The following is a 288,358-nucleotide window of genomic DNA, read 5'->3' as shown; positions in this document are numbered from 1 at the left end:
CTGGGACACAAATTTGACAACAAATGACAGCACTCAGTTTCTGCGGCCCACACAAAGCCTGTGCATCTGGGAGAAGTTTTCGGTGGCAGGCCACAAAGTTTTCAGTGGCGGGCCACAAACCCATGCCCACAAGCTTCAATAATTCTTGAACATATCTTAGGTATTTGCAGGCCCAAGGTGGGCAGTAGCTGGCCTTGCTACAATCTGAGACTTATACAGGAAACCACAGAGATGGCGCTGGCATGTAAACTAGCACTGCAGGGGCAAGGGGAAATCTGCTTAATATATCCAGGTGACACTGAACACATATATCACCCAGACAATCTTTCAGTTGCAGAGTCTTACAGACAATTGACAGGCAGCCTCAGGCCTTGAGGAGCACTGGCCCTTCCTCTAAACTGCCCCAGGCCCAGTCCTGGGGGTAACTGGACTACAGCCTACAGCACTATCTCTTTAACTTACCTATAGATCCAGCATAGGCAGCAACCATCTGCGTATCACTTTGTAGCTCTCACCAGGTAGCCCTGAGCAATCAAAGGCAGTGGCTGACTTTGGCCTATTGGGGCCACAAAACCAACACACCTGGAGGTTGGCACTAGACCACAACAGAGCAACTACTGACTAGTTCAATAAGCGGTACACACAAAGATTGATCTCAACAAGTACACAAGCCTGTTAGGGCTAATCCCACTCAGTGAGGTCAGTCCCCACACAGCAACTCATACCATGTAGGTGCAGCCAGTTAACGTAGTCAGTTGGCCAAGAGTTGATCCTATCCACTGATGTACTAACACCAATAAAGGCTTAGCTACAACAGAATATTACACACAACCCACACAAAGATCATGTCTAGAGCCCCTGGCACAGCTGATTAGGGAGAGTGTGCCACTGGGCCACACAGGACACCTTCCACATAAGGCCATCTGGTCAGGGCTGAGAGACTAAACTAATCTTTCTAATACATAGAAATGAACACAGAGAGGCCAATAAAATGAGAAAACAAAGAAACATTTCACAAATGAAACAATAGGAGAAAACTCCAGAAAATAGGCTAAATGAAATGAAGGCAAGCAACCTACCAAAGACAGATTTCAAAATAATGGTTTTAAGGGTTCTCAATGAACTTAGGGAGAGAATGGATGAGATCAATGAGAACCTCAGCAGAGCGATAGTAAGCATAAAAAGAGATATGGAAACCATAAAAAAGAACCAGACAGAAATAAAGAATACAATAACTGAAATGAAGAATATACTAGAAGGATTGAATAGTAGATTGGACAAAGGAGAAGACTGAATCAGTGAACTGGAAGATGAGGGAGCAGAAAACACCAAATTGGAACAGCAAAAAAAAAAAAGTTTTTAAAAAATGAGGATAGTTTAGGAGACCTCTGGGTAGAATATTCACAGCTGTAGATTCTGGTCATTTTTTTTTTTTTCCATAACTTTGAATATTTCTTGCCAATACCTTCTGGCCTATAAAGTTTCTGTTGAAAAATCAGCAGACATTCTCATGCAGGTACCCTTATAAGTAACTAGCCATCTTTCTCTTCTGCTTTTAAGATTCTCTTTGTCTTTGACTTTTGGCATTTTAATTATGAATGTGTCTTGATGTGTGTCTGCTTGAATTTCTTTTGTTTGGGACTTTGTGCTTCCTGGACTTGTAAGTCTAATTCTTTTGCCAGGTTAGGGAAGTTTTCTGTCATCATTTATTGAAATAGGTTCTCAATCCCTTGCTGTCTCTTCTCCTTCTGGTACCCCTGTGATGCAGATATTGTTATTCATGATATTGGCCCAGAGGTGTCCTAAACTATCCTCATTTCATTTCATTTAGCTTATTTTCTGGAGTTTTCTTCTGTTGTTCTCATTTTATTGGCCTCTCTGTGTTCATTTCTATGTGTTAGAAAGATTAGTTTCATCTCTCAGCCCTGACCAGACGGCCTTATGTGGAAGGTGTCCTGTGTGGCCCAATGGCACATTCTCCCTAATCAACTATGCTGGGGGCTCTAGACATGATCTTTGTGTGGGTTGTGTGTAATATTCTGTTGTAGCTAAGCCTTTATTGGTATTAGTAGGCAAGCAACCTACCAAAGACAGATTTTGAAATAATGGTTTTAAAGGTTCTCAATGAACTTAGGGAGAGAATGGATCAGATCAATGAGAACCTTGGCAGAGCAATAGTAAGCATAAAAAAGGACATGGAAACCATAAAAAAGAACCAGACAGAAATGAAGAATACAATAACTGAAATGAAGACAGACAGGTCAAAGCTTAAGAAATTCATCACCAATGAGCCAGTATTACAAGAAATGTTAAAGGGATTCCTATGAGAGAGAGAGAGAGAGAGAGAGAGAGAGAGAGAGATATGAATAAATATGAATAATAAAATGTCAGTAACTATCAATAATCACTTCAAATGTAAGTGGATTAAATACTCCAATCAAAAGACATAGGGTAGCCAAATGGATAAGAAAACAAGACCCATGCATATACTTGGGTCTTTTGTATACAAAAGATCCATTTCAGATCAGATGACACTAAGAGACTGAAAGTGAAAGGATGAAAAAAGATATTTCATGCAAATGGAATGAGAAAAAAGCCAGGGTAGCAACACTTATATCAGACAAAATAGAGTTTAAAGCAAAGGTTATAATAAGAGACAAAGAAGGGCATTACATAATGATAAAGGGATCAATACATCAAGAGGACATAACCCTAGTAAACATATACACACCAACATAGGAGCACCTACATATATAAAGCAATTATTGATTGACATAAAAGGAGAGATCAACTGTAATACACTCATAGCAGAGGATTTTAACACCCCATTGACACCAATGGACAGATCTTCCAGACAGAAAATCAACAGGGTAACAGAAGCCTTAAAACACAATCACTAGACCAGATAGATTAATTGATATTTTCAGAGTGTTTCACCCTAAAGCAGCAGAATATACATTCTTCTCAAGTGCACCTGGAACATTTTCCAGGATAGACCATGTTAGGACACAAAACAAGTCTCTATAAATTTAAAAAGACTGAAAGCATATCAAGTGTCTTCTCCGACCACAACGGTACGAAACTAGAAATCAACTACAAGAAAAAACTGAAAAATACACAAACACATGGAGGCTATTACATGCTACTAAACAATAAATGGGTTAACAATGAGATCAAGGAAGAAATCAAAAGATACCTAGAGACAAATGAAAATGAAAACACAATGACTCAAAATCTATGGGACACTATTAAAGCAGTCCTAAGAGGGAATTTCATAGTAATACAGGCTTACCTCAAGAAACAAGAAAAATCTCAAATAAACAATTTAAACTTACACTTAAAAGAACTAGAAGTGAGTAGAAGGAAGAAAATAATAAAGATCAGAGCAGAAGTAAACAAAATAGAGTCTAGAAAAACAATACAAAAGATAAATAAAACCAAGAGCTGGTTCTTTGAAAGAATAAACAAAATTGATAAACCCATAACCAAACTTATCAAGGAAAAAAGAGAGAGGATTCAAATAAATAAAACCAGAAAAGAGAGAATAGAGTACCTATAGACTTCACAGAAATATAAAGGATCATAAGAAAATACTATGAGCATTTATACGCCAAAAAATTGGACAATCTGGAAGAAATGGATACATTCTTAGAAACATACAATGTCCCATGACTAAGTCAAAAAGAAACAGAAAATCTGAACAGACAGATTACCACCAACAAAATCAAATAGTAATCAAAAACTTCCCCCAAAACAAAAGTCTTGGACCAGATGGCTTCATAGATTAATTTTACCAAACATTCAAAGAAGAATTACCCCTATTCTTCTAAAAGTATTCCAAAAAATTCAAGAAGAGGGAAGGCTCTCTAATTCCTTTCATGAGGCCACCATTACAATGATTCTAAAACCAGGCAAAGACATTACAAAAAAGAGAACTATAGGCTAATATCCCTTATGAACAATGACGCAAAAATCCTTGACAAAATATTAGCAAACTGAATTCAACAATATATTAAAAATATCACATACCATCATCAAGTTGAATTTATTCTTGAGATGTAAAGTTGATACAATATTCACAAATCAATTAACGTGATATAGCACATTAACAAATTGAAAGATAAAAATCATACGATCATATCAATAGAGGCAGATAAAGCATTCAACAAAATCCAGCATCCATTTATGATAAAAACTCTCTGCAAAGTAGGAATAGAGAGAACATACCTCGATGTACTGAAGGTCATATATGACAAACCTACAGCGAACATCATACTCAATGCGGAAAGGCTAAAAGCATTTTCCTTAAGATCAGGAACAAGACAAGGATGCCCACTTTAACCAGTTCTGTTCAACATTGCATTAGAAGTCCTAGCCACAGCAATCAGACAAGAAAGAGAAAGAAAAGTTTTCCAAATTGGAGAGAAAAATTTAAAACTCTCATTATTTGCAGACGACAAGATACTATAGAGAGAGAATTCTAAAGATTCCACCAAAAAACTGTCAAAACTAATCAATGAATTCAGCAAAGTAGCACGATATAAAATTAATATTCAGAAATCAGTTACATTTTTATACACCAATGATAAACTTTCAGAAAGAAAAATTAAGAAAAAAAAGCCCATTTACAATTGCATGAAAAACAATAAAATACCTAGAAATTTAATTAACCAAGGAGGTAAATGACTTATAATGTTCTTAGAAAATTATAAGTCATTGAAAAAAGAAATTGAAAACAATATAAATAAATAGAAGCATATACAGTGTTCATGGGTAGGAATAATCAATATCATTAAAATGGCCATACTACCCAAAGAAATCTACAGATTCAATGCAATCTCTATCAAAATACCAATGGCATTTTTCTGAGAACTAGAACAAATAATCCTAAAATTAAAAGGAACCATAAGAGATCCCTGATAGCCACGGCAATCTTGAGAAAGAAGAACAAAATTGGAGGGATTACACTACCTTATATCAAACTATTCTACAAGACTACAGTAATCAAAACAGCATGGTACTGGCATAAAAATAGATACATACATCAATGGAACAGAATAGAGAGCCCAGAAATAAATCCATGTCTACACATTCATTTAATATATGACAAAGGAGGCAAGAATATACAATGGGGTAAAGACAGTCTCTTCAATAAATGATGATGGGAAAATTGGACAGATACATTCAAAAAAATGAAATGACTACTTTCTTACACCATATACAAGAATAAACTCAAAAGCGAGTGAAGATTTAAATTTAAGACCCCAAACCATAAAAGTTCTAGAAGAAAACATAGGCAGTAATCTCTCTGATATTGCTACTAGTAATTTCTTTTCAGATATATTTTCTCAGGCAAGAGAAACGAGAGAAAAAATAAATAAATGGAACTACATCACACTAATAAGGTTTTTGCTCAGCAAAAGAAACCATCAACAAAATGGAAGACAATCTACTGAATGGGAGAAGATGTTCACTTATGATACACCTGACAAGGGATTAATATCAAAAATGTATAAGGAACTCATATGACACACACACAAAAAAACAATCCAATTAGAAAATGGACAGAAGACCAGAACAGATGTTTCTCCAAAGAGAACATACAGATGGCCAATAGACATATGAAAAGATGTTCAAGGACACTAATCTTCAGAGAAATGCAAATTAAAATTGCAATGAGATATCACTTGACACCTGTCAGAATGGCTCTCATCAATAAATCAAAGAATAACAAATATTGGTGAGGATGTGGAGAAAAGGGAACCCTCATACGCAGTTGATGGGATTGCAAATTGGTACAGCCACTATGGGAAACAGTCTAGAGGTTCCTCAAAAAAACATAAAAACGAATTTACCTTTTGCCCAGCAATTGCATTCCTGGGTATTTATCCAAAGAAAACCAAAACAATAATTTATAAAGATCTCTGCATCCCTATGTTCATGGCAGCACTATTTATAATAGCTAAGATATGGATGCAACCTAGATGCTCATCAACAGACAATTGGATAAAGAAGGTCTGGTTTATATATACAATGGAATATTACTCAGCCATAAAAAATGAAATCCTACCATTTGTAACAACATGGATGGACCTAGAGGTCATTATGCTGAGTGAAATAAGTCAGACAAAGAAAGATAAATACCATATGATTTCACTTATATGCGGAATCTAAGGAACAAAAAGAACAAACTAATTAAAAACAGACTCACAAATATAGAGGACAATCTGGTGAAGGCCAGAGGGGAAGGGGTTGGTGGGCCTGAGAAAATGGTGAAAGTTTAAAGAAGTACAAATTAGTTGATAGTCACAGGGATGGGAAGCACGGCATAGGAAATGCAGTCAGCAGTAGTATAATGTCTATGCATACAGCCGAAGGGAAGATAGCATAATCAGGGGGATCGTTTCATAAACTATATAAATGTCTAACCAATGTACCGTATACTTGAAACTAATAATAAAATAAAATAAAATATTTTTAAAAAGTGGCATTTACTACATCCATTAAAAAAAAGGGCAAAGTACCTCAGCAGACATTTCTCCAAAGAAGACATATAGATAGCCAACAGACAAATGAAAAGAGGCTCAACATTACTAATATTAGGAAAATGCAAATCAAAACCACAATGAGATATCACCTCACACCAGTCAGAATGACTATTATTAATAAATCAGCAATCAACAAGTGTTGACAAGGAGGTGGAGAAAAGGGACGTCTCATTGTGGGTTTTTTTTTTTTTAAATCTACAGCACTCAGTATTCCTAGGTGGCCACCCATCCAAGTACTAACCAGGCCTGACTCTGCTTAGCTTCTGAGATTAGATGAGATCAGGCGCGTTCAGGGTGGCATGGCCACAGACACATTGTAGTTTTGATTTGCGTGTCCTTAATGATACTGAGCATCTTTTCATGTACTTATTGGCTATTCGTATATCTTCTTGGGAGAAATGTCTATTTACATCCTTTGCTTATTTTTTAATTGAGTTGTTTGTTTTTTTGTTGTTGAGTTTTAGGAATTTTCTGTATACTCTGGATATTAATTCCTTATCAGATATATGACTGGAAAAAAAATGCGACTGGGATATTGATAGGGATATCATTAGATTTGTACATAATTTGGGGTAATATTAGCATCTTAAAAATATTAAATCTTCTACTCCATGAACATGGAATCTCTTTCCATTTTTCCATGTCTTAATTCTTTTGGCAATGTTTGTAGTTTTCATGATACAAGTCTTTCACCTCCATGGTTAATTCTTGAGTATTTTGTTCTTTTGGGTGCTATTGTAAATGAAATTGTTTTCTTAATTTTCTTTTCAGATTGTCCATTGTTAGTGAACAGAAATGCAACTGTTTTTTGTGTGTTGTTTGTATCATGCTATTTTACTACATTTATTTGTTAATTCCAACAAATTTGGGGGGAATCTTTAAGGTTTTTCTACATATAAAAATAAATCATATGTGAACAAGATATTTTTATATCTTCTCTGCCAATTTGGATGCCTTTTATTTCTTTTTTTTCTTGCCTTATTGTACTGGCTAGAACTTTAAGAACTCAGTTGAATAGAAATGATGAAAGCAGGCATCCTTGCCTTGTTCCTATTAGGGGTAAAATTTCAGTCTCTCACAATCAAGTATGTTTTCTGTTGGTTTTTCATATGTGTATTTTATTTTGTTGATAAAGTTTCCTTCTATTGCTAGTTTTTGGAGTGTTTTTATCATGAAAGGGTGTTGAATTTTGCCAAATGCTTCTTCTGTATCAACAGAAATGATTATGTCATTTTCGTCCTTCATTCTATTAATATGGTATATTGTTTTGGTCAATTTTCATATGTTGAACCATCCTTGCATTCCAGGAATAAATCCCACTTGGTTGTGTACAATCGTTTTAATATGCTGCTGAATTTGGTTCGCTAGTATTTTATTGAGGATTTTTTGCATCGATGTTCATAAGGGATACTAGTCTGTGGTTTTCTTTAGTATCTTTGGCTTTAGTATCAGGATAATACTGGCCTCATACAATAAGCTAGAAAATTGTTCCCATCTTTCAATTTTTTTTGAGAAGTTTGAGAAGGATCGTGTTAGTTCATCTTTAAATGGTAGAATTCATTGGTGAAGACATTAAGTTTGGAGCTTTTCTTTGTCAGGAAATTTTTGATTACTGATTCAATCTTCTTACCATTATATGTTTATTAAGATTTTCTACTTCACTTTTTGTCCAACATCCTAGTGAGGCTGCATTGGTAGCAACTGCTCTTGGAACTTTGTTATGTTGCCCAAGGATGACAAAAAGAAAAATGACGCTAGCTTTGGGTTTAGTTTGTTCTTTTGCTAGTATCTTAAGTTGTAAAGTTGGATCATTAATTTGAGGTCTTTCTTGATTTTCAAAGTAAGTATTTATAGCTATAATTTCCCCCTTTATCACTGCTTTGGCTGTGTCCCATAAGATTTGAGATGTTTTAAGATTCTTTCATCTCTAAGTGTTTTATAATTTTCCTTATGATTTCTTTTTGATCCATTGGTTATTTAAAATATGTTGTTTTCTGAATTTTTCAATTTTCCCTCTGCTATTGATTTCTAATGCCATCCCGTTGTGGTCAGAGAAGATACTTTGTGTGATATCTATCTTTTAAAATATCTTGAGACTTAATCTGTGGCTTAACACATGATCTATCCTGAAAAATGTCCCATGTGCAGTTAAGAAGAATGTATATGCTGTTGTTATTAGGTAAAGTATTCTGTATATGTCTGTTCATCCTAGTTTATTTATTGTGTTTTTTAAGTCCTCTCTTTCCTTATTTATCTTCTTTCTGGTTGTTCCATCCATTCTTGAGAGTGGAGTACTGAAGTCTTTAACTATTATTGGAAAATTATCTATTTCTCTTTTCAGTTTTTACTTCATATATTTTATGGACTGTCATTAGGTTGTAAATGTTTATAACTGTGAGCTCTTCTCACTGTATTGAAACTTTCATTACTACGAAATGCCCTTTTTGCCTCTTTTAAACTTTTAAATTTAAATTCTATTTTGTCTGCTATTAGTATAGACACTCCTGCTCTCTTTTTGGTTATTATTTGCATGGAATATCTTTTTCCATCCTGTCACTTTCAACCTATTTGTATCTTTGGATCTAAAGTGAACCTCTTGTGGACAACATACAGTTGGATCACGTTTAAAATCCATTCTGCAAATCTCTGAATTTTGATTGGAGTTTAATTCATTTGTATTTGAAGTAATTACTGATAAAAAGCACCTTATTTTTCTCTTTTTGCTATTTGCTTTCTATATGACTTATAGCTTTTTGGCCCTCATTTCCTGCATTACTGTCTTCTTTGGTGTTTAGTTTTTTTGTACTGAAACATTTAAATTCTTTATTTCCTTTTGGGTATATTCTTTAGCTATTTTCTTTGTAGTTACCGTGGAGATTACATTCAACATCCTAAAGTTATAAAACTAATTTGAATTTACATCAGTTTAATTTCAATAACATAAAAAACTCTGCTCTTTTACAGCTCCCTTTTGGTTGTTGATGTCACAAAATCATATCTTCATACATTCTCTGCCCCAATACATAAACTAATAATTCTTTTAAAAAAATTAGTCTATTAAATTATGTAGAAAACGAAGTATAGAATTACAAATCAAAATTATAATAATGCTGGCTTTTAGACTAATAATTATTTTCTTAATGTATTAGTTTCTTAAATCACATAGAATACACAAAGTAGAGTTAAAAACTATTGTTTACAATAATGCTACCTTTGATAATTGCCCACATAGTTACCTTTATTGAGGTCTTTATTTCTTCATATAGTTTTAAGTTACTACTTAGTGTTCTTTCATTTTATTCTGCAAGATCCCTTTGAGCATCTCTTATAGGGCAAATCCAGTAGTAACAAACTCTTAATTTCTTCCTCACATTTTAAAGACAGTTTGCTGGATATAGGATTCTGGGTTGACAGGTGGCATTTTTGTTTGTTTGCTTTAGCACTTTGAATATATTGGCCCATTGTCTTCTGGCTTCCAAAGTTTCTGATGAGAAATCTGCTCATAAGCTTAATAAAGATGTGAGAAGTCACTTTTCTCTTGCTGCTTTCAAGATTCTTTGTCTTTGTTTTTGAAAGTTTGATTCTGTGTCTTGGTGTAGGTCTCTTTGAGTGCATCTTATTTGGAATTCATTTAGCTTCTTTCATGTTTATATTCATGTCTTTCATCAAATTTTGGAAGTTTTCAAATATTCTCTCTGCACTCGTCCTTCTCTCCCTCTCCTTCTTCTAGGACTCCCACAATGCATATGTTGGTCTGTTTTATGGTGTGCCACAGATCCCTTAGGCTCTGTTTGCCTTTCTTTAACCTTTTTCTATGTATTCCTCAGACTCAGTAATTTCTATTTTCCTCTGTCCAAGTTTGCTGATTCTTCTGCCTAGTTAAATCTCTATTTGAATCCCTCTAGTGAATTTTTTTCAGTTATTGTACTTTCAGCTCCAGACTTTCTTTTCTTTCCATTCTTTATTAAAAGGTTTTCTATCTCTTTATTGATATTTCTATTTTGTTCACATGTCTTTTTCTCAACTTCTTTTACATCTTTTTTAAGTTATTCGAACATCTTTAAGACAATTGTTTTAAAGCCTTTGTCTAGTAAGCCTGCCATCAGGCCTTTTTCAGGGATCGTTTCTATTGATTTGTCCCCCTTTTGTATGAGCCAAACTTTTCTATTTCTTTGTATGCCTTATAAATTTTTTGTAACTGTACATTTGAATCTGATAATGTGGTATCTCTAGAAATCATATTTTCACCCTTCCCCAGATTTTGCTATTTTGTGTTATTGTTTTTCTTTATTATTTATTTGTTTGTTGTTGTTGTAGGCTGTCTATGTGCCAAGGATCAGCCTGAGGCATAAACTTAAGGACTTCTTAGGTCACTTCTGACCCTGAGCTTGTGTGGTCACTTACTATATATGCAATTGCTTTCGAAAGTCCTAGTCTTTAATGTCTGGTTCCCAAAAAGAGAAAAAAGAAGAGATGGTAAGAAAAAGTGCGCACCCTTTAAACCCTGAGAAGTCACTTCAGCTGGAAGGGATGGGGCTTGCAATAATGGGGAGAGGTCAATAACAATGCCACCTGCCTCTGTTTGTACCTCTGTGATCAGAAGCAGCAATCAGTGATCAGAGCACAGATCCCTGATATTTGGAAAACAGGGTCCTTTTTGCCCACCTTGGCTCCCACAGGCTATGTTCAAGTTGTTTCAGGAACATGCGCACAGGTGCTTACCCATGATTTTGAGGGGTGGGAAGTGGGTAGCTGCTGCTGTGCTAAGAGCTGAAATTGACAAAAATTAACTGCAATTACTGCCCAAGACTTCCCCTGGAAGTTACAAACCTTCAATAGATTTCAGAGTTCTAAAATAGCCACATCACACAGATTCCACCAGTTTAATTGTTGTCTAGGTGGGGAGACAGATTCCTGGTGATTCCTACTTTATCGTATTCCCAGAATCCTCTCCCCATTGTTGAATCTTATGCCACAAGTTTCAGTGGCACTTAATGAGAATTTTTGAGTGAAAAAAAAAGATGAACACAATTGTTTTGAGAATGCAAAGTAATTACTCTGTTTAGAGTGATAAGGGAGAACACTAGTGAATATTTATGTACTACTTGCCATATTTAAGTTAAATATGTATTCATTCTGTACCTAGCCATCATGTACTTAAATGTCTGATTACTTAAAAGAGCGCCCATGTCAGAGTCAGAGTTTAATCTCAATAATTCTCTTCAGAGGACTGTTGTAATCTTGAAACTATGCACATTTGTTAGAGAAAATTGCATTTATAAAAATGCTTTTGATAAAGTTTGTGTTTTTTCACTTAAAGTTATCACCTTTCTGGTTTTTCTAGAATGTTAAATTTGCTCACTAGCTTTGTCATAAATACCAGCTGAGTATAACCTCACTAATTTGGTTATAAATAATTCAACCAGTGTAAACCGGTTTTTTTTTTTTTTGCTATTTTATTTAAAAAAAAATTTTTTTATGGTGCCATTGGTTAATAAAATCCAGTCAGTTTTAGATGTACAAGCGTTTCCTTAATTAGTCGGGGAAAATATCTGAATGCCTTTCTTTCCTGAAAAGGGAATTTCCACAAGTAAAGTCAGTGGTTCTTATAGATTATTTTCAAAGAACAGATCAAACTCTGATTCTTCCACATCAGTGTAGTTTGTGTAAGACTGCTCAGGAGGCTTGACAAAGGAGAGGAAAAGGACCTAGAACAGAGCCATGAGGAATAGCAGTGAAGGTATATCAATGTATCAGACATTTCTGTGCTTGCTTCATTTCCGCCTGGCCCATTTTTTTTTTTAAAGAACTATAGTCATTTCTATGGCAACCAGGTAGGCAGGTATACCCAATCATACCCTCCCCTGAGCAGCCTTTTGAATTTCTAGCTTTCTATTGGGATGGAGGTAGGGACTTCTCTGCTACCACCTATGGCACACCTGTAGCATCCATTGAGCAATTCTGACATATGTGAAAATGAAGAGAAGTACTAGGGAGTTACCCACCTTTGGGCAACCTTTGAGCAGTTGAGGGCAGAGTGAACAATTTTGAGGTTCATTCCTCCCAGCAACTCAGAATCCCCAGCAGGATCAAGTCCCAGTTGCCCACAGCAACAACTGATTTGATAATACAGCCTTGGATTTATTCTCTCTCCTTTCTACTTTGCCCAGACTCCATTCCCATTCCTTGGGGTCACTTAAATAAATTACCTATGCGCAAATCTTGTCTCAGGGTCCAACCAGTGAAGTAGAGAGCACTGAGTATTTTAAACAGAAGGAATGTATTCAGAGAAATGGTTACATGTGTGGTAGAAGAACCCGAGAAGCCCACCAGGGGGCAGGGAGACCACAATCAAAAGTCACTGATACCTATTAGGCAGGAGGGAGAAAGGACAGAGGTGGTGTCAGCAGAGCCTGGAAGACAGAAGAACCACCGTGAGCCTGTCTGGTAGGAAACCACAGAAGAGACAGCTCTGCTGCTGAAGGTGCTCACCTCTGCCTGCTTCTGGCAGAACCCAGCCAGAAGCCAGCTGATATGGGAGTCTAAAAAATGCAGCCTTTAGAGATCAGGTCACTGCAGCAGGTGGTAGAGACAGGGGCAGGGCAAGGAAGGAATGCAGGACAAACTGGTCTGGACTGGCACAAAGGAACAGTCAGGGGAATAGAAAGCAAAAGGAGACTGAGGCTGAATAGCCAGAGAAGTCTAAATGCTCCAATTTTTTAAAATGTTATTTATAACAGTGATGCCCAACCTTTTTGGCACCAGGGACTGGTTTCGTAAAAGATAATTTTTCCACAGACTGGGGATAGGGGTGGATGGTTTTGGGATGATTCAAGCACATTACATTTATTGTGCACTTTATTTCTATTATTATTACATTGTAATATATAATGAAATTATTATATAACTCACCATAATGCAGAATCAGATGCCACCAGATACAGCTGTTCAATTGAAGTATATCAACTCATTTGCCACTATAAAGCCTGCCACCAGATGCAGCTTAATTGTTTGTTGTCACTCACTAAGAGGGTTTTTATATGAGTCTGCAAGCAATTCATTTATTATGGTCTCTGTGCAGTCAAACCTCTCTGCACATGTCAACCTGCATTTGGAGCTGCTCCCCAACACTAGCATCACCATCTCAGCTCCACCTCAGATCACCAGGCATTAGATTCTCATAGGAGCATGCAACCTAGATCCCTCACATGTGCAGTTCACAGTAGGGTTTGCACTCCTATGAGAATCTAATGCCTGATGATCTGAGGTGGAGCTGAGGCGGTGATGCTGGTGCTGGGGAGCGACTGCAAACACAGATAAAGCTTCTCTCACTCGCCCACCGCTCACCTCCTGCTGTGCAAGCCACATGGACAGGTACCAGTCTGTGGCCTGGGGATTGGGGACCCCTGCTTTATAAAAGAATCTTCCTAATTAGTATGCACCTACATATTTCATTGCTCTGCCTGCTGAGAAGGCTTAGAAGCAGCAACACTCCAGTAGCGCTGAGCACACTGAGTGCCCAGATCTTGGTTTATAATGCTATTCTTCAATAAAAGGAACTAGGGCTCCTTGGAGAAATAGCTGATTCTAGGACTAGCGCATGAGATATAGAAGATGAGCCTGGAGTGTCTGAACAGGTAGACAGTAAAGACGTGCTAAAACAAACAAGCAAAGCAAAGCAAAGCGAAACAAAACAAAACAAAATAAAACTCTGTACAATGATGACGGTATGTGAAATAGACAAAAGGAACCAAATAAAGGAGCCTTCAATGGTCAAAGGTGGAACATTTGAGCAACAAAATAAATAAAGCAGTACTGGAGTATAATTCAAAGTATGAAATAAAAATCCAGGAGTCTAGACTGATATAAATAAATGATTGAAAGAGTGAATGAATGAATGAAAGAATGAATGAATAAATAAATGGGAGAAGATAGACAAATCTCTGAGAAAAATTCTAAATAATTTATGCAGATACTCAGCCCTCCAAGAGGTAGAGCGTAACTCTGCACTGCTTGAATGTGGGCTGCACATATTGCCTTTCTTCCAAGGGGTACAGTGTGGAAAAGGGAAAATCGTAACGTTAGAGTGGAGAAACCTGACAAACGCTACCTCAGCCAGGTGATCACAGTCAACATCCATAGTGATGAGTCATATTGGTAGTGTACACCCTTGATATGATGTGATAAGAATAGCACTTTGTCTCTACCATCTTCATCCCATCTTCATAGCCCCAGTCAAATCAGAAGAAAAACATCAGACAAATCACACTTGGAGAGATATTCTACAAAACAGCTGACCAACGTTCTTAAAACTGTCAAGGTTTCCTTCAATACAAGGAAAGTTTGAGAAATTGTCACAGCCGAAAGTAGCCTAAGGAGACCACTAAATGGGATGTGGGATCCTGGAACAGAAAAAAAGGACATTTGTTACAAACAAAGAAAATCTGAGTATAGTGTTATGGAGGAGAGGCTGCTCCATGATGTGACAGTTGCCTGATCCTACCAGATCGCTGCTCGACTCCTGCTCGACTCCAGCTAGATCTGGCTCAGAACAGAAATTGCTTCCCATTGACCCCTTCAGAGACTGTCCGACCCCTCCCCTCTGCCCCAGATGTGCTCGTTCCTGAAATAGTCTCTTGTCCTATCCTAGGCATAAGACATTTTCTTCTTATCTGGGGTGGGCCACATTATAGTACCCCACCCATCCTGCCTTATCCTATATAACCCCTTAGTGCCTGCCACGTGGCACTGAGGATATTTATGGCTTCTTGCCATCACCCAAGACACACCTTGTATGTAAGTTCCCTTAATAAACTTGTGATATAATGCTGGAGTGGTCAGCCTCTTTCTCTGGTCTCTCAGCCCTGGGAAATTATACATAACAAGTAGTTAATAATAATGTATCAGTATTGGCTCATTAATTGTGACAAACGTACCATACAAATGTTCAGTATTAATAATAGGGGAATTCCCATACAGCCCACACTCAGTGAATGATACACTAATTTTAATTCTAAAATTAAAATTTTTAATTTTAAAATTCTAAAATTTTAAAATTAAAAATCAAAGCGCCTACTCAGGTGTAAAAATGTGTATCATTCAGTCTAACAGACATTTATCGAATGTCTTCTCTAGGCAGACCTGGACTATGGTATGTGAAAACACAGCAAGGTCCTGCCTTCAGTCAACATACAGCCTGGTATGACAGGTATGTACCACTAAATACCACATATGCAATAACAGAAATATGTACAAGGCACAAAAACAATTTAGAGGAAGGAGTGATTGAGATTTGAATAATTTGTTATCCAAATAGGACTTGAGAAATGCATAGAATTTCACGAGGAAGACAACAGAGGGGGTATTGTCATATAAGACTTGAACACCAAGAGGAGAAAGAGTGGTCCTATATGCACCTAACCATAAAATGAAAACACCTGAAGGCCTTTCAGAGGTCTGTAGCATATTGATCTCTAGTGCCTCAGTCCTGGAGCCAAGTTGTCTGGATTTAGATCACCGCTCACCACGTGCTGTTCATATGCATCAGCCTCATCTCTCAGCCTCACTGGTGTCTTCAGCTGCTTCAGCAACTGTGTGTAGCCCACACAGATTTACCACCTGCTACATACCTGAAGTTAACGGTTTCTCCCACCATTTCCAGACTCAAATGAAGTGCCAACTCACAGGGCACAGGATCTAGCTTCCCCAGCGGCTGCCAACAAGGCCAGGTGACAGGCCCCAGAAATGTGGGCTTATTGACTCCCCATGGGGCAAACTTGAGCTAGTAAGAGAAAGACAGAGAAGAGCTGGCAGCAAACTCCCTCTCCTCTTTCCTTTCCAGTGGACTGTTCCACTGTGTGATATTCCATGTAGCCAGTGTAGAGCTATTCCATGAGGCCAAGCAGCTGTTCCTGCTGCAATACTGGTTGGGTCACCTCATGGCTCAGAGTAAAGTGGTAGCCAGTGTGGTAACACATCACCTTGCATTTGCTCCCAACCTTCCCTGCCTCACTTCCATTCCCCTTCACTCTTGCTGCCTTGTAATTGTACTTCCTAAGAGCATTAGCTCTTGGCCTTAATTTGGATTCTATTTTTTCAGGAAACGAGAAAGTCATGTCTCTCTGGGCTTCAGTCTCATCTGTAAAATGAAAGAAATAATGGTACCTACTTCGTAGAGATTAAATGAAATAATTCATAAAGATGATGATGATGATGATGATGATACTTACCTTTTTGGGTTATGTGGGTTCAGATCTCCATCCTAACTTTTCTCATCATTAGTTTTCAGTTTAGATATTTGAAACTCATTTTCTTTTGAAAAGTGTCCTTTTTCTTAGAATGTTCTTCACTGAAATTTGTCTTAGAGTCAACTTCCTGCAAGTAAAGCCTCTTTGTTCTCCATGCCCCAACCACAGGGCTGTCTCTGGGGATCTAGACCATGCAGACCACTGAGGATGCCCACCTTCCAACAGACGGCTAAAAGCTTGTGGATAATATGTAATATTGTTTTTATGTTATTTGATAAAGACTAAAAGGACATGTGATTGAGTAAATAGAAAGGAGAGAACAGACAAATCTCGTATGCAGAATTCCAGATAATTTATGTAGGTTCTCCACCTTAAGAACATGGAACATTATTCCCCTCCTTAAGGGGAGGCTGTGAATGACTTTCTTCCAAAGAGTACAGTATAAATGGGGTGGGGGTGGGGGAAGAGTGACTTTACTGCGGAGAAATCTAACAAACACCACTTCAGCCAAAAGACCAAGGAGAACATTAATAGTCAAAATTATTTTGGTAGTATCTACACTTGATATGATATGATGAAAATATCATTTTGTATCTGTGATCTTATTCCTTGAAACCTATAACCCTAGTCTAATTATGAGAAAAACATCAGGTAAATCCCAATAGAAGACCATTCTACAAAATACCTGAATAGTACTTCTCAAAACTGTCAAAGTCATCAAAAACGAGGAAAGTCTGAGACTATCACAGCCAAGAGGAGCCTGAGGAGACTTGACGACCGGATGTAATGTGGTATTATTTAAAGAATCCTAAAACAGAAAAAGGACATTAGGTAAAAACTAAGGAAATTTGAAGAAAGTATGCACTTTAGTTAATAATAATGTACCAATATTTGTTTATTAAATGTAACAAATGTGCCATACTAACGTGAGATGCTAATCATAGCGCAAACTAGATGGGGAGTAGATAGAAACTCTGTACTATCTTTGCAATTTTTCTATAAATCTAAAACTGCCTTTTAAAAAGTTAATTTAAAAAGTTTATTAAGAAGAAAAACAGAATGAATAAAATATAATTACACTTAAAACTTACCTAATCTTATTAACCAATATCACCCCAATAAATTTAATAAAAAATAAAATAATAAAAATTTAAAAATAATAGAAGAGATGTCTCAGTGCAGTACACAGTTCATTGACAAAGAAAGTATAGAGATAATTGTTCTGAAAGTTCAGTGGAGGGAGAGAGATCACTTCAGGCGAGAGTGGCCAAGGAATACTTTATGGGAACAATGGGATTTGAAGTGTCTCTTAAAGACTAATAAGGTGTTTACAAATATAATTTGGACCAACTTTATCTTTGAGTCATTGCAATATCTTGATTAACTAATGGGTAAATTGTTTTTTAAGTTTAAAGTAAGTGAAGTAAGTAAACTTAAATATTATTAATACTAGTTAGTAATAAATAAGTACTGATTTTACTATATAAACTGCAGGGTCAGCCTTTAAATGCAAAGCAAATTCCTTGTTTGAGTTTTTTCTTAAAATTTTTTGAATTGAAAAAATTTAAAAAGAAACATACAACAATAGAACATGTGAAAAACCCTTGGCCAGCCTCTATCTAGACTATTTCAAAAGCAGAAGAAACAGAGTGGTATATACTTACTTCTTCAAATAGCAATTAGTAATGAAAGTAATTCAGGATAATTAAAAGAGACAAAATATGAACTCCATGGAGGCTTGCATATCTTTGCTTCTGCAGGGCCTAGCATAATACTCAGCTCTTCTGGTTCAACTCTAATCTCTTTGATCATTCTTCCTCAGTCTCTTTTACTGCATTTTTCTTCCATCTGCTCATTAAGAATCAAAACAGATAAGAGCAATACAGAGAACTGTAAGAAAATCTGCAACATTCTAGCAATACATTTGGGAATACAGAGGAAATTGATGGCTACTTAGTAAAATATAACTTACCAATATTGATTCAAGAAAAGGAAGAAAATCTAAACAGATCAATGCCATAGAAAAGATTAAAAGAAAAATTTAAATCTAACATTTGAAAAAGCAGCAGGCCTAGGTGGCTTTGCATCTATGTTTTATCTACCCTTTAATGCTTCAAGTAGTCACTTATGGAACTGTTTGTTACTGGCCGTTTATATTAAAACGTAAGTCAACGTATTGCTTCATCAAGAAAGTCTTGCTAAAAATAAAAGTCAGCTGATTATATTAATGGTGTCCTGAACTGACCCCTTTCGATTTAGTAAGTCAACCTGGGGGTTACAGGAAATATCAGAGAAAACAACCTCTGGAGAAGAATGAACCTTTCAGATATTAGGACATATATTTACAAATGGATATAGCCATATTTAAAAGAATATTAAATATGTGTGGCCCTATTAAAAACTGATGAGATAAATATATATAGCAGTTTGTTTTGTATTGATGTTGCTATAGCTTGGAGGGGATGATATTTGTTAAGAACATCTTTTATCTAGCCACTCAGAATCGAGCATTATTAGTATTTCGGGATATGTACTTTCTCATGGAAATGTACAAATGGAGGTATGAGGCAGTTAGGGCCCTCAGATTAAATAATATACAAACTATTTTGTAATCTGCTTTTTTTTCACTTAAAAATGTGAATAATTTTCCATATAAATATAGATCTACATCATTTATAATACTTGAATTATATTTTATATATTCATTGGATGAATGTACCATAACTTTTTAATCAGTTCCATGTTAGTGAATAATTTGAATGCCTTCAATTTAAAAACATTGTAAATACCATAGTAGAGAACATTTATTATGTTCGTTATTTGTACCACTATCGTCATTATGTCTTCCAAAACTGTTGCAATAGCTTCTTAAATAATATCGTTTTGTCTGGTTGTGGGGGGGTGGGGTGGGCGGGGAAGTCACTTGAACTAAACAGTATATTTAGCAACAAAGTTAATTTACATTTTCATGACTGCAGGTCACATTTTGAGTAGCATTGCTTTAATGAAAGGGCAATTTCTGTGTTATTTAAACGATTTCACGCCATAGGGGGAAAAAAGCCCTAAAAATTCTTAAGATGTTTTGTGAAGTTATTTTAATCTTAAAATAAAAATAAAATATGAAGACGAAGAAAAAGGAAGAGAGGGAGGGAGGAGAAAATAGAAGAGACGAGAACAGAAGAGAACAGAAGAGAACAGAAGAGAAGGGGAAAGAAAAGGAAGAAACTCCAGGTGCGGGAGATCTAGGGAACCAGGCAGCGAGCTGGCTCTGTCGGAGAATGTGGTCTAATGGAGAAGGGTTGTCTGTAGCATAGAAACAAAACAAGTGCTATGAACAGGTAAAACCCAGCAACGTAGTGCAGAGTTACAGGGGTGCGGTAATCCATTTTAACTGCTGTAATAGAGACTATCTTTTTTGATTCTCTGCAAATCTACCGCCCTTCTCTCTTGGCCCCACTGTCAGTCCACAGTTCAGCACTTACCCTTCAGATTGTCACTGAGGTCCTTTAGCACAAGGACTGCTTTATCCCTCTTTCCTATCACACAGTCAGCACTCAGAAAAGGCTCACCGAATTGAACAAAGGCTCTCAACTGATCCTAATGATAACACCAAGGTAGCTATTAGTGTCTCCCCTTTACTGAAGACACTGGTTCAGAGTGTTTGATCTGGGCAAGGTCATTCCACTAACACAGCGGTGGAGCTGGGATGCGACCTGGGTCTTTCCCGCTGTGAAATGCCTGGTCACCGGAAATGTTGTCGAGAGCGAGAAAAAGTGAGAGGTGGGCCATATGCTCTCCATGATATGGCTCTACCTAATGAATATCTTTCCCTCCATTTCTTTTTACCTCTCTATCCCCATTCAAAGCTCTCTTTATTGCAAGCCAGTGGGCAAGCTTGGTTTTAATATGGTCACAACAATTCTAGATCGAACAACTAGAAAACAACAATTAGAAGGAGGTTGCTTCTCAGAATAAGATTTTATTAGAACTAAATCCCCAATTCAGGCTGACCCGATGCTGTGGGTCAGCCCCAGCCCCAGGACATTTCCCAGAGAATAAACCAAATTCCTTTCTGTGCCCCACTCCCCAGCACAAGGGCAAATACTGAAGATGAGATGTCACAGAGCCTGAGATCCAAAGTCTACCAACCTCCCTCACTTTTGCCTAGGTTCTGAATCTTTGCACCTTCTCCCTAGCCCCCACTAGGAAAAGACAAACGGCCATCATTGAAGATGTGCATGGAGTTGACACAACCCTTTAAGACTTCAGAGCAGACTTCTTGAATAGTCTCCAGGACCAGAAGTAAACTGCCATGGGCTTTCTAAACCACGCTTTCTCACATCTTTTAATGGTATCACAGCTAGGGTGTAATTTTCTAAGTGTCAGAGAACTTAAGTACTTCACAAATTCTTTCAAGTGCAATTGTCTGGGTGTCTGTTGACACCTTTTCCACTCCCATTATGTCTAATCCCTCCAGATTTAAAACCTTCCCTAGGAGATAAACGCATTCCTCTAAAGCATTCTCTTCTTCAATTTCCATCTACAGGTCTTCTTTGGAAAACCAAGATCAATCGACCAATGGATAGTACTGATTTTGTAAGTGCTTTTCTTTGTTTTTTAATTATTTTTTGAATACATGATTTGTATACATTCTAAAAATTGCGGAACAAAAAGGTACATAGTGAAATATGTCTCCCTTTATCTCTATGCTAACCTGATTACAGATTCAGAAATGTTCTGTGCATATTCAAGCCCTCTTTTTTTCTTTACACAAATGGTAACGTAATAAATACTCTGTTTTCACCTAACGTGTCTAGGAGATGGGTCCTTGTTTGTTCAGGTAGATCTGTCTAAAGGTTTTTGAGACTGGAGAGTGTCACATTTTATGGATCAACTAGCTGGGGTTGACATCTAGGACTCTTCCCAAACCATGACTTCACATAACATATCCCACTGTCATGCAGTAGATTTATGGATAAAACATAAAGGCAAAAATACTTGTTTAGAAACCATATAACCAAACAATTGTTTGATTATGAGGATCGAGGAGACAGCTCTAGTGAAAGAACATGCTCTTCTTGCATTTTACGTGAAACTTCATTGGGCTAAGAATCAGGTTCCCCTCCTCCCCCTGCCCCCACCTCTTTAGTTTTGGAGCCTATAGGCACTTATGCCCAAGGGAAAGTGGGAGGGGGCCAAGTGGGAAATGAGATGTGTTTCACTGAAGGAGAGATTTGTCTCAATCTTTACTCTATCTGGGTGATAATTGTTTTCAATCATATTTCCTTTCAATTCATTGACCTTCTGTTCCCTTGTGGAGAGGCTGAGGCAGTCAAGGGCTGAGGATCAAAAGAAAGTGTGAAAGGGAGGGCTTCCAGGTAGGAAGGAAGCCAGCTCAGAGGTGAAGGGGGGATAGGAAAGTGGGAGAAGTGCAGACATTAAATGCAGGTGGATTCTAGATAGAGTAGCTAAGAGCCAAGGCAGGTACTGCCATGCCCCCACTCTAAGGCAGCCCATTCTACCTAACTGTCCACTCTGAAGCTGCCCTACCTCCCGTTAGCTTCTAGATCAAGGGACCTCCTTTGGAGCGGTGTTTCCCAGAGATGAAAGACCTTTCTCTAACTACTGCCTAAGTGAATGCTCTGGTTTTCTAATGTCTGAGATACCTGAGTATTACCCTGAAAATGGAGAGACTAGGCTCCATACTCCCCAATCCGTCCCAAGTCAGAGTGGGACCATGATGCTGCCCCTCCATTCAGTAAAATGCACCCAGAAAAAAACTTGTGATATTATTTACAATTTACTTTAAGATAAATCAGAGTGAAGAGTGCTGTATGTAAGTGTGCGTTGGTTTTGGTTTATCCCCTAAGGATGGTTAGTTGCCATCTCGAATCCAGTGGTCATCTTCCTTGATCCATCAGCAGCATTTAAAGCAGTGGTTCACTCCCTCCTGCTTGAAACACTTTTGGAACAGCGTACTTTCCGGAGTCTCTTGCTGCCTTCCAGGCCACTCTGTCTTTACCTCTTTTGCTGTTTCCTCCTCATCTCCCTGGTTTTTAAGAGTCTCAGTGATTCAAGGGTCAATCCTTGAACTTCATCTCCTTTCTGTATTTCCTCATCCATTGTCTCACAGCTTTAAATACAATCTCTACACCGATGAATCCCAAATTTGTCTACCCAGGCAAGACCTCCCCTCTGAACTTGAAACTTTTCTACCTAATTGCCCACTTGACAGCTCTAATACTTCATTGACATTTTAAAACCAACATGCTCAAAACCAACACAATTTATCCATCGAAATCTGCTTCTCTTACCTTCTTCCCCATTTCAGTAAATGGCAACTCTACTCTAAAAGTTTGGCTTTGGGAAAAAAAAATCAACATAACAAAACCCCAGAGAGGTATCCTTGACTGCTACTGTCTTTCATACTTCCCATCTTGTTCAGCCTAAAAATCAGAGTCCTTACAATGACCTATGAGGCTAAAAAGTATGCGTGCGACTGAACTTAGTCCCGTTTTCAGGCTTGGTAGAGATGTAATGGGATGGGAGAACTTATATCCCTCACAGACCTGTAATTTGTGGAGGCTGCGTATGTTTGTCGAGAGTCTAATAATTGAAAGACCAGATGAGCTGAGGTCAGTCACAATAGCCTTAGTCCCTCTGCATTCATTTCGTCAAGTATTTACTGAGCAGTTGCTCTGTGCCACACTCTGTTCTAGGTGCCAAGGATACAGCTCTGACAAAAGCCCATGTCTGCTTGGAATACACATTCTTATGGGTAAAACAAATGGCAAACAAAATATCAAGCAAATTACGTAGTATTAGAGGGTTAGTGCTATGAAGAAAACTAAAGTAAGGAAGAGGAATAGAAAATATTGAGGAGGGAATGGGGTTCTGTGTTCAGTGTTGGTTAGAGTGTCCAGGGATGGTCTCACTGAACAAGTGACATTTGAATAAAGACTTGAAGGACATGAGGAGTGAGCTAGTGGTGTTCATGGAAGTGTGTACCAGACACAGGGGAAAATAGCAAAGGCTACAGCAAAGGCCTCAGCAGGAATTGCGTGCTCTCTTCCTTTCAGAGGCACAGGAAGCAAAGAGAAGGGTGTGTCTGGAGTGGAGCAAATGAGGGCGGGAGGAGGAGATTGGATCAGAATTGGACCAGTCTGGCTCTGGCCTCTGAAAAGGCTACAAATGACAACAATTCCAGAAGCAGTAAATACCCCTGGCACTCAGATTCTCGTTTCTGAATCCAATTGTGCTCCCTAAAGAGAATCAGGGCTTCCTTGGACAATCACTGATTTGGGATAAAGGAAGAAATGGACATTTTGTCATTCTAGAAAGCAAGGAAGCTTTCAAAGATGGCTGTGTTGTTCCAAAAGACTTAGGTTAGGAGCCAAGGAAAAGAGACTCTCTATGTTCAAAGATAGAATAATTCGAGCATCTGTAATGGATTGAAATATATCAAATATGTTAAAATCCATGAGTTTATAATTATACCGAGAAAAAAAAATCCCTCATAGGTCACCTTTACAGGTTGCTAGGGAACCAACTCATTAGTCTGCAAACTGGTTTAAAAAGGGAAAAAATCAAGCATTTGCCTTATCTTTTATTTGAACTATGTCTCAGGATAACTAAATTGTTTTGAGAAAAAGTTCTTTTAGAAGCATTCCAGCTAATAGGTGAAGGAGGAATGGCAGAATTAGAATACTATACACAACTTTGCAATCCTTAATGATATAATAGATCTAAGCAATGATCACCAATCGCTATTCAGAACTATCAGGGAAAAGCCTTACGTGGAACTTTTAATTGAATGGATCAGCTGGCAATGCCTGAACTCACTCATCAGTCTTAACATCACAAAAGAGGAGACAATCAGACATCATGTGTTCCCGATATGATGCAATAGGAAGTTCATGGTATCATCTATGAAGTATCCTTGTCAAAAAATGGAACCTGAATTAATCAAGATCTAAGCAATAGGTCTCAGGAAATATGGCTCTTGAGGAAGCATGTTGAATGATACCACAGGGATGCAAGCAGCAAAACGCAGAATGTGGGAAAAGTGGAACAAATGGCTCAGTTTCTCAAATAAATAAATTATGAGGAAAAAAAGAAAAGAAGGTAGTAGAGTCTGAAATTTAAGAGACCTAGAAGATATATTAACCAACTGCAATGCATAGACCATGTGTGGATACTAATTTTAAAAAAAAAACTGTAAAAAGAATTATGGGAAAACATAGACATTGAATATTTGATAATATTAAAGAATATTTTTAGGTTTGATAATAACATTATGGTTATGAGGATTTTTTTTTGAGTCCTTATCTTTTAGAGAAACAATACTAAAATACGCATGGATGTGATAATATGAAGTTTGGGACTTATCTTAAAATAATCCAGTGCAGTGGAGGTGGGGGAGAATAGGTGAAATGAGATAACCATATGTAGATAATTGGTGGAGCTAGTCCATCACACTATTTTCTCTGTTTTATGTTTGAAATGTTCCATAAATAAAGTTTGGAGGGCTAATCATGTACCTAGGAGTCATAAAGAAAGATTTTCCATGACAAATGGGAATAATAATCCCTATTTTCTAAATTCGAGGCCAACAAATAATCACCTTTTAGCACAGCTTGTCCTTTAGTAACCAGTAACTTACAGTGGACCCTAAAGAACTATTTCAGGGAAGATATGCTTCCTTCTGTGCACAAAAGGGCTTAAAAGTTAGCTCTTGTGTCCTAGAATGTAACTAGTTTCAGGGTCCTCAGCAATGACCAGGGCCAGCGTTTGCTGGAGAAGGAAATCATGAGAGAGGTAGAGAGTACTTCTGCCTCACCCTCTACTGACTCTCTCAATTCTTCCTGCTTCTTTCATACTGCTTTAGCTCTCCCAAGAGTAGGGCTACTTTGTTTGGCTGTGCAGGCTGTGCACTGCACAACTTCAGGGAACTACAGAGCCTGTGTGAATGGTGCCCCCTGAACTTGTGGCAGCCCCTGGCAGGAGCCTGGTCACCCTGTGCCATCTCTGAGTTTGGACTCCTTAGTCCTAACCAGGGCTGTTTCCTCAGTCTCTTCTAAGGTCAATGGGTAATAATAACATAAACCATATTAGCTTTTTAAAATTGGTATTTTTCTAGTATTTCTATTAATGTCTTTCTTCTATGATAAAATTCCCATGTATCAGTCAGGATGAGCTGACAACTCCCAGGTCTCAGTAATTTAACAAAATAAAGGTTTTTTTTTTTCTTGCTTCCATCACAGTCCAACATGAGGGTAGGGAAGAAAGGGGGTCTGGCCTCTTGCTATTTCAGGCTCCATCCATCTAGGGCCTCTAAGAAGTCCTTCACTGCATCTGTTGCAAGGGGAAAAGGAGCATGAAAAGCCATCTTCATCTGAATGACCTCTGACTGGAGGTGACACGCATCACCTTCACTCACATTCCATCGGCAAGAGCAAGCTGAGAGCAGAGTGCCAAGGAAGGCAATACTGATGTTTAGGAATAACCAGCTAGTCTCAGCCACACCTTGTAAGGTACCAATCATTATTCCAGTTAAACTGACGAGCCTCCACTGCAGACAGTACAGTGGAAGTTCCGGGCCCCGAAGAGAGGTAAGAGAGAGGGAGATTTCTGGAACGCCTTGCCGGCACTTCCATTACTCCATGCAGGTACACTCCTGTTCCACCTGCCAGGTAATAATTGCTTTCAGGCCAGGAAAATGGGAATGGGAAAGTATTTGGTTATGTCCTTTCTACTAGCTGGAGGCCCAAGGGGTTTTAATTTGAGGGAAGGGGTCCATGATGTGCTTCAAGGATTTGGTGATTCCCTAGAAACCATATAGCAAATTTGTGTCTGTGTGCAGTTTTCTAGGAAGAGGGTCCAGAGTTTGGCATATAGAAGGCAGTCAATAAATATTCCTTCTAAAAACTGGAAAAGGAGTCTATATTACTCAGTTACTCAGTGTTCACCATAGAAACAGAACCAATAGGATGTGTATATATAGAAATATATATGTATATGAGAAATTGAGAGAAAGAGAGATTTATTTTAAGGAATTAGCTCATGCAAATCCAAAATCTGCAGGGTGAGCTGGCAGTCTGGAGACCCAGGAAGAGCCAATACTGCAGTTCAAGTCCAAAAGCTGTTGGACTGCAGAATTCCTTCTTGCTTGGGCAGGGCTGGGGGGAGGGGAAGTCAGTCTTTTATTCTATTCAGGCCTTCAACTGATTGGATGAAGCCCACCTACATTATGGAGAGCAATCTGTTTTACTAAAGTCCATCTATTTAAATGTTAATCTTATCCAAAAACACCCTCACAGAAACACCCAGAAGAATGTTTGACCACGTATCTGGACACTGGTGGCCCAGCCAAATTGATACACAAAATTAACTATCACGGGAGCCTGGACCCAAACAAAGAGTAGAGGTTAGGAACTACTGTTCTAAGAAAGTTTCATCTTTCTCTAGTCAGGCTTCAGTGCTCATCCCAGTGTCCGTGCCTGGCCCCAGAGTAGCTTACTTTTTCTGGTAGCATGTAGAAATTTTGCCTAACAGCTCCCTTCTAGCAACTTCCAGCTATTCTACACTGAAAGAATTGGAGCAAGAATTCCCAATTCAGCTTTAGTAAATGTTAAATAATGTTAAAGAAAGCATTACTCTTCTCCTGCGGAAAAAAAAGTTTTGATAAAACTTCCATAAACATTACTTGATCAAAACATTTTATCTATGCCACTCTGTATGTCAGTGATAGTATAATTGGCTAAGATATACATCTTTAAAGTTTATATCTTACAGCCCTATTTCTAGTCCTTTGTCTTGAATAAATCCTCCAGCAAAAATGAAGTGCCTTGAAATCATCCATTATTCCCTTACTGTTCTCTACGGTGTGGAAAACGATACTGGCACAAGCAAGAGTGGTGATTATAAAGTGGTGCTGTCACATTCTGTTTTATTTGACTCCACTAATATTAAACCACCAGCTTGCCCTGGTATTAAAAATAGCCTGGATTTATCTTTCAGGATTGTCACCTAACTTTGACATCTCTACCTTGTTCTCACAGAAAGAAAACTGAGGCAGGGGTAGGGCAAGAATCTCTTTACTTTGTGAATATTTCCTTACATAGGTAAAGTCTGGTGATTTAACGCAGATATTCTCTCCCATCCTCCTTAACCTAACTTAATTTTCATCTGAGAGTTGAATAGGTTCTGCCTTTAAGAAAAGGGCTCTTTCTGCTGTTGTACTGCAGTGGCCCTACTTGTGCTATAAGGCAGCATGGCTGAGCTTCCCTTTCTTGCCCTAGGAAAGAAAAGAGGTTCTATTTTGTAACATACTGAGAGACTGGGATGGTCTCCTCTACTAATATGAAATAAGATTACTCACCAGCTGTTGTTTCATTGCTTTCAGCAGAGCCATTGAAATATTTGCAAAATAGCACGGGGTTCCAGATGGGCAGGGCCATTGTTCAAAATCCAGACCACCCAGCAGGCACCACAGGTAATGAGTTTTGCACCTGACCCAGGTAGAAATTCGATAACACATCAAGGAGTTTGCATGATCTGTCCGTGCTACTGGAGAACCATGGCACCTTTCTTTTCCTTCCCACTGAACTTTTTTTTCCCCATTATTTTTCTCTTCCTAAAAATCTATTCAAAAGGAGTTAGTAGATTAAGTTAAAGTAAAAACAAATCCAGTTTAAAAGCTAACAAATGTTGTTTCAATATAAAAGTCGTCTTTTAGAGCCTACAACGGGACTTACATGTTTGATTTTCTAGACTCATAGAACATTATCTAAGATGGGTGGGAGAATGCCAGTGAAGGGTATATATGTGGAGCAGCACGCTCCTCAGATTCCAGGTGCACACAAACCGCCCTGGGCATCCTATGAAAATGTAGATTCTGATTCATTAGGCCTGGGAAGGAGCTTGAGAATCTGCATTTACATAAAGCAGTCAGTAGATAAACATCTCTTTGAGGGGCAAGAGTCTAGAGTCAAATTGTTCAACCATTTCCATTTGTATCTGTGCATCTATAAATTTGCCAAAGTTATAGAAAATACAGTCCAAATAGGTGATCATGGTGGCAAAATCGTTCTCCTTAAAACTGAATTCCTTAATAAATACTTTGTTACAGAAATATATGTGAGAATATTGTACAGTATCCATTTAAAAAATGGTTCTCTTCTTTCTGCTGATGGATCATTTGATCTTGATTACTTTTGTTGATTTTCTACTGAAGTGTAAGTACAAGACACCTATCCTCTATTTGGATCCAGAGTACTAACGTAAAACCACCTCTCCTGTGACGTAGTGGTTTTTCTGAGAGTGAATTTCCTAGAAGGCACCTTGGCCTTACAGTGGGGAAGTCTGAATCTGGCTCTGCCAATTAGGAACTGAAAGACCTTGGACAAGTTGCTTCATCTGATCCTTAGTTTCTGCATCTAAAAGAGTAGGTAGGGAGGATTAAAATTTTTTAAAAAACATTTAAGTGCGAAAATAGGCATACCTACCTCGCAGGATAACTGTAAACTTTGAACAAGAGAATGTACGTGAATTTCTTATTACATTACAGTAAAGTAACATACACAGCTTCAAAATAAAACTCTGAAACTGACATTTAGAAATGCTAAAATGTTTTCATGTAAACCATTTTGGAAGGAAATCTTTTGAAAACATTCCTCGACTCCTACCTGTGTAACAGATGTATACTAAATTCAGTTTCGCTCTTTCCGCATGACTCAGGGTCCTCGTTTTGAACATGGGTGACTGCACTGTCCTGGAACACAGGGATGACCTCAGTCAGGGAGACAATGATCTTGGGTTTTCAAACACCCATCCTCCTGCTCCCTCCCCCACGAGCCCTCCCACAGCCCTCTGTTCATACTTCCATAATAGCACTTACCACATGGAGGCAAAAATATCTGCTTAACCACCTTCTTGGCCTCAGACCCCCTTTCTCAGAGCAGGGGTCAGATCTTCAGTAAACGTTTGCTGCTGAATGAGGATCTCCCCAGGCCCCACTTAAAGGGTTGGGTGACAGGAACTTAGAAGCTGGGCTTGTGTTCATTCATTCAGACACTTTTAAAATGCCTCCATGTCCTCAGCCAAGTGCTGAAAGCACAGCTCCATTTTATCTTTTAAAGATAGCCCAGGACAGAAATTGCTTTGCTCCTTAGAAACTTGTAATGGTTTTCAATTACTATAGGGCCAAGAAGTTATTTACCCTTCTTAAATTTTAAGCCCATTCTGTTTTCTTTGGTTCTTTGTTCTGCTTTTATCCTCAGTAAGGACAGTAGGGCCAGACAGCCCTAGGTTCAAACACTGATCTACAATTTAGTAGTTGTTTGACTCTGAGCAAGCCACTTAAATTCTCTACTGCTCAGTTTCCAAAATTTACAAAGCAGGGTGAGAACACCCAGTCTGCAGAATAGCTGTGTGTATAGAGATGGCAGTAAAGCTATTTCCAGAAGTCATCTTAGGGAGGAGTTTTGATAGCCTCTGCTTTGATAATCTCACTGGAGTTAGAGGCAGGGGTGGGACTCTAAAGAGCCTGCCCAAATATTAGCTGGCTGTGAAGTAGACTTTCAGAGAGCATGGCCTATTAACAGTCAGGCATTTTACCATGTGGAGCACAGAAGTGAGCTCAGACGTGCTCTGTATGGCCACGACTGGTGGTTCCCTTCTCAACAATCTCTCTCTTCACCCTTTGTCCTCACTGTCAAACCCACTTTCCAACTCTAGAGGCTAAAACTGCCAATATTAGCTAGCTTTACTAGGGCATGAGCATGTCACTCAACTCTGGTGGATGAATTTAAAGGTAAATCTTCTGAAATGTTTCTGAAAATCATTTTCCTTTATAATTGGTGTGGGAGGGGAGTGAGGAGAAATGCTCCTCTTTCTCTCATTAGATGTAGTTATCTGCAGATATAAGGCCTGGAGTGATGGCAGACATCTTGTGACCATGAGGGACAGCTCTGAGGATGTCCCTCATGAAAACCTGTAGGCTGTGGATGGCAAAGAGGAAAGGTAAAAAGCACCAGGGTTGGGTGCTGGATGACATCGTCGTAGCTCTGAATTAACCAAGTCTGGAAATGATACCTCCAGAGATAATAAACCTTATTGTTTAAGCTGTATTTAGTTATATATTCTGTTACCTCTTAATGTATTATAGATTCAGCATAAAATTGAGGAGGCTAAGCCTTAGAGGTGGAAGTGAAGGAGGAGACTTGATAGTAGCATAGCAGAAGAGGACAGGAGAGAAAAGCTAATTCTGTTGAGGATTTTGACTTCTTTTGGACATGGAAACCTCTGCTCCACTCCTTTGTGGAGGCTTCAGTAAATTCCACGTTGCTTTTGACTACTTTTGGTGCTAATGGAAGTTCTAGGGGACTTGGGCTGAGATCTACGTCAAGAACAGTGCTTGGTGAACACAGAGACACACCTGGGAATAGCTATACTTCTAAGTTATGTAAGGATTAGAGATCATATCTGTCAAGTAACTGATGCCTAGAATGTAGAACATATGAAAAAAAAATGATGGATGCTATTATTTTATATTACCAGTGTTATTATCTCAGCTCCTGATTGGTAGGCAGAAAGGAGGTGGAAATTAGATACTCATGGGTTGGGCGTACTCTGGGGCAGACCTAGTAGTAGTAGGCTTTGAGAAGAAGCTCAGTGAGATTAGATTAAACATGGTGGAGTGAGAGACGTCCTCAGATCTCTCCTCTTGAAACAGCAATAAGCTAAACATCTAAAACTCAACAAAAAACATCCGAACTGCACAACACCACGTCTGAGTGTGGGATCTACACATAAGAGCTACCACAGGTCAGAACCCCGGATATCGGGTGGTGGACTGGGAGAAACAAAGAAGCTGCCACTTGCAGCTGGAGCTCCCTGTAGGAGGAGGGGGAGGGGAGAAGGTGTGGCAACTTCCCTGAACATCCCTTCCTGGGAGAGCTGTGAGCTCTACGCGGCCAGCAGCAGGGCCCAGTCATCAGGGCAGAAGGCAGAGAAGCAGGGACAGCAGAAAAGCAGAGACAGCAGAGAAACAACAGTTGATTTTTACCAGCCACAGTTGCAAAACCGAGGTTGAGCCGCAGCCCCCAACTCCCAACCCAGAGGGCCACTCTGCCCATTCTCTCTGAGACCAATCACTGCAGAGCCCCAGGAGAATCTGAGCAAACACTACCGAAGCTGTCACTAACACTGACAGAAACTGAGACTAAGGGTAACGAGCGTGATTGAACATCTATAAGGTAAAAAAGACATTATTAAGACTTTATATAAAGCAGAGATCCAAAAGGCTTAGACCCCACCTACTGGAAAACAAAAGAAAAACATCTTCTTTGCAACAGTCTAGGGACCACTATATAATAAATCTTTTCTGGAAAAAAAAAAGCAGAACGCACTTCCATTAATGCCCAGGCAGAGAAATAGTCCGTTAAACACCATGAACAACTAAGGCGATAAGGCATCTCAGAAAGAAAAATAAAAATCTCCAGAAAATAAGCTTACAGACATAGAAATATGCAACTTAAATGACAGAGATTTCAGGATGGTATTTCTGAAAAAACTCAGTGAGATCCGAAACGAATTGTATCAACAATTTCAAGAATTGAGAAAACAACTAGATGAGCAGAGAGTTCTTTAGCAAGGAGATTGAAACCCTCAAAAAGAACTGAATAGATCTTCTGGAGATAAAGAACACACTGCAAGAGGTGAAAAATGAAATAGCAAGCTTGGGAAATAGAGTCGACCAAATGGAGGAAAGGATCAGTGATATCGAAGACAGAAATCTAGAAATAAATCAGAAGGAAGAAGAAAGAAACTGAAGAATGAAAAATAATGAAAGAGAAATACAAGAACTAGCTGATACCGTCAAGAGAGGAAACATAAGAATAATGGAAATTCACAAAAGGGAGGAAAAGAAGCAGGGATTAGAAAAAATTTTCAGACAAATAGTTGACGAGAATTTGCCAAATATAAGGAATGAACTGGAGCTTGGAATTAAAGAAGTCAACAGAACACCCAGTTAGCTCAACCCAAAAAGGCCTTCACCAAGACACATGGTATTAAAATTATCAAAAATCAACGACAAAATCAGAATTCTTGGGGCAGCCAGAGAAAAGAAGATGGTAACCTATAAAGAAAAACCCATTAGAGTATCATCGGACCTCTTAGCACAAACCTTTCGGACCGATCAGAAAGAAGAGAACTCAAATATTCAAACTATTGAATGACAAGAACTACCACCAAGAATAATGTATCAAGCAAAGCTCTCCTTTAGATATGAAGGAGAAATAAAGACCTTTCCAGACATACAAAAATTAAGGGAATTCTCCACTATGAGGCCCGCATTACAGGAAATACTGAAAGGGGTCAGCTCACCTAAAACAAAATGACAAAAAAATAAAAAAACAAACAAAAAAACATAATTAGGAGTAAGGCGACTAGCAGGTTGATAAAAGCACAGAAGTGCAACCCTTATTAAGAACAGAGTATTATAAGCTTAAAATAAGAAGAGATTTGCTATAGCAAGATAGTAATGAACGTTCAGCATACATAGGGACAAATTGAGACAACACTGACTGAAATAAGGAGGATTCAAAGATCCACATTTGCAAAGGGGAAGGGAGATAAGGCATGAGCAGAAAAAAAGGGACAACTATATATATACAATTATCCTTTACATATTCGTAATGGTAACCACACATCAAAGATTCAGAACCAAAGTGTATAACATAAAACAAGAAAGACCAGAGGGATAACCCACAAAAGCCAACCAAAATGAAGAAAACAGAAACACAAGGACAAGGAAGCAATGGAAACACCGAGCTACCAGAAAGCAAAACATAAAATAGCTGTAAGAAGACCTCATATTTCGATAATCACCCTAAATGTAAATGAACTGAGCTCACCAATAAAAAGGTATAGAGTTGCAGATTGGATCAAAAAACAAAACCCAACCATATGCCGCCTCCAGGGGACACATCTCAGTTCCAAAGACAAATATAAACTCAAAAGTGAAAGGATGAAAAATGATATTTCAAGCAAATGGCATTCAGAGAAAAGTGGGAGTAGCGGTACTAATATCAGATGAAATAGACTTCAAAATAAAAAAGGTAAAGAAAGATACTGAGGGACACTTCATAATGATAAAGGGAATCATGCACCAAGAAGACATAACACTTTTTAATATCTATGCTCTCAATCAGGGAACCCCAAAATATATAAAGCAATTACTAACAGAACTAAAGGGATAAACAGACTAAAACACTATCATAGTAGGGGAACTAAATACCCCACTATCAGATATGGACAGATCATCCAAACAGAAAATCAATAAGGAAATAATATCCTTAAATGATACATTAGACCAACTGGACATAGTAACAGTTACAGAGCCCTTCATCCCAAAACAGCTGTTTATACATTCTTCTCTAGTGCACATGGAACATTCTCAAAAATCGACCACATACTGGGATATAGAGAGAGCCTCAACAAATATAAGAGGGCTGAAATCATACCAACCATATCCTCTGATCATAATGCTTTGACCTGGAGATCAACTGTAAAAAGAAAGTGAGAAGAACCACAAATACATGGAGATTAAACAACATGCTACTGAAGAATAACTGGGTCAGAGAAGAAATAAAAAAGAGATCAAGAAATATATAGAAACAAATGATAATGGTAGTACAACATAACGAAATTTTTGGGACATGGCAAACGCGGTCATAAGAGGAAAGTTCATATCATTACGGGCCTATCTCCAAAAACAAGAACGAGCCCAAATAAACAACCTAATGCTTCATCTTAAAAAACTAGAAAAGGAAGAACAAATGAAGCCTAAAGTCAGCAGAAAAAAAGAAATAATCAAAATTAGAGCAGAATTAAATGAAACTGAAAAAAGAAAAACAATAGAAAAAATAAATGCAACAAAGAGCTGGTTCTTTGAGAAAGTTAATAAAATTGACATAGAATACTATGAAAAAGTATATAACGCCAAATTTAATAACCTAGAAGAAATGGACTAGTACTTAGAAAAATACAACCTTCCTAGACTGAATCAAGAAGAACTGGAAAATCTAAATAGACCGATCAGCAGTATGAAAATTGAAACAATCATCAAAAACCTACCAAAAAGCAAAAGTCCAGGACCACATGGCTTCACCAGTGAATTCAACCAAACATTCAAAGAAGATTGAATACCTATTCTCTTCAAACTTTTTCAAAAAATCGAAGACGAGGCAATACTTCCCGACTCATTTAATGAGGCCAATATCACCCTGACACCAAAACCTGGTAAAGATAACACAAAAAAAGAAAACTACAGACCAGTATCTCTATGAACACAAATGCAAAGATCCTAAATAAGATACCAGTGAATCGAATACAGCAACATATTAAAAAGATTATACGCCACAATCAAGTGAGCTTCATCCCAGGGGTACAGGGATGGTTCAACATATGCAAATCAATTACTGTGATACATCACACAAACAGATTAAAAAATAAGAATCATATGATCATATCAACAGATGCAGAAAAAGCCTTCGACAGGATACGGCACCTATTCATGATCAAAACACTTAACAAAATCTGTATATAAGGAAAATACCATAATATAATAAAGCCATATATGGCAAGCCCTCAGCCAACATTATACTTAATGGTGAAAAACTAAAAACCTTTCCTCTAAGATCAAGAATAAGGCAAGGCTGTCCACTGTTGCCACAGTTATTCAGAATAACATTGAAGGTCTTAGAGAGTGTAATCAAGCAAGAGAAAGATGTAAAAGGAATCCAAATAGGAAACGAAGAAGTCAAACTGTCACTATTTGCAGATGACATGATTCTCTATATAGAAAACCCTAAAGACTCCACAAGGACACTACTAGAAACAATAAGCAAATACAATAAAGTTACTGGATACAAACACAATGTTCAAAGATCCATAGCGTTCCTGTACTCTAATAATGAAGTGTCCAAAAAAGAAGTGGAAAAAAGAATTCCTTTTGCAATTGCAACAAGAAAATAAAAGCCCTAGGAATAAATTTAACAAAACATATGAAGGACCTATATAATAAAAACTATAAGATTCTACTAAAAGAAATCAAAGAAGATACAAAGAAATGGGAAGATATTCCGTGTTCTTGGATTGGAAGAATCAACATAGTTAAAATGACCATATTACTGAAAGCATTATACAGATTTAATGCAATTCCCATCAAAATCCCATCAGCATTTTTTAAAGAAATAGAACAAAAAATCATCAGATTTGTTTGGAAGCATGAAAGACCCCAAATTGCCAAAGGCATCTTGCAAAAAAAAGAATGAGGCTGGAGGGCATCACTCTGCCCGACTTCAAATTTTACTACAAAGCAACAGCAAACAAAATGGCATGGTACTGGCAGCAAGAAAGACACACAGACCAGTGAAACAGAATCGAGAGTCCAGAAGTAAACCCATATTTATATGGGCAAATAATTTTCGACAAAAAAGCCAAAAACATACAGTGGACAAAAGAAAACATCTTCAATAAATGGTGCTGGCAAAACTGAAAAGCCACCTACAAAAGAATGAAACTATACTGTTGTCTGTCACCACACACCGAAATTAACTCAAAATAGATTAAAGACCTAAATATAAAACCTGAAACAATAAAATTCATAGAAGAAAACATAGAAACTAAACTCAAGGACTTAGGACCTAAAGAGGATATTATGAATTGGACCTCAAAAGCAAAGGAAGTAAAAGCTAAAATAGATGAATGGGACTACATCAAACCAAAAACCTTCTGCTCAGCAAAAAAAAAATCGTCAACAAGGTAAAGAGACACCGATCCAAATGGGAAAATATATTTGCAAGCAACACCTTTCATAAGGGCCTAATATCCAAAATATACAAAGAACTCATATGACTCAATAACAACAAAAAAATAAATGATCCAATCAAAATATGAGCAGAGGACTTGAACAGACACTTCTCCCTAGAGGACATACAAATGGCCAAGAAATATATGCAAAGCTGCTCAACATCGCTAGCTATTAGGGAAATGCAAATCAAAACCGCAATGAGATACCATTTCGAACCTGTTAGAATAGCTATAATCAACAGGACAAGTAATAACAAATGTTGGAGAGGATGTGGAGAAAAAGGAAACCTCATATACTGCTGGTGGGACTGCAAATTGGCACAGCTACTATGGAAAACAGTATGGAAGTTCCTCAAAAAACTAAGAATTGATCTACCATATGATCCAGCAATCCCTCTACTGAATATTTATCCCAAAGACTTGAAAACCCATATCTGAAAAAATATTGGCACACTGATGTTCATAGCAGCATTATTTACAGTGGTCAGGACATGGAAACAACCAAAATGTCCTACGATAGATGATTGGCTAAAGAAGTTGTGGTACATACATACAATGGAATTTTATTCAGCTATAAGAAGTGATGAAATACTGCCATTTGTAACGGCATGGATGGACCTTGAAATAAGTGTACTAAGCGAAATAAGCCAGACAGAAAAGGTTGAAAATCACATGATATCAGTTATATGTGGGATATAATTTTAAAAGCAACAAATGAACAGGACAAACAAAGAAAGACTCATGGACATAGAGAATGGACTAGTGGTTACTAGAGGGGAGGGGGAAAAGAAAGAAAATGTAAAATAAATAAATAAATAGATAGATAGATAGATAGATAGATAAATAAATAAATAAATAAATAAATAAATGATAAAAATGTTTTCAAAAAGAGAGAGAGAAGAGAAGAAGCTCAGTGCTGAAGGCTGTATGAAAACAGCAAGGAGCAAGCATCACTTGGCAGCAGCCCTGGCAGGTGGGCAGCTGGTGCCAGGGAAGTCCCTAAAGATGGGGTAAAAGTTCAGCTCCAGGGGCTTGAGGGCAAGGGAAATGAAGAGTTATCCAGTGGGCCCAGAGTTGCAGCTGTGCAAGACGGAGTTCTGGAGCTCCAGCCACGTGCATAGAGTTAACACCACCACACTCTACACTCACGAGTTGTTAAAATAATAAATTTTATGTTATGTGTTTCTTACTACAATTAACAATAATCTGGATTCCAGTTACCAGAATTAAGGCCTACAATCAGAACAGGCTCCACACAGCCTAACTTAAATATTTGGAGTGGTGCTTCCTGAATTCTCCCTGATTAGAGAAGAACTGGTCCCAGATCTCAGGTTGAGACTGACCCTCAAACTTCCACGAAGAAGTCAAGTTACCTCAAGATCATGTATGTACTGTGTGCGTATATACATCTATACATATAAAATCCCCTTCTCTCTGCATTTGTATGTATGCATGTGCGTATCTCCTTATATTACTTAACCTTTCACAAAGGGCCTTAGGTGTGAAACTAACTGGCCCTGAAAGCCATGGGGAGTCCTCAGAGTCAGGGACTTGCTTTGATCGATGGGTTATGAAAGGACATAATATAGGCACCATATTTTAACTGAGACCTTAAGGGTCATTGTGTATGTCTCCACCTATTTTCTTGCTCTTTTCCATTCTGCCACAGAAATGGCATGTATCGAATAAAGGCTACTCCTGCAGCCTTGGTTCCAGAATATGTAAACGCATGGAGCAGAAGCAGAGCCTTCACCCACGTGATAGCAGACATGTAATGGCGGAAGGAGGAGCAATGGGTTCTTACAAGCCACTCCGACTTAGGGAGTCATTTGTTATTGTGGTAAAGCTGAAAAATACATCCTGACAATAACCCATTCCTGAAACTCAGACTCATGAGAAATAATAAATTATTGTTGTTTTAAGCCACCACATTTTAAGGCAAGGATAGATAACTGGAGCATCCTCTAAAGAAGGGCTGTCTGCTTGAACCACGGGTAGAGAAAGAAGAGAGATGAATTTGAAAAATAGTGAAGAGGTATATTAGAACTCCTTCAATCACTAATGATGGCATTTAAGCAAAAAATGGAATGTATCAGCTTAAGGCACTAAAAAGGATTCAGGATTCAAATTATGTTATCAAAATCTATTTTCTCTCCACCTTCCCCTAACTGGGTTGTTACCCTAGCTCCATGCAGCAGATTCCAGCAGCCTTGGGTACATCTGCTATCTTGAGAACATCTCTATCTTGAGAACCTTCCAGGTTCAAGGCCAATAGTCTTAGTTTCTGTCAATGCCTCCGTGGGCTCTGAGATTCACTCTGAATCGATTGGCTTAGGTCACAGGCCCATTCCTGAGATAGTGCTTGTGCCAGGGGAGAGACAGCCATGGCTGGAGAAGAGAGTATATCGGTAATGGGACTTTCTGCTGAAACTCAAACAGATTTTTTAAATGGGGAATTTATTTATTAATATGACTAAAAAGAGAGAGAAATTCATGGACTGTTCCACCTCCAGATGTGGTTTGATTTAGAGCTAAAAGAGTCACTAGAATTCACTCCTGAGTTTTCAAAATGACTTGCAGCTGAGAAACTCTTCCTACTGAAGATTTGGAAAACTGAGAATTGGGTTTGGTGACAATAACAGGATCTAATGAAATGCTTAGTCTTTTTTCTTTTTATTAATTTCTACAAACAACCATAGCTATGTCTTTGTATATAGTCTTTGTATATAGTATATAGGTTTGTGTGTAGTAAGGAATTGGTGTTTGTGTAAGTTCGTCACTGTTCCAATTGCCAATGAGAAGCAAGAGTGTAAGATGAATCCAGACTGCCTTTGCTTCGGCCTTGGCTCACACACTGTTTGGCTGTGTGATCTTGGGCAACTCATTTAACCTCTCTGTGCCTCATTTTACTCATCTGTAAGATGGGAGATTATATTATCTACCTACCTTCCAGAGTTGTTGTTAATAATACATGTGAATCACTAAAAACGGTGCTTAGAACATGTTAAATGCTCAATTAATGTTAGTTATTATTATTCTCATTTCTACAGTAAACAAATGATTACTAATGACCACTTTTTTTTTCAGAATTATTATCATTTTAGATGGCAAGGGTTGGCTTGGTTCAGATTTTTCACTTGGCAGTGAGTTACTATATCTGCTCATATTGTGGGTCAGAAAACATTCTTCCACATTTTGCTATGTACTTTCACCTGCCCCAGGCATATTGCCATCAGTTACTGGGCTGTAGTCTTCTAAGGAGATAACTCCCTTTTATTTGTACTTCTTTGGTATGAAAGAAAACCTAAGTAGTTCAACTAAAGGTCTAAGGAGGAGACAAACTAAATATTTCTTTAATTTGTATACTTTGCAATTGGCTTTGAATAGTAAGGGTAAAGTATTGTCTATCTTATTTATCAACTCATTGCATAATCTTGCTTCTTGTTTTTTTTTTTTTTTTTTTTTTGAGAAGCCTAGAAAAACTGGAATTTCCAAGTAGGTATGACGTTAGCAACTCATATCATGATAAGTTGTAGGTTACTCATAGTTTCTCCTGGTTATTTTTGCTTGGGTTGTTTTGTGTAGTTGTGGCTAATATAACAATTGTTCTGTGAGCCTGGAATTATCTTGGCTCTGGCTGCTGGCATTCCTAACTGTAATGTGTCCCTCTGTGAGAGTGGCAGGGATTAAGCTCTACGGGCACATGATCCACAGCTCTCTCTCAGTTTAGGATGTTGTTACACACAGCTCCATATTGATCTGAAATGGGAGAGAGCGGATGGGGCAGGAGAGATGCTTAGATAAGTTGAAGCACTTTCAAAAGTGCTGGGGTTTTATCTCCAAGCTCAAATGTGGGGGTTGGAGGAGTGTGAATTTTGCCTCATCGTTCTGCAAGTCAAACCTAGAAAGCTAATAGACTTCTTGTACAAATACAAACATTTGCTGAACATGTTCCTGAATTAAATTTCAGAGATAGTTTGGGAATCAGAAATCTCCTGGGTCAATTTATAGGTTTAAACAGCTAACTGAGTCTAAGGTTTCTCCAGGACAATTCACGTTGTTTTCTCTTAAAGATGTCATAAATAAAGAAACAAAAATATGTAAATGTCTTATGATGTTTTTAATTTTTAATTTAGTTTAATATTTTTGGGTAGCCTCAAGATAAATTGAGTATTCATCATATAAAGAAAATATTGTTGTCTAATTTGAGTCTTAAAAGCTTGAATTATTTTTTATCTCTAAGCATAAATAATAATAGTTTTATTAAGCAATTAAAATGTGTTGGGCATTGTACTGACTACAGGTGTAGGTTATTGTATCTCTACTTTGTAGTTTAAATGACTGAAGCTTTGAAAGTTTAAGAAACTTTCTGTGGTCACAAGTCTAGCAAAAGATGGGAATTACTAAACCTGTGTTCTTTCTAAGGCAGTGATGTCCAAGAGAACTTTCTGAGATGTTCTATATCCCTGTGGTCCAATATGGTAGCCACAATATAGTGGCTATTGAGCACTTGACATAAGACTGGTGTGAATGAGGGAATCAATTTTTAATTTAATTTAATTTAATTTAATTTAATTTAATTTAATTTAATTTAATTTAATTTTTAATTTAATAGCCACATGTAGCTAGTGGCTGTACAGCTGTAGGACATCACGTTGTGCAGTCTATAAATACTCAAGCCACTGCGATCTCATGTGTAGAATATTGGGATATCAAAGAGCAAAGGTGAAGTAGTTGGAGAAAAAAACCATCTCGTCCAAACCAAAGTCATTTAAATTGAGGTATTTAAAGGAAAGTAGACTTCAGAGTTAAGACATAAAGTTTAGTTATGAAAAATTTCTTTTGAAAAACCTCTATGGTGCATTTTACTCAGAGATTATTAATATATTGGCATTGTTGATTATAAGGGACATAGCAATTTGAAAAAAGAGAAAAAAAACACGTGCCCAGAACTGTATCCTTACTGCAAGATTCAGTTCAGTTCTCCAGGCATTTTCAGTTAGGGAATCACAAATTCCCCCAGGAGCAGGGAAACAGGAGTATGTTTACAATCAAACTAATTAACCGAGGTTTTTTGATGTCTATTTTATGTGTCTCCTGTCTCTGGTTATCTTGTTTTCCACAAATGCCTTTAGAGCTGTATATTTACAAACCAGAGTCTCTAATGCTCAATATTAATAAACAGACTGTGTCTACTATAAACAGTGATATGCAAATGATACACAGAGGCCTACTTAATAGAACTCGAGATGCTAATCCCTTTTTTGTCTGACCTCTGGATTTAGTGGTTTGTCTGGCTAGGTCGTCTCCCAGCCCTGCTGACTTGACTATAAAATCTCTTTTCAGTAGAGATTAGCTTTACACACTTGTTTAATTCTTCCTTTCTTGGTAACCAGTCTACCTAGGCTATTTTTTTACAATTGAATATAGCTTCACCATCCTGTGGAAACACTTTTGTTTATACTAGATCAAGGGGGTGTCTCCATGTGTTGTGGGCCAGAACAGGGCACTTGGCTCTCAGAGGCAAGGGTCCTGCAGGATATGGGTAAACTGCAGAGCTGAAAATGCCCCGGCTCCGGCTTCTACAGCTCTACACTACTCCTGCCCCATTTCTCTGTGCACCTGCCCTCAGAAAAACAAATTACAAACAGGGGTCTTGGAATCAAATTGCCTGGGCCCTATCTTCTCCTGACCATTGCAAGAGTTACTTAACATTTTTTGGCTTCACAGTCGTCATCTATAATATAGGCATAAAAATAGTTTCTATCTGATAATACTGTGAGAATTAAATGAAGTAATCAAAGAGTTTGGCATAACTCCTGACAATAACCATTGCACAAGCAACAATTATTGATTACTGTTAATAATGATATTATTTTATAACCATAATCCCCATTCTTACCATGAAGAAATGTGCTTCTCAGTTTTATTACACCAAACATTTTATGGATTCCCCTTCAATTGGTCAGTTTAATGTTTCTTCTCTATTTGAGTTTATGTGTTTATACATCTATCCAACATATATTGAGGCCCCACTAGGTGACAGGTACTACCTTAGACATAGAGACACAATGGTGAGTAAGAGACAAATACTTTCATCTGGAGGCTCATGTTTGTTGAAGATGACACAGAAACAGATACCAAATCTGGTCTTCATTAAAAGGAGTCATTTCCAAGTTAGTCTAGTTTTATCAAAATAATTTTCAGTGAGAATCGGCTGCAGCTGGATGCCAAAGCACTGTGTTTTGATTTCTGGTGTTGGGAGGAGCTGAAAGGTGTTAATAATAGGTTAGATACACCAGACACTCCATCCACTGGAGATCACATGATTTAATAAGGTCACTCAGACCTTAATGTGAATAAAGTATTTCTTATCTGAGATGAATAACTTTGAGAGAGCAAAACTTTGGTTTTGGGGTGATTCGATGGCCTAACGTATTTGAGAGAGGGCAGACTTGGTGTGTTGAACACAGTGGGACCCTCTGGAAAATCAGACAACCCATGAGGGAATGGACACAAGTGGAAAAAGTCAGAACATTCAGCTATTGGTCCTTCTGCCAATTATGATTATTTACTATCTTTGGATTTCTCATTTGTAAAATAGGGATAGGAGAAGGGATGCTCCTGGGCTGAATAAATGAGCTCACAGATTCATAGAATTATGCCTATGGAAGGAGACATAGAGATCATCTAGTCCAACCTGCTCATTCCACAGGTGAGGAACTTCTGGCTTAGAAAGGCAAAATAACCTGTTTAAAGACAACAGCTTATTATTTAAATAACCAACAAGTCATTAAACTTCTAACAGTGCTCATCTTTAGGATACCATTTGGTTCTATATCTAGAATATTGTAAAATTATAATTAAGGTCCAGGATCACGACCTTGAGATATAGCAAAGTACTCAAGTATATTCTGAATTATTGAGTTATGCTTTTTATAATTAATGTATTCTCATTATAATTTTACTATTAAGTTTATTTTATTATAGTATGATTATTTGAGAATGATATTGGAAGTGTAATGTATCCTAGGCCTGTCAGCCCATTACTACAAAATAAAGTCACTTTAATTGTGTTATCCACATTATCACATGTGAGTACTCAATGGCCAGACACTAGCCTTCCTCTAGGAGTCCCCACTTGTTTCTGAGAGTTTATCAGGTTCTTCCTCTATGACTTTTCACCTTACTACCACAATGCTGCGTCAACTGCTACTAACTGTCATTGATCATGAAGTGGTTGCTTTGCTGGGCATGGCTATTTCCATGGCTAATGCCCCTGGAGAGGGGACATCACTTGGAGAAGAGACCTTACTTTCCTAGAACCTAAGAGAATGTATTTGTTCTTTATGAATGCTGGAGGTCTTCGTCACCGTTGTCTCAGACCGTCGCCACACCAGAAACCACTTGTTTTTCTTTGTTCTAGTTGCTTCTCTTGCTCCTGCTGGCATCACAGAACCTCCCAGGCCTTCAAGCTAAAGTCTCCGGATAGAGAGATGGAGATGATCACTCCAACAATGCAGGATTCTCAGGAGAATTAGAGATAATAAATGTAAATGCTTGGAACATAGTAGGTATTCAGTAAATGAGAACTCTCACTATTATTTAAGATTTTTTTTTTTTTACCATCAAAGTTTTTAAGAGCACTGCTACATGGTTGGGTTGATGAACTTGAATGTCATTTTCTTCAATTTTCTGTGCTTGCCTTTTGCTTCAGGTACTTAGAGAGTAGTGAAGTAGCCAAAATGGGTTCATGAGGGAAGAAAGGGGTTCATTCCTTCACTCATTAACTTATTCAGAAAACATACATGGGATCCAATTATTCTAGGCTGGGGAACACAAATGTGCACAAGCCACTTTAAGGATTTAAAGGTGAGTGAGAGAGACCAGACTCTATACAAATTGTAGCAATACGAAACAGTAGATATGTTCTTGTGAGGTTCAGAAGAAGAAGATATCCAGAAGAAAGATACAATGGATCTTAATGTAGCCATTTCAAAGTACTTTCACATGCATTTTAGAACTTGATTTTCACAAAAACCCAGTAGTTCAGAATTCTCATTTGTAGATGAGAAGACGATTCAGGGAAGGTAAGTGACTTGCCTGGGCTTGCTCTGGTAGGAAGTCAACCCTGAGTTCAGGTTCTGAAGGCCCCTCCACTGTACCATTCTGGAAAAGCTTCAAGGAGAAGGCAACCTCTTGGCCTGAGTACTTAAAGAGGAATCAATTTTGACAGGTAGAGATGGGGCCAGGGCTTTCAATGTAAATCAAACAGCAAAGATATGAAGTCTGGAGAGGTTAGGACATAATTGAGAAAGATGAGAGAACATCTTAGCTAAAGCATAAGCTATGTGTAGGGGATTCAGAAATAAGAAAAGTGTATTGCACTGTGGCTGGATCACATGTGGTCTTAATCACCAACTGAGGAGTTTAGAAATGACTTGACAGACAATGATGATATGCTGAGTACGAGGAGAAGAGGTAAATCAGGGAGCTCTGGAGAGGTGAGTCAGATTGGTGTGGAGAGGATGGAGAAGGCCAGGGAATCAGTTAAGGGGCATTAACTAGACTTGTGCATGGCATGAGAAGAAGAGCCAAATTCAAGGAGCATTGAATATTGAATTAACATGGTGACTAGGTAAGGGAATTAAGAGGCAGGGAGTAGAAATGGCTTTTAGCTTTGAGTGTAGTCTTTGCAAGAATGGTTAGGCCATTAACAGAGTTGGTGAATTTGCAGAAGGAGCTGACTTAGGAGGAAAATCACGAGCTCCTTTTGGGATCCATTGGTTCTCTGTTGCCTTCTGCATACTGCCACCTGACTGTCCACAGGGAAGGTGAGCAGTGAGTCGGAGGAAGAAGAAAAGTTTGACTAACCACTCAGAGGGCTCTTTCTTCCTGTTTCTGCTCTGCTCCCCACTCCCCTGTCCCTTAATAGAAGTGTCTAATGAATATAACACTTGGTATGTGATGGACACTCAGAATATATTTGGAAAAGAAAACCCCATTCAGAATCATTGTTGGGAGAAGGGCAAAGGCAAAGACTAGGGTGAGGGAAAAGAGGAGGAGGTTACTAACAATGAGAAACACCAAATGTGTGTCACTGGAGGTAGTCATTCCCCAGAGATTAAAGACTCCAAAGCCTGGTAGGGGTTACAAGTGGTAAAAATCTGCTGGAGTTAAGAATATGGAGAGACTCTGAGGCCAGGGTACCAGGTGTTGAAGTCACCAGGATAATGACAAAGAGTAAAAATGACTGCATTAGGCCTGGGCAAGAGGATGCACTGATCTGGACCATAGAGGACCTCGCTCTGGCTCTCTTCTGCTGTACCCTTCCTGTGGAGAGTCCATGGGGCCATGAGGTCATGTTCACTGGAACCTGTGCCTCTAAACTCAGCTCTGGGTACCAAGGCCCTGGGATTCCCTGCTCAAATGGCCAGGCCGGCTTTCAGGGTCTTCCCAGGCCTCTTTCTTCGGTCCATCTTCCTGGGGGCACATGATGCCACCATTTTGCACACTCCAGGCTTGAGCGATGGCCAAAGGGCATCTCGAGACAGTGAGAGAGATATAATAGAGCTATGGTGGTGAGAGGCTGGACTTGAACCTTGTGGGTAGGGGTATACACATATGTTCAGGTCTATTCCAGTGTGGGATGGAGCCAGGAGATGGAAGAGGAGAGAAAAAGCAGGCTGGGGGCTGGCTTCCAAATGTCTTTGCACCACCACATTCTGAAGCAAAAGTCTGAGAAGTCAGGAAGTTTAAATTCAAACCCAGACATCCAAGTTGTAAAGAAATTGTATTTGTCAATGTCGAAGATTAGACTATATTTTATTTGTTTGTAAGGTTGATTTATAACTTCTAAATACTTAGATATGTGACATGTCGACCTCCATCTACAATCTTTGCCCTCATACGTGAGGAGTCTTAGAAATCAGCAGGTTAAAAAGATCTCCCTGCTGTGAGCCTTGAGCTTTCTTCCCTTTTCCTGACACCCACCACACTTTTGGGTGAGAATTTGTTTTATTGTCTGTTTACTCTGATAGACACAAAGCAGTGTGGAGCAGGAACCAGGCTGTCTTGTTTACAAATATATCCTGGTGTTAGTTCAATGATTGACACGTGGTAAGTGCTCACTAAGTAGGTCTAAAACTCTAAAATGATGAAAGACTTATGAATTTGATGACAAGTGGGATGAAGAGAAGTGGTAGAAGGAGTTAAAGCAACCTGAAAAGAGAATGCCTTGATAAATTACAGTAGAAATTGAGCAACAGTTTGAAAGTTTTTCTTCCAATCAGTGAGAGCAATAAACACATAATTTCTATTACCTTAAGAACCAGAGTTGAAGTAATCTATTCATTCTAAACTTTAGGGCTATAAGTGTGTGTGTGTGTGTGTGCCCCTTTGAATAAGTGGTTGGATTAGGATCAGATATTTCATAGTAAGGGACTGGAATTCTTAAGTGACTGATTCACTGAAGTGCATTTAAAAAATGTGAATTGACATTAAAAATGAAAAAAGAAGCCAGCTTTTGGTTTTCTTTGAAAAATTGGACCTTTGGCAAGACTGGCCCATCCTGATATGGCAACAGTGGTCTGAAATCTTTAGATGAGACTGTGTCTATCAACAGGCCATGCCTCACCACTCACAAAACAAATACCCCAGATAGCCTGGCCACCAAAGTCCTCTGAATTCATGACCCCTGAACTTCTGGCTCTTTAAGGCCCATTTGCTTTGAAAAAATGTCTTCTTTAATCTCTTTATGGTTATATTTCTACCAATCTTTGAATGATCTCTGCCATTTGAACTGTTCTATAACATCACACACCTGCTTATATCTGCCATAGACTCCAAACTGAATTATTTCATATGTAATCTGAGGACCTGCTCCAGAAACTCTCTATTAGTGTTTTGGATCCAAATTTCCCTTGATCATTCCTCCCATGACCCTAAAGGGAGATGCTCGGATGAAGAGTCTGCGGACCAGGGCTTGACTGCTTCCTTAAGGCTGAGAAGATTGTGTGGTGGCCAAACAAAAGGTGTTGGGGGCACTGAAATGCAGGAACTGCCGGAGTGGAAGTTGCAGAACCGGGCTTGGAAGGATGATGAAGAAAAAGAGAGGCTGCAAGAGAAAGTAGAGAAACTAAAGCACTAATTTGTCCAAGTTATTTATTGAGTATTCAATAAATAATACTCAATAAATAACGTGCCAAGCACTGTTTTTACGCGAAGGATTCAGCAACAAAGTAGCCAACGTCTCCGCTCTCGTTGAGATTAATTCCCGTGCGGTAAGCCAGGTAACACACACGTGAACACATATATCACATACATACAAATGTACATGTCAGGTGGAAACGTTATTTATAAAACCAAAGCAGAACAAGGGAACAGCCATTGAGGGTGGGTGCTATTTCGGGAGGCTCCAAAGAAGCCCCGCCCCACAATCCCAATAGGGCGCGAGATGCCGTCTCCAGGGAAGCTCCTCCCACTCCCCCGCCCAGAGGCGGTCTTGGGGGCGGAGCTTCGAGCCCAGGCTCTCGAGCGCGGGACGCAGAGAGCCGCGCGCTTAGGGTTCCCGGCCTTCTACTCGTTCTGTCGAGGCTAGAATTACCCCGCCGGAGCCTGGCATGCTGGGAACTGTAGTTTGCGCCCGCAGCTCGGCGTCTGAGGTTGGGGCGGAGGGAAGGAAAAGCCGCTAAGTCTGGCTCTATTGGTGGCACATGACTTGCAGCACCGAGAGGTTGTGGGGAGGCCTTACTCGGGGGAGGAGTCATCCCAAAAACACCCAGCACATCCAGCCGGGCGAGCGTCTAGGCCCGGAGCCGCCCCGGGCACGTGACCCCGGTCAACCCGGGCGCGCGCGGGTCTTCAGCGGTTCCCGCCCCGCCCGCCCGGCAGTCGGCCTGCGCCTCCCCCGGCGCTGCTGCCACCTCGCGCTTGGAGGCGTCACGGAACGTGCTCTCCTCTCCTCCACCCCCTCCCTCCCCTCTCGCTCTCCCCAACCTCCCCCTCCCGCACCGAGACTCGCCGCCGCCGCCGCAGCCGCAGGAGTAGCCGCCGCTGGAGCCGCGCGCAGCCATGGCCGAGAACCCCGGCTTGGAGAACCACCGCATCAAGAGCTTTAAGAACAAGGGCCGCGATGTGGAAGTGAGTGTGCTTCCGCGGTCTGTGCCCGCCCGGCCGCGCCGGCCCCGCGGCGGCGAGGAGGGGCGGGGGGCCGGCGCCGGGCTGCCTCTCGCCGGCTCGCGGTGGGTCGGAGTTGGCCGCCGCCTCCCGTCAGCGCGGCCCAGGGCTGGGCGGAGCGGGCGACGGGACGCGGGCCGGCTCCAGCCACCCTCCGGAGCTGCCGGCGCGGGGACCGGGAAATGCCGGGGTTTTCGGCCCCGTCACGCGGGCGCGGCCTGCTGTCTGCGAGGAAGGGATGTGGAGCTGAGGCGGGGTCTGCGGGCTGGGGCCTCGCGGGCCCGGGATGCTGCGGCCCAAGTCCGTCGACCGCTCCGCCGAGGAGGCGGCCGCGGCTCGCGCCCGTTGCCCGTGAAACCTCTCGCCGGCGCAGCCTCCTCGGTGCCTTTCACGCTGCCGCACATGGAGCCTCGGCTCTGCCGGTCCCCGCGCCTACCTTCTGCTAGCCGGGCCCAGGCGGGCGGTGGCGGCCCGCAGAGGGGGGTGGGGACCAGCCGGGTAACTGACTTGTTTGAGGGTGATGTGTGGGGGAGGGGAGGGTTCGCCTGGACCATTTTCCTATATTCCAGTGCTGTCCTTTTGACCAGTCGTGCTCTCTTCCAGTCGTACTCCTTTTACTGCTGGCATTTGGAGCAAGCTGAAGGTGGACAATAGTTCACCATCTATTGTGTTGAGGCTTTGAAAGAGACGTTGTTCGACCTCCGCTTCCAGGACCTGTTTTCTTAGCATTTCTCACTTGTAGTGAGGGTGTGCATAGGATGCTTTCTTTGACATGTTTTACTGAAATAAATCGGATACGGCCTTGTATATATCAATTGCTTCAAGATGGTAGAATTTCCATGTGGTTGCAAAACTGTAAACATTAATGTGGTCACTCAGTTCGTTGCTACACAGCATGTTGCCATTGTCTCATTAAGGTGACATTAGCAGGTACTATTTGCAAACTCGGCTTATTGAGGCAGCGCTAGATGTCTCTCTGCGGCTACTAAGAGCAATGTAGTATAATGCACAAACTTCACTGAGACTCTGACCTCCAGATTTGTTAAGGGGAAAGTGGTTTTAACCCCACAGCCTCCTCTTCTAATACTAGGTGTCATGATTTGCAGTTTTGCAATTCTTGCTGAGGGGCCAGTGTGAATAAGAAATGTGCGTTTTATCCTATGTTAAAGAGAGAAGGTGTTGGGGGAAAATTTTTACCATTCAGCATTCTGTTTTGTAGAAAAACTAAAAACCCAGGCCATTTTTCATACTTACAGAATTACATACTAATTGGAAAAACAACTAAGGAAATACTGTGGAATTCCCATTCGAATGAGACAGATAGAAGTCATCTCTCTTTCTCTGTGTCCTGGCCATGGTTAAATTTCTTTTGTGAGAAATACTTTTAAGCAAAAGTGAAATTTCGGAGTAGCAACTAGAAATTTTGAAACCGCCTCCTGTTATTGGTCCAGTAGATAGTAGGAGTTAATTTTGAACTTATTATATCAGTAATTGTTTTTGAAGCTTACCCCTGTTTTAAAGCAAAACTTACGTAGTCTGAAAAATACCCATATTATTTGTACAAAACTAATAACATTCTTTCTTTTCTTGGATATTAGTACAAGTTTTCATCTTATTTGTCTCTATTGTGTTCTGGGAGCTCAGCAATACCTAGTAAGGACTCCTGCACATAGTAGGTACATAATATTTGCTGATGACCAGAATGTAACCAGTGACTTCTGGATGCATGATTGCTAAGTCTTTCAGCCTGAAAATATTGGTTACACTTGCCAGAATACATTAGGGTAACTAAGGCATGAAATAACAGGCATTCAATGGTAGTTCTATGTGGTAGACATTATACTAAGAGCTTCATGATACCTCATTTAATCCTTATAACAACTTCATGAGCTAGGTATAGCGATATCTCCACTTTTCAAGAGGAAAGTACTTTAGATGAGGAAACTGAAGCATGCTTGTGGGTATGAACATTCATTCACTAAGTGTTTATTGGGTGTCTGGCAATGTCAGGTCTTGAAGATACAAAAGGGAAGAAAATTTAGTCTGTACTTCAAGGAGTTTACAGTTCAGTAGAAGTGATAGAACTAAACCAATAATTACAAAGCAATAACTCAGCAAGTGTATTCTGAGAATGCATAAGAATAGTCTGACTTGGAGCTGAACAGTCAAGGAAGATCTTCTGGTTAATTCCTAGTGGATGAATGGGAATGAGTAGATCCTGAAGGACGTAAGGTTTGCCAGAAAAGGGGAGAGGGCAAGGAAGAAGCATCCCAGACTTGAGGGAGCAGTAATTGAAGAGTCCTGAGAGAATGTAGTAGGACTGCTGAGAGAGAAGGGAGTGCTAGAGATGTGACTCAAGGGTACAGTGGGGTCATATATGATAAAGTGACTTTATTGTGGATTTAGGTATAACTAAGACTAGACACCATATCTAATTTAGTCTTATCCATTAGAAACTGTATTACAGTAGAAACTTATACAATGTAGCTCTGTAACTAGTGATTATTAGGCTGTTTCAAAATGGTGAGGTGCACTTTGATTACTATCCTTCCTACCTTTTAACATATGAGATAGACAAAAGGTAAAACATTATATATTATACAACCATGTGATACACAGATAAGTTGCTATGTGCAAGAATAAAATACACATTTTCTAAAGAAAATAAAGGTATAGAGTTATGCCAGGGAATTGTGAGTGGGGAGAGAGTTGAGAAAGAAATTTCATAGTCATTCAGTCGGGAATGGATTTATAGAAGAGAAGCTGGTGACTTTTATAGGAAGTTTGTACTAAATTTGAGCAGGGCACAGGAGAAATTAGCAAAAAAGATCCAGGTTTTTTTAAAAAAAGATTAGATTAGGAAGTGAAGAGATGAGACTTCCAGATGGCCTGTGGTGGTTAGTCTGACAACATGACTGTGGCAAAGAGTTGCTTGTAAACTTCTTGAGATCTGAAGGAATTTATTTCAGAGTAGAGTTAGAAGGTATAATATAATATGATTAGAGCAATGGGAAAAGGTGACTGGCAGTAATATCTAGAATTAATTCTGGAGGTATAGTGCTGTTATCCTGTATGCAGTGAGGAATATTCCAAAAAATTGAGACTGAAGATGGTCATGGTCATTAACGGAATGAAGATTTGTACCTTATCCCCCGGCACCCCCCTTCTTCCTTTCTCTTTTCCTTCTGTGTAAAGCTCACAGAAGACAAAGAAGATAAAGGTTATCCTGAGGTTTACAGACAGAGGTAGGGGAGGGAGTGATTATCACTGATAGCAGTTTGGAGCTTAGGTCTAGGAAATGGATTTTGTAGCTAAAACTAGGAAACACTTAGTGAAAATAATTTCTTTTATTTGGTCCGGAATGTGTGTTTTAATACCAGACTTTTTCATGTAAGGCATTGGTTCTTAGGTTTTTTTCCTTTTTAAAAAATATTTAAAACTTTTCAAATATATTTATAGAAAAGTACACAAAACACAAATGTTCCATTTAAACAAAAAGCGCAAACTAATCGAAAACAGACTCACAAATACAGAGAACAGTCTGGTGACTGCCAGAGGGGAGTGGGGTCGGGAGTGGGGAGTGGGAGAAAAGGGTGAAGGGTTAAAGAAGTAGAAATTAATAGTTGGGAAACGGTCACAAGGATAGGGAGCATGCCATAGGGTATGTAGTAAGCAGTAATGTAATGGCTAGGTGTAGAGAAGTGATAGAGTAATCGGGGGATCATTTCATAAACTATGTAAATGTCTAACCAATATACTATACACTTGAAACTAATAATAAAATGCTAAAATAATAAAAAAAGAAATGTTCTGTTTAATAAATACTTTTAACTCAAACATTCAAGTAACTGCCATCCAAGTCAGCTTTTCTTTTTTTTGCACCCATCTATCTCAAGGGCAATAATAATAATTATTGCGTATCTGCTATTATCAGTAACAATAACTAATAATAATTATTTTAAAAAATCTTAATATTTATTGTTTACAGTATACCTGTACCAAGTGCTTTTTATATGTGTTATTTATTTAGTCTTCACAACAATCCTATGAAGTACGCACTATTATTATACACATTAACTGCCAAGGAAACTTGAGGCCTGCAGTTCTTAAGTAACTAAATCAGGGGAGCGAGTGGCAGAACCTAGACTTATAGTGAAGCAGCATGACACTGAAGCCAGAACTCTTGCTTAGTGTGCTGTACTGTCTCTCTACCGAGTAGAGCCTATGACTTGACCTGGATGAAGCATACCTGAAAATTAATTAATGGGGAAACTGTTTAAGAAATCTTGACTGTATCACAGAAATTCCTATTTTGGTATTTTAAAATCTTGCTAATAAAAATTTTTGGCATCCTATTTAGCATTCAATTTATTGCCTTTTTTTCTCTTTTGATTCTTACAGACTTTCTTATTAGTAAGGAGCCAGTTGATTGATTTCAAAATAGTCACCTATATTCTTGGGTTTAATGCTTGAACTTTATGTTTAGTCTTTGCAAATTCAGCTAGCCCTACCAAACTTGCTTCTCCCTTTCTGGAACATCTATTGGTAAGTGGCACTATCTAATTGTTTAAACTTAAAACTTTATCCTTGACTCCGTTCTCTTCCCTTCCTTTGCTTTTCTGTATTAGCTGTCGGGAGAGCCCTCCTGTCTTTACCTTTGTTAACGGTCTTACCACCACTACCCTAGTTTGGGCCCCCGTCATTTACCCCTGTATAAGTGTGGTGTTGCACCTGGGTCTCTGACCTCTGGTATCTGCCTTCCTCAGTGTATATTGTGGCTTGATCGTTCAGATGTCTTTTTGTATAACATTTCCTGGTAAGATCATTCCCATTGCCTTCAGGATGAAATTAAAAGTCCTTAGCATGTCACACACAATTACACAAAAGGCCCTACTTTTTCTGCCTCACCTATCATTTTTCTTTATATCTCCTTTGTGCCAGCAATGATAAAGGATTTGAGATTGGTAAAGTAACCAGTACGAATTCCTCTCTATGCCTCTGGATGTGCTATCCTCCTATATACCTTCTTTTGCTATCTGTTTCGTGAGGCTCACTCTGGCAAACTCAGTTCAAACTCCTTCTTATATCTCTGGAATAACAAGATTATAATTCTGCTGTGTCATGTCATTCTAGTTCAAAAATACTCTTCAGGAGTTCTCCATTGGGCCTTGCTGACTAATAACATACTTAGTACTATCAGTTCCTTCTCTTTTCCTTCTCTGGAATCCTTTCCTAAGTAAAATTTCCTCTTGGGACAAATTGCTGTAATGTACAACAAATTCTATATGTGTATAACTGTTAAAGTATGTGGGCTCTGTCAAACACTGAGAGTAGGGACCTTGGGCTCTGACTGGTCATTTAGTGACCCGTACATAAAGTTTAATAAATACTCTTCGAGGAGAGAGACTAGATGATATACTTGACAACACTCTACATTTAGGAGTGAAATGTACAAAATTATTCTTAAGATAGTAATTTTTTTGGTGTTGACACACATTGACAACTGTCGCTCAGTTCTTTGACAGTGTTTTGCTATAATGTATTTCTGTAACATGAACTAATTCATACTTGAATGGTAAAGAGGAATAATGTTAGTTAATCCATAATTCATGTTGGTTCATATTTAATTCTTACCAGCATATTAACTGTTTAGCACTCCCAAGCAACAGCAATTGAACGCAAATACAGTTGAAGTACCGAAAGACAGTTTAACACAGTGAATCCAGCAATATGCACATTGCCCATTCACCCATATTCTGTGTCTTGGCTCCGTTTAACCACATGTTCTGTCTTAATGGTGCTTATTATCTCAACTGTCTTGCTGTATTTTCCTCTCCCAGTTTTGCAGAACATGAAATTTTTGAGGAATCTATATGTCATATAGCAGATACACAATAATTATCTTTTCTTGAATTTATTAACTAATCTTTCCTGGTCCTGCTAGTTCATTGATTACTCTTTTGTAGTTGGCTTTGCCAACTTTTTCCTATCCACTGAGTGTGGATATGTCTTGGGATTCTGTCTGTGACTCTCTATAGACTTTTTCTTGCCCTCATCAGCAACTCCCTTAGCTTTAACCGTCATTTCATTGGGGGGATGGGAGAGATTTAAATCTGTTTCAATTGTTTACTGGAAATTAATCACATGAGCATCACACCAGTTTGTTAAGCTCAAAGTGTTTAAAGCTGTGCTCTGCCTTTGTTTTTTCTTTTTTTCTGTTTATGGCATCATCATTTTTGCTGTGACCTGCATTTGAAACTTGAGAGGCTTCTTGGACTCCTTCTTCACCTTCCACATTCAGTCAGATGCCAGTCATGTAGCTTAAATCTCTGTGCTGTCTCTGAATTTTGGCCCTGCGTCTCTATTCCACTGCCTCCAGCCTGCTTTTGACCTTTTTTCTTATTACTTGGCAGTTTAAAAGTTGCTTCCAAAATGGTGTTCTAACTCCAATTTTTGAGATTTTTCAGTGAGCCTGATACCTGGTTATTTCTCCAGGGTCAACCTTCCCCACCCCCCTTTAATCTCTAGCAACACTGAACTTCTTATATGCTTATACATAATCTGGAATCCCGCCCTCCTCTGCTTGCCAATGCAATTTCTATTTTCAGGGCTATCTTGCTGACTGGAATAGCCTTCCTGCTGCTTGTTGCCTGGCTAATTTCCTACCCCTCTTAAATACTCAACTCTGCAGTTAGCTCTTCTGAGAAATCTTGCTGAATTCTCGGGTTGAGTTAGGTACCCTTCTTTGTTCCTGGAAGAACTCTGTGAATATATTTTTCTCATTGTAGTTATATTTTAATTGTGTTTTCATCTTTCTCCTACTAGTTTGTGAGCTTTTTGAGGACAAAAACTATATATCTCCATTGCTACTTATTACAGTGGCTGAATACATCCATACTATGTACCACCAGCACAATAGTTTTTCTAATGTGTATTTTTAAATGACACTTTTAATGTTTTAGTGCCTTTTCCTACTGTTTCCCAAATCAAGTCCAAACTTTTTATTATGATAGGTAAAACACTGGGAGATTAAGACACATGCATAGTGAAGTAATTTAAAAAATTTATTTTTTATTATAAAAATGATCTAATAATAGAAAAACTAGAGATAATGGTATATTAATCCCATATGCGTATCACTTAGATTTAATAAGTAATGATTTGCTGTATTTGCATCATCTTTTGTTTACATATATAATACATGGCATTTTACTCCTGAAGACTTCAGGCTACTTTTCTGAAAAATAAGAATGTGTTCTTGCATAAATACCATATCACCCTGACACAGTTTTTTCCTAATAACATTTAATCCAGTCCACATTTAAATTTCCCTCATTTCTTAAATTTTTTTTTTTTTTTTTTTTTACATTTGGTTTTTAGAAGCATGATTACACAAGATTGGGTCACATTTGGTTAGGTTTCTTAAGTCTCCTTTAATCTAGAGCAGGCTCCTCCCACCATTTGTTTTTTATTGTGGTAAAATATATAACATAAAATTTACCATTTTAAGTGTACAGTTCTTTGGCATTAAGTACATTCACATTGCTGTGTAATCATCATCACTATCTCCAGAACTTTTTCATCTTCCCCAGCTGGAAACTCTGTCTCTGTTAAAACAATAACTGTATTTTCCTTCTCCCCAGCCCCTAGAAACTTCCCTTCCGCTTTCTGTCTTTATGAATTTAATTACTCTAGGAACCTCATATAAGTATAATCATATTATATTTGTCCTTTTGTGACTGGCTTTTTTCACTTACCATAAAGTCTTCAAGGTTCATCCATATTGTATCATGTGTCAAAATTTCCTTCCTTTTTATGGCTGAACAATATTCCCTTGTATATACGTACCACATTTTGTTTACCCATTGATGGATACTTGGGTTGCTTCTACCTTTTGGCTGTGTCATCATTTTTTAAATGCCATTAATTTGTGGAATAAATGAGGTCAGTTTTCTTAGGGTAAGTTGAACCACATGGAATCACCATTTTTGAGGTTGAAGTATCAGCTGTCTCATATGCTTTGACCTAATAGAATGTCCTAATTACTAGATTTGTCTGTTTCTTTGTGGTGTGTCTTAACTTATTCCTCCTATTTCTTACTACCCTCCAGATTTTCTACAAACTGAAGATTAGTTTTAAAGACTTGATTATCTTCAGTTTAAGCATTTTTTCATTTTTAAAAAACTTCCATTGGTGATGCTGTGTACTTCAGAATACATCTCAGTAGTAATGCTAAGATTGATCAGAGGGTTCAGATGATAAAGAAGAGTTTAATGTCACGATGTCAGAGTTACTGTGTTTGGTGAGATATGATATAGGTAACATTTAAAGTGGGGAAAAAATGGTAACTTGATTTCTTGGTACCTAGTAAAGGAGTTGGGAAATGTATCTAGAAAATGTAACTTCAAAGGCAATGGCGTTCTCTTTCCATGACCGATACCATTCCTAAGTTGACTTTTTGTTTTCTTAGTATAAGATTTAACTAATATTCTCATTTCTAAGTCTCCATTCTTTTACTTTGAAGGTAAAGCAGTATTAAAAATATAAGGAGAAAGTAGCTATACTTTGTGGCAGTTTTGCTATTAAGAACAAATTTGTCACAGCCTAGGATACCAACATTAGCAGTTAAGATATGGTAAAATAAATCATGACTGTATTTACTTGGAATTAGTCATTTCAAATGGTTGAGTATTCTGGGTTATAAATTTATTTGTTTACATACCGAATTTTCTTTTATTTTGAAATGCCAGTGTTTCTGAAAATGTCCTATACATTTCTCTGCCTTCTTAAATAGAATATAATATAGAAAATAACTTACTTTCCTACTTAAGAAGAGAATCACCATTATGCATATGTATACCGGTTTTTGCTTTTACATGATGGCTTCAGGGTCTTAGCGTTCTCAGAATTTCATCCTTAATTTCTATGCTTGTGGAGTTTTTGCTCTTCATTTTTTTTTTTTTTTGCCTGTCCTTCCCTTGCTTTTAGTCTGTCAGCTTTCTCTTTGATATTGTCAGCATGTTTACCTGTAGTAATTCCCCTCTTCCCTTTTAATATGATGCTTCAGATATTCTAGTAACTTGAATAACAGATTTACTAAACACTTCTTTAGCATTTGCTATGTGCCAGGCAGGCATTGTTAATGCCAACAATTATAAATAAGAATAACATTGTCCTCTTTCTAGGGAAGTTCATTTTAGTGGGAGAGACTGATACTGAAGCATATACTTAGGATATAGCATAAATCCTATGATGCAGGTTCATAATTTGCAAAGTACTATGAGAGCTTAGAGAAAGAGAGTGACTGTACCTGGGGAAATTGAGTAAGGTTACACAGATCACACTTGAGCTAGGTCTTGAAAGATGAGTAGGAGTTTGCCAAAACAAAAAGAAAATATGAATAACTGAATATGTCATGGAGTTTTAAAGGCATGGCATGTTCAAGCAACAGTTGATATGGTGACATTACATCCATTCTTCTTTCTTTTTGGAAACAGCATTCTGACTTGGCCTTTGGAAGCTGTTCTGCCATTGTGTATCTCTTGGTGGGGTTTTTAATCTTAGTGCTCCTGCCTCTGGTTAATTAAGGTGCCTTACTCTTTGTGGATAATACAAATTAGGCCAATCAAATGTTGTCCCTGCCATTTTAATCTTGAGTGAGCTGATACTGGGACTTAAGTGATTCATTCTGGCAGAAGTACCGTGAAGAAGTCTTCCATTAATCCCTGACACCTAGGTTTGTGGAGTTGCTTGCTTTCATCCTGAGTTTTTCATATATCTGATTCTTTAGCTTTTCCTTTGGTTCTATGGAATTGCTCTATAGTCTTCCAATAAATTCTCCTGCCCTCCTCCCCTCTTTGTTTATTAAATTAATTCAAGTCTGTTTTTATTGTTTGCAACATGACTTTAAGGTGATTGACTTGTTCTGGTTTGCCCAGGACTGAAGGAGTTCTCAGGACATAGGACTTGCAGTGTTCAAACAAGGAAAGTCCTGGGCAAATCTTAACAAGTTGGTCACTCTAATTGAAACAGTTTGAGAGTAAAGATAATGAATTTTGGGAACCTGATGTTGTTCAGATGGATAGATCCAGGGTGCATTTGAAAATAATGTGCGCAGAACTACCTTGCACTCAGCAGTTATTTGAATTCTGAACTAAGTGTGAGGGTAAAACAGTGAAAATATTGTTAACCGATTAATTGTTGAGCATTTACAATGTACAAGGCACTCTGCTTATAAGAATAGTCTTAAATAATCCTCACAAAATTGCTATTATACAGATGAAGAAAATGAGTTAAGTAATTTGCTTATTAAGAACATACAACTAGGAAGAGGCAGAACTGGCATTTAGTCTCAGATTTCCTACCTTAAAACCCAGTACCCTTAAAAACCATTTTCCTATTCTGTATCCAGGGTCCCTGCTTAAAGATTTGTAGTACAGAAATGATGTGAAAACAAATACTATAATGAAAGTATGTAGAGAGTACGTCAGGAAAGACCCAGCGTGGGTCAGTCAGGGAATGCTTCGTGGAAATGGTTGTGCTTAGGCTGAAGCTAGAAAAATGTCTAAGTATTTCTTTGGTAGTAATTCTTGGGTGGGCCTGGAAGTAGGAAACAGCATAATCTGTTTAGGGAACTAATTCAGTATCTCTTATAGGTGGAGTGATTGGAAAGTTGGATGGGATTGGCAGGGGCCAGATTGTAAAAAAACTTCTGTGGGGGCAATTTTAAATGGGGAAGTGGGTTTTATGCATTTAGAACTATGGCTTCGGTTGCACCAAAGGAGATGGATTGGCGAGGGTGAGAAGAGCTTGAGAACAACAGTTAGACAATACTTGGCGGGGGGTGGGGGAGTGTCTCAGAAATGGATGGTCTGGCTAATAGTATTGGTGTTAGGGTCCAAGGGCAGAAAAAGTTATTAGGACCATTTTTTGGCATATTTTACTTTCTAAAACAGAGGCTAGAAGACTTTTTCTGGAAAGGGCCATATTTTTAAAAGCCTAAATATTTTAGGCTTTGTGGGCCATACTGTTTATGTCACAACTACTCACCTGCTGTGAGCATGAAAGCAGCCATAGACAATATGCAAACAAATGGTTATGACTGTTCCAATAAAGCCTTATTTACAAAATCAGGTGGAGGGCTAGATTTGGCTTGTAGGCTGGATTTGGCTCACAGTCCGTAGTTTGCTTACGTAGTGAATGAAGATTTGGAAAATAGTTCAAGCAATGATTAGAGTGTTTAAGATGATAATACAAGAATAAGAAGAAAAGAGGGCTGGGGAGGAAAGAACTGGAGGAACCATATCGTTTTAGGGAATGAGCCATTAGGAAGCTTACAGCAAAGTGGCGTATCAGAATTTAGGGCAGGAGAGTTTCCTGAAGGAGTAGTTGCGATATCAGATGCTGCAGAGAGGAAAGGTATGATCAGGACCTGAAATAAGCTGTTCATTATATTTGGCGCTTGGGGTCCAGGGAGAAGTAGAAAGCCCAGAGAGTGGTGGAAGCTGGAAGCTAGATTATGATGGGGCAAGGGATGAGTTGGAGTTTAGGTGGTAGAACCAGTCTGTGGAAACTCAGTTTATAAGTTGGTAGTCATAGGAAGAAAGGACCACAGTTTAGCTTGAGGAGGAAGTGGGTTAAGAAGGCTTTTTGTTGTTTCTTATTAGAAGTGTGAGGTTAACTACTGGTTATAGGCTAAATCGAAAAAACCTGAGCAAAAGAGACTTAAGGACCTGGCTAGAAAAGAAGTGATTGAGCCTAGGCTAAGTGAGGAGGTGGGTGTTAGGGAGGTGAAGAGATATGTTGTGGGTTAGATTTTGAAGGGGCTTCAGGTGGAAAGGACTTGGAGAAGTACAGATAGAGGTCAGGATGGGCTGCAGTAAGGCAGGTAAACTGGAATAGATTATGATTAATTATCTATTCACATATTATAATTCTACTTTTCTTTAAAAGTTAAATATATTTTAAAGGGGAAGAGAAGATGAAAATATAAATCATGATTCTAAATAAGATAATTTCAGTATTCAGATATATTTACAGGTTTTAAGGAGAAAGTTTATAAACTGGTAATTTCCAGTTAAGACTGTCATACTATTTAATAATAAAATGCAAATTTACTTCTATATGAGATTAAGCTCTTATTGACTTAAATCCTTCAGTAGGAGTGACAATAATTTAAAACACTTTCTCACTCCCCTTGCAGAATTTGAAGTTACTGTCGGACTATGGCTCTTAGCACTGTAGCAATAGTATGGTTTTCAGTTATGCTTTGAGTTCTGTGGATGTGTTTTTGCTTGGAATAAAGGATTGGATGTTAGAGTTCTATAATGGCTGGACATTTGTCATTGCATTCTAAATTTTGTGAATGTGGGGTTAACACAAACATTTTTGTGTACCCTTTTGAGCTTTTGAAACTTTGGGAAAGTGGGATATTTGAGAGACTTGGAGCTAAAGTAATCCAGCTCTGGAATACAGAGGGAAAAATTACAGACTATAGACTATGGTTATGATCTCTGCCTTCAAGGGGCATTTAATCTAGTGGGGCTTGCTTTTTTTTTTCTTCTTTTTTTTTCTCTTTTTCTTTTTTTACAGATATTGCTAATGATTTTAAAATTGATAGAGACTTGCAAGGGATCCCCAGATAACCAAAACAATCTTGAAAAAGAACAACAAAGTCGAAGAGCTCGTACTTAGCGATTTTAAAACTTACTACAAACTTAAGAATAATCAGACTGTGCAGTACAGGCATAAGAATAGACATATAGACCAATGGAATAGACTTGAAAATCCAGAAATAAATTCTCATATTTACAATTGATTTTTCTGAAGGTCAGTTGACTTTCAGTTAAGGTGCCAAAACAATGTAACAGGTAAAGAATAGTCTTTCCAATAAATGGTGCTGGGCCAACTCGATATCCGCATGTACCTCATACTGTATACAAAAAGTTGATCAAAGACCTGAATGTAAGAACTAAAACTATAAAAGACTCAGAAGAAAACATAGGTGTAGAGCTTCATTACCTCAGATTAGTCAGTGTTTTCTTAGTATGACATTAAAAGCACAAGTGACAAAAGAAGATCTCTAAATTGGACTACATAAAATTAAAAACTTTGATTTTCAAATGAGATCATCAAGAAAGTAAAAAGGCTTCCCACAGATGGGAAGAATATTTGCAAATCATATATCTGGTAAGGGTTTTGTATCTAGAATATATAAGGAACTCCTGTAACTCAATAGTAAAATGTCAAGATTCAGTTTTAAAATGGACCATGGACTTAACAGTTTTCTAAAGAGATTATGCGAATGGCCATTAAGTACATGAAAAGATCCTCAACATTATTGGTCATTAGGGAAGTGCAGCTCAAAAACACAATGAGATATCACTTCATACGCACTAGGGTGGCTAAAGCACTAGGGTGGCTAAAACAAACATAATAACAAGCGTTGAGGAGGATATGTAGAAATTGGAACCCTCATACATCTCTGGTAGGATTATGAAATAGTGCAACCACTTTGGAAAAGGGTTTGGCACTTCTTCCAAATATAAGAGTTGCCATATGACCCAGCAGTTTTTTGGTTTTTTTTTTTTTTTACGATGACATTGGTTAAAGAAAACCAGTGTTTCAAGTGTACAATTCAACAGTAAGGCATATATACATATATATATATATATATATATATATATATATATATATATATATTCACCGCCCATAGTTAAGATTTCTTTCTGTCACCACGTATTTGACCCCCTTTACCCCCTCTGCCTCCCCTCTCCCCTCTGGTAACCACTAGTCTATTGTCCATGTGTCTCTGTTTGTCCCGTTTGTTTGTTGCTTTTAGGTTTATATCCCACATATAAGTGATATCATGTGGTTTTCAACTTTGGCTTATTTCGCTTAACGTGATTATCTCAGTGAGCTAGAAATTTTATTCCTAGGTATATATCCAAGAGATGTGAAAACATTATGTACACACATGTTCATAGTAGCATTATTCATAATAGCCAAAAAGTGGAAACAACCCAAGTGTCCATCAGTTGATGAATGAATGGATAAATAAAATGTGGTATATTTATACAATGGAATACAGTTGACTCTTGAACAACATGGGAATTAGGGGTGCCGACACCCCATGCAGTCAATAATCTGTATAACTTTTAACTCCCCAGAAACTTTATTCATCCTCTGTATCTGTAGAGAATTGATTCCAGGATGCCATTCCCACACCTACACCCCCTGGTGGATACCAAAATCTGAGGATGCTCAAGTCCTTTATATAAAGTGGTGTGAATCTAGGCATACAGAGAGAATACTTATTGAGAAAAAAATCCACATACAAGTGGACACATGCAGTTTAAACCCATGTTGTTCAAGGACCAGGTGTATTATTCAGTGTCAAAAAGAAGTGAAGTACTGATAAATGCTACAACATGGATGAATCTCAAAAACATAATTCTAAGAGCCCCCAACAAAAATAGGCCTCATATTATTATTCCATTTATATGAAATGTCCAGGCAGTCAAATCCCCAGATATAAAAGGTAGATTAGTGATTGCCAGGGGATGCGGAGTAGACGTATGGAGGATGAATCATAAAGGGTATGTGGTTTCTTTTTGTGGCAATGAAAATGTTCTAAAATTAGATGATGGTCATGGTTGCACAACTCCAAATGTACTAAAACCCACTGAATTTTCACTTTAAAGGAGTGAATTTTAAGGTATTTGAATCATATCTGAATAAAACTTACTGAAAGGAAAAGGTAAATTATACTTGATATTAGTACAAATTACCTAACGAAGGCATTTTCAGAATGGAAAACTGTGTGTAATAATAACATAGAGTTCTAGTAATGATGCAGTACCTTAGAATTATTTAACAACTATAAGATCTGGTCAAAACATTAAATTTTTCATTAAAGGCACTGGAGAGTGATCAGAAGCCAACAGAAACTGGAGGGGAGCCTATTACAACTGTTTCATAAAATTCGTGAGTTGATGGGTTATTGTCTGAGGTCATTCCATAATCTTCCCACTTATTATTGGCTTGACATATCAGACTGCGGAGTTCTGGGCTGACAGAGTAGCCAGAAACTTAGGGGAGAAATCCTGGAAGACCAGAAGCTGTAAAGAGAGTGAGCCTTAAAATTTGCATGTAAAATCTGCCCAAATGTTTAGCAATCTGCTATACTGTGCATGAACTGATTGTGTGTGTGTGTGTGTGTGTTTAAAATTCCTGTAAATTTTTTAAAGGAATCTCATTGCAAAGTCATTTATCAAGTGAAAAAATCTCATGTCCCTCCTCAATTTTTAAAAATTTTAGTTGATATCTAGGACTATGGACGCAGTAAAGTTTTCTGTCTGCAGTGGAATTGAAACATTTTGGGGGGAGTCAAAACAGGTTTTAATTTTTTGATATTAGGTTTACTCTTAAACTTCCCAACCACCTGCTATATTTTTTAAACTGTAGCTAACAGACCAGTGGAACTTACAGGGAAGGAGCTTTGAAGTTTCCTATTCATTCTTAATTTCCCATACTAGACAAGACTGTTTAGATCAAAATAATGCTTGTCTTCCAGAGGTGAATGCATTTAAATAGCAAATTTAATATAACTTAATATTCTGATATTTAGAATCTAAGTTGTTGTTATTGTTTTTGAAAGAGCAATGTTAGTAAGTTTCAAGTTCATAAACTGAATCTTTGTGGAAAAAATCACTTTAAAGGATAGAAAGATTAAAGAATAAACTGTAGCCAGCACTGCTATAAGTTGGAATATGTCTTTTAGTTGGATAAAATCTAGAATTCATGGTTCCTGTACAGCTGTGGAGGGAGCCCTTTTTGATCTACATTTAGCCTAGAAGTTGTTCTCTTCTCATTAGACAAGCAAATGTCTATTAATGGCTTTCCATCATAAACACTCAGTAGGCAGGAGAACTGATGGAATTTAAGTTTGAAAATGCAGTTACAATCTGTAGAAGAGGAAAATGAACATTGATGACTACCCGCTTTTTGATAAGGTTTATGTGGTTTAATTCTCAGATACTTTTTGAGGTAGTTTAATATCCCATTTTTAAAGAGCACTATTATCTATAGATAGGGTGAAAACAGTAGGTGAAGTGAGATTGATGAGCTCAGTTTTGAATATATTAAGGAACTTGTGGGGTTTTCTGGGGAGTAATTCAGGAGACACTTCAACTCCAAAGAGATCTAGGCTTAAAGTTTTAAGCTACTTAAATTCCCAGCATTGTTGGACTTACAGAATGTACCAAAATCTGTTTATTTACAAATACAGCAGTTTATTTAAACGATGCCAGCTAAAGGGAGCTACAGTTGAAGGGATGATTCAAGTCTAATATCTGAAATTTACTGTCCACCTTGACTGCCTTTCCTTCTCAGAAACTGAACTTCCCTAGATATTCCCTCCCTGCCCGCATCACATATTTTATTCATTTTTTGTGGGTAGCAGCTTAAAAAATTTTTTAGTTGTGCACATCGACTGTCATCAGCTGGTGTGGATAATTTCTCTAATTCCATTTTAACTAATTTGATATTTTCTTGGGGGCTTATTCTTGAATGAAGTCTTCATGTGCAGTACTGGTATAAGAATATGTTATTGAACTCAAGGGTTTCACCGCTTGGGGTGTTCTGTTCAAGAGCTAGATGTGATATCATTAGGTAGTTTCATTTACTGGCAGTAAGGAAAGGAGACAGAGGACTCACATCCAAAGCTCTGTCCCCGCGAGGGGAGGCTTAGCCATTACTTATAGACACTTTTGGCAACACTTATCCAGTGGGTTCTTTCAAGCTCATCCTGTTTACAGTTGCATCTGCAAAAACTGCTACATTTTAACGTTTAGCAAAAAGAGCATTTAGTATGAACCACCCAGATCGTGAGACTCTTGTCCTTATATAACATTTCCCCCTAGATATTTCACTCCTCATTCTTGAGGGAATGGGGACGAGGGTCATACTTCTGTAACTGCTTCTTCCTGAATATGGGCAGAGTACCTCTTTAAGTTAGAGGAGTGAAATTTTCTGGCTGCCTGACTTATGAAAGTCTTGGGTCCCCTAGGTTCTGGGATTCCTGAGAACAGGAGTTATTGGACATCACATATCTTGTCTTTGGAAGAGCAGCTTGAGGTCAGTCAGGTTCACAGGAGTACTGTGGATCTGATTCTTTGTTCTTACTGGATGGTAGAGCTGGCTTCACTCAAGAGCGATGTGTCCAGAAAGCTCTATCTTGTAACACCAAATGAGGACCTGTCCATAAATATATCCAGCTCGCTGGATCATAAGGGTGTGGAACAGCCTATTCTATAAGTGGGTCCAGGCATCCTAAAATTTGGAAGGAGCCCAAAAAGGGCTCCTACCATTCATAAGTGAGAAGGGCTTAATTTAAGCATTCCTTTAGGTGCTGCCCTGTTCCGGGTCAGGGCAATTGGTAGTAATTTAAGCCAGGACTCATGGGTTTCTTGGCACAGCGTGGCCAGGGTCTTTTTGAGCAGAGTTCTAGGTGGAAGAGCTCCTGCTTCAATGGTGTTGAATAAGGGTACCACAGCCTACTTTGTCCGCCTAACTCCACGGGTTATAAAGCTACTACCATCGATGAACCACATTTTTTCAGAGTTTGCTAATGATTTACTTTTCCTGGGAGATTGGCCAACAGGTTATAGGGGGTAAAACTACCTTACTGCTTCATTCATGACCGTAAAGTCTTGTACAAATCTATATTTTCCTGTCTCCAATTTCTTAACAGGAAGGTTGGGAATGTGACAGACAGGGTGACTGACAAGGCTGAATGAGTCCCTGTTTGAGAAGTACTTTTAGAATGGGGCCATCCTCATTTTTGCCTTAGGTGTCAAGGGGTTTTGTTTAATCCTGTGCCACTAGTCTGCTTGTTCAAGTGCTAGTTTAACAGGTAGGCCATACATGCCCTTCTGACTTTTCCTTGTGCCCAAACGGCTGGGTTAACCTGGTTGAGAATCTGTGGGCATAGTTCAGTGGTCTTTGGGGACCTGATGGAGTAGAGCCATGACATCTATTCGTTTGTAATATTACATTACCACTGGAACAGGGGGCCCATCTAAGTAGTAAGAACACAGTAAGTGGCTCCAGTATCTGGTAGAAATTCAATTTTCTCCTCTTCTATATTTAGAGTAACTCAGGGCTTCTTGTGGGAGATTGAAATGTTATCTTTTGGAGACGAAGGGGAGCCCCCTGGCCCCATCAGCTCATCATCTTCTATCTGAGGTAACTGCAAAGAATTAAGAGCTGCTCCTCCCTTTCCTTCTCTGAGGACGGTCAGGGCACTCACTGTCTCTTCCATTGTCCCTCTTGTTTGCAGTATGCACATTGGTTAGGCTCCAGCTTCACTGGGCGCCTTTGCCTAGTCCCACAGTGGGGGTCGGGGTTATTCACCCACGGTGGTCTTCTTCTCATCTTCAGATTACCCAAAGTTTGGAGCGCGACACCCAGAAAAGCAGCTTTCTTTTTCATCTTTCCTTCTTTTTTTTCTTCTGCCACATCCCTGTTAAAAACAATAAAGGCCACCTCTGCCGACTGGGAGATGGAGGTGGTAGGCCCTACCTGCTGTCTTTCGTAACTTTCCATGCATATCCTGAGCATCTGAAATCTGAAGCAGGTATTCAGGGTAGTTTCACTCCCTGGGCCCTCAGGGTCCGCTGTGGCTTATTGCCTGAAGCATTCTTTCCGTCTTTCTGAACATGTACAGGTGCTCCACTGCGGCTTGGAAAACGCCCTTGATCATTAGGATGTCTTTTTTCTTAAAACAGGGTTTCTTCAACCTGTTGCCTATCAGAATTTTTTGGAGAGCATTGTAAAAAATAGAATTCTAGCTGTCACTGTTCAGTAGGCCTGGCATGGGGTCCAGGAATCTGCGATTCTAAAAAAGCTTTCTAGTTCATTCTAATGCGTGACCAAGAGTGGAAACCACTTCTTTTAGCCATACCCGTGCTTTTTTCTAACAAGATCTCTGAAGGAGTGTATCACTTCATACCCCCAAACCATGGATTCTTTGCTTTCTATGTCCATTTTTATTTGGCCTCTGTTACCACACCTTTGGTAAAATTTAAATTTTCCCTTTTATCCTTCCAAGGAAGGGAAGCAGTGGGAGTCTTGTATATGAATGAATAGTAACTTTTTCTAAAAACTATGGATGTTTTGGAAAGGTCATGTATTTAAACAGCCTACAAAACCTGCTTCATTTTTGGCTCATAGGTTAAGCCGGTACTACTGCCCATATAACCACAAATATATCTGTACACCATTAGCCATAGACTGGCCTCTGAGTCCCACAGCCAAACTTTCCTGCTCCGTCTTACTTGTCCCAGTTCATCTCTGTTGGGAGCCATGAGCCTCAGTGAAAGCGGTGCGGCCTGTCTGATGGGAACCTTGTTGTTCAGGAAACTGCTTGAGTGCCATTCCCATTTCCCATCATGAATATCACCCTGGCTGTGGGTGCTCCATAAAGTGCATTCATTGGGTGGAAGCGGGGCAGGGATTGCTGGGGAGAAGCTTACATGCGATGAGTAACAAATGCGATTCTAAATGATCTTACGGGAAATGGTGAAACCTGAAGAAGCAAAGATTTGTTATGGAACTCAAGGGGTTTGCTGTTTGCACCTGAGGTGTTTTATTGAAGAACTATACATTAAGTAGTTTCATTTCCTTGCAGCAAGTGGAAGAGACAGGAGATTCACATCCAGAGCTCTGTCTCCCCAAGGGGAGGCTTAGCCATTACTTATATATATACTATTTGGTTAATTATATGTTGATTTCTTCTTTGCAGTTGGCTGTACTTATCTGGTTGGGTTCTGTCAAACTCATTTAGTTTACAACTGCATCTACAAAATACTGTGCTACATTTTAACATTTAGCAAGAATAGCATTTTATAAGAACCGCCCAGACCTTGAGACCCTTGTCCTATCTAACAATTAAGTATATAGAACAATGGAATAGAATCGAGAATCTAGAAGTAAACTTAAATTTATAATAAATTGATTTTTGACAAGAGTGTCAAAAGAATTAAACAGGAAGAAATAGTCTTTTCCACAAGTAGTGTTTGAACAACTGAACTAGATATCTTCATGTAAAGAAATGAACTTGAGCCCCACCTTACATTACCAAAAATTAACTAAGAATGGATCAAAGATCTAAATGTAAGAGCTAACATTAAAAAGTCTAGGAGAAAAAAAATAGGTATAAATCTTTGTGACCTTGCGTAAGCAGTAGTTTCTTAGCAACAATATCAAAGGCACAAGCATCCAAAATCAATAGATAAATTGGATTGCATTCAAATTAAAAATATTTGTGAAACTTGCAGAATGGAAGGAAGTATTTATAAATCATACCTGATAAGGGAGTTGTATTTAGAATATATAAAGGACTCTTAAAACTCAGTAATAAAAAGACAACTAAAAAATGGGCAATGGACTTGAAAAGACATTTCTTCAAAGAAGATAAATGGCCAATAAGCACATGCAAAGATGCTAAACATTGGTCATTAGGGAAGTGCTAATCAAAACCACAATGAGATGCTCTTTCGAGAAACCCACTAGGATGGCTAAAATAATAAAAACAGATAATCACAAGTGTTGATAAGGACGTATGTAGTGAAATTGAAACCCCTATGATCGTTGGTGGGATCGTAGGATGTATTACCACTTGGGAAAACAGTTTGGCAGCCTCAAAAGGTTAAACATTGAGTTATCATATAACCAAGTAATTCCTTTCCTACTTATATACCCCCCCAAATAAAAGCATAAGTGCCCACAAAAATGTATTCATAATAACATTATTTATAATAGTCAAAAAGTAGAAATGACCCAAATGTCTCTCAACTGATGAATGGATAAAATATGGTATATCCTTACAAGGGAGTATTATTTAGCAATAAAAATGAAGTGCCGATAAAAGATAACAACATGGATGAACCTTGAAAACATTATGCTAAGATCATACAGTCTCTAGAAACATGTACTGTATGATCCAATCTACCTGACTGTCTGACAGAAGAAACAAATCTATAAAGATTAGTGGTTATGTAGAATTGAGGTGGGAGGATGGATGGAGTGAAGGAGAGGTGACTGGTGATCTTTTTGTAGTCATGAAAATACTTTAAAATTGATTTTGATGATGGCTGTACATCTCTGAACATACAAGAAACTATTGAGTTGTACACTTTGAATGGTTGAATTGTATGGCATGTGAATTATATCTCAAAGCTGTTATATCAAAAAAAAAAAGAGTAATGGTTCCATGATATTGACTAATCACAACTCAGACCATATAGGCAGACAAAACAATATACTGTGCTATTTTAAACACAGATTAGATGTTATCTAGTTGTAAACATGTATTGTATTTGTAGCCTTACTGAAAAGTTACACATAATTGCATTTTTGCAGAACTTATCAGGAAATAAATCCAGATGATCCAGTTATTAATATGTAGTTGGTAATTGAAGCAATGGAAATATATGTGATATCTAAAACGGGTTTGTAGAGTGAGTAGATGAATAGGCCTTTAGGTGTAGACAGAGCATGGGAAAGAACAACATAGGTGGATGAAGGAAAAAGGCCAAAGAGGATGGTATTATGGAAGTTAAGCAGGTTAAGAATGAATGGTTACCAGTGTTTTCCTGTAGACATGCCACATAAAGATTGTGTTCCATTAATAGAAAGTTGCTGATGATCTTGGCAAGAGTGTCAATGGAATTTTGGACCATAGTGGGCCAAATGAATGGAAGTGAAGACTGCATAGACCATTCTTTTAAGAATTTTGGCTAAGGAGGACAGAAGTCAGAAAAAAATGTATGTCGAGGAAGGCTTTTAAAAAAATAACATAAAAAAATAAGATAAAAGAGAACTGAGGTTACTCATGATGATGGGAAATAGAGGTTGAAAAATGGAGGTGAGAATATAATTCATGCAGCAAGAGCTGAGGAGATGAGAGCAAAGACAGCCAACTGTTGCACTGTCATTGTGATAGGAGGAAAGGAGACAGGGATGTTTGAGGATGCAGATTACTGGGGATGCAATTGGGGAGATTTGGATACATGATAGAAGTTAAAGAATTTACTACTGTGATGCTTTCTGTTTTCTTAATAAATAGGGGGCTTGAGAGCAGTAGCTTTTGGTACAAAATCTAACTTGGAAAGCCTTGAAAGATTTTCGAACAGCAAACATTGAGAGCTTAATTGAAATTAGCAATCTAGAATTGGTAATACGCATAATGGAGGTTAAGTTGGGGTTTTTTTGTCCCCCACTCTCCCCCTTTGCAGCATTTAGCAAGCCCAGCTTTTGGAATGAGAATTGAAATGACCCAAGGTTAGCTTTTGCCAGGCAATAGGGTAGAAGCACAGGGGCAGAATTGTTGAAATATGAGGACTATGTAAGAAGGATGCAAAAACAGGAAGAGGTTGATAAATTGGGAGAAAATCAAGGTGCTCTAAGGGATTAAAGTAATCTTTGTGGATCTAAATCAAGTCAATCTGTCGAATGGCTAATTAATGAGAAATTATTTAATGCCTTAACTGGATCTAAGGAGAGTTTTGCTGCTAGGATCAGAGAGTCCTCAAATTAGAGATCACTGTACATAGAGTTTAAGGGAAAGTCTACCCCTTTCATAGTAAATGTTGAATGAACCTTTCAGTTTTTGAATGAAAGATAAAATATCCAAAATTTATCCTGATTGGGCTGGCAGATTTGTGACTGGTTCTTGGTGAAGGACTCTTGAGTCATGGTGATACTGAAATTTAGAAAAAAAAGAAGAGCCTCATCTGCACCTGGCCAGCCTCTTGAACTGGCTTGTTTGAAGGATCGTCGAAGACACGGTGGTTGTTGTCAGGACTTAGTTTGAAGAGGAAAACAGAGCCAGCTGACAGAATCTTCAAAAATGAAAAGAAGATAACAACAGAAATGAGAATGGACACAAAGGATATGGTTAGATGGTATAACATTTTCCATAATGGAATAGAAGCAGTGGTCTTGAAGTGCTCTAGAGATAGAGAGGCGTTGACCTTGACACATGTGGAACATTGGAGCGTCTTTAACTATGATGATGAAGACAGCTGTTTATTGAGGGCTTTCTGTGCCAGACACTGCCCCTGTTATAAACACTTAGCATGAATTTGATTCATTCATCTCAGTAAACTTCTGAGGAATTGTTATCTTCACTTTATAAATAAAGAAGGTAAAGTAGAGGATGAAGTAGTAAGACCAGTAACATTCTCAAAATATCATAAAGTTTGCATGTGAGGGAGGCAGGATTTAAAACTAGACTGCTTACTCTGGAACAATGTTTTTGTAGCTACAATGCTGTGCCATCAAAAGCACACTAATGTAATTTGTCCAACATATGTAGTCAGTGTGTGTGGAATGGTTTACATTGTTTTTAAGTACCCTAGAGGAAAATTGTTCAATATGATTTTTTTTGTGTGTTTTCTAATTTGGTGATGATTGTGTTATTTTATGTTTTGTATAAGTGCTACTCTTAGAGCGGTGGTTCTTAACAGTATGGTTCCCGGACCAGCAATATCAACATCACCTGGGATCTTGTTGGGAACAAATTCTTAACCTTCACCCCAGACCTGCTACTCAACAAACTCTTGAAATGGACCTCAGCAGTCTTTGTTTTAACAAGCCAGGTTATTCCAGTGCAGGCTAAAGTTTGAGAACTACTAACCCAGAGCAAAGTTTAGTGTGAGATGATGAATGAGAAAGTTTGAATTAGATGCTCGAGTGGTATTGGGATTTTCATTGTTTTTTTGGATCATGTTCTGTGAATTGAAATCTGATGGATGTTAGTAGCATTAGTTTTTACTTTGCGTGGGTGCAGTTTGGTATGTTGATGCATCTAGACACAAGTGAAGGTGGAGAGGCAAAATGTCGGTGGATCACAACTATGGACAACTCAATGCATGGTGGTGCATCAGTAGTGTTATTTTCTTTCCTTTAGACATTTAAAAATTATGTAATTTAATTTATAAAAATAGATAACGTAGATACAGGTTTTGAAGCAGTAACAAAACATATCCATGAATCCAATCAATTTGTTTCCTCTGTGATCCCATCCCTCACTTTCTACCAGAAGTAATCCACTGTCACAAATGTGTGTAAATCATTACTTTGCTTTTCAAGATTTACCGTACATATGTATATGTATCCTGAAATAATATATAGTGTTTAGTTTTGCTTGGTTATTTTATAAAAATAATGTGAAATAGTCATATTTATAATAAGAAAAAAATGAAGTTCTTTATTTAATTAAATTTTTTAAAGTTAGACATTTATACAGTCCATGAAGTGATCTCCCTGATTAGCACCCATCTGGCACTAAACAACTATTACAATAATACTCACTATATACCCTGTGCTATACTATAAATCCCCATGACTGTTTTGTAACTACTAATTTATACCTTTTCATCCGTTCACCTTTTACACTCAGCTCCCTAAACCCCTTCCCCTCTGTCAATCACCAATTTGTTCTCTGTATCTGTGAGTCTGTTTTTGTTTAGTTGGTTCATGTATTTTGTTCCTTAGATTTGCATATAAGTGAAATCATGTGGTATTTATTTGTCTCTGATGTGTTTCAGTCAGCATAATACCCTCTAGGTCCATCCATGTCATTGGAAATGGTAAGATTTCATTTTTTTTAAATAGCTGAGTAATATCTCGTATATCTGTACCATAACTTCTTTATCCAGACATCTGTTGATGGGCACTTTGGTCACTTCCATGTCTTGGCTATTGTGAGTAGCACTGCTGTGAACATAGGGGTGCATAGATCTTTACAAACCAGTGTTATGGTTTTCTTTGGATAAATACCCAGAAGTGCAATTGCTAGGTCAAAAGGTAGATCCATATTTAATTTTTTGAGAAAAATTCCAGACTATTTTCCATAGCGACTGTACTAATTTGCAATCCTGCCAACAGTGTATGACATTTCCTTTTTCTCCACATCCTCATCAACACTTGTTATTCTTTGATTTATTGATGATAGCCATTCTGACAGGTGTCAGGTGTTATCTCATTGTGGTTTTCATTTATAGTTCTCTGATGATTTGTGACCTTGAGCATCTTATCATATAGCTATGGCCATCTGTATTTCCTCTTTGGAGAAATATCTGTTCAGGTCTTCTGCCCATTTTTTAATTGGATTATTTTTTTATTGTTGAGTTTTATGAGTTCTTTATATATTTTGGGTATTAACCTCTTATCAGATGTATCATAAGCAAATATCTTCTCTCATTCAGTCAGTTGTCTTTTTGTTTCGTTGGTGGTTTCCTTTGCTGTACAAAACCTTTTTAGTTTGATATAGTCCCATTTGTTTATTTTTTCTTTGGTTTCCCTTGCCTGAGGAGATATATCTAAAAAGAAATTACTAGGAGCAATTTCAGAGTTTACTGCCTATGTTTTCTTCTAGAAGTTTTATGGTTTCAGGTCTTACATTTAAGTCTCTAATCTATTTTGAGTCTATTCTTGTATACAGTGTAAGAAGGTGGTCCAGTTTCTTTTGGGGGAGCATGTATCTTTCCAATTTTCCTGGCACCATTTTTTGAAGAGACTGTCTTTACCCCATTGTATATTCTTGCCTTTTTTGTCATATATTTTTTTGTCATATATAGGTGTGGATTTATTCCTGGGTGCTCTATTATATTATGTTTATTAATGTTTCTGTTTTATGCCAGTTCCATGCTGTTTTGATTACTGTAGCCTTATAGTATAGTTTGATATCAGGTAGTGTGATCCCTCCAACTTTGTCTGTTTCCTCAAGACTGCCGTGGCTATTTGGGATCCTTTATGGTTCCATATAGATTTCAGGATTATTTGTTCTAATTCTCTGAAAAATGCTATTGGTATTTTTCAGGAATTGCATTAAATCTGTAGATTGCTTTGGGTAGGATGGCCATCTTAATGATGTTGATTTTTCCTATGTATGAGTACTGTATATGTTTCTGTTAATTTGTATCTTCTTCAGTTTCTTTTTTCAGTGACATAATTTTCTGAGAACCAGTCTTTTACCTCCTTGGTTAATTCAATTCCTAGGTATTTTATTGTTTTTGGTGGAATTGTAAATGGGATTGTTTTCTTAATTTCTCTTTCTGAAAATTCATTAGCATATAAAAATGCAACTGACTTCTGAATATTAATTTTGTATCCTGCTACTTTACTGAATTCATTTATCAGTTCTAACAGGTTTTTGGTGGAATCTTTAGGTTTCTCTATATTTAGTTTCAAGTCATTGCAAATAATGACATTTTTACTTCTTCCTTTCCAATATGGATTCCTTTTATTTCTCTTTATTGCCTGATTGCTATAGCTAGGACTTCCAATACTTTGTTGAATATAAGTGGCTAAATTGGGTATCCTTGCTTGTTCCTGATCTTAAGGAAAACGTTTTTAGCCATTCTCCATTGAATATGATGTTGACTGTAGGTTTGTCAAATATGGCCTTTATGATGTTGAGGTATGTTCCCTCTATTCCTGTTTTGCTGAGAGTTTTTATCATAAATGGATGCTGGATTTTGTTGAATGCTTTTTTTTGCATCTATCGATATCATTATTTTTATCTTTTAATTTGTTAATGTGATATAATCACATTAATTGATTTGCAGATATTGTACCAATCTTGCATCCTAGGAATAAATCCAACTTGATCATGGTGTATAATATTTGTAATGTATTGCGAGTTCAGTTTGCTAATATTTTTTGAGGATTTTTAAATCAATGTTTATCAGGGATATTGGCCTATAGTTTTCTTTTTTGTTCTGTCTTTGGTTTTGGAATCAGGGTAGTGGTGGCTCCATAAAAAGAGTTAGGAAAGCTTTCCTTCTCTTGAATTTTTTGGAATAGTTTGAGAAGAATAAGTGTTAATTTTTCCTTGAATGTTTGGTAAAATTAGTGAATGAAGCCATCTGGTCCAGGCCTTTTGTTTTATGGAAGGTTTTTTATACTGATTTGATTTCGTTGATGGCAATCAGTCTGTTCAGATTTTCTGTTTCTTCTTGACTCGGTTTTGGGATGTACTTATATTTCTTCCAGATTGTCCAGTTTGTTGGCATATTATTGCTCTTAGTGTTTTCTTATAATCCTTTGTGTTTCTACGGAGTCCATAGTTACTTCTCTTTCATTTCTGATTTTATTTATTTGGGTCCTCTCTCTTTTTCTTAATGAGCTTGGGTAAAGATTGATCAATTTTGTTTATCCTTTTAAAGAACAGACTCTTTGTTTCATTGATTTTTTTTTTTTGTATTGTTTTTCTAGACTCTAGTTCATTTCCACTCTGATCTTTATTATTTCCTTTTTTCTACTCACTTTGGGTTTTATATGCTGTTCTTTATAAAGTTCTTTTAAGTGTAAGGTTACATTGTTTATTTGAGATTTTTCTCTTTTTTTTTTTCAGGAGGCGTACATTGCTGTGAATTTCCCTCTTAGGACTGCTTTCGCTGTGTCCCATAGATTTTGAGTCGTCATGTTTTCATTTTCATTTTTCTATAGGTATCTTTTGAATTCTTCCTTGATCTCACTGTTATCCCATTCATTGTTTAGTAGCATGTTGTTTAGCCTACATGTGTTTGTGTATTTTCCAGTTTTTTTTCTTGTAGTCGATTTTTAGTTTTATACCATTGTAGTTGGAGAAGACACTTGATGTGCTTTCAGTCTTCTAAGCTTTTTTGAGACTTGTTTTGTGTCCTAACATGTGGTCTATCTTGGAACATATTCCATGTGCACTTGAGAAGAATGTATATTTTGTTTTGGGGTGAAACACCGAATATCAATTAATCCATCTGGTCTAGTGAATATGTCATTTAAGGCTGATTTTTTTTTTCCTTACTGATTTTCTGTCTGGAAGATCTGTCTTTTGATGTCAATGGAGTGTTAAAGTCTCCTACCTACTATGAGTGTATTACTGTCAATCTCTCTCTTTTTATGCTAGTCAATAATTGCTTTATGTATATAGGTGCTTCTGTGTTGGATTGCATATATGTTTAGTAGGGTTATGTTCTCGTATTGATTCTTTTATGTTATGTAATGCCCTTCTTTGTCTCTTATTATAACTTTTGTTTTAAACTCTATTTTGTCTGATATAAATATTGCTACTCCAGCTTTTTTTTTTTTTTTCATTTCTGTATGCATGAAATATCTTTTTTCATCCCTTTTCTTTCAGTCTGTGTCATTTGATCTGAGGTGGGTCTCTTGTAGACAGCATATGTATGGGTCTTGTTTCCTTATCCATTCAGCTACCCTATGTCTTTTGATTGGAGCATTTTATCCACTTACATTTAAAGTGATTATTGATTGGTACATAGTTATTGCCATTTTATTATTTGTATTTGTGGGTTTTTCTTCTCCTTTCTTTTTATAGAAGTCCCCTTAACATTTCTTGTAATTCTGGCTTGTTGGTGATTAATTCCTTTAGCTTTTTCCTGTCTGGGAAGCTGTTTATCTCACCTTCAATTTTAATTGATAGCCTTGCTGGGTAGAGTAGAGTAGTCTTGGTTACAGGTTCTTGTTTTTCATCACTTTGAATAACTCGTGCCAGTTCCTGGACTGCAAAGTTTCTGTTAAAAAGTCAGCTGACATTCTTATGAGAATATCCTTGTAAGTAACTAGCTGCCTTTCTCTTCCTGCTTTTAGGATTCTCTCTTTGTCTTCAACATTTTAACGATGATGTGTCTGGGTGTGTATCTGTTTGGGTTCCTTTGTGCTTCCTGGACTTGTATGTCTATTTCCTTCGCCAGGTTAGGAAAGTTTTCTGTCATCATTCCTTCAAATAGGTTCTCAATCTCTTGCTCGCTCTCCTCTCCTTCTAATTACCCCTATGATGCAAATGTTGATGTGTTTGATGTTGGCCCAGAGGTCTCTTAAACTTTCCTCATTTTTTTTTTTGATTCTTTTTTCTTTTTGCTGTTCCGACTGGGTGTTTTCTGCTACCTTGTCTTCCAGCTCACTGATTCGGTCCTCCACTTCATCTAATTGGCTTTAGCTTTTTCCCTCTAGTGTATTCTTCATTTGTTGTTGTATTCTTCATTTCTAACTAGTTCTTTTTTATGGTTTCTATATTCTATTTTATGATTACTATCTTTCTTTTGAAATTCTCACTGAGATCATCTATGCTTCTCTTAAGGGTAGAGCATCCTTGTAACTAGTGTTTTGAACTCTGTCCCTGGTAGGTTGCTTGCCTCTGTTTTGTTTAGCTGTTGTTGTTGTTGTTGTTGTTTTGGAGTTTTCGCCTGTTTTTTCATTTGTGGTATTTTTTTATTGTTGTTTTCTCATTTTAGTTGCCTCTCTGTGTTTGTTTCTATGTATTAGGAAGGTTTGTTACATCTCCTAGCCTTGGCCAAGTGGCCTTATGTAGGAGGTGTCCTGTGTGGCCCAGTGGCTCTGAGTGTTCTGGGCATGTTCCTTGTGTGGTTGTTTGTGTTCTGTTGTAGCTAAGCCTTGATTGCCGTTAGCATGTCAGTGGCTGTGATTGACTGTCGGGCTGACTTGCTCTGGGAATTGGCCCCATCCACAGGGTATGAGCTGCTCTTGGGGGCTGACTCCATGGAGTGGGATTTGCTCCAGCAGTCTTATGTACATGTTGAGACCACACTTTGGGTGTGCCGCTTATGGAGCTAGTCAGGTGGTACTCTGTTGTGTTCTGAAGTCAGCTTTCAGATGTGTTGGTTCTGTGGCCCCTTAAGAGGTGCTCCTGTGTAGGCCAAGTTCAGCCTCTGCATTTGATTGCTCAGGGCTGTATGGTAGGGACTACAAAGTGATCTGTGGGTGGTTGCTGCCTCTGCTGAATCTGGAGGCAAGTGGGAGAGACCGTGCTGCAAGCTGAGACCAGATACCCCCAGTACTGGTTCTGGGGCTGCCTGCCAGCTGCCTGTCAGCTGCCCGTATAACTCTACAGCTGGAAGCACCTTTGGGTGGTATGCAAGTTGGGTGGGGCAGAGTCACCGGGGTAAAGCTAATGAATTTCACCCAGCCAGTGCAGAGTCACATTTCACGCCAGTGCTGAATCTGCAGCTTCCTGTGAAAGTCTCAGATCACAGCAATGCCAGCCACTGTCGTCCTCAGGCCCTCAGACTCCTGTGATCTGCCCAAAAGGTATTGTAGCTTGGGCTGGCACCAGTAGCTTGCCACCAAAAGTCTCCCCAGAAATGTGTGGGCTGCGCAGCGGGCCAAGTGAGCTGAGAGCTACTGCCTGTCAGTAAATATGCGGCCCAGGGAAGCTGCAAAGTGGGGCTGGTTGACTAGTAATGTGTGCTGCAGGCAATTTGTGAGCTGGATGGGGCTGGGCCTCAGGGAGACACGGGGTGGTGCAGCCCATCGCACCGGCCATTGCAGATTAAGAATTGGCTGTTGCGAGGAGAGGAGTCGTCACCACAAGAAAGATGGCACCCACTTGTAGACTGCCCCCGAGTGGATCCCAATAAAGGAGCAATAGCAGCTGTCCCTCCATCCTTTGGCCAGGTGCCACAACTCAATCTTTTCCCATATGTCTCTTGCACCTCCAGAGCTGCTGACCCTCCACCGGAACCCAGAGTGAGTGTCTACAAACAAGTGAGCCTGTGTGCATGCCCTTTAAAGGGACATCTGGGTTTTCAGTTTTATTTCTGTCTACCCAGATGGCCAGAGTTCCCACTGGTTTTTACAGTCAGGTTTTGTGGGAACTCCTCTTTCCTGGACTGGAACTCTGGGCTGGGGAACCCCTGTGTGGGGGTAGGGCCCCTCATTCCTTCAGGGCCCTGTGCAGCCATGCTCTTCCTTCCCATGCTCTCCCTCCTGCTGCTCAACTGCATCGTGCTGGTGGGGGTCCAGTCTGCTTCATGTCTCTGCTCCTCCTACCAGATTTGGGTTTTTCTTTATATCCTCAGATGTATGTTATGATCAGCTAGACTTTAAGTAGTTCTTCATGTTGTTTGTTTTATAATTTGGTTGTAATTTTAACAGTCGTGGAAGGTGGTGAATCCTACTTTTATGAAGCCTGCCATCTTGACTGCAGCCCTAGAAAACTTTTTTCCGAAGTGTTTTTTTTTTTTTTTTTTTTTTTTTTTTTTACTTACTTTGTTCATGTTACATTATATTTCTGGATTCATTCATGTTTCTCTAGCTCATTCATCCTCATTACTGAGTAATAATCGTTATATCTCATAATGTATTTATTCTCCTTTTAATGAATATTTGAGTTGCCTTCAGCATTTTTGTTTTTATTTTTTGCTGCTATGAACCAATAGTGCCAGAAAAACTTGTGTACGTCTCATGTATATATGCAAGAAATTCATCCTCATTACTAAGTAATAATTGTTATATCTCATAATTTATTTATTCTCCTTTTAATGAACATTTGAGTTGCCTTCAGCATTTTTGTTTTTATTTTTTGCTGCTATGAACCAGTAGTGCCAGAAAAACTTGTGTACATCTCATGCATGTATGTAAGAATTTCTGTGGGATTTATACCCTCGGGTAGAATTACTATGTCTTTGGGTATTTTTTACCTTTACCAGATTTTGCCAAATTGTTTTCCCAGAATTATACTGACTTTTTGCCAGTTCCTCTCCATCTTCATAAACACTTAGTGATGTTATACCTATTATTGTTGGGCAGTCTTAAATGCAAAATGCTATCTCATTGTCTTAATTTGCATTGTCCTCATTGATGAGGTTGCCTACCTTTTCATGTTGAGTATTATTGTTTTATCTTCTACGAAATGTCCTTTCTTGTCTTTGTTCTATTTTTTTCCATTGTCTTATTGATGTGTGAGTACTTTATACATTCTGGGTATTTATATTCACTATTCAAGCTTCGGGTATCCAGTTTGGCTTCTTTCCATTTTCTATGTGGCATTTTTCAAAGAACATAAATTCTGAATTAAATTGAGTTATTCTTTTGGTTTTAGCATTGCGTCCTGCTTAAGAAATCTTTCTTCTCTTAGGGATCATAATATTTTTCTTTAAAATTTTAAAGTGTTGCTTTTATGTTTTCAAACTCCCCTGCAATTGATTTATCTGTATGATGATGTAGTAGGTATCTAGTTTTATTTTTCCCCCACATCATTAATTATTTAGCCCAGTTCCATCTTTTTCCCAGTGGTCTGCAGTGCTACTTCTGTCATATCAAGTTCCCACATATGTAATTACAGCTAAACGTAATTAATAGTAGTAACTCACTGTTAAATATCCGGTGTTCAGGTTTCCTCATTGTCTCTTTATACACATTATAAAACACATTATAGTTTGTTTGAATTAGTATCCATATAAGGTCCATTTATTGTGATTTGTCACTATGTCTCTTAAATCTCTTTATAGGTTCCTACTCCATTTCCCAAACCACTCCTCCACATGTTTTTGCCTTGTTGCTTGTTGTTGTTGGAGAATGGGGTTGTTTGTCCTGGATTTTGCTGGTTACAACCCCATGGTGTTTAGTATGTCTGTCAGTTCTCTAAATTGGTTATTAGATATAGGGGCTTGATATTATTGATTGACCGATTTGCCAAAACATTTTTAGGTGGTATTATATAATTCTTTTAAAAATTTTGTTGGGTATAAGTCATATACATTTTCATGTACACTACAACTCACTCATCCAGTGGTTTTTAGTATATTCATAGAATTGTGCAACCATCATCAATCAATTTTAGAATATTTTCATCATCACAGAAAGAAACTTTATGCCCTCCAGCAGTCACTCCCCATTTCCCCATCCTTTCCATAGACCTAAGCAACAGCTAATCTACTTTCTATCTCTTTAATTTGTCTGTTCAGGACATTCATATAAATGGAATCTTATAATTTTGGTCTTTTGTGACTGGCTTCTTTCATTCAATGTTTTCAAGGTTCTTGCATGTTATTAGTATGTGTCAGTTCTTTATTCTTTTTATTGCTGAATGATATTCCATTGTATGGCTATAATATGTTGTATTTATCCATTCATCAGTCGATGGACATTTATGTTGTTCATTTTTTGGCTTTGTAGATATCATTGCTGTTAAACACTCGTGTACAAGTTTTTGTGCAGACATATGTTTTCATATCACTTGTATACACCTACATATATACAATTGCTTGATCATATGGTAACTCAAGTGTTAACTCTTTGAGGAACTACCAGACTGTTTTTCAAAGTGGCTACACCATTTTATAATCACACCAGCAGTGTATGAGAGTTCCAGTTTCCTCATATCCTCACCAGTACTTATCTTTCTTTTATATTTTATTCTGATGGATCTCATTGTGGGTTTAGTTTTCATTTCTCTGATGGCTAATTATGTTGAGCATAAATTTTCTCTTTTCTTTTTTCTAAACATTTATTTATTTATTAAAAATTTTTTTAAAAAACATTTTAATTATTTTTCCCCCTTCCTTCTTTCCTCTGGTAACCACTGTATTGAACATTTGTTTATGTTCTCTGGATAACTGTCTATTCAGATCCTTTGCCCTTTTAAAAATTGTCTTATTGAATTGTAAGGGTCCATTATATATCTTAGATACAAGTCCTTATCAGATACATGATCTACAAGTCTTTTCTACCATTCCATGGATTGGCTTTTCACTTTCTTATGTATTATATATTTCTATTAGGTGATACATAATGTCAGATTATCTTTTTTGTGTGTGATACTAGCAACCATTGGTGGTCATTGTGTAGATCCATTAGTTTATTAACTGTTGTAAAGTGGTGGTATTTAAAATCTATCATTTCTTTATTAGAATTCTGAGTTTGAAGTTAATATTCTTTCAGCACATTGAAGATATTTCTCACGGCCTTGTGGCTTCCATTGCTTTTCTGAATACCTTGAAACATGGATACCTAGTTGGTGGAAATCTTGAGCATCAGCACAGTACCACCTCAGATTTTTTTGTTTTTGTTTTTTGTCCCAGAGCTATAGTTTTCTGACTAAATCACCACTTCAGAGGGCTATTTTTTGTTTGTTCTTATATAGTCTCCTACCTCCTCCTCCTCCCCCCAAAATTATTTATACATTTTGCTTCTGTTAAATACATAGAAAAACAGTAGCCCAAGGAACAAGTATATGAATATTTGCATTGCAGAGGATTTTTTAAAAACAGGTTTATTGAGGTATAGTTTATATACCATACAACTCACTCATTGTTAGTTTGATTTTCATTAAATTTTTACAGTTGTGCAACCATCAGCTATCGAATTTCAGAATACTTCCATCACTCTAAATCCTGTCCTTTTCTGAAATTATTTATTTTTATTGTAGAGATTCTTAACCTGAGGTTGACAGGCTTCTGATGACTCTAGAACCACCTGAAATCATATATGTACAATATGTTATATAGGGCCTATGTTTTTTAAAAAGGCGAAATGTTAAAAAGTGTCAATTATACAAATGCAATCCAAACGGAAACCATCGAGTATAGCTTATTAAAGTGATTCAGGAATTCTTTCTGTGACAGAAAAGCTTTAGGAAGGACAAATATAGGGATATGCTGTTTTAAAAATCTTGTATACTTTATAACTTGCTGAAAAAGTTATAGACCTATCAAATATAACCATTTTTAAGGCCCACTTATAGCAAATAAAATTAATAGAAAATTTTTTAAGGTCAGGTTTCAGTCTGTTGCTTTTTAAAAGTAATGTTTTTCTCTGTTTTTAGGATTTCTTCTTCTTTTTCTTTCCTTTGGTCCTCTGCATTTTTACTGTGATTTCTTTTTATTTTTCCACCTGGAGCTTGTTGGGCTTCTTGGATCTGTGGTTCTGTGCTTTTCATCAGTTCTGGAAAATTCTCAGGCACTGTTTCTTTAAATGTTGCTTTTACTTGATGCTTCTGTTATCTTTCTGGAACCCAAATAAACATATTTTTGTAACTTCTTACTGTAGTCTCTCTATTTCTTGCTTATTCTTCTGTATTTTTAATCTGTGTGCTTCTTAAATTTTTTAATTGATAGTTTCTTCTGACCTGCTTTACAGTTCATTGAATCTCTGTTAAACTACATCAAACCTGCTATAAAATGCATCTGTTGAGTTCTTAATTTTGGTTATAGTACTGTATTTCAACACTTAACTTTTCATATCTCAAAGTTCTGTTTGGTTCTTTTTTTTTCAAATCTGGTCTTTTTTATAATTTCTTCTAGATTGCTGCTACTTTTAATTCCATTTTTCTTTTAAATATTTACTGTAGTTTTATATTTTATAACTTAATTCTCATGTTTTAATTCCAAGGGGATTGAACCTATATTCTTATTAGTTGTTGCCATTAACTATAGTTATGACTCTTTTTATAGTTTATTTTCTCGTATATTTGGTAGCTTTTACTTAATCCTGAGAGCCTAGTGGAACTGCTTTTCTGCAGAGAAGGTTTTCATCCGTTGAGAAAGTCCATTTTGGCCATCTTGAGGGTTCTGGCTAAAATGAGACGTCTTAGCTTTCCAGTCCTGGATCAGAGTCCAAGACTTAATTTCTGTTCCCAGTGTGAATTAGATTATTACCCTCATACTTTCCTTTTCACATATTTACTTTTTATGACTTTTCACTTAGATTTAACCTTCCTGGATCCTCTACCCCCTTATTACTTACATGAGTTCAACAATGCATTAAAAAAGTATTTTTTTCTATTATAGTTAAGATCCAGTTTAAATGTAACAGATGTCCTCGCAAAGTATGAGGTCTTTCAGAAGCGACATATACATTTTTTGTTTTTAAGAGTAATGTATGTTATTTAAAATTAGGGCTTAAAATCAGCACAATGTCATTATGACATTTCTCTCCCCACCACACACAAACCCATCTCTAACAATAACTCCTTTAAAACTATCAAAGTATATTTTTAATAGTTTGTTTGGATCAGTATCCAAATAAAAATTTAAATCTTTATTGTGGTTAATTGATATGAGTTTGAAGTCTTCTTTTTAATCTATAATATTTTAATCTTACCATCTCTTTTTCTGTGCATTTTTATTAAAAATACTAAGTGCATAGTCTGTATTTTTGTATCTTATGGTGTCATTTAACAGTGTTTATCTGTCTTGTATTTCCTATAAATTCATAGTCAAATCTGGAGTTTTTATCAGATTTAGATTATTTTGGGCAGAGGGAACAAGAGTGCATCATAGGCGATGCTGTCCCCTTCCTTCAGGAAGCATATAGTGTCTGTCTTTTTTCTGTACTATTGACAACCCTTGAGGAACATTGCCTAAGTCTGTTATTCACTATGATTTATAAAATGGTGATATTATAATTCCACCATTCTTTCTTTATTATCTGAATACTATTTTAAAGAGAAAGTTTCCCTCATTAGTTAATTGGTTAGGTTATACCCATGATAAAATTTGTTTAGGTAAAGGCAAAACGAGTGCTTGATTCTCTCCACTTATCAGTTTTCAGAACAGTGAGGTCGTCCTTTAGCACTTTCCAATGATGACCAGTTAGTTTTTATTTTTTTCATTTTCTGAGTTCTGGATTAAATCATATGTATGTTTCAGTTAATTGTAGTTATTATTCTTACTGATACTCTAATTGTACTATCCCTGACCAATTGGAGCCCCTTCAAGTTGGCTCCTGTGTATTTTTGAAAGATCTAGGAATTTTTTTTAAAAAAGATATATTTTGCATATAATTGATATTTGCATTGATATTTCCAAATCAAATTCAAGACTGTAGAGTTTTATTAAACCTCTTCTATCATACGTATATCTATATCTCCTTTGTCCCAGGCTGAAGTTCTTGGTTTTCTCTGACCCCAGGAATGATGGAATTAGAATATCACATTATTACTAATTTTTCTTCATTCCAAATACACAAACTGCAATCTCAGAATAAGAATCTCAGCACAATAACCACTAATGGGATTACTGAAAAGAGTTTAGAGTTTTCTTTGTACTTCTCTTGACTTTAGGGTTGAATGGGTATATATAGTCAAATTATTGTGTTGAAAAGTTACATAGGATAGTGTTAACTCTGCCACCAACTGGATATACATTAAAATTCATTAATTTTTTTATATATTTTTATTTTTAGGGATTGCTTTTCTTTTGAAGTTTAATTCTGTCATACATATGTTATTTGTTTTCATATGGTTCTCTAAGTTAGTTATAGTTTCCTTGAGCTCTCTACCTTGTTCCCTCCCTCTTCCTGTATATTTATATGTAAAATAGTTCTCTGTGATTTTTTTAAGTATATTTTTGGTATTTTGGAAAGTTTTTATTTTTGTTACAGTGGTTAGCTTTATTTGCTACCCTCCCTTTTAGTTATTATCTATTGATTCCCTATTATGTTCATTACTGAAATTTGTTGTGACCTCTTCTTCCCTTCCTCGTCAGCATCTGATGTGAAGTATCTTTTATTTCAAAGTTTTTAAAAATTGACTTTTATTTTTAAATAATTGTAGATTCACATGCAATTGTAAAATATAATACAGAGAGATATTATGTATCCTTTACTCAGTTTTCCCCAATGGTAACATCTCCAACCACTATAATAAAATATTGATATTTATACAGTCAAGATATAAAACATTCCCATCAGGACAAGGATCTCTTATGCTGCCATTTTGTAGCCATGCTCACTTCCTCCCACTCCTACCCCTCCTCACCCCCTGGCAACCACTAGTATCTTCTCTGTTTCTTTAATTTTGTTATTTCATAAATGTTATATAAATGGAATAATATGGTATGTAGCCTTTTTGGATTGGCTTTTTTCTCATTGTATTTCTTTGGAGATTCATCCAAGTTGTTGCTTGTATCAACAGTTCCTTCATTTTTTATTGTCGGATAATATTCCATGGTATGGATGTTCAGGCTGTGAAGGATACCTGGGTTGTTTCCAGATTTGGGCTATTAGGAATAAAACAACTATAAACATTTGTACACAGGTTCCTGTGAACAAGTTTTCATTTCTCTGGGATAAGTGTCCAGAATTATAGTTGCTGAGTCCTGTAATATTGCATGTTAGTTTTTTAAAAAATTGTTTTCCAGACGGCCATACCATTTTACAATCCCACCAGCAATGCATGAATTTCTCCACATCATCACCAGCATTTGTTGTTGTCACAGTTATTGGTTTTAGCTGTTCTGATAGATGTGTAGTAATATCTCATTATGGTTTTAATTTGCATTTTCCTAATGGCTAATAACATTGAACATCTTTTATAGTGCTTATTTGCCATCTATAAACCCTCCTTGATAAAAAGTCTCCTCATTTGCCCATTTTCTAATCGAATTGATTGTTTATTCTATGATTGAGCTTTGAGCTTTCTTTATGTATTCTAGATAGTAGTCTTTCATTGAATATGTGGTTTACACATATTTTTTCCATTTCTAGCTTGTCTTTTCATCCTCTTCACATGGGGGCTTTCTCAGCAAAATTTTTTAATTTTGATGAGGTCTAGTTTACCAATTATTCTTTTTATGGATCATACTTTTAGGGTCAAGTCTAAGAACTCTTTGCCTAGTTCCAGATCCCAAAGATATTTTCCTTTTTTTCCTAAAAGTTATATTGTTTTACACTTAAGTGTGATCCATTTTGTCTTAATTTTTATATAAGGTATGAGACTTAAATTGAAGTTCACAATTTATCTATCAATATCTACCTCTTCCAGGACCATTTGTTGAAAAGTTTATCTTTCCTGCATTGATTTGCTTTCACAGATTTTCAAAAACCAGTTGAGCATATTTGTGTAGGTCTATTTGGGTTCTCTGTCCCATTGATCATTGTATATATCTCTCCACCAATATCATACAGTGTTTATTGCTGTAGCTATATAATAAATCTTGAAATTAGACTGAGTCCTCTTATTCTTCTTTAAAAAAAAATTATTTTGGCTGTTCTAATTTGCCTTTTTACATAAATTTTAGAATAATTTTTTTCTGTATCTACAAAAAATATTGCTGGGATTTTGAAAGAATTGGGTTAAGCGTATATGTCATTATAGAGAGAATTTACATCTTTACCAAGTTGAGTCAACCAGTTCATGAACAAAGTATGTCTCTCTCCATTGTTTTTAGATCTTTGAATTCCTTCATCAGAGTTGTATAGTTTTCAACATGTGTCCTGTACATATATTTGTAGGTTTATACCTGTGTATTTATTCTTTCGAGAGATTATAAATGATATTGTATTTTTAATTTTGGCACCCAAGTGTTCATTGCTAGTATACAGACATATGGCTGATTTTTCTATTTTTATCTTGTATCTTGTGACCTTGTTGAACTCACTTATTAGATCTACTTTATAAATCACTAGATTTTTTAAATTTTTTTGACCTGCTATTAAGAGGCATTTTTCTTCCCTTTTTGGAAATCCACAGGTTTTACTGATGTATCTCAGTATTGATTTTTCTAGGTTGATATTTCCCAGGTACTTGGAGTAGCCTTTCAGTATTTCATTTCAAGACTTCTAATTTCAGGATTTTTTTCTTGAGTTATAGGTTTTAATATTTATATTTTAATATTACTCAGTTTCATTGCTTTGATTTTCTTCTTTTGGGACTCCTCATTATATGAATTTAGGATCTTCCCTTTATTGTCACTTACATTCTAATTTTCACCTTCATTTCTTTTTTTAAGTTAAATTTATTGAGGTAACATTGGTTAATAATATATAAGTTTCAAGCATACAGTTCTATAATACATCATTTGTATATTGCATTGTGTGCTCGCCACCAAAAGTCCGGTCTCCTTCCGTCACCATACGTTTCACCTCCTTTACCCCCTTCATCCCCCACTCTCTTCCTCTCTGATAACCACTATACTGTTGTCTTTGTGAGTTTGTTGGTTTTGTGTATTCTTTTGTTACTTCTGATATATACCCCACATGAATGAATCATATGATTCTTGTGCTTTTCCTTCTGACTTATTTCACTTAGCATGATACTCTCAAAATCCATCCATGTTGTCGCACGTGTCACTATCGCATACTTTTTAGGGCCGATTAGTATTCCATTGTACATATGTACCACTTCTTTCTCAAATCATTCATCAAATGACACTTATGTTGTTTCCATGTCTTGGCTATTGTGAATAATGCTTCAGTGCACATAGGGGTATATATATCTTTATGAATAAATATTTTCAAAATTTTGAGATAGATACCCAGAAGAGGGATTGCTGAGTCATAGGGCAGCTCTCTTCTTAATTTTTTGAGTAACTTCCATACTGTTTTCCATAGTGGTTGTACCATTTTATATGCCCATCAGCAGTGTACAGCGTTCCTTTTTTTCCACATACTCTCCTATGCTTGTTATTTCTTCTTATTGATAATAGACACTCTGACAGGTGTGAGGTAGTATCTCATTGTGGTTTTGATTTGCATTTTCCTTATAGCTAGTGAAGTTGAGTATCTTGACATATGTCTGTTGGCCATTTGTATGTCTTCTTGAGAGAAGTGTCTGTTCGGGTCCTCTGCCCATTTTTTAATTGTTTTTGTTGTTGTTGTTGTTGAGTTGTCTGAGTTCTTTATATATTTTGGAAATTAGGCCCTTATTGGAGGCGTTGATTGCAAATATATTCTCCCATTCAGTTGGTTGCCTCTTTGCCTTGTTGATGGTTTCTTTTGCTATGCGGAAGCTTGCTAGTTTGTTATAGTCCCATTCATTTATTTTTGCTATTACTTCCCTTGCCTTTGAGGTCAAAATCAAAATTCTCTCTAAATCTAGGGTCCATGAGTTTAGTACCTATATTTTCTTCTATGCAATCTGATGGATCTTTGATCCATACTGAGTTAATTTTGGTATATGGTGATAACAATCTAGTTTCATTCTTTTGCATGTGGCTTTCCAATTTTCCCAGCACCATTTATTGAAGAGGCCTTCCTTTCTCCATTGTATGTTTTTGGCTCCTTTGTCAAAAATTATTTGCCCGTGTATACGGAGGTTTATTTCTGGACCCTCAGTTCTGTTCCATTGATCTATGTGTCTGTTTTTCTGCCAGTATCATGCTGTTTTGATTATTGTTGCTTTGTGATATAATTTGAAGTCAGGCAGACTGATAGCTCTGGCCTTGTTCTTTTTCTCAGTATTGCTTTGGCTGTTTAGCTTTTGTGCTTCCATACAAATCTGATGATTTTTTTTGTTCTATTTCTTTAAAAAATGCCATTGGGATTTTGATATTAAATCTGTATAATGTTTTAGGTAATGAAGTCATTTTAGCTATGTTGGCTCTTCCGATCCATGAACGTGGAATATCTTTTCATTTCTTTGTATCTTCTTCAATTTCTTTTAATAATGTTCTTTAGTTTTCAGTGTGTAGAGTTCTGCATATGCTTCATTAGGTTTATTTCTAGTTATTTTATTCTTTTTGTTAGAATTGCAAAAGGATTTTTTTTCATTTTTCTGAAAATTCATTGTTAGAGTATAGGAATACTATGAATTTTTGAACATTTATTTTGTATCTCGAAAACTTCACTGTATTTATTTATTGTTTCTAATATTTTTTAGTCAGTCTTTAAGGTTTTCTATATAGAGAATCATGTCATCTGCAAAAAGTGACCATTTTACTTTTTCATTCCCTATTTGGATGCTTTCTATTTCTTTCTCTTGTCTGATTTCTGTCACTAGGACTTCCAACACTGTTGAATAATAGTGGTGATAGCGGACAGCCTTGTCTTGTTCTTGATCTTAAAGGGAAAGTTTTTAGTTTTTCACCATTAAATATAATGTTAGCTGAGGGTTTGTCATACATGGCTTTTACTATATTGAGGTATTTTCCTTCCATACTCATTTTATTTAAGTGCTTTATGAATGCTGTATCTTGTCAAATGCTTTTCTGCATCAATTGATATGATCATATAATTTTTATTCTTTATTTTGTTTATGTGTGTATCACATGAATCAATTTGCATATGTTAAACCATCCTTGTGCCCCTGAGACGAAGCCCACTTTATAATGGTGTATAATCTTTTTAATGTATTGTTGTATTCAATTTGCTAGTATTTTTGTTAAAGATTTTTACATCCGTATTCATAAAAGATAATGGTGTATAGTTTTCTTTTGTGTTATCTTTATCAGGTTTTGGTATCAGAGTAATGTTGGGAAGTATTGCCTCTTCAACTTTTCTGGAAAAGTTTGAGAAGAACAAGTGTTAAATCTTCTTCACATGTTTGGTAGAATTCACTAGTGAAGCCATCTGGTCCAGGACTTTTATTTTTTGGGAGGTTTTTGATGATTATTTCAATTTTTATACTGGTGATTGGTTTATTTAGATTTTCCAGTTCTTCATGATTTGGTCTGGGAAGTTGTATATTTCTAAGAATATTTCTTCTAGGTTATTGAATTTGGTGGCCTATAATCTTTCATGGTATTCTTGAATGATCCTTTGTATTTCTGTTGTATCTGTCGTAACCTTTCTTTCGTTTCTGATTGTTTATTTGTGTCCTTTCTCTTTTTACTTGAGCGAGTCTAGCCAGAGGTTTATCAGTTTTATTAATCTCAAAGAACCAGCTCTCTTTGTTGTATTAATTTTTCTATTGTGTTTTTGTTCTCAATTTCATTTAATTCTGCTCTAATTTTTATTATTTCTTCCCGTCTGCTGATTTTGGACTTCATTTGTTCCTCTTTTTCTAGTTTTTTTAGATGTAATGTTAGGTTATTTGGGATCGTTCTTGTTTCTTGAGATAAGTCTGTGATGATATGAAATTTCTTCTTACACCTTACACAGCAAATTTCCTCTTTTGCTGTGTCCCAAAGGTTTTGATATGTTGTACTTTCATCCTCATTTGTTTCTATGCATCTCTTGATCTCTCTTTTATTTCTTTTATGACCCATTTATTTTTAGCAGCATGTTGTTTAATCTCCATAATATTTACTATTTGTGATTCTTCCCACTTATTATGGTTGATCTCCAGTTTCAAAGCATTATGGTCAGAGAATGTGCTTGGAATGATAATACAGTTTTGATTATTGTAGATTTTTAGTATAATTTGAAGTCAGGGAGTGTGATACCTCTGGCTGTGTTCCTTTTTCTCTGGACTGCTTTGGCTATTTGGAGTCTTTGGTGTTTCCATACAAATCTGATTTTTTTTTGTTGTTTTTTGTTGTTGTTGTTGTTGTTTTAATAGCCATTGGGATTTTGATGAGGATTGCATTAAATCTCTCTATTGCTTTAGGTGACATTGACATTTTAACTATGTTGATTCTTCCAATCCATGAACATGGACTGTCTTTCAGTTTCTTTCAACATTGCCATGTAGTTTTCAATGTCTAGGTCCTTCACTTAATTTGTTAAGTTTATTCCTAAGTATTTTATCCTTTTTGATAAAATTGCAGGTGGGATTGTTTTCTTCATTACTTTGTTTGCTATTTCATTGTTACTATATAGGAATACAATGATTTTTGGTCATTGATTATGTATCCTGTAACTTTACTATATTCGCTCATTGTTTCTAATAGTTTTTTGGTAGAATCTTGAGGGTTTTTTATATATAGAATCATGTCAACTGTAACAAGTGACAGTTTTACTTCTTCATTTCATTTGGATGCCTTTTCTTTCTTTCTCTTGGGTGCTCTGGCTATGACTTCCAGTACTACATTGGATAACAGTGTGAGATTGGGCAACCTTGTCTTGTTTCTGATCTTAGAGGAAAAGCTTTCAGCCCTCCAACTTTGAGTATGTTAGCTGAGGGTTTGTCATATATGGACTTTATTATATTGAAGTATTTTCCTTTTATATCCATTTTATTAAGTGTTTTAATCATAAATAGATGCTGTATATTATCAAGTGCTTCTTCTGCATCTATTTATATGATCATATGGTTTTTGTCTTTTATTTTGTTAATGTGTATCACATCGATTGATTTGCATAAGTTGAACCATCCTTCAGTCCCTGGAAGGAACTTCATTTGATTGTGATATTTTATCTTTTTAATGTATTGTTGTATGTGACTTGCTAGTATTTTGTTTAGGATTTATGCATCTGTGTTCATCAGAGATATTAGCCTGTAATTTTGTGTGCGTGTGTGTGTGTGTGTGTTGTCCTTGCCAGGTTTTGGTATCAGAGTAATATTTGCCTCATAAAATGAGTTGGGAAAAATTTCCTCTTCAATTTTTCGAAAGAGTTTGAGGATAAGTATTAAATCTTCTTTGAATGTGTGATAGGATTCTGTAGTGAAGCCATTTGGTCCTAGACTTTTGTTTTGGGGGATAGGTTTTTGATGACTGTTTCTGTTTCCTTACTGTTGATTGCTCTGTTTAGCTTTTCCAATTCTTTACAGTTCAGTCTAGGAAGATTATATATTTCTATGAGTTTGTTCATTTCTTCTAGGTTATCAAATTTGGAGGCATACAGCCTTTCATAGTATTCTTGTGTAATCTTTTGTATTTCTGTGGTGTCCCTTGTAACATCTCTCATTTCTGATTTTATTTATTTGAGTCTTTTCTGTTTTTTCCTTGGTGAGTCTAGCCAGAAATCTGTCAACTTTATTTATCTTTTCAAAGAACTAGCTCTTTGTTTCATTAATTTTTACATTTTCCTGCTTTTGTGTGTCCGTTATTCATATTACTTACTGTTTTGTTTCAGGTTTAAGAGCTCCTTTCTACATTTCTTGTTATGCAAGTCTTGTGGTAAATTCCCTAGCTTTCATTTGTCAGAGAAAACTTATTTCTCCTTCATATCTAAAGGATAGCTTTGATGGGTATATTTTTCTTGGTTGATGATTTCTCTATTTCAATATTTTAAATATTTGATTCCAGTGTCTCCTAACACATAGGATTTCTGCTGAAAAAAAATCCAATGATATTCTAATGTGGTTTCTTTTATAGGTTGCAGCCTTTTCTCTGGCTGTCTTGAGAATTCCTTCTATGTTATTAACTTTTGATAGCTTTAATAGAATGTACCTCGAAGGTCTTTTTGTATTGAGATAATTAGGTATTCTGTTAGCTTCTTAGATTTGAGGGTCCAACTCTTTCTATAGGTTTGGGAGATTCTTAGGTATTATTTTTTGAATAGGCTCTCTATTCCATTCTCCCTGTTTCTCCTTCTGGTATACCCATTATTCTCATATTTCCTTTTCTAATGGAGTCAGGTAGTTCTTACAGTGTTCTTCCAACTTTTTTTTTTACTCTCAATTCTCTCTCTTCTTCCACCTGAGTCATTTCTAGATTTCCATCTTCAAGATCATTAATTCTTCCTTCTGGTCTGCTCTATTAAGCTCTCTGATTCATTCTTCATCTCATTAATTGAGATCTTTCGTTCCAGAATTTCTGTTTGGTTGTTTTTTATTGTTTTGTGTCTTTGGTAAAATAGTCCTTTTGTCGATTTTATTCCTGAGTTCATTGAACTGCCTTTCTGAGTTTTCTTATATCTCATTGAGTTTTTTCAGAACTGCAATTTTGAATTCTCTTAATTTAAATCACGGTATTCCATGTCTTTGAGTTTATTTTCTAGAGATGTTTCTTTTTTTTTTTTAACTACCCTATTACCTTGGTTATTCATGATACTCAATGGATTGTTTCTCCGCTTGGGCATTTGAAAGATTGGAATCTTTTTTTTTAGTACTTTTTTAACCATTTAGCAGGTTGATAAGTAGGAATCTTTTATTTTTTCATTAGATGGTGCTATAGAACAAATTTTTTTTTATCTTCACTACTGGGACTTCCAGGATCTCTGTGGGGCAGTGCGGCCTCAGTCTTGGAAAATGCCCCATATTCCCCCAGGAGGTGGGATTTCCTCTATGACCAAGTCACCTCAGTCTCAGGGCATCACCCCTGTGGTGGAGTGTGGTGGGTGATGAGGCTCCAAGCCTGAGTTCTTAGGCTGTTTTCCTGCAACCGGAAGCCACCATCCACTCCACACTTTCTGCCATGTCCCAGCTGCCTCTACGGTTTCCACAGCTATGTGTGGGTTTCTGAGTCTGTGGCTTTGTTTTTTTCACTGGGCATAGCCACAATGAGTACAGGCCATTTTTGCTGGAATGTTGCTTCTACTCCTTCATGACTTGTCTCCACTGCTGCCCTGTCTGCGAGAGCTGGGTTGAGTATGGGAGATTGGTGTGGGGCAGGGGGAACTTCCATGTCTGCGGCTTTTTTTCCTTGGTCATGGCAGCTGCTCATCTGCAGCCGCCAGCATTTATATTGCTGCTTCACCCTTGTTGCTGGGCTCAGCCTCAGTGTGTACCAGTCACTCAGACCAAAATGCTGTCTCTGCCCCCCGGTCTGCTGAGTGACGTTGCAGCCTGACTTTCCACTGCTCCCACATTCACTAGGGTCGTGACAAGCCTGGACTATGTCTGCAGTTCTCATCTCTGTCCTTCCTCCCTGTTCTGCCTTCCCTGCTCTCCCTGTTAAACTCACCCACCTTCGGATGGCTCATGGCGTTGATCTCTCAGACATGTTTTTGTGTTGAATTATAGTTGTCCAATTTGTTGTATTTTAAAGGAAGAGATCAAGAGGTTTTCTCACTCCGTCATGATACTTGCATCATTCTACCTTTATTTCTTTTTGATTAAAATTTTATTTATTTATACATTCTGTATTTCTTAAGCACTATTTGTTGTGTATTAGATCTTATGGTGGTTCTTGGTTAGATTTTTTTTCGGAAATCATTTTTCCTTTAATTTCAAATTCTTCCTGATTTTTAGCACCTTATTTCTGAGTTTGTTTAATTCTAATTTGTAATGTTCTTTCATGTTTTCTATCATTTTCTGGGATTTACTTTTTACTTCTTTTGTAGGTGTGGCTTTTTTGCAGGTGTTTACATCAATATTCTATTCTTCATTTTCTCATTTCTCATGGCATGGAATTTGACCCCAGTCCTTTTCTATTCATTTTATAATAGGTTTTCCTAAACTTTTCAGGGTCAGCTGGGACCATTCTAGACTCCTATTTTCTCTTGTCTTTTACAAAGTGATAAAAGGAAATATGGTTTCCTATTTTCTGAGATCTGGCTATGTCTCACTAACCCACTTTTATCTGGACTCTCTCTTTCCTTTTCCCTAAGTGTACGTGTTTTGCTTACTTGAGATTCTTCTCCCAGAAGTTTCTTTTCAGTTTAGGGCTTTCTCTAGGAAAAGGAACTTCAGCCCCTGGTTTTTGAGTCTAGCTTCATCATACCTTACAATGTTGGCATGTGCAAAAGATTCCTTCCATTTGCAGCTATTATCAAATAACCTTTTTAAATTCTAGTTCATGGTTTTAAGTTCTCCAGTCATCAAGTCCTTCAGTTGCCCTATTATTTCCTTCTTCATACATGCTGATAGCATGTGAGCCTACAGTTAATGGTTTAACCAGACCCTGCTTGTATTTTAGACTTAATGGGGATACCTTGTCAGCCAATCTTTGTCCATGGGATTCTAGTTTGGCTGTGCTGGTCACTTTGGAGGGTGGAATTCTAAGAGATTAAGAAATAAATTTAAGAGGTTTTATTCAGGACAACATGGGTTTGCATTTTAAAAAGAACATACTGGCCACATTATGGAGACTTGATTCAGTGCATAGGAGGAGACTAGTTCGGAGGCTATTGCAGTGATCCAAGTGAGATGATGGTAGATTAGTCTCCAATAGTGGCAGTGGAGTAGAAGGTTTGAATTCTATTTTGGTTTTTTGTTGCATGTCGAAGAATGAGAGAGTGAGTAGACATGGATAATCTCCCAGGATTGGGGTTTCGCAACTGTTTGGATGGTTGTACTGATACTGGGAATACTTGAGGAAGGGTGGGTGGTATTTAGTGAGGGGATGGGAGTCTGAGAGTGACCAGGTATGATATTTGTAAGCATGCTGAGTTTGAGGCCTTGTGACAGTCTGTCCTTTACCACCAAACACACACACACACACACACACACACACACACACACACACACACACACACACACACACTTTAATCTTTCAGGGAGCTTTTTTCTGAACATCTCATCATGACTCCTTCCAATATAGAACTTCAGTTTTTACTTTCCTCTCTTAACATTTAACACATTTGTCCTACTGATTATTATTATTGTCTTTTCTACTAGACTAGCTGTTTATAAACATTTTCTTAAAAGTACAGATAGCAAATATTCTAGGCTTTGGGAACTAAGAGACAAAAATAAGGGTATTAAGTAAGTACTTACTGTCATTTATCATGTAATCATGTAAAATGTAAAAACAATTCCTGCCAGGTCCTGCAAAAACTACCCATCAGATTTGGCCCACAGGCTGCGGTTTACTGACGACCAGTCTTAGTTGCAGGCACATTGCCTGATGTGTTTCAGATGAATTTAATAAATTTTTGTTGAGTGAACGAATATTGTACTTACAAATTTGGAGCTTAGATGAAAGGGCTAAACTAAAGATAGGTATTTGGGAATGGTCATCAAACAGTAATTGAAGACATGACAGTAGATGAGATCACTTGAGAAGAATGTAAGTGAAAAGAATGCCTAAGATGGAGCCTTTTGCTTTCTGTCAAACAAGAAGCAGAGTAAGTCATGACCAACTCAAAGGTATTTGTATCATACATAGCAGTCAGTACCTACTGCTAACTGACCTAAGCCATTTGGCCATTTACACTCTATAGTTCTTTTGGAGGAATAGAGGACCTTTAACTGTTAAAGATACATGAGGGGAATAGATATTTTTTCTTTAGAATTTTTACTACCAGTGAATTATAATAAAACAAGTCATAGATAAAGTTTTGCTGCTTATACAAGCATGTATTAGCAAGCAATCACAAAAAGTCGTACAGTTCATTCTGTGAGTTTAGTCCTTTAAAACTCTAGTCTACTCCCTTGTGAGAAAACTTCAACAGTAAGCAGATACCACAAAGATGTGACTAGGATTAGGCGATGGACTCCTCCAAGAAGGGGTGGGACATATGATTAAAGGGAGGCCTAGACTCTCAAACATTTCTCTGAAGATACACAGTGGGGCTTGCTGGACTCTTAAACTACAAACATATAAGAATCAAGGAACCTGGAAAATAGTCCTAGGCAATCCGTATATCTAGAACAATTTCATTTCAGAAAAAAAAAAATTCAATATCTCTTATACTAATTAAACCAGTGTCTAAATTCAGATGTTGACATTCAGAGCACTTACTAACTTGGAGCTAACTCCTGATGCGGGTGCCTCAGATGCTAACTAACCCTCTCTGAAGTGTGGATTTCTAATTTAGGGTACTTCAGAAGTTAAGTTACCACCTCATGCATGCTGAAGTGTTTTAATTACAGTGAATTGCATTGTAGCAGTAACTTGATCATATTTGGAGGGGACATGCTGCCTGGATTTCTTTTTATTATGCATCATCTTATAACAATTCGTAAATAATTAAGTGTAGTAGTTGTTGCAATGAAAATTTTTTTCTTCTGAGTTCCAGTAACAATTGGATTAGATATTCATATAGCAGATTTTAACAATGATGCAGTTCATAAAGACAACTTAGAGTTATCAAGTAACGCTTCACTAGTATTTGTATTTGAAGATTGCTGAACATTTATTACCATTTTATATGATGAATGTATACAGAGAACATTATTAATAGTATTGAGGTCAAGATATAGAAGCATATTAAATATAGAATTAGACTCAAGGCTCTCTTTCTACTGTTGAACCCTATTGGTGATAATAGCTATATCAGTGCATCATTCCATCACATTAAATGAATGCTACTAATTTGAATTTTGTTTGGCAATATTATTTACATTTAATATATATCTATATTTAAGCAAAAGCTTATATATATATAGATTAATATTTCCACATATTTATCAAACTTTATAATTTGGTTTCCATGGAATTTTTTTCCCTAAAAAGGGATAATTGTATCACTACAGTTTAAGAAAACTTGACAGAGATACTGTAACAAAAGAATTGTTTAATAAAATAGCATACTGAATCTGGCAGTATATTAAAATAATAATATACCATAACCATGTAACTGTTATGTAGCCTTTATTCCAAAAAATGTAAGAATTTTACCCAACTTACATATGTTATAAAATAATCCATCATATCAATACGTCAAGGTGAGAGGGGTTATCTAATCATTTCAGTAATTCCTAATAAGGATACTTCTTTACCTTTTGATACAAAATATCTTCCCAAACTTAATTTTTATTTTCATGTGGCTTTAAGGTCATAACAGTGAGTTGTTTACTTTTTAAAAATATGAATCATTTGAGATAGAATTCATTGGTTGCAAATGTCAAAAACCAGTTATGCTGACTTAAAGCCATAAGAGGTAGTTCATAGAATTGAATAGGGACACCGTAGAACTGGAAAAAGTCCAGGATATAGGCATTATTCACTACCTGGTCTTGTATGGGGTTTCTTTCTTTCTTTCCTTCCTTCCTTCCGTCCGTCCGTCCGTCCGTCCGTCCTACTTTGCTCAAGGTTCAGAGTTACAGAGGAGAGAATTCTGTTTTCATAGTTTGAGTCTCATGCCCTACTTAAACTAGGAGAGAGACATACTTTAATATGCCTTTCGATCAAGACTGTACACAAGAGAGTATACAGTTCCCCCAAAGAAACTCAGGTGCAGTTAGGAAAGGAGAATGGATCCTAGGAAGCCACCTCTGCTCCCTACAAAATTAACAAACAGCTATCCAGTAAAATAGAAGTTTTGACTTCTTAACTTCCTGTAGTTTATTATTTAAAGTCTAAAACTAATCAATCCTTACAGATTACTTGAACAAATTACTTGAAAAAAAATTTTAATCTTAAATTTGTACACTAGTAGGATCAATATTTACATACTTATGTAATTTTAATTTTTATTTTTCAGACAATGCGAAGACACAGAAATGAAGTGACAGTTGAACTGCGAAAGGTAAGGGCAATTTGCATTTAATAAAAATTAGTAGTTGTTTCTGATTTTAAAATTCTATGTAATTTGAATAATGAAAATACTATAGCAAATTAGTAGTCATCCCAAAAACCACACAGCAAAAAATATATCATTAAGTAGTTTATAATAGCATATAACTATAATAGCTTCCACTTATTGAAGTCCTAGGTATTATATAAAGTACTTTACTATTATCGTTGAAATTTTCAAAACATCTTGTGAAGTTAGATACTCTTTAGTTTTTTTCTTAATATCCTCTTTCTGTGGGCTGTGTGCTGGACCAGATTCCTCCACCTTCTTCATGTAAAAGTTATACATACTTGCTAAAGATACTTTAGAAAAATAAATAAAAGTAGAATAACCATACTAATATTTTACCAATTAAATGCAACTACCGTTAAAATATATCATATTTTCTTCCCTTATTTTTGGAAGACTTTAGAGTTATCCTCATCAGATTGTGTTTTCATGAAAGCACATTTTATTTGAAGCAAATATTTTAACTGCCGGTCAATGAAATATACATACTTAATTCTCTCTATATACATGTACACTTAAAATGGAATTGAAGTTTATTTCTAAATCTTTGTTTTTGTCTTAGATTAGATCGTTTGTTTTTTTTTTTATCTAATTTACTCCTGAAACTCCTGTATTAAATTATCATCTTGAAACTTTTCATTTTTAGAAGGAAGGTCTTGATTTTGAGAATACACTCTCTCAGTGAGTCACTACAATTAAGTATACCTGTGCATTTATTTACTTACTAAGTATTTAATATCGACTTTGTTATGTATTTTTGCCTGGTATTGATGTTGTGCTCATTGATATTGTGTATAGTTCCTGAAATCCATCTCCTGTATGCATTTTCCATCATTTTTAATCAAATTTGAAAAAATATCTGCTAATTTCAGTGTTCTTTCAACTTCTTAACTTTTTCATGAATACTTACAGATTAACAATAGTGATTTGGCAATTATATTTTCAACTTTTTTCATATCCTTCAGTCATTTGGACTAGAGAAGTGAACTAAGCCTTAGACTAATAAATAAAGTAAGGTGAGCTTCTTGTCAATCTTGACATGTTGTACTCAGCTTCTTTTTTTTCCTTTTTATTAACATATAAAATACATACAAAAAAAGTCGACACATCTTAAGTGTACAGCTTGGTGAATTTTCACAAAGTAAACACATCTGTGTAACTAGCTCCTGATTCTAAAAGACCATTACCTGTATCCCAATGCCCCTTTCCAGTTACTACTTTCCCCAAAGGTAACCATTATCTTTATTTCTAACACAATAAATTATTTTGCATATTTTGAACTTTATATAAATAGAATGGTATATGCCCTTTAGTGTCTGGTTTTTCATTCTTCACGTGAAGATCATTCTGTTTAATAGAGGCAATAACAATAACATTGGAATTAAGTAAGTATTTATTGTCATCTGTTAACATTACACCAGCTGTTTCCAGATGTGGGCTTTTATTTTTCCTTAACTTTTCATGCTTGTAATACAACTATAAAACTTTATATTGGACCTGGTATTATCCAGAATTTTCCCCTTGTTTTAAGTTTTGTAGCCCTTCTAATATGCTTATAAACGAAAGCTATTCACTTATATTTGGTTATTTGTTCCTTCTTGTATAGTTGTGTTGTTCTGTATTTGTAGAATTAAAAATTCTTGCTTTTCAGAGCATATCTTTTTTAATACCCACCTGGTTACCTTGGAGACATCTTAATTCTTTTATTGTCTTCTGGATAACATTGTTTCCTTTCCAGTTACCACAGTTAGTTCCAAAACATCCTTGTTGGAGGGCCAAAAAAAATTAACTAAAATCTCAAGCAGTTCCTTATTTCATATTTCATATTTCCCTAAGTAAGCAGCAGAAAGTGAACCCTTCCTAAACTTCAGACAGAGCTTAATTGGTTTTGATATGATTCTGTAGAGGTGTGGAGAGCACTTCAAGAGAGGATTCCTCCACTGTTTATCATCAGTGTCTGATTCCAGCATTGCTATTTTTATATATCCAGTGAGGAGAAAATCGCAGTGTTATTACTGACATTGAGATTCTTGAAAATACAAGAAAAGAAAGCTAGTCTCCAGTGTTTCATAGATGAGCTTACCCATTTTTATTAGATTGTAAGCTTCTGAAGTGAAAGAAATAACCACACACATTTCCCATCTCCTGTCCCAAATACTCCCAAGTTTCCCAGCCCATCCCAAAATACCTAGTCAGATTCTAGACATGTCATTGGTACTCATTAAATGCTAATATTCAGGAATTGAATTGAGTTATAATATCTTAAAATTTTGCTTATATTTAAAACCTTTATTGAGGTCTTAAGAAAAATACCTTAGATATAGAGCAGTGCTACTCAAAAGTTCTGATCGGTGACATGTTAGGGGACTTGTATCAAATTATTAAACAAGACATTCCTTCCTTTACCAAGAAAGTTTTCTCTACTTAAATAAATAAATAACATAACTAAATAGTATGTTTAGTTTCACAATCGATTTCTAGCATTGAGCTCCTTATCTTATGGCAGACCTGTAACAAATAGTTCGAGGAATTTTAGCCAGTCCAAGGACCATACTTGAAACGTAAATGTTCAATGAATAATGCCTCATAAGTTGAAAATCAGTGCAAAGCCTGTCACTGGCATTTTTAACTTCGGTATATTAAATTTGATATAATTTTCTCTTAATGATTGATTGATAAGTCAGATATTCTAATAAGACTTTACTTTCACTTGACCTGAGGTGGGGGAGGTTATGTTTTTACATAAAGAAAAACACCAAAATGTCCCACTTGACTGATCAGGTCTGGCACTTGATTTAGTTGTTTGACTTTTTAGTAAAGTATCTCTTTTTTTGACATAGTCTAAAATCCCAATGTTAATAAGCAAAAAATAAAAAATAAAAATAATGTGATTACATCAATTTATGCAGAAAAGGCATTTGACAAAATCTAATATTCATTCCTGGTAAAACTTTCAACAAATTAGAAATAGTGGAAATTACCTCAACTTGATAAAGACCGTCTGCAAAATACCCACAGCTAACATCATACTTAATGGTGAAACACACTGCTTTTCCTCTAAGATCCGGGAACAAGGCAAAGATGTCTGTTCTCACTGCTCTTATTTAACCTAGTGCTGGAAGTTCTAGCCAGTGTCATAAGTCAAGAAAAGAAATCAAAGGTATGTAGTTTGGAAAGGAAGAAATAAAACTGTCCCTATTTGCAAATAACATGGTTTTCTATGTAGTAAGTCTCAAAGAATCTACAAAAAAGTTCCTAGAACTAGTAAGTGACTTCAGCAAGACCACAGAATACAAGATCAACATATAAAGTCAGTCACTTATATATGCTAACAGTGAACATGCATAAACCAAAATTAAAAGCACAATGCTATTTATAGTCACGCCAAAGCAAATATTTTGGTACACATTTAAAAAACATGTACAGGATTTGTATGCTGAATATTATAAAATGCTGATGAAAGAAATCAAGTAAGTCTTAAGTAAATGGAGAGACATATACTGCGGACATGGATTAGAAGAGTCAACATAGTAAAGATGCCTATTCTTAAATAGATCTGTTGGTTTAATGCATTTCCTATCAAATTCACACCAAGATTTTTGGAGACATAGACAAGCTTATTTTAAAATGTATATGAAAAGTCACAGGCTCTAGAAGAACTCAAATAATTCTGACAAAGAATTAAATAGGAGCAGTTTTCCAACCCAATATTAAAGCTTACAGAAAAGCTACAGTAATGAATTCTGCATGGTGTTGGAATAAGGTAGACATATAGATCTGTAGAACAGAAGATAGAACGCAGAAATAAACCCACACAAATACACCTAACTGATTTTTGGCAAAGGTGCAAAACTAATTCAGTAGAGGAAGGATAGCTTTTCAACAAATAGTACTAGAACAATTGACATCCATAAACAAAAAAGGAAAAAAAAGACCAACCTAAATTTCACACCTTATTTTAAAGCACACACACACAAAATGGATCCTAGCCATGAATGTAAAGCAGAAAACTATAAAATGTTTAGGGGAAAAAAATGAAGGAAAATCTTCAGGATCTAGAGCCAGGCAGAGTTCATAGACTTGACGATAAAAGCATAATCCAAAAAAGGAGAATTGGATATTAACAAATTAAAATTTTTGCTTCGAAAGCCCATGTGAAGAGAATGAAAAGACAGACTAGAAACTGGAGGAAAACCACATGTCCAGTGCAGGACTAGCATCCAGCATATGCTCAAATAATACTGGTTTTGTTCAGAGTCATTTTATCCGACCTCATTTCATTCAGCGTTGTTTCACTGTAACATGGATGAGATGCCACAGGAACTTATATCAGCCTGTGGTAAAAGTGGTTTCATTATATGTCTTTTTGTTTAAAGTTGCAGAACCTATTGATGTTAAGGGAGGACTTAACTGTATAATGAACTCTTAAAGCTCAATGGTAAAAAAAAAATTAGAAAATGGACAAATGATATGAAGAGACATTTCATTGAAAGGGTTATGCAGATGGAAATCATCATTATGATGATGATTATTCATGCCAGTCAGGGAAATACAGATTAAAACCAACTAAGCATTTATCAGAATGGTTAAAATTTTAAAATGGTGACACTACCAAATGCTGGCAAGGATGCAGAGAAACTGGATCATTCATACAGTGCTGGTGGTAATGTAAAATGGTGTAATCACTCTGGAAAACATGCAACTACTGTACAACCCACCAATCACACTCCTAGGCATTTACCCAGAGAAATGAAAATGGGTGTTCCTACAAAACGTGAACATGAATGTTGATATCAAAACCTGGAAATAATCCAGATGTCCTTTAAAGGGTAAATAGTTAAACTGTGGTATATGTCCGTACCATGCAATACCACTCAGCAGTAAAAAGGAACCGACTATTGATATAAGCAACAACTTGTTTGAATTTCCAGGGAATTATGCTGGGCAAAAAAAGCCCATCACAAAAAAAAAAAAAAAGGTTCTATACTGTATGATTCTATTTATATAACATTTTTGACATGATAAAATTTTAGAAACAGAGGACAGATTAGTGGTTGCCAGGGGTTCGGGGGTTGGGAGGTGGGAGGGAGATGGTTTTGCTTTCAAAAGGGCAACAGGAGGGTGTCTTCCTTTTTTGGTACGGTTCAATATCTTGACTACTGATACTGAACATATACATATATGGTGGATACATATACATAAAATTGTGTAGACCTTAATATACATAAACACACATAGAATAAATACAAGTAAGATGGTAAATCTGAATAAGATCAGTGGATCATATCAATGTCAGTGTCCTGGTTGTGATATTATATAGTCATGCACCACTTAACAATGGGAATACATTCTGAGCAATGTGTTCTTAGAGGATTTCATCTTTGCACAAACATCATAGAATATAGTTACACGCACCTAGATGGTTTAGCCTACTACACACCTAAGCTATGTGGTATAGCCTATTGCTCCTAGGCTACAAGCCTATACAGCATGCTTCTGTATAAAACAACAGGAGATTAAATGAAGCACAAGAGAAAATGATGCAGTCAAGAGACGTGTCAAACACGATGTATGAGGCTGCTGTTAGTGTAACAGGGCATACTGTTTTACAGCAAACTTTTTTTATAAGTAGAAAGAGTACACTCTAAAATAGCAATAAAGAGTATAATATAGTAAATACATAAATCAGTAACATAGTCATTTATTATCATTATCAAGTATTTTGTACTATACATAATTATATGTGCTATACTTTTATGTAACTGGCGGTACAGTATGTTTACATCAGCATCACCACAAACACATGAGTACTACATTGCATTACGACACCTACAATGTCACTAGGTGATAGGAAGTTTTCACCTCCATTGCAGTCTTATGGGACCATTTTCGTATGTATGGTCCATTGTTGACCAAAACGGTATTCAGCACATGACTGTACTATAGTTTTGAAAAATGTTACCATTGGGGGAACCTGGGCAAAGTGTACATGGAATCTCTGCATTATTTCTTACATCTGTATGCAAATTTATAATTATCTCAATAAAAAATTCAATTTTAAAAAACCTAAATTAGTAAATTAGAATCCATAAAAACGGCCATTTGATAAGATCATTTAAATGATCCTGCAGGATAATTTGTGCTAGGCTGGCAGATTTTTACATTATTGGTGAACCAGTAGTGGGGTTGTTGTTTTTTTTTAATTTTAAAATCAAAGTATAACACACTGAGCAGAGTGCCCAAAATGTAAATATAACATATAAAACTCGTGGGTGAGTATCCATGTAACCACCCCAGCACTATTGTCGTTTCAAAAATGTTACCATTGAGAGGAAAGGGCTATGTCGTGAGCATTTTTTCCTTCCAATTTGGAAGCATTTAAGGTGCAACCAGGGTTGGAGTACTTCAAGAAAAGAAAAAACGACAAGCAGTAGAACGTATTTAAGAAACAGTCTCTAGCCATGACTTGCGTTGAAATCCTGAGTGATACTTCCTAGGTATATAATTTAACTTAACCAGGTTTTCTATGTCTCCATTTTCTCATGTGTAAAATAAGGATTTTAGTATTGCAGGAACTAAAACTAGATAGGGCTTTAAGACATTGAGGGTATTGCTAGATAAAAACAAATTTACTTATTTCACATTTGAAGTGGGCCTAATAAATATTTCTCTGTCCTTTTCATAACATGTATAAGAAGTGACTGGTTTAGATTTGCAAACTGCTTTTTAAGATGGAAATAGAAATTTGAGAATGAAAAAGAACATTAGGTAGAAATAACAGAATTTATTAACTCAAAAAATACTAGGTTGAGTCATGAGAAATTACCCATATTAACCTTTTTGACCTATAGAGTGGCAATTCCGTGTGGTTCAGAAAACACAAGATCTAAAAGGATTAGATACATATGTAGATAATATAATAGGTTTTTAAAGTAACTGAAGAAATGGATCTAATCTGTGTGTGGAGTTAAGGTGAGTGTTGGAACTAGGCTAGTTACCATATCCTCTGAACTTCCCTCCACTTCACAAAAGAACAGATATCTTTTATAGATGCTGAATTTATTGTAATATGGTCTCTAGGAGGGTGAAAATCTCTAAGTTGTCAAGTAAAGGGACAGAATTAAGTTACAGGTTTTCATGAAGCCTCCTCGAATGAGTAATCAAATCACCAGAAACCTACGCAGGGATTATCTTTCCTTGACTTGTACATATTTTTTGTTAAAATATATACATGAAGTGTGATTTTCATGCCCTAGGATATTTTGGCCTATAGGATGTTTTTCCTTCAGATGGGGGAGTTGTTACTTAATTTTGGATTAAAAACAATTTACTAAGAAGCTGTAATAACTCTAAACTTGTATATGCCTACTAACATATGCCCGAGTATATAAAAAACAAAAATTACAGATACACATAAAACAAAATTACAAGGAGAAATTTGTCAAAGACTTTGTCATTGTCAGTAATAAATAAATACTAATTAATAAAAGTTAAATAACAATTTGTGAGTGTTGTCTAATAAACACATATTTTAAAAAACCATTCATATTTGAAAATTGGTTTTGCGATAGTATAAAGCTATAGTTTCCAAACTGAGGTAGCTTTTGCTCCCTAGTGAACTCAAAGAGACACCTTAGGATATTTGAAATTTTTGAGAGAAACCTGGTGAATCTTTCAGATATCACAGAACTATTAGATCTTGAGGTAGTTCACAATTTTTAGACATTATATCACACTGCATTCCTTTCAATCACATATTTTTGTCTAAGAGTGAAATAAAAATTTTTTCTTTCAATTTTTGGGGGGTTTCCCACCAAAAAATGATTGTTAAGTTGTTTGAACCTAACCACTTGATAAGAAACTGTTAGATATTTCCTTTGGCTTACATTGTGGACTGAGAAAGTTTGGGAAACTTTGAGGTAAAGCAAATGTCAGCTAATTTTAGTGTTGTATAGACTGTGTTCTCTGATCACAATACAATTAAATTAGAAATCAATGAATAAGATAGCTCCAAAACCATAATTGTAAAGAAATAAAGCACTTCTAAATAATTTGGGCATCAAAGAAATCCTCGTGGAAATTAGGAATACCTAGAAATGAACAATAGGAAAAATATTACATGTTAGAATCTATGGAATACAATTAAAGCAGTACTTCACAAGAGAAATTTATAGCAAGTAGAGAGAACAAATAATAATAGGAATTTAAAAGGCATATTTATATGTAGCATAAGTTTTAAAATATTAGTATATCACTAATTTTTGCTGCATAATAAACCATTCCAAAACAAAGTGGCTTAAAATAATAGCCATTTTATTCTGCTAATAATTCTGTAAGTTGGCAAAGTGATTCTTCTGGTCTAGACCAGTTCAGCTGACTCCTTGGACTCCCTCAATCATCTCTGGTCAGCTGACGGGTTAGTTGGTGACTAGGTGATCTAAGATGGTCTCACTCAAGTTTTTGGGTGTTGACTGGGACCTAGGTTGTTCACCACATAGCCTCATCCTCCATCAGGCCACCCCAGTTTTGTTCACATGGTGATTTTAGAATTGCAAGAGAGGAGAGGACATGTTCGGATGTGTACGCACTTTTAAAGTCCATTTGCTTAATGTCCCATTGCCAAAGCAAGTTACACAGCCATGCCTAGAATTGGAACAGGACCAGACTACCCAGACACATGGATATAGGAAGGGGAATTTTAGCCATTTTTGCAAACAACTTACAATTTGAATATGAACAATTGATGCCAATAAATTTTAAAACTTACGTGAAATGGACAATTTCCTAGTGGAAAAATAATTTACCTAGTTGCCTTAAGAAATGAAAAACCCAAGTAGATCTAAAAATAATTAAAGATATTGATTGTATCAGTAGCTAAAAATTAACCTCTCTTGCCCTCCTGAAAAAGAAAAAGTAACCTTTACCGATGAAGTTCCAACAAACATTCAAGGAACAGATAATTTAACCTTATTAAATGATTTCCAAGAAGGTAAAAAGGGAACATTTCCCATTTCATTTTACGAGACTAGCAAAATTATGGCTCCAACAGCCAGACCAAGACAGCATGAGAAAAGATGCTTATAATAAGCCAGTTTCGTTTATGGATATAGGTGAAAAAAATTCTAAATAAAATGAACATATTTTTTTACATTTCAAGAAAGGTATACCCCAGGACTTGAAGGACTATATGGTTATCATTGCAAAGTTCTAAGTTTAACATTAGAAAATCAATTAGCACATTTACAGATGAAAGGGGAAAATTATATGTCCATTTCAAAAGATACAAAAGGAGCACAATTTAATAAAACTAAGCACCTATTTGTGGCTTAAAAAGATAAAAGAAAAATGTCTAAAAATTAGGAATAGAAAGAAGCTTCCTTAGCAGAAAAAGCCAGCAAAGATCTCATATAAAGATAAAATGCTATCCCCAGATTGGGCTTCTGTGTATATAGGAGGCTATAGTTGTATCTATGCTTTATATCGCTTTTGTGCCTGAAATACCTGGGGGGAGTAGGAGGAGTGAGGGAAGACTCTTAAAAGGCCTTTGGAGGCTTGATTATTCGGGCTCTGGAAAAGTTATAGGAAAACAAAGAGTGAAAATAGAATGGGATTAGGGTTAGAAGAAGTTTTGTTTTGTTTATCTGTCGATAGACAAACTGTTGAAACTTTTAAAATGGGAAAAATTCCAAGCGATATTAAAAATTACCATATAATAGATTTTAAAATTAACTGTATTACAAATCACAAAGTACAGTGCATAATTTTTTTTTTAATTTTGAAAGTTTCAGACTTGCAGTTTGAAATTTAAAAGTTGCAAGAACAGTACAGGAAAAAACACTGTATACCCTCATTCAGCCTCCAGCTTCCTTGATTGTGAGCATTTTCCATGTTTGCCTTATTCTTTCAGTATAATTTATATATATATGTATGTATGTATGTATGTGTATATCTATACATTTATATATGTATACACATACGCATTTTTTTTCTTGAATCATTTAAGTTGCAGGCATGATGCCTATTACCCTTAATACATCAGTTAATATTTTAGAAAAATTTATACTTTCCTGTGTATCCACAGTGCATTTGTCAAATTAACATAGATAAAATTTTACTATGTAATCCATAGACTCAACTCCTATTTTGCTAGTTATTCCCAGTAATGTTCTTTATAAATCTAAGACCCAGTCCAGGATTAGACATTGCAGTTCTCATATTTCTTTAGTCTCCTTCATACCAACAGTTCCTCAGTCTTTATCTTTCATGATTTTGTTTTCGAAGAGTGCAAACTAGTTTTTTGCAGATTTGGGTTTGTCTCACTTTTCTCAAGTGGTGGTGGTGGTGGTTATTATTTTGGTCAGGAATACCACAGAAGTGATACTGTTCTCTCAGTGCATCAGACTGGAAGGCACACAGTGTTGATTTGTCCTTTACCCATGATCATAACCTGTGTCACGGGATTGCAATGCTGTCTGCCAGGTTTTCCCACAGTAAATTAATAAATATTTTGTGAGAAGACACTTGAGACTATTAAATATTAATCCATGGAATTTAGTATTTGTGAGAGCTGTTAAAAATAATGCAGAATTATTTTTAGTAATTATTTGAGTAATTACTAAAGAATTATGTTGGTGATCTAATGATGGGCATATGTATATGCATGTTTGTTTAAACGTACTAACTTATACTAGCACAAAAGTAGATGTCTGCATGTCATACATGCAGGTAAGCCAGTAAGCTTCAGATAGATGTATTCTAGTTTTACCTTTCTTTAGATCTGTATTTTAACATCAATATTAATGCCTTTTAAATAACTTTCTATTATAATCAAATACTTCTGTAAATATTCTGTTGAAGACTAGATAATGTACTCTTTGAAGTTTTAAGTTGAAAAGCATTTTAGAAATCACTTATTTGATCTTTATCTGATTTATTTTGGCTGAATTCTGTAGTAAAACTAAAAACTGAGAAAAAATTGGTAATTTACCCAAAGTTACATATTATGTGAAATGGCTCAGGTTGCCATTACAGACAATCGAAATCCCATAGAATGTAGAAGTATATTTGCTAGTAGAGAATTCTTGTTTATAAAAGCCAGAGAGCAAGAGTTTAAATCTGAGATAATGGCAAGTAGGTGGCATTTATGGTAGCGAAGTCCCATTCCCCACAGTCCCAATAAGCATACAAACCGTAACATGGTGCACTGAACTCTTTCCCATTATTAAGAAGCTGACTTTATAATAAATTGCTTCAGGCAACCATTAACAATAAGTAGATGAAAGCTAGCTTACTAGTTGAAATATATTTCCTAGACTTTTATAATAACAATGCATGCCCAAATTTAAATCTTCACTAAAAATTGGGAAGCATAGTATTGGTAATAGCAATTAATGCTTAATAAATAGTGTAAAGTGTGTGTGTGTGTAGAGAGAGAGAGAGACAGATAGACAGACAGACAGCTGGACTGTGAGAGAGAGAGAGAGAGACAGACAGACAGACAGTTGGACTGCGACCTGTTAATTTTGTTACCAAACCCAGAATGTGACCTGTCATTGGTTTGTAATAAGCACATTTAATTCATATTATTCTTTTGTAGAGATTCAGTGTTTGTTTCACAATTACCTGATAAAGTTGAAATAAGTTTAATGAATTTTTTATTAACAATATGCTTCAAGACTTCTTAACTATTTATTGGTTGCCTTTTAGAACAAAAGAGATGAACACTTACTCAAAAAAAGGAATGTTCCCCAAGAAGAAAGTTTAGAAGATTCAGATGTTGATGCTGATTTCAAAGCAGTAAGTTACCTTATTCTTAAACCAAAAAACTTCATTTTTAATCTAAGATCAATTGTACAATGATAATTAAGGTATATTAACTTGCAACTTTAGTAGATAAACTAATAAATGTAATTTTGTTAACAAACTTTTTGCTGAACTATCTTTTTTTCTTTTTAAGCAAAATGTAACACTAGAAGCTATATTGCAGGTATGTTATTTAATATTCTCATTTTGAAATATTTTGAAATTGATATTTTTAAAAGTTTTTTTGAAATTTACATTCGGTGTTGCAGAATGCCACAAGTGATAACCCAGTGGTCCAGTTGAGTGCTGTCCAGGCTGCAAGGTAAATACTAATTTGTCCAGAGAAATATGTCACACCTAGGGTGTCGTATCTGATAGTCTAGAAATAGTACATTGTTATTTCTGTTTGTAGTTTGAAAATTATAACAGCTTCTTATATATATGTGTGTGTGTGTGTATATATATATATATATTTTCTAGAAAGCTATTATCCAGTGACAGAAACCCACCAATTGACGACTTAATAAAATCTGGGATTTTACCAATTCTAGTCAAATGTCTAGAAAGGGATGATAAGTAAGTATAGATTTGATTCCCTGTTCACTTTTTTTTCAATTAACTGAAAATTTAAAATTGTTATTTAACTAATGGGTTCAATTTGGTTTTGCATTTATTATGTTTTTTATTTGCTATGCATTTTTACGTAAAGTTCTCATTCTGTGATCCTATTCAACAGACCTAAAGTGCTTCTCTTTTTAGTTTAAGTGTGTATATATTTTCTAGGAAAATTTTAGTTTCTGTTTATTGTCTGTTCTAACTGATCTCAAATACTTAGAGTGTTTATTCATTAGTGGGTTTTTTTTAGTAATACTTTAAAACAACCCAAATAGTGTTTGAGTCACTCTTTGCTTATGAGTCTATATATAGATTAACCTCATGACTGAGTCAACATGAATGGTTTCCAGAACTGAGTGGCTCTTTCTTACCATGAGAATATTCCAGCCGAACCACTAATCTGTGAAATCTTTAACCGAACTTCACCCATGATTAGTTTTCTAACGTCATGCTTTTTATTGTGGCAAATTAAAAATAAGAGGGCAAGTTATGCTTTTACAGAATAGAAAGGAAAAAATACCACTTGGTATCTTTTGAGGTACCAGCCCCATTTCTTTTAGTGATTAGGGATATCCTGATAGGCAGTATCTTAAACCTCATTATTTGAATTCACTGGAGAGAATGTAAGTTAGAACGCCAAAAAATTTTAGAGCAAATGTTGTTTTTGCATTTGAGAGCATTTAGACTAAAATTTGGGATATTTTGCTAAATGTTGTCTAAGGAATTTTCAGTTGAGTAGATAAAAATTATGGTATATAAATCTTGCCACTAAGGGTTTTCCTTTGTGTGCCACCACCACCCCTCTAAAAATTCTTAACACTTTTTAAATACTATCATGTATATTTTATATAACAAGATTTATTTAAGTAAAAGTAAGTTTTATTTCAGCTGTTTAAAAACTTCTATCTCTACCTTTAGGGCCCCCTTTTTGTTCTTGATCCGCTTCATCATTTTTTCCTTTACTTTCCAGTTTTTGGCATACACTCACTTGTGTGGGTGTGTCCGTGAAAAAGCTTACATAGAGAAAAGAATGGTAAAAAATATACAGACCTGTGTAACTACTGTTCAAAACAGAAACAGAAAAATTTCAGGGGTTTCTGACTTTAGACTTTGGAGCCAGGTAGACCCTGGTTTAAATCCGGAGTTTGCTGTTGACCAAAACCCAAGTGGCTTTTGAGCCTCAGATACCCTCATCTATAAAAATTGGGTGGTGGGATCAGTCCCCAGCACTGTGGAGGAAGTGGGGCTACTGGGCAGAGTTAGGGTGGGGTCTCTGTCCAGACTAGCTCCACCTCGTCAAAGGTTTCTGTTAAGATCACACTGATGTCAGACCCATGGCTGCCATACTGAGTACTTGGTGGTTTTGAAAGCAGTCTTAAAATTTGCAGCAGAATAATTTAGTTTCTGCCCCAATAAGTCCATTTTACTGATGATGGAATAGGAATAAGTCTTGCACAGACTGCTGGAAATATTTTTCTTTTCTTTTCTTTTTTTAATTAAGTTTATTGGGGTAACATTGGTTAATGCAATCATATAATTTTCAGGTGTACATCATCATTTGACATCTGTATATTCTATTGTGTGTTCACCACCCAAAGTCCAGTTTCCTTCAGCTACCATATATTTGATCTCCTTTGCCCACTTCACCCTGTAAATGTTTTTCTAAAGCATGTTTCAGAACTGCAAATTATTCCTAGAAATTATATTGGAAGTTGTTAATATCTGCTATTCAGAAGATAGGATTACCTTTCAGAATAAATATCGGTATTGTTGTAAAACTGAAATCAGTCATCTCATGTACTACGAAAACACCGATGGCTAATGAAATATGAAAGGTGACCCTCAGCCCTTTCTTGTCGTTTTCACTCCTCATGTGAAGAGGGGGTGCTTATGCATCGAGGGTACCACCTCCACAGAGGAGCTTTGTCTTTCATTGCCACCTCACAGCACACATCTGGTTCACTGGGGGTAAATGGGTTATGCAGCTATGTTTTATTACTGGAGGATGTTTCTGATAATTCTTTCTGAGAACATTTGGAAAATTAAAATTTATTGCATTTTAAAAAATAAAAATTAAGTGGTTGTGAGGACTGGAAATAATATATACAAAACACTATCAAGCTTATAAATGTTCATTTATTGGTTATGGGGTTTTTTTGCACTTATTTATTTTTTCTATATCTTCTTTTTCTTTTCAAATGATGTCCTAGAAGACTTTACTTGGCTTTGTAATTTTATTTTTTACATCTTTTCGTTTTCTCTTTTAAGGCCTTCATTTCTAGTATTTTGCCAAACCACCTAGTCTAGCTTAATAAGCCTTTCTCCTTCTAGTCTGGGACAGCATATACTGTCTCATCAACTTTGACCTTATTCTTTTACTTCTTCTTTACTTCTGATATCCTTTTAGTCCCTGCTTTTTGCCAAAATTCATCATGTAGTTTTCGTCTACTGCTCCGTTTTCTCATCTGTTCCATGTCTTTGACCTCACTGTTTGCTGTATCTCTGATGACATTTATTCTCCTTGAACCTTTTTCTTCTTGGATTTCTCTAACCTTTTGATGCTGACAACCTCACTCTCTTTCCTCAATATTTATAGTGTTTTTCTGAGTCCCTAACCTTTGGCTCTGCTTAGTTTTTATTCACTACCACCTCCTTCCAGTCTGGTATTCTGTTTAAAGGAATTTATATTCTTTCAGCTATAATTCCCTTTTGACAAGTCTTTCCTACATCAGCTTTTGACCTTTTTGTAATCCATTCTGCATACCATGGCCTCCAACATTATTTTCTTCACTTTCTTTTAAGTAGTATTCTATATTTAGTATGTCTGTAGAATAAATTTCAAGTTCTGAAGCTTGGGGTTTGAGTCATCCTCCCCACAATTCCCACTCTACCAACACACACTTTTAGATAACTTACCGTTCCAATTTCATCCCCTAATATATTTTTGCATACCTTCCTGGCTTCAGCTCTCTTGATCTATTTCTAATCATCCATACACATCATGATCATCTACCCATGACACTTTTATTTGTATTTCCAGCCTTTCTGTCTTTATCCATCTTTGATAAGCTAGTTCAGTCTTTACTTTCTTTGTAGGGTCTTCTATCACTATCACTATTTCAAATGATAATGATCTCATCCTTTCAGCAAAATTGTGCAGCCTATATTATAATATCTCCAGTATGTAAAACAGTTAATATGGTGGAGTCAGATGGGGTTCCAGCTTTAAGATTAGACTAGAGTCTATAGCAGTGAGTGATTCAAGTGAGAAGATGAGGGCCCCAATTAGCACAGTGATATTAGGAGTGATGCTATAAATATAAGAAACATTTAGGAGGTAAAATTGGTATGATTTATTGATTAGATGTTTGTGAGAGAGGAAGGAGTCAAGGAAAATAATGACTGGCTGGCTGGCTACATATTGCAGCTGCCAGTGGACATAAAGAAGTAAGTTTCTGTTGACTGACTTTGGGAGCCAGTGAGACATTCAGATGGGAATACCCAACGGGCAGTTGGATATAAATAAGGTGAAATTCAAGGATAAGGTAAAGGATAACTATATAGATTTAAGTGGGAGTAAAGTGCCTAAAGGTTTTTTTATTTTTTACAGTCCTTCATTACAATTTGAAGCTGCTTGGGCGTTAACTAATATAGCATCAGGAACTTCTGCACAGACTCAAGCTGTTGTACAGTCTAGTAAGTAAATTAGCTTCCTAACTCGCTGGACTTTTCTTTTTAAATAAAGGCAAGGAAGTAGAGTTTCAGTGTAAAGACCGAATTTTATGTTGTAAAAATTTTAACTGGTGAATTTTATAAGTTACTTTTGATGGTTGATATCTTTCCCATAGGTATCATTAATCTATCATTAAATAATTTTAATCATGATTACAAAAAAGTAGAGTTTTATCATTTTGGATAGAGACCATCACCTGATAACAGGTTTTAAAATTTCTGTTTCTGATACTTCCAAAGTGCTGAGCAGCTTATGCTTTTTAGATTATAATATACATGTTTTTAAAATTATTGCTGCCTCAAGATAGAATAACTACTGTTAGTGTGTTGACCAAACTGACAAAAGCTCTTTGAAAAAAAACTAAATGTCACCAAGTACTGTTAAAAAGTAGGACACTAAACTGACTTTAAGTCGTACTCTAATTTTAAGTAGTATGCGATATAGCAATAAGCTATGTTGAATCACATAGTGAGAATACTATTTTCTGTCATTTTTCTTTTTAGATATTTTAGTAATGTCAAGGCGACAGCTTCCAGTTAGATGTTAGTTGTATCAGAAAGGGAACAGATTTCAGACTAGGGCTTTCAATAGAGACTAGTAGGTATAATTTAATAACAATTTTTGTTTTCATTTTTAAGTTTTTGGTTAGCTTTATTTGTGGTGATACTGGCCTTTTATTTACAGAGGTGAAAAATTAACTAAATTATAGATGTGAGTCAATTGAAACCCTCATACATTTCTGGCAGAAATATAAAATGCATCCTCTTTGGAAAAACAGTTTATCAAAAAGTTAATCATAGAGTTACAATATGACCCGGCAGTTCCACTACTAGATAGAACCAAGAGATATGAAAATCTGTCCACACAAAGACTTGTACACAAATGTTTGCAGGAGCATTACTTATGATAGCCCGCAAATGGAAATAACCCCAATATCCATTAGATGATAAGCAGATAAACAGAATGTAGTACATAATTGAATGCTATTCAGCAGTAAAAATGAATGAAATGTGGATACATGCTGTGACATGGCTGAACCACAAAAACCTTATGCTAAGTGAAAGAAGCCAAATACACACACACACAAGAAACACTTATTATACAATTTTATCTATATGAAATGTCCAGAATAGGAACATAAAACAAAAAGCAGATGAAATGGTTGCCTTGGGCTGGGGAAGTCTGCAGTAAGGCTGTTCTGGGTAGGAGATATCTTTTAGGAGTGATGGAAATGTAAAATTAGATTATGGTAATGGCTATCCAGCTCTGTATAAATAGTAAAAACCATTAAATTGTACACTTAGATAAATTATAGTGTATGTAAATTATATCTCAATAAAGCTGTTAAAAGGATGAGTCAATTTTAATTTAAATGTTAAGTAAATAATACAGGTAGCTCGGAGATACAGCAAAAATCCTAGAGGTAGTATACACCTGAATGAAATTTAAGAAAAAGTGATCTGGCTTATACTTAGTTTTCTATCTGGAATGAATATAATACCAGTGTTTTAGAATTTGGGTTAACATGTAAGTTATATAAAAAATAAGGATTCTAATGATAACTTATTTTAAAATATAAGGTAGGTCTGATATATAGGAATAATCAGTTCTTTAGTTAATCGCATATCAGCAATTGGGGTCACGTTGACTAAAGTATTATATTCTAAGGTTATGTGTTTGGAGTAGGAATTCCTTTTTTAATGCATTATAGGAAAAATTGCTGGATTTTTTAAGTTAATGGCATAATAGCAACTTATATATACTATTAATAGGTGTGTTACTCAAATATTACTAGGAGAAAATACTAAAATTATTTTTAGGGTAAAAGTATTTGCCCCATTTGTTCATTAAGTGAACTATAATTGGGCAACTACAGTGTGCCAGGTTCTGTGTATTTTATCAGCTTATTTAGGCTTTAGTCTATAAACTTTTCAACATTTCGCAATCTAAATATCAGCTTTTCTTTATTATAGATGCCGTACCTCTTTTTCTGAGACTTCTCCATTCGCCACATCAGAATGTTTGTGAACAAGCAGTATGGGCGTTAGGAAACATTATAGGTAAGTTGTATTTAGGTTTGAAAGACTCTTAATTAAGAATCTTAATTAACTTTTTTCCTACATTGGCATAGCCATTACATACTATGTTTCCTCTGATTTTAATGTGGGTTGATAATCTTCTTGTCTTATAAGTACTGACTTAAATGGTACCGCTTTGAAACAGATATGCAATTTGCTATCAGGATTGATAGATTAAATTTGTGTCCCCCCAAATCAAAGTTTGGAGGAAGAGCAACACTTGATAACCTTGACTAACAGTGAGGAAACATAGAACATCAGTGTCCCAACATGAGCCATTGCATACATTTCAGACTTTCTCATCCTGAATGTAATTTTTTTTTTTAAATACAATTTTCATTTCTGTAGGTGATGGTCCTCAATGTAGAGATTATGTCATATCACTGGGAGTTGTCAAACCTCTTCTGTCCTTCATCAATCCCTCCATCCCCATCACCTTCCTTCGGAACGTCACATGGGTCATTGTCAATCTCTGCAGGAATAAGGACCCCCCACCGCCTATGGAGACAGTTCAGGAGGTAAATGAAGAATTGCAAAGGCCAGATGGTATATTTTCCCTATGTTTATGCTTTACATTTTCATGCACATGAAGTGAAGTTATCATGTACTGATTTCATTGCAGGTATGAGATGTTAAGTAATATGTCATTTAATTTTTGATTCTTGTGAAAAAAATATCTTATGGCACCTGAAAAAATGTCAGTCCACCCTAATTCTTATTTTTTTATCACTATTTTCATAAAAAGAAAATAGATCAGTTTTATTACTACACTGCATTGTCGGTTTAACACTAAAAAAGTAGATTGCTAGATAAAACTAGTGTACTTACACGCAAATGTTCTTGAGTGAATTTGCATTAAGCCCTTGAATCCTGACAGTTAGTATTCTTAAATGTGTGACATAGTGTAAAATCTACAATTAAAACAAAGTAAAAACTTCTTTTTACATCTAATTTATAAACAAATCTAAGTATTTTTAAGATTTTAAAAATCCCACATAACCTTTAATCACTTGACTGCATAGAAAAATATTGACTCTGAATTTTTAAAATTGATATTTTTTGCCTGGTTTTGCTTCCTTTTGCTGTTAAGGAAAATGTATTTAGTAAAGTGATTCTCCTACCCCATGTGCCCTCCCACCCAGATTTTAAAAAAAGATCTGTAAGGCTTGAATTCTATAAACAACCTTTATACTTTATACTGGTTATAATTTTCTTGACTGAATTTGAACTCACAAACTTTGATTCAACTCAAGTAACTTATTAAATAAAATCTTATTTTCACTTTAAACAGGTTGAGACAATGATGACAGTTTTAAGAAAAGCTTTTTAAAATAGCTATACTGTATACTTGCACCTCCATTCTTTCCACTTGACATTATATGTCATAATGAAGGTTGCTGAAAACAAATGTTTTTCCTTTAAAGTACATTAATCTCTGCTAGATGTATTTGGATATTTTAATCAGACATCTGAAATGTTTTGGTTTTTCAGATTGAATTGATCAGATTTTCATTTTCCTAATAGTCAAACAAATTTAATATTGTCTTTCTTGCCCTGCAAGTAGTATTTACTGCTTTTCGTATCACAGTTATTCATTTTTACAAAGATATATTCTTCAACTCTAGTGTTACTTATTGTTTATCTTCTTTCCTCAGATTTTGCCAGCCTTATGTGTCCTCATATACCATACGGACATAAATGTAAGTAAAGCAGAAGCTTAGATGTGGGATTTTGCTCTTGATGGAACTAAAAGTTTTTTATTCTTTAGACTTTTAATAAATGTCCGCATACTAACTTGTCTAACTTCCACAGTGCATAAGCAATTCTCAGAAATAGGATTAAGGTTAAATTAAGTTTATAACTCAGATCATCCAGATGGCAAAATGCTAACTTTAGAGAAAATATCACGTTTGTAGTTTATTTATTTATCTATATCATTGTTAGTAGTGTTTCTAAGTATTAATATTTATAAGGTGGTTAAACCTTTATAAAGCATCTTCATATTATTTTAAATCTCATTTGATTCTTAAAATAAGTAGGCTAGATATCATAGTCCCCATTTTACAAAATAAGAAACTGAGCCTCAGGAAAGGTTTAAGTAACTTATTCAGAGTTGCAGAGTTTGTGAGTCGGTATTCAGAACAGATCTTCTGATGACAGATCTTGAGTACTTTCAATGAAACCGCACTGCCTCTCAGACGACACTCTTTTGAGGTATAATATTGAAGAATATCAAGTATAGGTTTAAGTGCAAATGTATTTTTAGATGATTTGTTTATTACCTGACATTTCGTTGTTTTCTCTATATATTCTGGCAAGTATTTTTATTAGGCAATCTGACAGTTTTCCTAAATGTAGCAGGGCAAAGTGTTATTCTTCCGTGCAGTAAAACAATGGGTAAATTTCATCGAATCTAGAATTGATTCTAGCATTGATCTGGCTTCTCTTGTTCCAACTGAGATCTCTTTCTGATTTGTTGTATGTTTGTGTTTTTATAATCTTATCTTTATTTACCCACTCACGTAATACATACATGTGTATGTGTGTGTGTGTGTGTGTGCCAGAATTGTGTGATTTATCATTAGGATGAAGAAAATATGTCTTTGCTAACATTTCTCAAGAGGCAGTATAGTTCATATAAAAGTACTAAGCCATATTCCTCTAGTTTATTTTAGGACTTTAAGCTCTTAGGAAGGAATCTTTTAAAGGTAACTAAAGTAACTTTTTATTTGTAACATATTAGCCTGAAATGTTATGAAATTAAATGAAACCTTTTTAGTTATATGCTATTCTAGTTTTAAAATGTATAGAAAAGTGACTTAGCAAAAACATACAAGATAATAAATATAAAAGGAAGGAGGAGGAAAAGTTATACAAAAAAAATGTATTTCTCACTAATTGAATGCCAATTTTAGTTCTGTGCTTTCTGACAGCCAAGATTAAAAGGGAAATAAGTAAAATATCTGCTATTTCCATCAAGACTTTTCCTCAAGACATTGTGGAATTGATTATAGGTAAATAAAAGTTTCTATCATCCGTCGATTGTTTGTTTGAAAGCCAGGAGTATTAAAGTAGCAAAGTACTGTAGTTATAGGCATATTTGTCAAGTTTAACAACCAATCACAGATTATTCCATGAAAACCAGAATTGTGCCATGAATTACATGCTTAGAGATAAAGACGTAGAGACCCTGCCCTTTGAGGCTTCAACATTAGTAGCAAATAAAAAAATGAAAGGAATGAACTTTGTCAGTGACTGTCTATGTGGAATCTATTTCTATAGTCTCCTTTTATCTTACTAGCACCTGTGGAATACTTTATTCTCCTATTTTACAAATAAGGATATTGAAACTCAGTAATGTAAAATAACCTAACTGCGGTCATACAATGATGAATAAGAGCTATAGCTGAGAACTGAAGCCAGGTCCAAGGCCTATGCTCTTTCATACCATGATCACATAAACACAATATGATGTGAAAACAAACAAGAACACAGTGTAAAATAGAAGAATGACCAAAATGCTAGATTATGGAAGCACATAGTCTGTCAACCAGAAAGCTTCACGGCAAAAGTCACATTTAAAGTAAATATTATAGGGAGAAAGGATGGTGGTAGAAGTGGTGATAGAGGTGACAAAGATGATTGTTACTAGTTAGTACTTCCTGAGGGTTTAAAATATGCCAGGTACTGTTGGAAGTACTTTTCTCATGTTAACTCATTTATTCCTTACAAAAATCCTATGAGGTTGGTGTCATCATCTCCCTCTTACAAATGTTGCAGAAGAGGCAGACAGTTAAGTAATTTGTCTAAAGTCATGTAACTAGGGTAAGTAAGATTTTGTCAAGTTGAAACTTTCATTTTAGGAACATGAGGAAATATTCAGGACTCAAGAAAATACATGGGAGGTTACATGGGATGAATACAGGTAGTTAATAACCCAACACATTTGTTGAGGAGTTAAGTTGCAGGGTTTTAAATCTTCTGTAAAGGAGTTTGGATTTTATCTTATAATCAGTAAAGAGTCATTGAAGATTATTACAGAAGAATGATGTGCTCCCTTCTGTTATAGACAGATAACATAAAAGCAGTATGGTTGGTTTGAAATAGGGAACGTTTGAATGAGGGTAGGCCTATTTTGTGATCATAGTAGGCTTAAGGAAGTTGATGAAGGTATGAACTAGAAGCAGAAATGGTTAGGAGAGGAAAACTATCAGTGTCAAGAAATAAAGTGAGTAGACCTTTGAGAGGAAAGGATCAAAGAGAGGATAAGTAAAAATTACTTTGATTTCTAATTTGACAGTTTGATCGGATAATAATGCTATGAACCCTCAGAAGGGATAAAGAAAAAAGATGCGACTGGTAGAGGAAGATGATGAATTTATTGTAGGACAGGCACATCGATTCTGATTACCTTGTTCCTCCCTAGCAATGTTTCCAAGAGGGAAAAGGCAATACAGACTTAAGATTTTTCAGTATTTAAGGGATTCATAAAAATATGGACATTGAATAAGATTCAGAAAAAGGGCTAAAAATTGAATTCTAAGGAATTTTTGCGTTTGAGCAGCCGCAGCAAGGGAGGAGAAACCTGCAAAAGAGTTTTGAAAATTAAAAGATGGAAGCTTAAATTACGAAACAAAATGTAGGGAAAAAATAGGGCAGAGATTTAGCAAGTTCTAGATCATGCAGAGTGTTATACCACCTTAAGAGCCATGTATCCCTTTTATGTATCTGATAAGGAACCAGAGATTAATGGTTATTTTAATTTGTATTTTGGATTGATAACTCATACTACTAAATGGTATGTAAATTTTAGAGGAAACTGGAGTTGAGAAAACAGATCAGTGGCGATTTTGTGGTACGGATGAGAGAAAATTAGGACCAGTACTAGAGCTTAGACATTAGGAATAAAAAGACAAGGGAAGACTTGAGAAATGTTTGGATGACAAAACTTGCTGTTTTTATTATGGGTGGTGAGAGAAAAGAGGAATCAGAGATAATGCCCAGCTTTCTAACTTGGGTTTTAGGGTAGGACACAACAGAAAACAAGAATAGCAGCAGGGAGAAGTATAAAACAGCAGGAGTGACTTCGTGTATGAGAGTGACTAGTGAGGATGCTGGAGAAGCTGGGTTGGGGTGTGGAGGTAATTAAGTGGTTTATAGACTTTAATGTGCCTGTGTGACATTAGAATAAAAACTAAATATTGACCTTGAGGACTAGAGAAGAAATCTGGACTGATTCAGGTCAGGCTGAGTTCCTTTGCTTTGTAGTTACTGTGCTTCTTAAAGTTACTGATTCTGTAACATTTGGTTTTCATGCCCTTTTTAAACTTGTTCATCCATGGCTTGTCATGCCTAGACAATTTTGAGTGTTACCTAATATTTGGTACAAATCTAGCTATTTTACTGCTGGTACAAATGAAATTAATCAGTTGCAGCAGATTGGTTATGTGCTGAGACTTGATTGTTAGTGATGCTTGGTGATAAGTGTGTTGGGGTCCCCACGACCACCCTCAGGTTCAATGATTTGCTAGAAGGAATCACTGAAAAGCTGTAACACTTATGCTTACCGATTATTACAGCAAAAGGGTACATATTAAAATCAACAAAGGCAAAAGGCACATATGGTAGCGTTTAAGAGAAACCAGGTTCAGGCTTCCAGTTGTCCTCTCCCAGTAGAGTTATAAGGCCAGCACTTTATTCTGCCAGCAACCATGCATGACAGCACATATGAAATATTGCCAATGAGAAACTCCTGAACTTTGGTGCCCAGGGGTTTTATTGGGGTGTCAGTCACATAGGCATGAACAGCCTGCATGACTGAACTTAGCTACTCAATCTCCATCCCCTACCAAAGGGCGGAGTGATACAGTATGGCCCAAGGCCTCAGGCAAACAAAGAGAGGTATTCACCATGAAATCACACTGTTAGCATAAGCTCTCTGTCCGGATCCAAGATCTCAGGTATACAAAGTGTTATCAAGCAGAATAATCCAAGGGCTCAGGTTATCTCAAAGTAGCTGATGATGACCAGTGCTTTCTTTGGAATGTGCAGGATTTGAGTACCCCAAACTTACTGAGTTAACCTTTTACTGCATGTAAGAATTAAATGTAATACACACTTATAACTTGGTTCAACTCCGGTTGTCTCTAAAGCATGTGTGAAGTTAACATCCATAGACATTCTATAGACATCTCATCTTTCATAAACCTTTCAGCTTTTCTCCTTTGTTTTCCCTTTCTTATTCTAGAACATTCGCTTTAGTACAGAATTACTTTTTCCTTCAATAAAAACGTATTTGTATTCTTACCTTCTTTTATGAAACACACATCTTATTCTCTGTATGCAGTCATTTTCTATCAACATCACATCCCAATCAGGCTTTGTTTTGTCTAGGTCTTAATGAAGTGTTTTCTGTACTTCTAGTCTTTCAAAATAACACACTAAGGTCTCCAAACTTATTACCCTAGTTTCTCATCTGGTTGGCTAGCTCCAAAACTAGCAGAGCAGTGGACAACTGCATGTCCTTCTTAATTAAACCCACATTCTTAAACTAGTTTTTATTTACTAAAGATTAATCCAAGATCGCATGCACTTGAGAAGCAATTGTGTTAGTTTCTGTTATTTCTCCAATTCATCTAAGAGCTCATCTGTTTTAAGCTGATTGAATCGGGCCCTTTTACAATCTAAATTTGAATTTACAAATCAATTTTGACACTACTATCTAGCAGTAGAAATACACCTTATCTATAACACGCATTCCAGAGACACACATAAACAGACAGCACAATACAAAATTCAAAAGAAAAATTATGGATCCAAATATATTTTCTGGCAGATGGACTAAGTTGAGGTTTTGCTCAGATGGCCAAAGTTTTTGCATGCTGTAAAAATTCCTTTAAAGCTGTTTTTAAAATCAAAAATGGATTCGGTTGTCTCTAAGAGGTTTTGAAATTCTCTTTAAAGTTTCTCATTAAGATAGGCTTATCAAAAAACATAAGCAACACAAAATGGAAAGCAAGTATGCACAATAAAGTTGGAAAGCCCAGAAAGTAAAGAGATCGGCCCCAAAAGGCCTGAATTTTAAAAGGAGCAGATTTTCCTGGAGGTAGGGAGAAAGATGGCTCTGGAGGTGAAGCCTGAACATCAGATGACTTCCACCCATCTGGAGATAGAGAAGATGGGGCAGGGAAAGGAAGGGTGCCGACAGGAAGCAGGGTGTAGGCAGGGAGGGCTGGTAAGTGAGGATCCTCTGAGGTATCTTAGTAAACTTGGCTTTACATTTGCAAGTGCAAGGGGCAAAGGAAAAGTTTTCCAACGATTTTCCTTTTGTTCCAGTTTTGCAAGCACCAGTTTCCTTTTTTGATTTATCAAGGCATTTACCAAATTTAGAATTTTTTTTCCTAAGGGAGGCAATAGTAGTCTCTTGATTTTATTTAGAGCTCTCAGGGTACCACTTGCTGTTGTTGTTTTGGTTTTTGGTTTGTTTGTTTTAAAGAGGCTTCTCATTGTTTCTGGGAGGTACGATATTGTTCTAATTAAGCATACAAATAGACAAGTCTTGGGGTTTCAGAGGAACTCCATCTTGGCCAATAAAGCTTGAGACCATCTCGTACTATTTTTGTGCAGAGGCCTACCCAGTCAGAATTTTCTGGAGTGCAATTTTGTGCATGCAATTAGCCAAAGTCCCCCTGCCTCCACCAGGAGGAGGCTGATTAGCATGAGAATTTCAGGGCATGAGTTACCCATTTTGTACTCCTCATGGGTGGCATTCCTCTTCCCCAGTGCTGGGGAGTGTGAACATACTCACATGCACCCCTCTTATGAAAGCAACCTTTCAGGTGCCTGTTAGCCTGGGCATCCCTACAAACCTTGTGGACAAGGCCTAGTCCTAACCTGGAAGGTACCCTTTCTGGTGCCAAACCTGACTGAGGGATACCCATCCTGGGCACCAAACCTGAGTCATATGGAGGGGCCCTCTTGGTCCAGATGTATGAACTAAGGTCACCGAATGAGGGTCCCCTGCCTAAACCACACAAAGTCTCCCAAGACCTCGACTAAAAGCATGGGAGATCTTGGATCTGAATTACCCAAGACCCTCAGCTACTACCAGGAAGACAACTCAAGCACAAGCGGCTCACGTTGGCACCAGATGTATCAGTTTCAAGATGGTGTCAGATCAGGCATCACTTTAAAACTTCATGTTGGGTGCCAGGTCATCCAGTGGCTGTTGGCACCAATTCAGTGCCAATAGGAACCCCCAATTTGGAATGCAGTAAAGAAGGAAACTATTTAGTGCAGACAGCTCAGTTGTGATTAGCATGACTATGGAAAAGCTCCACAGTTTACATCTCGGCAATGAGAGCACAGTTGTGGAGCAGCAAACTATGAGACGGCCCTCTAGCTAGGCCTCTCTCCTGCTAGATAGCTCTGCTCCACTCTGGCAAAATGTCTTTGGTGCTTCAGCTCCAACTGAGGAAACACAGTGTTCTGTGGAAAGGGAAGGTGCACTCCCCAAGCCACAGGGGAGCTGACTTATATACAGAGAAGTCTCCACCCCTGATCCCTGATTGGTCTGTCCTCGTGCAAATGAGGACTCCAAATCCTCACAGCTTATTGGTCCAAAAAGCACTGTCCTGATTGGGCATAATGGACCTGTCTGATTGTTCAGTGAAGATGAGCTGCATGGTTCTGATTGGACAGGAAAGTCTCAGTCCTACTGGTTGAAATACAGTTCCAGGAACTCATAAAAGTGCTGTCTTATCACAGGAACACAACAGGGCAGGTAGATCAGTGCAGGTTTCTCCCTGAAGCTGGCTTGTATGAGAGGCCCCTGTTTGGAAACAGTTGCTCCGCTCTATTTTTAAATTCCAGCCCAGTTAGCCGCCAGGAGCCCTTCTTGGTAGGTATCTTCTTTCTCAGGGTCAACAGCAATATCCACAAAACAAGGTATGCCTATATTTATAAGATCTATATATATATATGTTTTTTTGTTTTTTTTTGTTTTTTTTAGTCTATTCGACTTCCTTCATACTGACAGTAATATGTGGAAAATCTTATTAGTATTTTTTTTCTTGCATGTTTTTACTTTCTGCTTTGTATGGTTTTGCACGATTATTTGGTAAATAGATGTTTATAACATATCTTCATTGTAAATTGTGAGATTTAGCTTTATAAAGTAGCCTTTTTTGTTATTTGTAATGATTTTTTGCCCAAATTCTACTTATCTCATAAGACAAGTCTCTGTTTTCTTCTTATTTATTTGGTATACCTTTGTTCATCCCTTTATTTTTAGCCTTTCTGAATTACTTTGTTTTAGGTGTGCCTCTCGTGTACAGTATAGAGTGGGTTTTATTTTAAGAGCCAGTTTGAAAATCTTTTTCTTCTTATAGGTGAATTAAGCCCATTCACATTGCTCGATGGGTTTGGTTTTAACTGTCATATTATTTTGTATATAATTTCTGTGTGTTTTATTTTCTACTTAGTGTGCTTTCTTTTCTCTTTTTAAAATTTGTTTTTGTATTTAGGAAGATATAGTTTTGTTTAAATGTTACCTTTATACTTATACCTTTTATAATGCCCTTTTCTGTTTTTACTATCTGGTTTGACAGTTTTAAACGATATTTCTTGACTTATGTGTCTTACCTGTACAAGTTAATGAGTTTATTCTGTTTTTTCTCTGGCCACATCCTACTATTTTTGAATTTGTAGGTTTGTGTCTTTTGCCAAATTGGAGAGATTCTCTGCCTTTTTTTCTTCAAATATTTTTTTCAGCTCCACCTCTCCTTCTGGGACTCTGATGACAGACATGTTAGACCTTTTGTTTCTGTCCTATAAGTCCCTGAAGCTCCATTCATTTCTTTACAATCTTTTTGTTTTTTTCTCTCATCTAGATTGGATGATTTGTATTGATCTGTCTTTGAGCTTATTGACTTTTTTCTTCCCTCCATTCTATTGAGTCCTTCCAGTGAGTTTTAAATTTTGGTTACTGAATTTTTCAGTTTAAAATGTTCCCTTTGGTTAAAATCTTTGTCAGATATTTCCAATATCTGTCATCTCAGTGTTGGTATCTGTTGACTGTCTTTTCCCTTTTGAGTTAAGATGATCCTGGTTCTTGGTATGATGAGTTATTTTCAGTTGTAGCCTGTACGTTTTGGCTGTTCTGAGACCATGATTTCTATTATAATCTTGTTACCTGTTACTGCCAGGCTGGGTAGTAGGCAGGCTTTGCCCTTATACACATCTGTAGATCTTGGGTGGCATGGTAGATGGGCTTAGTTCTCAGGCATACCTTCCGTCCTCAAATTTTTGAAGTTGCAATATTTCTATTTTTCCATAACAAATAACATTCATAAATTATTCCTCCACTGTTATCCCCAGATTTATATTAGTCTTTGATCTCCAATGAAATATTTCCTCAGTCATCTCTTAGTTGAATAAAGTTCATCCACTAGGAAGGGTGTCAGTACATTTTTCTGTAATGGACACAAAATATTGTAGGTTTTCCGGGCCACATGGTCTCTGTCCCACTAATGTGGAATAGTTTTACTAGGACGTTTTACCTTTGAGCCCTTCACTCCTTCTCCTCTTCTCTGAAATTTCACACAGGCTTGGGACAGGAGATCCAGACAAAAGCTTAGAATTTAATTTTTTCTCTTGTTACAGGTGATTTGAAATTTATAGTGTTCTCTAACTCCTAGTAATGCTGAAGGTGTGGGCTGTATGTGACTTTATTTGCTCTTATTCATCTGTATACTCTTTTGAAGGATATGTGGAGATTTGAATGCAGGTAACTGCTTTTATTTTAGCGCAACAGAATGTCTTTAATTTAGATAACTAATATCTCCGGATTTCACATGAGGTGAGACCTGTGCTTAACATTCCCATGAAGACACCAAGGAAAGCTAAATATAAGCTCTTTGACTTTGACTGAATCTATAAACTGAGACTGAGTTTTTTTATTATTTGCAAAATTAGATGAGTATAGAGCATGGTTTATACTCTGTGCTCTTTAAGTGGGGACATTTTTTAAGAGTTTTGGAAATTTTTTTCCCAAACGAAGTTAAAATGTCAAGTCTTTTATCTCTTTAGTGATCTGAAAAATCTGTTATCTTGCTAAATATGTTTGAAAACCCCTAATATACAGAGATCATCTTTTTGATCTAGACTTGATGCATCTAGACTTGTCTCATTCCGTATATAAAGTTTCCTTGTGATTTCTAGGTACTCAGTTTGTGGGGTCAGGGAGAATTGCTTTTCTGCCCATTTTAAATTCATCTATCTGATATATTAATGCAGAAGTTGGGGTAGAAGTTGCCCTAGACTTCTGAGGTAGGCATTGAGAGTTGCCCTACTACTTAATAGATTTATCAGGTAAGCAACCAAGCTAAAACATTCAATTTAATTATTTTTTATGTCACTCTCTCGGAGGCGTGTTAGGTATTTTAAGCATTCAAACAAATACGTTAACTGGTAATTCTTTTTTACTTCCTATAGATTCTTGTGGATACTGTTTGGGCTCTATCATACCTGACAGATGGAGGTAATGAGCAGATACAGATGGTTATTGATTCAGGGGTTGTGCCATTTCTCGTGCCCCTTCTGAGCCACCAGGAAGTGAAAGTTCAAGTAAGTATTTAAAAATTTTTCTTGTATAAAATTGTGTTTGCTATATATAACCCGTTCACTTGAACAACGAGGCTTCACTTATGTCTATACAAGTCCTGTCCTCCATATTTCTCCTGCTGTTTTACTGAACTCGATTTTCAGCGGACAGACAGCATAGTCCAAACTGGAAACCTTGCTTCCTCCTTTCATTTCCCCTCCATTACAAAATCCTATCAATTCTGGTGACATAGCTTCAAATCTGTCTTCTCTTTATGTATCTAGAGCCACTGATTTTTAGTTCAAGACTCATTTTTTTTCCTCCAGATAATTGCAATAGCATCCTAACTGCATTTCTTCTCTCTCTATGTGTGCCCATTCAGGCCTTTATTAAAATCTTTCTGTAATGCCAATATCATAACAGATAAAAATGGACTTTTACATTTTTATTTCATTTCCATTTTTTACAAGATGTCTTTAAAATTCAAAATTGCTTCTCAGTTCTGAATAATACTTTGTATAAGAATGCACCCCATGCATTTTTACATTTTCTCAGGATTACGAAAAATATAGAATCAGTTTCATCATAAACAAATAAATTTGTAGTAAATATTTTATCTCCACCCAGACGGCAGCACTCAGAGCAGTTGGCAACATTGTGACTGGCACAGACGAGCAGACCCAAGTTGTTCTCAACTGTGATGTCCTGTCACACTTCCCAAATCTCTTGTCACACCCAAAAGAGAAGATAAATAAGGTAAGGCATACAATAATTTTCATCAGTTCATTTTTCTCTTCATATATCTCATTTTTAATTGTTTTTTTTATTTCTGATGCTTTTATTGTGATCTTTAAAACCACTGCAGTTAAGATGAGAATTATTTCTAATAACCTCTGTAATTATTTTGTTTCAGTTTTTAATTGCTTGCTACAAGTGCTGCCCTGACCATCACAGAATAAAAATTATTTTTATACTAACCAATGTTTTTTATTTAAATAGATTGAGCATATCAACAATTACCAAATTAGTAGCCACTAGATGAGAATACATACAAAAGCTCTCATTGGATGGCTGGTATCTTTTATAAACAGATCATAATTTGATCTTGTGACAAAATTAGATTGGACCTAAAGAGGCAATGCCTAAAAGATCATAAAAATTGTTTTTTTCAAGATTTCAAGCTTACGATACAAATTTGTTAATCGTTAAATAAGTACTTAAGTCCTTTTGTGTCTTATTTCATGTTTTCAAGGTTCATTCATATTGGAGCATGTATCAGAACTTTATTCTTTTTTTATGGCTAAATAAATATTCCATTGTACATCTCTACCACATTTCGTTTATCCATTCCTCCATTGACAGGCACTAGGATTGTTTCTACCTTTTGGCTAATGCTGCTCTGCACGTTGGCATATAAGTGTCTCTTTTACTCCCGGCTTTCAGTGCCTTTGGATATATGTCTAGAGTAGAATTGCCAAGTCATCATAATTCTGTGTTTGGCTTTTTGAGGGACCACCAAACTATTTTTCATAGTGGCCTCACCATTTTACATTCTCATAAGCACGATAAGGGTTCCAGATCCTTTTTGTAAATTACTATTATAGCCACCCTAGTAGATGTGAAGTGATGACTTGTGGTTTTGATTTGCATTTAGTTTAATGCAGTTTTAGCTGCCTGAAAGGTCTCTATCCCCCAAACCAGCAGAATTGATCATTTCTTTTATGTCATACTTGTATTTATATAGTTACTTGACTGTAATTTGACAGTTGAATTCTCTTAGAAAATTATGTTGTCAGAAATCACATTTTATAAAAACATATGTTTCAGTGAAACACAGGGAAAGAAGCCACAATCTTTTAGACTCTGGGCCAGTTATTTTTACTGTAGAAATTTCAATAATGTAGATGATTTTTGCAGCTAAATGTATTCCATAATTGGAAACAGAGCTGAGAAGTGAGGAAGCCGGACAGAAGTGGGTGGAGAGAAGTTCCGGCCTGTGATCCGATATGCTCTAAGTGAAGGTATCATGGGGGAAAGAAAAAGGTTTCACATAGATACCCACTCGGCTTCAGCAAGCAGCTAATTGCTTCAGAAGTTTTTCACCTAGAGTGTTTGTTTTATTTGCATCTTGGAACCATCATGCGACCCTGGAGGTAGAAGTTACCAACTCGATTTTATTCCGTCAACATTTTAGTTTGAAAATTTTCAAATCTACAAGAGATTTGCAAGGATACTGTAATAAACACTTACATACTATAAACACCAATTCACCAGTGGTTAACATTTTACTATACTATTGGATGGCAGAATAAATTTACAATGAAGTCTTAATTGTGGGGGAGGAAGAAGATACAGATTTGACACTAAAATTATAATAAACTTGTTTGTTAGTGCAACCTCTAAGGTTGCAATAAGATTTGTTATTTATAGACCCATGCTAGACTAGTTAGATGTTTAATTTCTGAATATATCTTGCAAGTAAATATTTTTATTATAAAGCAATGCACCTTAAAAGTAATTTTAACAAAATATTAAGAAATTCAGTCTTTTATTTATTTCTGTCATCTTTTAGAGGGAGCTCATGCACCAAAATGAGTAAAGATTTTTTTGACTGTTTTATTCACTGCCATATCACCATTGCCTGAAATAGTTCCTAGCTTATAGTATGCATATATTTTATTGAATGGACAAATGCTAAGTTAATGGAGCCCAAATGTTGTGGGTAGAAGTTTCCTTATAACTTATTTTAAATTGGGGATTTTCTATAACCTAATCACTTTTTAGATGCTTTCCCCTTAATGCAACTCAGGTGATTTTGTTATTGTCTTTATAAACTACATTATAATAAAAATGTAAACACATTAAAGATAAAACTTTTCAAATAAAGATGCCCCGTATTTTGTTCAATTATAGGAAGCAGTGTGGTTCCTTTCCAACATAACAGCAGGCAACCAGCAACAAGTTCAAGCTGTAATAGATGCTGGATTAATCCCTATGATTATTCACCAGCTTGCTAAGGTCAGTCACATTAGGAGTTCATAATGTATGTTAATGTATTATAACTAAGACTTTCTGAATAAAGAATTCATTTTATTATTTGTTTTGTAACCTTCAGGGGGACTTTGGAACACAAAAAGAAGCTGCTTGGGCAATTAGCAACTTAACAATAAGTGGCAGAAAAGATCAAGTGAGTTTGGAGAAATTGTTGTGATTGTTAATATTGGAAAGTATAGTGCTCTGTTATGATTAGGAGTTACTGTTTGTTTATAAGCCCTGTGCTGTGTTCTTTTGGGGGGAAAATAATTATATAAATAAAAATATTTCTTCTCTTTTGTTGTCTAGGTTGAGTATCTTGTACAGCAGAATGTAATACCACCATTCTGTAATTTACTGTCTGTAAAAGATTCTCAAGTTGTTCAGGTGGTTCTAGATGGTCTGAAAAACATTCTGATAATGGCTGGTGATGAAGCAAGCACAATAGCTGAAATAATAGAAGAATGTGGAGGTAAGATTAGATATACTGAAGAAACGTAGTTGAGCCCTAGAACTGTGAAACAGTAGATCCTTAAAAGACAACTAATTAGAAAGAAACTATTAAGATACATTGCTGTTACATTATCAAAGTATGTTGCTATTCTTTATTCACTATGTTAGCAACCCAAAAGCAATTTCTAAGAAACATTAGTTCATACTTTAGAAAAACTGGTTGTGAAAGTCACTCCATAACCTTCCTGGAGATTCACATTGCTTTTTAGGAAAAGACAAATGCTCCTCTAGAAGTCACAGTGCATGAGAGCAAATTAAAAGTTCTGAGAACTACTATAAATTGAGAAACTTATTAGCTTCGTGTAATCTAACATTTCTTAAATTCCTTGACAGAGAAACACCTATTTTCATGTTATACCTATTGTCATTTGATTCTGTGGACCTTACTTTGTGAAATACTATTCCATATTGTTGGAAAATGTTAATGGTTTTGGAATCATCTGTTTTGTTTCAGTCTTATGATTGCCAGAACTGCATGCTTAAGTTATTACTACAAAACTTACTTTGAAATTTTAATGAAAAAGAACTGCGATTTGAAATACCATTTCATTATTTCTCTGATAATGATATATGAAACATATATTTTAAAATTCTATTATTAAAGGTACCTGTTCAATATGTACTAAATTGCCCAAACCTTAAAATAATGTATCCTAATGTCATGTTTTATTATATGCATTTTGTTGACTAATATGTACGATTATACTACCCAGTTTATTTTTTTTTTAAGAGTAAAACAATGAGATAGAATCAGAGACTATTCAGTCTGGAAGTATTTTCTTACTAACAAGAAGAAAATACTATGGCCTATGGTCACAGAAGTAGTTAGTTATAGAAACATAATTAAAATCCAGATTTTTATACTATAATTCACTGCTCATGATTTTAAGATGTTTTACTTTTTAAGATAATTGAAATTACCATTGTAGTCTGGTTCAAAACAACCCAGAAAGTTTGAGCTACAGAATTTTTACTCTTCAGCTTTTTGTCAATATAGTTGCTTCTGTCTATGGCACTAATACTTATTATTAAAATACATATTTACTTAGTAGTTTATAATTTTATAAAGTACATTCATTATCTTTGACACTTGTTTTCTTTTTTTTCTGGCTTGGGTATTACTACATAAAGAAAAACAACTATTTTCAAAATAACCTAGCTAAAAAAAATATCAAAGAAGAATATTTATTAAGAATTTACATTTATAGACTTGTGCATCTGATATGTAGAAAAAATAGATTGGAAACATAAATAAAGCATTGTATACAGTCACTGAAAAATTATTTCCCAAGTTCATTGTGGCCATAGGACATAAGCCCCTTATTCATTTTTTAAATGAATTATTTCAGTATTTAAAGCTTTATCTCTTTTATCAATTAATCATTAAGCTTCTGAAAATTTATTTTTATGGTAATATAAAAATAATAAGATTTGGAAAACAAAGAGAAAGATAAAATTACTATATGAGACAGTATTATTATATTAAAGCAGTTCGGGAAGATCTCAGTTTTAGTTCTGTCACTAACTTGCCGCACAACCTGAAATAAATCCCTTTACATCTATGTGCCACAGTTTCCTCATCTGTCAAATGGAGTGTTCAGGTGTTTTTAAAACTGCCTCCCTTAGGGACCAGAGTACCCCAAGGGCTTCCAAAGAGGAAGAAATTCATGAGACTCTGGTCCTCCAACCAGAGCAGCTCAGGTTTGCATCTGTGTTGTAGACAAACTGTCATCTTGGGTGTGAGGGCTGGGAGTGTTTGAGTTACTTAGGATTTTTCATGATTAAAATGAGCACAGTTTTGATTGTATCTGCTTAATTATTTTGATTATTTCTGTCAGGTTTGGAGAAAATCGAAGTTTTACAGCAACATGAAAATGAAGACATATATAAATTAGCATTTGAAATCATAGATCAATATTTCTCTGGTGACGATGTAAGTATATATTAAAGTATGGTATGTCTGCGTGTACAGTAAATTTACTAAGAATTTTTCTTTTATTATTAATATGACATATTTATACTGTATTTCTATCAGATACTTTTGAAGTGGCATATTCCCAGTTGTTTAAAAAATCTAAATTTAAAAAATGAATGATTGCTTTCCAACAATCAATTTTCTTAAATACTATGTCTGAAATTTCATTATAGGTAAAATTGTAAAAATAGTTTTTGTTGCATTTGTAATCTGTATGAGAAGAGATAGTAATTATAGAAATGATGTATGTTCAAGTAGGTAAAATAAATCTAAAGATACAGGAGCTTAAGAATGGGGCAGTTTTAAAATGTGTATTCAGTTTTAAATTGTTAAGTTTCTTAATAATATTATGTATTTACTAAAACATTTTTAAGTGATTAAAACATTCATATAGAATTCTCTCCTAAGAAGTAAATCAATACTACTTATACCATAATGTGTAAGTAGTATCTTAACGTACTAAGGATTTTTTTTCTTGCTTTTTATAGATTGATGAAGATCCTAGCCTCATTCCTGAAGCAACACAAGGAGGTACTTACAATTTTGACCCAACAGCCAACCTTCAAACAAAAGAATTTAATTTTTGAGTTCAAGTGAGTGCAGCATCTTTCCCACATTCAATACAAAGCACCACCAGATGGCTACCAAATGACAAGAACAACAACAAAAGGCTCCAAAACACAAATGCCTCTTCGTTTTGATGCTTCTAAAGCAAGCCATGTCTCAGTCACTTTGCAGTTGCCAAAAGTCACTATCACATGGACTGTAAATGCATATGCATGATTTCCTAAACTGTTTTAGAATTCTCCTTAACAATCTCAACTACCCTATTATTCCCTGTTCCCTGGTGCCACATGCTGACAACTGCAGTCTCCAGTTTAGAATATTCCATAATGGTGGCATGTCAGCTGCCCACTTGATGTTCCTTTGGAAAACGGTGCGCCGTGGATCAAGACACTTTGGTATGATGTATATACACGTTGGAAGACTTTAAAGAGGTGCAGCCTGATCTGAGCCTCCATCATTGTCCTCCACAAACATATTTTCATATTCTTTATGTGGAAAAATAGATTTTAAAGTACAAGCCAAATGATTTTCATTGGTGGAACTGACAAACAAAAAAAGTAACTTAAAAAAAGAAACTTGGTTATTGATTAAACAGATAAGTTTTAAAAAAAAGCAACTGTACTTCATCTACCAGTAATTGATATGTTTATTATCTGCCTCAGAAGCCAGGGTTGGAGGAAGAACTTTAGCTATGGATGGTAATGCTTTCGCCATTATACATAATTTTTGAGAACAGCAAGCCCTATTTGACCACTCACTTCAGCCTGTGTGTTCCTGCTGTTTTGAAGTAATCAAATGCTGTGCATGGTATTTTACCTGAGCTGCAACCTGTTATGGACTTGAACTTCTGTTTAAGTTGAAAGCAAGAGTCCCTGACTATAAAGAAAAAATCAAAAAACAAAACAAAGGTCTAAAGTACCCATTGGTGATGTTAAAGAAGAAAATCTTGCTTTTAGCTTTCAGGAGTTAATATTTTTCATTTTAAATTGATAATTGGATATGGTTGATTTATATTGGGTTTAAACTGTGGAGCTTTCATGTTTACTGTAATTTAGTCTTAAAATATTTTTTACTTAGTAACCAGTGCTTTTGATAATGTGGTTGGCAACAAACCAGCAACTATTTAGAAGTGTCATAAAACTTCATTCTTTGAGTATTGGGAAAGTTAATTCAGATCTTATTTGAAAAGCATATTCACATATTAAAAGATTCAGACAAGGATCTGTGTAGAAGGATATCTGCAGTTGTTTAACATAAACCTGATTAGCAGTGATCTTTTAAGTACTTCTGCAAAATCTGGTATCACTATATAAAGTCACTGCTTTTGGTAAATTGTCTGACCCAGTTGTTAATGAAAGAATATGAAATTTTTTAAACAATAATTTGTGCTGTCACAGAAATGGTTTTATTGCTATTGTTTACTGGGTATAATTTTCCAATGCATTGATGTGAAGAGATAGGAAATCTAAACTAATTTAGTTATCCGATGGTGGGTATATTTACTGTGATGAAGATGAGACAGATGATGCCATCAGAGCTTTGTGAATCAGCTGGGGTGTTTTCACTGATAAACAACACATAGCAGGTGTGCATTCATTAAAAATATATGTATCTGCCAAGATGGAGCCACTTTAAAGAGTGAGTTTTGTCTTGTATCTAAAATGGATACAAGCGTATGTTTAAACTGCAAGATTTTTACTTGCTAGAGAATCTGTTTTAATATAGTGGTTTGGCCTCTGATTATTTATAGGTTTTATAAATTTTAGAATCAATTTCTCTTTAAGGTGGCTCAGATTTTTCAACTCTTGTGCACATAAAATTGAGTTGAAGTTCATTGTGCCTTTTTTTCTTTATCCAAATTTTGAGTTAAAGCTTCATATGGTAACTGCATCCTGTTTGGACACTGTAGTCTAAATTTTTGAAACTGTGTGGTGTTCACTAAAAGGAATAACAAAGTCAAAGCTAATTAAGGTCACAAACTTCGGTGAAACCCTTAAAGTCCAAATCTTCTTGATATCGTGAATTGTACCCCTTCCGGTTTAGTTTCTTCTGGACTCTCCATACTTACAGTTACCTTTTAAATTTTGCACACATTGAGATTAAATTGGGCCTCTATTGTGCCGATTCCCGTTTCTCTTGTGTTTTAAATGCAAACTAACATAAGTGAACATTAGCATCAAGTAGTGCAGACGTATGTATGCATTCACTTGATTCAATTTGTTGTGACCTTATCAGTTTGAAATTGGAATTGCGCCATTTCGTAGATAAAAGAAGTTTATTGCTGCACTTTTAAGTTTTCAAAACAGTGTTGAAAAATTGCATTGTTTTTATTTTTTTTAAACTCAGTTAAAAAAGACTAAAACGTTCTTTCAAAAGAGGCATCTAAATGTGTTCCTAATTTTGTATATGGGCTTAGGTTTTGTAACCAATAAAAAAAGCTGCTATCAAATACGATAAAACATTGAAGAACTTATTTCTAAAGGTATCTTAATTTCCTAGTTTTGTTTGGTTAAATTTAAATTTGGAATTACTTTTCAACCATCAGCTACAGTAGAGGTGAATCATGAATTACTTTTCTTGTATTTTAATATCTCCTTCCCACTACAACAAACATGACCAATAATGATCCTAAATTTAAGAATTTTTTTTAAACGAAGAAGTACCAAAATCTTTATTCATTTCCTAAGCTGCCATAACAAAGTACCATAAACTAGGTGGCTTAAACAATAGATGCTTATGTTGCACAGTCCAGAGGCTGGAATCTGCAGTCACGTGGGGGCTGGGCTGTGTGTTCTGTAGGCTCTGGGAGGATCCGTCCTTGTCTCTTCCTGGCTTCTATGGAAGATGATAATCGAGGTAAACCTGAAGTGTTTAACATGTTAGAGGTTGTGGATTTAAATGAAATCTTTGATCAATTTAAAGATTAAATTAAAATAAGCCAAACTTTTGCTTTTACAAATATTTTTACTTTTGAATAATGCCACTTCAAATTATTTCTGAAGTCAGTGCACAAGTAAAAAAATGTGATGGTAGCACTCCTAAAGAATCTTGCCTACGTTTCCTGTAGAAGGGGTGTCCTTTTCAGGGGATTATTTAATTAATACAGGTGAAAATTCATGAATGTCAGCTGTCTTACATTGATGGTTATGAATTTTTTTTAGCACGTCGAACTGGGGGAATTTTAATTAAATCTATTTGAAGAAAGGCAGTATAATTACTGTACATTAAGCTGTAAGTCTTAAGACATATCATCGAAAGAGTGCTGTATGTAACCCACCACATTTGACTAAAGTTTAAAAGGGACTCTTCATGAAAATGTTGTACTTTGTTAGATAGCTGAAGAACAGTGGAAGATTGATTCTCAAAAAGTACTATGTGTAGATGGGTATATATAGATATAGATAGAGGTGAGGCTTGGTTCTATATCAAGAGAAAGTCGTTCAGAAAAGGGATGCGAGAATGCACCATATTCACATCCTTGGCCTTTTTTTATTCACCCATGAAATCCCACAGTGAACTCTGGCTTAAATCAGGGTGCCTAAAACCCTGCAATAATTCTTTGTTTTGGGGGGGTGTCCTATGCATTTTAGGATGTTTAGTTTAGCATCTTTAGGTTTTACCCGCTAGATGTGGATAGCACCTCTCCACACTTCCCAGTTGTGACAACCAAAAATGTCTCCAGACGTTGCCAAGTGTCCCCTGGGAGCCAAAATTGCTCCCAGTGTGAACTGTTGGCCTACACCAATTCCTGTAGAAAACTTCTCCACTCAAATGAGACAGCCTAAGTCAGGGGTCCCTGACCCTGAGCCGCAGACCAGCAGCTGTCCGTGGCCTGTTAGGAACCAGGCTGCACAGCAGGAGGTGAGTGGCGGGCGAGGGAGTGAAGCTTCATCTGTATTTGCAGCTATTTCCCAGCACTGGCATCACCGCCTCAGCTCCACCTCAGATCATTGGGTATTAGATTCTCAGAGGAACACCAGTCCCTGGTGCCAAAAAGGCTGGGGACCGCTGGCTAAATCAAGCCTTCTTGACGTGCGAACAGTTCCAGGCTTTCCTCAGATTCAGAAGATGGAGACAAAAATGTGCCTTTTCTTCATTTGAGTTTTAGGAGAAATCAGAGCCAGACCTAACCACATTTCCCAAATCACCCGTCTGGGGGAACTCCCAGGAGTACTGAGCCCCATCTATTGCAAAGCACTTAGGATAAAATGGGAATATGGAGTAACTAGTTACCCTCTTAAATTTATCCTGTGGCTACTGACAAGGTGTGTAAGGCTATCAAGTGTATTGATTGCCCACAACCTTCAACGCTGCCCTGGAGCAGTGTTTTTCAAACATTTTAAGTTGGAGATTTTTAAGTTCTCTGGGAAAGCTGGAGTTGAACCAGAAAATTCACAGCATACTTTGAAAAACACTTCTTTGAAGCATCCTGAGAGATTGGCCCCATCAGAAAATTTAGTTTATTAAAAATGATTAAAAGCAGGGAAACTATGGCATACCGTAGCTATACCATACCATAAAGGCTGTGTTCTCCGCAGGGAATTTCTTCTACAAACGGCCCTCTTCCCTGCCCTAACAAACTGCCCTCCGCTTTCTTAAGTAATTTTTTTAAATTGTGGTACTCAGAGATAAATGGGTCCTTTGTGCCAAGCAATGTGTGAATCCGTGAGACTAGGATAGCGGTTTCACTTAATGGTAAGTAAAACAGTTTTATGGTAATACAAGCCTAAGTGTCAGAGCGTAAAGGACACATTTCGCATAACATTTTAAAGATAAGATCAGATTTTTGAGGCAGGCCATTTTATGAAAATATTCCTGCAGGAGTACTAGTCAAATGATGAGGCGCTCACTCCAGGGGAGACTGTCCTACTTTGTTGAACAGCTTTAGTTGTTGCCAAGTCTTTTCTTAATACTGAACAAAAGCCGCTGCTCTTAAATGACCATCATTATAAATTAACCTAGAATCAGAATAGATGTTTTGTTTTTCCCAGATAGCAGAAGAGATGGATCCTTTTTATCAGCTCCCTTCCTCAGCGTTAAACCCATGCATGTTGACCATCTTAATTAGAAAGTCTTTTATGGACCTGGTTCCCGTCAGCTTCATGCACTCCAAGGATTCCAAGAATAGTGTGTGATGTGACTAAGTTTCTGGGTACAGTAGAATGGGAACATTCCATTATCTGGAACTTAATCCTACTAATGTGGAGGAGATTGTTTCATTTATTTTACGTTTCATCATAATTAGATTTGTGGTCAGTTTACAGCCTCAGCACCCTTTGTCATCAGTTCTCTTTGAACCAGTAGTTGGGCATTTAGACCCTCAGACCCAAATATAGAATTTATAAATGTCATATTGATTTCAGCCCAGTTTTCTTCACAATAACATCAGATTGTTTTAATGATTGTATTCTTTCCATGTCTTCAGTATTTTATAAATAAGATTTTTGACTAAGCCTTTAGAAACATTCAAGTATTTCTGGAGCAGTATATCCCATGCCAGGTACTGTGATAGGGTGCAAGTTGCTTTACACACACACACACACACACACACACATGCAGGAATAAAAGTAAAAGTTATGACACATTAGGAAAAAAGAGGTATACAATGATGTAAAATGGAGGTGATTGACCTAGTTAGGAAGGTAATAATCGCGGGCAATGAGCTTGACTAAGTGCCAGACACCTGTGTGAGCACTTGAGCAGCACCAACTCAGCCCTCTCAGTAACTCCAAAGTGTCTGTTATCAGGCAGGGAGAAATTAGTGTTCCCAGAATTGCGCAGGTGATGGTGATAAGGAAAAAGCAGGACTCAATTGGACAGATTCACTGGAAATTCTTTCTGGCAGAGGAAAGTATGTACAAAGTCCATGTAAGAAGCACCACGAGGAGTTCAAGGAAGTAAAAGAGCAAGTATAACTAGAGCAAACATAATGAAGAGGATTACTAGGGGCAAGGGAGGGGTTAAAGAGATGGGGGCCAGACCCCATAGCCTGGTAAGTCACATAAAAGATTTTAGTATTCTAAGAGTAATGGTAAATCATTATCATTAAACAAGAGTGATGATAGAAGAATTGTGTTCAGGAACAATCACTGGCTGGTAAGGGCAGGAAATGTACTTTGGGTTTAGTGATGTGTAGAAACCGCATTAGTGAGATTAAGCACTGAGGGACGAGATGGTGATGGAACAGCTTGGTCCATGAAGTAGATGGGATCAAGAGATATTTGGCAACTAAAATAGGAATTGGTAACGTCTTAGATCTGGAGTTTGGGGAGAGGCAAGTATCAAGGATGATTTCTGTGTTGCTGGATTACAGTAACATAAATGGAAGTAACAAGATAGAGAACACTGGAAGAGACTCAGACATAGGAAGTAGAGGGTGATGAGTGTAGTTTGGCTGTGTTGAAATATACAAATGACTGTCAAGTAGGGCAGTTGGAAATACCGGTCTGGAGCTCAAAAGAGAGGGCCAAGCTAGACATTTGAATCTCTTGGACTATTTTTGGTGGTTTATTAACACGGGATGAGGCTGAGGCTGCCTGGGTCCGGCATTTGGAGGGAGAACAGGGTTTAGGACTGAGCTGTGGAGTTCCCAGCATTTCACAGGGCACGTAGTGGAGGATGAGGTGGCAAAGGAAACAGGTATTGCTAAGAGAGGTAGGAAAAAAGCCCTGTGTTTTCTTAGAAAACCGAGGAAAAAGATTTCAGTGCCCAGCGAGGTTGTTGAGGGGTCAAGTAAGATAAGGACAGAAAATGTCCTTCTGGTTAGTGATGTGGAGGTCACTGGTCACCTAAGAGCTGTATCACTGCAGTAAAGAGGGTGAAAACTAAAGTGGGAAGGATGGAGGAGCAGGGGCAGAATAAGAACACAGTGAATCTAATTCATTTCTTAGGTTTTGTTTTGCTCTGAAGGAGAGGAGGGCAGAGTAGTCACTAAAGGGTGATGTGGGGAAGTTGGTGGGGGATATCCAGTTGAGAAAGATGTTGAATATACAAGAGTAGAGTTGTAGATCATCAGTTTTCTAAGTAACAGAAGAGAATCCAAAGTGTAGGTAGCAGGACTGGCCATATTCATTCCTTCAGTCGGCCGTTATTTAACTGAGCAACTAGTCTATACCAAACTCTGACAGGAGCAAGAGACACAGCAAAAAACAAGCCAGACACAACCCCTGGCCTTGTGGAGCTTATATTCTAGTGGCAAGACAATAGCAATAAATATATAAATAAATAATTTCATCTGGTGTTAGCTGCTATATAAAAAATAATACAGGGAGTAACTAAAGGAGAAAGTTATTAAACTTGTGTTCAGTGCCAGGAATCATTTTTTTAAATATACATAACATAAAAGTTACCATCTTAACCGTTTTAAGTGTATGTACGGTGCAGTATGTTAAGTATATTCACATTGCAGCAACACTCCAGAACTTTTTCATCTTGCAAAATCGAAACTGTACAGCTACTAAGCAACTCCCCTTTTCTTCTTCCCTCAGGCCACTGGCAACCACCATTCTATTTTCTGTCTTTAGGAATATCACTACTTTAGATACCTAATATAAGTGAAATCATATGGTATTTGTCTTTTTTGCGACTGGCTTATTCACTAGCATAATGTCCTCAAGGTACTTCCATGCTATAGCATGTGTCAGAATTTTATTCCTTTTCATGGCTAAATAATATTCCATTGTATATACCACATTTTAAAACAACGAATAATTTTTTTTTAGCCTAAGTACCCTGATGATACTTTAGAATAAGTAAATATTTTAAAATTTATTTGTTTTTTAATCTGAAATTCAAATTTATCTGGGCATCCTATATTTATCTGGCTACCCAAAATTGAGAACACAGGCTTGGTCGATAAGGGTAACAGTCTTCTTTAACTTTGACTTTTTTCTCCAGTGCTGTCTTTTAAGTAACAGAGGCCTAAGGAAGAGAAAATGGAGAGCGTTAAAAGCAAATAAGTTGCTAGCAAAAGAAAATAGAAAGGTTAACATGATTGGGCTAAAGTGGCATTTCATTAAGGGAGAGCTATAGTTGCCTGTTAAAACATCAGAGTGCAAGGTCAAAGGCAAAAGCCTTGGGAACACCCACTCATGGATTCTGTCCTCCGCCTGTCTGAGCCTGTTTTCACATTTTTAAAAGGAAAATACATACTGACCTCCTAGAGTTGTTGTGACATAAGATAAGGCAGATAAAAGCATCTACTGCCAAGCCGATTTGACTTATTGCTTCTCGCCCTGTACGTTTGCTGCTTTCCTGGATTTATAAGAAATAGGGTCAGAGTAAGCCACAAAAAGTCTGCTGGTGACTGAAAACGCCCTCGTTTCTTCTGCAACACTTGCACGGGCCTAATTAGAACCTTTGGTTCCTAAAATTCTCCTCAGTCTACGGGCAAAATTTCTACCATTTGGACTTCACTTTACGGATTAAGGTTTTAAACCTTGTTAAAAATCAAACTGCATCAAAAGGTGTGGCCCTATTACCAGTCCTTTCGGTTTATCTAGGAACAGGTTTGGTCCAGGCAGTTAAGCGAGATCGCGAGCAGGAACCTGACTCATCAGAAGACCTCCAGCTCGGCTGGGGGACCTGGACGCGCGGGAAGGGTAGATTCTGCCCGGCCCCGCCCCTGCCTGGAAGCCCCGCCCCTGCCTGAAAGCCCCGCCCCGCTTTCTCCGCCTGCTCTCCCGTGCGGCTCGCTGTGCCAGTCGCGGGAGTGGGGAGCCGGAAGCATGGACGCGTGGCTGGAGCTGGGGGCCGCGGCGCGTGGCTCGCTGCTGCTGTGCGCCGCGCTGCTGGTCGTGGGCTGCGCGATGGGCCTGAGCCTGGGCCGCGGGCGGGGGGCGGCGGACCGCGGGGCGCTCGCCTGGCTCTGCTACGACGCCCTGGTGCACTTCGCACTGGTAAGTGCTGGCGCCGCGGGCCCCGAAAACGCGAGCGGACGGCGCCTCTCCTGGGACCCTACCCTCCTACGTCCCAGCGAGTGCCATGGGGTGGGAGGTCTGCGGAGACCCAGGAAGCACCCCGAGGCCGCGGTGCTCGAGGCCTTTGGCGGGATACTGCACCTCTCCGAGTTCCCAAGTCTGTAAAAAGAGAGCGCACATTCCTTAGCCGATACCTTTACCAAATTAAAAACAGCAAAACAACAAGAAAAAAAACCCCTGAGTTTTGAATCAGTGATTTCTGTCCTGTGTTATGTTAGAGTGTAAGCTACTCAGGGTCTTGATTTACATGACTTTGTAACCTGCACATAAATGTTGAACTGAAAATAATTGAGAGAGAGCTTTTGAGTGAGAGCAGGGAAAGGTGATGGGGCGCGCTGCGCAAAGTCCGAGGGCCTGTACCAAAACCAAAAACCCGCGTGCCATAATAGTAATCGCCACTTACTGGGTGATGGGTGTGTGCCAGGCATAGTACTGTGTTTAAATTTCCCATCTTTATAACATCTCGTAAGTTAATTATTATTGTCACCATTTTACAGAGAAGAAAACAGACCCTGCAAAGTTAGGTGACTTTACGATGCCACACAGCCATCAGATTCTGACTTAGTTTAGTCTGCCTTCAAAGCTTGCACTGTCGTTATCACGCCAGGCTTTAGGAAACGTGTCCCTAAAAATTCAACTCACTTTATAAATGGCCGGCCTGGAGGGTTGTATTTAAGGAAATTCTATTGAAATACCTCCTCCCCCATGCACACACATTCTTAAAGTTATTTTTAACTATGCCAAAATATCTTCTCTGCAAATTTGACCTTGCTTAAATCTAGGCAAACCTATGGTTAATGTGAAGACAAATTCTTCAGTATTGAGAAAGAAAAAGAAAGCAAAGTTTTCAATGATCATCCAAGTCTCTATGTTTGTCAGCTGAATATGTGCACATACTAGATGTTGCTGGAATGATGAAATTCCTTTTTTCGTAATAGTCAACATGTGGATAAGAGACGGTATTTCCCTCACCTCCTTTACATATAGAATTGATTTCTAAGCTGTCGGACACAAGTCTCCCTAAAAACAGGCGCAGTAAAAAAAGGTTGCTAGGCCCACTTAAAGAAGAATGTTTTATAACATATTTTAGGCATACAAAAAAAATACTAAAACACGTACCCATATGTCCACCACTTACTTTAAAATTAAGTCTACTTTTCAAGCACAAACTGTTAACAGGTAACACCACACACATCTCCATTTGTGCCACCTTGAGAGGTATAGCCAGATGTGTGGAATCATTGCCCGACTCTTCACCTCCCCCCTCCACCCCATTCCAAAGGAAATGTCACCTACCCAGCCCTATCTTGTGCCACTTACCTGCCCCAGCTACAAAATGTTCTACTTTATGATGTGCCATGCCTTAGTTCTTTAATTCTAAAATGCACATTTTTTTCACGTATTAAAACAATCAATGATATAACCACTATGGACCATTTTATTGATATTTTGTGTCTCTGAAATTAGGGTATATCTTACAATTGATGATGAAAAACGATAATTTAACCAGCCCATATTAATGGGCATGTTTTTATTTTGCTATTTACACACAATGCTTCAACCAGCATCTTTGTACACATATCCTAGAGATCGGTGAGACGGGCACTTGAATTAAGCAGTTGAGGCCTGCAAGAAAAATGCAGGCCCGTGTTATCTTTTGCTTGGGAGTTTATTGCAAGAAGACCCAGAAATGTGTGGCCTGAGCTAAGACTAGGATATAAATCCTGGTGGAGGACTGAAACCACAACTCACTTGTTCACACTGGAACCTGGGCTGCCTCTCTTCACCCCTGTGAACTTCACTTCTCAAATGAGAGGTGATGTTAGAATTATTGGCCGCCATCAAATGCAGAGCTTCCCTGTTGGACAGAATTCCAAGCCAAGCCTTCTCAGAAGTAGTTCAGCTCCCTGGTGTCCAACCAGAATGTGGTTACCTGCGGCTGCAGCACTGGGCTTCGGGTCAGTTGGTTAGGCTGAGAGTGAGGGCAGGCCAATTTCTCACCAGTGCACCTGGTAGGAGCTGTGACAACATGGGTAAAGACATCAGTGGTGTGGTTCACCATTCCTCAGAGGTTGTTATGAGTGTTTTGTGCACTGATGCTTCATGAGTTTTTCCTCATCTGTGATCTAAGTATAGCATTCTAGGCATGTTCAGAGCATGAAAGCAGATGTGTATTCCTCTGTTTAGGAAACGTCTTGAAGTCCAGGTTGCTTAGAGCACAGGGTGTACCTAGGGAATAAGTTGGGGGACGGGCTGGTAAGGGAGCTGAAAAGACTTGGAATTTTATTTTGTAGTAGGATGCCATTGGCAAGTAGCATGGCCAAAACAGATCTTTCGGAAGAGTATTTGGTGGTAGTGTGTTAAATCAAGAACTGTGGAGGGTCTGAGATTGTTTACAACTTAACAAGTCAGCCTGGTCGATTCCTTGAGTCCCACAGGGCAATGCAGTGAGGACCAGATGTTACCTGCATATGCAGTGGGTACATTAGAGGAGATGAACCCTCAAATTAGGCTCCCCTCTTAAATGGCTGCTGGTGACCTGCTTGTACTTCTCTCTGGAGCAAGACTTTATCTTTACTCAGGAATGTAAACAGTTCTTCTCTGGGAAAGAGGAGGCAAGGTCTTTACTTTTATTACTGTGGAACATCTTAGGAGGGAGCAGTCTCTAAGCTTTACTACCCTGGACTGTCTCCTCATATAAATATTCTTAAGTTGGTATAAATGCCTATGCTCAGAGACCCCAGACAGTGCAGGAATGGGAGATGTTCATGGAGAATTCTCTTCCAATATGGTTCACGGTGCACTGGAAAGGATAGTTAAAAGCAGCAAGATCAGCTAAAAGCAACTGCAGTATTTTAGGAGTGAGATAAAGAGCTGAGCTAAGGTGGTGATGAAAGTTAAAATGGGGAGGAAAGCTAATACGAGAGACTTTCTAGGGGAGAATAGCATAAATCAAAGTGACTGCTTATACGTGGGGGTAGAGATGATCTTGGAGTTTAGAATCTGGCTGATGTGAGTAATGTCGATAATGTTAATAAAGCAGGAAAGTTACCTTTTAGATATAATCACCCCAGCGAATCTGGGGTTCTGGTGTGTAGTTGACAGGAAATGGCCAGAAGACAATTAAAAATGTAAGATAGGCTGAAGAGAGAGTCAGGGCAGAACAGAGAGAGTTGGAAGCTTTTTACTGCATTTGAGGAAACAGCAGGAAGCCCTGGGAATGAGTGGCTTTTTTGACCAAGGGAGAATCGAAAGGTGAAAAGGCTGAGGAATGAGAGCAGAATGTTTTAAAAATGTCTGTATTGATCAATCAGGAAGAGGAAGAGACAGGAACAAGAGAAAGTGGGCAAGACCAATCAGCAGGATACTGCCAGGTCAAGGAAGGGAATTTCAAGATCACTGTGAGCTGCTGCAACACCATTAAAAAAACTTGAAGGCTGAGCCAGAGTTTCTGGGTCCAGCAATTAGGAAGTCCTTGGTAAGAGTGGTATTGTTTGAATGGAGGCTCCAGAAACTAAAGGTTAGGGTTTAGCAGATTGGGTAAGATGAAGCAGGGGCAACATATACAAGACCTTCAAGAGTTTTGGTGCTGGGAGGAAGGAGAGTTCAAGAGACATCACAAGAGCAGGCAAAGGACATGGGGTTTTGTGTAATATGAGAAGGTCTGAGTGTGTTTGTGAGCAGGATGATCAAGGAGAAGAGTGAAGGTACATAGAAATGTGTTGTGTGGCACTTGCTGTCTGGCACTGTGGCTGGCCATGTGAATTGACTGCTGGCAGAGAAGAATCTGCCTGAATCTACCACTTAATGCTCTGATCAAACCCCTCTGACTAGTCACTTCCACACTTCCATTGCTGTGGAGCATGATGTAGGCTTATTCTTCAGGATGAAGGACAGTGGAAAGGGAAAACCTGGGCTTCAGTCGTCTCTCCGTTCCACCTTAATACCCATGCGTAGTCCTTTAAGAAATCTCAAGACCCAGTGGCTGCTTACGTCTCTACTAATTTGTGTATTTTGGACGTTGCCCTTTCCATTCAACATCACCATCTGTTCCTCACCTTCCACTACAATAGCTTCAGCCTCTGATCTTGTGACTTTCTAAAAATTTCTTCCTCCTACAACTTGCTTTATTATTAGGTCTGAAGTTGCCTCTTAATTCACAGTCTGCAACTGTCTCCTGTTTTCCCTTTCTTTTTTTGGCATTGTCTTCTTCATCAGTTTTGCTCTGATATAGATAGCCTCTCTGGTAAGTGAATTTATACTTCTCATGCTATTTGGCATCCTGGTGAATCACGGTTGGTTTAGCTGTGTATTAATGGTAAAGCTTCATGATGGTTAATTTTGTGTGTCAACTTGACTGGGCCATGGGATGCCCAGATATTTTTTCAAATATGATTCTGGGCATTTCTGCATGAGTGTTTCTGGATGAGGTTAACATTTAAATTGGTAGACTGAGTAAAGCAGATTGTCCTTCGTGGGTGGGCCTCATCCAATCAGTCGAAGGCCTGAACAGAACAAAAGGCTGACTTTCCCTTCGCTAAGCAAGAATTCCTCCAGCCCGACTACCTTCCTAACTAGAACATCGGCTTTTTCCTGCCTTTAGACTTGAATTGAAACAATAACTTTTCCTGAGTCCCAAGCTTGCTGGCCTTTAAACTAGATCTACACCATTGGGTCTCCCAGTCCTCAGGCCTCTGGACTCAGGCTAGAACTACATCATCAGCTCCCTTGAGTCTCCAGCTTGTAGACTCACCTTGTAGATCATGGGACTTGTCAGCATCCATAATCACATAAGCCAATTCCTTATGATAAATTTCTTGACTAATGATAGAAAGAGAGATAGATATAGATATGTATACACACATATATACATGTATATCTATACACATGTATAGATATAGGTAGATGTATAGGTATATTTGGTATTGGTTCTGTGTCTCTGGAGAACCCTGACTAATACAAGCTTGGAAATGGTGCCAAATTGAAAGCCCAAGGAATAGCGCCTGTAATGACCCACTGTGGGCAGCCTTTGTACTTCTGCAGACCAAAAGTCAGTCTGTTCTCTAATAGCATGAGCAAGACATTTCACACAGCAATAGGGATGGCTGTCTATGTGGCCATATTTCAGAATGACATACTTTTTTCTGTTGTTCCTCATTTTCACAGATAGTTGAGAGCTTATTTGGGCATCAGGCACTGGGCAAGATACAGACAAAATGGATGGCCCTGTCCTCTCAGAGCTTGTGGAATGGCCAAGAGTTTTTCTCTTATTATTTCATATGAAGAATAATGATTACTAATGACATTCTCAAGGTAAAACCCAAATGAGATGTTTCTTTTGCAGATGAGTGCTAGGAGAAACTTAGTTTCTCCTAAAAAATTGGTTTATTCCTCTCTGACAGCAAGAATGATATGTTTCTCCCTTTTCACTTTGACTACTTGGAAGCTCAGAACCACATTAAGCTCTATAATAACAACAAAAGGTAGTCTACAAATAGTCTGTGTTTTTATTGGCTCCTGATCTGGATTTTGACTCATTTTTACATTTTTTTAATAATTAATATTTAAAAGTTCTTAAGTATGTTTCACCATTTTATTGGATGTTTTTGATATAATTGGCCTAAAATCTTTTGTATACAGAGGAAGTATGTAAATACTTCAAAAAATTTTAACACTACTAAAGTTTTTTTAATTTCCTTTGAAATGAAAAGGCTATTGTATGGAAATATCTTATTTTTTTCCTTATAACACTTAACACTATTTGTAACTATCTCAGTACCTGGCATGGTACCTGGTTTGTAGGAGCTATTCTCCGGTATTCGTTAATATTGACGAATAGAAGAATCATTTTATACTTGTAATTTATGGTAGTTATGAGTCATTTACATTTCAAGCTTCAAATTACTTAGATATGTAAAATGTCAGTGTTCCTTTTCTATTATCAGTCTTTTAAAATAAAATTTGTTTAAATTGTATATTCCTATGATCATTGCAAAATGTTTAACATTTACATACTCATAAGGAAGAAAAAGATAAATTTACCCAGAGATAATTATTGTTAGTATTCTTAAGAATAGTCTTCCAGAATTTTTATGAAAGTATATGTCCAAAGTTCTTTCTACAAAAATGGGATCATACTCTTCATTCTTTGTTGTTTTCATTCAGCTATACTCAGTGACCATCATATCAGTATTTATTGAACTACCTCATATTTTTTTATCTTACCACCTCCATTTCTTTTTATTTTTTTAAAATTTTATTTATTTTTTATTAAGTTTATTGGAGTAACACTGGTTAATACAATTATATAATTTTCAGGTGTACGTTATAATTTGACACTATATATTCTATCGTGCGATTCCCACCCAAAGTCCAGTTTCCTTCAGCTACCATATGTTTGATCCCCTTTACCCACTTCATCCTTTCCCAACCTGTCTATATTTGACCCCCTGGACCCCATCTACCTCTCCCTTCCTCCCCTGCCCCTCCCTCTGGTAACCACTAGGCCATTGTCCATGTCCCCGAGTCTCTTTGTTCTGTTCATTTGTTGCTTTTAGGTTTATATCCCACATATAACTGATATCATGTGATTTTCAACTTTTTCTGTCTGGCTTATTTCACTTGGCATGATTATCCCAAGGTCCATCAATGTTGTCACAAATGACAGTATTTTATCTCTTCTTATGGCTGAGTAATATTCCATTGTATGTATGTATCACAGCTTCTTTAGCCAATCATCTATTGTAGGACACTTTGGTTGCTTCCATACCCTGGCCACTGTGAATAATGCTGCTATGAACATCGGTGTGCAAATATCTTTTCAAATATGAGTTTTCAAGTCTTTGGAGTAAATACCCAGTAGAGGGATTGCTGGATCATATGGTAGATCAATTCTTTGTTTTCTGAGGAACCTCCATACTATTTTCCATAGTAAGTGTATCAGTTTGCAGTCCCACTAGCAGTGTATGAGGGTTCCTTTTTCCTGCGTCCTCTCCAGTATTTGTTATTACTTGTCCTGTTGATTATAGCTATTCTAACAGGTGTGAGATGGAATTTCATTGTGGTTTTGATGTGCATTTCTCTAATAGCTAGCAATGTCGAGCATCTTTTCATATGTTTTGAACTACCTCATATTTTAAATAACTGCATAGGATTCCATTATACTTTATGTGTGATCTATTTAACCAGTCTCTAATTATTGGACTTACAGGCTCTTTCCAGTTGCTGACAATTATATAGAATGCTCTCTATGCATTTGTCTAATTATTGATCCAGGATAAATCCTGAAAATAGAATCAGTGGCTCTAAGGGAAGCCAGTTTTCAAAGACTTCAGAAAGATAGTACCTACTTATATTCCCATCAGCTACTTCCTCACACCCATCCAGTGCTGGGTATCAATACCATATCAGATATGACTTTGGTACCCCTCAGGTCTTCTTAAACTCGTCTAACCCTTCATAATAAACTCTGCTCCTGCCACCACTACAGTGAACAATTCCAACTTCCTTTTGGCCCAACCAGACGGCTCTCACCTGCTGCCCCACGACTCTAGGATGCCACTCAGGTGTGAGATTGTCCATAGCCACTCGGCTCCCGCATACCTGTCCACTAGATGAACCTTTGACGGTGATATTTGGGAGCCATGAGATAAAATCATTTTCTCTCCTCCCCCAAGGGGGACTCCCCAGAGAAACAGTAGTTCATACAATCTCTGGAAAACTTCAACATTGAGATCTCAGCTTGTTACTGAGCGGTGTTACTAAGTTATTAAGCTCAGTAATGCAGCCTCATCTGATTCCTCCTCCTCCTCCATCTCATTCCCATATCCCCAGCTCCATTGCTGCTTCCCCAGGATGGCAGTCCCCAGAAAAGTAGAACATAGGGTAATACTTTCTGGGGGACCCAGGCCAAGATATCCTTTTTCTTAATAGTTGCATATTATTCCATAGCATGGATATACCGTAATTTAACCAACCGAGCAACTTCAGATTATTTCTAATTTCTTTTCCCACTAAAAACAAATATGTGTGTGTGTGTGTGTGTATAGATATAGATAGATAGATAGATAGATAGATAGATAGATAGATAGATAGATAGATAGAGATAGATAGATAGATTTCTATTTCTATAGGACAAATTTCAAAACTGAGATTCTGGGTCAAAAAGTATGTCTAAGGAGATATGAGTTTTATACCACAAATGTGTCATGTGAGAAATAGCTCTCTTTTTAATTTATCAAACAGTTTTTTTTTTAAGTAAATATGTGAGGTGATGGATATGTCAATTAATTCAGTGATGGGAATCCTTTCACAATGTATACATATATCAAATCATCATGTCATATACTTCAAATATGTTAGAATTTTATTTGTCAAGTGTAGCTTAATAAAGTTCAACAAAAGTAAAATGAATTGAATTAGCAAGCATCTATCCTGCCTAGGAGTGGGAAATAAATTCAACTGTAGCTATTAGGGGTCTTCCCTCTTTTGTAGGGTTTCATGAGAAGCCAAGAAACTTGCATGTTTCCCAGGAAAACAAGGAGTATCTCATCTCTGCCCCATCCTGATGCCAGCTGATTCCCTCCCTCTTTGACTAAACCTCATGTGTTCCTGAGGGATGGCAGCTCTGCTGTGCTGTGCCAAGCTTGGGGATGGGAATCCGGGTCTCGGATCTGAGTTCATCTGCTGTAGCCTGTTTTTCCATGGGGCTCTTCATCTTTCCCTCATTGGTCTGGAAGAGGTATTCATATGTTAGTACAAATCATTTACTCACATTTTTGGCCAAGAAAGTATCTCCACTTCATTTGTTGACTAATCCATTCTTTCTCTACTTATTTGAAATTCTACCTTTCTCATATTTTTCATGCATAGATACATTTGGGGAATTTTTAAATGTAGTTCTGTTTTATGAAACTTTTGGTTTCAGTCTGTCCACACTGTTTATTATTATTTAAGCATTATAGTGCATTTTAATATATGAGAGGGCGAACTTACTGCTCTTTTTCAAACTCTTTAAAATGTATCATATCCTTCCAATAAACTTTAGATTCATTTTACCAAGTTCTAAAACTTGGTATTTAAATTTTGTATTTTCTTAAATTTATAGATTTATTTGAGATTAAATAATATCTTTACAATACTGAGTCTTCCAAGAACTGAGTAGATCTCAACTTGTTTAAATCTTCTGCTACAGTCTCTTAAAATTTACTTCAAAAATATTTTATATTGCTACCATGAGATATTTTTTCTTTGTATTCTAACTAATTATTATTGCTGCATGTGGGAGCAATTGGGATATATCAATAATAACCAGACACTTTTCTAAATTCTCTTTTCCCCACTTCAGCTTTATTGAGTTGTAATTTACATACAATTTTTGATGAACTTTGTAATTGTATAGAGTTGTGTAATGAATTTTGTAATTGTATAGAGTTGTGTAACCACCATCACAATCACAGTATAGAACATTTCCATCATTTTTTTAACAAGTTTTCTCATGCCCCTTTGAAATGATCTCAACCCTGACCTCTGGCACTAGTAAAAACTGATCTGGTTTCTTGTCATTAAAGTTTTGCTGTTCCTAGAATTTTACACAAATGAAATCCTATGGGATGTAGACTTTTATTTAGCATAATTTACTGAATATTATCCCAATATATGTATGTATCCATTTACCAGCTAATGAACATTTGGGTTGTTTCCAGTTTTTGACTGTTATAAATAGTGCTATCAGTATCTGCTTACAAGTCTTTGTGTAGACCTAAGTTTTTATTTATCCTGAGTAAATGCCTAGGAGTGGGATTCTTTAACTAGAGTAGGAACTGCCAAACTATTTTTCCAGAGTGGTCTACCATTTTCCATTCCTATCAATAATACTTGAGAGTTCCAGTTGCTCTAAATCCTTACCAGCACTTAGGGTCTTAGTCAGCTCCTGCTGCTATAACAAAAATACCATAGCCTGGGTGGCTTAAACAACAGGCATTTATTTCTCACGTTCTGGAGGCTGGGAAATCCAAGTTCAGGGTGACAGAATGGTCATGTTCTAGTGACGGTCCTCTGCTGGGGTACAGACAGTTGCCTACTTGCTATGTCCCCAGAGGTCTGAGAGAGAGCCCTGGTTTCTCTTCCTCTTCTTATAAGGACACTAATCCCGTCATGGGGCCCTACCCTTAAGACTACATCTAAACTTAATTACCTCCCATAGGCCCCACCTCTAAATACCATCACATTGGGAGTTAGGTCTTTAACCGATGCATTTGCTGGGGTGGTGGGGGGGACACATTCAGTCTGTAACACTTAGTATTGTTTTTGTTGTTGTTATTGTTGTTGTTTTCTTTTAGTCATTCTAATAGATGTGTATGACCAAAACATTCTAGTTTCAATTGGCATTTCCATGATGTCTAATAATGTTAGATATCTTTTCATGTATGTATTTGCCATTCGTATATCTTTTACTGGGAAATGTGTTCAAATCTTTTTGCCCATTTTTAAATTAAATTTTTTATTTTGAGATAATTGTAGATTCACCTGCAGAGAGAGACTAGATAGATCCTATGTACATTTTACCCAGTTTCTCCAGTGGTAACATCTTGCCAAACTATAGTATAATATCACAATGGAGGATATTGACGTTGACATAGTCAAAAGGCAGAACAAGAAGCACATGCTCAGTTTCAGACACTTATGAGGTTACAAATATGTCATCAGCCCCCAAGCCCCATCCCTTAGGTTCTCCTGTGAGTAGTACAGGCAGCCAGTGGCTCCCCTTCTCTTGTACCCTGCATTCCTAGTAAGGTTTGTGCAGTTGCTGCCACTACCTTGCAGGTTGCTGTGGCCAAAGAGGTCCTAGGCTGTGATGCTACTGCACCACCATCACCACGACCCTGATCACTGGGGCTAGGGAACTCCATAACCAAGACCCAACCTGCTGGCAATGGCCAAGGCCCTAAGAATGACTTTGTACCTCACAGTCTATCTTGAGGAAGCTTAATGATGCCAGCCAGGACTCCAGCAAAGTAATGGCATTGCAGGTTTGGTGGCCCCATGGTTGGAAGAGCTTTGGCAGTTTCAATGCTTTGGGCAGCTTCATTGAGTGGGTGGGCACCTCCTTAATGAGAGGGATCCAGAGGTACGAGCATCACAACTCTCCCTCCAAATGCAGAGGGTGTCTTGGGCTGTGCGTGCCTCTCCACACCCTCGCTATGCCACCTCTTGGTCTCCATACTAGGTGACCAACCATCCCAGTTTCCCAGGGACTGAGGGCATTTCTGAGATGAGTTGATCACATAGCTGTTCTTCTCCATTCACTTTCTACCTTCAAAGCTTTTCTGTGTATCCTTGACCTTCTTGTCTCCACCAGCTTTTCTCTGTCCTTCTGTTGTTTCCTGACTTCTCTCTCCAGAATATCTGACTCTGAAAAGTTTTATCCCATCTACCTGTAACTGTCAAAGATAAAAAAGTAGCAATCTAAAGACATCAAAACAGAATTCTGTTTATATTTCAACCAAGGCAGAAAAAAACAATTTTAAAAATAATACAAAAGAAGAGAATTGGGCAAAAGATGTAAGCTTGTTTATCCCAAGTCTTTTTTTTTTTTCAGTGTTTTGCTTTCTACTATTTGCTTTTGTCTTTCTAAAATGTGTATTTTATTTTTGATTCTTGTAGTGGATATCTTAAGTTTTCAAACATTCTTTTTTACACAATTTTTTTATTTTTCAATTACAGTCGACTTACAATATTATATTAGTTTCAGGTGTACACAAAGTGATTAGACATTTACATAACTTACAAAGTGATCACACTGATAAATCTAATACCCATCTGACGCTATACATAGTAGTTATTAAAATGTTATTGACTTTATTCCCTATGCTGTATTTTACATCCCATGACTATTTTTTAACTACTAATTTTTACTTCTTAATCTCTTCCCTTTTTTTACCCAGTCTCCCAGCCTCCTTCCCATCTGGCAACCATCAAAATGTTCTCTGTATCTATGAGTTTGTTTCTGTTTGTTTGTTTATTTTGTTCTTTAGATTCCACATATAAGTGAAATCATATGGCATTTGTCTTTCTTTGTCTGACTTACTCCACTCAGCACGATACCCTCTAGGTCCATCCATGTTTATCCCATGTCTTTAGAATGATTAGTTACTTGTGAGAGAAGGGCATTTTATACATTCTGGGTGCACACGCACACACACGCACCCAGAAACCCCACTGCATTCACGTACCCTGGGAAAAACCGTGTCTGACGGCCCAAGGCACTTTTCATCACAACTTTCTGTTTAATCGTTATTTTCAGTACTCCCCCAGCTCTTTGTAAATTCTCTATCACAATGTTTCCCAAGTTTTTTTGAGGGTGTGGGGGCGTTACTGCCTTTCTTGGGAGGCTTCGAGTCCCTTGGGGACAAAGACTCCTACTGTTCCATTTTTGCATCTTCAGAGATGCACTGCCTGGCTGCAGAATTTATTTACAAAGCTGATTTCATCCTAAGATCTCAGATGTTTTAGGACCATCAGCTCCATTAGCCGGCTGAAAAGCAAGTTGGCTAGAGTTGGCTTTCCACTCATTTAGGGAGAATGTGTTTCCCCCTTGTTCATAACAGTGGCCCCAAATCACAACCACTTTGTGGAAGAGATTCAAAGAAGCCTTTGTGTTATTCAAGATTTTATGTGCATAGTACACTTCTTTTAAAAGTCGCTGTTCGGTTTGAATACATGTTTATTACTTTTGGAAGACAAGGAGAAGGCAATGTAGATTGCCAATTTTGTCTTTAGGATACAATCTTCTAAAGACAATGATGTGTTTGGTGTAAAACCTGTTAGTGAAGCTCTTTGGAGCAAGAACCTCAGACTCATTTCCTCAGACTAACTTAGGTGACAGGCAGATACACATACACGTATACCGGGGGACATGGCAGCTCACGGGAACCCAGCAGAAGCGGAGCTCTAACTGGGCCTCGTGGAGTTGGATTGGAAGCTGGTTTTGAATCAGAGACAGTTCTGCTCTGAGATGACTTTACCTCCTCCTGGCTCCTCTCTGGGCCTGCTTCTCTTGCTGCTACTTGTTTAAGGAGCTTTTTTTGTTTTTTTTTTTTTTTTTTTTAATCCCATACATCTACTGATGCATGTTATGAGCTGAGGCCAGTATATCCCCCACCAAAAAAAAAAAAAAAACTAAAACTATGTTGGTCTACTTAACCCCCAATACGTATTAGAGACAGGTCTTTACTGAAGTAATTAAGTTCAAATGAGGCCAATATGGTGGGCCCTCATCGAGTAGAACTGCTGTCCCTATAAAGCGGGGAAACGTGGACACAAAGACACACACACGTATTCCATGTGACAGTGAAGGCAGATATCAGGGTGATGCTTCTATGAGGAACGCCAGAGATTGCCATCGAACCACCAGAAGCCAAACGAGGGGCCTGGAACAGGTTCTCTCTCAGAAGGAAGCAACCCTGCTCACACCTTGGGTCTGGATGTCCAGCCTCCACAACTGGATGATAATAAATGTTTGTGGCTTTAAGCCACACAGTTTTGGTTCTTTTTTCTGGCAGCCCTTGCAAACTAATGTGCTCTACTCCCTGGTAACGTGTTTATTCATAACATTGATTTGTTCTTGGCCTTTCATGACCTCTGCTACCTATTAGTTTTCAGAATGAATTTGGATTCATTGCCTGTTTCTCAGTTCATGTTCCAGGAAGTAAGGGTTTCATTGGCCCAGCTCGTCCGTCCCTCCTTATCCTCTGGTCCAATCACCTATAGCCAAATGAGTGGCTGTGGCAGCAAAGAACATGGTTTCTCACAGCTGTCCACTCAGTGGGGCGTGGGAGGTGGACTCCCCTGCTGGGCACAGCATGCATCATGACTGACACATCTAAGGGAATGCCCAGTACTGTGCATGGAAAATGAGAGAACCTAGTCTAGTCTAGGAAGTGGCTTTAGTAGTCCAGTCTCCCTCTTGAAACAGGAATTTTACTAATGGCCCAGAAAGACATAAAGTCATCCACCCTTGTTTGAAAACTTTCAGTCAATGCTCTCTTTCCAAAATGAATAGCTGTAGTCTTCTCCTAAGTGGCCCCGTTCTGCCCTCTCTGTAACTCAAAGCGAGGTTGAATCCCCTGTCCATGCCAAGTCTGATCACCTTCCACAATGTCTCATGACAGGGCTTCCTGGCGCTTTGCTTTCCTGTCACTCAGCTTCATACATGCAACAGGTCGCCTTTTCAGTGTGCTGCTGGTTACTCAGCACTGTTCCGGAGGGGTCTGGCATTACTCAGGAAGCCGAGGGTATGGGCTTCAGATCCAGCAGATGCGCTCTCGAGTGCTGGCTCTGCCATCTGCCAGCTGCGAACCCTCGGACAGTGCCCCTTTGCCTGCAAATCCTTTCCCCGAGGAGGAGGGGAAGGAAGGAAGGAGACTTTCTGTCTTCGTTCTTTATTGTCTTAGTTTGTTCTGGCTGCTGTAGCAAATTGCCACAGACTAAGTGGCTTATAAACAACAGACATTTACTTCTCATAGTTCTGGAGGCTGGAAGTCTGAGATCAGGCTGCTACATGGTCAAATGAGGGCACTTTTCTGGGTTAATAGCCGACGCCCTCTCACTGTGTCCTCACTTGGTAGAAGGGGCAAGGGAACTTTCAGGAGCCTCTTTTATAATGGCACTAATCCCATCCACGAGGGCTGTAGCCTTATAACTTAAGCACCTCCCGAAGCCCCACCTCCACATACTATTGTCTTTGGGGTAGGGTCTCAGCATATGAATTTTGGAAGGACACATTCAGACCACTGCACTTATCAATAAAATATGGAAATAATATCTTCTTCAAAGGGTTGTTATGAGGATTAAATAAAGCTTTGTAACTTAGGGCAGTGCTCCTCACACTTGAACGTGCACGAGAATCACCTAGGGATCTTTTTACAATGCAGATTCTGATCCCATAGGTCTAGGGTAGGGTTCCATATTCTGCATTTGTAACAAGCTGACCCAGTGATCCCCACGCTGTGGCTCACAGACCACATTTGAATAGCAAGGTGTAGGACACCTGGCACAGTGCCTGGCATTTATCAGAGTTCAATAAGTGTTCATTCTCTCTTCCTCTGTTCCTTTTGCGACCCCTCCTTGCCATACTCCATACTTGGATTAACTGTTAATTTTCATCTAATCTCTGTATAATAAAGTAATAACGCCTATGTCCAATTAAGATGAGGCTTGGAAAGTTTCCTTTCAAATCCTTAAACTGAGAAATAACAACTGTCTCGGCACAGAAGGGTACATTCTTAAAAGAGGACAAATGTTTTTCAAGTCCTCAAGCAGACACTAAGCTGCAGTGTTATAGGAACAATAGAACTTGTGTGGCTGTTCGATAACCGAAGCTCTGAAAGTCCCCATGGTCCACTGTTAATAGTAGGTGACAGCCCATCTGCTGGGGCCAGTTCCATCAAACGGAAGTCCTCATCTCATTAAGTGGATGACAGCTGGGCAGCATACATTTATGAAGTCACTAAAGCCTTGTCATCGAGGTGCTAAAGGAGGCTGAAGCTGCTGATTCTTCCAGAAACAATGACGTACACTGTTGCCATGGTATAGAAAAATCAAGTCTGATTAGGCTGAGGTTTTGTGAGTCAGATTAGAATATGTGAATGAATTTTGACAGGATTTATGTGCTGATTCTATTCTTACTCCTCTTTATACTCCCACTCTTAATAATAAATGTTGCACTGTTTTCTCTGGTTCTTTATTGAAATGTACTTAAAAAACAAAAAAAAGCAAAACAAATACATTCAAATACAAATTCAGCCTTTACAAATACAAACACAAAGTAAAAAAGAAGTTTGTGTTCTTTTTCTATTTATTTCTACAAACTTTTTCTGCTGAATTTTTCTTTAGTGGTTGAAATGAGTAAATTGGGCATTCTCTATAAAGCAGTCTTTGAATTATAGATAGCGGTAGCTTACACAGCTCAAGCATTTATTTAAATCTGAGCTTTAACTTGTAGCTGTCTCAAAGTCTATAAAACACATTGTAAATATTACATGTCTGGAGTAACTTAAGTGAAAAATGAGACTGGCCTTTGTTCCTTAATTTTATTAGCTATGATGCATTTTAGCTTTTAAGCTGCTTTTGTTAGCAGCTCAATTAGGTAGATATAGTAGTCATGTTTTAGAGTATCTAATATGAACTTTCCTGTGTTTTTTATTAATTTTATTTTTTAATGGAGTTCTTTTTGGCACACAACATTATATTAGTTTCAGGTGTATAACATAATGATTCAATATTTATATGCATTGCACAATGATCACCACAGTAAATCTAGTTAACATCCATCACCACACATAGCTACAGATTTTTTTCTTGTCATGAGAACTTTTAAGATCTACTCTCTAAGCAACTTTAAAATATACAACACGGTGTTATTAACTATCATCACGGTGCTGCTCATCACATCCCCATTTCCTGTTTTTAAACCAAAATTCCTGACACAGAACTTTCAGTTTTTTAAATAAATAAACATTATGGAATTTTCCTCATTGTCCTCTGGATTAATAACAGAAAAACTAATAGGAAGGAGAGAATATTTAAATATTTATAGCTGCATAATAACATACATGAAACATTTCTTGGAGATGAGAAGGGTTCAGGAGGCGAAGACTTTTACCTTTACTTTATACCTTTTTGGGTAGCTTTTTTAAAGTTTCAGCATGTATCCCTTTTATAATAACGTTTAATAGTTAAAATAGTAAAGGTCCAGCACCAGAAGGCACATCAGAAGAGTAAAGGAAAAGCCCCTGAGAAGTCCGCAGGCTTGCGTGTGGCGGGGGGCACAGCCTTGGCCCAGACAGCTGCGCTGTAACCAGGAAAGAGCATTATCGAGAGGAGCAGAGCCTCACTTGGCGCAGCTTCTCTGCAGACCTAAGTGGACAGAAAGAGAATTCGCTCAGCATATCACCCACAGCCAGGAGGACACCAGAGCTGGCATTTTGATGGCTGATTGTTCACTAGAAGGGCATAGATAATATGAAGAGGGAATATGAATAATGAATTTTTTTCCTTTCTTTTTTAGTCATTACTATGGGCTCTCCTTTTCAGTCCTTCTGCAGGCATCCGTGTGTGTGTGTGTGTGTGTGTGTGTGTGTGTAGGCACATACAAGGCTAGCTGCTGGCAGAAGAGCCTGCAGAAGGTAGGCAGGTTTGCCCTGTGGTTTCTTAAGCGTCTCAAATAAACCAGAGACTCACAGTAATGATGACTGTTGGAACACTGGCTTGTTTGACATTAAAGTGCATCCGAAGGAGGAAAGGCTAGCGAACGGCTTACTTTTGCAATGCGCTCTGCACGCTGTGTGCTGCAGGCCACTTCCGACTTTGCCTCCGCCTCACGGGTTTAGGCTGATGCAGACAACCAAGGCTGTTTTGGGTCTGGCAGGATCCTAGGAGAGCTAAGCCTCAGCCCGTCTGGAGTCCAGGTGCTCAGTTCCTTACGCCTGTGGTCCAGAGGCCCTGCTTGCACGTTAGAAGGACAAAGGCAGAGGACCCCTGGAACCACAAGATCCGACGTCGGGAGTCCAGAAACTCAAAGAGCACCTCTCTGAGCTAATGGAGCACAAGCGCTGTGGCTGGTTTCCTATAGTCATGCAACAGTTGACTTTGACAAGCTGCTATGTATCTTTTTAAAATTAAAGTTTACTATCAAAAGTTCAAACATTCACAAATGTAGAGAGAATAGTGTAATGAACAGATTCAACATGTTCAGATTTTGCTGTGCTTGCTTCATTTTTCAGTTTATTCTTTTCCACCACCACCCTTCCTTTTTCTCCCTTTCTCTCTCCTTTTTTCTTTGGTTATTGCTGGAGTAATATAAAGGGAATCCAGACCTCCTGTCATTTTACCCTCACATCCTGAGTAAGTCTGTCTCTAAAAATTCAGGTCATGTTTCTTAAGGGACAGATGTCTGCCCCTCAGACTGTGGTAGGAATTACAGTAGCACAGGAGTGCTTGAAGATGTCATCACCTCCATTCGGTCACAGAGTCTACCCTCGTGGTCACCACGAGCTTGACCTTCTCGGGGCTCATGAGCATGGGCAGGTATGAAACTCATGGCCCATGCTCCCTGGAAATGCTGGGACTTAAACAGGCTGTGACCCCACAACCCTCCCTGTGGCCCGCTCCCTGTACACACTCTGCCCAGGCCACTGCTCAGGGACCTCACCCGTGAGATCAGTGGACCTCGGTAATTATGAGTCTTCCAAGTGCTGTGCTCAAGGCTTCCCATTAGTATGAGACACTCTGTCAACAAGTGAAATGTAGATCTAGTCAAACTCTGCTGATCATTCATTTAGTTACTCATTCATCAAACATTCATTGAGAGCTGCACTACGCACCACTTTTTTTTTTTTTTTTTTTTTTTTGGATCAGGGAATCAAAATCCAGAGAGGTAAAAGGAGCAGGGAATGTAAGAAATAAAACCTGATGTACTTGTTTTTGCTCAAGTTTACCCAGCTCTCCAAGGTGCAATGCAACACAAGCTCTTACTTATGCCCCTCTTCAAGCCCTCCTTCCCAGTTATAGCAATAATTGGGGCTTTGCCCCTTTCCTACATATGGCTTTTGCTGCCTACCAAGTACCTTTCATCTGATCCTTTGAAGCAAGGGTTCTTGTTGAGCTCAAACGTGAGTTTTAGTTCAGATGGCTGGATCTTGACCATACATTATGATTATAGATTTTTCAAGCTGATAACTTTCCATATTGATTCTGTAAGTTAATATAAATTTCATGCTCCAGAGCCTAGAAATAATTTTAAGGATGGAGAAAAAAATGCTTTATGGTTCATTTGCATAAAATGTGAATTCTTGGAAGGAACTGTGTGTGTCGCCATTCTCTACAATTCTACAGATAATTTTGGCCCTTGGCAAATAGTAACTAATGTTTTCAGTGACTTTGATCTAAGGCCTCTGTTTAGTTAGAACAGATTTGGTTCAGAAGCCCCCCCAAAATTATTAAGCTCATAATAACTAGTCTCATTCTGGAGCTGGAGCCTCTGCCTCCTGTACTCAATTTGCTCAGTTTTGCATTGAGTCTATTACTGGTACAGATTCAAGCACAGATAGTACAGCCCAGAACAGTGGACTGTGTTTGTCAATTTACATTTCTCATAGTGAGTTCCTTTAGGATAAGATCAGGCCAATTTCAGAATCACAGAATCTTCCAGAGACAGAACCTTGATATTGACACACCACTTTTTACTGTAATGTTGACATACTCACCACTTTTTACTGTGTTCTTTTTCTGACTTTGCTCTGATTGCCTTTCCTGTGGTGGCCCGCATCAGGACCTGATGGTACAGGGAAAGGGTATAGCCCTTAGAGTGGTCTTGAGGGAAGTATCAAAGAGTTGCTAATGCTAATGGTACATGGCCTATTTTATGAAGGAAAGCCAAGTGTTTGTGTGTCTGATTGACTCCCTTTTTACATAAAACATAAGGGTGGTGTCTCTATGCAGAACCAGATGCACAGGGCATCTTTCTAAGCAGTTCATTATGTGAACTTGTCATCAGTTCAAGGTTGGCAAACACTGAACGCAAAATAGCATCGTGGGTTCTTGAGGATTCTAAGGCAGAGAAGACAACATCTCAGATCCTAAAGGTATATGACCTAATGGAGACTAGAGATCCATAACTAGCAGACAGTTGATGATTATAAAAACAAATATAGTAACAAGGGAGAATGAAAAATTAATCTTCATTAGGTGTGGGAGGGTTTATTGAAAGGAGCGTTTGAGCTGGGATTTATAAAGTAGACCCTCAACAGGTAGATTTAAAAGGGAAGAGATCTGTTATACACTCATAGGTCCCTGCTTGTTACAGATTGCCAGGTCCCTGTCTTGCTCTTGCACACAGAGTTCCTTCTGATGAAAGGTTCTGGACCCAGTGTCAGAGCCCATGTTTTGCTAATGGCTCCAGGTGAAAAGGTTGCTAGTAGATTGGAAGTCATGCCCAGTTTTAGAATAAGATCCACAATCCAATTTTAGAAAGTCCTTTGTCTTATAGATAGATGGACAATGAGGCCTAGAGAGGGTCAAATTCAGCCCAGCCTCTTTGCCCCTGCTGACCAGTCCAGTGGATGTGTTTTTTCTAGAAAGTTCTCAGGTCAAGCTAGGGAAATGGTGTAGATTTCCTGCTGAGATTCTGCTAAAAATAAAAATTGATTGGTGCTCCTGAGTGGGAAAAGTATGCCCCCTACCATCATGGTAGGGGGGAAAAAAATCAATTGGTGAAGATAGAGTTGCAAAGTGGGCTAGGAGTACTTGTTCAAAAACAATGCTGTTTATCTCATATGCCGTTTTTTAAAATCTCCCTTAAAAATTATAATTTAAAAAATAAAATTATAATTTTTAGATATAGTCTGAGAGAAAACACACTTGCCAATTAAGTAACTTACAAAATGTCAAGAAAAAACAAAACAAACCAGCTTCAGAGCCTCTTTAGCGGAGGCTGGAATAGATAAGAAGCTGGAAGATATTGATGAGATGGTGAGAAAGTCAGGTTTCTTCTCTCAGAGAAAAAGAAAGGCAATTACAAACTGTAGCATAAACAAAAATATGAGAAAGTCATGGCTCTTATAAGAGACTCACTTCAGATCGAAAGACACACACAGACTGAAAGTAAAAGGATGAAAAAACATTTCATAAAAATAGAAACAAATAAAAAAGCTGGGGTAGCAATACTTATACCAGATGAAATAGGCTATAAAACAAAGGCTATAACAAGAGACAAAGAAGGGCCCAGTATTTCCACTTCTGGGTATTTACCTGAAGAAACCCAAAACACTAATTCGAAAAGACATATTCATCCATATGTTCATTGCAGCATTATTTGCCACAGGCAAGATATGGAAGCAACCTAAGTGTCCATCAATAGAGGATGGATAAAGAAGTGATATGTATATGTGTGTGTGTACATACATACAATGGAATATTACTCAGCCATAAAAAAAATTGAAATATTCCCATCTGCAACAACATGGACGGACCTAGAAGGTATTATGCTAAGTGAAATAAGTCAGAGAAAGACAAATACTATATGATTTCACTTATATGTGGAATTTAAAAAAAGAAATGAACAAACAAAACAGAAACTCATAGATGCAGAGAACATTTTGATAGTTGCCAGATGGGTGGGAGTAGAGAGTGGGTGCAAAAGGGGAGGGGATTAAGAAGTACAAATTGAGAGAGGGAAAAAAATGGCATAGATGATAGAGGCTCTGTTCATCCCTCTGGCAACCAAATCAAAGTTGAAATGGAAATAAGGAGCAAACAGCAAGGAAAAATCGCCTGAGATCTAGATGAACAAGCCATACAACTACGGAGAAATCCAAGAATTCACCCTGCAATGGCAGAAGGTAGGACGGGGGAAGGATGCAGGGCTGCCCAGTCTGGAACTGCTGAGTGAGATGGAGGCTGCAGTTGCAGCTGCAGCAGCGGCAGCGGCAGACACCACTTAAAGGGGCCGCGGGAGTAGACTTTCCCAGTGACGGATTTGCTTGCTCTGAGCACCAATGCCAATTCGGCTGCGCACAGGGCGCACCAGGGACTTACAGGGAGACATTGTTGTGAGGGCCAAGGTGAGACTTGCTCTGTACAGAAGTGCTGTGTCCTAGTGTGTGGACACAGCACTGCCATAGCTGAGATGTCATCAAACTGGATAACAGAGGTCGCTCAGCCCAGAGGATTCCCTGTAACCCCGCCCCGCCAACTCATGGCCCCACCCAAGCCACATCTAGGTATATCCTCAGCGAGTCAGGTGCTCCTTGCTGAGCAGCACCTAGACTCACACTGGAGCCAGCTGGCCTCGGTTTCTGTTGTGTCTTTTTGAGGCAACTCTAAGTACAGCACCTGTGGATTGCTTGCTGAATCTTAACAGGTGGCCTCGGAGGGGTAGAAGCTTGGGCTAAATTTGGCCTGCAGCTGAACCCCTCTCAGGACTGTGCCACTGGACACCTACTTCACAAATCCACACTAATAAGACTGGGAGACTTAAGAACTTTGCTTGACTCCATATAATGGAGTCAAGTAATCTAACAGATGCAGAGTTCAAAACACTGGTTATAAAGATGCTCAATGAACTTTTGGGAAGTGTAGATAAATTCAGTGAGAACTTCAACAAAGAGATAAAAAACATAAAAATGGAAATAGAAATTATAAAAGAGAACCATCTGAAATGAAGAACACATTATCTGAAATGTGAAGTATATTAAATGGAATAAACAAAATGAATAAAGAAAAGGATTAAATGCCATATTTAGAGGATGGGAAAGCCAAGGACACTCAATCAGAATGACAAGAAAAAAGAAGCCAAGACTATAAAAATAAGTTAAGGAGCCTATGGGACACTATTAAAGGTCAAAATATCTGTCTCATCAGCGTACCTGAAGGAAAACAAGATATTGAACAGCTTTTTAAAGAAATGTTGGAAAACTTCCCCAAAACTAGGGATCCAAAGAAGCCCACACCAAGACATCATAATTAAAATGCCGAAGGTTAAATACAAAGAAAGAATCGTAAAAGCAGCAAGAGAAAAGCAGATAGTTACCTACAAGGGAGCACCCATAAGACTGGCAGCTGATTTCTCAAAAGAAACTATGCAGGACAGAAGGGCTTGGCAAAAAATATTCAACGTGATGAAGACCCAGGATCTACAACCAAGAATACTTTATCCAGCAAAGCTATTATTTAGAGTTGAAGGATAAAGAGTTTTCCAAACAAAAATAAGCTAAAGGAATTTATCACCACCAAGCCAGTATTACAAGAAATGTTGGAGGGACTTCTTTAAGAAGAAAAAACATGTATCAAAAACAAGGATAAAGAATCGTAACAACTACATTCTCATCAATAAGTACCTCAAATGGAAAAGAATTAAGTGCTCCAACCGAAAGATAGAGTGGCTGAAACAATACGAAAGAACCCTACATATGCTGCCTTCAAGAGACTCACTTCAGATTAAAAGACACACATAGACTAAAAAGAAGGATATGGAAAAAGATTTTGCTTTGATGGACCTAGAAAGTATTTAAATCAGACAGAGAAAGATAAACACTATATGATTTCACTTATATGCGGAATCTAAGGAGTAAAAAGAACAAACTAATCAAAAACAGACTCACAAATATAGCGGACAATTTGGTGATGGACAGAGGGGAAAGGAGATTGGGGGACTGGGAGAATGGGGTGAAGGGTTAAAGAAGTACGAATTAGTAGCTGATGGATGGTCACGAGCATGGCATAGGGAATGCAGTTAGCATTAATATTTTGGCTAGGCGGAGGGTCAGGGGAGGGAGGGAGCAATTGGGGGGATTGTTTTACGAACTATATAGATGTCTAACCAATATAGTGTATACTTGAAACTAATCAAAATAAATACATTTTTAAAAAGAAGTACAAATTGGCAGTTACAAAACAGTCATGGGGATGTAAAGTACACCATAGGGAATATAGTCAATAATATTGTAATAACTGTATGGTGTCAGGGGGGTACTAGATTTATTGGGGTGATCACTTTGTAAGTTATATAAATGTCTAATCACTACGTTGTACACCTGAAACTAATATAATATTGTATGCCAACTGTAATTTAAAAATGGAATTTTTTTTAAAAAGTAAAATGTTATGGCTCAAATATGAAGTAAACTAAAATATAGCATGAGTTTGAGAAATTTATGATTGTAAGAAATAATATTCCATTTGCCACATTCTCCTTAAGTGACAAGGAGTCAAAATACTGGCTCTGTAGAGAAAGAAGCAGCGATCCATTGCAGTGAATGATATTTACATAATCACCATATTGTAGATCCTTTTGATTGGATTTTCAGCTTTTAAAATTCACTTATAGATAAAATAGGGAAGACAAACATGATTACAGAACAGGAATGGAAATATAATCAATCTCAACAATGTACACGCAAAGTGAACAGAAGGTGAGAGTTGGAAATGAGGAGGAGAGGGAGAGAGCTTGGTGGAGCTATCAGGTCCCGATTGTACGGTAGGAAGCCCAGACACACGACACTGATGAGTGAGTAAGCTGAGATTTTAAGTTTATTACTTCAGTTACAAATTTGGGTAACTAATAGAACAATTAAAGAGAACAATATAGCTATTGAAGGGGTTCAGTACATGCCACTCCAAAATATGCCACTTAGGCATATTGATTATTTGGAGCTGAAGGCACTGGAGAAACAGCAGGTGCAGGAAAGGCCCTCTGATTTCTCCCTTCCTACCTAAAATCAGGTCATAAAGTTCCCCCTGAGAAAGGTGCCTTCCCCGGACCAGGAAGGGAAGAACATTCTTATCACCAGAGGCTGGGAGTCAATGCCAAAACGAACCTGTACAAAAAGACCTACTCAAATAACCCTCATCTTCCATTTGTTTCCCTGCAGATTTCTTAGTCATTTTCCCACAATTTACCGTCCCTAGCCCAAGCCCCTTGTATTCTTACATCCTTGTAATTTATTATTCTTTTTGTAAAAAGGTATATTAACTTTGGGGCCTAACAGCTTCTACAGATCTTCATTTTCCTTTTAAAGACTCCTATGTACAAGAAAAAGTATTACATAAAATTTATATGTTTTCTATTGTTAATCTGTCTTATGTCAGTTAATTCTTAGACCAGCTACAGAACCTAAGAGGGTAGAAGGAAGTTTTTCCTCCCCTACACTATTAAAAACTGGAAGGACTGGGAAAGGGAAGGGAAACAATATAAATTAAATAATTTTTTTTCAGTATGGGCAGTTAATAGATAACATCTAAAGAAATAGCAGTGTAAGTATATATTATGAGCTATGAAGATGACCCCCAGAACTATAGACAAAAGTTGTGATAAGTGGCAACCCCTGGGAAGTGGTACTAGAAGTGAGCAGAGATTAGGCAGAGACAGAATTTTAATGTCATATAAGCAGTTCTTTTGGTAAAAAGAAATGAGAAAAAAAGTTGTATTGACCAGCAACAAAATGTGTTCCAAGGAGCAACATGACAATCAGATATCCCAGTGAATTCTAGTTAATTGGTTTTTGAAATTTTAGGCAAAGAAGTACCTCAGCAATGGGAAAATAACATGTAATTGCAGATATTTCATTACCTAAAAGTTAAAATGTAGCCTGTAAGCATTTTAAATTTTCCTAAATTTTCCTAAATTTTCCCTTATGCAGGAAAAAGAACTAGTTCAACTCTGGAATAGAAATTTGAATGCCACTTTTGTTAAGAGAGAGCTTGGAATTTTTTTGAGGCGAGACAAACTGATCTGCTGCGAGGTACTTCTCAAAAGTGCAAAATCCCTGGAACAATCCAGAATGTAGCCTCTTTACTATAACATTTAAGCCCTTTCCTGTGCAAAATTTTCAACTTATTTTATTTTCCCCCATAAGAACACATCTCTTTTAATGTCAATCTTGGAAAAATAGCTCTGAACTTACCCATTTGCAAGGTCAGGGAGCCAGGCAGGCCCCAGGATAGCACCCCATGGGGTGGTATAGGTGCAGTGCTCTGAAAGTGGGCTGGGGAAGGGATGCTGCCGTGTCATACTGTGTGTCTGTGGTGCCATCCTGTGGTCGTGATGCTAAACTAGAGCATGTTTTCATTTTCTTGTCTCTAGGAAGGCCCTTTTGTCTATTTGTCTTTCATAGGAAACATCGCAGATTCTGATGGTTTGATTGCCTCGTTGTGTAAGTAATTTTAAAATGTTTATATTTGAAATGTTTGAGGAGATTAATTGCAAATGTGACTGTCAATTAAATGAGTACCTGTATCCCATCTTGCATGATTCCATTTATATAAAATGTCCAGAATACCCGAATCTGTAGAAACATTATAGATTAGTGGTTGCTCGTGGGCATGGGGTGGGGAAAGGGGTGATGGAGGGAAATGGAGGATGACTGATAATGGGTATAGGTTTCTTTTGAGGGGTAATGAAACCTTCTAAAATTAGATTATAGTGATTCAAATCTGAATTTATTAAAACCCACTGGATGGGCCACTTTAAACAGGTAAATTATATGGCACATGAATTATATCTCAATGAAGCTATATATTAAAAATGTTCGTAGTGAGTGCAAATTGAAAAGTTTACAGTATTTAAACTGGATATTTTTCATTCTTTTAATATCAATTTTCATATATGTGTATATGTGTGTGTGTGTGTGTGTGTGTGTGTGTGTGTGTGTGTGTATACACACATAATGTCTTGTTTCCAAAAACCTTCTTGCTCTACCAAGATATTAACTAGTTTTCTTACCTTCTTCATACTCAGTGTGAATTGATCACCAGTCTGTAAATTAGTATCACCTACCTCTCGTGTATTATGTCAACACTGACAGATGAGCTGTGCCACAATCGGGTACTTGGCCACTATCATAGAAATGCCTTGCACAGGATAACTTCTTTCAGATTTTGCATCTGAAATTCCTCACTTTTTTATCTCATTGTTTCCATGATTCTGAAATCATATCCCCCAGCCAGGATCTGTGTTGGGACTTCTGCTCACCACTTGTGTTAGAAAACTCTTCTAGAGAGTTGAGCCAGCTACAATTAGTGCTCCTCAAAGCAAAACGTGGGTCATCTTTGATGCCTCTCAGGTCCAAGCCAGTGGTAGCTCAAGGAGCTTGAGCCCTGTGCCTGGAGTCCAGCTCCTTCAGTCCCATCAGCTGAGCAAAATGCAGCTGTGCATTTTTGGTGAGTATGCTGATTAAATTATGCTTGAGAATTGCTGGGGAAGCCCCGGGACTGAAAGACTCCAGCCTAAGTGATTGTCCTCCCACCCTGGCTGCTCTGCCTGGCATCAGGGAAAGGGGACAGGCCAGATTTGTCTCAGTCCCATGAAATGCAAACATCTAACTCGATCTTTATCAATCAACCTTGAAAAAATGAAAACTCATATAATGGAGGTGCCCTTTATTCTCGTGAAAGTGAAAGTCCAATAGATAATATAAAGTCGTGCTTGGACTTTAAAGAGTACTAATTGCCTGGGGGCTCTTGTTAAAATACAGATTCTGGGGTAAGGCCTCCCAGATGTTGATCTGCGGACTGTCCTTTGATTTATCAGGACGTGGAGCAGGGCTGTTAACATTATGTAGACCCTGTTAAAGAAGACTTATTCATGGCACTTGTTAAAGATGGGAAGGAAGACTTTATTCAAGAGGGACTACTGCAGTGGGCTCAACTCCAAGTACAACAAGGACGGCTGGAGATTTATAGCCAAGGAGCAAAGTGGGGTCAGTGAATGGAAAATTACTAAGAAGAAATGCCAAGGCCAGGAGGATTCTCGATAGACCCACTAACAGGATTCTTGCTGAAGGCAGGCGGGGTTATAAGATGTAGGGAAAGGGGATTTAGGAATCTGATCAGGTAGCTGCATCCCCATGTTCATGGCAGCATTGTTTACAATAGCCCAGATAGGGAAGCAACCTAAGTGTCCATCATGGATGAATGGGTAAAGAAAATGTGGTATACATACCCAATGGAATATGATTCAACCATAAAAAGAAGGGAAACCTGCCATTTGTGACAATGCGATGGGGACATTGAGGGCATTATGCTAAGTGAAAGAAGTCAGAAAAAGACATGTACTGTATGATCTCACTTATATGTGGACTCTAAAAAACAAGCAAAAACCCAAACTCACAGAAAAAGATGAGATTTCTGACTACCAGAGGCAGAGGTGGAGTATTTGGATGAAGGTGGTCAAAAGGTACAGACTTCCGGTTATGAATCCAGCACTGAGGATGTAATGCGCAGCCTGATGACTAGTTAATGGTGCTGGAAGTTGAGACAGTAAATCAATCCTAAGAATTCTCATCAAGAAAAAAACCAAAAATCATTTTTTTCTTTGTTTTTAAATCTACATGCGATAATGGATGCTAACTAAACTTACTGTGGTACTCATCTCACACTGTATGTAAGTCAGGCCATATTGCTTACACCTTAAACTTATACAGTGCTGGATGTCAATTATAATCTCAAAAAATGGGAGGGAAAAGCGATCGGATATTGAGATTTGGGGACTTGCACTAAACTGACTGAGCAGGATTCTTTCTAAACTGGACTAAGCAGGCCAAGGACAGAGCCCAAGGTCAAAGCCTTATCAAGGAGAGGGCTTGGAGGAGTCAGAAAGTCTTTGTCACCCTCGATCATCTCCTAAATCTCCTAGTCTCCGCCCTGTGGTCAAGGGTCCAGCCATGGCTCCTGGAGACCTACTCCAGGCTTTAGCATGCATCCTTCCCTCCAAACCTCTGCCCTAGCCTGGCAGTTGTTCACAGCATAAATGATAATGATCATAGCATTAGTGTTATTAATGCTGTTTGCCCTTTTGTTGTCCAGGTATTTAATCAGCAAAGAGATGGTCGAGGTTAAGTAGTAGATGAGGAGGTACCAGAGGCCTGGTACGCTGGGACCGAAGGGTAGCCAGGCCTGCCTTTACTGTCTGTCCCCCACTCTGCCTTTCTCTCCAGCATTAACCTTGCCCCCCACCCCTTACCCCACTGTCTCCTTCAGCTTTGCTGAATTAAATATAGTTTCACACATACCATATTCTCTAAGCTTCACGCCTTTGCACATGCTCCACCCTGAAACACCCTTCTCCTTCGCCCAGTTCAGGAGTCACCTCTTATGGTATGAGGTCTGAAATTAAGATCCAATATTCTGCGTCTTGACATCTGGTAAACTCAAGAGGGCCTCGGATGGCCTAACCGCAAGTCCCTTCACCCTGCCGAACAACCCTCTTTGTCTCAGGGATCAGCACAGTGCCTGTGCACCCCTGAGTAGTGGGCTTCCGTTCCCTGCCAGCCCTCGGAATTATTCACACAAGCAAGCCAATCACATCCTGCCGGCCTGCTGCTGGAATGAGGGTCACCCCGTCCTCTTGTTATTACAGAGCCTGCCTCTCACAGCCCCTCCTTGTTCACTCTAAGTACAACCACCATGTGGCCCTGCATGGCACAGTGACTTTCCCCCCAGGCTAAGAGTATATGTGGCTAAGAAAGTGCCATCAATCTCATCTGTCTAGTGTCAGGTCATCCCCATAACCCAACCCTAAGGTGGAATCTCTCCCTCACCAACAGGGTGAAGAAGAAGTGATCGAAACGCCGCATCTCCCTTGTCTTCCATGTCCCCATACTCTGTCAGCGTCACTCATTGCATGAGTCGACCTCACTAAAATGTGAGCCACTTGCAGATAGACTTTCTGTCCCAGTTGCTACTGGCACGGAGCCTTCCATATGCTCCAAAAGATTTGTCAAATTAAAGAATGAATGAAGGGTGTTACATTTATGAATGTCTAAACACCCACTGATCTCTTAGTTCCTAAAACATTGACATTCTACTTGTGATATTTTTAAGATTTGGATGCACTGAAGGGTACATTTTGCCTATTGTATATTACTTAAATTTATGATATGTGCTTAAATTTAAAGGAAAAATTTGTTTTCGTTATTATGTGTTCAGTTAGTTCATGGCTGGCAGTTCCAAGGACAGGCTAGAGGGTTCTGCCTGGCCTGGTTGTGTTGTCCCTTCACGGAATCTCCTCTCAGCATGTGTCCCTGTGTTATCTCATCAAATGGCTAATCCTTTTTACTGGCCATTTCTTCCCTCGGAACAGCCTTTCATTAGAACGCTTTTTCCCTGGCTGAGAGACCCTAACTCTGGCCAGTAAGAGACTTGAGCTTTGTGCTGCTCAGCTCAGTCAGACCATGTTGCTAATTTTTTACCTATCCTAGATAATGTAAGAACAGTATTTAAAAGGAGAGAAGAGTTGAGGACTTTTACTCTATTTGAGGTCTTAGGATGAGATTATGGCTTTGCCCAGTGCATGGCTCTCACAGTCCAGCTCTAAACAGACTTTTGTACCTCGTGGTTCTTTGTAGAAGAAACCATAGTGATAATGGGGTTTGGAAAGATTTCTTTGGGCATGCCTGCTTCCTAGTCAGCACAGCTGAGGTCTCTGTAGTGGCTTTTGTTAGTGGGTTCTGCCCCTGTAGCAGACTCGAATGCCCACTTTGTCCATTTTAGATTCATTCTGAAGTCCAGGCTCTGTCATTCTCCTTCCCTACTTTCTGGCCCCTCAGCACTCAATTTCTCTTCAATTATTAATAAACACATGTTTTTTAATAAGCACTTCCTTAATACTTTTACCACATCTAAGTTATACTTATAGACTTTATACTGAAATTTTAAAGAATTACATTACATTTACCAAGATAATTATTAAAAATCATCTTTGCAAAATCTGACTATATTGAATTTATTTAGAATTCTGTTACTTATAATGAAAAGGGAGGGGTGAAGAGGGCACATATGTGAAAGCACTTTGGAAACTATAAATTATTTTACCAACGTAACATGATATTGTTATTATTACTTGTGTCAGGTGGCAAACGCATTTATCTCAGGGCTTCTCTTGCCTTCTACTAAGGCATTGTGAAGAATGTAGAGAGAGTGGCAACTATTCTTTGTATCTCCTCCCTAAGGGAAAAAACGGTCATTTCCATTGACTGTCATTAAAATGACTGCCAGAGAAGTAACAAAATGTGTTTTGTTTTTAGGGAAAGAATATGGCAAAGCTGATACAAGATGGCTGAATTTTGACCCAACCATTGTGTCTTTGGAAATTCTGACTGTGGTCCTGGATGGGTCCCTGGCATTGATCCTCATTTACGCCATAGTCAAAGAGAAATATTATCGGTAAGTGCCTGCTCCTATCTTGCTGAAAAGAGAAGTATTAGCTGTCCCAATGCATAAGTGACACTTAAAGTAGATGGTGACCACATTGCTTTGTTACATGAAAATTAGAGTAAAAATGAAAATTGTCTGATATTAGCTAAGGCTCCTGGTGCCACCAGGATCATATCAGACCATTCAAAACAAAAAAAAAATATGAGGAATGTGATTGTAGTAACAACCTAGTCACTCTATAGGCAAGCACATTGTTAACAGCACTGGATGATTTGCCACCAATATTTTGGAGAATAAAAGGGTAATAGTTCCATCCTTTTATCCCTCAAATCACTCTAGAAAACTTCAATTCCGTTTGACACAAAGTAAATTCCCTTATGTAATTAGACATGCCAGATAAATAAGAAATCTTTTCAGAAGCAGGGTATAGTGGTATGAGGAAGGCAGAAATAATGGGAAGCAGAAGGAGAAAGGTGGAAGATGAACCATCCATCAGTCAGACTCTGAGACTTCAAACTCTCCTTTCTCCCTCTCCGTTCTTTCCTCTTCTTCTTAGGGACAAAGTGACCTGGGGCAAACAGATGGCTAGCCTGGGGATGATTCCCTAAAACAATGTCAGAGAGGTACAATTGCATTCAGTTTTCTACCATCTTGCATCAAAGAAGTCTTATTTATTTAAAGCTTCATAATAATTTCAGATTTGAAAGAGACCTCGAGGGTCATTTAATCCACTTTTCCCCTACCCAATTTTACACAGATAGTCAGCAGTAAAAATTATTTCTCCTTGGTGCCTTGATATATCTTCGACCCCATGATCTTGGTTGTAAGCTTACTACATGCACCCATTTGTTTATTACTTAAAACATTTATAATATCCGCATTGTTAAGCACCTACTATGTGCCACACACAGTGCTCAGCGCTTTATCTACGTAGCTTATTTAATCTCTGCAAGATTATTCGAGGAAGGGACTATTATTTTTTTTCAATTATAGTTGATATTCAATATTATTTTATACTAGTTAAGGTATACAGCATAACGGTTAGACATGTATAGAATTTATGAAATGCTCTCCCCAATTAGTCTAGTACCCACCTGGCACCATACATAGTTATTACAATATAATTGACTATATTCCCTGTGCTATACTCCACATCCCTGTGACTGTGTTGTAACTACCAATTTGTACATCTTAATCCCTTCCCCTTTTTCACCCAGCCCCTCAAACCTCCCTTCCATCTGGTAACGTTAGATCAGATTGTTCTGTTTCTGAGTCTGTTTCTGTTTTGTTTTTCATTTATTTCGTTCTTTGGATTCTACATATAAGTGAGATCATATGATATATGTCTTTGTCTGATTTATTTTACTTAGCACTATACCTTCTAGGTCCATCCAGGGACTATTATTATTATCCCCTTTTATAGTGGGGAAAATTGCACCTCAAGCAAGATTCCCATCCAGGTCTCTTAGCTGAGTCAGGTGTGATCTCACTAAATCTTCGTAAGAATAGGACAGGATACCTGAGAGACCTTTTTTAACTCTGAAAATAGTCTTTGAGAAAAGACAGTGTTGCTTCTTCAAGAAAAGCAAGGATGGGTCTTTATTGACTGGCCCCATCACAGGAGCATCACCCGAAACCTGAGGTCCAACGTCAGAGAGGTTTTCTGCTCTGGGAGACTGTGCTGATGCTGCCATTAAAGAAAAGGTGTCATGATTCAGGGTGCCGAGCTGGCAGTTTCATCCCTTGTTTCTTCCTCTCACACAGGCATTTCGTGCAGATCACCCTGTGCGTGTGTGAATTGTATGGCGGCTGGATGACCTTCTTTCCAGACTGGCTAATGGGAAGCCCCAACCTCAACACCAGGAATTGGCTCTACTTTTGGGTCTATCTGGTATTTTTCAATAGTGTGTGGGTTCTGTTCCCAGGGCTGTTACTGTGGCAGTCATGGGTAGAACTCAAGAAAATGTATCACAAAGGAACCAGTTTAAGAAAGAAGTTTCAGTGACTTTTCAAAATCATAAACATTATCTTGCTTTATGAGCCAGAATGGATCAAATCTTTTTGTTTGGCCAAATTTTTATACATTCCAACCTATACTTTCTTTTTATATTCCTGAAAAACCTACTTCAAATTGATTGTAAGGTAACAAGATTTCATTGTTGTTGTTTCTCTAATTAAATGGCAATATAGGGAACAGAAATAAATTTTAATTTGTAATAATAATTTAACTTGTAATATTAACATTTAATTATAAATTTTTATGGCTACTATTAATTGTTCTACATTAATAAAGCCAATTATCATAAAATACTATAAGGCATGTTATACTCATTTTTTTATTACAAAGAACATGTTGTTTACTTGAACTTTTAATCTTTTCATTGGTCTTTTCATTACCAAAGTGAAACCAGAAATAAAAGGAATGCTTCTATTTTACATTTGTACTTTATCAAATTGGTGACGCCAACAAAAATGATAGTCTGAATTTGGGAGTGGGCCAGCTCCTCATGGGTGACATTGAGGTTTTGCGCAGACAGATAAGTGATTGGTATCCGCCCTTTTACAAGGAGAAGATTGGAGTTAACTTACAAAAAGACATAGTACATTATGGTAAAAAGTAAATCAGGAAATAGGAACACAGGGAAAATAAGAGTGAGAATTAATAAGATGAAGGTAAAGTTAAAATGCCAAATGTACGCCATAACATCATATATAATTGATAGAAGTGAAGCACAAATTTGTCTCTTACCTTCAGTACTAAGAGGGAAACATGACCATATTGTGTTTCATAAAACACTGGTTTGGAGAGATAGTTCTAGCAATTCTGTTGGAGGTGGGGAGCGGGCACCCACATTAACCTGTTCCACAGCTGCCTTTTTTTACTAGACACTAAGCTCACAGATGTATTCTCTGCCTAGAAAAGTGTCCGGCTCATACACCAGGCACCTGGTAAGTTGTGATGGACACTGTCGCTCAGACAGCTCAGTCTGCATCCCCCACCCCACCCCATCCCACCCCACCCCATCCCACCCCCAGGTGTCTTTCTTATCCCGCAGAGAACCGAATGTTATAGACCTGGGTGCAAAATTAATTTTGCCTTTCAGAGATACTTGTGAGACATGGGTTTTTTAGTGGGGTTTTTTGTTGTTGTTCATTTTGTTTTGTTTTGTTTTGCTTTTGCTGCTTTGTGGTAACAAGTAAGGTCATAGAAATGTGAGGGTTTTGACATGAACACAGTGTTCAACTTCCTGGGTATTGAGAGGCAGTTGTGGTTGGGGCAGCAAGAGTAAAGGGTTTGTGGGCTGAGTAGCTCTAGTGGTGGCCTCGCTTGTAGTGCCTCCCTTGGGAGGGTCCATTTTGTGGTCATCTGGGAGTCATTCCTAGAAGTGTAGCCCAGCACCTGGTCTCGCAGTGATTTTTGTAGGCACCTAATTCCCTGTATTAAATGTTCCTGCTTAAAACACCTAGAGTAATTGCTGTTTTCTACACTTGAATCCTGAGTGATACCTGACTACAGTAGTTGTCGAATATTGAATAAGCATAGCAAAGTAAGTTTGAGGGATATTGTATTAGCACATTAAAGGCTGTAGAAGTCTTGCAATAAAGAAAGTAGATTAACTCAACGTTTCCCAACATATTTACCAGACGACTTGAATGAGTAAGGGTGTTTTGTGGAACACCAGAGAGGGAAGTGCAATTCAGTCAGTATTCATAAGATTAAAATTAAACCAGCTACCAATTAAAATAGAAGTTTTAAAAAGTTTTAAATAAAGCTACAATAATTAAGGCAATGTAGGATTGGCACAGGAATAGTCAAATAGACCAATGGAACAGGCTAGCGAGTCCAGAAACAGACCTTCTCATATGTGGACATTGAATTTATGACAAAGGTGCCATTGCAGATCAATAGGGAAAGGGTGATCTTTTTAATAAATGGTGCCAGGACAGTTGCATGTCAAATGGGGGGAAAAATGAATGTTGAATCTTACTTCACACTTTGCATAATAACAATTCCAGGTGAAGTGTTCATTTTAACATGAAAGGCAAACAATCTTCAAGAAAAAAAATAGAAGAATATGTTCTTTAAAGGGATACAAAAAGCTGCAGTAAGTTTGACTACATTAAGATTTAGTATTTCTGTTCACCAAAAGCCACCATTAAGAGAGTAAAAAAGGAAGCCACAAGGTAGAAGGCATATGCGGTACATGTAACTGACAAAACACCCTTCCCACATAGTTTAAGAATTAATGTAAATCGGTTAGGAAAAAAAAAAAAACAACTAATAGACAAGTTGACAAAATATTTGAATAAATACTTCACAAAAGAGAATATTGAAATGGGAATTTGGGAAATGATAATTAAGGCCACAATAAGATGTTACTACACACTCATCAAAATGACTACAAATAAAGGGACTGACAGGATCCGTAGCAGGAGCTGAGCGCTGACCCTGGAGAGCCCTGAGCAGCCGGGCGCAGTCGCCTCACGGCAGCCAGGAGCTTTGGCCCGGGACCCAGCCGCCGCCTCCGCCCCTGCCCTGCGCCCAGCGCCGCCAGACACCAAGCCCGCCACCACCGGCAGCAGTCGTGGGAACAGTAAAACGGTTCACTGTAAGAAAGGGATGTGGTTTCATCAACAGGAACGACATCGAGGCAGATGTAGTTGTGCACCAGAATGCCGTGAAGAAGGATGACCCCAGGAAGTACCTTCAACTCTGGAGTTTGATGTTGGAGGAGAAAAGGGTGCAGAGGCGGCAAATGTCACTAGCCCCGGTGGCGTTCCAGCGCAGGCGTGAATGCGCAGCAGACTGTAACCATGAGACACACTGCCCACGTGCAGGGGCCACGCAATCACCCCGGGTACTACCAGAGCGTGAGAATGGGGGAGAGGATGAGGGATCCGAGAGCCCTCCGGAGGCCAGGCCCAACAGCCCTGCCACAGGCGACAGTTCCCACCTCACTACTGACGGAGACCCTGTGGGCCTCGACTGCAACATTCCAGCCTCCTCTGCAGGGAGAGGCGATGCAGGGTGCTGGCAGCCGGGGTGCAGAGGAACAAGGTAGACCAGTGAGACAGAGTACGTATCGCGGCTATAGACCTTGATTCTGTGGGGGCCTCCTCACCACAGACAGCCACGAAGAACACAAGGAAAATCAAGGAGACGAGACCCAAGGTCAGCAGTCACCTCAGCGTCGGTACCACCATAACTTCGGTTACTGACGCAGATGTCCAGAAACCCCTAAACCACAGGATGGCAGAGACAAAACAGCCCATCCACCAGCTGAGAATTCTGCTCTGAGGCTGAGCAGGGCAGGGCTGAGTAAACGCCCGCTTACTGTCTCTACCGTCGCCAGGTTTAGTCATCCAACAAGAAGAAATAAATATGAAGGTCCAGCAATAAGAAATGAGCAAAAGATTGGAGCTGAAGACCGTAAGTGCTTGCTTTTACACCTGTTGTCCAGATAACTAGAACTATCTGCATTATCAATGCAGCAGGGTAATGACAACTGTGCGTTTTAAAAAGCCTGGTTTTTCTCAATACACCTTTAAAGGTTTTTTAAATTGTTGCATATCTGTCAAGTTGAGGTTTTTGAGAACTTCATTTTTAATTTGTAATAAAAGTTTCCAACTTGATTTTTTTAAAGAAAAAAAATGTCAACAAAGTACAAGCATCTGTTAGTAAAGGTCTTAAATAAGTTTTTAAAAATAGACTAACAGCAATGAGTGTTGATGAAGGTGTGGGACAACTGGAATTCTCATACACTGTTGGTGGGCACACAAAGTGGAAAACTGTTTTTGAAATAACTATTAAAACTGAACATGCACCGCCCTATAACCCAGCAATTTCACTCTTGGGTACATACTTCAGAGAATAGCTTACTATGTGCACCAGAATGGCCACATTATTCATTCATATAACCCCGAACCGGAAACAACCTACATGAATACATTGTGGTTTATACACACAGGGGACCATACCAACATGGATGAATTTCACAGACATAATGATAAGTGAAAGAAGCCAGACTATAAGAATACATATTGTATGACTCCACTTATGGAAGGATCAAAAACAGGTGAAACTATGGTGTTAGAAATCAGAACAGGGGCTGCCTTTGGGGAGGAGGGTGAGTATAGCGATGGGGAGAAGACATGGTGGGGCCTCAGTAATGCTGGTAATGGTTTGTTTGTTTTTTTTCATTTCAGCGGTAGCTATAATTTGTGATCCAGTTGTACGCTTATGAATAGTGTGCTTTTCTGTAAAGCTTTTATTATGATGATTATGATTATGATTATGATTATGATTATGATTATTAATGACAGAAAGACCTGAAAAGTATCTTCAGTGGGCCCTCACGAAGAGGACACTGTGTCCTTGATGACAGATTCAGTACAATTCAGGCTGTTTCTAACAGTGTCCCTGGTGCACAGACTGTGGGATGCCAGAGAGAGTCTGTAAAAGCCTCTCCATGAGGGATTACCTAGTTGTTTCCAGTACTCTGCTCTCTGCTGAGCTGGCTCAATCCAAGGGTAAACAGTAGAGAAAAACGGATGGGCTGCACATCCTGCTGGCAGTCCTGAAAACATGATGTCTCTCAACTAAGCTTTTGCTGAGTATTGATTGAGAGAGAAATGGGGATTGTAGACTCTAAGAAGAACTTGGAGTACAGATGCTCTGCCAAGTAAGGGCAGGCCTAAAGGTTTTCGCTATTGAGTGAGTTGGGAGAAGGCTAGATGTCCCCATATGAAAGTCTAACAAGTCACTGAATAGAAGCCGTCAGGTAGGTGGGGGCAATGTGAGATAGATAATACTAGATTTCCTTAATTCTAAGATAGATATTTTCCCCCACATTTTAACATTTTAAAAATGAGAATGCATCTTACAGGTGATGTGTCATAGTTTAGTTAGCAATGTTTTTTTCTTTCAAAAATATGATACATCTTATAATTGATGGCATCTTCAACACAATAGGTCACCGTCTTCAATGCTGTTCTTTTCAAGCTTCAATATCTCCAACTAATTGGAGATGATAGTTCAAATTTATTCTAAAAGTCTAAATTTTGCCGGGGACCTTAGGGATCATTTGCTTTAGTATTCTTCACCCACCCCCGTTCTATCACATTTGTTGCTTAGGAGCTGGCAGTAGAGGCAAATGATTTGCAATAGGTTATGAATTGCTTATATTGAAGATAACTAGATTCCTGTAAACAGTCTTCCCCTCCCCAGTATTGTTTACACTGTAAATTTTCTTTATAAACTCTTTCCAGATAATATTGAAGCAAATATCAGCATAACCTATCTAAAATCAGAGTCTAAACAATAAAATTTTTTTGTGTTTAAATATGTCAGATCTACAACTCTTGAAGTGCTAGACTAGAACCAGGGGTCCAGGAAAAGTCCACAGATTCCAATATGAAATTGTAAAATAAAACTTCATCAAAGAGACGCTTGATGGAAACCAAACTGCAAATCTTTGGAGAAAAATTATTTGTTTTCTTTCTTTTAAAATTATTAATAAAATCCATGAGCCCTTTTTTGTTTGTTTGTTTGTTTGTTATGAAAGCTGGAGTTTGGATCTAAAGATAAATAATTGATAAGGAGAATAATTGAGCAAAGCCTCGAATAAGAAAGATGAACCTTCACTGTCCTTCATTTTAATTCAATGGCTGCAAGGTAATAGTAGGGCCTGGCAGGCCTACCTATAAGTGGGAAGTAGCCGTGCTAGAGGCAGGCTTCTTTCACCCATTGCCTTTTGAGAATCTCTACACCTTCTCTCCCCCATTTCCGCTGCCTTGATACTCAGGCAGAACCCAGAGCTAACGTAATCCATTTCCCATCACCACTTCACTGTAGGAAACACATCGCATCCATTAATTAACATTAAGGTGTTGATAACTGATAATTGTTTGACGTGTTACCCTTCCTTAATGTATATGCATTTTAAAAATGTATTATGCAATGGACACATGTCCATTATGTTATACATTGACACATGACAAGTGCTGAAAAATGGAAAATTCAGATAAGCGAAATAAACCAACCAACCAACCATAATAATCAGAGAGAGCCACTATATAGTTTCTATTCTTCACGCTCTTGTCTGTGCATATATTAACATGTGGGGAGACTTTAACACTTGAAGAAGGACTTTAACTCCCCTTCCTTTTTCTCTCTCTCCCTTGCCCTAAACTAACCATCCATGAAGTAGCAGTTCTGCGTGTACTCACAAACTGGCTGTGGATCGCATTACGGAACATGCCGCCATTCCTGAGAAATTTATTCACTTACAGTGGGTGATGGGTAGCAGTTATATATTTTTGGAAACCAGTTTTCTTAGATGCTCGTGTTGGCGCAAATCAAGTTGACATCTTAAAATATTTGATTAGCTACTTCCCAAATCTTCAAGAGTGATCAACTGTGCTCAGAGTTCTACAGTGTTATGTTCTAGGTGTCCAATCCCTTCCCTTCCTGGAGATCCCTCAGTCTCCTGGGAGTCAGAAGAGAAGGACTTTGAATTCTTCAACCCTGTCCTGTCACTTAAGTGACCTTATATGGTTTTGTATTGTCATTTTTGGCGCCCACCTTCCCTACTTAGAGGAGTCTCTCAGGGCCACACTTAGAACCCTGGGATCTTATCTGCTTAAAGGGGTCTTGGAGAGGTCCGCTTTATACACAAGGAGCCTAAAGCCCAGAGGGATTTGATCACCTGCCAGAGGCCACACAGCTCTTCAGTGACCAAAAAAAGTGCTCTATCTATTCCAACGGTGTTAAGACGTGTTCCCAGGAGCCTACACATTATGAAAATTATTCAGTTTTGTGGATTTTTTTAATGACCAAAAGAATTTAACCTAAGCACTTTTCTGGTCATCTAGGTCTATTTATTATACTTGAGTAACCTCTCAACTTCATTGTTTGACTTTGTGCTTTGTGTTGTCCTGTTAGTATTTTCGCAGGTTGGACCCAGTGGTCAGGTGACAATAGTTCACTTATAACGCAGTGATGTTTCTAAGGGGTGGAGTGACGAAGTGGAGGACATGCTCTCAGGGGTCCCCACTTTTTCAAATTTGAGCAACACTACAGCACAACACACTACTTCTTGTCCCCAACAAATGTGTTTGTTGGTGCCTTTAGTGAAAAAGAAATTACACATTCTGCTTCAGCCCCTCATTTCTGATTCACAGCATTGCGTTGAGAGTAAAGGGAACAGATTTGGGGCATTTCTTGGTTCCATTTTGTGAATCGGACTGATTTCAGTACCTGGGGCTGATCGATCTAATTAGTAAGAACTGGAAGCAGGAAACATCTTCCAGGTGTGCCCTGAGCCTGCACAGGTTGAACAATCTCCATGACCGTCCCAGGATCTGATCACAAATATTCGTGCTCTCTGTAACAGTGACATCTGGTGGCCCTGGGGTGATAGGACAGCAGTTGAGTGGCTGTCCTTGGATTCTGATGAGATGATCATACTCTATATAATAAAGCGGTTGCCTGTCACCACAGGAGGCACTGCCCTTCCCCAGGAAGCCTCCTTCCCTCCCGTGACACCTTCCGCTCCAAACACCCCACACCCTGTTAGCACCTTCAGTGCTGCCCCTGCTTCCTGGGTGGAAGGAAATGAACTTACCCTGTCAGACCCTTGTCAGCTGCCATCAACCGTGTTAGGTCAGGCCCGGCCTGGTGCTCAATGGCTAGTGATTTACTGCCGTTCTGGGCAGCAGGTGGCCAGGGTATTTTTAGTGTCTGGAGCCTTTAGGAGAAGGGTTGGGTGGAGGTAGGGGGGCTGAAGGTCTGTGGGAGTCAACTTTTCCAAGGTTCAAGTTCAAAGTCTCTTAATTGTGAAATCTCTTTCCTAACCTACCGTGGGCTTTCTGGTCCTGGTACAGGGATCCCCACCTTAAACACCATGTACATCTTCTTGTGTCCATCTGCCTTCTTCCTTTTCCTTAGTCAGTTTGTAAGCACCAGCAAGAGAAAGTGAGACCTTTGGGATGGCAAGTTGTTTTATAACCAAGGAAAGGACTGGATGGTATCAACATCCTGCATGTAGTCGTTCCACTTCAAAGCACTTTTCAGTTCGTTGTGTTATCTGGCCCTCGCAATGACCCTATGAGTCTGTGGACAGTGGTTATCATCTTCCTTCCACGAAGAAAGGCGAGGAACTGCCTGATGCCACAGGGGACGCATGTGACAGAACCTGAAGCTGGGCTGTCTCCGCTTTGCCACCAAGCAGTGCTGGCCTAGAACGCACTTCTGTCACTCCTGAGCGGTGGCATTCGGGGCAAGACCTCTAAGTCGTCAGGCTCCTTGTGCAGAGATGGAATCGTGGTCCTCAGCACATCCGCGTGTGAGGATGAGCACACGTTCAGCACCCAAGCTGTTCTTACCTGGTCCAGATAAAAGCTCACACATTTATTTAACTTGGAGTGGGTCCCTGGTCCAGGTCCTGAATGTACAACATGCTACTGCCTTCTGGTAAGAGACAATCACAGGACCAGCTATTAAACATGCCAGGTGCTCGGGCCTAGAGCACAACTGGATGAAACCTAGGGCTTCTGGGCAGGCACATCGGCGACAGAAAAAGGTAAAAATTAAAAAGCCTGTGTGCCCAGAAGCTTTGTCAGGCAGCCGTCTGACACCAGATTTGAGCTACTTTCACACTGCGGTTATTTGGTGTCATCAATGTTTTTGAGAGTCCTTGTCCTTGGCATCCTTCATCCTTTTGTTTCCTTTCTAAGGAAACGTTCCACTTGTGCTTCAGGAAAGAAGAATTTTTGTTAGCACCTGGATGGAACAGTGTCAGCACCACAAGCGACCTGGAGAAATTGGGAAAGTGAAGTGACCGAGCTTCCCACCATGAGGGAGTTGAAGGCGGCTATGGTTTTAAATCGTCAACTCCTACATTTCACCCAGCCAACTGGGCTGGACTCCCTGGGCTTGTCCTGGGCTTGTCCTGGGCTGCCCCTGTTCTCTCCGGAGCCCACCCTGGTAAGGCACGCCACTATGCACCTCGAGTTCTCCATCTAGTGGAAAGGTTTGATCTTGGTTTTGTGTTGGCTCTGAACACACCATGAATCTGTGGGTCCGCTCGGCCCCAGCCTCCTTGATGGGTGCTAGGTACCTTATAATCGAAACCTCGGCATGCATTTCTGTGTTTAGTTAGCACTTCAGTTTCCCACGGGGCAGAGTCTGTCTCAAACCTCAGTTCATTTGTCTGTTGGCTCTGAAACTCTAAATAGACCCAGCCAGTGAAGAAGGGCTTGGCAGTGGTGGTGATGTGTCAACATACGAGGAACCAGATCCTTTTCCTGTTGATGCTGTCCCCCAACTGACTCCCACTTCCTGCTCTGGAAAGTGTTGTCAGTAGTTCACTAGTTCACTAGTTTGATGTTATGTTCTAGGTAGAAAGGTCATGGCATGATCAAACACTATACTATGTCCCCGCCTGCCATGTCTTAGAGATTAGCTGTTTCCATCATCATGTTAAGGGCTCTGAGATGTCCTGAAGTGGAGAAACCTGTTTAATTTTATTAAACCTTGCATTTCCCAAACTTGTTGGTCTTAGAACCTTTTTTTCAGGTCAACAGCTCTTTACATTCTTTAGAACCAGTATTTCACAGATCCCACTTTAGGAAGCACTGGCCCAAACCATGCTGTCAGCTACCTTGACTCGTGGCTGCATTCCACCCCAGATGGCATCTTCTCGAACACTGATCCCTCCTGAAAGTGAACCTGAGCTCATCCCGTGATGAGCCAGCCCTGCCTGGCCCATCTACCCAGCCCTAATCTCACTCAGCCCTGGCTTCTGCCACGTTCCAGTTTGCCTAGTTCCTGAGCCATTTCAGGGCAACAGGGGAGAGAGGATTCCTCTGTGCTTTCATATCTGCCAGAACCACCTTCTCTGTCCCTACCCAGATCAACACCCTGAGGGTGCAGCCCACCCGGAGGCTGGAAGCCCATTGGACAGTGGGACAGCGATCTCTTTGTTTCTCCCTGCTTCTGTCCCGTCCAGTTCCTCATCCCATGCCCCTGGATGTCTGCTTGGGATACCCTGGCCTGGGAGGAGCCTTTTATTCAGTCCAGCACAGCTTTATTCCTGATTCAGAAGACTTCAGTCCCTGGCTGTTCTGGCTGGCATTCTGAGAATATATTATTCCACTTATTTCTTAAATCCAAACAAGTTTGTGAAGCATAGCACTTGAATCTATTTGTCCTTCCTTCCAGCTTTCCCTCCTGTCCACACCTTCAGACACTCGAGCTTTGGTGAGTCTCTCCCACCTGGCAGCCCCATTCGTAGCAGAGCCGACGCTTCAGGAATGAAGGGGATGCTGTCTTACAGGGCTGGCGTGATTATGTTCCAGTGGGTCCTGCTCAGGTCAGGTGCATTTTCCCCTCTCTTTCATGATGCTTTCCCCTTTGATCAATATCATACAGGAGTCCGCATCGAATCCATTCCGAGATCTTTAGCTTCTAAGAACTCATTGCCTGCTCTTCACCCTTTACTAAAACCTGCTCTCACATAGCATCTGATCATGTTAAGTTAGGATCAATTAAACACCCGCAAGATGGGAGAGAGTTTTATAGCCAGGGATACCTCATAGAAATACACGAAACTGGGAGGTCAAGGAATCTAAGGGGTCTAATATGCAGTCTCACACAGCTGAAAGCTGAGAAGTAGCCATCATCACCACTCTCTCTCCCTCAGTGCCCAGGGGTGCATATTCCCTTGATGTGACCGTGTCTGTATTGGACTCTCTTCAATATAAAATTCAAAGCTTATGCTAAGTAACGTAGGACATTTTTTGCCACCTACTATACCCTTCTGAGGTTAAAATCGCTCATAAATTATTAGAGACTCGAGCTATTTTCCTGATTTGTACTTGGGATGCCATCCCTGAGCACCTTTTTATAAACCTGTGAAATCTTCATATAAAACAGTAGATCCACAGTTTCCAATGTTCGGTGCCTGTATGAGTCAGCTAGTGCTGAGGGGGATAAAAAACCCACAGAAATCTTCTCAGTGACATGCAACAATAAGCATTTGTCTTCAGAGCTCTGTGTGTCATCTGGGGGTTTGGCTGATCAGGGCTGGGCTCATCTGGTACCTCTGCTCAGGCCACCATGGCTGAGGGGCTCTGGATCACCTTGCTCTACATGTGTCTCATCCAATCCTCAGACAGCAGGCTACCCTAAGTTTGTTTTCTAATGGCGATGGCAGAGACAGACCAGAGTGAGCCCTAGTGCACAGGCGCATTTCAAACCCCTGCTGTGCCTCATCTGCTAACATCCCATGGGCCAAAGAAAATCATGTGGCCACCCCCAAAGTCTACCAGGAAGGACAATCCATCTGTGATGAGCCATGGCAGGGGTGTAGATGGAGGAAGGAGTAAAGAATTAGGGCCAATAACACTTCCATGCTCACCTGTGGTACACAGGAAAGAGCTAAAGGGTTTTTCTGCCAATTGCTGTCAGCAGAATTTTGTTGCAAAGATCCTACAGGGAACCTAGCAGTCCAGAGAAACTTCTGAAAGTAAAACAGAAAGAAAAAAATAAATAAATGAAAGGAAAAAAACATTTGTTTCTTGCTCCCATCTGTTGTGGTTGCTCTGGAGGCCTTTGCATAGAGGTTGTTCTGAAAATTCCTTTGCTTCCCTCTGCTGTTGAATTCTGTGTTGCCAGGATCTCGTGCCTCCATCTTGGTTTATTCTTTTGAGGGAGCATGAAGACCAGTAGCTCCCTAGTAAAGAGTGTGTGAGTCCTCATATTTCTGAAAATGTCATTATTCTATCCTCACAATTGATTGTTTCACTGAACATAAAATTCTAGGTTGGAAATAACTTTCCCTCGAAATTTTTTCTTTTTACTTTTTATGTTGAAATAATATTAGACTTACAGGAAAGTTGCAAAAACATGACCGAGTTCCATCTAATGCCTTTACCCAGCCTCCCAAATGCTAGCACCTTACATGGCCGAAGTACAGTGATCAAAACTAAGAAATTGGCTTTGGGACATTGCTATTAACCAAATTACAGACTTCAGATTTCACCCGTTTTTCCAGGAATGTCATTTTATTTTTCCAGGATCCAGTCTAGGATTGACATTATGTGTAGTTGTTGAGTCTTCTTAGTCTCCTCGAATCTGGAACAGCTCCTCAGCCTTCCTTTGTCTTTCATGATCTTGGCAGTTCTGAATAATCAGTTATTTTGAATGTCCCTCATTTTGGATTTGTCTGATGTTTTCTCATGATGAGACTGAGTAAGGTTCTAGAATTTTGGCAAGAATACCACAGAGGTGATGTACCCTTCTTAGTACACCTTCTTAGGGCACATGGTGGAGGTGTGATTTATTACTGGCAGTTTTCATTCTGATCACCTGGCTAAGCATTTTATGCCAGGTTTCTCTGCTGTGAGGTTATAATTTTTCCTTTTATAATTAATAAATATGTTGGTGGACATAGTTTAAGACTATTCAAATATCCTATTTATTCTCAAACACTCATCTACTAACTTTAGCATCCATTGGTGAATACTGCCTACAATTATTACTATAATTTTCATAATGATGGTTTTTCCATTTCCCTCATTTCTTTGACACTTATTAATGGAATTCTTTTGTAAGATAGAGCTGTCCCTTCTCCATTTATTTAGTCATTCATTTATTTATATCAGCATGGACTCATAGATAGTCATTTTATTCTAGGTGTTATAGTACAATTTTGTTGTTCAAATTTCCCTCAAAATTTCAAAGGCTTTGCTCTATTATCTTTTAGATTTCAGTATTGCTAATAAGAAGTTTAATGCTATTCTGACTCTTGATCTTTTGTATGTGACCTGTTGTTCTCTTTTAGGATGTTCTGAAATTTCACAATGTAGTGTTTTTGTATTTATCTTTATAATATGCATTTGTATTGGGCACTCCATAGACTCCTTCAAACTAGAAATGCATATGTTCTTAGAAATGTTCATGTTTTATTAGTCTAATTCACCTCCCTCTACTTTTTCTTTCTTCCTTCTTCCTTTCCTTCCTTCCTTCCTTCCTTCCTTCCTTCCTTCCTTCCTTCCTTCCTTTCTTTCTTTTCTTTCTCTCTTCTTCTCCTCTCCCTCCTCTTCCTCCTTCTTACTTCTGATGCCAAACTTTTGGACTAATCCTCTAGTTTTCTTATGTTTAATTTCTAATTTTTTTTTCATCTTTGATCTTTTTGTTCTACTTTTCCAGAGATTTTATTTCTACTTTATCTTTCAACTTTGCATTTGGATTTTTCAGTGTAGGTTTCCAAGAGCTCTTTCTTGTTTCCTAAAATTTTTTTATAACGGTCTTGCCTTATACTTGTAATATCTTCTCTGATTTCTAAGAATATTTATTTATCATTAGGGAGAAGTTTTCTTTGGTTCCTGCAATGATCTTTCTTTCTTCTGAGTGCTTTTGTCCTATTTGTTTTTGTCTCTCTTTCATATTGGAAGCTTTTTCTCAGATGTCCTGTCGTCCTTTATTTTCTGTTCATATTTGAGTAAAGCATTACACAAGGTATTCACGCTGTGCCAGGTATGATCCATAGTCGCCTGCGAAGGGAAGAGTGTACCTTTACAGGGGAGAGATCCAGAGTCATTGCCTTTACCAAGAGATCAAACTTTACTTCACTACTAGTGACATATGCAGATGTTGTCTCCTGATGTGATGCAGTATGATGTAGAAAACCTCTTGCCAAAAACATCTGATCTGAATCTAGTTGTGCCTTTAGATCTAACTTCCAGTTTACAGGATTCACAAGAGACACGGGGACAAGTTAAATGACACCACAGGGAAACAATCAGACAAATCCTATGTGAAATCCTCTTTCGGTTAAATGTCCTGATCCCTTCAAAAAGTCAGGTTCACAGGAAAACAAAAGGAGGACTATTCTAGAAAGGAAAATAGACATAATGACCAAATGCAATGCCATTCTAGGGACAGTGGGGAAAATTTGAATATAGATTGAATATTAGAATATATTAGGTAATTATTTTAAATCTTTTTAAGTGGGATAATGGATTTGCGTTATGTAGGATAAGGTTCCTTATTCTTAGGCTTGAGATACTGAAATGTGTATGACTGAAATATCAATCTCTGTAAGTCGTTTTCAAATAATTCAAGAAAATAATATATGTACACACACATATATAAAGATAAAACAAATATTGTAAGATATTAACAATTGTAGAACTTAAGAGGTTGATATATGGGTGTTCATTGTACAATTTTTTTTTCAATTTCTCTGTAGGTTTACATTTTCCCGTAATAATAAGTAGAAAAGAGGAAGATACCAAAAATCTGTTAGAAACTTGTGTGAGTATATAGGCAAGGCTCATCAAATGATGAGCCAACTGTTTCATTGGGAGACATTTTCAAATGTCAATGTCATATGTCTTCTCTCCAGCTGGTCAGAATCCCTAGGACTCCCAGTCCCTGCCTGAGGTATTATGCCTCACTGCCCGTGCACGGGAGCTGACTGGGGAAGGGGTCTGAGCAGCCTCTCCAGTCAGTTCACAGACTTTAACTGAATTCTCCTGTTTTCATAGATGCCTCACCCCATCCTCAACTGGGCAATGCCTTCAGAGAATAAACTGACAGTATTCTGCCAGGATGCAGAAAGGCAGTTGCTTGGCCTGAGTAAAATAGCAAAGGCCTCTGAAGGATTATATCTTCATACAGACTTTTAATCAATTCGGTTTTCAGCCCCACTTTGGAGCTCCTTGATATTCCAAGTCCTGCAATCTCCTGGGATCGGTGCAGAAGGGCTTACTTATCACTGTGAGGCTGTACAGTGCATGTTCTCTCGGCTATACCTCTGCAGACATTCAAACTTGGCTGTGTGACCTGGGATAAGTTATTTAACTTCTCTGTGCTTCATCTCCAAAATCAGGGTACAAACTCTAGCATTGTCGGGGACTCTGTGAATTAATACACCCAGGCCTGTTACTTTCTCTTCTGCTTCCTTTGTCCTTGTGGTGTTTGGCCTTTTTTTTTTAATCCTTTACTGTCCCTCTAGTGAGATTGTAGAGTTACATGTATGTGTGCATTACACAACATGAAGCCACAAGTCTCAGTGACGTTCTTTCCTTGTTCCTCCTGACGACTCTCTTCAGGTACTCACACTCTGGCCTGAACTCACTGCGGCACCGCAGGCAGATCCTGGCAGTGGTGTCCAGTGTCTCAGTCAGGTCCGAAATCAGCTGCTAATTGATATCTAGAAAATGCCTTAAAATTGCCTCAGGATAAACCTGCTGGTCCATTGTTTCTTGAGCTCCATTCTGAAATACTCTGAGTCATCATCACTGGCTGAGGGGCAGAAAGGGCTGAGGGCAGGGCCATCCAGAAGCTTGTGTAAGAACCTTGTGACCCATGGCTATGTCAGACCAAAACAACCAGCGGGCTTCTGGCGCGCCGCCCAGAGCTCTTGATTCAGGGGGATCATCTATCTGATCATCCCGGAGAACTTGAACCTCTCTTCACAGTGGTCGAAGGGGGGTGCCTTTGCCAGCAACTTGCTGGAAGAGTTTGGAATGCTGTTTTAACAGAATGAATTCCCTCCCCAGGTAAGACCAGGCCGATGGAAGTTTGCGATCCTCAGTTCTGCCTGGGTGGGTCATGATGTTGTCACTCCACACTAGGGCAAACCCCACTCGAAGAATAAGATGCAATTGAGGGAAAAGTGGCTTTTCCAATCAAAGACTGAAGCTACCTTCCGGCTGGTTGTCCCTTGGAAGTCAGCACTCTCTACTGAACAGTAGTAACAAAGACCTCCGGATGCTCATTTTCTATCTGCCATTCCCCACCTGGCCCTGATCCATTCTTCCAACTTGTCTAGCGCTCTGTGCCCTGGGGGGCTGACCTCTGATGGAGACACTGAGCTGCAATGGGAGGGTGAGAGGAAGGAAGGGCCAGATTGTTAAAATTCCCTACTCAAGTGCCACACACCCAGATCTTCCCTCCTGGGCCTCCTTTCTGCACACAGCAGGTCCTTGCCGTGTGGGCAATGAGAGAGATGTGGCCCACATTCCATGTCGCCTTGAGCAAAGTTGCGAAGTTCCAACCCTTTCCCTCTTGGCAGCACCCCCATATTTCTTTTAGCTGTTCTCAACTTTCGGCTTTGCCTCCTTAACAAAAACTATCCTGAAAATTCATTCGCTTTAAAGTGCACATAACTCTCCCTGCTGCCTTTCTTCTAGGGACATTTTATTTTAAAAATTAAGGTCCAAGGGATACACCTGGAATTGCAGAATTTCGGAGAGGAGTGGAATTGAGTGTGGGATTCCATTTCCAGTCTTTTGAAATCAGTTCTCTTTATTCAGCCTGCTAGCCTTTGCAAGGAGAGGGTGCATTTAAAGTGCTTGAAGAAGATACTGACTCTGGGCTTCGAGTACTCACACTGAAAGTGCTTTGGGCTGGGAAACGAGAGGAGAAAACTGGAATAGAGATAATAATTGTAATAGGGAAGAGGCTGGAGGGTAAATGTCCAGAGTTTGAGATTTCATAAGAGCCGTCTTGAGCCCTGGACTCCCGGCCTCTCCGCCCTCTCTCTCACCAGCCATGCCGCCCAAACAGATCTGGGTCTGGAGAGTTCTGATGGTGGGAAAGGGATCTGCCAGAAAAGCATGGGCCCCCAGAACTCTTTGCTTCATTTGCATTTCTAACATGCTTTAGCAGAACTTAATATTGATAGCTGTCCTTTCTTAAAACTAGACCGTAAGTTCAAGGGCAGGGATTGTGTTTGCATCTCCTTCGTTTTTGCAGCTGTTGCACATAGCTCAGTACATAGTAGGTACTCAAAAGATACAAACTGGATGAGAAAAATTTCTCACCGAATGCTTATGAGAACTTCATGAGGTACTTCCTATTATCGTTCTCATTCTGCAGATGAGGCAGCTGGGGCTTAGTTTGGTTAAATAATTTGCCCCTGGTCACAGAGTTGGTAAAGAGTAGAGCTGGTGTTCTAGTCAGTTTTGCCTGACTTCAAGGCCGGACTCCAAGCCAGTACACTCAACTGCATTTAGACAGCACCAACCTGAGCAAAGGGTGGGTTGCATCTCCATCTTGGTAGCAATTCTCTCATGGAAGAATTTTCATAACCCTGAAAATCTTACATTTCTTTGTATCCTTTATATTCTCTCTCCTGGTTAAGCCAAAACTTAATGCCATATGAAATTGAAGTTTGTGGAATTCAAAGAAAAGGTAAAATAAAAATTGCAAAATGATATGGTGTCATGTTCATAATCCAGAGATAATTTATAATCACGACGCCTTCTTTTATTTGAAGAATCGAAGTGCTTTTATGAGAATTAATTTATTTAGGTTTGCAATTTCATGCTTGAAGTAGGCCGCAGACATATCCACATGTCCCAGGCTGCAGTGGGGAGACCAATACTCAGGTTTTAGGAACAATGCCGTTCCTCATGGAGAATGTTTAAATAGTTATAATCTGTAGCCACATCACCAAATTTCCTTGTGGGTGACTGTGTCAGAGAAGTGGAAATCAAGACAATGAGGTAAAAATAAAAGACTTCTTTCTTTCCTGTCTAAAATTGTTTAGTTTTTCCTGAGCTGTTGCTTTTACATGTGGGAAGGGAATGCAGGGGTCACTCTTTACTGCACCAAGAAACTTATCTCAGTAAATTCAGAGGCAATCACAGGTTCCCATAGCCCTGAGGGACGGAGTGCTGCAGGCCAGACAGAAATTCATCATTCCTAATTAGGTGCCTTCAGGGAACCACCTAGGATGCATTCAGGGTTCATGACATGATTTTACTAATCATGTGTGCAACTCAAAGCTTACAGAGCCAACCCTGGGGAAATAGAATTAAAAACAAATTTCCCGCTTGCCCGGAAAATCTCACTACAAAGGTAGTAGAGAAAGAAAACAGCTTTATTATTGAATAAACGTTAAACCAGAATGTGACGCCCATCGCAGGCAATCTACTGAGATTGCAAAGACAGAAAAGAGCCTCACCCGTGTCTGCAGCCAGACAACTCTGTTACCTACGTCCTCAAAATAAACAATAGCGAGTCCTCAAGTCAGAGGATTTGACAGCACCATTTGTCACACAAAGTTCATCCTAAACTCACCTGGTAATCGGGGTCTCCATCTGTTAGTTAATTGGCTTTAACCTAAAGAAATAGAAACTTCTCATATCTTTATGACAAGAGATAGGTTGTCAAGTTAGGCTCCCTCTCTCCTGCAGAGCCTGGGAGGCAGGGGCACTATCTTCCTTGATGATTACATTTCAAAGAGTTGGTTCCCAAGTCCTTGAGAGGCATTTCTGAGTCCTAAAGCTGGCAAAAGGCTTAGGCAGCTTTTAAAAAGATTTGTATTCATTTCTAAAGAGACAGAGGAAAGAAATTTTACGCATTTTCCAAAGTAAATGCTTTAAGAAAAGGGAGTGGTGAGAAATCTCTTCCCTTATTTCAACAGGAAGAATTAAGCCTCTTATTTTTAATCTGTATCTGTGCTCACAGGCCCAAGAGGTGGCAGCAAAGGTTGGCATCTCCACCTCCTGCTCACTCGGTAACTCTCCCATCTTGATCCAGGCTCTGGGACAAGTTACGCAGACCAGCATAATCTTGTCATTCCTGTCCAACTTCTAAAAACTTGTAGGAAAGCGGGGGCTGGGGCTTCTTGGAGGGAGTGTCACCCTAGCCTTGTGAGTCATGTTGGTTCTGAGGAAAGTGCCTGCCCGAGGTTGGGGATAGGGAGCTCGGGGACAAGAAGGAAAAGCAAGGTGCCAGCTCACCCACGTGCTGAGGATGGGGCCTGGCCCACTTTCGAGGACACAACAACCCCCAGCCCCAGCAGTGGGAGGCGAGTGTGTGGAACTGCAAGGATCGTAACTGAAAACCAAAACTCAGTAGGACCAAGCCAAAAACTCAACTCCTGTGGTTCCTACTTTCACCAAAGGATTGATTCCAACTGAGAGGGGAAGGAGAAAAATCTTCAAAACCAGTGAGTCAGAAAGGCAGAACCCCAACCTCATAGTCAAAAGGGTATTCAGCTCTCCAAAGTAGAACAATTCTTACTGCACACAGCGTTTGCAGGAAAAAATAAATAAAAAGAAAACTAGATACCCCTGGGGTGAAAAGAACACCATTTAAAAAACAAAACTAAATAAAACAGTAAGCATGAAATTTGTTTTTTCCTTAGCTTCCTTGTGTTGTATCTCTGTAATGCATATACATGTATACATACATATGTGTATTCAGACATGTCTATTTCTGAGCAGAAGAGCGGGATGGAAGCCACTCCATCTGCCCCCTGCCTCCCACTTTCATGTCCCTGGAGAGCTCCGGCCTGCTTTAGTGGGGAGGCAAGGGCCAAAGCTGTCGTTGAGGGCTGCCCTACCCTTTCGTTGGCATCAGGAATGGGAATGGAATTCCCAGTCGTAAGGGCTGGCCACTCTTGTTCCATGGAGAGCAAGGCTAGCTCTCTGGTGGTCTTCAGAGAAGGTTCTGAAAAAGGATGAAGCCCCATCCTCTCTCCAGAACCATCAGTGTCAAGGTGGAAACAGAAATGAGGACAGGAGCCCCAGAGTGGGCAAAGCCAGGCCTCTGCCTGGTGCAGTAGAGTGTCTTTGCCCTTGTCCCAGGCGTTGGCTCTGGGCTCTGTGCCTGCTATCACTGGCCACCTCAGGGGGTTCAACTTTTCCAAGGGCTCCACACCATACCCCACCCACCTGTGCCAGCCCCTGTGAAAGGACCCCATTCAGCAGTCCTTCTCCCACATAGACTGAAAGGTAGTTCTGAACATGACATGATCTAGAAAGAGTACGTATGACTTTTTGTTGTTTTTACTACAGAGGATTCCTGAAGTGCCATTATGACTTTCGAGCCAGTAAGCCTCTTGGTATTCTCATTTTTTATTTTTTTGTTGTTTGGATTTTATTCTAGACAGTTCAGAGGACCTGGGGACTCTCCGCCAAAACACCAGTTCAATAGCTTTCAGTTATTCATTATCTGCCCATGTATTTAATGAGCGATTCTCAGTATCTCGTATTTTCCTAGGAGGGCCTAACGGATGCAAGGATGGCCCCTCATCTTTTGGAATTTACACTGTATTTGGGGAGACCACACACCAACGTGTGGGAGCGTCCCAGTTCAGGTACAGTCAGCACCACGGGATTTCGGAGGGAGGATAAACATAGCTGGAGTGGGCAGGGAAGCCTCCTGCAGAGATGGGATCTGAGGTTCCTTAAATAGTAGACCCTCAGGAAAACATTCTAAGCCCAAGGAACAGTCTTCCATAAATTCGTGTGATAGTCGAGGAATGCTGGCATTGTTGGGGTTAGTACTACAGGTACGAGGACCTTCAGCTGACATGGAAGCTGGAAGGCACAGAGCACATGTGCAGGGGGCAGCAGAAATCCCAGGAGGGTGCCGCAGGGCTTGGCATCCTGTGGGATTCCCGTGCTCACTTCAGGCAAACATAGCGGAAGGCGGCGAGGTCGGCAAAGCTGCCCTTGGACTCTGAGGCTCTCAGACCCCACCTTCCACCCAGAGACTGTAGAGTTCACACCCTAGAACTTACCGCGGGTAATTCTATCTGCCTGATTTGACATTTGTTCCCTCCCAGCAGGAGATAGACCAGCAAACAGTGGTTGTCAGTACTAACTGGGCGTGGTTCTTATATTTTGCTTTGTTGTCCTTCCCAAGTCCTATCTGAGGGGGATGATTGATGAAAGGAGACTTTCTGGTAATTATTAAGACTAAGCGCATCTGCCTTCAAGGATCTGGGACTGCTGGCACGTACTCAGAGCTACCTGCTGGCCCTCTTGTCCACTCTGCCTCGTCTAGCGAGAAGCACACATTTGGAGCTGGGCAAGAGCCTACTACATCCTGGTGACAGAAAGGAGACCAGCCCATCTGGAAAAGGTGATTGTCAGGAGAAGGAGGAAGAATCCCCATAGCAGGATGGTGATAAAGTGTCCGTTCAGACCAGTGGTGCCAAGAGTATGTTCATCAGTCAAAAGACATCCCGGTCATCCTCTAGCCTGTCTCCCGCCTTTGGGATCCTGTCTCCACCCAAACACAGCTGCCCAGATTATCTTCCTAAGTATAGATCTCATCATAGCACCCTCCTGCCAGCACCTCAGGAAGGCTCCCTGCCACATATCAAAACAACCAGGACATTCAGCAACATGGAAGATGGAGACCCTTTCCCATTACAGAGTCATAAAAATGTTGGGTAAACTGTAACCAAAATCATCATTATCATCATCATCATAAATATTTGTTTTAATATATGCTGTCCTTGCACAAAAGAAAGAGAAATCTTCAAGTGGTGGCAATGAAGAGAGGAACAACAGCCAAAGCAGTTGGGTGTGAGCTAGGAAGCCTGGGGTCCATGCGGATCTTAGAGGAGCCCGATTTAGGCTCTAGGGACTAGGCTGGGGTAATAACACCTGTATAGGAATGGGAGATGTGCCCGTAGGCTTGCTTGGAGGAGAGAAACTTTTGACCTGAGCTCAGCAGAAAAGCAAGAGCATCAAAGCCTTAAAGGCCTGTGCCCTGACTGGGGCAGAGTCCAGATTTATACTACCTGTGAGGCCCATGAGCCCCAAGCAGAGAAATTAACATAATATTTGGTCTAAAACAATTGAAACCTCTAGGATCCTAGTAGATACTAATGTGAAGCCGCTCTGTATAGAAACCCTGTTCCCGAGAGCACATGGGAGTGACACAGAAAAAACAGATCCTACTGAAGATGAGCTCACAATAAAAAGTGACAAATCATGCGAAGAAATGAGTCTCCATGACTGAGAACTAGCAGGTGTATGCAGCAGGGTCCTTGATATCTCAAGAATTGCAGATAATGGAATAATTTGAAAGAAGCTATAAACACATTTATACCCAGCATTTCAAAAGCAGAACCCAGCAGTCTGGTCTCTGTCCCAGCCTGTTCCTCCTGTCTCCACCTTCTTAGTTCATTTCAGTCCTTCCTGTCATGTAGACCCCAAAAATCTTGATCTGTCTTCAGATTCCTGTCTCAGCTTTTCCCCTTAAAAATGGTTCTCAATGGTCTCATCTCCCTTCCTCTCCTCCATTACTGCAGTGGGCATTTAGCTGGTCTCTCCGCCTTCTCGTCCCCAGTGGCCCTCCTTCTCTTTAATCCACTCCACACCTCACTTCCACTAAGTTATCCTCCTAAATGCCAAGTCCCATGATTTCACTTTCCCAAGCCAAATTCCTGATCAGAAAAGTCCAAGCCTTCCCCATCATAGACCTTAACTTTTTTTCCAGTTTCGTTTCCTTTTATAACAGGTTACCCTCACCCCAACCTGCTATTTCTGCCACTCTGGCTTACTTATCCTTCTGACACCCTCCCTCAGGCTTCCAAGAAGTCTCCTTCTGACTGAAGGTGAATCTTAAACCTTCTAGAAGCATGATGTCGTGAAACAATGAAGACATCATTAGGGCTAGACTCCTCTGGTTTCAAATGCCAGATATGTCACTAAATCGCTCTGTGCCTCAAGCAAGTCATAACCTCTTCAAGCCTCAGTTTCTAATTATATAAGATGGGAATGATACCTACTTTGCTGAGTTGGAAGAATTAGAGATACTATACATAAAACACTGAACATAGAACCTGGCTTCAGTAAGTGTTCAAGAAACAGTTGCTGAATTGAGCTTCTATCTTTATACTTTTATGCGAGCTAGGTCCCACTGCTCCCCCAACCAGAGCTCCATGAGGCCACAGCCTTGTCTCATTTGTCTGCATCATCGCACTTTCCTGTGTCTAATACACACAGGAAGTCTTGAAACACATCAACTGACAAGTAGTGAAGAGAACTAGGCAAGCCTAACTTGATGCTGGACGGGAAGACTTTGATAGAGGGACCTAGCAGGTACCAGATGTTGGAGGGAGACTGAGGGCCAGTTTATATTCTGTCACTCCAGAGAGAGCAGAACTACTGTCAGGAGCTTAAAGGAGGTTGACGTTAGTCCAGGATAGGAAGCAACAGCCGACATTTAGAGCTGTTTGACATGAGGGCTGGTGCTGAATAGAAGTTGTATGCCATTAAAACACTCAGATTATAGGAAGTATTTACGAGTGATAATGTGGGAGATTTATTGCTGTCAAAATCCATACCTCCCGATTAGAGGGCCTGGTCCATAGCTAAAAGTTCAGTGCTTTTGCCACAAATTCAATGCTCTAGATATTTTTTGATTAAGTGAATGAATAAATGAATGAAATCAGTGATTAATCTGATCTTTATGGAAAGATATGTGTACAAGAAGGAAAAATAGAAAGGGTTTAGAAAAAGACCAACGCAGGATGACAAAAGGGCAGAGAAAGGTCAATCAGGGTCAGAGAAGAGAGGACAAGTTTGGGAAGGCCGGAACTCCTGGCTCTTCGCCCAAGGCCGAGCACCCTGCGACCTTCTAAACCCAAGATTCCCTGGGAACAGACTCGCCTGCTCAATTCTGCTCGTTGACCACTTGCTTTCAGAGTGATGGTGGCACATACGCAGGGACTGTCAGGAAAAGTCACTCATAAGACCGTGACCATGTCCAGATGATATTCTGATTTGATTTTGAAACCTCTTTCCCTCTGCAAACCTAGGCCTTAATTATTATGCTCTATTATTACAATTACTTGCTGCCCTATTATTACAAGTGCTTAGTTCGTACTTGGTAATGAGTTGAAGTTTGTTGAGGTGCTTTTTTTCCTTCAAGTATCGTTATTCAAACAATAATTGATTTTCAACATAAATACCAGTGACGATAAGTCCCAAGAAGAAAACATTCTCTCCAAGCACAGAAGGATTTCTCCTTTGATAAATCGAGCTTAAGATTCTCAAGGAACAAATGGTTCTTCCAGTTCACAGGAGCAAAGATAAGCCGCTCTGTCCGCGTGGAGCCCTCTTGCTTTCCGCGCTCGCTGCCCCACTGCGCTCACCTGGAGACACAGTGCCGTCGGGATCTCAGGAGGCCCCTTAGGCTCTGCAAGGCCTCGGGCAGCCCGGCGCCGGTGCGGGCGCTGCAGGCCCGGAGCTCCCAGCGGCGGTCCGGGAACCTCTCCAGGCCCAGCCTGTCTCTGATCTCAAGCAGCGGCAGAGCATCAGGCGCTTCCTGCTTGTTGGCCAGCACCAAGAAAGGGACGCTGGCCATGCTGGGGTTGTCCAGGACTTCCGTGAGCTCAGCCACTGCCTCGGGCAAGCGAGCTTTGTCTGTGCTATCCAGCACATACACGAGGATGTCCGTGCCTTCCAGATAGTCCTTCCAGCTGGCCCTGAGCTGAGTCTGACCCCCGACATCCCAGAGAGTCAGGGACACATGCCCTGGCGCTTCGAGAGGTTCTACATTGAAGCCAACTGTGGGCAGGGTCTCCACCAGCTGGTAGCCCTTCAGTTTGTACAGGAGCGTGGTCTTGCCAGCCAAGTCAAGGCCCATCATCACCACATGGGCTTCTGCCTTGTGACTTCGGGAATTCACAGAACCCATGGTGGCCACTGCTAACTTTGCGAGGAGAAAGGCCAGGTGCACACATCAGCCATTCCTTTTCGAAAGAGCACGCAGAGCCATGCAGGCATAGGGAAGAAGAGCTTCAACTCCAAAGGTACCAGTGTCTTTACAATGCCAGGTTTCATACGCAGGCCCGAACTCCGAAAGGCCAGGAAGTAAGGGTGTGTGAGTCACCATCAGCTGACCTATTTCTGGGAAGCCTGCTTCAGAGACGAGGATAGGGCCCGCTGAAAGATGTGGAAGGTGGGCTCACATTCCTTGGTAGTTAAAGCAAGGAGGCAAAACAAAGTTCCGGTTAGACAAACCTAGCTCAGCAGAACTGACTGAAACATGTCTTCAATTCTCACCAGTCTGTGGCTTCTAGCCTGTTTTCCTTCGGTAAGCCTAAACCCTGAGTGGAAGCTATCTTGGGCTCAGTGAGCTGAGTGAAGATGACAGGCAGCTCACAGTAACTTCTGCCTTTGGAATGCCTAACACGACCAGCACCGTGTCCTGTAAACAGTAGCTATTTATAAATACTGTTGGCCGAGGACAAACTTACCAGTCAGGGCAAAGTGGTGTCCTCCGTTGTCTTACCAAGGTCAATCATCTCTAGAACACTACTCCCAGTTTTTGAAAATTCCAAATTTTAAGTCTAAGACCAGTTCCCAATTTAGTCAGGGGAAACCTTGGCTGGGACAGGTGAAGGAGTATACTTCAGCTGCCCCCGGAGAAAAATAAGACAGCCACAGTTCATTCCTCATGCCAGGGTAGAAGAGTGAAAATTAAAGTTACCTCGGTGTTATCAGACAGTGGCCCAAAGCCCTTCCTTTGCCGCGGTCGTCCTCCATGCAGCTGCTGGTCAGTGATGTCCCAAGAGCTTGAAGAGAAGGAAGTGTAGTGACTGTAACGGGTTCTCCTTTTTCTGCTTCCTTTTCCCAGGTGGTTGGGGGCAGGGCAGGCTCCACAGCCCCTCCTTCAGCTCTTGGGCTCCCCAGCAGTCCTCCAGCTGGGGATGCACCAAAAGATACCCCCAGCTCTTCGGCTCTTGCCAGAGCCAGGCCCAGCACCAACTCCCCTTTCCCAGCATCTCAGACTCCATGCAGGAAGGAGGGTGCTATGCTCAGAGCTGTGCCCAAGTTCAGCCACTTTCAGCCCAAGTTCAGCCGCTCTCATTTGCTCTTTCTCTCATAATCCTATGACCTCCTCCTTTGTGGAGAAATCTGAAAATCAGACTTTTTCCTTCAGCTCAGGCCTCGAGGTTTTTCTGGTGCCTGGAGATTCTTTTGTTCCTTGGAACCATACAATCTTGAAAAAAATTCCTAAGTATGGTTAAAACACTCTAAAATATAGATATCTATGTTGAAGGTGAAGCATACAAACTAAAAACTTGTGTCAATGTGGTAGAACTATAGGCAATTCAACTGCTCAATTTTTTCTTGAACAGTGTCATTAGTTTTTCCCAGTAAAAATGGTACCTCCAGAAAGTATATAACTTTCTGGAGAAAATATAACTTTCAAAAAATTGTTCCAGTCAGAAGCTGTTGATTGGGTAGCTAACCGATTTGGATCTGGAGTCGCAGCAACTTGGCTCTTGGAACCAGTAATGTTTGTGCAGCACTTCCTGCTTTCTGCACCCTATTTCATTAAAATGTCAAGAACCAAGTTGAGGGGCATGATTCTCCCATTTTACAAATGAGGGAACAGTCTCAGACAAGGTAAATAATTTGCTCATGATCTTGCTGGGATTTCTAAGTCATCTCCTTCGCTTTCAACATGTGCTACTCACTGAGAAAGTGCTTTGTAATCAGCAGGCACCCTATTGTAATTGTCATTGTCAGGCTACAACAATTAGGAAGAAACAAAACACACAGTGTGTTGCGTACACCACTGCGTCGTGTTGGGGTTGATGCTGGTGTTCTGAGTGCCCGTGGTCGTAGGCTGTCGTTGTTTTGCAAGGGCCGTGGTGTGTGGTGAGAGATGGAAGCGTGATGGGAGGCAACAGGGGTGGAATTATTGTCGAAGAAAAACCAGAGCTGGATGGTAGTTAAAGCCATAAAAACAGATTTTATTCAGGACTATTGTTATGGCGCGAACGATTCTAAGACCCACAGAGCCAATTGAGATGAATTATGAGCCTTTATCAGCCGCCCGGCAACTGACTCTACCACGCACGGTTAGAGGAGATCAGCCCCGAGCTTCCAGAGGAGGCAGCTTATAAAGCCTCCCACTACATCCTTGAATAAGCAGATTACAAGAAGCAGAAGTTAGCTGTTAACGTTTTGTACAAAGATAAATGTATCCCGGAGACTCTCAGATCAAACAGGGCCTAGCAGACAGTTTTATCATCTGCATCTTGGAATGTTGTGCTTCTCCTGGGGCTGGTGCCTGGAGATACCACCTCCCTGAAACTGGAGAATTTCCACATATTTTACATATTGCAATAGGGGTAAAGAGACCTCAGTGGAGAATTGGGCTCAATTCTGAATACAACATTGGCGAGTGGGCATTTATAGCCAAGAAGCAGGATGGGGGTCCGGAGATGGAAAATTACTAAGAGGAAACATCAGGAGTTTCTCGCCAAGCTGAATAACAGGATCCTTGCTGAAGGCAGGCGGGGAGATCAGACATCTGATGAAGAATCTGATCAAATATGGAGAGTGATCAGATATCAAGGGTAAGGGTTCTGGTGAAACTGACTTAGCAGGGTTCTTGCAAAAACTGGATTTTACAAGGAAGTGCACCGGTGGGCCTCGGAAAAGTTTCAGGAGCCTAACTAAAGTTGGTCAAGTGAAGAATCTTGGTCATTATCCCAGGGCAGTCTCAAAGCAATAAAGAGCTATCTGGAGGAGAACTTGTCTTCTCACCTGTGGTGCAGGGTGCTCAGAGCAAGAAGGGACTCTGTCCTGTTTAGGCCTGGCTGATGAAGCAGTGGGGATCCCGCCAGGATTTGATTGGCAGGAGGATTGGGGCCGGTAGAGGATTAGGGTGCAGCGGGCTAAGAATAAGGTGTGCCTGGAGACTGGGGAAGTGGGGTGCTACTCTGACTGGTTCCCCAGGTCTGAGCCTCAGGGAGAATGGACAGGCAGGCAGAAGCTGAAGAAGCCACTGACTCGAGGGGCTTGGAGGCACCATACCAGGCAGCTTGGGTGCTGAGTGCCCCCAGGCGATGCAGCCAGGGAAGGAACACTCCCCCGGCCTCCTTCCCCTGGGGTTCCGGGGAAGCCCGAGGTCCCACGGGCAGGTACAGAGCATCTGGAGGCCCCTCTGCGGCACTGCCTTCCAGGGCCTAGACAGGCATTGGGAGAGGACCTGCGAGGGCTGCTAATGCCCCCGAAAGTGAAAGAGATGTTCCTGAGGGCTAAGGCCCTGTAGGAGCTGAAGAAGGTGAGAGCCAGGGAGGACGATCACTCTGAATATGACGCTAGTTGTAGCCAAGGCCGTTGTGGCCTGCGTTACCCCACCCCTTCAACTCAATGTGGAGGGAAGTTTTCCCTGGACACCCTGGGCTGCCTGGGTACTAAGTTGCTGATAAGACCCACGAAAACACTGCATCAGGCACCATTGCAGCCACATCGACTCCACATTTAGATGCAAAATTTGGCAGCTTCGTTAATGCGATTGTGCCTGAGCATTCTTATGGAAATATTCTTGTTATATTTATCTTCCTTTTATTTATTCCTTACAGTTACAGCATTATATGGCTTTTTAGTGACAGCATTATACTGATTTTCCTTCAATATTATATGGGGAAGTAGATTCTATTATTTATAATTTTTATTTCCAGAATAAAATATGAGCATTGTAAAATACTTGTTACATTAAAAAAGTGGCGAGTTGCTCTGTTTCAGGGCTCCTTCTAGAGGAGGAGATAGTTGGGTAGAGGAAAGGATGAGTAAGGGACCAGGAGTGTGGCGCTAGGTGGAATGACAATGGGGGATCCTGAACCTGGAAGACAGTCAGAGGTTTCATCTTCCTGCTCTCAGAGTCAGTGAGGTCAGCTCCTTCCAGGTAGCATGCAGTCTCATTTCTCCATGGAGCCTGGCTTCCGTCTGCATTGTATAGGCTACTTTGGAGCAGAACAGGACTTGTCAGTGTGTGCAGTGATTACATACGAACGGATGCAAGCACATGCATGAAAAAGGGCAAGTCTACTACCAAAAAGAACACAAAATTAATGATGGGTTTGAATTTTATATATGAAGATTTATGTATTATGACTTAGATCAGGCATAAGATACAGTAGATGCTAATTGCAAAGATATTATATTTATATTTATGATATATAAATATACTTACATATTTATTTTAATTTTTAATATGCTTTTAAAACATGTATCTGTAATAGCTGTGTGTCCTTCTGTGCTTTTCCTAGGCAACTGGTTTTATGAAATATTGCTGACATATTGCCTTCCACATGACACCTGAGAGAAAAGAAATCTGTTTGCCTATGCTTTCCTAGTACCCTGTAGAGTGCCACAGAACGTTTTGGTCAATGACGGACCGCATATACGAAGGTGGTTCCAATGAGGCTGTAATGGAGCTGAAAAATTTTGTTGCCTAATGACATCGTAACCGTCCTAATGTTGTAGCGTAATGCATTACTCACGTGTTTGTGGTGATGCTGGTATAAACAAAGCTACTTTCACTGCCAGTTACATAAAAGTATAGCACATACAATTAGAGTAGCAGGCTACACCATCTAGGTTTGTGTAAGTGCACTCTGTGATGTTTGCACAAGGATAAAATAGTCTAATGATGCATTTCTCAGAATGTCTCCCCGTAGTTAAGCACTACGTGACTGTACTCTGAACACAAACAAGCCTCTCACAACAGAGGGTGGATCAACAGGAAACATTCTACAAGAACTATTGATCCTGCCAATGGCATGGCGAGCTGTTTCCCTGTGTTTTCTAAGTCTCAGATTTCAGAGGTTCTTCACCTCCCTCACAGTGTCTAAGCACTGGGACGTCTTCCTGGTCTGCCTCCCCAGTCCACCTCCCCCACTGCCTGTGTGCAGTGCCCAGGGATGGGGCCCCTGCCCAGAGGTCTTCTCAGGGCGCAGAGTAGGTCAAAGTCTGTATCTTTGCTGGCCCACCTTCAGCTCGGCACTCAACTGCCTGGACTAATTTGAAATCCACCTAATGGCCTAAGTGGAGAGGAAGCGATGTCCTTTGTGTGCCCCACTATGATTGTCATCGCCGTCTGTCTCATGTTTCCTTCCTTCTGTGCCCAGAGTTTCTGCAGCCCCCTTATTTCCTGTGTTCTGCTGCACTTACTTACCATCGATTTTCCAGTTACAGTCGTCGGCCTAATTATAGCTGTGTTCCATGTGGTTGGAACCCAAGTGTACATACACTTCTGTATTCTGCCTTTTTTCATTTAAGTTTATATAGAAAATGACACTGCCTTACTCCAATACAGTCTCCAATAAAATTTTTTGTGTTGACGTCACAATTTTATTACATCAAGGAAAAAAATTATGATTTACTTTCTAAATAATGTTGAATTAACAGTTCCGTGAGTCAAGTTTTTCTCTACGTTTGGGTTATTTACATTGCCTAGATTGCCAGAGTCGGGATTTCTAGGACAGAAAAAAATGAATATCATACTGTTTTCTCAGATCTTTCAACATGTCATGTTTCGCTACAAGCTATGCTTTGATTTTACACACTGGATTTTTATATTTATTTTTTCCATTGTAAGTTGTCCTCGTCCCCAGCTCCCAGGCCCAAAGCACCCATCCCTTGAGCTCCTCAGCATTCAGAGAGGAGGTCGCAGCTGGGTGTACTGTCCCCGGACCACTGTTGTTGGGAACAGGTGCCAGGTGCCCCTGTTAAGGATTTTGGTATAATGGTTATAATGATTATGCTATCAGTAGCTACCATTTACTGAGTTCCTTTATGTTACGCATTTTATCTCATTTCCTTCTCACCATCACCCTGTCAGGAAGGTATTGTTGTTACCGTTGAGGTGACCTAAAATCCATCATTGCCCCGGTGGCACTGAGGGGTCCTCGGTTCTTTCAGCCAACGCAGTAAAGAATTCGAGATCAGCGAGATTTAGGAAAAGTAAGATTCATTGAAAGTACGTTTCAAGAAAGAAACGGGCTAAGCCAAAGAAGGCTGCAGCTTCATGGAAGTGGGGAGGTCTGTATTATATTAGGGTCGTGATGGGAGATTATGAGGATGGTGCTAGATGATTGGCACATGAGGTCGTTTTGATTGACTTTTGGCTATTATATAACTCTCTGCCTACTGTGCATGCGGTTACCCAGCATTCAGTCAATTATAGATTCATGAACTTCCGGGCAATGATGGTATAATGAGGCTAAGGTTACAGAAGGGTTAGGATAGTACTAACTGCACAGGTGCTTGTGGCCAGATCAAACCAAAGACTATTTTATGGCTTTTCACTCCTTTGTGCCTTAGGATGTAGGGGTAATTTATAACCATAAAATAGGTGTGTCAGGGAGATCCTAAGGGAGGTCTTTGGGAAGAGCCTTCATTCCCCAGTCACGTATGTCTATCTAACTACCTCACATTGTTTTCACCATTTTATAAAGAAAAAGCTGAGTCTCTAAGAGGCTAGGTAACTGTGCTTTCAGCTGCAAGTTACAGACCACTAGCTGCAAATGGCTGAAACAGTAAGGTTTTATTAACTCACATGACTACGGAGGGAGGAGGTCCCAGGTTGGTTTGGCAGCTCGGCATTGTCATCCAGGAGCCAATCTCTTTCCATGTCTCTGCTTTGACATCAGCAACTTATGGGTGCTGTTCCCTTCCCTTTGTGTAGCAACAACAAGCATCTTATCCTCACACAACTGAATTCAAAACCAGGAAGGGGAAAGGCAACTGTCTTCTTGTGTGTTTGCGTGCATGTGTGTGCATTTACTTTATCAAGAAGGAAATATTTCCCCAAAGCCTCCCAACCAATTTCTCCTTATATCTCATTATCCAGGAGAATTAAATTACTTGGTTTGGCCAGGCTGGTCCCGCCTGTGAGTATATTACTCCCACTAACCAATTGCTGAATAAAATTGCATTATTCTTAGCAAGAAGAAAAGGGGAATAGTGTTGAGTGGGCAACAATGTCTGCCACACTTCCCTACATTTCATGGTTCTGCCACACTTCCCTACATTTCATGGTTCTCTTCTCACAATACTATGTTATCTTTTCACCTTTTAACATGTGTCAACAGTTTTTGTGTGTATGCGTGTGCATATCCAGATGTCCATAATTTGGTTTATGTAGCATGGTCATCAATTCCAAAATTAAGAAATCAGAGGAAATGCTGCAGTCATTCCTGCCTGCTATCTTGCAAATGAGAGATTAGATCATTGAAGCACTTTCATAAACGATGAAGGCAGTCTGAAGAACGAGGAGATCTGGATTCCAGCCCCAGGCCTGCTACTTTCTATCTGTGTTACCATGGATAAGTAACTTAAGCTTTCTGAACCTCAATTTTCTTTGGACTTTCTAATGTTTAATAAATTCCTTTAAAAATAATTTTAAAATAAATAAGCAGACATATATACTAACATGGAAAGATCTCATAAATATATTCTTAAATGAAATAAGTTACGGACATCACAGTTATATTTAAAAAGAACCAACCAAACAAAAATAAACCATAACTATATGTGTGTGCTCCAAAATATGTAAGAATATTATAGAAAGGTAACTGCAAAAACATATATCAAACTATCGACCCTAATTACCTCTGAGGAGAGGAATAGTGATTTGGAGGGTGAATTTAGTAATTTTGCCCTGTGGATTTTTATATTGTTTGACTCTCATACAAAAAAAAAAGTATATTCATCATTACTTATATAATTTTTTAATTAAAAGAAAAGAATTGAAGTAACCACTTTCCCCATTGCTGCCCATCTAGAAAAACATAGAAGTCTTAAGTGCTAATTTCAGTGTCTAAGTGACCTTCCAACCTTCCTAATCAAGTTTTTTTTTTCCTGCCAACTAAAAATACATTATCCAGTTCAGGAAACATGGTTGATTGAGTAGCAGCTGCTGCCAAGAACCTACTTTGCATATTGAAACAACCTTGGAAGAAAAATAGCAAAAGTTCACTGTCATCAAGTCCTGTTCCGAGGCATGGCTGGTGCTCATCACACACATTTGTCTTGGCCTCCGCATCATCCTTCCTACACATTGGCTCTGGCCACTGTTTCTTTTCCCCCTTAGTGTCAAGAAACTTCCTGCAAATAGTGTAAAAGCAGAAGTTGAAGCTGCTTTACTGCAAAGCTAACAGCCTTCAGATCTTTCTTACACTATTTCTTAAAGCAAATAATCCACTGCTCTTTCCTTTTCCTATGTTTATTTGATTTGTTTTTTAGAGACAAAGAGATCTGCTGTCAAGATACTATTTATGTTCAGACAGGGAAAAAGAACACAAAGAGACAGGCACGAAAACTTCCCCCAGCTTTGCCATGTTCTTCATTTGGTTATGAAGAGATGGTGTCTCCAATAAAATGGAAACTAGAAATAGAAGAAAAGTTCTGCATTGCTATTCAGAATCTAAAACTAGACTGACTCTTGATCCATTGATTGTGACTTTTTTTCTCTCTGGAAGTTTATTAAATTTTTGTTCCTGGAATTTTGAAATTTCATAATCATGTGTCTTGCTATGAGTCTATTTTTATCCACTATGTTGGAATCTTAGTGGGTCCTTTACTCTGTCACTTCCTGCAGAAGTAAGTTACTTTCGATTCTGGAAAATCTTATTGAATTCTCTCCATTTTCTTTGTGTGCTCTCTTTCTTGAACTCCAACTATTTGGTTGCTGAACTTTGACTTATTCTCTAATTTAAAAAATATTTTGTTTTCTTTCTTAGACCTTTGCCTTTCACTCTGTTTCCTGGAAGTTTTCTTCAATGTTATCTTCCAACCCTCCCATTATGTTTTTAATTTTATTTATTATATACATATAATTTCTAAGGGCTCTTTTTTATTCTCTGAATTTTTAAAAATAGCGTACTTATTTCATATCATCTCTCTGAGGTTCCATGGAACCGAGTACAATGACAATAGGAGACCCTAAATCAGAACACACATGTCGTAACAACCAGAGGGTTCATGTTCTTATTCTTTGAGTTAGTGAAGTTTATCTCCTTCAAGGTAGCATGCAGTCAGTTTCCTAGCATGAAGCCTGCCAGCCTGCTTCTATCTGGATCCTACCTGCCACCTTGGAACATAATGCTGTTTTGTCAATGTGTGTAGTGATTACACTGGAGGTACAGAACACTCACCAACGTAGACCATATGGAGCACTATAAAACAAGTCTCAATAATTGTAAAAGAATAGGAATCACACAGAGTACATTTCTGTATGACCATAACGGAATTAAGGTAGCAATAAATAATGAAAAGATATCTGAAAAAACAACAACAACAACATATTTTTGGAAATTAAATAACATACTTCTAAATAACCCATAGATCAAAGATGAACTCACAAAAGAAATTAGAAAGTATTTTGAGCTGAATGACAATGAAAGTACAACATATCAAAATGTGTGGGCTACAGCAAAAGCACTGGGAAATTTATGCACTTAAATGCTTATATTAAAAAAGAAGAAAGATGTAAAATCAATTATCTAAATGCCAACCTTAAAGCAAAAGAAAAAAGAAAAGAAAACTAAATACAAAATAAGTAGAAAAAATAAAATAATCAAAATTAGAATGGAAATCAATTAAATGGCAAAAAGAGAGAAAATCAACACAGTTGATATTTTGAACAGATTAATAAAATCGATAAACTGATGGTAAGACTGATTAAGAAAAAAGAGATAATCATGAAGAATTTTTCTAAAAGGACGTCACTATAGATTTTACAGACATTAAAAAAATGACAAAGAAGAGAGTATGGATAATAATATGCCCATTAAAATCAACGACTTAGATGAATTGAAAAAATACTATTTATTGAATAAGCTATCACTTTTTCCTGGCTAACTTGGAGTATCACCATTACACTAACTCATATATTTACCTGGAGGTGTGGGTTTGGATGTTTCTGCCTTTTATATTATATTCCATTATTTGCTCCAACAGCAAATATTCCAGTGAACAAGTGGGGAGCCGCTTTACCTTTTCTGATCCAGCCTCAGAAGTCACACATGTTCACTTCTGCATTTTATTGGTTACAAAAAAAAACAATAAACCAACCCAGATTCAACAATAGGATATACAGACTCCACCTCTCAATGGGAGGGAGGGGTACCAAAGAATTTGTGACTACTAATAAAAAAATCCATTCTGTCTTTAGTGGTGCTTCTAATGTTTGCATTAAGTATAATATTTTCTTAGGTTTTACACAAATACCCTTTATAAATTTGAGGACCTCTCTGATTAGATTATGGGCAAATAGAAACAGCAGTTGCCATTTGTTTTTCTCATGCACAAATTAGTATAATTCATGGAGAATGGTTTTTAAGGGTAAATTTATATTGTCAGATTTGTGAAATCTGACTACACAGATGAAATTTACTACACACTACCAAATAATATCTAAATTCTAAATGTTTTTATTTTATTTTATTTTTTAATTAAGTTCATTGGTATAACATTGGTTAATACAATTATATAATTTTCAGGTGTACATTATAATTTGACGTCTGTATATTCTATTGTGGTAACACCCCTTTGCCCACTTCACCCTCCGCTCTACCCCCTATATTTGACCCCCTTTACCCCATTTACCTTCCCTCTCCTCCCACCTCACTCACTAGTAACCACTAGTCTATAGTCCTCAAATCTACTAATCCATAGTCCATGTCCATGAGTCTCTGTTTGTTTGTCCTGCTCATTTGTTGCTTTTAGGTTTATATCCCACATACAAGTGATATCATGTGATTTTCAGCTTTTTCTGTTTGGCTTATTTCATTCAGCATGATTTTTCCCCCTCTTTAATACCACCCACCCCCCCCCCACTTCCACCCCTGACCTGGATGTTGCCATTTCCCCATAAGAACTGGATCTCTGAAGGTGGGGCCTCTTCTCTCACACACTCGAGGCCTACACCTGGGGCCTGGTGCACCCAGGGCATGGTCAGTGGCTCCACCTGGGCGCAAACCCAGGATTTTCTGCATATAAAGAAGACCTGCTAACCACTATGCTATGGAGCTGCCCCTCCCTTAGCATGATTATCTTGAGGTCCATCCATGTTGTTGCAAATGGCAGTATTTCATCTCTTCTTATGGCTGAGTAATAGACTATTGTATATATGTACCACATCTTCTTTATCCAATCATCTATTGTAGGACATTTCGGTTGCTTCCATGTCCTGGTCACTATGAATAATGCTGCTATGAATATCAGTGTGCTAATATCTTTTCAAATATGGGTTTTCAAGTCTTTGGGGTAAATACCCAGAAGAAGGATTGCTGGATCATATGGCAGATGAATTTTTAGTTTTTTGAGGAACCTCCATACTGTTTTCCACAGTGGCTGTACCAATTTGCAGTCTCACCAGCAGTGTATGAGGGTTCCTTTTTCTCCTCATCCTCTCCAACATTTGTCACCACTTGTCCTGTTGATTATAGCTATCCTAACAGGTGTGAGATGGTATCCCATTGTGGTTTTGATTTGCATTTCCCTAATAGCTAGCGATGTTGAGCAGCTTTTCATATATTTCTTGGCCATTTGTATGTCCTCTAGGGAGAAGTGTCTATTCAAGTCATGTCCTCTAGGGAGAAGTGTCTATTCAAGTCCTCTGCTCATATTTTGATTAGATCATTTTGTTGTTGTTGTTATTGAGTCGTATGAGTTCTTTGTATATTTTGGATATTAGGCCCTTATGAAAGGTGTTGCTTGCAAACATATTTTCCCATTTGGATCAGTGTCTCTTTACCTTGTTGATGATTTTTTTTGCTGAGCAGAAGCTTTTTAGTTTGATGTAGTCCCATTCATCTATTTTAGCTTTTACTTCCTTTGCTTTTGAGGTCTAATTCATAATATCTTCTTTAAGTCCAAGGTCCTTGAGTTTAGTTTCTATGTTTTCTTCTATGAATTTTATTGTTTCAGGTTTTATATTTAGGTCTTTAATCTATTTTGAGTTAATTTCGGTGTGTGGTGACAGACAACAGTATAGTTTCATTCTTTTGTAGGTGGCTTTTCGGTTTTGCCAGCATCATTTATTGAAGATGTTTTCTTTTGTCCACTGTATGTTTTTGGCTTTTTTGTTGAAAATTATTTGCCCATGTAAATATGAGTTTACTTCTGGACTCTCAGTTCTGTTCCACTGGTCCGTGAGTCTGTTTTGCTGCCAATACCATGCCATTTTGCTTGCTGTCGCTTTGTAATATAATTTGAAGTCAGGCAGAGTGATGCCTCCAGCCTCATTCTTTTTTCTCAGTATGGCTTTGGCAATTTGGGGTCTTTTGTGCTTCCATACAAATCTGATACTTTGTTCTATTTCTTTAAAAAATGCCAATGGGATTTTGATGGGGATTGCATTAAATCTGTATAATGCTTTGGGTAGTAGGTCATTTTAACTATGTTGATTCTTCCAATCCCAAAACACAGAATAGCTTTTCATTTCTTTGTATCTTCTTCAATTTTTTTTAATAGGGTGTTATAGTTTTCATTATATAGGTCCTTTACTTGTTTCGTTAAATTTATTCCTAGGTATTTTATGCTTTTTTGTTGCAATTGTAGAAGAAATTATTTTTTCCACTTCTTTTTCTGACATTTCATTTTTAGAATATAGGAAAGCTATGGATTTTTGAATGTTGATTTTGTATCCAGAGACTTTACTGTATTTGCTTATTGCTTCTAGTAGTGTTCTTATGAAGTCTTTAGGATTTTCTATATAGAGAATCATCTGCAAATAGTGACAGTATGACTTCTTTGTTTTCTATTTGGATGCCTTTTATATCTTTCTTTTATCTCATTGCACTTGCTAGGATCTCCAATGTTGTATTGTAAATTCTAAACTATGGATATTAAATCTTTGTTTGGAATATTTTACAGCATAAATGGGATAGTATTCTTTATGAATTGTAATTTGGCTGATAGTCTTTGGTAATATCCATCACATATAACAGAGAGATTCATAGAGAAAAGAATGGTTTTTAAAAAGAAATTGAGAAATTTCTTATAGAAACAATACATTTATTTTTCATGCAAAGGAGTGTGAATAGAGATTCCAGATTTCCTTTTTCGATAGAAAATCTAGACAATGGTCAACTAAATAACATTTAATTTCACTAAAACTTCTGATCCCACTACAGAATCTTGCTGAGTGAGATTAAATTAGACCACAGGGTGAACTCTTTAAGCAAAACTAAGTGGCTTTCAATCCTAAGCCCACATTTACCACTTCAGTGACAATGAAAGGCTGTTCTGGAGCATACAGGCCAAAAAGAATGGACAAGAACTAGAATACATGCCCCAAGTACTAGAGCCAAGCAGATTTAGGCCATCTTCAGAAGAACTTTCTAGGACAGAGAGTGATATAGCCTTCTCTGGGCCAATCTTACCTGGCTATACAGGTAGTGACAAGAAGGGAGATCAATGGCTAATCTAGAGGGAAGGCAGAGTGTCCTCTTCCCAAAGAACAAGTGTTTATACAATATAAGATTCTTTGTATCCTTTTGACCCCTAGAAAATACAGCCCAGGTGGTGTTCTTGACCTTGGTACATATCTATGCTTGGAAAAGATGTGGAGGCTGGGGGAGGTGAGGAGGTAGGGAGAAATCTGGAGTGTGAAGAAGCTTTGGATTTCCATTGGCACCACTTTTTTACCTAGAGAGATATTGACACATAGTTACTGGATTAAATTGATGTTCCCATTTCTATTAACTAACTTATTAGGTGGGAATAACAAGTTTACATACCAATGTGAGAGCTATTCTCATAAACCCTCCATCAAAAAAAAAAAAGAGAGATGATGTAGGTTTTCTTTTTTACCCTCAAATAGTTAAAAACTTTTCTTTTATTGCTTTCTTCAGTGATATCAGGTAAATTATATATGAAGTAGATATTTCACAGTTTGCAGTGGTAGAAAAAGAAAAAAGTCGTAAGAGGACAAAGGAAAGAAGGGACATTTAAAAACTGTATCGGTATGAGTACCGATGCCCTTTCTCCAATCATTTACAAGTATTAGAAGCAGCAGCAATTCCAGATTTCTTTTTAGCCACCTGCTAAGTCGATCACCTTTTAAAATAATTTTAGGTGCCATTTTTGTTTTGATAAATGCAGGAAAAGGGCTGGGAAATGTCTGCCTGACATGTTATAACATATAAAGCTTATATGCTGTTAAAACTTTAGGAAATGGGGAACCTTGTATAAATTCTGACTCATCTTCATACGGGTGTTTTATCCATATTTGAACAGTCCTTGATATACCTATTATATGATTAGGAATTTTGCATTCTAATCTGGCTCATTGATTAACTTCTAAGTGGACTGAGATAAATCCTATTAATTGCTGAGTTTTTTTCTTATTTGTGAAGTGCTGCAGCAATCCCCCTGTGAATATGCCTGGACCACATTTTAAAAGCTGGTTACCCAGTAGCAGGTTTGGAAATATTGCAATAATTTTAGAATTGCATGGAGAAATATATTTTAAAATAAAAAAGGACTGGGAAGCATTTGAGATCTTGCTCTCGAAATATGTCATCAGTTTGGCTCAAACTCTTATAAAAAAAAAATTCTACAGGTTTGGATGTTTTTACACATTTGGACATTTACTTGGCATTGTATGGCAGGATTGTGAAGAGGCCCACCCAGGAACACCCTGTAGACCTGGACTCAGTTTTAGGGCTTGTTGTGTCCCATTGGCTTCCTGCCTCACATCATGTAAACTTGGGTGAGTTTCTCTCAGAATTCCAAGCCTCCTTGCTTTGTGTAGCAGGCTATGACTTTATCTGAGCTGTTCTTAGGAAATCCTGAGGTGGATAAGGTTCAGTTAGCCCAGGGAAAGGAAAAAAAAAATGAGTTGCTGCTTTTAATCTTGGCTTTTTAATTGGATTGTTGACTGAGAGTCTGAACAAAATCTTTGCTGGTCAAATGAGAGATCGATCTCTTTAAAAGAGAAAGGACTCACTTTATCAGAGCAAAAAGGAGTCTGTCTGCCTGCACGCATCTAAGCCAGGTGTTGCAGCAAAGAAAGTGAGGTATATTTGGAGAGTTTACAAGTCCTGGGGACACAAGCGAACTATTGCTCTCAACAACTTGGCTCCCCAGGTGTCTAGGAAGTACAGATTATACAAGGAAAAATCAGAAGTCATGGAAACTAAGGGAGTTGGGGTCGAGGGTGCTACTAATTGGAAGGGGCTGGGGCATTTGTGTCTGGTTCTGAAATCAGCCATGACATCATTCCTTCCTGTCTTGTGGCCTGTGAGGTTGTTCTGCTTCGATGAGCCTGGGGCTGAAACACATCTAAAGCCAAGATGTTATTCTTAGTCTAATGTCCAACTGAAACCTATTGTCCTCATGATTATAGGCCTGAAGTTTGGTTAATCTTATGTCCTAAGGCTTAATGATTTAAGGAAGCAGGCATGCAAAGGTCAAAGAATAAGAGTGGAAAAAACAAATGTGTCACAATGCCATTATCTGGGCAGAATCAGCTTGAATCAGAGGGAAAAAAAGCTATATTAAAGAAATGAAGTTTGTGTGCAGTTACACTTCCCCGACTCCAATAGCCAATGGGGTGACTATAGTTGTTCAGAACTCCAAATCCAGAATGGCAGAGATGGGCGCCATGAGATATCTAGTGCATTAACACGACCGAACCCAGAGAAGTCAGTGGGAACCCCAAGAGGAAGGGCAAAGCACCCCACAACAAAGGGGCCTGTGCCTCTATTTCTGTGGTCAACAGACCTGAGGCTTTATTCCTAAGACTGTTCTGGCTGCATCCAGTAAGCTCTTGCTGGCTAGTCTTAGGTGACTAAGAGTCTGTGGGAGTCCCTTGTTACTGAACTAAAGGAGGTTCATTTGCTTGTGCACGTCAAAGCCAAACAAAACACAAACAGGGGTTTGCAGCAACAAAAATAAGGGTTTATTTAAGGAAATGGCACCAAGCCCAGAGACATAGGTGAGCTAGCACTCAAAAACCTAGCTCCTTGATGGCCTCTAAGGGATAGGTTATATAGGAAAAAACCATTAGTCATGGCAGCTAAGGGAGTTGGAGTTGACTATTGCAACAAGTCCTGATGTCACTCATGGCTTTTGTTCTGTTTGTTTTTGATGGGGTGTGGCTGGCAAGGTCATTCCACCTTTATGGGTCTGGAGCTGAAACACAGTTGAGGTCAAGATGTTATTAGTCTGACCAAAATTCTGTTTCTGTGGTCAATGGACCTGAGGCTTTGTTCCTAAGACTGTTTGGCGACCAGAATCTGTCTCCGAATGGCTAAACGATTAAGGGAGTGGTCCTGCAGAATATGCAAAGGTGGAAGGATAAGGAAAGAAAGAAGCAAGTGGTCCTGGTGCTATTAGACTAGACAGGCCAGTTTGAATCAAAGAGAAATAAGACAGAGAACGTCATTTTAAAGAAGTGAAGTTTTGCAGGATAACAGCCTGAGAAAATATTTCCTCCAGGGCATAAAGCAGTCCTATGGGCATATCCACCTCATTTAGCTTGTCTAGAGACATGCGTGTAAGGGCTGATTTTCCCTAGAACTTTGTTCAGACACTATAGATCTCAAAATTAACATGGGAAATGGTGCTTCTGAGGCCAACGAGGCCCACCACAGACAGCCTCCCATTTATAACTAAGATGATTGAGGTGAGGGTCCTTTGATACTTTAAATTAATTTTCACATGCATGATTAGAACAAAAGCCATCTATAACATTAGGCAGAGTGAAAGGAAAACATATTTAATTGGTTTCTTGAAGTTTCAAAAGAGGATTTAGATAAATTAGTCAACCTATAATGTCATTTAGGCATCAATCCAATTCTTTGAGGTATTAAAAATGGCTGTCCGTATTTTAAAAGGGAGTAAGTCATCTGGAATTTGACTTGTCAGACAGGAATAAACTGCAAATGCCTCCAAAGCAAAATTTGGATTCAACTGGTGCCTTGTTTTAAGAGAGGATGCATCTGAAAAATGCAAAGGAAAGGGCTTGCAGAAATGACCAACTCAGCCTGTTATAGATTAACCACACCCTATAGATCTTTAAATGGCCTCTGGAAACTCTTGCCATACCCACAAGACAAATGATCTGTACATAGATAGGACTGGTGGTCAGGAAATGCCTTCCCCCTTGCAGCCCCCACCTGAAATTCCTCCTCCCCATCTTGAGTCAGGAGGTGCACGTAGAACCTCAGACAAAGGAATCACGCATCCCTTGCACGGACAATGCAGAGGTATATAAGCTGTAAGAAATCTAACCAGGGCGAGCTCGTGCTTTTGTGCTGTTTAAAGCCTCATGCACTCTGCTAGCAGTAAATTCTCCTTCCTCTAACAAACTTGTCTGAGCATCCAATTTCCTCCATCAGATGTTACTTCCTGCAACAGCTTGTGCATGTCTGTGTGTGTCTATACATGTATGTTGTAAATGTGAGATAATTTTCTACCTCCAGATGGTATTGTCAAAATTAACTTAAAAGCAATTGCTTGTAATGTTACCAAGCATTGGGATTCTTGGGTTCGCCAAGAAAGAAATTGAGAGGAAACCCCAGAAAAATTTCCAGACAGATTTTGTTAAGCTTATGCTGGAGCACAAGGCAGGGAGCACAGAGGAAAAAAGGCCCTCTGGACCAACTCGGGGGCTGGAGCCGCTAGGCTGCTTTTATAAGCAGGGGACAAGAGGGTTTTGTGAAAAGGTAGGATTTTTGAAAGTGGTGGGTTTTTTTTAAAAAAGATGGGCTTCCTTTACTAGCTACGTTGCCTGGTAATGTTGCAGAAAAATTGCAAAAATCAGACTGGCGAGACACCAAACAACACTCAGAGAATTGAAGAACTCAGGTTTATTACACCAGTGGTCCCAGAGGAGCTAGCACTCTGAAGATCTGGGCCCCGAGCTCAGGGGTAACCATACTTTTATAGGGCTTAACAAGCAAAGGCAGTACATCTGTTCTTAACAAGCAAAGGCAATACATCTGTTACCTAGACAGAACAAGTAAAAGGGAGGGTGAGTCTTCAGTTGATCTCGAGGTCACCTGTCCCTTTGCCCTATGTGGCAAGCATGTCTACAGATTACAATGTTCGCCATTTGAGTGGAAAATTCCTCTTCAGTAACTCTGTTCCCGCCTGCGCTGTGGAGGTAAGATGGCAAACTGCTCATTACTGCCACCCCAGGAAGGTCCCACAGCAGTCAAACCTTGATCCATTGAGCACACAGACCAGTGGTTTTCACATCTGTATGGAAGTAAGTGGTTAGAAGGGAGATGATAGTCAGCTACTTCTGCATTTTTATGTATGGTGGTGACACTCTTGTGGTCAGCTTATCCTGCATTCCTCCTGGTCATCCGGTATTTTTTTGGCCCTGGGCCCAAGTCCCTATGCTGTTTCAGTACAGATTGAGTATTCTAAATTTCTCTGAAATATAGAAACTAACTCATGCTTTTCAAGTTCACATGATCTAAGTTTAATCTTTAGTAAAGTAAAGTTGTTTAAGTTTGTTGGTTTAAGTAAAACAGATGTCTTTATGTTTTACCGGAGTTTTATAAAAATAATATGTTAATAATTGACTTTGATCAATATGTTTCTAGAGGTTATACTATGTCTTAAATGTATTTGCTGGTAAAGAGCCTATGTTTCTAGAGGTTATAAAATCTCTACATGTATCTGCCAAGCTAAAGAACGTTAATTGCTTATTTCTTAATTTTCATTAGAAATTGAAATTTTAAGTGTTAAATCTCAATACATATAGGAATAACTGTGGTGTTCCAGAAGGGCCTCTGGATTTGTTTGTGTGTGTGTGTGTTAAACTGCATGGGAAGTATTGTAAAATAAGTGATGACAACTTCTAGGGTATATTGTAAACAATGGTTATAAAGTAAACTAATAGCTGGGGCTGTGGGAAACCCAAAATGGCTGCTTCATTCTTCCCTGCTTCCTGGTTCCCCTTTTTTTGGTTTTTGCATTTCTTTATGCATCACAGTCCATTTAAGCTGGACTTAAATGAGTGACATTATTGAAAGGAGACATTTTACACTATTGCCAAGCTAAAGAAGATGTATAAGATAAATTTTAATACCCTTTTTGTGGATTATATAAATGTTATACTGGATGCCAAATACAGAAAAATGAGACAGAAAGCAAAACTTGGGTCATGATAGTTCACAGGACAGGAATGATCCAGCGGTTTTTTTTTTTTTTCGTTCGTTCATTCGTTCGTTTATTTGTTTGTTTGTTTGTTTGTTTTCAGTGAAGGCCATAAGACCAGACTGCCTTCCATTTACCTGCCCTTCCCTTTTTGGGGAAATTTGGCCTCAACTCAGATCCCATGGTTACTGTATTGCCCCATCCCCAAAGGTCAACAAGAAGACGTGGATACTGAGATTTTCTATGAATGAGCCTTTCTAGCGCCATGAGACCATACTATCTGACCAAAAGGCTGATCATCAATACATCCTTCCGTTTGACTTATGAGCAAAAGGGGGAACTGTGGACATAAAAAGAGGGAAGGGGGTGGTTCTATGAAAAGTAGCCTCACAGGGTGATCTGATCAGAAATTTCTAACTGGGTAGGTCATGGTGGGTAGTCCTGCCCCAGTTACATAACCTCTTTACTGAAAGGCTTATCTTTGCCTTAGGCAAGCCAAGCCCTGTCCATTGTTTCTGTGCACCTAGGTTAGCACACCGTAGAAACAAGCCTCAACCACCCTCAAGAAAACACATAATCTTGTTAACTATCCTGTAAACCAATCCTCACCTTGAGTATTCCCACCTCCATGTAAGCTCACACCGCCTCCTTAGTTTCAAATGTATAAAAGAAGCTGCAAAACTATTATTTTCCAGAGCAGTTAAGATCTTGCTCCCTGGCATATGTCATCAGTTTGGCTCAAATAAACTCTTATAAAAAAAAGTTTTAAAAAAATTAAAAAGTACTCAAGCCTACAGAATATACCATAGCTGATAAATCAAATTATCAAATCTAGGCTGGTTAGTAAACAAACAAGAGGCAAGCAAAATAAATGGGAATAAAACATCAGTTCTGGCCCATGCCACACGGTGGCAGGCTTACTCTGTGTTGTGCTTTCTTTTTAGGGCAAAAAAAAAAACGTGAGGAGGGAACAAACTTTTTAAAGAAACGAATCTTAATGTTTGGGTTTAACTACATCAAACCATATATTTTAGGGAGTTAACTTTTAGAAAAGATGATAAACGTTATTAGTTTATCAAGATTATATTTCCTTATAAAAATGCTCCTTACATTGTATGGTACCTGAGAAGAAGGAATTTGACCTTCAATAGGATATTCTAACTCTAGATTTCAATTTCTTCATCACTGAAATGATGAGTTTAGATTATTTACATTTCTAAGATCATCACATCTCTCTTACAACTAAAAGAAAGCCTAAATAATCTTCTCCAATAACAAGAACTTCAGTCACATTGCGGGTAACTTGATAAAGAATTGAGTTAGGTTACCTAGGTTCGAGTTTAAGTTCTGCCATTTATTAACTGCAAGAGATTAGGTAAGGGACTTATCCTATCAAAATTTCAGTTTCCTCATCTGCAAAGTAATATAAATTATAGTACATATCTTATGGAGTTGTTACAATTAAATGAGTGTTCACCAAACCATTTCTTTTTCTTCCTGGGCAAACAGCTAAACCACATTTTCCATCTTCACTTGCAGTTAGTTGAGACCATATGACTGAATTCTGGCCAATGGAATATGAGAGGAAGAGATATGTGCTCCTTCTAGACTCAGCTCACAAAAATCTCCTGCTGTAATTTTCCTTTTTATTTCCCCTTCTGCAGGTTTCCCCTAGAAGCCACTTGTTAAAGATGACAGAATTGTAAAATGGAAGAAACTGTAGTCCTCAAATCACGGTTTGGAAGACAGCTTTATGTCTATTAGAAACACTCATTTTGGCCTTTATATGAGTTTGAAATAAACTATTTTGTTTAGCCACTGAGAGTCTGACGTTTGGCTATCATGGAAGCTAGCATTAACTGAAATGGCTTATAAAGCATTTAACACAATTACTGACACTATACGGGCTTAATAAATGTTAGATGTTATTAATATCATGACTCAATAATACAAACCAAGAGCTTAAGACTTTGAACTTAAAACACAAGCAATATTTTGGAGATCCTATCTGCAGTATACAAGATTTGGCCTTTTTTTTTTAAAGCTAGAGAAAGTCTAGGAAATAAAGTGTGTGGAAGTAGTAAAAATTTGAGCAATTCATGTATGTAACTTGTAGAAACTCAATATTTTGTATTTATATTTGCTACACTTTTTTGAAAATTTTAACAGAATATAAAAGAAGGAAAATCAAATAAAAATTCAAGTTGGTGCCATCTTTATAATAATATTTAAAATGATTTCTTCCTTGTGAACACTTCAGTCTGTGTTATGATTCATTCAGTGATTCAGTATTTCACACAAAGCTTATCCTTCTTAAAAATGTCTTCTTTCTTGGCTCCAACACCTTTGGATATTTTAATGCTTTTGTTCATGCTTATTTCCAGTTTTCTCTAGTGATATTCTACCTCTCTTAAAGCTCAGATCAAATTTCATGTGTTCAGTCCAACTCCTTTAAGACATCCTGGTTGGAAAGGATCCCATCTGCATCGAACTGTAATATTTGTGTAAGCTAAGGCTCTTACTATTTGTTGCTTCTATCCTAGAGTTTATTCTCAGTGGGTCGATATAGCTTGCTTCTCCCTAATCAGATTGTAAACCATCTGATGATAGGGACTGTAATTTTTTTTTTTGTATTTCCCATAGAGAATAGAGTTCGTATTGATAATTGATTCATTGGTTTGAAATTTCTCCTAAAATTTTAATCTCTCTCTCTCTCTCCTGGAGTTTTATAAGAATAAAGAAAAACAGCTTTTATAAAGTTTTCTTCATAAATCAGTAACAATTTGCAGTTGGGGAACAATAGTGGCAGAGGTGGTATTTTATGACCAGTGGTTTGGTACAAAAAATAAATTAGTATCTGATTTCCCTTACTGAAACTAGAACAATTTTATATGTATGACCAGTTAAACTTATTTTGCTTTTTCACTTTGTTTTTTATCCTTCATCCTAACTATTCACTTTCACTCTTTTTTGCATATTTGCTTAAGATGTTTTCCTTAAAAACATTAAAAGTTATAGTTGAAAAATTTTAACATTATATAGTCAACAGAATAAGGACCTTAGGAAATTTTAACTTGAATCTTGCCTTTCTTCTTCAATTTGATAGCTATGCAATATTCTAGTTTCACCCTGTGTTTATCCTCTAAAAATTAGTAATATTTATAGTCAATGTTTACTTAGATTTACCAGCATATTTATTAACTTCTTTGCTCATCATTGATTCCTGCATTCTAATCTTTCCTGCTGGATTTATATTCCTTCTTTCTGCAAGGTCTGTGAGAAGGAAATTTTCTCAGTCTTGGTTTAAAAATGTCTTTATTTTATCTTCACCTTTAAATGCTAGTTTATAAACTGGATAGAGAATTCTAGATTAACAGATACTTCCTACTATCATTTTGGAGATATTATTCTATTGTCCTCTGACATCTACTGTTTGTCATAAAAAGTCAGCTTAGTCTATATATTGTTTCTTGGTAGGTAATGTGATTTTCAGGACCATCCTTAACATTTGTAAAACCTGGGGCAAAATTACAAATGGAAGTTTATATACCATATGTCTAAAAATTTGTAAGTTAAAAATCAAGCCAACAACTAATTAAACAATATGTCCTAACCTCCTACCTTGACAAATATTGCTTAAATATAGCTTTTCAATGACTTGAATGGCCAAGCCTTGAATTTAGGATTCTTGGAATCCTTGGGGTTCTATAGTGGAACTTGGCAGGGTAGGGAGAGATTACTCCCTGGGTCCCTGTCCCACAGTTCATCTCCCTTTTTGCAGTTCTGGCTTCATCCACACTGGAAGGGGCTTCACACGCATACTGTGGATTTCTACTTTCAAGTCCCACTAACAGACACTCCCTGGCTACCCCGTGGCTCTAAGGTGTGCAGTCTATCCTTGAGGTGTTAGATGTAGGGAAGAGGCCAATGTGGATCTTGGAAGGCTGAGGATTCCAGGGTGTTGGGCACCTGGAATATGGTTTGCAGGTAGGGAATAATGTTTTGAGGGATCATGTTTCTTGACGCTGATTTAACCTCAAGTATGTTCTTTATACTGCATCAAAGAAAAAAATTTTTAAGTGCAAATCATAGCATTCTACTCTCTTGCTTGAAAACCCATAATGAGTCTACGGCCATGCTACCCTGAACAAGCCCGATCCCGTCTGATCTCAGAAGCTAAGCAGGGTCAGGCCTGATTAGTACTTGGATGGGAGACCACCTAGGAAGACCAGGTGTGTAGGCATAAAAAATAAAAAAAACCAGGGGATTGTAAACTAATAAGGTCCTTGCAATCTGTGAGATCAACCAAGAGTTGCCTCACCTAAAAAATAAATAAACAAATAAATAAAAACTAAAATCCCATAATGATCTCCCATTACATTTGAAATAAAATTGTGAAAAGGCTACAAAGCTCTGGGTGGTACCTCCACTTGCTAAGCTCTGTGGGGAAAGCTTTTATCTAAGATGTTTCTCTTTCCAAAACATACTCTCCTACCTGCTCTTCACATGGGTTACTTCTACCTATTGTAAAATTTTTGGCTTAGATGTCGCCTCCTCTCCAAGTACACCTTCCTGGTTATTTGCTATCACTGCATCTTGTTCACTTCCTTCAGAGTACAAATCACAAATTTATTTTACTTGTTTGGTGTCTCCTCCTCCAAACTGTCATCTAACTTAAAGAGAATGTCAAAGATTAGATTTCCTGGGAGGTAGACAGAGATCAGCACATAGGAATTTTATTAGAGAGTACTCTAATCAACACCTGTTGAATAAAAGGAAAGAGGATTGAGCATCAGTTAGTGGATGTTGGCTGTCCAGAAGGGAGCCTGACTTTGAACAAAACAGCTCTCTTTTGCTGAAGCAATTCCTAAGAGGGCTGATGGCTATGGTCTAGGCAGGGCAGTATGGCATTCCAGGATGGTCCATGCCTTGTGCCATGCAGATCCACTTTCTTCATGAGTCCTGGGAGTAGCTCCTCCAGGATGCTGGTGGGCCTCTTTTCCTGGGGGAAATTTATAAAAGGAAAGTTAGTAAGATGAACTACGACCTCCTTGCTGCTGCTAGTCTTGGAGCTGCAACTTATATTTATCCTCTTCTTCCTCTGCTGTCCATTCTAGATTCTCCTCCCTATCAATTAGCTCCTCTGAAAGTTTAGGTGACTTACTTAGTGAAGTGGCTCAGACTGTCAAAAATCTCAGGCTTCACCTGCTGCACATGGCCATTTGTCATCAAAATTGCACAAGACAGTACTAAGATGTCCAAGTTGATTATCTGGTTGCCAAACATATGTTTCTCAGCCTCTACTGTATAACAGTAGCTCTACTTCCTCTTGATGATAAGGAGTCAATTAGCCCCACCAGGATCTTTTTCTTGCCCGCTGGTGTTGGCATGAGGGGCCCAAAGTGCCTGGTTGTATAGCTTAAAGTTCAATTGAAGACTCTTTCTGTGCTTCTGGGTAGAAATGTTCTCCCTTTGGGAATCAAGACCTTTAAACCTGTAATTAACAGAATTATTCTCCTATGTCCCATTCCAACTTAAACCTTACATTAACTGTATTTCATTAGATTCTTGGCAGATACTTTTTACCAGCATAGTCATCCATTAGCATGAATATTAAGAGGAGTTGTCCTCCCAACCCTTGGAGGTAGAGCCCAATTTCTTCCTTAAAGTACTACTTATAAATTCAGTTATTTGCCCTATCAAAAAGTTTAGAGTGCTCACAAATAATTTTTTTGGAACAAGTAATTTTGCTATTTTTAGTTAACAATTATAGAGAGCTTTTGGAGCTGAAAAAAAAAAAAGCTAAAAAATCACCTAGCCAATTTTAGGTGAAAAGCCTATGATTTGTCTGATGGAAGGTGACTCGAGCCAATAAATAATATAGTAATAGATATTTCATTCTTTCTAGTACATCAGCATTAACCTAATTAGATTTCCTTTGTCCCAGAGGTAAGTGAAGTCGTTAAGTCCAGGCATACGGCTTTTCCTAAATAAATAACACTGATTTGTGCCTCTCTACTCTTTAACGTACTGCTCTCTTTCCTAGAGGGTCTTTCCCTCCCTCCCTAATCTAGCTACTATTTGTCCTCTATCAAATATTTGATAACTCCAACCCCAAACCCCCATTTTTTTCCTCAAATATGTTTTACAGAAGTTCTTTTGATCAGGTTGTAGACTAAAGAAACCGTCTTCAGTTTCTTTGAGCAAAGTAGGCCTCTCTTAGTAAATTCACTGAACTGCCATGACCTTGGTCAAGCCACTTCATTCAATGGTTATCGAGGGCACTGTGCAAAGCCCAGAAGTCCTGTTTCAAAGAATTTATAATCTAGGGAAGAAGACAGAGATAAATAATTTACCTTTAACAGGAAATGCACAGTACATTTTTGGGCAATGTAAAATTTATGTATCAGACTATGTACAGTGTCCTGGAAATCAGGGGAGAAGTTACAGTTGACAGTGTCTGAGTGAACTTCAATTGCTGATGCTGTTCAATCACCGAAGAGGATGCAGGGAAAAAAGACAAGAGTAGGTGGTATTTGACCTGGATTTTGAAAGATGAGTGGGAGACTGGTGTGTACTTTGGGGTGATGTTAAAGATAACTAAAGCCTGACAGTAGATAAAGCTGTAAAAACAGATTTTGTTCAGAAATTATTGCAATAGGGGAAAAAGACCCCAGTATAGAATTGGACTCAATTCTCCTATTGCAATAAATTCTGAACAAAATCTGTTTTTACAGTTTTAACTAATTTTTGGCTCTGGTTTTCCTTAAAGGAGAAGGTAGTAATTCAGGGCATTTCAGACAGAGACAAAAGAATGAACAAACGCAAAGAGGAGTAAAGCAACTGAAGGAAAGTTAAGTAGTAATCCAAAGAAAAGTTAAGTAGTTGAGGAAAACAGGAATTCTCTGTAGCCAGAGCCTAGAGTAGTGCTGAAGAAGTGCCAGAAGATGAGGAAAAGTAGGCTTCTTTTAATAGATCAGAGGAGCTATTTGGTGATACTTCGAAAATAAAGTGTTTTTCTGTTTATTCATGGGAGCTCAAATGGGAAAAGTAAGTTTGAACAAGACTCCTTGGAAAGTTATGCCAAGAAGTTTGGACTTTACCCTGTGGAGTCAAATGAGAATTTTCAGAAAGCTGTACAGTACTTTAATGAAGGTGAATTGGTCTCAGTAGACGATTAGCTGGAATTGCATGAAGCATCTCAAGCCTCAGTTTACTCATTTTTAATAAGAAAAGGCTTGGGTCATTTGCCATCTTAGGTCTCTCCCCCTCCCAACGTTGACAGCCAACTTCCCAGGTACCTCTGACTTCCTTCCATTACCTGGGCCATGTGCTTCATACCCTCCTTTCTTGGTGCAGCTGCCACCTTTCCTAACCTCCATCTTTACTCAGGTGCTTTTCGACTGACTAGTAAGGTAAGTAGGTAAAAGGAGGTACATCTCTGGAGTAAAGCGAATCTCTTCTCCTCTGAGGCCCTTTGTCCCAGGCAGCACCACGTGGGTAGAGCGCTATGGGGCGCGAGGAGTTCCCAGTCGCTTTTCCGTCCTAGGTCCCCTGGCGGGGCTGGACAACCCCCTTTCCCCCCACAGCTAAGGAATCCCGGGAGGACGGCAGGAGCCCGCCCCTCGCGCGTTCCTGGTTTCCTGACAAACAAAAGCTTCGGCAGCCCCCAAACTCCAATGCGACTCTCCGCAGAGCCTGGTGGCTGCACTCGGCCCGCCAGCCTGCTCCCACAGAAGCCGCGGGCCCAGGGCCAAAGAGCATCGCGAACCAGGTGGGCGTTTTCGCCGGAGAGCTGGCCTGCAGCCGCCCGCGACGGCGTCACGTGAGGCGGCCGGGGCACGTGACCCGACGGGCCCGCTCCTGGAGCCCCGCCTCCCGCGTCTCCCCTAGGCGGACCGTCAGCCGCGCAGCTTACTGGTGATCCTCTGGCCCGCGGAGCTTCCAAGATCCCCGCGGCGCTCTCCGCAGCTGGCCCCAGCGGACGGCGAGCAGCAGCGCCTGGCCTCCCAGGTAGCCGGTGGGGCGCAGGACCCAGCCCGCAGAGGCCGCTTCCACCCCTGCCCCTCTCTGTTCCCTCTTCCCGCGGGCCGGCGTGCCCCGTTGCTGCTGCTCCCTCCCTCCTTCCCTTCCGCTGCAGGTTCCGGTCTCCGGCTCCGCACCGTTAGCACCTCAGCTATCGTTTCTTCCTCCCAAGAGAAGGAAAAGGGTGGGGAGAGGCTGGGGAAAGTTTTCCCTGCTCCTTCTTTCTTGAGCTGCAGGGTCTCGCTCCTAGCTGAAGTCTGTCGCAGCTCTCGGCATTGTTTTGCTGGGAGACTCCCCTTCTCCCGACCCTCCTCGTTTTCATTTGGCCCTTTCCAAGATCAAAGCATATCATCTTCGCCTCTGGAGGAGAGGATATTTTTCACTGTTTTCCTTTCCTCCATAACACGGACTCCACAAAGGGCTATTCACTTAGTAGGGACCTTTATCCAGGAGGGCGGTGAACTGATTGAAATGACATTTCTCTTGTCCTGCCTCGGGTAAACTACCTGCTTTATATAATTTAAGATAACCATCGAGGCAAGCTCTGTTCTGCTTTCGTAAGTGGCTTTTTGTTTATATTTATTTGCATGTGAGACACTCCGAAGTCATCTGCAGAACTCTTTGCAGCTGGGGATTACAGTTTTATAAAGCAATATTATAATAATACTTAAACCCAGATTCGTTGTCTTATTCGTCTTGGGCCTATTCTTTTGGGGGGGAGGGTTATAGCCATTGGAGGTAAAAACTGCGTTTCTGAAACTGCTGTGCATTGTGGGATCATACCATCAAAACATCAAGGTGTATAATGCTGAAAGGAATGGAAAAATAATTAAACTGCTTGATGGTAGTTTAGTAGTGTGCTTTAAACTTTAGAAAGTATCCGCTTGAAGTGCACTGGGTGAATTTCACCTCTTTGAACTGCTTTCAGAGTTGAATAACAGTATATTTAGATTGTGTTAACATAGCGGTTAATCTGTGGGGTAGATATCTTTTAATCTATTGCGTGAATACCAGTCTATTAATACTTCTACACAGACTACCCTTTAGTCTGTTTCTCTTGAAGAGGAAGGATATTAGTCATTAAAAAGATTTCCTCCACAGTGATTTTTGTGTGTGATTCAAATGATCAAGTCCTGGGAGCTTCAGAAAACGGCCATAAAAAACAAAGCTATCAACTGGGGTTGAAACGGACCTCTGCTTGTAAGAAAAATTCTTTAAATTTTTTTAAGTTAAAAGGTGCCTGTGTCTTTTAGCTAGAGCTTGATTCCATCTTAATAATCAGCAGCTCAAGCCGAGAAGTCTAAGACAGCGTCCTTTATCTGAAAATCAAGAGTGGCAAAGACTGAACTGAAGGGAAATCAAAGACCTTTATTATTATGCTCTTCCTTCTGTGTCTACTATACTAAACAATAAATCATGCATAGGAAACAAACTTTGGGCCCTTAAGGAGTTTAGAGTCTAGCCAGGACATTAGGACACACACACACACACACACACACACACACACTTACTATCTTGTTTAAAAAATCTAAATGTCTCATATTGTGTACATGTTGAGGAATGCCCAGGAGACATATGATGAATGTTGTCTGCATTTAGCCAAAATAAACCTCCTGGAGGAGGTCAGTTAATCAAATAATTATTTAAATCAATTATGTATTTGACTGACAATATGAACTTAATTTTTAAAAATTTCCAAGTATATTAAGTCCACAATATTGACTTACTTTAAGTTTTGTAAGAATTGAAAGAATTTAGAAAATATGCAGCATAAGGAAGAATGCACATTACCTGTGATATAACCATCAAAATAAGTTAATATTTTGGGGGTATAAGTCCTTTGTACCATACAAATATACTGTGTTGCTCTGTTCAGATAGTGAAATTTCACATTGTAGGAGGAGATACTGTAAATTGATCTAGATTAGCCAAATCTAGATCATTCTTGTGTCTGGAGAGCCAGTGAAAAAGTTTGAGTATTGAAGAACTTAGCCAAATCTATATAATTCTTGAGTTAAGATAGACTTTGGATAGCAAGAGTTCAAATAGCTGGGGATACCGCTCTTTTTTTTCTTTTCTTTCTTTCTTTTTTTTTTTTTAGTGTTAGATACATTTTAAAAAGTGAGATTATACTCATGCATACATAATAAATTATAAAGTGTGAAATGACTTCAGGAGATGAAGAATTCCATCTAGAGAAGACTATGCTGAGACCATTTCTGAAGGACGGTGTCTGTTTTTCCTACAATTCTAGAAAAGAAGATTCCATGGCTTTTCTGAGATTAGCATTCCATGGGGGCAAAATCTTTGCCGAGATATTCTTTTCAATATTTACGGAAAAGTTCTAGTTTTGGAAATAGACTGTCCTTTCTCTGATGCTTCAATCCGGAGCTCAAGTAAGATAGCAGAAACCTGCAGTGATATTGTTTACTGCTGTGGTAGAGTGTATCCAAAGATGCCTGCCAGCAATTCCTCCATCCCCATTCTTGACTGCCATTGAGAGATGGAGTCTGTTTTAGCTCCATTTGAATCTAGGCTGGCCTTTGGACTTGCTTTGACCAGTAAAATGTGGCAGAAGTGATGTCGTGCCAGTTCTGGGTATAGTTTTTAAGAGGCGTGGCAGCTTTAGCTTTTGCTTTCTTGGAAGCCAATGTATAGAGGCTTGGGTTAAACTGGGTGGAGAAAGACCATCTGGAGTGGCCCAGGTATGTGAGAGAGGTCTGTTTCAACCCCAGTTAAGCACCCCCAGTGCCTGTGACCTCATGAGTAACCCCAGCTGAGTCCAGTAAAACACAAGTGAGAGAAATAAAAAACCACTGAGTTTTTGGGATGTTATATTACTGAGCAAAAGATAACTGAAACAACTAGCACCTTGTGCCATAAAATCCTGGGTTTAAATCTGGTTTACATATAAGTCAGTCCCAAGATTTGATCCCTGAGCACAAACTGTTGTATGCAGCAGCATGCTTTAATGATAAATCTCTAAATTAATTTTAAAAATTACATAGAGATGTACTTATTGAATTAGTTAAACCAGACTGGCTATATCTCTTACTCTATCAGGTAACTGATTAAGTCGAAAATCATTTTCTTTTATGTAATTGGTTATTATTAGTATGCATGATATTATCAGGTTTTTTTTGGACATAAAAATTTATTATTAGTTTTAACACTTTGTGATATGAATATCTGACATGTATTACAGTAATTATCCATTATCGAGAAGACAGATGTGTGGTGTTTCTTGCAGTTTGTTTTTTGATGAATTTAGCACCTGATGATTGTAGCTTAAGTCCTTACAGTACTAATGTAAGATCTGCTGCAGCGAACACCTGTGCTTTGTTCTCAACAGTCAAGGAGAGTGAATCTTATGCAAACTATTATTTCTAATGTGTATGTTACAGGATTTTAAACACACGGTAATGGATTTTTCAGAAGCACTTCTGTCATTGCCTTAAAATGAGAAAAACCTCTGAGCAGCTTCCCGTTCCAATTCTGGTTAAATCAGTTTTTAAAAAAACAACAGCAGACTCTTTCCTGGAGAAAAAAAATCTCACAGAAGGTCGGATGGGTAGGGTATGATGGTCTCCCAACTTCTGGCTGTCTCAGCGTCTCTTTAGCTTTTCCTAATGAGTGCTGTTTCTCATTCTCCCTGGTGGCTGCTCGAGACTTTACCTTTTTTTTATTGTTGTTCCTCCAATCCACTTTCTATTGCTACCTACCCTCTTACTTAATAGGAAGCTTTCTCTATTTCTTCACAGGGAAAACATAGGTGACTTTAGAAGAGAATGTACCCAAATGCAGATTAAACCAGTATGAGCTATGACTCCACACCCACTAGGATGGCTGTAATAACAAAGACAGATAATAGTAAATGTTGGTGAGGATATGGAGAAATTGGAACCCTCATAAATTGCTGGTAAAAATAAAAATTGCACACTCACTTAGCAGATTGTTATTAGAGAAGGGGAGGCAGGAAGAAAGCAAGAGAAAGAAATCGCCTGCAATTTCTGGCTCCCCAACAATTAAGCTCACTTTCATCCACATCCATCCTTCCCTTCTTTTGTGTTTTAATGGAGGATTTCCTCCCTTTCTACAGCTTATTTACACCTGTGTTTCAGATCCCATTCCTTGTTACTTCCTCAGACACCTCATTAGTTATGTTCTCTCTTCTTCCTACTGGCTCCTTCCCGTTAACATTTAAACATTTTCACATCTTGAACATGTTTAAAATAAAAAGATCCCCCAAAATATGTCTTTCATCTGCAGCCCATTTTACAATTACTGCCCATTCCACTTTTTTCCTTCACAGTCAAACTTCTTGAACAAGTTGTTTGTACTCATTTCTCTTCACCTTTCGCACGTTCTTCAATCTGCTGCAGGTTGGTCTTCTCTGCTCACAACCTCAATGAAAGTCTTGTTAAGGTTACCTATAATTCTCTGTGAATCCAATGGACGTTTCTTAGTCATTACCTTGCTTGGTCTCTTGGGAGCCTTTGACGCTTATACTACCCCCTTTGTGTGATGCTCAAGTCCCTAGGATTTTATGACACTATTCTGATTTTCTTCCTACTCTGCCTGTTCATTCAGTCTCTCCTAGTGGGTATCTTTGTCTCTTTGCTGTTGGAGTTTCTTAGAGTTCTGTCCAAGATTCTCTTCTCTTTTTATTCTATACACCTCTGTAATCTCATGTGAGATTTCCAAATTTCCCATCCAGATGTCTTTCTTGATCTTCAGATTTATAAATCTATCCATTGGACATATCTACTTTGATATCCCATAGGTAGCTAAACTTAAAATGTCCAGAGTATAATTCCTATCTTCCCCTGAAACTTGGCGTGTTCCCTGTCATAGAAAGTGGCATTACAGCTCACTGTCACTTAAGCCGAGCATCTGTCTGTAGTCCTCGGCTCTGCCTTTCCCTTATTTAACGCCTCTCCTCCCATTCAGTCAGTTACAGAATCCTCCTGAGCCTGTCTCTTGTCCCGTTTTCTCCATTTCCTTGGTGTGGGCTTCCATTTTTTCTTTCCTGGCCTACCACAAACACCTTAGACTCCTTCTAAGAACTCCTTCATCCCCATCTAGTCTGTACATGTGGCCAAAATAATCTTTAACAGACATATATTTGATTGTGCCCATTCCCTTCTTAAGATCTTTCAGTGATTACATGTTACTCTTAGGAAAAAGTCCAAGCTTTTTGGCTACAGCCATGCTAAATTTCTTTCGGTTCCTCCACCAGACCTTTATCTGGCATATATGTGGTTCACTGTTCTAGGTGCTTGCCTTCTTTTCAGGCAGTTGACACTTCCCAGTTCTGGTGCTTCCACAGCATCCAAACTCCACCATGAGAGCACTGGCCAACTGTGGTGAGCAGCTGTTAATGTGTCTGGACCCCCTGATCCCATGTAAGTTCTGCTAGGAGTTCAGGTGGTGGCAGTGTTTGCTCTGTGTCCTGTTTTCCTATAGGACATTCAGTAAACATTTGTTGAATGACTATAGTATGGTTCTGCCTGTCCACTGCTGGAATTTTAGTTTGATTTTAGACCATCACAGGGTTCAGATGGTACATTTAATATAGTGGAGACTAGTAGATAAAATCACTTTAGAGAGATCCGTGTAGAAAAGATTTTTGATATTATAAATGGACTTGAACTTGAGCTCCTCCATTCCAGCCTTGGACTCATTAGAAAAATAAGATGAAGTATCACTGCGTTCAATCCATTTTTTAACCTGTTGACCCATCTATTTTTATTGTCTATTTTGTGAAGCCTGTATGTTTGGTGCAAAAAAAACAAAACTGGAAGAAAATTATTTCTAATCACTTTTTTTCTGGTTTCCTTTTGAAAATAAAAGTATCTCATAAAAGCATTTCTTTTAAGAGATCACAGTCAGCTTCACACCCCTGGATATGTTATTTATTTATTTATTTTTATTGCTAATGCTCTTGCCACTTGGGTTGTTTGCTTTTCTAACCTGAGCTCATGGCTTCAGTAGAATTATTTCTTCACTTACAATGAGCTGTCAGAGTCCCTATGTCCTAGACTTATCGAAAGCTTCTGTGCAATGAAATGAAAATGGCCCCTTGGATGAAGCTAAAGAATTGCTTCCACGGGCCATTATTGTAAATTGTATTTCAAGTCATGTAACTTACTGGCGTTTGGAAAGTGACAGTGGCCCTAAAATGAGTGATGAATTTGAACAAAACTAATGAAACAGTCCTGTGAAAGTTAGGAAATTCTTTGTGGATTTTGTCAAGTATTCAGGACATTCTTTCCTTTTTATTCTTGCAGTATTGTCGGCTTGCAGAAAAAAGAAGTGGGGAACAGCTGTTCTAGCAGCTGGGACAGTAACAGCGTCAGTGTTTCTCAGCAAATCTCTGAAGCTTTTCTTCTTCGTAGTACTTATACCATAGAATGGGTGAAATCGTTTTAAAGTGGATATTTATTTAATGAATTTTGAGGTTGATCCTATCTTATAGGCTGGTCTGGACCTGGGAAGTAAATTTCATGTCTAAATCAGTGGTGTGGCATCTGCTTAGTTTCAAAAAGCACATCAGAGTATGTATTGAAGTAGATAAGAGCAACATTGGGCTCTTTTGTAACCTGAGATGTTTTTTGAATTGTTTTTGCTGTGGCATAGATACATAACATAACAAGTCGTAAAGTTGTACTCCAAAAGTTTACCCCAAACCCTAGAACTCTATTTAGAAGTTTTCCCATAATTGAAATATAAAGTATTCAAAACTAGAGAAAATATAGCCATACCCTTAAATCTTTTGTACTCAAATGGGAACTTCCATTGGTGAAAAAGGAAGAAGGCTATGAGAAACACTTGTTCCTGCAGGAAACCGAGGAAATGCTTACATTTTATCATTTGCTAGAATACTGAGAATTTGATTTCTTGGATTTCATATGACAGTTTCTGGGATATATAATTTTTATATAGTTGTAACCTATGCACATAATTTTTTTGCATTTACACATTAACATAGATCACATGGACTGTGTATTTGCATATTATATCCATCATTTGCTTAGTTATTCCACTTACATTTGTATTCCAGGTTTCCACTTAGTAGGCGCTGACTTACTATTTAGACCTTAAGCTGCTCAGAGGCAGGGGCCATAATTGTTTTGTTCTTTATGATTTCTCCCAGCATTCTTGGTATATGGGATCATCATCAGAAAAAGAATATGCTATTATTTTGTTCACATTATCATACAGTAGTCCTTTTTTTAAGGCATCTTAGACTTTATCAATAGCTCATTAACTATAAATAAATTCCTATTATGAGGCAGCTTGGCAACTTAAACTGATAACTAAAATCATCACCCATCCAGCTTATGAAAATTGAAAATCCTCTGTTAGGGATCTTCAGTGTATGTGTAAGTGCTTTAATTGAATTAAATTTTTTTGCGTTGTGTAAAAAATTATTTTTTATATTTGACATTGCTGTTTCAAACAGTCGAAACCTGGCTATGGCTTCTATGCTAAAGAACGTACTGGTCATTTAAAATGGATTGTTCCAGTATTCTGAGACCTTCCTGTTTCCTGTGAGAATATCAGCTTCCGCAATAAAGAATGATACAGTCTCATGTCACGCTCCAAGAGTGACACCAGAAGAGTCAGAGCCTTGGTGTTAACTAGTTCTAAGGGTCGCTCAGTCTGTTCTGACCTCTTTTTCTTAGCAAGCTTTTAGGTCAGCGGAAAACAGGTCCAAGGTTGCAAAGTCTCATCAGTGGTATCAGTCTCCTTTGTGCCAAATACATTCTAGATAGAATGGGGGTGGGATGGTGTGTTGAGATCTGTGAGGACGCCACATGCTTATAAGTCAACCCCGAATTTCTAATATTGTTTAGTATTGAGAATATTTCATTAAAAACAGGGTTTTTCTGTACTGTTTTCTCCATTTCCTGTTGTTTTTTTAAATTCTGTAACTATATTGAAATATATTTTTGCTGGATCAGTAAAACAAAACCTCTCCCCACCCTCTGTTAAATTCTTGGTTCCTAGGGGAAAGGAAAATAAATGTGTTCTTAGAGGAATTAAAAGATTGCTTGGTACATCATTCCTTTAGTCTTCCAGTTCTAAGTGTAGATTTCTAAAACTGGAAGGTCGATGTTTGTTCTCTTGAGTGAATATCCTTTCAGAGTGTAAAATAAAGTAACCTTTTCTTCTCCATGCCACAGCTCTCTGAGGGAGCATACCAGTCCCCGGTAAAAGCCATCCCAGGGAATGGGATATTGCCCTGTAGTACTAATGGACACAGAAAAAAGTCCGTGGGAATATAGGATGCTTTTTCAAGCGCTAAAGGAAATATGGAGATCCACATGAGTTGGCATGTTACTCTCTGAGGGTGTTAAACTCTTTTCTAATCTCTGCTTGCATTTCTGTTTTCAGTTTTTCTACTCTTAATCTCCACACAGAAAAAAAAATCATTGATTCATCTATTAATGCACCAAGAGTGATAATTCATCTTGAACATATCAATGCAATTTATGAGAAAGTATTTCCTAAATAAAATAATAGATAAAAAAGGTTGGAAAAAAGAAATCACTATCTTATTGAAGTACTTCGGAAATAGGTACTTAATATAACTGACATGCTAATTACCACTCATTTTCATGATTATCAATCAAGCCCTAAATGGTCATCATGACAATTCGTTTGTCAGGTTTGAATTGCTATGTGTGCTGAAAGTTCTAAGAAGGCTTTATCTCTTTTAGAAATGTTTCATTCAGAATTTCCCTAATGTGAACTTGCCTTCCCAAGACAGAATTAATGAATTATGATTGTACTTGTAAATAAATATTTTTAAGTTAACTACAGTTAATTTTTAAAAATATATCTTTGAGTTTATTAATGCAGGCTTGATATAAGCCCATGAGATCATAATTTGATTTTTAAAAATTATGGTAAAATATATATAACAAAATTAACCATTTTAACCACTTCTTGGTACATAGTTTAGTGACATTAAATACATTCACATTATTGTGCAACTGTCACCACCATCCATCTCCAGAACTTTTTTTGTCATCCCAGACTGAAACTCTGTCAGTTTTATCATCCCAAACAGTAGCTCTTCATTCTTATCTCCCCTCAGTCCCTGGTAACCACCATTCTTTCTGTCTCAATGAATTTGGCTTGTTTAGGTACTTCATATAAGTGGAATCATACAATTTTTGTTTTGTTTCTGGCTTATTTCACTTAGCATAATGTTGTCAGGTTTATCCCTATTGTAGCATGTATCCGAATTTCATTTTTAAGGCCAAATAATATTTCAATGCATGCAGGTTCCACTTTTCGTTATGCATCTGTCAATAGATATTTGGGTTTTCCATGTTTTGGCTATTGTGAATAACATTGCCGTGAACATTGATGTACATCTATATATGTTTGAGTCCTTGCTTTCAATTCTTTTGGGCATATACTAGAAATGGAATTGCTAGATCATATGGTAGTTTTATGTTTAATTTTTTGGGGAACCGTGGTAATGTTTTCTACATTGGCTGCATCGTTTTACATTCCTACTTTCTACATTTAATTTTATATTAATAATTCATTTTACAGACTTGCCTGAAACACTCTGCCACGCTGAGTTGTGAATTTAAGGCAAGAATACCTCTTAAAACTTTTAACAGCTTTAAGGGATAAACATCATTCAAATAACTAAGCTTTTATTTTTATTTAAAATATTTATTTTTCGGTCACAAAGTGTTTGTTGTAGAAATGTGGACTATATTTAAACAATACGAAGAAAAATGTCACCTCTAATTTCTCCAGAGAAATACATTTTGATGTTTATGTATCCTTTTTCTGTATATATTATACTTTAAAATATTATAATCATGTTATACGTATTGTTTTATAAGTAAGCCTTACAGGGTAAGGCTTGTGTTTTTGTGGGGCGTTTTGTTTTTAACTTGAAAATAAGCACACAGTTTAGCTTTTTGTTAGCTTCTTCCCTGGGGATGTTTCATCTGAGGGGTGCACAGTAACATGGGAAGAAAAAGTACTGGGTTACCTTTTTGTTGAGATACTTAGTTAATCACTGCTGAATAATTCCATGTGTGTCCAAGGTTGCGGAGGTCAAGCAGGCATTTGAAGATTCTTCCCTGTTACCAGCGCCTCCTCAATATGTTAATAGAATAATGTGACATGTTATTGTTTGAAGTATCTAAATTTTTGGCAACCTCTGGAGTAATAATTTAAATGTAGTTGAACTATATTTTCCTTTAAAGTAGAATCTATACAATCAAAACATTACTTCTTCATGTTTAGGCAAATGTAGTAAATGTCATAAGATATCAGAGCTACCCTAGTACCTTTCTTCTGATAGATTTTGTATCTCAGAGCCATGATCAGCCACAAGTTTCTTAAATCTGATATAGATTTCATAACAGATTAAAAGCTGGTCGATTACACCTGCTTTAGCATTTTGGATTAATCATATATGTTCTTTATAATTTTGTGGTAGAGGATCAAACATTCAGTCTATGAAATTGATAGAATTTTGATACTTAGTATGATTTTCTTAACACTATCAAAGTTGCACTGCCCCTCAGAAAATAGAATAATTAAACATCTCATCACAATTATCTAATTGTAATGATGATTGGTGGTATATACATTTACATTAGGCTGCCTTAGTGAAAATATGCTATACACCCAAGCTCAAGACTCTGATCTGTTGTTCTGTACAGCAGATAGCACATCCTGGGCTTTAATGCCTCCACAGAACCTCTGGAAGAGCTTGGTCTAAATTCTAAGGATGCTCTGTTCATATCATTAGGGTGAGCATAGTGTAATGAAGACATATTTTGTGCCTTAGCAGTCTGTAGTCCAAGAATGTACCCTCATGCTCACAGTCTTGTGGGCTCCCTGAGGACAGAGGTCACTTTTGGTCTCCAGGGCCTGTCTCCCAATGGCTTTTGGAAGAATGAAGGAATGAATGACATTGGTGAGGTTTGACCAGGCAAATGTAGACAGAGGCATATTGGGTAATGCTTTTTGAGAAGTGCTTTTTATATTCGAAGCGTTTTAGGAAACAGATGCTGTGTACATTTATGAGACAAGATAAAGTCAAAAGGAAGTAATATTGGAGTTTAGCCATCAAAAGTTTAGCCATTGACGTTTAGCCAGGACTGATGTTCTCTGTAAGAATAATTAGAGAGGTGGGGATTGAATTCTGACTATGCCACTTATTGCTCTGTGACTTTGGGAAGTCATTTCAACTTTGAACCTCATTGCTTATCTGTTGCTAAGAATGTATTATGGTCTCTTATAAGTGATGTGAAGATTAAATGAAATCGTTTATGTGAAGCTACCTAACACAATATCTACAACAAAGCAGGTTCTTGATTATTGTTAGTTTATTCCTTCCTGCTCTTTATTTGCTTGTGTTGCTAGGAGTAATTACTTGCATGGCTAACATTACAGCCCCTTTTCTCATGCTTTCAAAAATCCCCCATAGCTTCGTCACTTCATTTTGAACATAAAATCACAGATTTTTACAGAACATGTTTTTGAGGAACCCAGGTAAAGGGCACATCATACCAATTGATTAAAAGTAAACCTGGGGCTGAAACGCAGGCCTCAGGACTCGGTGCTTTCTACTATGCTATTGGTGATGCTTTCTGCTTTTATGAGGGGTGTGGACATGGAAGATATATGACCTGTTTTTATATTGACTCTTAAATTACAGGTTGTTACAGAAATATCTTGTAAAATAAAGCTTCAAGTAATTTAGTGTGGGTAAAGTCAGTTCATATAATAAGCCATAAAAAAAGTTTATAAAAGCTTGATTTTTCAGTAAATTATCAAGCCCTTGGGGCAGAGTTCCCTGTAACTGCTTTCCAGAAATTGTATGATTTTGATTGGTGATATCCCTTTGTGTTGTAATTTTAAAGATGATGAATCTTCTATGTAATATTCTATTACATAGAATATTAAATTTTGAAGACTAACTTTGATATAGTTCATGTTCTAGGAAATTATGCTTATGGATTTTCTAGGAATTTACTTTATAAATGTTTTTGCTGTTACATTTCTTGTACTCCTTTCCTTGCCTGTTTTGTAAGAAACACAGGCTGGCCATTTGGGGGACATCTTTTTTGTTACTTGTAAAAGCATTTAAGGCAATCTTCTTATCATACAATGAGTACTTATAAGTGAAGAAGAAAGAAAAGAACAACAGTCTAGTAGAAAAAATAGAGACTTTACGTAAAAGGGTGGCACATGGGCTTTTAAACATAGAAGACCAAGAGGTGAAGAATGTACCTGCTGGCTCTGGACTGCATGGCTTCAGGTCCTGACTCTGCCACTTACTAGTTTGAGCAAATTTTATTTTTTCTTTATTATTTATTTTTATTTTTCAATTACAGTTGACATTCAATATTAGTTACAGGTGTACAGCATAGTGGTTAGACATTTATACAACTTATGAAATGATCCCCCAGTAAGTCTGGTACCCACCTGGCATCATAAAGTTATTATAGTATTATTGACTATATTCCCTATGCTGTACTTTACATCTCCATCACTATTTTATAACTGCCAATTGGTGCTTCTTAATCTCTTCACCTTTTTCACTCAGGCCCCCAGCCTTCCTCCGATCTGGCAATCACTAGTTTGCTCTCTGTATCTATGAGTCTGTTTCTGTTCTGTTTTGTTTGTTTTTTAGATTCTACATGTAAGTGAAATCATATGGTATTTATCTTTCTCTGCCTGACTTATTTCACTTAACATGATACTCTCTAGGTCCATCCATGTTCTTGCAAATGGTAAGATTTCATTCTTTTTTTATGGCTGAGTACTATTGCATTGTATATATGCATCTCATCTTTATCTAATCATCTATTGATTGACACTTAGGTTGCTTCTGTATCTTGGCAATTGTAAATAATGCTGCAGTGAACATAGGGATGCATATATCATTTCAAATTAGTGTTTTGGATTTCTTCAGATAAATACCCAGAAGAAGAATTGCTGGGTCATATGGTAGTTCTATTTTTAAGTTTTTGAGGAACCTACATACTGTTTTCCATAGTGGTTGCACCAATTTTCAATCCCACCAACAGTGTATGAAGGTTCCCTTTTCTCCATATCTTTGCCAATACTTGTTGGTTGTTGATGTATTGATGATAGCCATTCTGACGTGTGGCAAAATTGTTTTAATTTGCGTTTCTTTGATGATTAGTGATGTTGAGCATTTTTTCTTACATCTATTGGTCATATGTATGTCCTATTTGGAGAAATGTGTATTCAGGTCCTCTGCCATCATTTTTTGATTAGTTTGTTTGTTTGTTTGTTTTTGGTGTTAAGTTGTGTGAGTTCTTTATAAATTTTGGTTATTGATACCCTTATCAGATGTATCATTGGCAAATATCTTCTCTCATTCAATAGGTTCTCTTTTCGTTTTGTTGATGGTTTTCTTTGAATTGGAAAAACATTTTAATTTAATGTAGTCTCATTTGTTTATTTTTTCTTTCGTTTCCCTTGTCTGAGGAAATATATCCAAAAAATATTACTAAGATCAGGGCCAAAGAGTGTACTGCTTATGTTTTCTTTTAGGAGTTTTATGAAATGGGGTCTTACATGTAAATCTAATTCATTTTGAGTTTATTCTTGTATATGATGTAAGAAAATGCCCTAGTTTTATTTTTTTTGCATGTATCTATCCAGTTTTTCCAACACCACTTATTGAAGAGACTGTCTTTACCCCATTGTATATTCTTACTTCCTTTGTCATAGATTATTTGACCATATAGGTGTGAGTTTATTTCTGGGCTCTCTATTCTATTCCATTGCTCTAAGTGTCTCTTTTTATGCCAGTACCATGCTGTTTTGATTACTATAGCTTGTTCTTTCTCAAGATTACTGTGGCTATTTGGGTATTTTTATGGTTCCACATAAATTTTAGTATTATTTACTCTAGTTCTGTGAAAAATACCATTAGTATTTTGATAGGGATGGCATTTAATCTATAGATTGCTTTGAGTAGTATAGACATTTTAATGATGTTAATCCTTCCTATTTATGAGCATAGTACATTCTTCCATTTATTTGTATTTGCTTTAATTTCTTTCTTCAGTGACTTATAACTTTCCAAGTACAGGCCCTTTTACCTCCTTGGTTAAATTTATTCCTAGATATTGTATTGTTTTGATACAATTGCAAATGAGATTGTTTTCTTAGTTTCTCTTTCTGTTATTGGTGTATAAAATGCAACCGATTTCTGAATATTAATTTCTGAATTCATTTATCAGTTCTAATAGATTTTTAGCAGAATCTTTAGGGTTCTCTATATTATCATGTCATCTGCAAATAATGACAGTTTTACTTCTTCCTTTCCAATTTGGATGCCTTTTATTTTTGTCTGATTGCTGTGGCTGGGACTTCTAATACTATGTTTAATAAAAGTGGTGAAAGTGAACATCTTTGTCTTGTTCCCAATCTTAAGGAAAATGCTTTTAGCTTTTCCTCATTGAGAATGTTAGCTGTGGATTTGTCTTATATGGCCTTAATTGCATTCTATTCCCACTTTGCTGAGAGTTTTTATCTTAAATGGATGTTGGATTTTGTCAAATTCTTTTTCTGCATTTATTGATAGGATTATCTGATTTTTATCCTTCATTTTGTCTTTGTGGTGTATCACATTAATTGATTTGTGGATTCTGAAGCAACCTTGCATCTCAGGAATAAATCCAACTTGATCATGGTGTATGATATTTTTGATGTATTGCTGAATTCAGTTTGCTAATGTTTATTGAGGATTTATGCATTTATGTTTATCAAGGATATTGGCATATATATATATATATATATTTTTTTTTTTTTTTTTTGTAATATCTTTTTTTTTTTGGTCTGGTTTGGGAATCAGGGTACTGCTGGCCTCGTAAAATAAGCTTGGGAGCCTTTCCTCCTCTTGAGTTTTTGGAATAATTTAAGGAGGATCGCTGTTAATTCTTTGAATGTTTGGTAAAATTCACCTATGAAGCCATTCAGTCTAGGCCTTTTTTTGTTGGGAGTTTTTTGATTACTGATTTGATTTTAGTTGTGGTTATTGGGCTGTTCAGATTTTGTGTTTCTTCTTGATTCAGTCTTGGAAGAGTAATATGTTTCTAGGAATTTATCCATTCCAGTCCATCCAATTTGTAGGCATATAATGGTTATTAGTATTTTCTTATAATCATTTGTATTTCTGTGGTGTCAGTTGTCACCTCTTTCATTTCTGATTTTATTTATTTGGGTCCTCTCTCTTTCTTGATGAGTCAATTTTGTTTATCTTTCAAAGAACCAGCTCTTGGTTTTGTTCATTTTCGTGATTTTTTTTTTAGACTCTTTTGTTATTTCTGCTCTGATCTTCATTATTTCCTTTGTTCTCCTCACTTTGGGCTTTGTTCTTTTTCTAGTTCCATTAGGTGTGAGGTTAGATTGTTTATTTGAGGATCTTCTTGTTTCTTGCAGTAGGCCTATATTGCTATGAATTTTCCTGATAGAACCGCTTTGGCTTTGTCCTATAGACTTGGGTCACTGTGTTTTCATTTTTATTTGTCTCAAGGTATCTTTTGAATTCTTCCTTTATCTCGTTGTTAACCCATTTATTGTTTAGTAGCCTCCATATTGTTATTTAGCCTCTATTTTTTTGTGTGTGTTTTTCAATTTTCTTGTAATTGATTTTTAGTTTCATACCATTGTGATCAGAGGAAATGCTTGATGTGATTTCAGTCTTCTTAAAATTATCGAGGCTAATATGTTGTCTATCCTGGAATATGTTCTATGTGTACTTAAGATGTAATAGGGTGTTAAAGTCCCCTACAGTTACTGTATTAGAGTTGATCTCTCCCTTTATGTTTGTCAATATTTGCATTATATATTTAGGTGCTCTTACGTTGGGTGCATAAATGTTTACAAGGGTTATATCTTCTTATTGGATTGATCCCTTTATCATTATGAAATGTCCCTCTTTGTCTCTTGTTACAACCTTTGTTTTAAAGTCTGTTTTGTCCAATATAACTATTGCTACCCCAGATGTTTTTTTCTATTATTTTTGCATGAAGTGTCTTTCCCCCTCTGCCCCCTTACATTCAGTCTGCACGTATCTTTCTGTCTGATGTAGGTCTTTTGTAGACAGCATTTATGTGGGTCTTGTTTTCTTTTCCATTCAGCCACCCTATATCTTTTGATTGGAGCATTTAATCCATTTACATTTAAAGTGATCATTGGTAGGTATGCAGTTATTGCCATTTTATCACTCATATTTATGATCTTTCTTTTTCCTTTCTCGTCTTAAAGAAATCCTTCTAACATTTCTCGTAATACTGGTTTGTTGGTGATGAACTCCTTTAGCTTTTTCTTGTCTTTAAATGATAGCCTTGCTGGGTAGTCTTGGTTGCAGGTCCTTGTTTTTTATCACTTTGAATATTTCATGCCAATCCTTTCTGGCCCGCAAAATTTCTGTTGAGAAATCAGCCAACAGTCTTATGGGAGCTCTCTTGTAGTAATTGTTTTTTTCTTGCTGCTTTTAAGATTCGCTGTCTTTAACCTTTGGCATTTTAATTACAAGGTGTCTTGACGTGGGCCTCTTTGGGTTCATCTTGTTTGGGACTCTGTGTGCTTCCTGGACTTGTATGTCTGTTTTCTTCTCCAAGTTGGAGAAGTTTTCTGTCATTAGTTCTTCAAATAGGATTTTCAATTCCTTGCTCTTTCTCTTCTTCTGGTATCCCTGTGGTACAATAGTCGGTACACCTGATGTACCAGAGACCCAGAGGCCCTTTATACCAGGAGTCCCCAGTACCTAGGCTGCAGACTGGTACTGGTCCGTGACCTGTTAGGAACGAAGCTGCACAGCAGGAAGTGAGTGGCAGGTGAGTGAGCAAAGCTTCATCTGTGTTTGCAGCCGCTCCCCAGTGCTAGCATCACCGCCTCAGCTCCGCCTCAGATCATCAGGCATTAGATTCTCATGAGAACACCAGTCCCTAGTGCCAAAAGGTTGGAGACTGCTGTAAATTATCCTCATTTTTTTAGATTCTTTTTCTTTTTTCCCTCATCTTTATTAAAATATAATAAACAGTTGTTTGTATTAACATCGTACAATTCAATGAATTTTTTTCAATTATAGTTGGCATATGATAATATACCAGTTTCAATTGTACAGCATAGTGATTAGAGATCCACATAACTAGCGAAGTGATCACTCCACTAAATCTAGTCCCCTCTCTCCCTTATATATTTATTAAAACATTATTAACCATCTTCCCTATGGTACACTCTACATCTCCATGTCTATTCTGCAACTATCCATTTGTCCCTCTTAATCTCTTTGCCTTTTTTTGCTGTCCCTCCCAATCTCCCTCCCATCTATTAGCCTTCAATATTCTCTATATCTATGAGTTTATTTCTGCTTTGTTGTTGTTGTTTATTTGTTCTTTAGATTCACATGTATGTGAAATCATGAGATATTTGTCTTTCTCTATCCTTCCCATTTTATTGAGCACAATACCCTCCAGGTCCATCAAGGCAATGTCTGTTTCCATCCCTTTCCTTTTAGTCTGTGTGTGTCTTAATCTGAAGTGAGTCTCTTATAGGCAGCATATGTTGGGGTCTTGTTTTCTCATCCATTCAGCCACTCTGTCTTTTGGTTGGAGCACTTAATTCTTTTCCATTTGATGTATGTGTTGATAGGAATGTAGTTATTACCATTCTTTATTCCTGTTTTTGATACATATTTTTTCTTCTTAAAGAAGTCCCTCCAACATTTCCTGTAATTCTGGGTGGTAGTGATAAATTCCTTTAGCTTATATTTGTCTGGGAAGCTCTTTATCTGTCCTTCATCACGTCGAATATTTTGTGCCAAGCCCTTCTGTTCTGCATATTTTCTTTGGAGAAATCAGCTGCCAGTCTTATGGGTACTCCCTTGTAGGTAACTAACTGCTTTTCTCTTGCTGCTTTTAAGATTCTCTTTGTAATTAACTTTTGGCATTTTATCTATCTATCTATCTATCTGTTTATTTATTTATTTATTTATTTTATGGTGACATTTTGACATTTTAATTATGATGTGTCTTGGTGTGGGCCTCTTTGGGTTCCTGGTTTTTGAGACTCTCTGAGCTTCCCGGGGTTGTATGTCTGTTTCCTTCAACAGGTAAGGAAAGTTTTCCATCATTATTTCTTCAAATAGGTCTTCAGTGTCTTGTTTTCCTTCCAGTACCTGTATGGCATAGATATTTTTACATTTAATAGTGTCTATATACATCTTTCGATCTTCTTTATTCACTCCTTTTATTCCATTTACTATACTTTTCATTTCAGATAATGCATTCTTCATTTATGATTGGTTCCCTTTTATAATTTCCATTTCCATTTTTATGTTTTTTATCTCTTTGTTAAAGTTCTCACTGAATTCATCTTCCCCTAAGTTCATTAAGCATCTTTATAACCAGTGTTTTGCACTCTGCATCTGTTAGATTGCTTGATTCCATTATTCCTGGATCTCTGTTCCATTCTCGTATATGGTTTCTGCTTCTTTGTCTTCCCATTTTGGCTGCCTTTCTGCATCTGATTTTGTTTACGAAGCAAAGCTGTTAAGTCTCCCGGTCATATTAGTGTGGATTTGTAGGTGTCCTGTGGCACAGTCCTGAGAGGGATTCATCTGTAGGACAAATTTAGCCCCAGCCTCTGCCCCTCTGGGGCCACTTGTTAAGATTCAGCAAGCAATCCACAGATGCTGTACTTATAGTTGCCTCAAAAGGTTACACCAGAAACTGTGGTCAGCTGCCACCAGTCTGAGTCAGGCGCTGCTCAACAAGAGGCACGTGACTCACCGAGGATACATTTGGAAGTGGCTTGGGTGGGGCCGTGAGTTGGGAGAGGCAGAGTTTCAGGGAATCCTCTGGGCGGAGCAACCTCTATTATCCAGTTTGATGATGTCTCAACTATGGTGGTGCTGAGTCTGCGCACTAGGATGGGGGAGGGCTCAACAGAAGAATAGTGGATATTGCTGTTACTTCTGTACAGAGTGAGCCTTGCCTCGCTTCTGGCCCTCACTCCTACAACTCAGTGTCCCCCTGTAAGACCCTGGTGCCCTTGGAGCAGCCAACCCAGAGCTGGTGCTCAGAGCGAGCAGGTCCATCACCCGAAAGTTCAGTCGCGGACCGGCCCCTTTAAGAGGCGTCTGCAGCTGCCGTTGCCGTGACTTCTGTCCCACTCAGCTACTTAAGACCAGGCAGCCTTGTGTGTGTCCTCGCCCTGTCCTACCTCCTCCTGTTGCAGGGTGATTTCTTACTTCTCTCCCTAGTTGTAAGGCTTGTTCATCTAGATCCCAGGTGATTTTCCTTGCTGTTTGCTCCTTATGTCTGTCACAACTTTGATTTGTTCACAAGACGGATGAACAGAGGCTCTATCATCTATGCCATTTTTTTCCTCTCCCGTTGGATTCTTTTTTCTTGTTGCTGTTCTGATTGGGTGTTTTCTGCTATCTTACCTTCCAAATTGCTGATTCAGCCTTCTGCTTCATCTACTCTACCGTTGATTCCTTCTAATGTATTCTTCATTTCAGTTTTTGTGTTCTTTATTTCTGGCTTTTTTTTCTGTTTTCTGTTTTTCTGTTCTTATGTCTCACTGAGATCATTGAACATCCTTACAACTAGTGTTTTGAACTCTGCACATCATAGATTGCTTGTCTCTGTTGTTTAGTTATTTTTCTGGAGTTCTATTCTTTCATTTGGGACATGTTTCTTTGTCTCATTTTGGCTGCCTCCCTGTGTTTTCTTCTATGTGTTAGTAGAGCTACTGTGTCTCCCAGTGGCCTTATGTAGTAGATGTCCTGTGGAGACTTGCATAGTCTCCTTGGTCACCTGAGCTGGGTGCTCTGCATGTGTTCCTTGTGTTGAGCCTTGGTTGTTGTTTGCATGTCAGTGGGAGTGACTGACCCTCAGGCTGATTGGTTGTGAAGACTGGCTGTTATTATGCTGGAGGAGCTGTTATGCAGAGGCTGACCACATAAAACATGATTCACTTTAGCTGGGCTCTGGTGCCTGCCCCGTCCGCCCTATTCGTGTGTCATTTTTGGAGGTGGTTGAGTGGTGTCTGGTGTGGTCTAAAGCTGGTCACTAGGTGTGTTGGTTCTGGGACCTCTTAGGAGTAACTCCATTGCAGGCCAAGGTCAGCCGCTATCTCTGACTGTCTGGGGTCACTTGGTTTGAGCTACAAAGTGATCTTCAGATGATTGCTAGTGTCTGGCCTGGGACTGTTTAGTAAGAGGTTCGTGGCACGCTGAGGCCAAATGATGCTTGTCTGGGGTTTGAGAACCTTTGAGAGATTTTGGGACAGTTCATAGCATTATCCAGGACAATCATTTGTATGGAAAAGCCAGTGGAAATAGCTTGGGTGGGCTCACAAGTTGGGTGAGGTGAGGTCTTCAGGAATTACCAGAGCAGGGTGAACAGTGACAGAGACTGAGATATAGTGTCCACTTGCATCTGCGGCTGTGTGCGGGGAGGGTTCAACAAATGAACAGCGGATTCTGCCAGTACTTCTGTCTTGGAGAAAGCTGCCCCTTCAGCTGTCACCCTGAAGCCAGACAATTCAGTTTCTCCTCGTATGTCTCTGGCTCCCTTTGAGCTGCTGCCCCAGGTCTGGAACTCAGAGCAGGTGAGTCCATCAGTGAGGAAGTCCATTCATGGGCCCTTTAAGAGGAATATCTGGGACTCTACGTGATCTCCATCTCACTTACCCACAATCTCTGTTAGTTTTCACAGCCAGAAGCTATGGAGACTTCTCTTCCTGGCACTGGAATCCTGGGCTGAGGAGCCTGGTGTGGAGCAAGGACCCCTCTCTCCTTGGGGAGAATCTCCTCAGCTGTAATAGCCCTCCCCATTTTTAACCACCGCACATGGGTGTGGGATCAGTTCATCCTGCATCTCTGCCCCTCCTGCCGGTCTCCATGTGGCTTCTGTATGTCCTCAGTTATAGGACTTCTCTTTAGCTAGACTTTAGAGATGGCTGTTCTCTAGTTTAGTTGCAATTTTGATGTGGTCATGAGAAGAGGCAAGCATAGCATTTAGCTATTGTGTCATCTTGACTGGATCAAGCAATGTGGCTTCTTCTTTAAATCCTTAGTTATAGGAGTTCTGCTTAGCTAGTCTTCAGTTAGTTCTCCAGGGTGATTGTTCTGTAATTTAGTTGTAATTTTGATGTGGTCATGGAGGGAGGTGAGCACATCTTGACTGGAATTAACTTTATGATGGACATAGGCTAATAACCACATGACATTCTCAATTGCACGTGGTCTGAGAAGTGCATTCTCCCATGCACACATGCTGTCAGGGGCTCAAAAGCTGGTGGAATCAGGCCTGAGAAGCTGCTGCAATAACCCCTTTTCCCAGAGGAAAGCCAGATATCCTTGCTTGAATCCTTAATATCTCTTTGCCTGTTTCCTTGTCTATAAAGTGATGATTAAATAAATTAACAAGTGTAAAATATTTAGAACAGTGCTTGGCACATAATGCTCAAGAAGTGTTATTTGTTATTGTTGCTCTTAGTGTGATTATTTCTAAAAGTGATGCCAACTTCACTCATCATAAGAGAAATTCAAGTTTAAACAAAACTGAGATACCATAATAATATACTGTGTAGTAAGGGTGTGGGTAAACAGATGCTGCCATACATTGATGGTGGTTTTATATATTGGTACTACTTCAGTAGAGGACAATTTAAAAAAGTGATTAAAGGTGAAATTGCTATTGGACTCTGACCTGGCAATTCTATTTTTAAGAGTTTAAGAAGTTTATGTACACAAAAAGACATGTATTTACAATAATATATGCAAACAGTAATTGTGGTATGGTTCATGTTACAAAAGACTGCAAGTGACTTAAAACACATGTCAGTGAAAACAGGTACATTGTTAAATGGATGTAATAGAATGCCCTCTAGTACCATTGGAAATAAATGAAGTAGGTCTACATGTTCTAATATAGAATGATTTCCAAGATGTGCTGTGTGGAGAAAAGCTTCCACACACACAAATATAATGCACTATCTCTGGGAGGAATTAAAACAATGACGAGAGTGGTTGCCTTTGAGGAGAGGGTCTGGAAGAGAGGGCACGGAGACTTGCTTTCCCATACTCTATTGTACCATTTGAAACAAAAATTTTTAACATGTTTATGTATTAGTTTTTACCCTTCCCCAAATCTTTTACCTGTTCCCACCAACACACACACACACACACACACACACACACACACACACACACCCACCTATATGCACACAATTTTCAGAACATTCAAATGTCATTCCTGGATTCTGGTTATGCGGTGATAAGGAGCAGCCTGTCCTGATGGTGTTAAAGCTCACTGAACCTGTGGTGTGATACTTGGGGCATAACAGGCACCTGATCCTTGTCATCCAATTTGTACTGATGGGGAAAATCTCCCTGGGTGGTGGAAACTGAGGCCTTGGCTAAGTATGCCCTGGGGCTCACTTTATAGATGCTGTCATGGGTGCTGGAGCCAGAAAAAGACCTTGGTCTTGAGCCTGCCTCTCTCAGCTATTTTTAGAGGTCTGAGAAGAGGGCAAGTAGGAAGGAACTTCAAGAGTTCTGTACCTCATTAGGAAGCCCTGGTTGTGTTTATCAACCGTTTGATTCTATTTCAGTTTTCAGAGGTGAGAGCCAGAATGGAAATTAAGTTGGCACAATAAGGCAACCCCTTGGAATTTCTAGAAATACTTTTTAACCCTAGAAGAATTGGAGCCATGACCAGGAATATTTGTGTAAAACTCCTTAGACAGATCAAGTTTAGAGTTGTATGGAAATTCATACATTTTCCTACTTTTCGGGGGGTACCATTTAAGCTAAATGCTACTTGCATGAAGGCTGTAGTCATCAGATTTAACAGCAGGATTAGGGTGAATTGCCTTATCCTTGTTCATATGATAGCTTTTCTCAATGTGAAATAAAATATGGTCTGTATACATGTAGGAAATGTCATATAAATTAGGACGAGAATATAATTTAATTTAAGGTTTCACCTAGTAAATCTCAGGCTAGTGCTTCTTAATTTTTTTACTACTGTAGACTATTTGAGGGGTGTCCCATTCCCATCCTTAAACAGTGGCTTGGTGTGACAGTGATTTTCTACAAGGGGCGGGGGTCTTTTAGTGCGTTCTGGTGGTGGTAGTAGGAGAGTGGGACGGTAGAGATAATGATTCTGATTTTTGTAACTCCCTCTCTTCTTCCCTCCCTCCCTAAGTAGAGAATTAACTGTCTTACACAAACTAGTATTATAACCTTTAACTTTATTTCAATACTCGGGGGGGAAAAATACCTGATGAGAGACCCTGGTTTCATCGTTTGCATGTCCTGCCTCCATTATCTGCTGTCTGCTTGCACATAAGCATGCATGTAACACATAAGCACTGACTTTTAAGTGTGCAAGACCAACAACTGGTTCTAGCAAGTTTTCCTCCCGTTACAGGAGAAGGCCTAAGTCTGAAGGTGGAGGAAGGATTAAACACATTCCTGAGGAAAGTGAGCAGTCTATTTAACCAAGGTGGGTAGTTTATTCAGGAATTACCGTTCATTTCCGTTTATTAAGTGTCTTTTCTTTAATGGGTATTTAATTTTTTTCTTGGAATCCTTTCTGTTTGTTACAGCAGAGATGCCAGCTTATCTATAGGACTTGCTTGAAGCCAGAGTCATGGTAGATGTAGGAAAGTGGCCGATCTTCACTTTGCTCTCACCTCAAGAAATTGCATCCATTCGGAAAGCATGTGTCTTTGGCAACTCAGCCAATGAAGCACTGTATGTTACTGACAATGACGAGGTAAGAATCAAAGTCCAGAGTTTAATTTTAGGACTTATTTTGGGATTGAGCTTTAAGAAGTATGTAGTTTGAAGACTGAGAAAATGTAGGGGATAAGAGAACCTGAAATTCAAGAAGACAGTCTTTGATATAATTTGTTTTTTCTTTCAGTTTCTTGATTCAATACCACTCCACCCCATACTACTCTGGGTTTGATGGTATAGCCAAATATGCTAAAACTTAAGTATTGTCGGCAGAGGTTGAATTTTTCTTCACAGCCTTTTCAGTCTCTTCCTATAGACTGAGCTGTCAAACTGAACTGGATTGTGTCTTATTTTCAGAGCGAATAAGGGACTCTTTGTGTTATTTTAAGCCAAACGACTCAAGTCTTTGTATTTGTTCGTCAGGTCTTTGTGTTTGGAATGAACTATAGTAACTGTCTAGGAACTGGAGATAGCCAGAGCACACTCGTACCCAAGAAGTTAGAAGCCTTATGTGGAAAGAAGATTAAAAGCCTTAGTTATGGGAGTGGACCACATGTTCTTCTCAGCACTGAAGGTAAAGAGGGCGCAATTCCAGCTTTTCAGTTCATGGGAAATTGAGCAGTTAATTCTAAACTAAGGTAGAGGTGGATCAAATAATTAATGTCTAATGGTTTGTCTCTTAATTTCTGAAGGGTAAAAGTTCAGACTAACTCTGGAACAGCCAGCCATAGGATGACTTGCAAATTAAGCAAAGTTTGAGGCTACTTATTTAAAGTTGTGGAAGATTAGATATAGCAAATGAAGTGGTTCTTCCAACTTAATTTTTCAATGAATTTGCGGTAACAAGGGACCTTTCAGGTTTGACTTGGTACATTTTTTTAAACAGAGAAAACTGATTTTCCATTCTTTTTGTAGCTCCTGAACCTTGAATTCAAGACATTTTAGTTTATTCTTTGGCATTCCTGTTGGTGCCATGTGGAAAGAATGTGGGACAGATTCCTCTCCTTTTTCTCTCTGCCTCCCCGAGGTCACTAAAGATGATTGTGCATTCGTCTTTGACCATTTATCTCCGCTGTGGGCAACAAGAAGTCTCTGAAAATGTTATTTATAACCTAAGTTTTTCCCTTCATACTTTAGGCACGTTAGCTCTTGTTTTCACTCTTTCTCTAGCAGAGGTCCTCAGCTTTTTTGTTGGGTGATCCTGTAGAGTGGCATTTGGGAGACAGTTTGCTCCCCTGCCTTTCATTCTCCAGACTAGGAGCTTCCTTGGATGTTGCTCTAGATCTTAGTATTGAGCTTTAGCTTTTCAATTGTTTTTAACTCATACCTGAATCCACGCTAAGTTATCTGCATCTTTCTGAAGCTGTGAGATCCAGAGATCCTGAGTGTGATTGTCTAGTAAGAGTCTAACTGGCGTTGAGCATAATGAGGTGATTATGTCACTTCAGCATTGTGTAATCATGCCTTTTGGCATCACACTGGCTCTTTCAAGCAGTTAAAGCTTTGCCAACTGGTTCAACCTGTCATCCATTGTGACCTAAGGATTTAATTTTTTCCTGACACATATCAAGTTTAACTGGTGATTGATTTCTCACCATAAATTACTGAGGCAGTTTTTTAGAGCAAACATACTAAAACATATACATTCAAATTTTTGGTTTTCTTCAAAGTGACGATCTTAGGAATTTATAACTCTTCTTTTGGAATTATTTTTAGCATCCAGATAATACAGTTTTACCTATGTTGAGTGTTACAATTAAGATATAAATATAAACAAACAAAATAAAAATGTAAATAACTTTTTTTTGTTTTTAATTCAATTTTGATCATTATATTATGCAAGTAAACAATATACATTAAACACGCTGTGCGTATTTATGTACCAATATATGTAAATACATATATTCATGCGTATCTTATATGTTTTACAATCACATAGTTTTAAAACAACTTAAAACTTTAAATTTTCAAGTAGTTTACGGCTTTTAGTAAAAAACTTCTGTCTTCCCTGTCCTCAGTCTTAGAAACTCTTCTTTAGAAGGAACCACTTTTAATTTTTTCAGGTATTATCCCTTGACTTTTTATAATGGCAGATAGAACTTAGCTCTTTCCCCTACTTTCCCTCCCTTTATCCTTTCAATATAGTGATATCACTGTTTTGGTGACATCAGTATTCAGCGTTTATATTATTAGGACTCATAAATATTATTTATAGCTGAGCCATCTCCTTTCTTGTACAACTGTTTGTTTTCCTGGGGTTCCTTTACTTACTTTTCTATACATCTATCATTAACATATGCCCAAACTGTTTTGCAGTATTGCTTCTCAGTACATCTGAGCATATCAAGTCATCTCTGGAGCTCTCTGTCCCACTGCTGCAGCCCGGACTGGTCGCTCTAGGCCTGCTGTACCGCCGTCAGCCTTGAACTTCACTTTACCATCGTCTTTGGAAGTTCCCTTACCTTTGTTCTCTCTGGATCCCCTATTCTTTGTGTCCTATAATTCTTCTTGGCTTATACCTTCATTTTGGCGAAACATATTCTCTAGTAGCTTCCCAAGGAAAGGGGTGTGAGAGAAATCTTTGAGACCCTGTCTTAAAATGTCTTTATTTTACTCTTGCAATTGATCTGTGGTTTGGCGGAGCTTAGAATTCCTAACTAGGTATCATATTTCCTCAGAATTTTGAAGTCATTGCACCTTTCAAGTTTCAAGGGTAGCTGATGCCATTCTGACTTTTGCTATTTTGCATCTTATTGATTTTTCCTCTTTAAGGGCCTTTTTTATTTTTATTTCGAGTGTTCTGAAATAACCATAGTTATATACTCTGGTTGGTGCAGGTAATTTTTAATTTATTTTATTGGTCATTCTATTAGTCCTTCAATTTGGAAATTCCTTTGTTTCTAGAAAATTTTCATATAATATTTCATGAATAATTTCCCTTCATTGTTTTCTCTAGTCTCTTCTTTCTGGAATCTTTTTTAGAAGTTAGAAATTCTACTTTCTGGGAAATTTCTTCAACTTATCATACTACCTTTGTGTCAAATTTTAACATTTCTATTGTTACATTTCCACATTCTCTAAATCAGTGGTCCCTAACCTCTTTGGCACCAGAGACCAGTGTTTTTATGAGAATCTAATGCCTGATGATCTGAGGTGGAGCTGAGGCGGTGATGCTAGCGCTGGGGAGCAGCTGCAAATACAGATGAAGTTTTGCTCGCTTGCCTGCTGCTCACTTCCTGCTGTGTGGCCCCAGTTCCTGACAGACCACAGACCAGTACTAGTCCGTGGCCTGGGGCTTGGGGATCCTTGCTCTAAATGTTCTTTTCTAGACCCTCCTATTCTTGTTTCATGAATTCAATATCTTATCTTTGACGCTGTTTTAATTATAGGTATTTAAAAATTATTTTCTGTTCTCTGCATTGTTTCTTTTTTTCTCTCAAATTTCTTGTTTCTCTTTGTTTTGGTTTCTTTTTTTTTAACTTTTAGTGTTTTATTTTTATTTTTATTTTTTGATTTGAAACTTCTTTATTATGCAAGTGATACATGATTACATTTTCATACAAGATTTTAGCACAATATAGAACCATATTGGGTAAAATATGAAAGACCCCAGAGGCAATGCATAGTAAATAGCTTCATATTTATCTTTACAGTTCTTTTACTATGAATTTTGTTATCTATATTGCATATTATTAAAATAGAAAACCTAGCATCTTCCCATCACACTGTTTTTTAAATACTTTTTTTATTTTTCATTTATAGTTGGCATACAATATTATATTAGTTTAAGGTGTACAACATAGTGATTAGACATCTATATATTTCATGAAGTGATCACCCCAATAAATCTAGTACCCATCTGACACTGTACATAGTTATAACAATATTATTGACTATATTCCTTATGCTGTCCTTTATACCTCCATGACTGTTTTGTAACTACCATTTTGAACTTCTTAATCCTTTTCTCCCTTTTCACTTAATCCTCTAAACCCCCTTCCATCTGATACCTCTCAAAATGTTCTCTGTATATGAGTTTTTCTGTTTTGTTTTCGTTGTTGTTGTTTATTTTGTTCTTTAGATTCTAAACATATGTGAAATCATATGGCATTTGTCTTTTTCTATCTGACTTACTCTACTCAGTACAACACCCTGCAGGTCCATCATGAAATATTTTTTTCCATCCCTTTACTTTTAGTCTGGTGTGTCTTTTATCTGAAGTGGGTCTCTTGTAAGCAGCCTATATAAGGATCTTGCTTTCTTATCCATTCAGCCACCCTATCTTTTGACCGGAGCATTTCGTTTTCATTTTAACTACTTATTGATAGATATGTAGTTATTGCCATTTTCTGTTTATATTTTTGATATATATATTTTTTCTTCCTCTTAAAGAAGTCCCTCCAACATTTCCTGTAATACTGGCTTGGTGATGATGAACTCCTTTTTCTGTTATGGGAAGCTCTTTATCTGTCCTTAGATTCTAAATGGTAGAATTTCTGGGTAGAGTAATCTTGGCTGTGGGTCCCAGCTTATCCTCACTTTGAAAGTTTTGTGCCATACCCTTTTGGCTTACAAAATTTCTGTTGAGAAATTGTCTGACAGTCTTATGGGAGCTCCCTTGTGGGTAACTAATTGCTTTTTTCTTGCTGCTTTTAAGATTCTGTTTGTATTCAAACTTTGGCCTTTTAATTATGATATGTCTTGGTGTGGGTCTCTTTGGGTTCATCTTGTTTGGTACTCTCTGTACTTCCTGAGTTTGTATGTCTATTTCCTTCACCAGGTTAGGGAACTTCTCAGTCATTACTTCTTGAAATAGGTTTTCAGTTTCTTGCTCTCTCTCTCCTCCTCTGGCACCTCTGTGATGCGAACATTGTTATGCTTGATGTCATCCCAGAGACTCCATAAACTATCTTCATGTTTTTGGATTCTGTTTTTTTTATTGCCATTCTGATTGAGTGTCCTCCACTACCATCCCCTATATTGGTGATTTGATCCTCCACTTCAACCATTCTGTTGATTCCCTCTAATGTACTCTTCATCTCAGATATTGTATTCTTCATTTCTGACTGATTCCCTGTTATGTTTTCTATCTCCATTTTTATGTTTTCTCTCTCTTTGTTAAAGTTCTGAGTTCATCCACTCTTCCCCTGAGTTCCTCGAGCATCCTGATAACTAGTTTTTTGAACTCTGCATCTGGTAGATTGCTTGTCTCCATTTTGGTGAATTCTTTTTCTGGAGCATTGTTCTGTTTTAAAGAACATTAAAATGTGGGACATGTTTCTTTGTCTCCCCATTTTGGCTATCTTTCTATGTTTGTTTCTATGTATTAGGTAGGACTCCTGAGTTTCCTGGTCTTAGTAGAGTGGCTTTATGTTGTAGGTGTCCTGGGGGTCCAGTGGCACAGTCTTCCCTGGTAACCTGAGCAGGGTGCTCAAAGATATTTTCCTTTTGTGGGTTGAGTGTGATCTCATGTTGTAATGGAGCCTTGGTTGCTGTTTGCACTTTGATGGGAAGGATTGACCCTTGGGCTGATTGGTTGTGAGGACGGGTCTGCCTGCAGGTCCTACAGAGCAGGATTCACTTTAGCAGGGCTCTGTTGCCTGCCCAGGCTGCCCTTCAGGTGTGTCCTCCTCAGATGCAGCCCTAGGTGGTGCTCCATTTCCATCGCTGGTCAAAGCAGGCCATTGGGTGTGTGGGCCCAAGGGCCTCTTGTGAGAGGCCCAGCTGTAGGCCAGGTTCAGACACAGCCTGTACACCTCTGGGGCCACCTGGTAAGACTCACCAAGCAATCTGCAGATGGCTGCCACCCATACTTGGCTAAGACGAGAGGCTAAGCCAGAAACCAAGGCCAGTAGGTGCTAGTGCAGGGCTTGAGGCTGCTTAACAAGAGATACTGGACACACTGAGGCCAGGTGCTTCTTTAATGGGTTTGTGAGCCTTTGAGAGATTTTGGGAAAGTCCTCAACCTGAGCTGAGCCAGGCCATTTGTGTGGAATAAATCACTGGAGGCAGCTTGGGTGGGCCTGCGAGTTGAGAGAGGTGGAGTCTCAGGGAATCACCTGGGCAGGACGACCTGTGTTATCCAGGTTGGTTGAGGTTGGTTGAGACTCAGGTGGGGATGGCTGCCTGCATCTGCACAGTGCGTGGGTAAGGGCTCAACCAAGGAACAATGGATGCTGCCAGCACTTCTGTCTGGGAGAAAGCCACCCCTCCAGTCCTCACCTTGAAGCCCGAGAGCTCAGCACCTCCCTGTATGTCCCTGGCACTCCTCGAGCAGCTGCCCCAGCACTGGAGCTCAGAGCAAGTGAGTCCATCAGGAGGAAATTTGGGCCTGGGCCCTTTAGGAGGAATGTTTGTGACTCCCACTGCCCTCTGTCTCAGTTGCAAGCTCCACTGATTTTCACAGCCAAAGGCTGTGGAGACTTCTCTTCCTGGCACTGGAACCTTGGGCTGGGGAGCCCAGTGTGAGGCTGGGACCCCTCGCTCCTAAGGAATGGGAGGGGGGGCTCTCCAGCCAAGATAACCCTCCCAATTCTCAACCACCACATGTGGTTGTGGGACCTGCCATTTTGCATCTCTGCCCCTCCTACCATCTTCTTATGTATGTCCCCAGTTGTAGGACTTCTGTTCAGCCAGACCTCAGGCGACTCCAAGTTATGGTTGCTCTATAGAGTCCTTGTAATTTTGGTGTGGTCGCGAGAGGAGGTGTTCAAGGCATCTAGCTTCTATGCCATCTTGGCCTGTTTTTCTGATTTCTGACTTTTAAGTAAAAAGTATTAAAAGTTTGATGATCCTTGGACACTTGTTCATAGGTAAGAGCCAGATGATAATATACTTATTGGGAATTCTGTGTCCATGGGTGAGACTTGCCAAATACTGAGCTTCACTTTAGGGAGATAATAATTGTTCATTCGGGATGTTCTCCACATTAGCGTATGAATTTCTGTAGGGTGGAATCTTCCAGTTTCCTGATCTGGGATGTGTTTTTGTTTTGTTTTGTTTTTGCCAGCTCTCTGGATGCTGAGCAAGGGAAGGGCAGGGATCTTAGTATTCAATCTATGGACTTCCAGTTCTGTTTTTCTCACGATGCCTAACTGCTGCTTTCAGGGCCTCTCCGGATTATTTTTTCTGAGCTTGTCTTATTTTCTTTGTTGTGTAATGTTGGGGAAGGGAGAGAAGCAGGTTTGGGTAAGGGAAAAGTTGGGCCGCAGTGCCATTACTATTAGAAATTCACAGCAAGTAAATGCTCTATGTCTCTTACCTTTTTCCAGGCTTGGGAAGGGGTAGTTGCCTGACCTCATAGAAAAAGGACGAGGATTTGAGGTCTAATTGCTTCTCTTTTCGGTTGTACCCTGCCCTTGCATCTCCCACGGTCTCCAGTCCCTCCAATTTCTGGGCCTTCCTGAGATTTCAGGCCTGGAATTGTCTGCCCCTTTTGCTGATGTAGGTGTCACCTTCTTTGGCCTGCTTGCTATGTTACTTACCACATCCATATGCTTTCCAGCTCCCAAAATTTTGTTGACATCTCTCCTGTTTTATTTTCTTCTCTGTTGTTCTTGTCCTTGAGTATTTCTTCCCCTTTTCCTCCTCTTTACCTTCATTTCAGGAAGATTTGGGAGAGTGAACGAAGATTAAAAACATCCGTTCAATTCTCCGTGTTTTACTGGCCTGTGTGGTATTTTCTAAAGGGTGTTTCAGGAATATTTGCATTAATGCTATGCTCTACTTGATGACTACTCTGAAGATCAATATTCATTTGGTATTATTACTTACTTACAGACCTATACTTGTAGATTTTTTTTTTTTTTTTTTTTTCTTTGAAGTAACGTTAAATTAGGTTGCTTGTAAAATTATGTTTTTCTGGTCACTTCTCCAACCCAGTGTCCAGTTTGTGAAGGCTAAACTGAGTTTCCTTGAAGATCAGAAATTCACAAGATGCTTCTTTGCTTTACTGTGCTCTCTCCCTTCCCCACTCCCCACTCTCCCTTCTAGCCTGGTATTGTTTCACTGTTATATCGTTGGGTAATTTTGCTCATCTCTTCATCCTCAAGTAATCCTAAGATTTTATGCTTGGTCTATTAGAGACAGTGTGGCAAGGGGACTCTGGTGTCCAGTTGAACTGGATTGGCTTTGAAAGCTTCCCCAGGAATTGGGACTAAGAGCCATCTTGTGAAGGAGTTCACTTTTTCTATGCTTCATCAAGTAAAAAGGGAAAAAAGATGTATGTATACTATTGTACAAATAGCAAAATAGTGTATTAACAAGGTAATTGCCAAGGGCAGATCTGGAGAGGATTTATGGTATACTGTGAGCATCTGGGGAGGGAGTCCTTAACCCTGAGGGGGCATCTGGTGACACAGCACAGCATTCACTAGGTCTCTGCCATGCACTGCTCAGATCCATGTCCTCTTATCTTTTGAGTGTAGCTGCTCCAAGATTCAGGTGGGCCTCTTTTCCTAGGGAAAACTTATAAGATGATCTTTAATGGATTATATTACACCCTCTGCACTGTAGCTGGTCTCCTGGCCACAACTAGTACTCATCCCCATTTTCCTCTAGAACCCCTTCTAGATTCCCTTCACATTTGGTTAGCACCTGCTTGGGTGGCTTACCTGACTGTGACCCAGACTCTCACCCTTGAGGGTTTTGAGCATCTGACCGTGCTTTACTCTGACCATGGCTGCTGCACATTTCTGTTTACCATCAGTCACTATTGGGCAAGTGTCACCTGGGTGCCAAGCCATCTTGTCATTGGTCTCACCAGCAGGCAGCTTTTGGATGTTGCAGTGTATTACAGGACCAGTGAGCACTGCTGCTCCTCTTTTGCTATAAAGTGGGTTCCATGGTCTGTTTTGTGAGATCCTATGTCAGTGGATTAAATACTCTGTAAGCCCTCAGATAGTCATGCTCTAGGCTCAGGAAACCCCATATCCAGATTATGTGTTAATTTTTGTCAATATGGATGGCTGCTTCTAGGTTGGAATGGGTCCATTTGGAGTCATCTTGCTACGAAATAGCTAGATGGTCTCCTTGACAGGTGTATCGAGGGCTCTGCATTGGTTCTGTTACTGGTGTAGCGGGCATTCAGCAATAGTAGTAGCTAGATCAGCCTTGGCAGTAGGTCTGATTTTTGTATATATAAGCTGACTTCTGACCACAAAGCTGATCTTCTTTCTATCTTAGTACCAAGTCCTTTTTTTTTTTTTTAAATGGTTTTGCATCTGTCCTGTTTTCTCATCCATCCCTCTTTTCCCCTCCTCTCATTAGTGGTTACAGGGAGGAAGGGCAGTGTGAAAGAAATTAAGTTTGGAAAACGAGATGTGCAAAGTCTGGGGAAGAAAATACAGGGGTTGCCATTTCTTCTTGGAGCTGATTCTTTGTGTGTGGCCATCTTGTATAGATGGAGTTGTTTACGCCTGGGGCCACAATGGATATAGCCAGCTTGGGAATGGGACAACCAACCAAGGCATTGCTCCCATCCAAGTCTGTACTAATCTCTTGATCAAGCAAGTGGTTGAAGTAGCTTGTGGCTCACATCATTCAATGGCTCTGGCAGCAGATGGAGAGGTAAGTGCCTTGCTTTCATTCTTTATTTTTAAATTGTGGTAAAATACACATAGTATTTACCATCTTAACATTTTTACATGTACAGTTAAGTGACATTAAGTACATCTGCATTGTTGTGTTATCATCACCACCATTCATCCACAGAACTCTTCTCATTTTGTAAAACAGAAACTCTGTACCCATTAAACGTTAACTCTCCTCTTCCCCCAGCCCCTGGCAGTCACCATTCTACATCTGTGTCTATGAATTTGATGACTCTAGGTACCTCTAATGAATGGAATCATACAGTATTTGTCCTTTTGTGACTGCCTTCTTTCACGTAACATAATGTCTTCAAGGTTTATCCATGTGGTAGTATGCGTTAGAATTTCCTTCCTTTCTAAGGCTGAATAATACTCCATTGTATGTATATACCACAGTTTGTTTATTCATTTATATGTCAGTGGATATTGGGGTTGATTTTACCTTTTGACTGTTGTGTAAGTGCCTTGTTTTTAAAACAAAAATAACAACCATATTGAACTCGGTACAGTGTGAACATAGTAGCCCTGTGTACATAGCTAAAAACTTTGTGGGAACACACTCTTTTTCTAACACAGCCTATATTATGTGATGAGGACCACTCTTTTGATGATAGTAGACTTCAGTCTTAAGACAGTTGAGTCCCATGCTGTTTTCTAAGACTACAAATTAGATGTGTTTGGAAGTATTCTGTAGTTTTTTTTAATGACCCCATCCCTTAAGGTGTATTTTGTTTTTCAGTAAATATAATGATGTCATAGAAAATATCTTTACCAGCATTCTAGTAGTATTGTACCACTCATTTATTTTCCCTACAAGTTTTATGCTTACCTGAAAAGTTACTCATCTTATTGATTTTACCTCCTAATCTTTTCTATCATTTGTTCCTCTTCGTCTCCATAACTGTAGGTCAGGCCTTGTCCTCTGCGTGGACTATTGCCATGATCTCTTTCATTCCATAGCTTTTAAATTGGTCTACCTATCCAATATTACTTCTTCACCTTCTGTGATTTCCGAAACACAAATCAGATCATTTCGTTCTCTGTTTAAAGTTCTTCAGTAGTATTAGAGTGATTTTACCAAGCAGTCTGGCTTATGGATGAAGACACCAAAGAAGCTCAGGGAGATCAAGATTTCGTGGCTGGGATGTGCTGGAGCCAGGGCTAGCATGAAGGCCTTATGCCCCAGAATCCAGTTTCCTCATCTGTTTCTTGGTTAATGGAACTGTTGTCCCTATTTTTTAAATAATAGGTAGCTGCATTGCAAGGGAACTAGAGATATTTGAGAAGTGCCAGAAGAATGTTGGAATTATAACTTGCTAAGTTGTATACTTGAGATTTCTGGTAATTTTCACCTTAAGTATATGTTACCATGGATAATAGTGCTAAACATTTGCATTATTATACCAGGTATTCCTGTGAACCCACTTTCAGGGAAGTGTTGCAGGTTATTCCTTTTGTACCTTTCTGATGAACCTGTAGCACATATTCTTTCAAGACACCCATAGCGGGCTTTACTGAGGTTGCCTTGGGCAGCATTAGACATGTAAATTTAGAGGGAAAATTATGACAGAGGAAAGAAGGATTGTGGAAGCCAGAACTCGGCCTGTGTGAGGACCACTTCCTGCAGGCAAGTGAAGGCGGGTGGGAGGGGTCCTTAGAAGTTCTCCTAGTGTTGAAGTTATTTCTCTATTGCCAATATTCCCTCTCCCCTAATTCTTTTCTCTGATCACATTCCTGTTTGATAGAATCAGTTGGTAATTAACTCGAAGTGATTTTTTTGGTTGTTTCTCATCTTTGCTACTAGATTTTAACTAGCTTAGAGATCTGTTTGTGTCTTTCTCCATTAGATATCTGGTTTTCAGGTTTGACAGATCACAGACCAAAAGTAATAAGCAGGATGCAGTTGAGGAGGAGAGGTGCCTGCAGCTGACGGCAAATGAGAACTCAGACACAATATTACCAAGAGTAGCCTAACAACTTGGTGTCATTTCTGTGGGGATAAATGTCTCTTCAGTGTCTGTGAGCATTACTGTGTTATGACCTGGAACTATGATTGATAATAATTATAATCACGATGGTCCCAAGTCATTAGGAAAGGTTACATAATGGCCAGTATTGGTGACTAGTGAGACAGGGAAAAGCATAGTATGCTTTCAAAAGGTTTCCATGAAAAAAAGAATATTTGTGGCCAAGGAGTTAAGCAAATTTTTCATATTCCTGATACTTATGTGGCATATACTTCATTTTCTATTGATGCCAGATATAGAACCTTATGTAGCTGCCATAATTATAGAGGCAATACAGCATAGTGGTTAAGAGCACATACTTGGGTTTGAATTCCACATCCACTGCTCACTAACTGTGGAACCCCAAGCAAGTCACTTGACCTCTCTGTTTTTCCATTTCTATATGTAAAATGGTGATGACAATAGTATCTACCCTAGAGTCACTTTACAGAATTATTATGAAAATTAAATAGGTTTAGTGCATATAAAGCACATTGTAAGTACTCGGTCAAGTGGGTTTATTTTTATTTTATGATTATTATTGTAGTTAGAGGTAGAATTTTCACCCTTACCGTTATTTCTTTTTTCCTCTATGTCTTGTGTAGGTATTTGCTTGGGGCTATAACAACTGTGGCCAGGTGGGATCAGGATCAACAGCAAATCAACCAACTCCTCGCAAAGTTACAAACTGTTTACATATTAAGAGGGTTGTAGGAATCGCCTGTGGTCAGACCTCGTCCATGGCTGTTCTGGACAATGGTGAGGTGAGCTCTGTCTACACTCCCCTTTCTCCTCCTACCTCCTCTCTCAGTGAAATGTCTTTTTTTTTTTTCATGAGGTGCATGTATTAGGTCGTGGAAGGAAGAGCACTCTGTTTTGACAGCTCTGTTGATACCAACTGAGGAGTAACCAACCATAGGTTGGTTGCTCCTCAGTACGAGTTTTTAAATTCCAAGATTTATCTGTAGGTAAAGATTCTAATGTGTCTAAATGTCATTTTTTCGCAAGATCCAAGTACCTTAATGCTTACAGGTATCTGTTTGTTTGTGCTTTAATGTAATTGATTAAAGAATTTGGTATATGTTATTCTTCCAATGGAAAAAATCAACCGTGCACTCTTGAAAGTTAGCTGATGAGGTTCATAAGTGGTTAGTGACTTCACTGGGCATGATGTCTCTGTGGAACCACCTGCCCACGTCTGGAATGTTTGCTCGCAGGAAGAAGCAACTTGCAAAAGCAAAATTGTTTGTTCTGATAGTTGTTAGCTATTTAAATAAGCCTGTTACCACCTATGCAAGTCTTAGCATACAAAAATTATCCAGACTTGATCTTTGGACACAGACATATGGAATCATGTATTAGGGTGCTAGAGTGCTTTATTGTTTACTGAATGCTCCCCTATGTCAACTTGTTTTTTGAATCAATCCTGATATCCTGGGTGACTTCAGAATTCCTTGGGATTGTTTTATAACCTTCTCCATTCCTGTTACTTCCCTTTTATTTTTAAAAATAAATTTTATTAGAAATTATTATTATATGGTTGTTTTAACTAAGGAAAACAAGTGAAACATATAAAGTTAACAGTGAATACCTTTCCCCCATTCTTTTTTTTCCCCTAATTCTTGTTAGTAGCTTGCTTTATATTGTTTTGGACTTTTCTCTATAAACAATTATATATAGATGAATATAATTACCTTTTTTTTAACGGGATTATTATACTTACTGCCTTTCTCTGCTATTTAACATCCCTGCTTAACAACATGTGATTACCCGAGTCTATTTTCAAACCATTCGTAGCTGCTTTTCATATACTAACGGTCGCTTAGTTTTCCTTGCGTGGGTGACTCACGTCCAGAGCTCTACGATAGACATTTCACTTGTTTCTAATTTTTTGCTGTTATAAACAATGTTGTGTTGATTTTCTGTGTTACTGTTTGTGTGTATCTTTGTACACATACATAAGCAAGTATTTGTATAGAATAAGTTCCCATAGATAGGATTCCTGGGTCAGGGTGTATGCTATTAAAATTTTAATGTCTTTTGCCAAATTTTAACCTGTTACACTTCTGACATTGAAAATGCTTCCTACTATCTCTCGCTAGTACCTGAAAGTCCATGTCCACTTTTCCCCTCTGTCACATTGCCCTGAAAAGTCCCAGCTGATGCCTGTTTGCCCTGCATTGCCGTGGGGCGTGGTGCCACCACGCATCTCAGGTTTCTAATTTGAGCTAGACTTTTTGTCTGTTTCTGGTCTGTTCTTTTTCCTGTGTCCTACACTGGCTATTCTAAACCTTTAACACTCCTGCCGAACCGATGTCCAGCCTGCTGCTTTCAGCTGGTGAGTCCCCTCTCACTCCAGATATCTCAAGGATCACCACATTCTCTCACGTCGCCCTCTCTAACCTCTTTCCTATCCATTCCATTTCTTTTGGCCCCACTGTCACTGCCTAGTTTTGGACCCTTATCAGAGCTCACCTAGTTGCTTATGAGAGACCAGTTTATCTACTGAATGGCCTTCCCACCTCTAGTCTTACACACTCCACTCACCTTTCCTGTTACAGCCAGGGTGAGCTTTCCAAAGTGAAAATTTAAGTGTGTTAATCTCTGTTTTGAAATATTTCCGTGAAAGACCCATTGAAGCATTCCATTTTCCCTGGTACATTTATCCCCTTTTCTCTGACCTTTCCTTCTAGTCTTTTCTCCTAGCACTATCCCAGATGAGTCCAGCCAGGCCCACCTGCCTCTAACACATTCTGTGCCCTCTACCTGGAATGCCTTGGCCCTCATCTATCCTTCAGCTCTGTTCACATCTCCTCAGCCTTCTTCCTATAGTTAAATCCTTTCTCCTCTCTGCTCCAGTAATGCCTTGATTATATCACTATTATGTACTTGACACCTAGCTGTGGAAAATTTGCATATGTTCATCTCTCCTGTTAAACTGTGACCAAAGACATATTCCTAGTTTGTTTCACAATGTCCTGACATACAGTAGGTGCTTAATCATTGTTAATGACCTCAGCTTCCTTCCATAGAAAACAGGAATTAATACTTGCCCAGGGCTACCCAACTGATGCCAAATTCTGTCATTCATTCCCTTCCCTACGATGTCGTCTATTTGGGGATCAGTGCAGGGTCACACAGAGTAGAATATGGGTGTTGGAAGTAAAAAAAAAAAGTGTGCCTGATTGGTTTATTCCTTCTTACTGGCAATTTTAAAAGGCCGTTTTCTCTCTTTCTCTTTCTAAGGTGTATGGCTGGGGTTACAATGGCAATGGTCAGCTGGGCTTGGGAAACAATGGCAATCAGCTGACCCCTGTGAGAGTGGCAGCTTTGCACAGCGTGTGCGTGAACCAGGTATGTGCGGTAGACTCTCAGCTGCTGATCCCTGTCTTTTTTCCCTGCTCTGACCTGGAGGAATGTTGGGGATTTACTCTTCAATAATTTTTTCAAATGCCTTGTGCCTTCATCTTCCACATTTAATATTATATCTTCCCTAAATTATGATGATGCGAAGCAACACCAAGGTGGTGGCACATCAGTCTTGACAAGTAAAAAAAAGCAGTTGGAAAAATTCAGTAGTCTCAGGTTTAGGCTTTTCTAATGCTTTTTTAATGTTCCAGAAAATGTTAGTCCACACATGATGATGAATTGGCATTTGCAGAAGCTGGCTGTAATCTTTAAGTAGATGTTTTCCCTATCCTTCCTGTTTTCCTGTTTATGGTAACCATTTAAATTTACTTGCAGATTGTCTGCGGCTATGCACACACTCTCGCACTAACAGATGAGGGCTTGCTCTATGCCTGGGGAGCTAACACGTATGGGCAGCTGGGAACTGGCAATAAAAATAACCTGCTAAACCCAGTACACATCATGGTGGAGAAAGAAAGGTAACTCGGCTGTACAATGTCTTGGAATTGTGTGTGCATTGCGGACTTGGGACTGTGTGTGCTGGAGCTGTGGTGTTTGGCTTTGTAACTCTTCTGTTTATTAACACTCTCATTTTGAATTAAGAGTTTGAGTACCAATCAGAATGAACATGAAGTTCATATGATTCTTCCACAGCTTTCTAAAATAACTTCCTGTGATTGATAGGCACTAATCCATCTTGGTATAATTCCTATAGACTTCTTGTTGCCCATTTAGTAGGGAAGTAAAATAGGGTGTATCACTTTGTCGAAGTACAAACTTCCCCTTTGAGCCAACTAAAACAACTTTTAAATAAATAAAATCTGCCCTTGGAAGGACATTATCTGTTTAAATATTGATTTGATTTTATGTGTGTTACTGGAATAGATACTTAATGTTTCTTCAGCCAAATTGTGACTTCTAATTCTGGGACCCTGCCTAAGCAGACTGAGAAATATAAGTTTGGCTTGATGTCCATTTGGCCTTGGATCCTCAGAGTGCATGACCCCTAGACCAGTGCTTATCAGCCTGACGAGTGGTCTGAGCTCTGGTAGGAGATGAGAGAAAAAGTTGTATTTGTAAGGAAATGGTATATTGAAGACAGTTTTTTTTTTTTTCCTCCCTACCGTCTAAACCCCCAGGACTATCAGGACATTTTGTCAGAGTCCACTTTGCTCATTTACTTTGGTTTCTAGTCCCTTTTTCCAGGTTTCCTCAACAGTATGTGTTATTTATCCTCACTGAGAATGGGGCGAGGATAAGAAGTGGGGCAACCAGGAAGGGACAAACACAGTGCTCTTGTTCCAGTCTTTTCATTTTGTCTATATGACTTGATCGCTAATGTCCCTTGATCTTGAGCTATTTTTTGAGATGTTACAAGCATGAACTTTTTATTTACCTTGTGCAATGTGCTGTGGGCTTCTTGATTTAGAAATGGCATGCATTTTTCTTAAATTTTTCAGGGTAGTAGAGATTGCGGCCTGCCACTCTGCCCACACATCTGCCGCCAAGACCCAGGGCGGGCACGTGTACATGTGGGGCCAGTGCCGGGGCCAGTCGGTGATCCTGCCTCACCTCACCAGCTTCTCCTGCACGGACGACGTGTTCGCCTGCTTTGCCACGCCCGCTGTCTCGTGGCGCCTCCTCTCTGTGGGTGAGAAAGCTCAGGGCTACTTCCACCGAGGACCATTGGTCCTGTCAACTGACCTGTTTTCCTGAATATTTGCTGGTTGTGGTCTCTTTTAGGTTCTAGAATGTTTTATTCTCCATTAACTTTAATATCTTTCCCCAAATTAGATTTGCATAATATAATATTAGATTTGCTTAATATGTTATAAAACATTATGTGGATTTATGATTTTCTCCTCTTTAGTGCTTTCGTTTTAATTGAGGTGAAATTCACACACATAAAATCAGCCGTTTAAAAGTGTACGATTCAGAAGTATTTAGTACATTTACAATGTTTTGCAACCACCATTTATATCAAGTTCTAAAACATTTTCATCCCCTTAAAAAATGTTAAAGCAGTCACGCCCCATTCTCCCTTCTCCACAGCCAGGGGCCAGTTTGCTTTCGGTTTCTATGGATTATCTATTCTGGATATTTCACATAAGTGGAATTATACAACATGCAGCCTCTTGTGTCTGGCTTCTTTTACTTAATGTGTTTGAGGCCTCCTCATGTCGTGTGAATCAGTACTTCATTCCTTTCTATGGCTGAATAATATTCCATCGCATGTAAATACTACATTTCATTTATCCATTTATCTGTTGATGGGCATTTAAATGGTTTCCACCTCTTGACTATTGTGAATAATACCGTTAAGAGCATTCATGTACAAATATTTGTTTGAGTAACCTGTTCTTAAGTCTTTTGTTGTTATACTAAATTTATTACATAATTCAATAAAATATGACCCCAACATGAACTTAAAAAAAAGTGACAAACTTGTAGTTTTTAAGATGATGTATTAACCCTACTTTCTCTCTTTCTCTCAACCAATCTCAAATACTTTTATTTTAGAAAGTCATCAAAACAGAGCTATTATAAAAGATAGTGGAATTCAAAGTGACCTTTGGTTACATAATCTGTTCCTTTTATGAATATTGTCTTCTTTAAGAGTTCATTATTGATCGAAAGTATTAAGATGTTATAAAGCCAAGTAGCCATTAACAGAGATTTTAATCTTTTTCTTTTATTTCTTATTCATTTCTGCCTTTTTACCAGTGTCTTTCTTCTAAGCTGTTCTTTTGTTTATATAAACAGGGCATAATTGGGTCATGACACTGTGTTTGAACGTTAATATCCAAGGGATTTGGGTTGCTTAGCAATTGATACTGGAGGCTAGCCTTGTAATACCTGTCATGCTAGGTATGTCAGACAGCTGGAGCAGTCCTCTCATCAGGTGACCAGACTTTATGGTCTCACAGGCAAGAGCATATTTAGGAAGACTTAAGCTGCTCAACTTAAAGTGAAGGAAATTTTATATTTCTAGATTTTTTAACTATAATATAGTAATTTTTTTATAGTGAATGTTACAATTAGAAAAAATTTAGTTCCCAGAATGGGATTACTGGGCCATAGTCACACATATGTACCATGCACAGCCAAAGCACTCTATCTACATCTTCCGATTCCCACATACTACTTAACCCGACCTGTTTATAAAAAGCTTCCCCAGCTTCTCACACCTTAAAGTCTTAATCCTGAAAAGGCATCCGTTTCAAGACAAGTGTCCTAACATTTTTTAATGTTAAGTTTGGAAAAATATGGTCACTGGATATATCTCCAAAATGGCTTCTCTCCCTTTCATCTATTAAAAGCCATAAGTGTTATTTTCTTCTCAATTTATGATCTCAGCTGAGTGTTAGGAAGAAAGTCAGATGGTGAATTCACACCTCAGAAGAATATTTCTTCTCCAAAAGGAGGTATTATTTTTGTTGCCAGAAACCAAAGGAGAAAAAGATTATTTCAACTAGATGCAGAAGTTGAGACACTAATAAGAAGTTGTTTTTCAGATGGGTAGGGTAGCGATCATGACTCCTGGACTTTTTGCCCATCGTAATTATGTCCTTCAATTCACTGGTAATACACGTCACAGGTCAGGGAAAGCTTGATTTTTGAGAGATCGTCGACCTTTCCTCCAGAGCCAAGAGAGCTCTGCATTGTGTGGGCGTTGGGGAGCTATAGATGTCTCTACGTGAGAACAGACTGCTTAGCATCACCACTTAAGTGGTGAGTTTGTTTCTTGGGACTCTTTGAGTAGAATATACTTAACCTCTTACAACTACCCCAAAGCAGGGCAAAGGTGTTCTTAGTGTTCCTGTAAAGGAAAATCAGTCAGTTCATAACCCTGGAAGAGAACCACTCAAGTTTTGAGCAAGTAGTTACATAATCATGGACTACCTATAACTTTTTCTTTAAAAACAAACAAACAAACATATTTCTAGTGTCTAGCTTAGTATGTAATAAGATCGGTATTTGGCCTTTCCAAATATGTATTTTTTGGTGGTGTATAGGTTCACGATACTGATTTTAATACTGTGAAGCATGAAGTATTTTAATACAAGTAAAGCATGAACTCTTTTGAAAAAAAATCTCATGGAATTATCCATAATGCTAGTGATTATATTTTTGAAGTCTTTCAAGTCTCGAGTATGTTTCCTGAGCTTCCGGTATTAATAATGTGTTCGTTGCCTTCAGAGCATGAAGACTTTTTAACAGTTTCAGAGTCACTGAAGAAAGAATTTGACAGTCCAGAAACAGCCGACCTAAAGTTTCGAATTGATGGGAAATATATCCATGTCCATAAAGCTGTTTTGAAAATCAGGTATTTTTTGCATGAACTTTGAAACATCAATAACTTTACTTTCTTTTTTGCAATATCTGTTTCTTTGTTACTCCATAAGATGGGAACTGATAAGAAATAGCCTTGGCAGTAGAGAGAAATGGCACAACTTGACATTTTTGCAGATAGTAATATTCTACTTATTATTGAAGAGTTTTGTGCATACATGTGAATATGCAGGTACACACGTGCCTTTTCGAAGAAACAATGTAGTAGTATAAGTATTTGTCTATATTGTTTGTGAATGAAGGATCCTGTGAATTTTATTTCCACCAAAAAAATGTGTGTGCATGGTCAAAAAATACGAAAGATTGTCAGGGGAAAGCCCTCTTTTACTCTTAAGATTCATTTTCCCCAAGCAGCAAATTCTCATAGTCAGGAATGCTGGACTTCTCGCCTGAAGGACATCTAATTCCCAATTAAAGAAATGTTCTTTAGCTACATGCAGGAGTTTTTTTGTATGAATGGAGAGAACTTTGTATTTATTAATAATTGGACCGTTGCTCACTAAAGCTGTCATTACAGAGAAAGAGGTACATAAAATCAGACCATTGAGAATTGAAGTGACCATTTACAAGTCTTTTTGGAAATTTAGTTAAAAACCTATTTACACAATAACATGTTTAAGGGAACCAAAACACCATATGTCATTCATTACTTGAGGAAATAAGTATCTGCACCAAAGTATTAATCGAAAGATGGACTGGAAATGTTTCTGTCTGTGAACCTGTGGGCAACCAGTCTATTCCTTTCATGTGTAGTTTTCTAAATCATTTTACCTACTGTTCCTTGCTTAGACAACCATTTCTTTTTACTTCTCAGATGAAGTAATTTCTTAGGTAAGTGAAGCCATTCTATTAGTATTCTGAATGGATTTTAAAAATATTTTGTTTATACTCTATCTCATTTTTTAAAGATTTGGAAAGATGATTTTTTAAAACTATAAAGTATATTATACTTTAAGAAAATCTAATATTTGGAAATCAGTTCCTCATACAGGTAGATTTGTATGTGTTAACATACAAGAAGGCCCATTTAGGTTTATTGAAATATGCATTATCCAAGTTTTATAAATAAACTGGTAACAGACTTGGGAGGAGAGGAACGGGAGTAAGGCAAAGCAAAGAAACAAAATAGGAGCGATGGCCATTTTGAAGATGAGTCAGAAAAGAAGGAAAATTATCATGTAAGGTAATGAAACAGTAATCAGCTTAACCACAGTCCAGTTAACATTTAAAACCGGTTTAAGAACATATGCTGTTTACATGAAACAAAAAACAAATGAATCATTTAAATGAATTTATAATGATAAGTTTGAACTCTCATTTTTTAATTTCCTTTAATTTCATTGTTTAAAATGCATTTCTGTACACCTTTTAAAAAGTAAGTGAGCAAAAAATCCTGATCTGAATGGGAGTATCAGCCGGAAACTGCAGTACTGCAGAGGTGCTAGGCACTCTAGGCTCTGTGAGTGATTCTTAATGTTTCACAGGAGGTGCTCATCAAAAATGAAAGTGTACATAAAAGACAAATATAAAAATCCTTGCACATGGAATGTTTTTAGGGTGCTAGCTACAGATTCATGATCCTGGTGTGTGTAGGCCCAAATGTAGTAGTAGTTAAGGATAACTGTAGTATTTGTTTACCTGATTCCATCAACTGAATTAAGTATCTTTTGCTCTTCTGTTTTAGGTGTGAGCACTTTCGATCCATGTTTCAGTCTTATTGGAATGAGGACATGAAAGAAGTGATAGAAATAGACCAGTTTTCTTACCCAGTGTATCGTGCCTTTCTCCAGTACCTCTACACAGACGCAGTTGACCTGCCACCTGAAGATGCTATAGGTACCTCAGCTACACTGGGACTGGCCAGGTCACATGGTCAGAAATATATCTCATCTTCTTACAGTATTGAAATGTAAAGTTTCAGGTTTATTGACTTTTATATAGTTTTTAAAAAAATATTTGAAGCAAATATGTTTAAAAATACTATTGTGTAGTTATTATGGACACAGTTTCTGACGGTGGACTTATTTTTTTAATGCCGAAGTATAATTTGATGATGGATTAAGCATATCGTTTTGGAAACAAAATGAGGGGGGGAATTTCATTTTTTTCCCTTCCTTTGTATCATAGAAGAAGTTGTATAAAGTGAATATAAGAGAGGTATATTTGGGAGGTGGGGAGGTAGAAGGAGTAAGGAAGAGAACTTATTTAATAAAACTCAGAGTAGTATTTTCTAAGAAACTTCTGCTGATTTACCTACATAACTCTGTGCACCAAAATGAAATACACACACACATACACATACACACATATGTGTGTGTATATATATGTATATAATTATGGGAAATTATCATAAACTTTATTAAACTTTCCACACTTTTTACTTTTAGGTCTTTTGGATTTGGCAACATCTTACTGTGAAAACAGATTGAAAAAACTTTGTCAGCACATTATCAAGCGAGGAATCACTGTGGAGAATGCCTTTTCATTATTCTCTGCTGCGGTCAGATATGATGCAGAGGTAACATAAAACCACAAACAAAAACTCAACCCACCCTTCACTCCCTGTGTGCTCCTTTCTCTCCTCCTCCTCACATGAGACAAGGACCACAATGAGTAACTTCCCTTCTATTTAGGGAATCAATGAACTGACTGACCCCTGAAAAACGAAATCTGGCTTTCTCGTTCTCTGTTCATAGTTTCAAAAATGGTTGCTCCTCTCCTTTCATTTTTAACTAAGAAAAGAAACTGAGGTCCCTGCAGCTGTACTACACGTCGAAATATGAAATACATATCTAATTGGACTAACAAACAGCATATTTTAGTTCAAGTATTTCTCAAAATCAGCATATATATATTTTTTTCAAGACCCACTTTTGCTGTCTCCCAATTCTGCCCTGTCATAAGCCACGGATACTTTATGATTTATATCTGGGTATGCTCTGAAATTCTTGTTATCATCTAAACATAACACAATTATTTATGTGCAAAGAACTTGCTCCAGACTCCTTTTTATTTGTTTTTACACTGGATTGAATTCTTCATCTGGAATTCATGGATCTCTAGAGAGTTTGTGAGTGAAAGGGCTTTTGGGAGTCTGAAATTTTATGTTTATGTGCATTTTTTAGAGTTAAGAACCAAAGCAACATTAGATTGTAAGCTCCTCACGAGCAGGAACTGTATCTTATTCATTCGTGTACTCTCTTGTGCCTGGCACGTAGTAGGCTCTGGATGATAAATGTTTGTGGAACCCCCTGAAGGCAGCTTTGAGGATAATCAGGGAACTAAAGGCTGGTATGGTTGGTTTTACAAATTCATAGGGAATAAAAGGTAGCTTTGGAGTTCAAAATGTCTCCAAATACCTGCAAAGATTTGCAGATACGGACTTGGAGGTGTGGTGGAGGACAGACTTCATCTTTATCACACTTAGAGATTGAAGTGAATCATTATGTCATGTATTTTCCAAATGTATCCTATTTTTATTTGAGATTATATTATGGTTATAAATATCTGTTAAGATCAAATATAGCTGACTTTCTCTGTGGCCCTTTCAACATATGGAAAAATGATCAAAGGATATTATTTCTAACAGGAAATGGAAGTATAGTTTTTTTTTCCTACTCTTTCTTAGACACCATGAGCTTTATTATTAGAAATGCTGTTTCTTTAGATTTAACTACTTAATTTCCACCCAGTGATCTAATTTTAAATTGGCTGGTGCCTTTTCTCTCCATTAAGTGATTGATTGTAGAATCTTTTTTGTGCCTCTCCGTACTCCTCCTCATTGCTAGTGAGTTTCTTATTCTTGGGATGGGATCTGGCTCACAAAAATCACCTGGGCAGAGGCAATCATCTTGACTCTAGTTGCCGGAAATTTCTTCCTCACTTCCAGCTAAAATCTACCCTAGAATGTTTACAGATAAAGTCTTTATGCCAGCTGATCATTCTCTTTTACTAGTTTTTATTTTTCTCATATTAAATATAAACATATTAAAAATTGTCCCTTATTATATATCACAAATGCATGATTCCCCAGAGTCTGTCACAGTGTGGGCATATAGTTGGTATTCAGAAATATATGTTGAGTTAAACAAATGAATGAATATATTTGAAATACCTAACCATGGAGGTGTGCTTATTAAAAAACGTAAAAAACAAACAAACAAACAAACCTACAAATACTACACATTGAATATAGAAAAAAATAGAAAATGGAAGACAAAAATGAAAAGAATCACTTCTATCTAGGCTGTATATTTTTGGTTCTGATAGGAGTTATATAATTGTTTAAGGTACTTTAACATTTTATTTCCTTAATGCTATCAAATATAGTAAGTGAATAAATGAAGTGTTTAGAATGTAAAATTAAACCCACTTACTATATCTACTAGTTGAGGGAAGCTACTACTAAGCCACATGGAAATTAATTGCAAAAACTACTATTTTCAGAAGTTCAACTTGGGATTACTAGATGACATTTCCTTCACTCTGTGGGTTGAAACTAGAGACTACCTGCTTCTCACATTTCTTCGCTTATCTAGAAAAGTTATTGTGGTTCCTCCATACCTCCTTTTGACAAGGTAATTTTGAAGCAAATATACACACATAAAAGCAACAAAAATATATTTATCGACTCAGTAGTTAGGAAGATTTTTGAAAGTAAGCTGACTATTATGGAACATTTGCATTATGAATGCATAGTCAACCTTTCTATTGGTTTTAATAGTATAGCAGGACTTGGAGAAGGAGCACTTAAATATTCTGTAGCACAAATCGGAATAAATATTGACATCAAGGGAGAAAATATGAGTAAAACATTGAACCATCTGTGTCACATTATAAAAAAACTTAAATGCTTCTTTTTATACCGTTTCTTTTTAAGAGATTTTTGTTTTCTATGTGTATCTGAATGTTAGGAGAAACAGTGCGAAGTATTATTTGTTTAACCAAATTAGAGAACTTTCCAGAAAATCCTACTCACTGAGCAACTTATGTCTGTAATGTTGCTTTTGGTGGGAAGCAGTAAATATGAGCCCAGAAGTATAATTCCAAAATTGATTTGCATTGCGAATATTGGCAAACTCTGCTAAAGCAAAATGGTCAGCATTTTTTTCTTTTTTCTGACAGCCAGTTTGAAAGTTTTTTATTATCAGTAGATAATAAAAAATTTTTTCCCATGTGTACGGTATTTAAATACATTCTTAAAAACAAACAAACAAACTCCACTTTGATTTGGAATATTTTGTACTTGATATACTATAAAATGAATTTTAAACTTAACTTTAAGGTTTGGGGGTTTCGTTTTGCAGTTTAACAAGTTTAGACAGAGTTAGATGTGGCTCACCATCTCTTGCCAGCTGGATTGTGTCTCAAGGGTGGCTTGTGACACAATGGCAGGCTGTCTTACCATGGCTAAGTGGCCTTCCATGACAAGTCTTAGCGTCCAGCTATTTTAGCTTCAGGATTTTAGGACCTGATACCTCTGTTAAATGTATCAGCATTTAAAAAATGTTGGTATTATGACCATCAATTCTCTGTTCTGTTTTATTACTAAAGAAAATCTGTGGAAAGGAGAAACAACTTATTTTCAGAGTATATATAGGGATTAGAATAATTAATTTAAATGTTTAAAAATTTAGAATGAAATTATAAATTATTTCAGAATAGCAATTTTTAGTTTTGATCTTTTTCTAATTACAGCAAATCTGATGTTACCCTATTTGCTTCTGAATTCATAATGATTTCACCACAAAATGTCACAAACATGAACTTCAGTTTCTAAAATACCAAGAATACCTTATTAGACCCCTTGATTTTACACCCTCTTCTACTTCCTTATTTCATGAGCCTTGAGAAGACTCATTATATTATGAATTTTATTCATTTACTGGTGATCATTCTTGTCCTTCTTGGAAATGTTTTATTTAAAGCCCAGCAGCCCTATTATTGTTGGCATATTGGTTGAGTAAGAGTCAGATTTTCTTTTATAGGTAATTGAAGATCTGATCATTTGCAGAATGAGGGAGAACAGATCATGTAGGTTCTTATAGTATTTAAGAATTATCAGAAAGATATTTATCTGAGTCACACATCAAAGGTGAGTCGGTTCAGGGCATCAGTTGCTCGGTGAATCGGTTTGGCCATGCCACTGTACGACTAATGCAAAGAACTTAACACATTTCAGTCTCTCTTTCTCCAAGTGCATTCAGTGCTTCCTTTTCCATAGACCTGCCTTAAACAAGATTCAGTTACTTATTTAAACAATGGCGATTTAGTTTATTTTCCATGTTCTCCAGTTAGACTTTTAACGCTTAAAGCTGTTAAGCATTTGTTGAACACTGAGAAATCTCTCCAATTCAAACTAATTGGAGGGGAAAGGAAGGCATACTGTTGTTAAAGATATAGGGACTGATTTGTAATTAGAAGCACCATTGCTATACTTATACTATGTAAAAGAGTTCTTAAGTTTATACTCAAGGTAATCTGTATAATGAGTAAACTGAGTAAACTCAGTTTTTTTTTTTTTTGAATTTTTATTAGAGTTTATTTGAACCAAACTAATGACATGTGCCAGGGAGCAAGATCTCAGATGCTCCAGAGAACAACTCAACTCATTTTTCATATATACTACAAAATCTTGAATTCCAAATTAGTAGACCTGGAAGCGATAAGGTTTTACAATGCCAGAATTTATTGCACTCTTCTTTCCCTTTGATTTTGAAATTATAAAATTAAAACTTAATATTTAAAGATCTTTATCTGATACATTACATGATTTGAAGAACGTTTTGTGCTCATGACTGGTTACTTCCTAAGTTATGTATAGATAAACTAGTTTTCTGTTTTTGATAAATAAGATTAAAATATGACTTATCTTCCTGTGGAATGTAATTTAGTACCTAGAGCTATTTATTAAACATTGAGTTATAATAGCAGGAGTAGTGCTTTTTCTTTAATAATGTGAGAAGGAATGTTTTATATAGTTTTACATTTTAGTTTATTATAATATGCAGAGTATTCAGCTGTACATTCATTCAGCCCACTGGGAATTTCTTAGTAAAAATATGGATCCAGAGATTGTGCTAACATTTTAAATGCATTTTGAATTATCTGGAAAACAAAACTGGCAGCAGCTGGCTGAAACACGTTAGATGGGGTTTATCTCCTACTGGTTTATAACTATTTCTTAAGGTCTCTCAGCTAGGGACAGAGGGATCTTTAGGGTATAGAAAGTATTTGTTTTCAGGGGTCTGAAAGCAGAAAAGGGGTGTGTCCGTGTTTGTATGGGCCCTTGCTCACTCTGTCTAAAATTCTTATTTCATGGTTAACTAGAAACATAAAACCAAGACCATACGGTTTAAATGTTGAGTTCCTGGTTTGATAGAACATTGAGTACCTTCAATATATCCAAGTAATAAAAATCGAGGTATTTGTGGAATTTGCTCTTATATACTTAGTCTGTGTGTACATTTCAGGTACCTAATTGATTTAATAAATATATGTTCCAACATTGGAAGGAACAAACAACATTATAGTAGAGTTTTTCTGGAGGCAATAGGATGTATTGGTGAGGCAGAAATAGATTTTTAAATTGTTCTGGTTTATACTTGTATATATTACTTTCCTTCTGAATGTTGGTAGTTGACGATTCCTTTTGTCTGACTGAAAACTCCAGTCTCTGTGGATATTCTTCCCTATATTGACTATCTGAGAAATTACTGTGGTGGAAGTTGTGTATTATTCTTTGTGGTTTTAAAAATAAAGTCATTTTTATTTTTAAGAGATCACAAAAATGAATTTAAGATCCTCAGAATTTTTTTTAATGTGTCATTTTAGGTTGACTACATCTCTTCATCACTTTTCTATTTCTTAAGGTCTTCCTTAAACTAAATAACCCACATCTTCTTTTCTCTGACTTCTTGACTGTAGTAAAACATATGATATGGACTAAAGTTGCTTTCAGCTTTTTGAAACACTGTCTTTGAATATGACTAGTCTATGTGATAACCATGTGGAAATTTCCCCTCATAGACTGTGTGTGCATGTGGGCACGTTTTGAAGAGTCAGACAGGTAGGGGAACCATCACTTTTACTGTGTTGTGAGTAAATAGTATGTTTTTCTGACACCTACCTGTGGTCGCTTGTTTGCTTAATTTGAGGTTTCTGGCCTCACCTGTCTTTTCTGGGGGAGGGTGAGAGATTTGGGATGAGGGATTTAGAGAGAGGTAATTCAATCAAAGTTAATTAAAAAAAGGCCCTCTTCTTGTTTTTATTTTTGTTGTGTATGTCCAGGATTTAGAAGAATTCTGCTTTAAGTTTTGCATCAATCATTTGACAGAAGTTACACAGACTGCAGCGTTTTGGCAAATGGATGGCCCCCTGCTAAAGGAATTCATTGCTAAAGCCAGTAAATGTGGAGCCTTTAAGAACTGAAGCCAAGGCTGCTGGGTTTTGTGTGAGTGCCCTGGGGCACTGGCGATGGTGATGCTGTGCCCTTTGTGCTCTACGGGTGATATAATTCTGCAGGTAAAAACCCATCAGGTTGTGCTTTTCATATCTGAGACACAGTTCTCTGTGTAGGAATATATGAAGGATGTGCGGCCTTTCCTGAACCTATTTTAAACAACTCTTGTTTCTAGATATGTATATTTTAAATGTGACTGTAGGTTTGGCTGGAGCATTGTAAAAGAGTGAAAGTTTAGGTGTATTTTTTGGGGGCGGGGCAGTTTGGTTTTTGATTAGAGGAATTTCTGAACTTGGAAAGGGGAAGTTTTTGGCAACTCCCCTTGCTCACATATCAACAACGCTTTTGACACTAGGAGTTGGGGTAGTTTGTGAATTGTGAGACAGACATAGAGGCCCCACCATGAGTTAGAGATGCTGACTTTGGGGCTTGTTGAAGTGCTGCATTAGTTGCTAGCTCACTGCCTTGCTGTGAAGGAACAGTTGAGATTGAGGCTTTTGTTTGGGTGTTTGCACTATCGATGGACTTTTTAACTTCATGATATATAAAAATATATTCAGTTTAATATGAGTTAATCTATTGAAATGATAATTATGTAAAGATAAATTTCTAGGTTAGCCAAAATTTCTCTTAAGACTAAAGCACATAAAGAGTACTAATTTAGAACGGTTTGCGAAAAGTTGTTAATGAAAGAAACTTTGTTTGGACAAAGGTGAATATTTTATTAATTAGAATTCCCATTACTATCTAAAGGCTTTTCATTTTCTTAAGGTAAAATCTGAGAACTTAAGTTTAAATCCCCCCACACATACCTTTTCCCCTGTAAATACTAATTGTAAGAGGAAAATAATGACATATTCAACGTACTCTTGCCTCCCTAAATTATGGCTGCTACATCATCAGATCTGCTACATCTGACTCAGAGAAGTGGTTCTTAAAACCAACTCTCTTATAGGGCTTAATGGAATTCACTTTATCTCTTTTATCTAGGCCAAATCCAGCACAAGTTTGCTTATTTGAAACCACCAGCTTTCAGTTTGATTTCCTTCTCCTTTTAATTGTGGTATTTAGCACAATTTAACTTTAGAAAAGGATCAGAATTATGATCTTCTTTATTGATTTTTGGATCTGCTTATGAAGTGTGATCTGGAAGGTAAGAATGTTCGGCTCTGAGTTTTGTCATGTGTGTCCGTCGAGCTTGCTTTAAGAACAAAGCTTTGTTCTGCTCTCTGGCCCATGGACTCATTTCCATTTGTGGGAGCTCTGTTAGTGAACTACTGTTTCCTGCTTGGAAGTTCCTCCTATCTGAACTTGGAACCTAAATAGACTTTTAGAGCCAAATTAAGAGGGTGAAGAGATGCGGCAGCTGCTATTTTTTTAGCAATGTTTTTAAGTGTGTGTGGTGTTGGGAGAACGAGATCCATTGATAGGTGAAATATATACACACCTAGAAGTGCCGTCCCCTTTTCTTGACCATGTTGCAAGCGATTGAAGCCCAATTATTAGAATTATTAGAATAGAATTAATTATGCAACATAAAATTTTTCTTGCTAGATGATAAATGCCCATTAATTTGATTATTAGTTATGATGAGTAGTATTTCCAACAATCACTGTTCTGTAGGCTTATGATCCAGACAAAATAAGAACTTCAGTATGTTTACTGTCACTCTTACTTGAAAAAAAAAATGAACTTAAAAGTAAAGCACAAATTAAAATAATAGGTCCTAATATAGGTGAAGAACCACTTCTCATATTACTGGGTAATTGTATGAGTATGTATGTAGTAAAGAAAACGGGAATGAATTTCTCAAAGAGTAGTCGAGTATCGTTTTTTTTAATACTTATTTTTCTACTTGGTTTTGTTGTTAATCACAGAGATGAAAACTTCTTTGAATTGCTTTTTTCATCTGATGTAATAATGAAAGCCAAAGTATTCATATTCTTTAAAATAGCCCTAAATGTACTCTTGAACTTCTTACTGAGACAATGTTTGATACTCTAGTATATAGGTTGTACTTAGGTAATGCTTAGAGTGACTTGTTAATAAAGTAATGTGTTTAAACTGGCATGCAGTTGTTTTTTCCCTGAAAAATCAGTAATATGCAGCCATAAAAAGGAAGGAAATTCCAACATATGCTACAACGGGGATGAAATTTGAAGACATTATGCTAAGTTAAATAAGTCGGCCACAAAAGGACAAATGTATGATTCTACTTATGTGAGGTACCTAGGGTAGTCATACTCACGGGAACAGAAGGTACGGTGGTGGTTGCCGGGGGTTCCAAGATGAGAAGAGTTCTGTGGATGGACAGTGGTCACAGCAGCAAAAACAGTGTGAATGTACTTAATGCTGCAGAACTGTGCACTTAAATGTGGCTAACGTGGTAAATTTTATGTGTATTTTGCAATGATTTACAAAATCAGTACTGAGGCCTAGCAGGTATCAGACTAAAAACAGGTACTAACGTGTCAACTGTTTCTCAGACACAGACACATACACACACAATAGAAATTCTTTGATTTTATTCCTGCTGAAAGATAGTACAATTGAACTGTCAGAGCAGAAAAAATGTATCTGGATCCTGTGGGGTTACTTATAAATGAAGGGAAAGACATAGTCCCTGTCTTCAAAGAATGTATAAATTATTAGGAGGAGAGAGAGGTTTAGGAATTAACAGCACAATAACATTTATAAACAACGTTTCATGCTAGCAAGAGAAAACTTAATAATATGAGAAACATATCCGAAGATATCTGTGTGGTATGCAGGAAAATAGCTCATTTCTAAAACAGCCAAGCGGCACAAACAAAGGCTTACAAGCTGGGGCTAATGAGCCTTGTAGAGTTCACCATGAGCAAGTTCATTTGGTTAGAACGAAGAAAAGCCAGGGCCTGTGTGGGCCCCAGGCCTGGCTGGTCCCAGGTCTGGCTGTGTTCCAGCCTTGCAGCTAGGAATGGGACCCCAGCTTTAGAATGTTACATTAGTGTAGTAATTCTTCTGACACAATCGACTCCTCTATAGCTTCGTGTGGGCCCCAGGCCTGGCCGGTCCCAGGTCTGGCTGTGATCCAGGCGTGTACAGCCCCCAGGCTTGCAGCTAGCAATAGGATCCTGGATTTAGAATGTTACATTAATGTAGTAGGGCACCGGAGCCCAGCTCGTGTAAGCATGATTCAGCTTATTGTATCACGCATGTGTGGCAGAATGCCACTATTGTTCTCTGACATAAAGCCCATGCAGTCCCCTAGCGCAGAGGTACGCTCCCCCCACAATAAAGTTGGTGCCTACTGTTTCATTCTCATGTCAGCCCATTGTGCGTTCTTTCAACTGGGCGTCTCACCACCGAAACCTTCCCTTCATGATCAGCTCGGCGCTGACACGTGGTGTAGTCGGCGGGATGAGGCGTGTACAGCCCCCAGCACACCGGATGGTCCCAGGGTGGAGGACGTGTGGCTCTCTGCCTCCTAGTGGTATCCCATGGCCTTGCATCTCGCCACGTGGATGCCCACAGAGGATTAGGATGCAATGAAGCTGTATCTGGAAGACGTCCGGAAAGCCCTGGAGATGCTGGAGCCAAATGTCCCAACCGCTCACTGGAGGCAGCGGGTCAGGGGACCTGGATGTTCCTGGTGGTGCTGCGGCAGGCCAGCCTGGAAGTTCAGGACCAGGCTCAGCAGGTGCAGCAACTGCAATGCCAGGAAGAAGCACTGGAAAGGCGGTTGGCTGCAGCGGAACACATGCTGCAGGGTCCTGTTGGATCACTGCCATCAACCCAGTCTGGGAGCCCGCCATTGATACGTGACAGGTGCAGCCCTGCTGATACGGCAGCAGGTTGAAGTGGAACAGCCTTTGGCCCTGGGGCTGGGGAGAGCAAGCTGGTGCCACACCCTAGGCTAAAAAGCATATCACCTTGATCCAGTACACCCCCGCCAAACTCCAGGACCTGACGAAACAGGTACGGCAGAGAGCCAGGGAGACAGTTCTGGGGTGGCTGCTGCGGCTGTGGGATGATGGGGCCAAAGGGACTGAATTATCTCCGGAAGAGATAGCTCAGCTACTCTCCATAACAGTGATGCCATTCCTCCGGCAGCGCCTCCAGAATGTGGCGCCTCTGGCATGGGGTGCAGGCAATCACTCCCTCATTAACTGGCTCATGTCTGCTGCACTGACAGTGTGGGCCGACCCTGGGGAGCTGCCAGAGACAGTGAGCAGATGGATCATGTGCTTAGGTCTGGTTCAGATAATTCGAGAAATGGGCATGCGACAGATGATGTTTCGCACCCAGTACACTAGTCCCGATGAAGAGGTATTTACAACCTGTATGAAGGACTTGATCTTGACCTCTGGCCCCATGGCAGCACTGCTGGCCCCTTATGTGGATAGGTGGATCCACGAGGAGACATCCGCCATGGCTAGGCTGGGGGATGTGGAAGCGAAATGCAGTGAGCATTCCACCCAAGTGCGTGCCGTACCGTGCCCTGCACTCCCAGACCGGCCAGTACACGGACGGAGGCATGGCTGAAAACGAGGAGCAGAGCAGCCCCCAGCCAGTTGGGCTATGAGAGTGAGCAGCAGGCAGATGTCGTTTGAGCTCCTTGTGGCAGGGGTCAGTGTAGAAAAGATTGAGCAGCGACCTAATGAAGTGCTGCTGGTGCTGTGGAATCAGCGCGCCCGGATCAGCAATTCACCCTTATTCCCAGGAAATCCACAACCCGTGTGGTGCAGCTGGCCGATTATCTCGCTGTAGGGATTCGGCAGGAACATCCAGTTGGCAGGGGAGCCAGCTGACCTGAGACTGCGGAAGCTGAATAAGGTTACGCTGCCCCTGCATACTGCTGTGCCAAACCTCGCGGACATCATGGACTGGTTGTAGCATGAACTTGGACGATACCATTATGTGGTGGATTTGGCAAATGACTTTTTCTCTATTGCCATAGCCCCCAAAAGTCAAGAACAGTTTGCCTTCATCTGAGAAGGGCGACGGTGGACATTCCTCGTCCTTCCCCAGGGCTATCTGCACAGCCCTACCCTGTGCCATGGTCTCGTGGCTCAAGATATAGCCATGTGGAAACGACCGCCCGCAGTGCACTTGTATCATTACATCGAGGATATAATGCTAACCTCTGATTCTCTTACAGAGCTAGAAGCAGCAGTGACCAGCTTGCGAGAAGCTCTCGCCGACTGGGGTTAGGCAGTCAACAAGGACAAAGTCCAGGGACCTGGGTTCTCTGTCAAATTCTTGGGAGTTGTCTGGTCAGGTAAGACAAAAGTAATGCCAGAGGTGGTGATTGATAAGATACAGGCATATCCCCGGCCCGAAAAAGTGAAGCAGCTCCAAACCTATTTGGGACTGCTGGGTTTGGAGAGTGTTCATCCCCCATTTGGCCTCCTCGATGTGACCCCTGCCCTGTCTAGTCGATAGGGTGCACAGTGGGATTGGACTCCCAAGATAGAAGAGGCCTTTAAGGCTACAGAGCAAGCTGTAGCACAAGCCCAAACTCTACGTGTAATAGATCCAGCCCTCCCATTCCTGCATACGATGCAGGTGGATGATGCAGAGTTTGGGTGGGGCTTGTGGCAGAAGCATGGTTCCCGGAAGGTGAAAATAGGCTTCTGGTTCCAGTTATGGAAAGGCATGGGAGTGCAGTATTCTGAAAGAGAAACAACTGGCTGCCGTATATGCAGCCCTTCTGGCCAGTGAAGCCATCACTGGCCCTAATCTCATAACTGTGCAGTCCACATACCCCATGGAGGGGTGGCTGTGGTCCTGGGTGAAGACTCCCCATATGAGAATTGCACAGACCCCTACACTGACCTATTGTGGGGGCGCGTACCTGGAGCAGCAGGCACAGTACTCTGTGAGTCCCATGTCCGGTCAACTGCACCCCCTATTGGGACGAGTGCAGTTTCAAGCAAAGCTCCTGGTGGAGCCTGCTGAGACGGGAGACATACCAAGTCCCTGTGTAGAGGGTCGGGCTCCCATCCCTGAGGGTGCCTGGTACACAGATGGTTTGTACCATGGAACGGGTAGTGAAATGATGGGGGCACAAGCACAAGTTGCCGTGTCACAATGCCCCTGGTGTGCTGAGCAGCACCCAGAGAGATGACGGATAGAAAGTACCCCAGGGGTGATGCCCCGCGGGGCTAAGCCACTCCAAGAATGGCAAGTGGATTGTAGGCCCAAGGTAGTGCCCTCTGGGCCAGATCCTGCACCACAACCCTGTAGGGGTAGAGCATGGGCTCCGGGCCTGGCTGGTCCCAGGTCTGGCTATGATCGCGGCTAGGAATAGGGCCCCAGATTTAGAATGTTACATTAGTGTAGCAGGGTGCCTGCGCCCAGCTTATGTAAGCGTGATTACATTTATATTTATCACGCATGTGTGGCACAATGCCACTATTGTTCTCTGATATACATAAAGCTCATGTGGTCCCCTAGTGCAGAAGCGCACACTCCTCGCAATAAAGTTGGTGCCTGCCTTTCATTCTCATGTCGGCCCCTCGTGTGTTCTTTCAACTGGGCGTCTCACCACCGAAACCTTCCCTTCTTGATCAGCTCGGCGCTGACAGCCTGTTAGGAGGAAATGTTGGCACACATTTCCCACAGTGCCAGGCATCGTGCCCTGTGCTGCACACACATTTTTTAGTGCCCACGTTTTGTACGTAAGGTAGGCAGAATTAGGCTCAGATAGATTAAATATTTGATTAAAGTTTTGCAGTAGTCAGTGATATACCAACCCAGGACTGTTTTAACAACTTGCCCCATATTTGCCTACTTTATGACCGTCGAACACAAGCACATTATGCCGACATACCTCCCATGACAGACAGATTAAATTGAAAGTAAATTAGGGGAAAAAGGTTTTCTTTTAAATAAAGACCATGACATCAAAACTATTACTGATAAGCTTTGTTATAGGATGTAACTGAATTACAGTTATCATCCAGAGAGTTGAGTTAGTTATCTAGACCAAGGGAAATCTCTACTCAGTGGGACTGGGATGGAGTCTTGGCTTCTATGGTTTAAGTCCCCCAGGTGATTCTGATGTGCAGACAAATTTGAAAACTGCTGATTTAGAATTTGTCTGTCAGGCAAGAGTGACTTGGCCCAGGGTTGCCATTACAACAGGAATGGGCACGTTCTTTTTCATCCACATTCAATTCTTCCCTCAACAGGTATTTTTACTTATTATGTGCCACACCATGCTGGGACTCAGATCAAATTCATTATGAAATGTAGCATTATTGCAAATCAGGGAACGAACGGTGGTCAAAAATTAGAAATGTGAATGTGAAGTTTTCAGGGCTCAGACATGGTGGTGGGGCATAAAAATCTGAATTGTTTAGTGTTAGGCTGAAAAAAATAACTATCTTTTTTTTTTTCCCCATTATTGTACATTCCTACTGATGTACTTATTCAGTTTTAAATTTCAGTGTTTATTCGGAAGATGATGAATGCCCATGTTGTGACTGTGGTTGAAGAGAAATTGGAAAAACAGACTTTGTGATAAGACGACAGGTAAATCTGGTACGAGTAAAATAGAAGATTCAAATTTATTATATCTTAAGAGGCATTATGGGCTGGAACTAGTCTCAAAAGAGTTTATGCATTTATTCAACAAACATTTATTGAGCATGCTAGGTGCTGGGAATGTGATCGTGAGCAGACACAGAATAGTGAGCTCTTGCCCTCAGAGAGCTTATACTCGATGTAGGATACAGTGGGTTACACTGGGAACTAACATGAAGGAAAAGTACTCTCGGATGGAATAGGTGGGAGAAATGGTATGAGACCCACAGGAGGAG

At 38.5% G+C, this 288,358-nt stretch overlaps 5 protein-coding genes and 3 pseudogenes across 9 annotated transcripts in view; 5 read left to right on the top strand and 3 right to left on the bottom strand.

Annotated features, from left to right (window-relative positions):
• Positions 1-6,740: 6,740 nt before the first annotated feature.
• Positions 6,741-6,859, bottom strand: LOC120583954 (uncharacterized; annotated as a pseudogene).
• A 41,493-nt stretch (positions 6,860-48,352) lies between these two features.
• On the top strand, positions 48,353-137,990 carry KPNA3 (karyopherin subunit alpha 3). The gene is made up of 17 exons (XM_039839391.1): positions 48,353-48,814; positions 99,512-99,556; positions 111,320-111,409; positions 111,570-111,599; positions 111,685-111,737; positions 111,896-111,991; positions 115,641-115,726; positions 117,737-117,823; positions 118,190-118,359; positions 119,497-119,541; positions 129,335-129,466; positions 130,071-130,199; positions 132,357-132,461; positions 132,559-132,630; positions 132,786-132,948; positions 134,828-134,922; positions 135,453-137,990. Exons 1-17 carry the CDS (start codon positions 48,746-48,748, stop codon positions 135,549-135,551), a joined length of 1,566 nt encoding a protein of 521 aa, XP_039695325.1. The 5' UTR covers positions 48,353-48,745; the 3' UTR covers positions 135,552-137,990.
• Positions 137,991-144,205: 6,215 nt separating this feature from the next.
• On the top strand, positions 144,206-177,530 carry EBPL (EBP like). Its single transcript, XM_039839389.1, has 4 exons — positions 144,206-144,428; positions 170,149-170,218; positions 175,088-175,226; positions 176,982-177,530. The coding sequence occupies exons 1-4, from the start codon at positions 144,258-144,260 to the stop codon at positions 177,220-177,222; spliced, it is 621 nt and encodes a 206-aa protein (XP_039695323.1). The 5' UTR covers positions 144,206-144,257; the 3' UTR covers positions 177,223-177,530.
• Positions 177,531-179,668: 2,138 nt separating this feature from the next.
• Positions 179,669-180,787, top strand: LOC120583862 (Y-box-binding protein 1-like; annotated as a pseudogene).
• Positions 180,788-198,801: 18,014 nt separating this feature from the next.
• On the bottom strand, positions 198,802-202,693 carry ARL11 (ARF like GTPase 11). The gene is made up of 2 exons (XM_039839388.1): positions 202,480-202,693; positions 198,802-201,962 (listed from the first exon to the last, which is right to left on the bottom strand). The coding sequence occupies exon 2, from the start codon at positions 201,682-201,684 to the stop codon at positions 201,136-201,138; it is 549 nt and encodes a 182-aa protein (XP_039695322.1). The 5' UTR covers positions 201,685-201,962; positions 202,480-202,693; the 3' UTR covers positions 198,802-201,135.
• A 22,348-nt stretch (positions 202,694-225,041) lies between these two features.
• On the top strand, positions 225,042-225,159 carry LOC120583929 (uncharacterized; annotated as a pseudogene).
• Positions 225,160-228,794: 3,635 nt separating this feature from the next.
• On the top strand, positions 228,795-282,623 carry RCBTB1 (RCC1 and BTB domain containing protein 1). 4 transcript variants are annotated; one of them, XM_039839384.1, is made up of 13 exons: positions 228,795-228,929; positions 252,425-252,499; positions 252,606-252,772; positions 253,159-253,309; positions 262,136-262,302; positions 264,937-265,095; positions 267,578-267,685; positions 268,076-268,218; positions 269,200-269,390; positions 271,940-272,066; positions 273,777-273,928; positions 274,480-274,610; positions 280,382-282,623. In XM_039839384.1, the coding sequence occupies exons 3-13, from the start codon at positions 252,647-252,649 to the stop codon at positions 280,520-280,522; spliced, it is 1,596 nt and encodes a 531-aa protein (XP_039695318.1). In that variant the 5' UTR covers positions 228,795-228,929; positions 252,425-252,499; positions 252,606-252,646; the 3' UTR covers positions 280,523-282,623. The 4 variants fall into 4 exon arrangements, with proteins under 4 accessions (XP_039695318.1, XP_039695319.1, XP_039695320.1 ...); XM_039839385.1 differs by having other exon boundaries at positions 252,603-252,772; XM_039839386.1 differs by lacking the exon at positions 228,795-228,929 and adding an exon at positions 229,130-229,498.
• A 5,453-nt stretch (positions 282,624-288,076) lies between these two features.
• LOC120583855 (histone-lysine N-methyltransferase SETDB2-like) overlaps positions 288,077-288,358 on the bottom strand; it is a 96,117-nt gene continuing 95,835 nt past the window's right edge. For both annotated transcript variants that reach the window (XM_039839381.1, XM_039839380.1), the window contains one exon: positions 288,077-288,358. This exon is cut by the window's right edge and continues 584 nt beyond it. The gene's annotated coding sequence lies outside the window, so the exon portion shown is untranslated.

This window comes from Pteropus medius, unplaced genomic scaffold (assembly GCF_902729225.1).
Source record: "Pteropus medius unplaced genomic scaffold, Ma_sr-lr_union100, whole genome shotgun sequence".
NCBI lineage: Eukaryota > Metazoa > Chordata > Mammalia > Chiroptera > Pteropodidae > Pteropus > Pteropus medius.
Note: the sequence above shows the minus strand (reverse complement) of the source record. Positions and strands in the feature narration are given on the sequence as shown.

What these genes read in the sequence shown, in the direction of transcription:
- EBPL (XM_039839389.1), top strand. Translation starts at nt 144,258, where the DNA reads ATGGACGCGTGGCTGGAGCTGGGGGCCGCGGCGCGTGGCTCGCTGCTG. An exon ending in CCCTGGTGCACTTCGCACTG is followed by an intron (nt 144,429 to 170,148) that starts GTAAGTGCTGGC and finishes TCTTGTCTCTAG; the next exon opens with GAAGGCCCTTTTGTCTATTT. An exon ending in TGGTTTGATTGCCTCGTTGT is followed by an intron (nt 170,219 to 175,087) that starts GTAAGTAATTTT and finishes TTTTGTTTTTAG; the next exon opens with GGAAAGAATATGGCAAAGCT.
- KPNA3 (XM_039839391.1), top strand. Translation starts at nt 48,746, where the DNA reads ATGGCCGAGAACCCCGGCTTGGAGAACCACCGCATCAAGAGCTTTAAG. An exon ending in TGACAGTTGAACTGCGAAAG is followed by an intron (nt 99,557 to 111,319) that starts GTAAGGGCAATT and finishes GTTGCCTTTTAG; the next exon opens with AACAAAAGAGATGAACACTT. An exon ending in GGCGTTAGGAAACATTATAG is followed by an intron (nt 117,824 to 118,189) that starts GTAAGTTGTATT and finishes TCATTTCTGTAG; the next exon opens with GTGATGGTCCTCAATGTAGA.
- RCBTB1 (XM_039839384.1), top strand. Translation starts at nt 252,647, where the DNA reads ATGGTAGATGTAGGAAAGTGGCCGATCTTCACTTTGCTCTCACCTCAA. An exon ending in CTCTGGCAGCAGATGGAGAG is followed by an intron (nt 262,303 to 264,936) that starts GTAAGTGCCTTG and finishes TGTCTTGTGTAG; the next exon opens with GTATTTGCTTGGGGCTATAA. An exon ending in CGGTCAGATATGATGCAGAG is followed by an intron (nt 274,611 to 280,381) that starts GTAACATAAAAC and finishes GTGTATGTCCAG; the next exon opens with GATTTAGAAGAATTCTGCTT.
- ARL11 (XM_039839388.1), bottom strand. Translation starts at nt 201,684, where the DNA reads ATGGGTTCTGTGAATTCCCGAAGTCACAAGGCAGAAGCCCATGTGGTG.